Here is a 288,358-nt window from a genome sequence, read left to right as displayed (position 1 = left end):
TCTAGAGATTATTTACACCAGTATAAATAAGGATCAAACATGCAACACACCACTCTACACACTTGAATCTGGTATAGGATCACAGGAAAGTAGGGCTAGAAGGGACCACAAAAGGTCAGTTAATTCAGCCTTCTGCTCAAGGCAGGAGCATCCCTAACTAAACCACTCCAGGAAAGTGTCTATCTAACCTGTTTTTGAAAACTTCCAAGAATGGAGATTACCACATTTTCTAAGTAACCTATTCCAATACTTCACCACCCTCACAGTCAAAAGTTCCTCCTAATCCTCAACTTAAATTTCCCCTGATGAAGTTTGAGACCATTGCTCCTAGTCCTGTCCCCAGTAGCCACAGACCAAATCTCATCTGCATCCTCTCTAATTGCCCTTCAGATATTTGAAGGCTGTTACTAAATACCCCCTCAGTCTTCTTTTCTTCAGACTAACTAACCCTAGTCCTGTTGGCATTTTCTTTAAAATCTTGCCTCCCAGACCCCTAATCATTTTTGGTAGCACCAAAAATGGATGGAACAGAGCTCACACTTCCAACTGTATATGTGCTTTTTGTGTTATGGAGTGATCATGAAAACTTCATATGTGCCTTTGGGAGTAGACAGCAAGCTTCTTCACATGGTTTCTCCTGGCCTGAAACTCTCTTCCCTATGGCAGTAGAATAGATGCCCCAACTGCGCTATTTGGAAAACCTTTGAGTAGTGTTTCTTTTATAGTACTTCTTCATGCAGGAGGGGCCTTTTAAAGACCTGGCCCAGAATTTCTGACAGGAAGGAGCGTGTCTCTGTATTTGGAGTGAGGAAGAATGCTTAGTGAATTGGTAGAAGCAAACCTCAAAGTCTATGATTTTCTGTTCAGAAAATGAGCCTGCATGTGTGTACAATACTCACCATTTTCCAGCACTATGTAGGCATGTCTACATGTGCTATTAGCACACAGCAGTAAACTCCAGCAGATATTGTGCTGGACTTCATTGCTCCTGAGCATTGTGTTTACATGTGCACCAGAACTACAGCATATTGAGCTGGGCTGGAACAGCCCTGGTTGGCAGGGGACCTGAGGGGTCAGCCTGCCAGCCTGGGGCTGTTTCAACCCAGCTCAATGTTCTGTGATAAGCTGGCTGGGGCATGAAGGTGCTTCAGTGTGAGGCTATCCAGCTCTTGCACTGAAGCACCCTCATGCCCCAGCCAGCCATGCCAGTGTCTACACATGCATTGCTGGGTATAAAAAAAACTCCATAGCAGGATAGTACTTGTATATTTATAAGTGCTACCCTGCGGCAGAGTTAATCAGTTTCCTGAGGCCTAATAGAGCCTCATGTGTAGACACAAGAAATTTACGGCAGAGCTCATTAGTTTACTCTGAAGTAAATGTCTAATGTAGATGCACCATGTTACTAGTTCACTCTCCTCTTGGGATGCTGGCTAACTCTTTCTTGAACTCATACCTCTCTGACACCATGACACACATATAGTTTATATAGAGGATAAAGTGGTCATATTAAGGGCTGCAGAGCCATTTATTTTCAGATTACCCCATCTACCACAAGATCACATTGTTTCCACTTTCAGTGATGTAGCTCCATTGGGCCATGACTGCAAATGGCATGACTCCAGATATGCATTAGTGTCTATGATGTATTTGGCATTAAAGAGTAATTGGGCAAAATGAATCAGTAGCCTTGGGAATAGGGGCTAAAATACAGAGTTTGCTCCCTTACAGGGCAGAGCCTGCCTTCCTGGGCCATAGAGTTAGCCTGGGAGTTAGGCTACTGAGCATGTGCAGTAGTCTTCACTCTGGTCCTACAGATACACAAGTGCACATTTGCAAGCATAGGTTCTGAAAAATTAGCTGGACAAAACCTCATCTTGCAGCTGTGCTAAATGCTAAAGGAGAACTGACCCATGTTTTAGTATGGACAGCTAAAAGGAGCAAGAGAGTGAGTAAAACTCTTCCAAAAAAAGTATGATGATATTCTTACTATCCAAGTCTTTTTACCTGGTCTTATCCTGGTATAGGTCTAGGAATAATTTTTTTGGAGGGGAATAAAATTCTTTTATTAAAATTTGTTATATGAAGGGTCAGGCACATCTAATTTCCAAGCTTGCTTAATTAAAGCAGCCTTACTGAAGAGGATTTTATGACAATTCATTAGCAGCTATAATTACAAAGTATACAAGTTATCAGATTGAACATTACTGAGTAAAGCCTGGTTACCTAGTTCTGGGACACAGCCACCAGGTCAATGGTTCTACTTCCTTTTAGGGCAGTGATTCTCAACTTCTTTTGAATCAAGGAACACCTCATTAGGCTCAATGTACCCCTCATAAACTGCCAAATTTTAGTTTTTACTCTTTTTTTGTGAATACTAGAAAATAATAGAACAATTCTTCTGTTACAAAGAACTCAAAGACCACAACAGGTCAGAATACTTTTAACACTATGAATTCTTATTTGAAATTTCTGGCATGCATAGATGAAATGGGGGCCCTAAATTGAAGTGGTAGGTTTTTTAAAACACTGCTTCAATTTAGTGCCCTTTAAACCCCCATGTTGTGCACACACCCAACCTTGCCTGCCTTTCTGGTGGTGAGGAGGAGAGGGTGAGCTGCTGGCAGGCGGAGCAGTACCTGGGCTGCAGAATGGGCTGTTGCTTCCTTCCACAGCAGTGGTGGCTCCCTCCCAAGTGGCATCTGCCTGCAGGCACCTGGCTCAGGTTGTCCTGGGGGGACTGCAGCTGCAGAGGGAAGCACCATGCTGCTTCACAGCTCAGGAAGCCAGGCAGGCTGGCTTGGGGCAGGGAAGGTCAGGCTCGCTGCTTTTTTTTTTCTTGGGTGGAGCCTGCCTTTCCGGGCTGCTGCCAGGCTGCCTGGACAAGCTTTCTGCAGAGCCCTTGAGCTGCATGGATCCCGGTACTTTACTCTGCAGCTGTAGGGCAGCAAACTAGAAGTCATTGGATGAGTTTTAGTTTGCTGCACCCCAAGTCATTTAAGGAGCATTACACCACCGAATTTGCTACAGCAGCTGGAATTACTGTGCAATACACTGATGATGCGTGCAAACATCAACACCATTAAAGCAAGGCAACAGCCCTAGACTTTAGGAGGGCTGACTTCAACAAGCTAAGGAGGATCGTTGGGGAAGCGCTGAGGACCCAGAGGGGAAGGGAATCAGATGTCGAAGGTGAGTGGTTGCTCCTTAAGGAGACGATCCTCCATGCCCAAAGGGAGGTAATCCCAACAAGGGTCAAAGGGAGCAGGAGGGCACATAAACCCCCATGGCTCACTAAGAGCATCCGGGAATGTCTCCTTGCTAAAAGGGAGGCATACACCCAATGGAGAGATGGGGTCATCACCAAGAAGGACTATGTTACAGTCGCCCTAGGATGTAGGGGGGCAGTCAGGAGGGCCAAGGCAGAGATGGAGATAGGACTAGCTTCCCTGATTAAGGACAATAAGAAGTCCTTCTTCAAATACATAGGGGGTAAAAAGAGGGTCCCGGGTAATGTGGGGCTCCTGCAGGACACGATGGGCAACTTAGTCATCACGCCAGATGACAAAGCTAACATATTTAACGATTTCTTTGCCTCTGTCTTCCTAAGTAGGGACCAGTCCTGCTGGGCCCCCCTCGGGCCCTGGGAGAGACACGCCTGGGCCAGGGGTTAGCGAGGAGTTAGTTAGGGTACTTCTGGAGAGGCTGGATGTGTTCAAGTCCGCTGGTCCGGACGATCTTCACCCTACGGTTCTACAGGAACTGGCCGAGGTCATTGCGGGACCCCTGGCGCGGCTCTATGAGCACCCGTGGTGCTCTGGTGAGGTGCCGGAGGACTGGAAGAGGGCCAATGTGGTCCCTATCTTCAAAAAGGGAAAAAAAGAGGACCCGGGAAATTACAGGCCAGTTAGTCTTACCTCAATCCCGGGTAACCTCTTTGAAAAAATTATCCTGGCACACATCCAGGAGGGCCTTGCGGGGGAATGCATGCTCAGGGGCAACCAACATGGGTTCATCAGTGGCAGGTCTTGTCAGACCAACCTGGTGGCCTTTTACGATCAGGTCACCAAATCATTAGACGCAGGGGTTGCTGTGGATGTAGTCTTTCTGGACTTCCGGAAGGCTTTCGACACTGTCTCTCACCCTGTCCTCATCAAAAAGCTGGGAGACTGTGGTGTCGATGCCCACATGGTCAAATGGGTCGCCAACTGGTTGGAGGGCCGCACCCAGAGGGTGGTAGTGGATGGGTTCTTCTCGACCTGGAAGGACGTGGGCAGTGGGGTTCCGCAGGGCTTGGTCCTCGGGCCCGCACTGTTCAACATCTTCATCAGTGACTTGGATGGCGGGGTAGAAAGCACCCTGTTCAAGTTTGCTGATGACACTAAGATGTGGGGGGATGTGGGTGCACTAGAAGGGTGCAATAGGCTACAAGCTGACCTTGACAGGTTGCAACGGTGGGCGGATGAGAATAGGATGGGGTTTAACACTGATAAGTGCAAGGTGTTGCACATGGGGAGGAAGAACCGGCACCACACTTACAGGTTGGGGAACTCCCCTCTTGCCAGCACGGAGACGGAAAAGGATCTTGGAGTCGTCATTGACTCCACGATGAACATGGGCCGGCAGTGTGGGGAGGCAGTCAAGAAGGCCAACCGTACCCTGTCATGCATCCACAGATGCATCTCGAGCAGGTCCAGGGAGGTGATCCTCCCCCTCTATGCGGCACTGGTCAGGCCGCAGCTGGAGTACTGCGTCCAGTTCTGGGCGCCACACTTCAAGAGGGACGTGGACGATATGGAAAGAGTTCAGAGGAGGGCCACTCGTATGATCAGGGGTCAGCAGGGCAGGCCTTATGAGGAGAGGCTACGGGACCTGAACCTGTTTAGCCTCCACAAGAGAAGGTTAAGGGGGGACCTTGTGGCCTGCTACAAACTGGTCAGGGGGGATCAGCAGGTACTGGGGGAGTCCCTGTTCCCCCGTGCGCTGCCAGGAGTGACCAGGAATAACGGTCACAAGCTGGCGGAGGGTAAGTTTAGATTAGATATTAGGAGGCGCTACTTCACAGTCAGGGCGGCTAGGGCCTGGAACCAGCTTCCAGGGGAAGTGGTGCAGGCTCCTAGCCTGGGGATTTTTAAAAGGAAGTTAGATGAGCACCTTGCCGGGGTCATCTGACCCCGGTGCTCTTTCCTGCCAAGGCAGGGGGTCGGACTAGATGATCTACCTAGGTCCCTTCCGACTCTAGCTACTATGAAACTATGAAAGTGGTGGAAAAGCATTTAACCCAGTTCAAAGTGTCATAAACACACGTCGCTAGTTTCATCTACACACAGCCTGTGTCTTTACCTTGTGAATCATGTTTGCACACATACCAATGCTCACATTATGTAGTAGGACTGTGCAAAACTTTGGGTGCTGATTTGATTTAGAGGAGATTTGGCCTGATTTGGTGGCCAAATCTTTGAATCCATATCAAATCGGGAGACCAATAAAAAGGTATGAATTGATTTGAAGCTCTCTGAATTGATTTGTAAAAGATTCAGAGAGCTTCAGAGAGATTTGGAGTTTTAGGCGGTGCCCACTCATTGCCGCAGGGAGCTGGACCCGGACTCCATACTGGTAAGTAGGGGGTGGAGGAAGGAACCTGGGGGAGGGGACCATGTGGAGACCCCCACCAGGCCCTATTCCCCTTCTGCTCCCCTAGAGCCCCTGAGTGCCCCCCCAACCCCTGCCCACTCTCCTAGCACTGTCAATGGCTGCCCCACCCAGCCCCAGTGTCCCAGCTCTTTAAAAAAAACCTCAAACCCCAAACCCTGCACTTACCAGCTGCTGCAGAGGCCGTCAGGGCTTCTGGGGGATCATGGAAGAGCCCCCCCCCATGGAGTGCAGGACAGTGGGGGCAGTGAGGATTCCCTCTGTCAGTGAATGCGGGACTTTTTTTTAAGTTCCAGGACACTGGGGCTAGGTGGGGCAGCCATTGACATGGCTGGGAAAGTGGGCAGGGGATGGGGCCTGCTTGATTCAAAGATTCGGCCAATTTGGTGGCAGCTGAATCTCTGAATTAGATTTGGCTGAATTGATTTGGGACAGTGATTCAACTCACTGAATTGAATCACTGTCCCCCAAATTGGCTGAATTTGAATCCAAAGCGAATACTAGCTGCTTCACACAGGCCTATTATATAGCACCCTCTAGCACCCTTGAGAAGATCTCAAGGCAACCCACACTGCCACAATACCCTGGTTGGGAATCATGGTCATAGGGGTTCTCATGTTGTTCCATGGATTCATAGATTGTAAGGACAGAAGGAACCTTGGAAGATCATCTGGTTCAGTCTATTCAGGCATACCCATAGTATGCCTTTTCATATGGTTTCTGTGTTATTCCAAGTATTCCCCTTTAGCTTTCACTTATACATAAAGGCTAGGGACATAAATTACACATAAACTGGTATAAGTGATCAGAAACCAGTTCAAATTTGTAACACAACAGAAGTTCAGTGCACATAAACTGTTTTCAAAATGGCTGACACAAGTTTAAGATAAACCTGGATGGATGTAGTATCAGACTTAACTGATTTAAGTTAAATTGATTTATTGAACTTCTGTCCCAGAATCCCTCCAGATTCAAGTTAACTCACAGTCCTCCAGCATCCATCCCAGGATGCTTTGCACCTCCCCCACAAATCCACCCTCCCAGGATGAGTGGGCTAACCTTTACCCAAACTGTCTGCTCCAGCCAAGCAGAGAAGCATGGTCTAGTGCCCTCCAGCTTCCAGCCTGTGCCACTGCTGGCATGTGGCTTTATTTCCTGAATCAAAAATGAATGTCTGTTCACTTGCTTATCAGTTCAATCTATGCAGCTTAGTCTAGCCTTCAAAGACTGAATCAATTTAACATCAGGCTTTTTGACTGTGTGTACTTAGCCACACTGCATCATATGGAAAGTTCCTTTTTGATCCAGTTTTGTGGAACATGCATACTTCCCATAATGGGTCTCACAAAAACTGCCATATCATGTCCTAAAGTTTAGCAGGAGATAAAACTATGAATGTAGAAGCATCAGGGGAGTTCAGATCTCCTGTTTAACTGCCTCTCTAAGACAAACACAAACATCTATACATATCAATGCAGTTAAGTATTAAGTCTAAACTAGCAAAGAGTTATAAGATCCAATGTCAGGCAGTTGAAGATTAGAAAAATTGAAACTCAAAAGCAGGTGCAAGTTTTTAACAGTGCAGGTGCTTAATCACTAAAACCTCTGGTGGAAATTTTAAAACAAGATTGAATGCCTTTCTAAAAGATATAATTTAGTTAGATTAGGATTCCTATGTTCTTTATTGTGTAGAAAGTCAGACTAGATGATTTCCACAATTACCCTTGCCTCCTGCTTAACCTGTTGTAAGTTAGGGTGTTTTTAGTGCTTTGGGGGAAAATGCCTTGCAGTTATGCAAGAGTTGTTTGCATCATTTTAGGAACTGTTTGGACAGCACTTATATGGTATTCTTTGGAATGGGATGATCTGGCCTTGAGCAGGAATAGGTGATGTTCTGAAGTCCATTCTATCCCTGCTTTTCTAGGATTCTATGATTAATCCCTTCTAGCCATAGACCGTGCAATTCATTATTACATGAACATGACAAAACAAGCAACCACAATGCTTTAAACTTGCATGACCCTTAATCATTTGTTCTTCTACAGGCCTGAGCCTGCAAATGCATATTACTAATCATGTTACAGGTTGTAGCAGTATTGGTCTAAGGACATAGGCTTGTCTGCCTATTACTATATCATAGTGCTTTACTATGAGTAACTTATTTGAATCATAACTAACGTATGACCAGTATCTTAGCTAGGATTTTAGTAGATTTTATGAAATCCATCTTCTTTCTGCTGAGCTTGAAAGGCACAGGAGCTGATTTTCTTAGTCCAACGCTAGAAGAATGTGCTCAAAACATACACAGCTGAGTACTTTCAAAATGCCTTCCTTTGATTTTTGATATAGGAGATTTTTTTTTGATTGCTATCCTGTCTTTTGCCTGTCTCTGGTTATAGACAGAAATAACAAATGCACTCAAATCAGAGGATACCTTTAAAAGCTGTAAAGATGCACCTGCTACTTCTTAATGATTCTTTAATGACACAAAGCATCACTGGCAGTCCCTTGATAGAACGATGACAGCCTTCCAGTAGATTGGGAAGTCATTGATGAGTCTGTAGATGACTAAGGAGGCTGGTATACTCAACTGAAGACATGGCAAATAGTTACAGGAGACAGGTGTGGTACCTGGTGATGGCAAATCACAGCTCTTTCCCTTTGCCTCTCTCATTTATTGCTTCCATAGTGAGGCAAGTTTGTTCAAAATGATTGATGCCTTGGTGTACATCATAGTGCTAACTGGGGGCAGAATCTTGCAGGTACTGATGTTAATATTGTATTTCTTCAGATTGGCCATCAAGCTGTCCTTGAATCTCTTCTTTAGCCTACCTCTAGAGCAGTGACCTTTAATGAGCTGGGAGTATAGGACCTGTTTTGGGAGTGAGTTGTCAAGCATCCTTAGGACGTGGTATTTCAGGCTTTTCCAATATGTTGTCCAAGTTTCACATTCATACAACACAGTAGGGATGACAACAACCTGGTGGGTGAGATGTTTAGGTTGGATTCTGATGTCATGGTCATAAAGACATTATTTTGGAGATGTCCAAAGGCAGCACTGGCAGATTTTATGACAAACATAGCAATATTAACCTTATTTTCTTTAGGATCAAAATTAGGGGATTTAGCTAATTTATATCACAATGCCAGCAGTTGGCAACCTTTTAAGGCCAGATTGACCCAGTTCTTGTCAGAAGGAAGTGGGTAGGTGTTGACCCCCAGATACTGCAGCCACTTTTCCCCACAGTAGCATGGGGAGGGTGCCTGATGCTGGCACTTTTCCCCATGGCAGCAGGAGAAAGTGACTGTTGTTGAAGCCCTCCCACCATCAAATGACACCAAAGCCGAAGTCCATGGGCTAGATCAAAATGGCTCTTCAGGCCATATATTGCCCATGGTCCATAGGGCTCCAATCCTTGCTCTACAGGATCATGCAGACCTAGCAGTCAGACTGTAACAGCTGAGATGTGCTCCTAAGCAGCAGGTCCCTCCCTCCCCTCCTTTAAAGCAGTTTAAAGGTATGTTTGTCCATAACCTCAGGTGCTAAAGTAGTCTTTCTGGAGCCATAGAAGTGTGAATTTTTCTTCTTTCACTTCATTCAGTTTACTAAGAGGTGATCTTTTGCCCCTGGAGATCAAGGGCAGGGATTTTGATAGATGGTCATTATGAAAAGATACTAAAAGTCAGGAAGATCCAGGTTTTCTAGACCTTTGACATGGAAAATTATCAGTTCTATCATCTCACTGACCTGGTTTGATGCAAGGTGAGGCAGCTATGTATTCACATTTTTAAACAATATGACATAACCCTTTGTTTGTCTTAAAGTAATTCAGTTCAAATTGTTGTTCTGTGGGAAATGTCATGATTCCTAAAAATTATTTTGTTGTCAAACAGAATGAAAATATTTTTTAAATATTCCATGGAACTAATTTTTTTTTGGGGGGGTGGGGAGAGATCAATTGAAATGCTTCATTTAGATTCAATTTATGTTTTTATTTTATATGCTATAAGTATATATATTTCAACAAGAAATAAAGTTCACAGGCTGGCAGAGGGTAGATTTAGGCTAGGTATCAGGAGGCGCTACTTCACAGTTAGGGCGGCTAGGGTCTGGAACCAACTTCCAAGAGAAGTGGTGCACGCTCCTACCCTAGGAGGTTTTAAAAGGAGGCTGGATGAACACCTAGCGGGGGTCATTTGACCCCAGTACTCTTTCCTGCCATGGCAGGGGGTTGGACCTGATGATCTGCTCAGGTCCCTTCCGACCCTAGAAACTATGAAACACAACAAAAAATGAAAAGGTTTTGTCCCAAAAATGTCAACAGAGAATGCTTCAAACTTCTCAAAAAACATTTTCTACTTTTTTCAAAGCAAGATTACATCAAAACAGACATGTTCATGTGGGTTGGTTTGATTTCAACAAAATGACATTTCCAGATGGAAAAATATTTTACTGAAAAGTTTTGGTCAGTTCTACGCTGTGTATTTTACTCAGATAATATACTTAACGTCTCATTCTAATATACAAGGATGAGGATGTAAGCAGCAATCCTTATCAATCATTAACAAGGACCACTTCATATAGAGCTATGAAGAATTCTTAGGAATTTAGCTCTTTACTGTATATTCTCAGAGTAATTTATGTGAGGAAACTTGAGCCTGTGTTATTTCAGCCTATTGCATATGTCTTCTAAATCACATCTACTGTACATTCCATTTTTGGATAGGTGACTATTTTTCCCAAAAGCGAGGAACTTCCATTAGTGATGAGTGGCATCATTTCCAGAATATTTAATTAGATTAATTGTGTAGATTTTTTCCAATCTATAAATAGAATAAACAACAATAACTAACTAACTGTACATGGATAAAAATAGTTATCAATAACTATAAATAAAGTGAAAAACCTATCAGTTAAGGCTGGGGAAGGTACACATGTACCCCACAGACCCACACTGAATGCTCAGCAAGTCAGCCACAGAACAACTCAAGTCATTCCATAGGCTGCTATTATCATTGGGCAGAGGCCCCAAACTACAGCATTTTCTGCTCAAGTATATTTGCGCTCATTTCCATTATGTGTATTTCTGTCAGGGGGGCACCTTTCTAACTATTTCACTGTGTAACATGGTAATTTGGCCCTTCTACACATTTGCAGGTGCCCAAGGGATTGTTCGATTAATGTTCTTTTAATGATGCTTTTTAATGTGTACTCTTATAACACATAGAAAGGGAGAGGGTGAAGATGCAGAAGAGAAAGAAGCATACTCTACTGTTCCTCTTCCACACGGCTGCATTTACTTTCATATTCCTCATGTACCATTGCAGCGTTCTCTGTGCATATGCCAACCTCACAAAGATAGCCAAAACCTTTTTACTAGAGTAGCATAGAGCAACCTTCGTTTTGTTGTGATCACATAAGTTGTGATTCCTTTTTCTGAGACAGTCCTCATCTTTGCCTTTTTCAAAGCCCACCAAACATGTCAAAAGGGATAACTGAAGCCTAAGGCTGAGGTTTTCAAAGAATTTAGATGCCCATTTAGGTAATCTTGAAAGTACCAGCCGTTATGTTTTCTTTATTTTCTAGGGAGTTTATTTTGTTCTCCTGTTTTCAACAGGACACCTATCATGAACACGAGATGCACTAACATTAACATTTAGTCTCCTCCACACTTGAGATTTAATTGAAAACCTTTTTAAGAATTAACATTAATCAGAGCATTTGCTCACATGCAAGACTGTACTCTGGAATTAAATAGCAACGGTGCAGTGAACATCTTTTGTTCTGTGAGTGTGGTAAGGGAATAAGCATGTTTGGCAAATGTCAGAGCATTTTATTGTGCTTTCTGTTTTCCATATTTTCTCACTAGCTTCCCATCATTCATACAGAGCAATCATAAGTTTGCTGATGTCACCCAAAGAATATTGGCAACATCAAGGCAAACAATGGTGATTTTTTTATCTGATAATTGCTGGCTCTCTCATATCCTGCTGTGTACTCTTAAATCGCCAGTGTCATTAACATCAGCAGTCACCATTACATGTTGTTCATTTGCACACTACTCTAAACAGAGCTTGTAAAAAATGTTCCCAATAACTAAGAAGCTATTCATTGTCAATTAACCACATACTTTAATGGGTTTCTTAGCAACATCATTTACTTTAAATGTTCTTCCCTCAGGGATACATTCTGTATTGTCAGAACAGCAGCAAACACACACAATTATTGATCGCTGCTGGGTTGAATGTTGAATTACGAAACACAAGAAAAAACTACGTCAAAATGACGCTTGTAATCTAATTTATACTGCCTACAACAAGATATTTCGGTTAAGGATGATAGTGTCATTCACTTTCCCCAGTTGATCTCAGTAGTAGAGATCAAACACCATAGCTTACCGGAGGTATTTCAATCACTGTGGGCATCTCTACACTTACAATTAATGTGGTTGAATTTACTCTGGTGCAATTTACACCAGAGGAAACTAATCCAAGTACACAGTGAATGTGTTTGAATGTGTGCCTGGTGACTGGAGCAAATTGAGCCCAAGTAGAGCATTTTAGGTTTGGCAGCAGGCAGGAGCCTGGCCCTCTGCTGGCTTGGCTGATCCAGTGCATTTTGCACCTACATCACTGTCTACATGTTCATTTAATCACAGTTATTTACTCTGGCCTGGATAGAACTAGGTAACCAGGCCTAATAAGATAGTACTTATGTCTGATGGGACTAGCCTATGCTGGAGTAAATTAGTCTACTGTGACCTAACTGCAGTGCATGTGTAGCCAGTGCTGCTTTACTGTGGAGCAAATTAGTCTACTCTTCAGTCATGTACATGTATGTCATAAAGTGAACTAAGGATAGGGAGCTCAATTATCTGCTATTGCAGTGTGAGAATCTGATAGAACTCTAACAGAAGGAAGGGAAGATTTGGTACAACTACAACAGCCAGTGAAATAAAGAAGAGAGAGACCAAGATTTTCACTGAATTGGGCAAATATTTTTAGATGCATCATTTTTAGTACAAAAAAATGCTGAATTGTTTTTTAAAATGTATTTTGATTTTAACAAATCATTTGTACCAGAGAAACAACCTTCCCACCTTTACATTTCATTTCAACATTTTCTGAACAAGGTATTTAGATTTGAGTAAAGTGACAATTTCTTTAGAAAGGCCCTTAAATGTGATTAAAAACACTCAAAATAAAAATGTTAAGGTTGAAAAATGTTTTGTGAGGTAAAATGAACATGTTATTTACTTTTAAGATTTGGTAGTGAGCCTGTGTGTATGACACACACACACACACACACACACACACACACACACACACACACTGGTTTCCTACCAGACCTTAAAGTAAATGAAAGGAGTACTTCGTATATATGTATTCCTAAGGTTTTAGTTGTATCCCTGATTAGAAAAACACATATTTGACTTTAAGCAATCATTGTACAGCAAAGAACTTAAGTATGTCTTTGAGTCCCACAGCTGCCAACTCTTTTCTTGAAAAGATCTTTCAACTTTGAAGGTTTTTCTTTTGGTTATTTACATCAATCCTTTAGTATATATTTCAAAACTTATTTTGTTTTTGAATATTTGTAATATCAGATTAGGGCATTTTTTTCCATTTACATCCCCAGAGGAATTTTATTTATCTGTAGCCATGTGCACATGGATGAGTATGCACAATAATGTACTCATGCAGACTGAACAAGCACAGTGGCAACCATAACATGTGCACGTACCCTTTATGAACACGTAGTGACCTTCAGCACCTGAATATTGAGTTGGCCAAAACCTATAACTAGACGCTTAGCCTCAGGAAGAGAAAAAGGCTTCCACTGACATCAAGTGATTATTTTTCTGTTGACTTCAGAATTAGCTCAAGTCGAAATTCAGCCTAAACATATGGTAGCTTTGTGCTACTACCATCCCTGCATTCCCTATTTCTTCAGTTCTTTGTACAAGTTACTATGAAACAACATTAGTATTCACCTCTTTTGTAGCTCAGTTTAGCTTTGTTTAGTGCTCTGAATGATTTTTTTTCTTGCTGGCAGTGGACAACATATAGGGTGTGTCTACATGAGATGCTAAATGTGCAGTAGATTAATTCTACTGTGCATTAGTGCAGCAGGCAAAAACTGTACTAATGCGCTAAGGTGCAGTAACATTAGTCTACTGCACATTAGCGTCACAAAAAAAGTGTGTGTCGTGCCCGTTACTGCTCATTGCATTAGTATCTGTTATTACAGGCACTAAACATAATGCACAGTAACCATGGCACATTAATGCACATGTAGATGTGCCCACAGTTACTTATACCAATTTTATTAGATCTCTCAGCAGCCTTTGAGATAATTGACAGAGAAGTTTTGTAGAACTACAGATTAAGCTATTTCAGGAAAAAGGTCCCAAAGCAGATTTGTTCAATTACTTACCTGTTCTGAAAGGCTCTATTTTATCACTTCTCTTCTTTAGCAGGCATACCTACTAATTGATTGCAGTAGCAGTGGAAAATGGGTTGTGCTGTCAGAGTGTATATGGTAGACAACTCTTAAGTTCCACCTTCATTAGTTTTGGATAATACAATATCCATGCTTTCCCAGTCCTTGACCAAAGGTGGAACTAAGCTGAGACTGGATGATTTGAGTCAATATGGAAAAGATACTGGCGTGGATGAAAGGTATTTCAATATTGTTTCTTGTCCCCATTATGGTGGGGGGAAGCTGTAAAGGGAACTTGGTATTTAAAAAGGGTTGAAGTTTGGGTCTCTTACTTTTCCAATCCCAAGTGGTACCAGGAGTACCTTTCCTACTGGTCAAGTTGGACTTTATCTTTCAGACATAGACCTGCCTACAATAATCTATTCCTTTGTGACTTTCAGACTGGATGTTCTAGGAGACCCGTGAAGGACACTCAGAAGCTGCATGCAGCCAGCACAGTAAACAGCTGCCACGGGGATGGTCAAGATTACAAAGCAAAGCTTCCCTTTGACTTTGCTTCTAATTTTGTCCTTTTATGATGCCCTCTGGCAATCTGCTTCAGTCATCCCTTGAGTTCCTTAGCTCCGAGACTCGGAACGATTTTCATCATTCCTCAGTTTCTTGGGGCTTTTTGCACCCTTCCTCTAGCCAAATACCGCAAAACACTGGTTGCTCTCTGATATTCTCCTCCATTGCATAGTCATTGCTTTCAGTCATCTGTCACTATTGATAGTGTCTTGGTAATTTAGTTAGATCTCTTGAACTGACCCCCATGTACCTTCAGTGTCTCATCCGTCCCTCTATCCTTTATGGATAAACTCATTTTTCCCAGATGGATCCCCAGTCAGTCCTTCTATATAGTTACATTTCAACAATTTTCATGTTATGCAAATTAGTTCACTGCATGTTAAAATGGGGAGAGGAGGAGAGTAGAATTTTGAAGTGACCTCTGGTCCTTGAACAATAAGGACAAAGGACAATTATTGGATGGGGAAGGAAAGTGAAAGAGGGTTCCTGAGCCAGGCTTACCTGCCTGTGACACTAATGTGGTAATCAATAAACCTCCAGAAAATGAATTTTTGCTAAAGGGGTTAAATTGTAATTTATCATGCCTATGTGCAGTCGTTTTATTTCTTATGGCAGCTACTGTATTTTAGTCATGGTACTTTGATAGAAGGCTCTGATACTGCTGCTTGGGAATAGACTGATTTGTAAGGTAAGTGACAGCATGGGAAAAAAGAAGGATGCTTTGGACCATATTTGATAATGTAATTGACAGTCTCTTAAATTTATTAACAAAATTTTGCCCCATTTAGTGTTTATTTCAGTCACTTCTCTCCAGATTGTTGAAAACACATGAAATAAAGGCACATAACTTTATTCTTGGCAGGAGAGATTTCAAAATGTGTTTGTATGGGGGAAACACACATTACCAATTTATTTATTTCTTTGTCATTTTCATAAAATGTCATTTTTTTAGTCACTCAAAAGGTTTTTGTCAAAATTAATTAGTGATTTTAATACCCTCTGAAGATGAAGAGGGCTAAATATTAAGTTGTTTTGGTTTTGCAATCTTTTGGGTTTTTTCCAAGATTTGGGTAATCATTTCAGAGAAAGAAAAAGGAGCTAATGCTACTGTGGACAGCAGATAATTATCTGTGTTGCAATATAGATGCAGTAAAGATGTTTTTATTAATTTTACTGAAGAAAGTATTTAAAAAAACTTGAGAGTCCTAAAATACAGATATTAAATTATCAGATTATTCCAGATAGGATCACTCAGGGTATGTACGGTTGTTATATTGACATGGACCTAGCTAGGGTTGGGTTGATCTAAATGTCAGTCTGTGCAGATGTTTGGGAAGATTAAATCAGGCAAAAAATGGCTGACCTGAACTAAATTGATTAGCCTGTGGAAGTGAACTAAGTTAGACTGGAAATGGATTAGCCTGATGTACTAAATGGCTTCACACTTTTGGAGGGCAGCCCCAGGGCTGGGAAAACCTAGATACCTGCCTCAGCCTCAGGGTTATGCTCTTCCAACCCCACCCACCCTGACTGGGTGATTTTTTAGCCCCCTGACTCCCCACCCCCTGCAGATCTGCCACACCCCACCAATCCTGCCACTTTGCCAACCCTGCTGTAGATCCCCTGATCCTTGCCACTCCTCCCTGAGTTACTTAGTTCAGGTTCCCTTCACAGCTGCCAGCAGTAGTGAATGTATGCACAAACCACTCCTTGTCTATGGTCATGCAGCTTAAAGCAAGCCATGTGATGGGATAGATTGGGTGTGACAAATGGTGCAGGTGTTTCTTAACAGGATACTACTGTGGCAGCTAACAGGTCAAGTCAATATGCATGGCTTTCTTGCTTGGCTCACAGAAGTTGCTTCATCTGATGGGTAAGTGGAGCAGAGCCTGAAAAGAAGTATGGATGGTGCCCCAAAAGTGCGATTGTAAGTGTTTTCCTTCTTAAAAGGCTATGTGGAGATAGTGGAGATAAAGAACGGGAAAGAAGGTAAAGTAAAGGATGACATGAGGATCTTTGCAGTAGTTTTATGGTTTTAAAAAGCAACGAAAGGAAACTGAAAGAATGAGATGTGTCAGGAAAAGAATGAATTGGATCACTAAACTGTACTTTCACTATGAATAATTCCTTTGTATTTCTCTCCTTTGCAAAAACCTATTTATAAGACAATCCAGAATAGTAAATAATAATCTGGAGAGGAGAGTATACACTTTCATGAGCAAGAGCTGTGCGTAGCAACTGAGAAAATGTGCACAAAATGCCATTGCTTTTATATTCTGATGTATTAGGATTTAAACCCAAGAATCAAACATCTATGCTTCTGTTAAATCCTACTCCTCCCCAAAGCTTACCTCAATCTCTAAGGCATATCATTCCACCCTTTCAATAAAATCCTATTGAAACCGTAGGTCTTTTTTAAGTAGAGCATTTAAAACTTCCTTCATGGTCTTGTGACCCTGGACTTGAAATAGAAACCAAAGAAATTTTGGTTTTTAGTAGTCATCAACAGGTGGGTATGAATATGCATAATCTGATCCTCCTAGGTTAGAAGTGATATGCATACATAAAACTCAGTAATTACAATGGTGTTCTGGTAGTTGCACTGTTTTACCATAGTCCATTTGTTAATTATATTCACCTATTGCCTTTGATTCTAGCTATTAAGACCTTCAGGGTGTGCGAGGATCCGGAGCCGCGGCTGGGGAGCCAAGCTCACGGTCTTGGTCATGGTTGGTCGGTCGAGTGGTGGCAATTTGGAAACGGACAGGTTGGGACTAGCGGCGGTCGAGTCTGAGTGGCATGCATGCTTATAGTTCCAAATTAATGATTTATTGCACTTACGCTTTGATGGCGTAGGTAGGATCTTCAGTTACAGTTGCAGAACGAATACGAACAATTAACAAACGAAGGGGTCTGTTGGCCCACGAGGTTCACCGACAGGGCAAGCCTGTTGGATAAGTCCCAGGGCTGGTCAACAGCTCATAAATGGGAGCAAGCAAACAACAAAACGTAAACTGTAACTCGCTGCACACGGTAAGTCGCGTGACGCCAGTCCCGTAGGACAACGATGAGAAGCGGTGATATCGGAAGCCGAAGTCAAAACCAGGTGAGTCGAGCCGAGGTTGCAACCAAAGTCCAATGGATGATCCGGAATTGTAGCTGATAGTCAGTGCCAAGGTAAGTCGGAAGCCAGGTAAGTTGAGTCAAAGCCGTAATACAACAAGCAACAGGAAATGCCAAGCGAAGGAGGAGATCTATAGGCCCTAAAGCCTGACTGGACGACAGTCCCTGCAGCACCAGCCTCTGTCTCCAGCTAACCCGATCTCCCCCCCCGAGGAAGGGGGGCACTGAACTTTTATATGAATTTCGTGGCTAATCAGAACGCTCTCCGCAGAGAAATTTCTAGCCAGATTACCTCATGTCAGGTTCTGACTAAGCATGCTCTCAGTCAGAAGCTGACACAGTCTGAGCATGCGTCTGTGGGGAAAGTAGGTCAGCAATGATTGACAGGTCCGCAGGTCACCCAGGGGGCAAGGGCTGGGTGAGCCTTGGAACTTTCCACTCACAGAGTCAAACCGCGCATGTCAGTTTCAACCTTCTGTGCTGGCAGCACATACCTAAAATTTTGCTGTGACACGGTAGGACCCAGCTTTTTATTCAGTGTGTGTGCTATACTAATATAGCAGATGGGGCTAGGGCTTTAATTTACAAGTTATTGTGTAGGTGCTGAGCATGACCATAGATAAAAACAGAGCAAGTAAATGTAAGGATGTTTCTACTATACTTGTTCTGTGAATGGAATACTTTAGTGTCTGGTGCTGTTATTCCGGCTCTGTTACAGCCCCAAATGCACCTTAGGTACATAATCAATGAAATTTGTAAGCATGCTGAGTATATTGTGAAGTAAGTCACTTTGCTTTTGGCTGAAGAATATTTTGCAATGTAATTTAATAACACGTAAGTTTTAGGTATGAGAAAATGTATCCTACTGTATTAAAAGTGTAGAACTATTCTTTTTCCCATGACTTTCTTCCTCTGTAGAGGATTGCTAATGGTGACTGACTAATCCTGGGTGGACTATGGTGTCAACTGTTTTTATCTTCTTCCCACACATTTATTTATGTAAATATATCATTTTAGCTTCACACACCTTTTCCCTATACTGGCTTATGACTCATTTGAGCAGAGAGCTAGCAAGCCACCCTCAATAATTTTAAGCCCATGACTAAACAGTATGTGTTGCTTCATGTGGTGACAAGTCATATTATTATTTGCAGAAAACCTGTAACTTGTTTGCACAATGAAACTTTCAAGTTCTGCTTCACTGGAAGGCACTTTCAATGAATTCCATTCATTGGACGATCTGAAACTATCGAGAGCTGCACTAGCTCACATACCTTCCTTTTTACTACTAATAGAGTTTCTGTACTGTGGGATGTTGCAGCACCTTATGTCAAGGTAAAGTTATATCCCAAATTTGCAGCTGGCATAAACCAGCTGATTTCCCTAAAGTGAGGATTGTGCCCTAAGACTTGTAACAATCTTAGACAAGGTGACTTGGACAAATTTAGGTTTCCAGAAGATGAGAAGTGCAGGTTTCAGGTTCCTCACTGTGAGTTGTTAGAATTCTTGGAAGATAATATAGCTTTATGTCCATCATGTTGATAGTTTTTCCTGTCTTTAACTGCTAGAGGTTCTTTTTGGATTTTTCTGGAAAGCCATTCATTTGGACATGTATGTTTTTCATCCAACAATCTACAAGTACTTGACACAAGATTTTAGCCATACTTTGTGCTCTTCTGACTTCTTTAAAAATCACAACATTCTGGACTAGGAAGTAATCATTCATAGGTTTTCAGAATATGGAGAGCTTTATAGTTTCAAATAAAACACATATTTGTATACTCCATAGGTGGGTGGAAGCCAAGCTGGAGATGAATAAGTTTTTTATAGCTGTAAAATGTTGTGTCTTTAGGGAACTTTGGTGCTCTGGCCAAGAACAAAGATGTCCAACAGGTTGACAGAGACTTCACTTGACCCTAAAAGATTTCCCCATAAGAGGTCAGAGTCTCAACTTGCTGGGTGCATTGCAGTACCACAAGGCACCCTAACAGAAAGTTACAAGCTAAAGATGACAAATTTTGCTGTATGCTAACTAGTAAATCACTCCCAAAGTGCCAAGGCAAGTATGGGGGAGCAGGGAGTTAGCTGTGAAGGAAAGGATCATATACAGTAGAAAGCAAACTCCAGAAAAAAAGTGCATCAATTTGTGCCAAGTTTCTTGTCTTTGGTTGACTAAAAAAATCTCTTCAGGAGGCCTGAATGAAAGGCAAGAGATAAATCACATTGTGACAGGACGGGGACCCAGGAGCGGCCGTGATCTCTCCTGGCGCTCCTACTGTGCCAAGTTGCCTATTTAGCACCCTCTTTCTCGCCCACCATGACTTTGATGTTTCTATAATGTTAATGGGAGGCTGCCTTTACTTGGCCCCTTGGACCCGGTGCTCTTGCACTTCTGGTCCCTGCTCCATACCAATAGGTTCTAGTGCCCCAACCCTATGGGCATCACGTGGCTCCTTCCACCCCAATACCACACCCCAAGCCTCTCAGCTGTTCCGGACGTTATCTGGTTCTATGTTCTTTCCTTAGTGGCCCTGTCTCCGGGGCTTCTCGTGTACATGCCCTCTCTGGGGCTTCTCAACAGGCCTTGTCTCAGAACACTCACCCCTATTGGGGCCGTCTCGCTGCGTGCTCACCATTCTCCAGGCTTCTACTTGCTTCCTCGCCCTCCCTGGGGCTCACTGCAATGCTCTCATCCTCCCTGGGGCCTTGCTCGCGCTTCTTGCGCTCACCCCACAGGGGTCTGTCTCGGGTTCCCTGTGCTCACGTTGCCCACACTGGGGCTTCATCTCCCGCGCTTCCTGCAGTTGCGTTGCCCGCACTGGGCTTCGTCTCCCGCACTTCCCGCGGTTGGGGCTCAGGTGGCCATAGCTGTACCTGGCCCCCTGACCCTCCTCATGGGTCTTACGCCCTGCTCAGGTTCCTTACAATTGGGCTCAGGCGGCCTCAGCCTAACCTGGCCTTGAGACCCCCTTCCTGGGTCCTATGCCCACTGGGCTTTATCCCTGATACTGCCCCACTGGGCTGGGGTCAGAGCATCCCACTAGCTCCTCCTGAAGTCACCCCACTGGGCTGGGGTCGGGACACCCCCAAAACGCAGCGCCCCTCTCCAATGCACAAACTGCTGTGCCTCCACTGGCACCCAATTACTGCGCCCTCCCAGGGCACCAAGAACCCCCACACTACTGGGGAGCTCCCCTGAGGCCTCTTCTAACCCCTACAGCCTCACCCGGTCCTCCAGTGTTACGCAAACAACCAAACAGAAACACAAAGCCATGAGCCAACCAGCTATAACACAAAATAAGCCTCGTGGCTATAACATGAATTCCGCGCCACCCTGGCCCTCTTCCAATACCTCCCTGTCAGGGTTCTCTCCACCCCGTACCAACATGAGACGCTCAGGTGGCCAGGCTGCGCTGCCCTGGAGCTTCCTGCTGCTCAGGCTGCCAGAGGGGAACTGACCTCTTGCCTCAGCCTGACTGCTTATAAAGGCCAGGCCCTGCCCCTTCTGGCCAGCTGACCAAATTGGTTGCCCTGGCAACCCTCACCTGTGCTACCTTGAAGATTGGCAGCTGGGCCTTTACTATCATTACCAGTAGGAAGCACCCTAGTGTTCTGCTACACACCTCCCCACTTAAATTCATACCCTCACTAGAAGCGGGGCGCGTAAGTGCCCTGCGATGCACATATTCTCACCTCATCTCTTCTCCTTTTATAATTTCCTATTCTGGTTTCTCATTCCTTTCTCTTTTCCTTTTTTTCCCTCTTTTTCTTTTTTCAGAGATATTCACAGCATATGGATTTTTATAGTGACTATCAGGGTTAATGTGTTGCAATCCACACATTGTATAAATATATAGTTCTTTTTTTTCTCTTTGGGCACTTTTACATGCCACCATACATTGCCATACAGATACAGTACATTGCCATATGATGTATTAGTGACATAGCCATCATGTGAGTCTACACATGATCAACAGCTACTTTGCCATAGTAGTATGCACCCCACTTTTAGCATAACACTATGGCGAAGTAGAGGCAAAAACTGATCATGCACTCATGGGCAACTGGTGCCACATTAGTTGGGGGGGTATATGCCCCCCTCTCCCCAAGCAACCAGTCCCCCCACAGCCAATTTCACCAACTGGGAAGTGGCTGTGATGCTACATCTGGTGCTCCCACTGCCTGGCCAGTGCTTGCAGGGGGGACACTGGAGCTAAGTGGAGGTGCAGCCTGTCAAGGGGAGCACTAGTGCTCTCAGGGGGTGCACATGCACCCCTGTGCACTCCCTACATGTTGCCATTGCATGCACCGCATGCACAGTACTGTATGGGCAGTTACTGAGGTATAATTTAGTACTTGCAAAAGGAACTACTAAAGCACAGAGCCATAACAATGTTGTAGACACACCCTTTTTGAAGTGAAGTGCATTTGTTCATATAATTGCACCTAGAATAGATTTTTTTGTTACTGAAAAAATATATATGTACAAGGGAAAATCATACTGATCCAGAGTTTTTCAGTTAAATGGTCACAGTTTAAAGGTAAACCATTTACAGATCTTTACAGAATTGTGCAGGCTATAATTTTGATTTGAACTAAGAGGAAATATATTGACCAAAACCATCACTTAAGTTATTAAGTCCCATTCAATAAAATGATGCCCAGTGTTTGCAAAGTTACAAAAGATGCAAATACAAAGATACTAACATATATATTTAAGGCTAAATCCTCAGCTCAATATTTAGTGCATCAGGATGCTTCTACCAAACCTGCATAGCATAGATATTTTGGCTCTGTTTTGTCCTACTCTAATGTACTCATGCTCTGCAAAAGGAACTTCAAAAGGTGAAGCAGTTAACACTACTTAAACTCATTTAGACCCTCAAAATCCTATCCACCCATGCACACAGCTGTACAAGAGGGAAAAGGACAGTCCTCTTCAACAGATTTCTGCCCCCACCACAGAATAGAAAGAAGAATATAATTTTCTTAATACACATAGGTACCCTTGCTAGTGTAAATGCAGATGGATATTTTGCTTGTTTATCAAATGAACCCTGCTGAACTTGGGTTTGGTGGGGCAGGGAAGGGAAATGGTTGTAGCAAGCTTTCTGAAGCCCTGAGTCTGAATTTAATAGGGAGCTCAAGCAATCGCTGGTGATTATTAAATTGCTTTAGAGGACACCAATAGCAGTAATCCTGTAAGTATCATCTTAGGGGCAATAAAAAGTGGGTTAAAAATGAAATAGGAAATGTATTTTAGACGGGTATATATACCAGTCTCTAATTCATTCTCTGTCAGTATTGAAATATGGCTTAAAATATCTAATCATTCAAATACGTGAAAGACAAAAACAGTTTTTAATCATATGCAACTCTGAATGACAACTTGGAAGTTACTTTATGCATTTCGGTCTCTTGATTTCTAAGAAGTTGACACTAAGTGATAATGTTTACATTTCATCATGAATGTAATTGTGTTAATGATGGGTTTCTGTGTATAAGTTCAGACTTTATATGATTGATATTTTAAACAAATTTGTGGAATAGCTGGTAAATTACAGGTTTTATTTTGCTAAGTCTATCAAGAAAATAAAGCAGATATAAGTTATTTCCCTAAGCTACGGTCTATAACCTGATTAAATTAAAGTTTTATTGAATTTTGCTTCTCCTTTAGTTTGCAGTTAATATTGTAAGCCATTTTCATCTCATCTCCTGCAGCTTTTTTTTCACAAATACCCTGGAGACAGACCCTGAGTTATAGTCCTTTTAACATCACCTTCCATTTTAGATTTTTGATTGCCTTTCTTAGAAGCTAGAGCAGAACAGTCAACCTGTGCAAGAAAGGTTAAAATGGCATAAAATATCCATTTGCAAAAAATTCACAGGCATGATGCAAGTATAGATATCCTAATAAATTCTCAGTGATTTTTTTAAAGTACAACACTGTACATTTCCATCTGCAAATGTATTGTGTCATAATAAAATGTTACCCAACACTCCTTCCCTCTCAAAATCAGCCAACTAGGGAAAGGATTTGAGTCCCAAGGTTGAAGGAAGTCTAAAAGTTTCATTTCCTGAGGCCTGGTTTACACTAGAAAAGCTGTCACTGCATACCTCAGTCTCCTTGATAGTTTAGTACAAATAGGAAGAGTTCTCAGTATGAAGTCACAGGAACACGCTGAGTAAGCAGAATATGTTTTTTTTTCTCATAACAGAGCAACAGTCTGCCCACTGACTGCAAAACACTATCCTTCTCTTTTTAGGAAAGAAGCACATCCCCAGCACCCTCTGCTTCCTGCCAACAGGTTCTTTCACATCTGAAAGAAGCCACCAGCATAAATGTATCTAGCATAGTAAATTACATGATGTTTAAATATTGATTCATCTCTGACATTACCTCTTGGATTTCTAGCCATCAGCAAGCTTGATACCTCTAAAACAGAACCTTTCGTGTCCACCCCACCATTCTCCTGTCTAGTCTGTGTTTATATTTTTCTGATTCTTTCTGCATAGTGTCTCTAAAGTATGATCTTTACAATTTATTCATACACTGAAACACTCAGACTCACGCATCTGCACCCTTCTTGACAAATGTAATCCTGCCCCACAAATAGCTAGTTTTCCTGGGCCCATGCTTAGCCTATATCACTCCTCGCTGAATCCCTCCACTAGTCACTTCTCCATTGCAGCACATATAAACTACTTATCTTCATTCTCAATATGCTTCCCAAACTTCCCAAACATTTTTCATTCAGTAAATAAGTATTAACTCTCCTGTCCAAATGGTCCATGATGGCATCATCCCTGACTTACTTGTTATATTTGCAAACATCTGTCTTTGTGCTTTCTCCATGCTGCCTCTCATGTGTGGGAGGAGCACCTCATAAATATCTGCAGTTACATTATTGTCTTGGCATGAAATAAAGTCTGCTAGCACTGTTAGGTATGTAACACCTACACATGATATAAGCATCTACAAATGATTCACAAGATAAACCTGGAGATATCAAGTATAAGTCCATAGTGTCAAAAATATTCTGATCTGTTGCAGTCTTTTTGAGTTCTTCACATCAGAAAAATTGCTATATTGTTTTTGGTAGTCAAAAAATAAGTGAAAGATAGGGGTTCCTTGAGTCTAATGAGGTTGAGAACCACAGGTCTGGAGATTAGCAGACATGCCCATGGAGCAGTAGATCCAAATTCTAAGGCCAGCTTACTCAGGGGGAGTTTGAATATGTATCTCCTGCTGTAACCACCAGGCCATGGCCCAACCAACGTCCAGAGTCCTAGTCTGCCCAAAGGAGAGCCACGAGAGAGGGAAATGTGTAGGTCTAGGAGGAAGATAATAAGGCAGAAGGTGTGTGGCTCAATGAGATAGATGTTGCCTGGGAAAGTAGAGGACCTGAGATTGTAACCTGAGCCCCTGCTCTCAGTGGGACAGAAGCAATTCCACTGTGGTTTCTCCATTTCATCCAATGAATATTAAATACAATATTCAGCAGGCCAGGTTTAAGTGGAGAGAGAGACATACTCATGGGCAATCATGACCAGTAATTAAGGAAATTTCCTGGGAAGCAGAAATGCAAGTTTAAATGTCCTCTGGCTGAGGGTACCTAGAATCTGGACTTTGGTCTCATGGCAAGTACCTTGAAGACTAGGCTATTGGATTGAAAGGTGGATGTCTGCTCTTCCTGGATTTTACTTCTGCTTTGTAATTCTGTTTGGTGATTCCTTTTCACCACAAGAAAAATATAATCCCAATCTATGCACGAGTGCCTTAAACTGCAGTTACATGATACATATAAACCATTTAGGCAGGTAAAATGAAATAGGATTGAGCCCCTAGGGTGCCTATAGACGTGCAGGGATGCTGCTCCGACACACTGTAATTACGGCACATTGGAGCACACTCAATTCATCAAGTCTGCTGGAGCATCATACATCAGCATCCCGGTAATTCAAAATGGTGGGGGGTGCTTTAACTAAAGCTCATTGAACAAGCTTTAGTTAAAGCACCCCTGACACCATTTTGAAGCATGGGGACATTGGTACACAAGGCACTGCTCGAGCTTTAATTAGAGGCGTGCCCCCTTAGCACCAGAGCACATGTAAAGATGTCCCTAGTCTCTACAAGTTTACTTTTTATTTTCATTGCTCTTGGGGCTTTCAGCATGGACATGGCAAACTCTATCGGTATTTATTTTTAGAGAAGCATTCCCAACATGATTTTCTATAAATATTGCAGGTGTTCAGTACCTCATAGGACTTTATATTTTAAAACATTACTAAGTCTCATAAAATAGCATAGCCTAACCAAGTGTACATGGCAGAGTGTTTGAGTTATGAACTATAAAGTTGGCAGTAATGCTAGGAAAAGCAATGTTCTTGCACCTCAGCCTGATGGCCTATTTTAAAGCACAGGAGCCCATAAATAATTGCTTTGTATACCGCCTACAACATGCTCAGACCATTAATAGATCCACACTGATATGAGAACTAGATGCACCTCTAGCTTGCACAAGGCCACATCAGACTGTTTTACACAGGACGTAAATTACACAAGGGAACACCCACATACTCCTGTACAGAAACCATTTTTTTTACCCTATAAAGTATTACTTGAGATGTAAAATAACCCCATCTCCAGTCTCACAAGGGCTCAAGCTCTGTGCTAAACTGGTCTGAAAAACATCTTTCTCGTGCCATCTTCTGGTCATTTGCCTGAGGTTGAATGACAAACTGTAATATCCAAAGAAACAAAGAATATGAGAAAATCTTAAGAATCTCTTGATTCAAGCTTCTTCAGAAGTGATAACTGCAAATAAAATGGACAGAAATGAAAATTCTGTTCACAAAAATCACTTCAAATACTCTATGGTCCTAGCCCTGCCACTACAATTCTTGTTGTGAAGAGTTGGATAAATAATTATAGTTTCATAGTTTCTAGGGTCGGAAGGGACCTGAGTAGATCATCTAGTCTGACCCCCTGCCATGGCAGGAAAGAGTACTGGGGTCAAACCACCACAGCAAGGTGTTCATCCAGCCTCCTCCTAAAGACCCCCAGGGTAGGAGCCTGCACCACTTCGCTTGGAAGTTGGTTCCAGACCCTAGCCGCCCTGACAGTGAAGTAGCGCCTCCTGATATCTAACCTAAATCTACCCTCTGCCAGCTTGTGACCGTTATTCCTGGTCACTCCTGGCAGTGCTCAGAGGAACAGTGACTTCCCCAATGCCTGCTGGTCCCCCTGACTAGTTTATAACAGGCCACTAGATCTCCCCTTAGCCTTCTCTTGTGGAGGCTGAACAGGTTCAGGTCCCGTAGCCTCTCCTCATAATTAGAGGAGCAGCCAAGGTGAAAGATTTTAATCCTCAATTAAATTAGGGATCAGCCAGGATATACTAGTCTGAGGATTCTAAATCTGAAGATTTTACCTTTCATTTTTAGTTCAGTTGTGAGTGAATCACTTTTCATGCCTGTAAAAGCAGAATAATATTTATTAGGGCTGTGTGAAATTTCATTAGCAGTTTCGTTTCAGTGCTATTTCGACTCGTTTCAAGCTTGAAACAACAAAATTGAAATGGAACAGAGAGCTTCAAAACAGCCTTAAAATGAAACAAAGTAAAAAAATTGCAAGACGTTTTAAACGTTTCGAGTTTTGAAGCTCAAGCTGGGCTTGCCTACAGGGAAACAGAAACTAAAGTAAGGAGAGGCAGGGGGAAGGTGAGGTGGGAAGGAGCGCTCTCATTATTGACTGTGTAGCTGGCCAGTGACGGCCATCCTTTGCTGAGGTCCCTTCCAATCCCAGTTCTCTGGGGGAGGGATGGAAAAACTGCTTAAAAGGCAGCATTGTTTGAACTGCCCTGCTTTCCGTTTTGGTGTCAGTTAGCGAGCAATGTGTTCCAGTTCTGCCTGTCAGCAGCCAGAGGTGCAGGGCCCCAGGACCCAGACTCCCCCTGCTCTGATCTCCTTGACAGCTGGCAGGCTTCGTGGCCTCAGCAGGGGCTACCATGCCTGCAGCTTTCACCTTGCTGCATCTTAACACACATAGTGTCACCCATGTTATGAGTGTTGCTTGCCTGCAGCTTGAGGTGCAGTTTCCCCCAAACTCCTGCACTTATCCCTTTGAAACTTGGCAGGCTTTGTGGCCTTATCAGGGGCTAGCATGCCTTCAATTTTGACCCCACTGTGGCTTAACACATACATGTGACATGAGCTTTTTGTTTTCAAGAATTTGAGATGCAGTTTCCCTGAAATACCAGCACCTATCTCCTTGAAACTTGGCAGGATTCATGCCCTTAGAAGGGGCTATGATTTCTACCAGTTTCATCCAAATCAGGCCAGAAATGACAAAATTATAGGCTGTTTTGATCTTATGGGTGAAACATCAAAACAGTGAAACTTTTGATGAAACGAAATGGAACAGAACAGAGGTTTCAAATCTAAACGAAATTTGAAATGAAACTCTGTTCTGCTGAAATGTCAAAATACAAGTCGAAATGGAACGGTGCCATTTTGCACGCCCCTAATATTTATTTACTTCCAAAAGGGAGTGTTAAGGACCACTATGATCCTTCCAGCATGTAAACACTTCATTTTAAAATGTTTATTTTCTATTAAAGTAGTCAGAGTTGAGTGCAGAAAAGCTGGGAGGGCTGCAGGCTGGGGACATGGGCTGGGTTGGGCCCCAGCCAGCAGCAGCAGCCTGCTCTCATCCTGCATGCAGATCTCGGGGCACTCAGCCCCCGGGAAGAGCCCACGGAGCCCCCCAGCCCACAGCCCTCCCAGGGGGAATGTAGCAACAACAGCTGCACCCCACTGCTCTGTGCCCTGACCCCTGAGTTTGCTCCCTGCTGCAGCCCTGGGAGTGACCTGCAGGCTGTACTATGCCCCTCCCCCCTGCTGCAGCAGCTTACTGCCAGGCTGCCATGGTATTTGGAGGAAGAGGGGTGTGGTGTGTGGCCAAATGTGGGGGGGGGGGCCCAACCTCAGCAGCGGTACCACCCGCCCTGCCTAGGATCAGAGCCAGGAGCCCCACACCCCTGGGCAGCGGCTCCAGCCCCACAGGCCCGTGTGGAGCAGCCAGGTGCAATGCCTGCCACAGGGAGTGGAGCTAGGCTCTCCTGCCTGTCCCCCCGGCGGGGATCGCAGCTCCTGATGCCTGGAGCAGGGCTGCAGCCAGAGCCACCGGGTGCAGCTGGGACCTGCTGTTGTGCACACTGGGTGTACAGTGTAAATTAAAAACAAGCTGGAATCTTATCAGGGGATAAGGCACAACACATTTATTGAAACATAAAACATACAACATAAAAAGAATAATGAAGAGTAAGGTTATTTGCTTCACTCATTCCCATGCATACTCACTCACTCGTTCATTCATTCATTCATTCGTACATTCATTCAAAGAAACAAACACACACACAGATAGTTAGACAGTCCCGCAAAGGTTAAGGTGTTACCAAGTTTTAAAGTTGCTCAGGGTTAGTCTGGTGGCTGGTCAGGCTGACCAAGATAGTTGGTGTCAGGTCTTGTTGGACATGCCCAAAACTCCTTGTAGGTGGAAGAGACCTAAAGCCTTGTCTTTGTGTTCATTCTTTATAGTTATAATTGTCCATATAAGACTATGGATTCCGCTGAGTCAGACGTGAAGGCCAACTTCCTTGTCCTGTTGGCAGGCTGGGATTCGTAGGTCATGAAATTTTGGTTTTGTGGTCTTCAGTCTTCAGGGGGACCATCGCTTGCAGTCTTCAGGCATCAGGATGAAGCATGATTTAGTGTATTGTAATTCTTAACTGCTGACTTGACGTCCACTGCAGCCCTTAACCATTAAACCACAGAAGGCTATTTTCACCTGCTGTGAGAGGACTGTCTTCCTCTATGCATACATACATCCATCATTCACTCTTTTGTTACCTCTTTCCACATATGCCAGACATATCCACATACACCAGAGATACTGCAACCCCTTACACAAGTATTTTCCATATACTAAATTTAAGTTCTAAAGTCATAAGACCAATAGGTCAAATATGTCTAAAATCATGAGACCAAGATGTCAAATACAAAAATGTAAATAAATGGTTAATTCCAAGCATGAATAATGACTGATCAAATTATAGTAAAAAGTAAATCATAACAAGATTAACTTTATCTTAATGGTTAAATCTTTTCCTTATATAAAAGGAGAAATAACAAGATAAGTAATCAAACAATTATAATTGCTACAATACTACACCACCCACCCTGGGGGCAATTCCCATGGCCCCTCCCACCCCACCTGGGGTCAGAGCTAGGCACCCCAGGTACCCAGGCAGTGGCTCCCACCACCCTCCCCCAGCCTCCTCATGGCCACCATCACTCCCCTCGCCCCCCGCTCCTTGTGCAGCTGCCGCCACCACCTCCAATCATTTTTTTACTGATTTATGCTGAAAAATGGGTGTAAATCAGTAAAAACCAAATAACTTCAATTAAAGAATCTGGTAATTTACCAGTGAAATTTAGTAAAAACTGAAAATGGGAACACTATGCATGCATTATGTCTATTTTCAGGAAATGTTACTTCAGTCAAGCAATCTGGATGCTGAGGCTCCTGCCTTCTATCTAATATGTACCATCTTCTATCTAGTCTTGGATGTCCATGCATGTGGTGTCCCCTGTCTCTCTGCCTTCCTCCCATTCCCTCCCAGCTCCCTGCAGGCTGGAACTCTGCCAGAGCAGAGATGTGGCAGGGCAGCAGTCTTACCTATGTCAGGAGCCATGATTCAATATGATTCTATAACTCCTAAACAGTTCCTGGCTGAGCTGCTGCTGTAGTGGCTGATTGCGCTGCCCACCCCAGCTGTTGCTCTTAAAGCAGCAGGAGCAGCAGCAGCAGCCTCCACTGTGGGGCTATTTTGGAATTCCTGGCATGGGTAAGTTATAGGGCTTCTCTTGCTCCCAGGGTGTGAACTCTGCAGGGGTGGGGGACATTCCAGTGCCCCTTCAAACTAGGCGCCTACTTATACACCCCTAGTTACACTACTGGTAGAAGAAGGCCTAATGAAAATTAAATTAAATCAATCAAGTGGTCAGGCAAGCTCTGCATAGCTCCTTCTTACCTAGCTAAACTCTTGTTTAACCACCCAGGAAGAGGGGCTGTCTGTAGGATATGATTAAGATGCAATGATGGCTGCAGACTACAGATTTCAGAGTGACCTTTGCTAATTGGCTCATGTCAGGCATATATAACATAGTTTCATTAAATACTTGTGGTGGCCATTTCAGTTGAATGGGGTTTGGACAGGTTTTGTGCAGATCCAATGACTCTAGCATATTATCAGTATTTGTGTCTGGTATTTTTACAATGTGAGTAAACTCTGGCTGTGTACTAAGTCTTTTTAAGAAATTAAAGAATTTGTTCTGTAGAAAGCACAGAAATTAAAATACACACAGATGTGACATTCCCAACCTCCCTCAACCCTAACTGGATCATTTTCTGGAGGCAGATGGATAACTTGCCTACAGGACAATGTCTGGCACAAAAATGACTGACAGAATATATTAAAAGCCAATATGGAAGGAGCTTATTTTTGTTTGAATCATCTGTTGTATAGTTAATTTGGGGAACAGTATCAGCCTTCCAAGTGATTCAGGAACAAAAATTAAAACTAATAAGCTACGTGTTGCTGACAAGGAAAAAAAAAGCTACTGCCATAAATGCAGGATGGTGAATCTGACCATAAATTCATAGACATTAGGGATGAAAAGGACCTCATAAGATCATTGGCTCCAGCCTCCTGCCCAAAGGGTGGGAAGTCAGCTAGGGTCAAAGGATCCCAGCAAGATAAGCATCCAAATGTTTCTTAAGAGTGTCCAAAATACGTGCTTGCACCATGTCTCGGGGGAGTCTATTCCAGGCCTTTGGGGGCTTGGACAGTAAATAAGTTTTTCCTTATGTCCAGCCTGAAATAGTCTTGCAGGAGTTTGTGACCATTGGGCCTTGTCATCCCTTGGGGTGCTCTGGTGAACAAGCATTCCCTCAGATCCTAATGTACACCCCTTATGTACTTATAGGCTGCCACCAAAGCACCTCTGAGCCTGCGAATCTCTAGGTTGAAGAGTCCCATGGCTCACAGCCTCTCTTCATAAGGCCTGTTCTCTTGCCCTCTGATCATGCACATGGCTCTCCTCTGGACTCATTCAAGCTTCTCCATGTCCTTCCTGAATTGTAGAGCCCAGAATTGGATGCAGTACTCCAGCTGTGGTCTCAGCAAGGCCGAGTACAGCAGGAGGATGACATCCTGGGTCTTGCTCAACATGCATCGGTACATGTAAGCCAGAGTTTTGTTTGCTTTGCCAGCTGTGGTATTGAAGTGGTGGCTCATGTTCATCTTGTGGTCAATCATGACCCCCAAGTCTCTTTTAGTCATGGTGCTAGTGAATTTAGCATTGCCAAGCCTATAAGTGTGATGTGGGTATTTTTTCCTGCGCTAGAGCACCTTGTATTTCTCCATATTGAATGCTATTGGGTTTTCATCTGCCCACCTTGCAAGCCTATCAAGGTCAGCCTGGATCACCAACCTATCCTCAAGTGTGAACACTCTTCCCCAGTGTTTGGTGTTGTCAGTAAACTTGGCCAGTCTGCTTCTGACAGCAGTTTCCAGATAGTTTATAAAGACAGTAAAGAGTTGAGATTCGAGAACAGAGCTTTGGGGGACATCACTGGCCACTGAGTGCTATGCTGATGTGGTTCTGTCAACTACCACTCTCTGGGTTCAACCTCAGAGCCAGTTCCCCAGCCATCGGACTGTAGTGTAGTTGAGGTTGCAGTTGCCCAATTTTTCCATGAGGATATCGTGGGACACCATGTCAAAGGCTTTTTAAAAGTCCAAATATATAATATTAACCTCTTCCCTTTTGTCTAGATGATACATCACCTGGCCATAGAAGCAAATGATATTGGTCAGGCAAAAACTACCCACAACAGGGAAATGTTACTATTGCTCTTCAGTAAAAGTAGAATGCCATCCTAGAACTGCCAATTGGTTACTTGGCCAGAGCAGCCTGTTAGTGTGGTCATAGCATATTCATTAGCATGGGAGTATAAAAGTCTGTTCAGTTTAGGAGAAAGCAGGTGATGATTTAAGTTATAAATTTGCATTAATGATACAGTGCTAGTATGTATTCTTTAGTTCTGGAGTTAGTTATCACAGTTTGGGCACATCAACACATGCATTTAAGCATGACTAAATTTCATGCACATTAAGCTAATGCACACAAAGCAATTTTTGGGAGGTGTCTACACATGTAGTAACTTGGCACTAAAGGTAGTGCCAACTCCCTGCAGCCCTGCCATGTGCCCCACTGGCTGGGCAGACTTGGCACTAAAGTTAGTGCTAGTTCATGTCTCCATGTGCATTAATGCACTTTAACTAATCATGCCTAAATTTGATACCTGCATGTGTAGGTATCAAATTTAGGTGCAATTAGCTTAATTTTACCATTTTTAATGTGCATTAAGGGCACACACATGTAAACACATGCCCACAATGTGCATTAAATTAAGCTAATGTGTATTAAAGTATCTCATGTAGATACACCCTTTATCTCTGTAGTTTTAGAAAGAGCTCTCACACATAAAAGCAAGTCTACATCTGGCTTTTATTCCAACAAGTCTGTATATATTTCTATAGTAATTATTCTTTATCTAAATATGGAAACAATTACCACCATAATTTAGTGTTCTCTGCCTTCTCACATCATTGTAATAATGTATTAAGCCCATTTGGGACACACACTTTATGACCTTCAAGGGATTGCACTGCACCTGAGTAAATTAGCCTCTCACCAAAAAATATATTTCCTACTAGATAACATATTGTAACACTAGTAAAATAAGATCTATTAAGACAACTTTTGCTAACCATGAACATAATTTTCAGAGATATTGTTTAATTTTGACCAATGCATTTTCAAAACTAAATAAAACTATCTGTATCCTTTCCAAAGAAAGTGTGATTGCATCTGCTTTACATTTCTCTTGGTTTAAAATTCATAATAGTTTCTATTTACTTAAACCTTAATTGTAGCAAAGCCTTCAAGCACATCTTATTTTTTTAATGACATCAGGAGTAAGTATAGTTTGATTTTAATGATAAAATTAGGCTGCTCAAATGTTTAAAGTAAAGAATATGTTCCGTGGCTTTGAGGTAACACAGCACCTTTCCTTCCAGGGGACATGACACTTAGTAGAGTAACAGCATTGGTGGGGTTTTCTTGCATTACTTAATAAAGATGGATCAATTATGCAAGTCTTCGCATATGAATAAAATTTAAAAACTGGGTATAACCACATACTGTCATGTCAACTGTGTATGTCAAATAAGCTATGGGACCACTATTTTAAAAAATACAGAAATTGAAAACCTTTAACCCATTCTATTGTAAAATCAAGTGTTGTAGGTAAGAGTCCAGCCAAAATGTGTCTACAATTAGTTTAACAATGACTTTTATGCATAGAGGCAAGGATTTCTTAGGGTGATATTTTTTATTGCACCAACTGTGTACTTGGGATAGAGTTGGACAATCTTTCAGATGCAGGATATTCCTCATCAGTTTTTGCATTCAAAAGCTTGTCTAATAGGGCTGTGTGAAGCTTTGGGTGCTGATTCAATTCGGAGGAGATTCAGCCCAATTCGGTGGCCAGCTCTTCAAATCTGAATCAAATTAGGGTACCAATAAAAAGGTCCAAGTTGATTTGAAGCTTTCTGAATCTTTGGAAGAGATTCCAAGAGCTTTGATGATTTGGACAGTCCCCGGTGGCTGTGGCAGGGATGAGGAGCCAGACTCGGAGCTGGTAAGTAGGGGGCAGGGGAGGGGGGACCTGGAGGAAGAAACCATGGGGGGACCCCTGCTAGGCCACATCCCCTGCCTGCTCCCCCAGTCCTCTTGACACCTGCCTGCTCCCCAGCCCCCCCACCATTGGCTTCCCCACCTACCCCAGCTCCTGGTGCTTTAAAAACAAACCCCGCTCACTGGATCTGCCAGGTGGAAAGGTGATCACTGCTGCCCCCCACTCCCCACACTGCACGGGGAATTCTTGAGCCCCATGCCCCCCCATGAGCCCCATGCCCTCCCTCCCCTCACAGTTGCCCCACCCGCTCTAGCTCCAGTTTTTAAAGAAAAAAAACACTTGAGAAAATCCTCAGGATTCAGCACTGCTGCAGCAGCCTTGGGGCTTAGAGGGGCTCATGCAGGGGAATGGTGAGTGGCAGGGTTTTTTGGTTTTTATTTCCTTAAATGGCTGGAGCTGGGGCTGGTTGAAGGAGGCATGGGAAGGGCTGAGACAGTGAGGGGTAGGTTGGAGGGTTCATGCAGAGCCCTCCACACAGTGTGGGGCAGTGATGGGCAGTGAGGATCGCCTGCCTGCCTGGCAGCACCTGGTGAGTCTGGGGTTTTTTTTCCATGTGCCAGGAGCTGGGGTGGGCAGGCTAGCCAAATCAGCCAAATCCAAATCTGAAGTGAATATTAGCTGCTTTGCACAGGCCTATTGTCTAACTCCGTCCCAGCTATACAATTGGCTCAATAAAAGATATCATCTAAGAAACCCTTGCATCTTGCACATCACAGCTACAATATACCTATAAAACTTTTCTATATATGGAAATCTGGTATCTCTTGATCTTCCCAGGCTCAAGTGAGGCTTAAACCTAATATTAAACTGTTATGATCCTCTACTCAATGATCCATAGTTCTCATTTCCAACCCTACACAGTTAAAAACTATTGCACCTTAGACCTAGCACTGATCCAGGATTACAGGTTGCCCATCCTATGTCAGGACCCCAAGGATTCAAACCCAGGTTTTCCACACCCAAAGAAAGAAACGTAGGATATAGCAGAGAATGGGGTGGTGGGAAGCTCCTCCCACCCCTCCTTTCAAGTGAGAGAGAAGGACCAACCCCTTCTTAGTCTCTGCCTCCTCCACAGTTATGGATCCCCAGTCTGAGGAGTAGGCCAGGGAAATATGTAGTACTATACCACCCACCACAGTATTACATATTCCCCATATCCTTGTTATGGGATAGAACTTGCCAAAATGTGCCAATTTGAAGGCGGCTGTCAAAGGGTTAACACGGGAATCTGCCTTCTTCTGGCTTGTTGGCAGGGAGAAACCCTGGCAGACATCTTGCAGCACAGTTTCTACTCTTTTCTACTCTTCCATGCTTCTATTCCAGCAAAGAAAATCAGCTTCTCTACTTAAGACTCACCCCCTCCCCAATTTTCCAGGATTGATTTTGAAGGAAAGGGTCCATGTGGTATATAAGTGAATATAGCATATGTTTCAATACCAACTGGATTGAGGGAAAAACAGAAAAGGCATCTGAAGAAATATTCTGATGTGAATGCCCTAACAAGTGGATAGCTAGCACTGTAATACAAATTAACGCTTTGCTTCAGGGGGTTGCTGGAACATTTTGGAATAAGGTTGTCAGAGAGAGAAGAGAGCTCTGTCATTAAGCTGACTTGATATGAAAGGATGCAGAGTTAAACAGGTGCAAGCTTACAGGAAAAGGAGGCTCTGAGAAACTCAGAGTAGTTTGAATAACGACTTTTTCTCTGCTGTAACTGGAAGAATAATGCCTTGTTTAAACCATAAGCTCCTCAATGCAGATCTCTATATAAAAGAACTGCAACTGGCACATTAGGGACTTGGTCTTCATTGGAACCAACATAACACAAGCTATCAAGTGAAGGAGTATTCAGGATTTCATCAGGTATGATTTAATATTCAGTTGATTGTACAAAGTTTATTTTGGGGTCTGTTCCCACGCTTCCTGTAGACCCCTCATTTTATCACTGTCCAATAAAGAGTGTGTTTAATATATATTGGTTTTTGCCTTTTTGGGGGAATTTCATAGCAAGGAATTTTTGTGGAATGGAAAATGTAACTTCTGCTGACAGATTGAAAAACTGGGTCAGTCAGTCAAAAATGGAGGGCAAAAGATTGAGCACCTACAGAAAATCTATGGTCCTTAAGGTAAGCAAGTAAAGCCTGGTGACCACTAAGACTGAGAGTTATTCATATCAAAGATAACAAAAAACAGCAGGGTTTACTTTAATATAAACATCATACAATATCTTTCATATAAGAGTTTTCAAGAAAAGAACCCCATTTCTTCTAAGCTGATAATATCACATGCTTTGGATCCTGAAGTCCTGGGAAGACACCAGTCACCAGTGTAACAAAGACATGTTTGACTCACAAATTAGCCTTCTAGGGTGGGTCCCCATTTGCAGGGGTGTGCAATTGTAGAGGCACAAATAGCCACAAAAGGAAAGTGAAAGCCACAAATTTGTGCCCCAGCTATGTGCCCCATTGCATGCCCCTGAACGTGAGCCACACACGCAGTGAATTGCACCAGTCAGAGGTAGGGGAGGCTAGGGCCAACACCTTTGTAGCAGGGGTGTAGCAAGGGTGCAGATCTAGCAACACAAAGCCTGGCCAGCAGCCCAAGTGTTTCTCTAGATGTCCAGCTCTCTATTTGTTCTGGTGCACACTACTGATATGTGTTCTGCACTGCTTTTTTCCCTGAGTATTTTTTTTTTCTACTGAGATTTCCTGGTACCAAATTTTGCCACTGTGCTGCAGATTTGCAGCACACTGCATGCTTTCATGTTCCCTGCCTGTGGTTTGTGGCTCCACAAAGCAGTCTGTGACACCACAAGCCATGCAATCCTGCATGTAGGGACCCACCTCTAGTGTTTAACACAGTTGAGATAAAACTAATGCCTATTTAAGCAATAAAATAAAGTGACTTTTTTCTGCTTTATGAAGTCATAAATATACTGCTTTATTTACTCCCATTTCTCCTGCTGTCCACAAATTGTTGGAATATTTATTTTCATTAAAGATTCAAATATTGAACTTACTGCAGGGTAAGCAAAGCTAAGAGAAAGCTAATGTTGTGTTTCTTTAGATAAGTTGTGCAGCCCTTTGTATAAAAGTGAAAATTATTATTTAGAATGAAATAGACAGGGAAAATTCCATTGGTTCGTATTGTATGGACCTGTATTAGAGTACAAGTAAAACCAATTAATCATGGATGGAGGTGTATGCACGATTTTCCTTAGGAGAGAGATATAGAAAATCCCTCTGTCTGTCTCAGCATTTTCTGCCAGAGTTATTCATTTATCATAGCAACAATTTTTACAAAGCATCTTAGGTTATAAATATGTCCGAAATATTAAATTCATAAGGATGCCCTCATCCATGAAGCTGAATATTCTCAAGCTCTTTGTATGCTGTAAGAGGTCTATCTGGTCAAAATTTATGCCTGAAGTAGTCACAGATGCTGTGTTTTTCTAGCAATGTTCCAAATAACTCTAAATATGAACTGGAAATGGGGTAAGTATAACTACCCTTGAAATATGTTTAAAATGTTTTGGAAGGCTTTGTGCAAACTACCCTCACTTTTCCACGTAGCTAGTATCCTACTATTTAATTAACTCATCAGTTCTACTCCCTGTATTTCCTCCTTACTTCCAGGGCGATGCACACAGCTGTATTCAAGCAATGTGTATCTAATTCAGGAGAGACGACTGAGTTCTTTGCTTAGTATCCATTTTCCCAAATGAGTGTTTGTCCCCCATATACATTTCACTTTCCTTTTTTCCTGGATATTTGGTTTTCCTATAGAAGAAATCTGGACTGATTGATTTTGGTAAAACCAGAATCTAACCCCTCATCTACATATCTGGTATGAATGTTAGAAAGAATGATTGCATTATTCAATATTCCAAGCTATAAATTTAACAAATTAATAGGCTTTGGATATATAAAAACAATCATATTCAACAGTTTGATCAAAGTTTTAACCACAGGTTATTAGCAGCAGCAATAGCTGATTCTGACATGTAGTTAACTCTTCATACGTTTATGAGTGAACTGGCTGAGGTATGGCTATCTATGAATATTTGGGAAATTCAAGGAATTTTCAAGGATTGTGGGGGTGATATCTTTTCTTGGACTAACTGCATGATTGGGATGAAGTTAGACAAAATTTCAAATGTAAGGCATTCTTTATTAGGTCTGAGGAGGGAAGCAAGCATAGCAATTGTTAAGAACATTGTTGTCTCATTGTAACATATTAGCATATAATGCATTATATGTGACATTCATTACATTAATAGAAAACTAAAGTGGTGGACTAGAAGAGATATCAGCATGAACATTGCAAGTTAAGAACACTGTAAAATGTATCGCCCTCCCTCCCCCAAAAAGTCTCTGCCTCTTCCATAATTTCTGGACCCTCATGTCTACAACATCACTCTAACACTACCATAACAAGGATTTTTTTTTTGCTTGCCTACTAAAGAATATATATGATGACAAATGGGTGACTTTTAAAATGGTCAGACAACCATAAGCACCATCTGTTGGCAGCTGTCCTGGTATTGTCTCATTGCAACATATCCACATATCACACCTTGTAACTTTGATTCCTTAATATAAGACTCATGTAGTGGACTAGAACTGGTATCACAAAGGACACTACAGATATGCTGAAGGTGTAAAAGAGGATTTGGTGTTGCATCCATGGGTTGCATTTTTTGAGGTGAGAACATTGTATTGCATTGAAGAACTGGGCATTTTTCCATCAGGGAAATGTCCATTGCAGTACTTAAAATAACCCAAAATTCTTTGTCTATGGGTGAACATGCAGATATGAACAAACACACAAATAAGGAGGTTTTTTGTATCTATTTTCTGTTGCTCTTGACTAAATAGATCAAACCCTTCTGCTACTTTTTGATGACATTTAAGGCTTCATTCAAATTGACCACCTTGTGGGCAACTCCATTTAGGTACTAAAACATCTGAAATGTGTCCCTTTGCCTTGGAAGGGTGAATGAAGACCACAAGGCTACACATCAAGGAGACCTCTGCAGTGTAAGGGAAACAAGGTACCCCCTCAAGAATGATCTAGAGCAGCTGTGTGTTGAGTGGGATGGCACCTGTAGCTAAATAAGACAAGATTCCTAAGTGACAGCAGCATGGACATCAATATGCTTATTTTTGCCCATGGTCAGCATTTGCACAGGACTCTTTGCATTTTACATTAGACATGCAAAACCATAAATAAATCTGGCAATAGCATCTCCTCACACCCCACCCCTTGCCCAGGGGAATGTCATTCTCTGGGCAACAGTGTCAAACCCCAATGTTGTTGCAGGGGGAGTGTGAAACTTGGCAGCTTCCAAACAAACTCAGCTTGAACCTGGAGCACAAAGTGAAATTTGGAGCAAGAGGGGGCCAAAAACCCAATTCAGATCAAAGTTGAGTGGAAACAGCTGCTTGCATGGACATCTGCAGAGCCAAACTACTGAGCTTAACAAGCTCTGGGAGACAGTGATCACGTAAGTCCTTAAGAGAACACCTCAGTAGGTTGTATTTCATGTGCCAAGCTTTTCTAAGCTCTCCATTAACTGTATGAGTTCCAAGATGCCTTCTTTTCTAGTTTATCTCGGACATTATTCAGTAACTAGGCTGTGCTCTGTGCTCCACACACAACACTGCTTTCTGAAAGATTTTGAATAGTTGTGACATGCAGCAAGGAAACCAGGAGTTTCTACGGCTCTATAAACATGCTCAGAGGGAGCAATTACTTCTAGAGTGTGAATGATGGAATCGATACGTACACATAGTGAATAGCAGTTGCCTGGCTTTCCTAGTAGGTGGGGAAGATTATTTTTAGTGTTGCTGGTTGTCTGTCAAGGTGGATTTTTCTGACTATACTGCAGTTATGAGAGCTTTGGGGAAATACCAGATGGGGAGACATGCCTGGGGAGCAACTTGCTTCTGAAAGAGAAATGTACGCTAAGCTCAGAAGCACAGGGATAGGTTAATTAAAATATTGCGTTCTGTCATTCTGATGTTCATGAAAGCAAAACAAAGTACTTAAAAGTGCCCTTAGGGGTCAGTCCATGCTTCGCTTCACTTCTATCTGCCTCTCTCAGTCATTCTTATGTTCAAGCCTCTACTCCCAGGAACATCGAGATTACTAATCACAGTACAAATGAGATCATGTTGTAATGGCCTTGCTTTTAACATTTTCAATGTGCTTCCAGCTCAGCTCTGACCCTTTTGCTCAGGGTAGTTCATTTAGGCTTAATGGAAACTCATACTTCGTGGCAACTCCAGCAAACAGCCAGCTTTCAAACAAGACACATCTTGCTCATAAACCTTGAGCTAAAATTTTGATTAACATGGAAAGCATTGGACTGAAGTACAACTACAGTGGGTGGCAAATTGGAACTCCTTTAAACAAACTCTTCCAGCCTCACTGCAGGAATAGCAGTGAGCTTGCAATTTTGAAGCTGTCGAAGTTATTCAGTTCCTGTAACTTCCCAACCCCCTATTAAATTCTATCGAATATAGAATTCCTTTATGTTCCTTAGGAAGTCCCAACCTTCACAATTAAGATCCACTCATTAAATTGGCAGAAATTTAAGCAGCCCAATGAACTAAAAACTGGTCCCCACCAATCAGCTGATTGTATTAGGAAAAGTAGGGTGAACTATTGAATGTAACAGAAAATAGTGAAGGGTATCAGCATACCGTCTTGTAGCCTCACTGACTCTTGAGGGCGTGATTTGACAACAGAACCTTAAAGGCAATGAATTGAGAGAAGACCAGAAAGGACCACGAACTGTGTAACCGGAAAAGGGAAGAATGGCAGTTTATTGTATATTATTCCTGAACTCACAAGTAGAAATGTGCATGGTTAAAATGCCTGAGAAAAATGAGAAAGAAATAATAGATTGCTTGTAATGGTTCCAGGAGAGGTCAGGAGATCAGGAACATCTAAAGTATAAATATTGCTACTGTGGATAGATGCATGATATAGAAAAAGCCATTATTTCAACCTCAACAAGGATCAGACCTACAGAAGATTCCTAGGAAAAGGATAGGTGAAATCATATGTTGTTTCCCCTTGTCGGTCAAAACTGAACATTTTAGTTGATTTTTCTCATGCTACTTTGGAAAAGGTCCAAGAAAAAAAGTCTGGCTGGTCTTTTGATTAGGGCCTCGCAGTAGCGATGCATAGGAGTGCATGGGGGTGCACGTGTACCCCCTGAGAGAGCTGGTTCACCCCCTGACAGGCTGCACTCCCTGCTTAGGCAACTTAAATCAGTTAAGTTAAACATTTATCCATCTATCTTAAACCAGTTTCAGCCATTTTGAAACTGGTTTATGTGCACTGAAATTCTGTTATGTTACAGGTTTAAACTGGTTTCTGATCACTTATACTGGTTTATGTATAATATCTGTCCATAGCCCTTGTGTTCCATTAATGTGGCCACTTCCCACAGATGAGCCACCCAAGCTACAGTCCCATGATGCAGTGTCCCCTCCCCCACTCTCCTGTTCTGTGTGGACATATTTTCCAACCCCTGAACTCTACTGGCCAGGAGGAAGTTCTGATAGCAAATCAATTCCCCCCTCACCATCAGGGGAGAATCCTCCCCCCACACCCTCCCCAGGGGTACAGCTCCATACATACAGCCTGCAGAGCACATTCCAGGTCACAGGGCATGGACAAATCCAGGAGTGGGGTCTAGGGAAGGTGAGGGAGGAATAAGGTAGGAGGCTAGATCAGATCCCTATGAGCTGGGGCTTCCTTCAAAGGGCAGGGGTAGTAGCTCCCCCCAAAATGCTTTCCCTTATTGCTCCCATCTCCAAGTCACCCCAATCCCAAATGCCAATTTATTAAAACATAAGATCTTCTTTAATTTACTTTATTTTATTTCTTTTAAAATTTGTTTTACTTCTTTTTTAGTTTATCCTTCAGTGGCTAACTTCCTTCATTTCATTCCCTTTCCCCCACCCCCATTTCCTTTCTACCTCCCAATTTATTGATGATTTATGAGACAGAACAGACATGACTTTCAGACAGCAGTTTTGAGGTTTTAAGACTCAGCGGGCATGTCTACATATTTATTAATGCACCCTAAATACTGCACATTAAATTTAGTACTTGATTAGGCTAGTACTAACTAAATGCACAGTAACTTGCACTACAGCACAGTAGCACTGGTGCATAGTTTTTTCATGATGCCTACTGCACAGTAGCCTAATACTGTACAGTAGCATATTAGCACAGTTTTTGACTGGCATGCTACTGTACAGTGTTATTAGGCTGCTGCACAGTAAGCATCTCATGTAGACATGCCCAGTGTTGCTATCTTTCATACTTTCATGCAGTCTCACAATATTTGGGTGTTTTTATTTCTTAAGCATGACAGAAACAGAGGAAAATTCTGTCACATATTGTCATGGAGAAAAAGCTCAAAAACATGAAACTTAGAAGGTCAAAAACCAGAAGACAGATAAAAAAATTCCAAAAGGTATATTTTTTTAAAATCTCATTATTTTGATCAGAGGCTACCAAATATAGGTTTTCAAAACTTGAGGGTTGGCAATATCAAGTGTTTCCTAGAAAAAAGTATGGGCAAGTCTAATAATTCCAGGTAAAGTTATAATTTTTCAACACTATATATTCAAAGATCCTTCCTTCAATTCCTTATAATTTATCTACATTTTAATCAGTTGGACCAAAATTACCCAAAATCATCTCAAGAAGAGTTTTTTTGGGAAGTTTCAACTTCAATTGTTCAGCTATTTTCAAGAATAGTAAAAGAAAAATATATTGTTTTTAAATTTAAAAATATATACCTTTTTCTTTGATGCTAGTGCTTGTGTGCTTTGGCGCAGAAACTTGCAGTCTGGGAGAAACTTGCCTTTGTGTTAGTGATGTGCTGCCATATGAAACATGTTCATACAGCATCCAAGTTATAAGCATTTGGAAAGCGTTCAATTTTCAAATGCTTAGCAGAAGCCATAGTTTGACTTAAAGTCTTCCAAGATCTTTCTACTGGGCATGTTCCAGGCCAGGACTATAAATATGAAGTGTAGTGTTCCTTGCAATTGCTATCCCTTGCCTCAGTTGTGCCAGAACTGAGGCGAGAAAGAATACCGTGGGCCCTCCATGCTTCCTCTGCTGGTATCTAGGCAACAGTGAAAACAGGAAACGATGCAGAAGTACAGAGAAGACAAGAGCTGGGAAGACTCTCTGTTCCAAATATTCAAGACTTCTTAGGTCCAGCTGAGTTTAGATAGCTCCTGCTGATCCAGTCCACCAGCCTGATTGGCCCTGTCTCTGCATTTAAGGGCTCATCTTGGCACCTGGCTTCTGCTGTGCAACACATTGGGATAGTAAACTGTAAGCTGCCCCTGACTTGTACATAGCTCCTCACCATGCATCCTGCTCCTGTTTTGCTCCTGACACTGGCCAAACTTGCAATTTACCAGACCAGGAAGGAGGCTATGACCAGGGGAAAACTAGAGATGGTGGCGCTGTTTTCCTGTCACTCCTTTGTGCATGTCTCCAGGCACTCTTAGCCTTTGACCTTCACTCATTTTCCTGTTTTCTGTTGTCCCAAGAATTCTGTTATTGCACACTTAACACTTCAGTGACCTTCTTTTGATTCAGAGAAACTTGTATTTTCCTGATGGGCCTTAGGCAACCTCATGCTGTTAATACGTCTGCCCCTCCTCTGATCCTTGGTTCTTAGTATTTGGCTTCTGTCTCCTCCTTGATTTATCCCTAACAACCTGTTTCTTGCTCTAGCCTTTTGCCTTGGTCTTCAAGCCATAGCCCTTTGACACCTGACATTGGATTTCTTGGGTCTGCCTTCTGCCTCATCTCTTTGACTTGACATCCAAGTTGTAGGCTTTTGGCAATTAACCCACAACTTCTTTCCTTGGACCTACCTCTTGCTCATGCCACTTTGACTTGGCTCTTCAGGCTACTGACTGATGACTTTTGACCTTTGCTTGGACTTTTGCCCAACCACCATTGCCACTTGTAACTAGCCACAGTGCTGAACCATTGTGGCTGATCAGGACAGGTTGGACCTGATGTGGGTGGGTTGGGTTGGACTGACTTTTAGAACAAGGAGGTTTGTGGATGAAAATCTAAGACTGGCCAGACAAAGAGACTAGGACAGGGACAGGGACAGTGACATAGTCAGGGGGAGTAGTACTGGGAGACATAGAGAAGTCTGAGATTGAATGGAAGGCCTGGGGAAAGGGGAGTTAAGAAAATAAAAGTTGGAAAATACCAAAATTAACATTAATGTTTAAACTTAATTCAGTCCCTTTGTGCACATATATTATGATTCAGTCTTTACTTACATCATCATATGCTGTGCATTAAATGAGACAAGATCCTGTGGGAAAAGTCTGTAATCCATGTAATGAAAGTTTAAAGGCTAGGATGATTAGGCATTTATAAAAGTAACAGTGGCACTTTTATCTAGGTAATTAGTAGGCCTGTACAAATCAGCTAGTATTCACTTCAGATTCGGCCAGTTCAGGGAACAGTGGTTCAATATGGTAATTCGAATCACTGTCCCAAATCGATTTGGCTGAATCTGATTTAGAGATTTGACCACAGCCAAATCAGCCAAATCTCTGAATTGGCCCCATCCTCCACCCACTCTCAATGGCTGCCCTGCCCATTCTCCTAGCTCCCGGCTCTTAAAAAAAACCCTAGCTGCTGCCAGGTGTGTGTGGGGGGGTGATCCCTGCTTCCCCCCACTGCCCCACACCATATGGGGGCTCTGTTACAAGCCCTGTGACCCCTTCCCACCCTAGCTCCCGGCCCTTTAAAAAAAAAAGCCCTCACTCACTGGCTCCTGCCAGGTGTGTGTGGGGAGGTGATCCCTGCTATCCCTGCTGTGATCTTCCATGAGCCCCCAGAAGCCCCAAGGCTGCTGCAGCAGCCGGTGAGTCAGGGCTTTTTTTTTTAAGTACCGAGAGCTGGGGCAGGCAGGGCAGCCATGGAGGGAGCTAGGAGAGTGGGTAGGGGTTGGGGAGCTCATGGCAGAGCCCCACACATGGTGTGGTTCAGTGTGGGGCAGCAGGGATCACCCCACTGCCTGGAAGCAGCCGGTGAGTGGGGGCTTTTTTTTAAAGAGCTGGGAGGTTGGGCAGGTGGGGCAGCCATAGGGGCAGCAGGGACAGCAGGTGGGGGTCAGGGGACACTCAGGGGGGCTGGCAGAGCAGACGGGGATGGAGCCTGGCAAGGTTCCCCCCATGGCCCCCTCCCCCCACTTCTAGCTTCCTCTCCCCCACCCTCTACTTATCAGCATCCCTGTGGCAGTGAGCAGGGACTGCCTGAATCGCTGAAGCTCTCTGAATCTTTTCCAAATTGATTTGGAGAGCATCCAATCAATTCAAATCTTTTCATTGGTTTCCTGATTCAATTCGGATTTGGCAATTTGGCCAGCTGGTCAGGCTGAATCTCCTCTGAATAGAATCAGCACCTGAAGCTTCACACAACCCTAGTAACTAGTATATTTATTTTCATAAATATTTTGACTTTCATGAGCCCTAATTGGTAAGTTATTAGATCCATTACTAGTTCCATTTTTCTTTGAAACAATATACCAAACCCTTCAGTACATACCATGTTCATGTTCAAAACATTAAATTATTTTATATGAAAAAAATAGATGGAATTTTAACATTACATACTATTACATCTTCTGCCCCTTCTGCAGGAAGATGTAGCCCAGATTTTGTGTCCTCACTACTTATGAGCTCAGTGATTACTGAAATTTCATCTTACACCAAAAACATAGTTGCACTAATTTTAAGTCTACCTGTATCATGTTTTACCAGTTATTCTCTGAAATTATTTTGACTTGAATAAAAACATGCAAGTCTTTTTTTCCCCCCACTTGTAAATTATCAAAATTGCCCATGTAACTGAATCTCCACTATTGCATTAGGAGTGGGGATCGTGACTGGGGTGCGTGCAAAAACACTTGCAGGCCACCCATAAACACTCCAAATGATCTGGGCCCATGGTTTAAAAGTAAAGCAGCTTTAGGACTGCACTAATTGTACTTTGCTTCTCCATGTCCCTTATGAAAAATCAGAAATTAATCATATGGAGTATGCTCTAACTACACCTTAACATGTCCTTGGACCTTTTTTTGGGAACTGGAGACAGGGCTGGGGTAGACGAAATGTAGAAGGATCCATATTTCATCCCTACTCCTTCCAGTTAGGCTCTCTTCTTGGGGGGATGTTCTCATAAATTTACTTCCACCAACTTAAATGGTCCTCTATGTTACTAAAGAGATGCAAATAACAATCAAGCTAATCCCACCTGTTCTTATTCCAATTGCCACCCCGGCCCACCGTGACCTTGGGGCCTGCTTCACTTGGTGTTCAGTTACCCTGACAACTATGTGCACAAAGGGCTTCATGTCCCTAAGAAGGCACAGAGATTTGTTGTCTTCTGATAGTTTTTATATTAATGCCAGTATATTTCTTAGGATATATCTCCATTGCATTCCTAACATTCTTAGGGTGGGATGAGCTCAACCATTCATTCTTTCCCATATCTCCAGCACCTCACACCAAAGACAGAAATGCAGCAACAAAGCCACTCTGAGGGTGCCATTTATGGATGATTTCAAGCAAGCTTTTGAGACAAAGAGAAACAAGAGCATCTTTGCAGAGAGTCTCGCTAACCTAGGAGGCAGAGTTGTGCTGTATGTAAAAGAGCTGTATGATTTCTCAGAGCTCTAGTATGAAACTGTAGATAAGCCTGTTGAAAGTCTCTTGATTAAGGGGAGAGCAACAAGGGTTATGGTGGGTGTCTGCTATAGACCCCTAGACCAGGAGTATGAGGTAGATATAGAAGAGTATGAGGTAGCTTTCTTCAGACAACTAGCAGAAGGTTCCAGATCCCAGGCCCTGGTTCTCATGGGAAACTTCAATCACCCTGACATCTGCTTGGAGGACAATACAGTAATGCACAGGCAATACAGGAAGTTTTTGGAGAGCACTGCAGGCAACTTACTGGTGCAGGTATTGGAGAGACCAAGTAGAGGCCATGCTTTTCTTGACCTGCTGCTCACAAACAGGGAACAGTTAATGGGGGATGTAGAAGTGGATGGCAAGTTGGGAAGCAGTGACCATGAGATGATTGAGTTCAGGGTCCTGGCAAAAGGAAGAAAGGAAAGCAGCAGAGTAAGGACCCCGCACTTTAGAAAAACAGACTTGGCCTCCCTCAGGGAACTGATGGCCAGGATCTCTTGGGAGACCAGACTGAGAGGGAAAGGAGTCCAGGAGAGCTGGTTTTCTTTTAAAGAAACCTTACAAAGGGTGCAGAAACAAATCATCCTGATGTGCAGGAAGAATAGCAAATGTGGCAAGTGACCTAGCTTAGTAGAGAAATCTTTTGTGAGCTTAAACACAAAAAGAAATCTTAAAAGAAGTGGCAGCATGGACAAACAACTTGGGCAGAGTATAAGAATATTGCTCAGGTACACAAGCATGAAATCAGGAAAGCCAAAGTGCAATTGCAATAGCAGCTATCAAGGGATATGAAGGTAATAAGAAGGGTTTCTACAAGTATGTTAGCCACAATAGGAAGTCAGGAAAAGTATAGATCCCTGACTGAATGGGGGAGGCAAACAGATGATGAGGAACAGGCTGAAGTTCTCAATGGCTTTTTTACCTCAGTCTTCACACACAAGGTCAGCTCCCAGATTACTCCACCTGGTAGCACTGTTTGAGGAGAAGGTGAGTAGCTCTTAGTGGTGAAAAACAGGTTTGGGACTGTTTAGAAAAGCTGGATGTGTACAGGTCCCTGGGGCAAGTTGCAATGTATCAGAGGGTACAGAGGAAGCTGGCTGATGAGATTGCAGAGCCACTGGCCATTATCTTTGAAAATGTGTGACAATCAGGGAGGCCCTGGACAATTTGAAAAGGGCAAATATAGTGCCCATCTTTAAGAAAGGGAAGAAGAAGAATCCAGGGAACTACAGACCAGTCAGCTCCACCTCAGTCCCCAGAAATATCATGCAGCAGGTCCTCAAATAATCCATTCCTAAGCACTTGGAGGAGAAAAAAGTAATTAGGAACAGTCAGTATGGATTCACCAAGGGACAAGTCATGCCTGACCAACCTGATTGCCTTCTATCATGAGATAACAGGCTCTGTAGATGCAGGGAAAGCAGTGGACTTGATATATCTTAACTTCAGCAAGACCGTAGATACTATCATCCACAGCATTCTTGCAAGCAAGCTGAGGATGTATGGGTTGGATTAATGGACTGTAATGTGAATAGAAAGTTGGCTGGATTGTTGGGTTCAATGGGTAGTAATCAATGGCTCAATGTCTAGCTGGCAGCTGGTGTGAAGTGGGGTGTGCCAGGGGTTGGTCCTGGGGCCAGTTTTGTTCAGTATTTTCATTAATGATCTGATAGATGGGATGGATGCACCCTCAGCAAGTTCCCAGTTGATACCAAACTGAGGGGTGTAGTAGATACACTGGAGGGTTGGGCTACAATTCAGAGTGACCTAGACATATTGGAGGATTGGGCCAAAAGAAATCTCATGAGGTTCAACAGGCACAATTGCAAAATCCTGTACTTCAGATGGAAGAATCATATGCACAGCTACAGCCTGGGTTCTGACTGGCTAGGCAGTAGCTCTGCAGAAAAGGGCCCGGGGGTTACAGTGGACAAAAAGCTGAATATGAGCTAGCAGTGTGCCCTTGTTACCATGAAGGCTAACAGCATACTGGGATGGATTAGTAGAAGTATTGCCAGCAGACTGGGGAAAGTAATTAGTTTGCACTGGTGAGGCCACATCTAGAGTACTGTGGCCAGTTTTGAGCCCTCCACTATAGAAGGGGTGTGGATAAGTTGGAGGGAATTCAGTGAAGAGCAACAAAAATCACTTATGAGAAGAGGCTGAGGAAACCACATATATTTAGTATGCAGAAGAGAAGACTGAGAGGGGATTTGATACCAGCCTTCAACTACCTGAAGGGTGGTTCCAACAAGGATAGAGCTACTCAGTGGTGCTTCTCTGTGGTGACAAAGCCCTGGCTGGGATGATCTAATTGGGGGTGGTCCTGCTTTGAGCCGGTTAGTCTTACCTTGATCCTAGGCAAGCTATTTGAGAAAATTATGCTGGCACACATCCAGGAGGGGCCAGCAGGGGACTGCATGCTTAGAGGCAACCAACATGGGTTCATCAGTGGGAGGTCCTGTCAGACCAACGTGGTGGCCTTTTACAATCAGATCACCAGATCATTAGATGCAGGGGTAGCAGTGGATATAGTCTTCCTGGACTTCCGGAAGGCTTTTGACACTGTCTCTCACCCCGTTCTCATTAAGAAACTGGGGGGCTGTGGTGTAGACACCCACACAGTCAAATGGGTCGCCAACTGGCTGGTGGGCCGCCCCCAGAGGGTGGTAGTGGATGGGTCCTTCTCAACCTGGAAGGACGTGGGCAGTGGGGTTCCGCAGGGCTCGGTCCTCGGGCCCGCGCTGTTCAACATCTTCATCAGTGATTTGGACGAGGGGGTAAAAAGCACCCTGTTCAAATTTGCTGATGACACTAAGATGTGGGGGGACGTGGGCACACTGGAAGGATGCAACAGGCTACAATCAGACCTAGACAGGTTACAAGGGTGGGCGGACGAGAATAGGATGGGCTTCAACACTTGCAGACAAGTGCAAGGTGATGCACCTCAGGAGGAACAACCGGCACCATACCTACAGGTTAGGGAACTCCCCTCTTGTCAGCACAGAGGCGGAAAAGGATCCTGGAGTCATCATTGATGCCAAGATGAACATGGGCCAGCAGTGTGGGGAGGCAGTTAGGAAGGCCAACCGTACCTTGTCATGCATCCACAGATGCATCTCAAGCAGGTCCCAGGAGGTGATCCTCCCCCTCTATGCGGCACTGGTCAGGCCGCAGCTGGAGTACTGCGTCCAGTTCTGGGCGCCACACTTCAAGAGGGATGTCGACAGCATGGAGAGGGTCCAGAGGAGGGCCACTCGTATGATCAGGGGACAACAGGGCAGGCCGTATGAGGAGAGGCTACGGGACCTGAACCTGTTCAGCCTCCACAAGAGAAGGCTGAGAGGGGATCTTGTGGCCTGTTATAAACTAGTCAGGGGGGATCAGCAGGCATTGGGGGAGTCACTGTTCCCCCAAGCACCGCCAGGAGTGACCAGGAATAACGGTCACAAGCTGGCAGGTTTAGGCTAGATATCAGGAGGCGCTACTTCACAGTCAGGACGGCTAGGGTCTGGAACCAGCTTCCAAGAGAAGTGGTGCAGGCTCCTACCCTGGGGGTGTTTAAGAGGAGGTTAGATGAACATCTTGCTGGGGTCATTTGACCCCAGTATTCTTTCCTGCCATGGCAGGGAGTCAGACTAGATGATCTGCTCAGGTCCCTTCCGACCCTAGAAACTATGAAACAATGAAACTATGAAATCCAAGATGACCCTGAATTTAAGACTATAATTAGATTCAATACATGGGGAAATTATAAATGTGTTATAATTTTCCATTTTAAAATATAATTATTAGAGACTTGTCTTAAATGCTAACCCTTTCCCCCTCCCCCCCCCAGTCCTGGGCTGGAGCAGGGACAGACCTTGCTGGTATTGGAAAAAGGGGTAGTAGCAGGGGAAAAGGGGGCAAAGGCAGTGGTGGGGGAGAATAAAGGAGGATGTAATGGTGGGGCTGGAGTATAATGCAGTGTGAGGGACAAGCAACAGCTGTGGCTCTGGTTCTGGCCTTGACTCAGGGTCAGGGCTGGAGTCATAGTTGCTGTCTGTCTTCCCCCTCACACCTCATACTCAATTTCAAGACAAGGTGCTTTCCCCCTCTTATTAAATGGAGGGGAAAACCTAATTTTGGAATTGAGTTAATACAGTAGTTCAGAATGGCAAATGGATGAGTTAAGTCTGCTGGAATGTGAATCAATGATTTCTGGGAGTGAAACATGTAATGGACAGCTTTTCAGATGGGTACTGTGTATAAAACTCCCTGGAAATCAGTACCAGCTCACACTGGGAATCAAAACACCAGCTAGCATTTCTACTTAACTTGACTTTGATTAGGAATATTCTTATAGAATAGTCTACTTTACCAAAATAAAGTAACTGTGTTCTTTCACCAAATAGCTTAACTTAATGACATGCTTTAAAATAAAATTGCTCCTTTCTTGTGTAAGTAAAAAGCAGAGGTAGGGAGCTATATAGTAAAATGCTCACTTTTGGGATCTTGTGTGAAAAGAGAACATTGATGAGTTTACATTGCCATTCTTCAGTGGATTAAGTTATCCTGTCATTTTCAGAAGGAATATGTTGTGGAAGTTTAGACCATCATAGTTACAAATTAACCTTGACAACAGTTGTTGGTCTTACATCTGTGATGGGCATTTCATCCTCCTTTGTAGTTTGTATTCTGTTCTTTCCCCCTCTATAGTCCGTTTGGCCTGATTCTTCTCTTGCTTACACCAGAAAAATTCAGGAGTAAAATCTCTGAAGTTAATGGAGTAGAACTGGTGCGAACAGGTTAAGAAGTAGTCCCTCTAGAGACTACTTCATTTTCACCTCGCAACGATTTCCATTTGTGCAATTTCTATGGAAGATAGTGATTTTCTAAAACAGTAATTGTAACGCCTACTTACAGAACCTGGACCCTGGACTGAGTCCAGACATCCTTGTTTCTTTTTTTGGGCTGCCATGGCTGAGAAACAAGGTGAACATCAGGTACTGAAAACAATGGCAAGATCAGTGACCATAATTCAACAGTGGAAGAACAGCTGTGTTGTTCCTAAGGGGCTGTTTGGGATTTTAGAGCTGGGTCAAGGGGAACTTTTTGTTCATCTTATGTAAGAAGGAAAGCAAGTAAGAGAGAAAGGCACAGATACCAAAGGGAATGTCCTTTTAATGCACCCTTAAAACTAAAAGAGGAAGTGACAGAGAACATTATTATAACCAGAATGACTTGGGCAATCTCCTTCTCCACTTTGGGTGTACACGTCAACCAAAATTCTTAGATCTGACTCCTCTTCCTATTTTGTCTCCATGGAAGTTTTTCAGTTATTCCTATCCAGATAGAAGTTCAAAATGAATCTGAAAGCTAAGCTATGCCCATCATTTTAAGCTGCAGCTGAAGCAGTGTCCCAGGGAGCCGAACAATAAACAGGACTCACCTGCAGCTCCCGACGAAAGGCACAGTGGAGGGGGGAGCCCGCACGGCTTGTTAGCTGCCTTTTTATCCGGTTATGCTCAGCTGGTGACGTCATGGAGGGACACCAGCCGGCAGAGGGGGCAGATAGCTCCAGCGAAGAGCAACGACCAGCCCCACTGACGAGGGAAGCGGCGACAGTGTCTGTTAACAGTGCGGCAGGAGAGCCAGCAGAGGCTCTGATGGCGTGAGGATGGACCCTACAGCTGGAAACTGCCCCAGATGACAAGGGGGCTGAACGCACGGCTATGGAAGACGTGATGGGCTGAAAGCCAAAGGGCAGCATGACCCAAGGGTGGGGTGCCGAAACAACAGCGCGCAGAAGCGGCCGCACTAGGCAGGAGGGACCCCAGGAGAGCCCAAAAGGGGTGCAGCCAGGGTGGGCATCGCTGCCAAGCTACGGTGTAGTGAGCCGGAGGAAGGACTGGGAAAACAAGGGGCCAAGGACGGGCCAGAAGGGAACCGAAAAGGGTTCAGAGTAGGCTACTCAGCAAGTTGAAGAACTGAGTAGTTAACTTTTCTTTTGAGGTTTGTTTCATTGGGTAGCCCTGGCTGAAGGGGGCAGAGCTAGGGCAGTGTCTTTATAGAGTAAGTTCGACAGGGTCTCGGTGAGGCCAGAGTCTGTGTGGGAAGTCCCGTTCTATGCCGGGCAGGGAGTAGGCAAGGAGGGCCGTGGGCCGAGCTTGCTGGCGGGCAACATGACAGGGGGTGATGGCCACGTGGGGGCAGACCGGTGGGTGTCATTCCACGACTGGAGGACAGTACCAGCGGAGGAAGGACACACTAAAGGTGGCATGAGGCCAGGGTGCAGGGTGGTGGAGCCCCATGAAGTGACCGCCAAGGGATCCTGGGCCATGGAGTGTACCGCAAACCAACCCTTGACACTGAGGAACATCAAGTCATGGTGGGCGAGAAAGGGGTTGGGGGCACAGGGAAAAGAGAACTGCTCCAACACTGACGAGATCCCAACAGGTGTGTGACATCTACCTACAGGGCTAGAACCACCCGAGAGCGGATAATTGAAACCTGGCGGTCACAAGCAGAAAACTGCTCATGTGATGCCTTCTGTTGCTCCTTACTCAGGTTATCCTAATACAAGTTCAGATTTGTTAGAATAACTTGCTGTAGAGAGTTGACTTTGCAGAAGCAGACCAGATTTCCTCACAGAATTTTCTTGGACTTTAGATCATTTCATAAACCACTCAGTTGCAGAACACAGGATCCTTTCACTGTGACCCTCTCACTATCATCACTTTATTTCACAGACATCATTTGCAGCTAGGAAGGCTTCCTGGGCCAGCAGGAGAAACAGAGCACACAACAAGGAATACAGCATGTTCACATTTTAAAAAATCAGCCTATTCACACGGGAAACAGTCACTGAAGTGCCGATAGTAGTTAGGGGCAGCTGTATCATTCTGGCAATCTATCCTATTATATACTCCCTTTCAGTGGTCCTTGTAACATTTTTGCCCTTGTGTCTATTTTTTGTCCTAATGGCTATTTTGGGAAAAAAGTTAGTTGAAAAAAAGGCAGATATGTTAAATATATCCTTACTGAAAGCATTAAAAATGAGTAGGACACCTGCTGTGCCTTTTCCTTATTTTAAGATAGAAAAATGCTTTACACAGATAACACATGTTTAAATCAAGTCTAGTTTCTTTACCAAACTATGCAAAATCCTATGTAAATATAACAGTTAATCTGGACCAAGAGGAAAATGTCTTCTTTTTACATAACTTTGTTTGTCTTGCCTTTAAAAACAGATAGAGATATCCCACGGAATCACAGGCCCAGTTTTTATTCTAATTTCCCATTTTCCCTTGATGGAATAATCTGTATTTAATTCTCCATGATTTTATTTGCCCAAATTCCACATAAAATTAAAATAGTGTATTTCTTCTTTACTAGATTTTTCATTCCTAAATTAGTGTTTGTCAAATTAAAGTGCAGAAGAAGACTTTTAATTCCAGAAGAAAGATGAAATGTAATTAAAATGTATTTTAGCAATATATGCAACATGTGCACAAAGCACACCAAACATCTATCTAATCTATCCTTCTGACTAAAATAATTAACACAACATTCCAACCAATTTATCTATATATTAGTGGTGTTTCCTTTTAATCATGGAAGAATGTGGATTTGGGGTTACTTTTTTTAAATCTAAAAACTGAGGATTTTTTTTAAATTAGAGAAAACCAGGATCCCTGTTTATAAGGATGTGTTTATAAGCACGTTTATTAGCATGTGCTCAAATAAATTGTACAGCTCTGGCAGACATTACTTGTGTCATGCTTTACATGTGAGCTTTATGTGACAAAACATGAATGACCATGTTGTTTGTAGCACTATAAAAATGGTGGAACTGCCACAAAATGGAGAATTTGCCTCTATAAAAGTTGCTTTTTGAACAGAAACTTCTTTGTGGCTCAAAGCTGTTCTGCATCCAAGCAAACATCTAGATAGGTCTCCCTAACCTGTCATATCCTGCAGTGCTTTGCTCTCTCTCTCCCATTCCAAAGGGGAAGGGGATGGATGACTCTCTGATAGCCTGTCCAGCGAGGAGCTGTCAGGAAGCCCTGTAGGAATCAGCTGGCAGGCAGCTTCAGCAGGGGCTGATTGGGGGTTGGAACCTATCTTCTTGGCCTCTTGAAGGCTCAGATCAAGTGTAGACCTTGCCACCCCAGGCAGCTTGCAAGCAGCCCCAGACTGGAGACTGCCCCCTCAAGTCTTGGCCCCAGTAGATGACTTTCTGGCAGTCCCATCAAACGTTGCCATAGTGTCAGACAAGCCTGTCAGTAAACCTGTCCCTTCATTGACATGTTTGGGGTGGGGAGTGGGGGTCAAGGGGTGGAAAGGGGTTGGAAAGAGCTAAGGAGCAGTCCTCTATTGGAGAGTTTTGCCTTTGTAGCAACTTTGTTGCACCTGAGTCAGGGTGCTGTGAACATGTGCATACCCCAGAGACATCTATTTTTTTATAGTGCTACAAACTTTGTGCGAATTTATCACTATTTTTGTTCCTTCATTCTCTACATTTTGAAGCCTTTTAAATACAACAAATAGTACTTTGGACATGGCATAAATGTGCATGCTATGGTTTTGATTTTTCAAGATCTTTTGAACCATATACATCTGTCAAGAAATAGAAAGGGTATATTGGTTCTACTTTTTACTTTTTTCCTCTTGTCATCTAACCATAACTGTGTGACATGCTTATTAAAGATTTATTTAAAGAATACAACACAAAAGAATCACATGGGGCACATCTACACATCTTCTTACAGTGAAGTAGCAATGTGCTACATCGCTGTACAGCACGCTATGGGAATGTAGCGATCATGTGGTTCTACACGCACTCGCCAGCTACATGAATGTAGGGGTGCTCTCCCAGTATAGTGTGCTGCTATGGTGACATAGTGGCAAAATCTAACCATGCACTTTGTGCACGGCACAGTAACCACCCGCTGCACTGTGCTTTAGCAAGTAACAAGTCAAAGTATAGTGATGTGTGGATGGGCCCATGAGGCACATACGTAAGCAAGTACTAAATGACTGTGCAGTAACCAGTGTTACTGCACAATCCCATTGCTGCATGGTTATTTTTAGCTGCTACATAGCTTATTGCTACTGCACGGTAGTGTTGGCCTCATGGTTCATGCCTGGAGATGCTATGTTGCCATAGCAATGAGCTATGGCGCAGTAGCTTGTGGCTACAGTGATGTAGCATCTCGTGTAGATGTGCCTATAGAGAACAAGGTCCTGAATGCAGTGATCTTGTGTTCAGCATCATGGCACTTACTAGCATTTAAAATCTCCTTGGATAGCTCTAATCATAATACTTTGTTCATTAAAAATGACTACAGAGTTCACCAAGCCTGCATTTTTATGGTTAATTGGAACATTCTCATAATCAGTTGCTGTTATTTATAGCTCTGGCTTATGCAACAATTGATGATATTGTACCTTTTCTCCATTAACAAAAAACAAAACAGCTATTTAAGTATCCATACTCCTTTGAGATTTGCACTTTTTAGCAGGGCACTGAGGTGGTGCAGCAAGTAAGGAGCCCAGCCATGGGTTGCCAGGGTAACCAGTAGGAGTCAGCTGACTGGAAGAGGCAGGGTTTGGCTCGTATATAACTCCCAGGCTGAGGCCAGGCAGGGGAGTTTCCTGCTGGCAGCCATAAGGGATGGAGCTCTGCTGCGCTGTGCAAAGAGGAGAGGCCAGACTGCAGGTATGGCCCAACACTGAGGGAAGATGGAACAACTCTGGTGTGGCAGGAAGAATGATTGTAGCCAATTGGCAGAGATGTATGTTATAGCCTAGGGGCTTGAGTTTTCTGTTTATGGTTTAGACCGGTGGTTTGGGTGAGGCTATTAGGGGTTGAAGAAGGCCTCATAGGGACTCCACGGTAGAGTGGGGCCCCCGGTGCTGGAGCGTGCCGCATTTTGGGGTGCACTGACCCTAGCTCCACAGAATTGGGGTGGTGAGAGAAGCCCCAGATCAAAGGGGGCAGTGAGAAGTCCCAGATGGGGGCAGTGATTGACAAGCGCACAAGGAGAAAGCCCTAGACAGGGCAGTAATTGACAAGTGCCTGTGGGGCACAGTTGTGAGACAAGACTGAGGAAAGCCAGAGAGCTTGTGGGGTGTGGTTGCGAGACAAGGCTGTGGACAGCAGGAGTGGCTGTGGGGTGAGGTTGTTAGACAAGGGCTGCTGAGAGCCCAAGCACCAGAGAGTGTGCAGAAAGAGAGAGACAGACCAAACAACATCTGGCACACCTGCGAGGCTTGGGGCATGGTAAAGGGGCAGTTGGAGCCATGCATAGCCCATAAGGCTGGGGTGCACCGAGACCCTAAGGCAGAGCAGGGACAGTGCTAACAGGAAAACCATGACCAAGAGGATGAAAGGCAGCCTCCTTTTTATTTTTATCTAAGACCAAGACGTGGCAGGTGAGATTTGCAGGTGCTTGGAAGCAAGCTTGGCATGGTAAGGGGGCACAAGGGGGATTATGGCCACCCCAGGCCTCCTCCCTGTGACACACTTGTTTTCCTTACACACTGGGTGTGTCTACATAAGATGCTTTACTGCACAGTAGACTAATCTACTTCTCAGTAAAGCATCACTACTAACCATGTGCTAGGCTTATGTGGCCATTATCCCATTTTACTGTGGAGTAAAATGGGCTAATGCACAATTATCTAGGGGTGAAGAGGCTGATAGAAGGTAGTAGGGAAGTGTAGGGACCTATGTGGGACAGGGGAACAAGGGAGGCTGAGACACATGATCAGGGATCCAGTGCAGTGATCCAGGCAGCGGGACAGGAATTCAGGTGGCTTGGAGACCTTCTCGGGGGCGAGGAGGGCTGATTAGTAACCAGAGGGGGCAACCTGGAGGCTGATGGGGGGGTGGAAGGAGCAATTATGGGACTGAGGAGGCAATCAGGGAGGTGGAAGGGGCAATTTGGGGGGCAGATGGGTGATTCAAGGGATGTGTGGGGGAGAGGGGCTTCCACACTCATCATTAGCCTGTACTATGGCTAGAGAGTTGGTGAGCAAGGCAGACATGGAGCAGACATGGCAGCTCCTAGCTACCAGCTAAGTATAAACAATCAAAAAGCCTGAGGCTGAATTGATCTAGTCTTTGCAGGTTAGTCTAAACTGCAAGGATTGAACTGATAAGCAAATGAACACACTGTCGTCGTCGGGCTTTGAATAACTGCTCTCAGGCAGCTCTCGCCCGTGTGATATATGTTGGGCATTCTCTGGGCTTGCCCTTTTGGATGAGTAGGTGTCTCTTCCACAACTTGCCTTCCCCATTCTCTCCTGCCACAACTTGCTGGTTACTCAGTGGTCGGGTATGGCTGTTAGATATGCTCAGTGGCCCACGTTCGCCCGAAAGTCCTTCACAGGGCTCCGCCACCCCTACATCCCGGCCTCACTTCACCTTGTGTGTGATGTTCTCTGTTGGCCTTTCTCCTTCCGTGGAGTTGCGCCCCTTCTGCTGGCCACCCGTTGTGACTGCCCGACAACATGGAATCAGCCTTCTCGGCTCTATCTCCACCCCACCTTCCTCCTTCCCTCTTGCCCCTTCTCTCGGGGAAACAAAAAAGAAAAACCTCTGAGGCTCTCTCCTCAGCCCCGGCACTCGGGGTCTCTCACAAAACCACCCCCTCCTCAGCCCCTTGTCTTGGGGAAAATAAAAGAACCTGGGAGACCCTGTTCAAGCCTGCTTCTAGACTTAATGACACGCCTGGCTCCTACCCTTTCCCAATTTTTCTTTTTTATTAACTCCGAATGCCCTTTATATCCTCCTGCATCCATGGGAGTTCTTCCCCCTCCTCCATTGACCCGGCCAGGAATGGTGGCGATACCAGCCCTGATTGTGGCCACCCTGGGGCTCTTCTCAAGGTCCTCTCCAATGGCATGGGTCCCTGCTCACCCTGGTCACTCTGCCTCTGCCACCTGGGATCCTGCTGAGCCTCCAGTCTGCTCCTGAGTCCATGTCCAGGTCTGGGATCCCTGCCATCTGTCATCTTCCAGTCTCTGGCTCCTGGTGGTCCACTGGGTTCTGTGGGACCCACGGTGGGGGTCTCTTCCCTTCCCGAGTCCAGCCAGGGTTCATTCTCTCTCCTTCTTTCCCCTTCCTCCTGCGGCGTCAGCCACCATTTTTATTTTCACTGGCTGGTGTCTGGAGCTGACGTCACTGGCTGTAATTGTATAAACAAGCAGCTGATGAGCAGTGTAGGCTCTTCCTTCCACCCCTGCTGCTCCTTGCCTCCTCTTATGGGTGAGTGTTTATTTGTACATCCCTCCCTGGGACACATGCATTCATTTTTGATTCAGGGAATGCAGCCACATGCCTACAATGGCTGAAGCTAGAAGCCGGTGGGAGGGGGGAGAGGAGGGGTGCTAAAGCATGCCTGCCAACTACTGCCAAAGTGAAGAGAGCCCTCCAAGACTCCCCCCTCCATTGGAGTGGAGGGGGCATGTCCAGGTCCCAGCCCATGATCTGCTATAGGTGGGAGGTGGGGTGGCATTAAATTCATAAAAGCTTGAACAGGAATTATTATTTATCTAAAAACCTGTAAACTGAAGAGCTATAAATGCAGCCTGGGCTGTGTGTTTTCTTATTCTTCCTGCTGCCCCCGAAGTCTCTGGGCTTTGCAGTCCACAATCAGAACAGCAGGACTCTTCAGGGTTTGTCATCACTCCCTCTTCCTGCTTCCAGATGTCTCTGGGATTTGTAGTCCACAGTCACAGCAAGCACTAAGTTTGTATCAGGGCAGGGTAGCTCTATATTTGAAGTTAGGTGAGTTTAAGCCCTCTCCCTGGTCCCAGACTCCATATAGGGTTTGCCTGGTGGGAGGCAGACAGCTGGTCAGTGAGCCAGCCCTCACTGGTCCAGCTAGGAAGCAGAGGGGCAGGGCCAGCCGTGCTCTCTGGAGCACACAGCACAGCGCAGGGCTGCAAAGCATGCTGGGATGCTGGGGAACTGTGATTTAACTTGAACCAGGAAGGGGTCTGGGACAGAAGTTTCATAAACCAATTTGACCTAAATTAGTTAAGCCTGATACTAAATTCAGCCAGGTTTATCTTAAACCATGTTCAGCCATTTTGAAACTGGTTTATGTTCACTGCTACAGATTTAAACAAGTTTCTGTTCACTTAAACTGGTTTATGTGGAACTGGGGACCAGAGGTTAAATCCTATTACCCTTTTATGTGCCTAAGTTATACTTGTATAACAGCAATATTTGCCCCCCCCCCAGTTTTGATTCCATGTAAATATACTCAGCCATTGCTTTCCTACTGAACATGCTCACTAGGCTGCACAGCTGGCAGTGCAGGGACATGTGTAATACTATCAAAGTCCTGGTATTTTAGTCATAGAAAAACACAACTGGTTCCTGCTGGAGGAGAAGGACCTCTCTTCACTTTTTGGCTCACTACCTAGACAACTTGCTTGGAAAGAAGGAGACCTAAGGCCTAAGCCAGAGACATCTTGAATCTTTCTCCCACTTCCCAATAAAATGCCCTAACCTAACTAGGCATGACACAGCAGAATTTCCATTCCTCCTCTTGAAACAGGCCTACTAGGTAGCCAGGAGGAGATATATAAAACCAAGAACAAAAAAAGCAAACCAGATGGATGGTGACTTAATGAGACTCATACTTCCATACAAATATCAGAGCCATGGGTTCTGGTCCCTGGGTAGAGCAGAAAGTCACTTAATGTTTTTAATCCAAAGCATTCCCCAGCCCTTCTCCTGATGCCTTTCCACTGGAATCTGGGAGAGGAAGTGAGGCCATGAGGAAGAGAGGAAGCCAGGAAGAGCGTGACTCAATGGGTGTGTCTACACATTTATTAATGCACTATAGTTACTGCACATTTAGCTTAGTACTTCCTTAATGAACTACTAACTGAATACACAGTAAATACATTTTCTGTGCAGTAGTGCTGGTGCACAGTTTTTTGGGGACAGTTACTGCTCAGTAGTCTAATAATGCTGCACAGTAGCTTATTAGCATGATTTCTGACCAGCACACTACTGTGCAGCGTTATTAGGTTTCCATGCAGTAAGCATCTTGTGTAGATGAACCCAGTGAGACCTGGGCTCTGGTCTAGGTTCAGTGTGGCAGCAACAAATCCAGTGCTTTTTATCAACAGAATATTAAGAGAAAGCTGCAGTGCTCCAGTGCCAAAGGAGGACTAGAGAGCACCCTGGCCAAGACCTAGTCCATGCCCAGGGGTTTAGAGCATTTTTTCTGGTAAGGAAGAGCTGTAAGTTTAGAACTCTTTCTAGGTGATACAGGACTCAGAACCGAGGACTTCCGCTCTCTGGGCAAATACTGCGGCCACAAGGCTATTAGACTCAAGGGTAAAGGGCTCTTCCACCTCTATTTCCCTTCCAGCAGGTATGTATTCTTTTGCATGTAGAAATATAATCCAAACCGTGTGTAATTCAAGAGTCCTCATACACCCAGGCAATTCCCATTGATTAAATTCCTCTGCAGATTCCTGTGGCACTGCACTGTCCCTGCACTCCTCTCCTACATAGCCTGAGGCTTTTAGTTGCATCCTAATACTGTTTTCATGGCAATATAGCCTGCAGCCCAACGTAACTTTGGCAAGCTTCCTACCGGCACATTATGTTAATAGATGATTGTTTTTATCCTCAGCAAGAGCTCTTTGTTTCAACTGCATGCTGTATGCAACTACACAGATATACTACTTTAAGCTTATCATAGCAGTGGATTAATGCTAATCTTAAGGGACAAGAATTTCGAAGAAAGAAAGAAAGAAACTATAGCTGTACTCCTAAATAATTTTTTTGGCATTGGCCTGGTTTTCAGAACTCCTTAGTACTTACCTGCCTCTATTGATAACAAATATTTAGTCCTTCTGTCTTCCTGATTTTTGAAACTCTGACCTACACTAATGTGCAGACAGCAAAAAAACAAAACAAACAAAGACAAAACACAACAAAAAGACAAACAAGTAAAATGTATATTTTGACCAGAGTAATCTAGAATGAAATGCATTAAACATCAAAACATGCATAGCTAAGGGAAAGAAAAGCATGGATGACACTTCACTGCATGCAGGTCAGACATATATACACACACACATGCATACATACACACACACACACACATACATACATAGTATGTATTATACACAAACACACACATATATACACACACATTATATATAGGTATACTATATAGTGTATATATACAATTTGTGTATATATGTGTGTCTGTGCATATGTATATGAGTGTGTGGTGTGTGTGTTTGACATATACACACAACCATGTATACCATGTGTGCTTTTTGACATGAAGCGAAGCAAAACCCTAATATAAGGATTCAGTTGTCTTCAAAGCTAGCATCTTTATTTAGGGTTTAAGTTTTTATTCTTAACACTCGGATCTCCAAGCTGGAGATCTTCCAAAAATCTTATCATAAACAGTGCAAAATAATATGTTAAAATTAGTTTTGACATAATATGCAATTTGCATTTTTAAAATGTGTATGTTAAATTTCACAGTGATTTGCACTTCAAGTTAGCAATTAAATTTTAAAAAATCCCACAACTGCAGCTGTGACAAGTACTTTATTATGTAAAAGAAGGGTTGTGTATACTGTGGAGCATAACTTGCAACTTCTGCCATTTTAAGGTTTGTTTTGTCCTTGATACTGTTAAACTGGAAGTCTAAAAGAACTGAAATCCAAACATCGTATATATTTAATAACAGCTAGTATTCTCTGCATTGCAGCTGACCTAGTATATGGCATCTTCTCAGAATCCATTATGAACAACTATATATCAGCAGTATGTCCCATAAAGGGAGCAGTAACACGTAAACTTAATGTATCTAGAAACAATGCATTGTTCACTTGGATCTCCTGCAGAACTGATTTAACTAGGTAAGGTGCAGTTACAATGCGTACTTCCTACTGAATTGGCACCAATGAACGTCACTACTAAACCAACTATGACAATGCTGGAGAAGATGGTGCCAATTGTACAAATAACATGGCAGTCTATGGGCTTTTTTCTGGGAAGTCCTGGGTACCCCGTGTTGTCAAGGTCAGTTGAGGACACTCAACACTTCTTAGGGACGGACCCTTTGCGAAGCAAAAATGTTTATTTGTGGAAGAGAATGAGCATCAATTTCATTCCATTCTTGACAAGCCAGGGTTTACAGTCCAGATTTCTGCATTAAGAAATCATTTAATATTTCCCAGCTTGATCCCTTGAAATGGATTATCTCCTTATTCTATACCATAAATCAGTACTGCATGATCAGCCATCAGTGCACGGTGCTTCTATCCATGCAAGACTCTTATTTTAATAGCACTGTGTCACATATACTGATCCTTTTTAATAGGTCCACATCCTAGTCCATGTAAAATTAGGGTCTGATCTGACAAGTTACTGAGTAGCCTGTTTCCCACTATGGTAAGTTGGGGCTGTGCGCATTTAACAACTGTCAGGTGATGTGGAGCATCCCACTGAGCTTGGCCCAAGAGTCTAAGGCCTAAGATAAATGGATGCTCAACCTCTAATTCCTTTAGAGGGCCTGATTTGCAGAAAGCGTTTTCTAAAAATCAAGTCTCTGAAGTTGGGCACCCAAGAACTGAGGCATCTATTACGGTTCACTTTTGAACATGTACCCCTTCAGTTCAACAGCAGATTTTAAAGCATGCATCTGGAGCAGCAAAGAAAGCCCTAAAAGTGTTTCTGTGTATCATTCACTAGGAGGAAAAGGAGGAAGGGGAAGAGGAAGAGGAGCCAGGCACCAGATCTTGCTCTGGGAAGTGAAGTGAGCCAGGGCTGCCTGCGTGTTTGACTTGCTGAGTGTTTGTTTGGTGGGCTATGTGTTTGTGTGTGTGCTTTGAGCAGCCTGGAGTACTTCTAGCTGAGTGATTGCTGCTTGCTTACCAGAAGTCCTAACAAGTGGGTGCAGCCAGGCCAGGTCCAACAAGAGACTTCCTGGCTACGGACAGATATTTAAAAAGCCTTAGCCTGTATTGATTTAATCTTTGCAGGTTAGTCTAATCTGGTTAGGCTGAACTGGTTTGTAACTGCATAGACATCCCCTCTAGACTGAAAAACTGCAGGCACATGCCTGCAGTGTCTCAGTCTAGAAGCTGGGGGATGCTATAGCAGCCTTCCCATCTCTTCCAAAGAGCTGAGAAGGAGGGGGTGCGGCCAGGCCCTGGCAGGATACTCTGAAGCTTCCCCCCCCCCCCCGCAGCCCATAAGGGAATGTTTATCAACCCATTAAGAAAACAAAGCCTCTTTCCATTAGTTCAAGCTCTTCTTAAACAGCTTTTCCAAGGATGGGTATTATTAGCTACCTGTTGATTAGCTCCAAAACTCCTGTCTGCCTTTTAGTTTCCCAGAGCATGGACTGTAACCAGAATGTGGTCTGGCCTGCCCAGCCCATAGATACTGGAGGAGTTGGGTTTATCTTAAACCAGCAAGGGGTTTGGGATAGACATTGCATAAACAGGTTTGACCTACATCAGTTAAGTCTGATGCCACATTCAATCAGGTTTATCTCAAACTAGTTTCAGATATTTTCAAACTGGTTTATGTACGCTGAACATCGATTCTGTTACAGGTTTAAACCAGTATCTGATCACTTCACCAGTTTATGTATAGTATCTGTCCCTAGCCTCTGAGCCACAAAGGACAGCAAACAGGGCTGTTTGCTATCCCTTCTGTGAAGAGGAGCCTTTAAGGTAAGTTCTTCCTTCTTAATTAAGAGTAGCTAACCTACATACAGGGTAACTAGCTAAAACTCAGCAGCTAGACCAATACTTAATACCCTCATTTACAGGGTGAAGGGAGTTACACTATGGAGTTTTGGGAACTCTCTCTATCCTTTCTTCACTGTAAGTTTGCTGAGAGGAAGCAGAGAAAAAGGAACCTTACATGACAAAGGAGCAGTGAACAGGCCAGCTTACAGGGGAGTTTGCTAGGGAAGTGCTGCTTGGAAAGGGGCAGAAAAAAAAGGACAACAAATTAAGAGAACCAGAGAAATGACTCGAGCATGCTGCAATGCCAGAGACAGTGCCAGTGCTAGCTTTTCCTTTTCTTGCACTTGTGACATGTGTGTCTAGGCAGGACATCCCACTGTCAGAACTTCCACATAGGTCCTGATTCGGCGCTATGGAAACTGTGGCTTTCAGGTTCCTTCCAGTGACAGCCCGGTTGGGGAGTGCCTGAAATGTGAGCAGTTCATCCTGGTGGTGATACTTAAGGAACATGCAAGAGAGCTATAGAAGGAGGTTGTGAGGCTCCAAAGCATCCTCAGCCATGCGAACTTAACCAATTCAATGCTGGAGGAGACCTCTAGGATTGTGCAGGAAGGACTGCAAGAGGCAGTGCTAGAGAAGCAAGAGGACATGGACTCCCAGGAAAGTGGAAGCTGGAAGCTTCTGAACTCTGACAGCAAGCAGAAGTTTTCATCCACACCTGCAGAAGTGTGCCTGGAGAACAGATATAGAGCCCTAGCAACTGAAGAGAAAGAGCACATTCTGTCAGTGGAAGAGGACAAGCCAGCCTCACCATGGTTGGGAGGATCGAGCCTACTGCCATCAAGAGGAAGTGACAGGTGGTGGTAATTGGAGACTCCCTTCTGTGGACAACAGAGGAATCCTTATGCTGGCTTGACCTGTTGTCTTGGGATGTCTCCTGCTTGCTTGGAGACTGGATCCAAGATGTTATGGCAGGATTACCAAGACTCATCCAATGCTCTGACAACTACCCCATGCTGCTCATCCATTTGGGTAACAATGATACTGGGGGGGTAACACTGAGGCAATCAAAAGTGACTACAGGGCTCTAGGTGCAAGGGTGAAAATGGACAGGGGTTCATGTGTTATTCTTCTCAGTTCTTCCAGTCAAGGGGAAGGGCCCAGGCAGGGGCAGTCAAATCCTGCAGATCAATGCATGGCTTCTCAGATGGTGTCACCAGCAGGGCTTTGGCATAGTCAACCATGGAATGTTTAAAGACAGATTTCTCGGAAAAGACAGTATCCACCTGATGAAGAAAGGGGAGAGCATCTTCACAGGCAGACTCGCTAACCTAATTGAGAGGGCTTAAAACTAGGCTTGCCAGGGGGTGGAGATCAAAGCTGTGGGATAAGTGGTGATAAGTGGATGAAGCACAAGTGGAAGGGTAACAGGGGAGAACTTCTCATTCTTCCTGAGAAAGTAGGGCAATTGGCTAGTTGCCCCAGATGCCTGTACACAAATTCATGGAGCCTGAGAAGAAAGCAAAAAGAACTGGAAGTATTCACACAGTCATGGAACTATGATGTGAATGAAACAAAAGAGACTTGATGGGATAGCTCCCACCAGGGTACTCTATGGCTGGAGTACTGTCATGGATGAGTATAAAATGTTCAGGAAGGAAAGGTGGGGGAGAAGAGGAGGAGGAATGATGCTTTATGTAAAAGAGTTATTTGATTGCTTAAAGTTCCAGTGTGAAGCTGGAGATAGACCTGATGAAAGTTTCTGAATTAGGGTTAGAGGCAAGAAAAACAAGGTTGTTGTTGTGTTTGGTGTCTGCTATTGCCCACCAGACCAGGAGTATTATTATACAAATTGTCAATTGCTCAAATCATGAGCGAGAACCTATAAAGGGGAACAAGGCAAAATTCCATGTTTATTGAGTACATGAATTAGACATAGAGGTTCGGACACATCATTCATATAGACACACGGGTAAGCTGGGTGGTACTCCACTAGGTACCCCCTCTACAATTGAAGGGATCAAAGCAGGTGCACAAGCACTGTGGAAGGTGTAGGGACTCTTCTCCCCCTATAGAGCAGAGCCAGACCACCAATGGGGACTTAACCATATATCTTTTAATGAGAGAACAGTACTGGGAACATAACAGGTATAAACCAGGGGGTATAGGGGACACTACAATACCCCGAGGGGGCAGGATTCAACAAAGGTTAGGCACTTACAATCATAGGCATATTCATCCAGTTGATAAAAGACAGGGTTAACAAAATATGTAACACAAACAGCAGAAGAAACAATACCGGTTGGTGAAATATAAAAAGCACAAAATACAAAGTGTCAAATAACAAGGAATATAGGGCCTAGGAACCTGGAGAGGGAGAAAGGGGAAAAACACAATGACCCCTTTCCACTGCAACAAAGGATTTCTTCCTGTTACTTCACTCACCCCAACTAGAACTTGGATCTCCCACACAGTAGGCAGAAACGCTACCACACAGCCACCAGTGCTGGTACTGCTCCAAACTGCAAAGGATCTTGACCTTCCCGGAGCCCCGGCCTCATGTCGAGCAGCCTGGCCTCTAATTGGAGGAGCTGGAAGCAGGGCTGGGAACCTCACAGGCCACTGCTCAGATCCTTGCTGGAGCTGGGGAGCCTCTCCTGCTGGCCACAGCCTCTCATTGGTGATCTGGGAGCCCAGTGGGGAGCTTGTCCTGCCAGCTGCACGCCACACTGCTGAGGGTCCAAATGCTCCCTACAGGTCCCACTCCTTCAGGTGCTTCTGGGACAACTGCTCCTGCCCCACTGGTCCAGCTCTTGCCAGATATTTGAAGCTCCTTCCTTGTGGTTTCTTGCTGGTCCCTCTTGAGTCAGCCATGCTGCTGCTTTTATCCCCCTCCAGGTGACCCAAAGGGCCAATCAGGGGACATGGAGTGTGAGTCTCTGGGTCCTGATTGGTGAGGAAAGGGAATCCCAAGTCCTCCAATCATCTTTTACCCCTTCAAAACCCCTGAGGCAAATCATTACCAGATTGGTGAAGAAAGGGATCCCAAGCTCCCCAATCAACTTTTGCCCCTTCAAAACCCCTGGGCTAAGTCACTGCCAGCTAGCCCGTCATACACACAAATTATTATGCACATCATTACACACACACAAGATGACCATTTCATTCAGACACTATAGTTACCAGCAGCAGTTGTTCAATAATGGCACTGAGTGGCTGGTCCAGGCCGTATTGAGAGAGAAAGATCTTGGAGATAGCAACTTGGAGAAAGATCTTGGAGATAGCAGCTTGGAGAAGGGTGAACAGATCATAGAATCATAGAAGTAGGGGCGGAAGGGACCTTGCAGATCTTCAAGTCCGACCCCCTGCCTGGGCAGGAGAAAAACTGGGCTCCAATGACTCCAGCCAGGTAGGCATCAAGCTTCTTCTTAAAGACCCCCAGGGTAGGAGCCAGCACCACTTCCCTTGGAAGTTGGTTCCAGATCCTGGTCACCCTGACTGTGAAGTAGTTCTTATGGATGTCTAATCTAAACCTACTCTCCAACAACTTATGGCCATTATTCCTTGTTATGCCAGGGGGCGCTAGGGGAAACAGGGTCTCTTCCAAACCCTTCTGGTCCCCCCTAGTGAGTTTATAGACAGTCACCAGGTCCCCCCTCAGCCTTCTCTTGTGAAGGCTGAACAGATTCAGGTCCCGCAGTCTCTCATTGTAGGGTCTGCCCTGTTGTCCCTGGATCATGCGGATGGCCCTCCTCTGGACCCTTTCAATGTTGTCCACATCCCTCCTGAAGTGGGGCACACAGAACTGGACACAGTACTCCAGCTGTGGCCTGACCAGTGTCATGTAGAGGGGGAGGATCACCCCTTTAGCCCTGCTGGAGATGCACCTGTGGATGCACAACAAGGTCTGGTTAGCCCTGCCAACTGTGACCTCACATTGTCAGCCCATGTTCATCTTGGAGTCGATAATGACTCCAAGATCCCTTTCTGCCTCCGTGCTCTCAAGAAGGGAGTTTCCCATCTTATAAATGTGCTGCTGGTTACTACTGCCCAAGTGCAGCACCCAGCACTTGTCAGTATTGAAACACATCCTGTTTTTGTTAGCCCACCCCTGCAACCTATCCAGGTCTTGCTGCAGTCTTTCCCTCCCTACTAGTGTGCTCACCTCACCCCAAATTCTGGTATCATCAGTGAATTTAAACAGGTTGCTTTTCACCCCATTGTCCAAATCGTGGATAAAGAAATGGAACAGCACGGGCCCAAGGACCAAGCCTTGGGGGACTCCACTGCCCAAACCCTTCCAGGTCAAATAGGACCTGGCCACCACCACCCTCTGAGTACGACCCTTCAGCCAATCTGCAATCCATCTGAACTGTGTAGGCATCAATGCCACAGTCGCCCAGTTTTTTTAATGAGGATGGGGTGGGAGATGGTGTCAAAGGCCTTGCTGAAGTCCAGAAAGACTACATCCACGGCAACACCTGCATCCAACGCTCTTGTGACCTGATCATAAAAAGCAATCAGGTTGGTCTGACATGACCTGCCCCTAATGAAACCATGCTGGTTGCCCTTGAGAATCTTCTCTGAAGCTGGCCTATCACAGATGTGCTCCTTGATGATCTTCTCAAAGAGTTTCCCTAGGATTGTGGTAAGACTGATGGGCCTATAGTTGCCCAGGTCCTCTCTCCTCCCTTTTTAAAAGATGAGGACCACGTTGGCTATCTTCCAATCATCTGGCACCTGGCCCGAGAACCATGAGCACTAGTAAAGCCATGCCAAATGCCCTGAATAACCTCTGCTAGCTCCCTCAACATCGTGGGGTGGAGATCATCTGGACCCGCTGATTTGAACATGTCCAGCCCCTCCAGAAGCTCTCTAACCTGGTCCTCCCCAACCTGAGGTCTGGAGGCGTTCCCCTCGAGTCTGTCTTGGATCACAGTGGGGAAGTCTTGGTCCCTGCACAAGAAAACAGAGGTGAAGAATTGGTTAAAGAGGTCTAGTTTCTCCTCTGGCGCAACCACCAGATTGCCCAGAGAATCTTGCTGGGGCCTCACATTTCCTGGTGCCTTCTTCATCCTCCCTATATATTTGAAAAAGGACTTTTTATTATCTTTGATCTTGGATGCTAGTCCTAGCTCTATGTCTGCCTTAGCTTTCCTGACGGCCCCCCTACAAGCCCAAGCAGAGGAGGTATACTCCTCTTTGGAGATAGCACCCCCCTTCCACTGGTTGTACACCGCCTTTTTGGCAAGCAGGCATTCCCGGATGCCCTTGGTGAGCCAGGGGGGCTTTCAGGCACTCCTGCTCTGCCCCCCTTGTTTCTTGTTAGGATGGTCACCCCTTGGGCCCTGAGTATTGTCTCCTTAAGGAATGACCACTCATCTTCGGCTCTGAGTTCCCCTGCTCTTGAGAACCCCAGCACCTCTCCCACTAATCTCCTCAACTTGTTGAAGTTGGCCCTCTTGAAGTCTAGGGCTACTGCCTTGCTGCAGGCCCTTGACACCCTGAGCTGGATGGTGAATTTCTGCAAGCGATGATCGCTATTACCCAGGTGGTCAAGAACCTGGAGGCCTCTTACCAGGTCGTTGCCTGTGGCCAGGACCAGGTCCAACAGGGCATTTCCTCTGGTGGGACCGTGCACCTCCTGAATTAAGTGGAGGTCCTGTATCTCAGCCAGGAACCTCCTGGAATGATCTGACCTAGCTGACTGTTCCTCCCAGCAGATGGAGCTGTGCTCTGATGAAACAGCAGTAGAGAAGGAGACTTACCCAACTTGACATTTTAAAAGTCTTCTCCTATAGGGGTTGACATCCTTTCATAGTTTCTTTGTTTCAGTGCTTTAAGGTTTTTCCATACCCAGCTCCTGTTTTTGCGGTTGTTCTTCATTCATCTTCAGCTTATCTCAGCCTGAGGTCAGTTTGGTCATCAAAATTGGTATCTCAGCCTTGGAGTGTTCTTGCTCCCCATCTGGCAGGATGGGTGCATTCCTCCTCATTATCTTCTTTGTGTTACTGACTGGTAACTTACATTTGGTGCCTTGTTGCTTACATAAACAATTAGATCTTTTTTTCTTATGCCAATCTCTCACCATTCACCCTTTTACACATACTCTTACATAAAGGCTATGCAGAGTTCATTTACTTATGATAAGCAGAAGGATACAAAATGGAGTTTTCAAGTTGCTTACAGGACAAGAGTAACATGGGTACATTTCACTATTATTACACTCTAACATTAGCTACATTAGTTCAGTTCCTGCTACAGTATGAGGTATATGAAGCTTTCTTCAAACAGCTAGGGTAAGTTTCCCAATCACACAAGGGACTTCAGTAACTCTGACATCTGCTGGAATGTCAATACAGCAGTGCACAGGCAATCCAGAAAGTCTTTTGAAAGTACTGGGGACAACTTCCTGGTAGGGGAGACCAACTAGGGGCCATGTTCTTTTTGACCTGTTGCTTGTGGCAGGAATGCCACCATCTGTGTCTCTCTTCAGGAGTCTGTCCCTGTCAGCTTGGGACACTGGGGTTGAATTCCTAAGGGAGGGGGGATTTTCTTCCCTTCCTACATGACAAAAGCCTGGTGCCTAGGATGTGGTTCCTCTGGTCACCTGAGTGGGGGGAGGAAAAAACCCCTGCTCATCTGCCCAGTTAACCAGTGATGCTTTTAAAATTGGTTGGCTAGTTGCCAACACTTCTGGCTTCTATTGGACTGGGCTTCTGAGGTCAGAAAGGCTATATAAGGGCCTTGTCCAAGAAGAAGAGAAGAAGCCATTTTCCCAGTGTGGCACAAGCATCAGGACACAGGGAGAGAGTCTGATCCATCTGAAATGCTCTCTCTCTGGAAATCTCTGAGCCAGATCTCTACCATATTCTGAATGATACTTGTAAGTGTTTCTAGAGAGCTAGTCAGCTCACAGTAATGCATTTGCGTATCAAACGGCAACATCAGCCAGACTGTTTTGCTCAATGGTAAACCCTTGATAGTGCTCTACTTCTTACCCTATTCTACCTCATCCTGTCAGGAGCAATAAAGTTCTCTTTTGTGACTGGTGTAGGAGACTTATTGAGGGGTGGTTTTAATTATGCCTAGGTGGCCCCTTGGGTCTGTGGACTAAGGGAGACTATCTTTCTTTTTTGGCCCCCGACTTGGGAAGGTGCCCTAAGCTCTTGTATTGGATCGAGAACCCATAGAACTCTTAGGCCTGTGTTTTCCCAAGGACACAGGAGCTAGACAGTCCCTTCTCAAGGTGGTAGCAGCACACATTACCCCAGACTCTGTGGTGGGGCTCAAAAGGGGGTCTGTCAGGGCTTAGGTGCCCCTAGAGAGACACATGGAATCCGGAAGGTGGACGGGTGTAATGAGGAGGGCGGCTTAACATAGGAGCTCCCCCCACTGGCCTACCACACCGCTCACAAACAGGGAAGAATTGGTGGGGAAAGTGAAAGTGTATGGCAACTTGGGTAACAGCAGCCATGCATTCAGGATCCTGAGGAAAGAAAGGGAGGAGAGTAGTAGAGTAAAATTCCTTGACTTCAGAAAAGCAGACTGACCCACTCATAAAATGGACAGCCAGGATCCCCTGGGAGACAAGTCTGAAAGGGAAAGGAGTCCAGAAAAGCTGGTTTTACTTTAAAGGAACCTTACTAAGTGTACAGGAATTATCTATCTTGATGCACAGGAAGACTAGCAAGTATGGCAGAAGACCAGCTTGGTTTATCAGGGAACTCTTCAGTGAGCTAAAATGCAAAAAGAAAGATTACAAGAAGTAGAAAGTTGGACAAACCACAAGGGAGGAGTATAAGAGCATTGTTGGTCATGGATAGGTGAAATCAGGAAGGCCAATGTGTAATTGGAGTTGCAGCTATCAAGAGATGTGAAGGGTAACAAAAAGGGTTTCTACAAGTGTGTCAGCAACAAGAGGAAGATCAAGAAAAGTGTGGGTCCTTTACTTAATGGGGGAGGCACCATAGTAATAGATGATGAGGAAAAAGCAAAAGTACTCGATCTTTGTATTACCTTGGTCTTCACAGCCAAGGTCAGCTCCCAGACTACTGTACTGGGCAGCACAGTTTGGGGCAGAGGTGAGCAGCCCTTAGTGGTGAAAGAACAGGTTAGGGACTATTTAGAAAAGCTGGACATGTACAAGTCCATGGGGCCAGATGCAATACATCTGAGGGTACAGAGGAAGTTGGCTGATAAGATTGCAGAGCTGCTGGCTGTTATCTTTGAAAACACGTCGCAATTGGGGGAGGCAATATAGTGCCCAAATATAGTGCCCATCTTTAAGAAAGGGAAGAAGGATTCTGGGAACTACAGACCAGTCAGCCTTACCTCAGTCCCCAGAAAAATCATGGAGCAAGTCTTCAAAGAATCCATTTCTAAGAACCTGGAGGAGAAGAAAGTGATTACAAACAGTCAGCATGGATTGACCAAGGGCAAGTCATGTCTGAACAACCTGATTACCTTCTGTCATGAGACATCTGGCTCTGTCAATGCACGGAAAACAGTGGACATGATATACCTTGATTTTAGCAAGGTCTTTGATACTATCATCCACAGCATTCTTGCAAATAAGCTAAGCAAGTATGGGTTGGATAAATGGACTGTAAGGCAAATAGAAAACTGGCCAGATAACTGGAATCAAAAGATAGTAATTAATGGTTTGATATCTAGTTGTCAGTTGATATCAAGTGGAGTGCCCAGGGGTCTGTTTTGGGGCCAGATTTGTTCAACACCTCCATAAGTGATCTGGAAGATGGGGTGGAGTACACCCTCAGCAAGTTTTTGGATGACACCAAGCTCAGGGGAGTAGTAGATACACTGGAGAGTAGTATACTGAGATTCAGAGAGACCCAGACAAATTGGAGGACTGGGCCAAAAGAAATCTCATGAAGTTCAATAAGGACAAGTACAAAGTCTTGCACTTAGAATGGAACAACCCCATGCACTTGTATGGGCTGTGGGTCTTCCTGGTTAAGCAACAGCTCTATGGGAAAGGAACTGGGGGCTACAGTGGACAATAATCTGCCTATGAGCCAGCAGTGTGCTTTTGTTGCCAAGAAGGCTAATGGTATACTGGGCTGCATTGGTAAGAGTGTTGCCAGTAGATCAAGGGAAGTGATTCTCCCCCTCTATTCAGTGCTGGTGAATAGCCCTGTGCAAAGCAGCAAGTATTCAATTTGGATTTGGATTTGGCCCATTCAAGGGACAGTGATTCAATTCAGTGATTCCAATCACTGTCTCGATTTGATTTGGCTGATTTGGAGATTTGGCCTCTGAATTGGCTACTGAAGCTTTGGGACAGCCCTGACAGATAGGGATACATTCCCAGATGATAAGGGAAGTAGGGGAGTGAGGCTGGGACTAGGGAAGGGAAGGGGCAGGGGCAGCGGTACAATTCCTGGGGCTGCACTATGCTCTGTCTGACCTCCCCATGCCTGGGCTCCACATGTCCCCATTCACCACAGCTCCTGGGCTGTGCAGTGCCATGGTGTAGGCATCTGGTGCAATGGGGGTTGGGGGGAGTGGCAGCAAGTGGAGCCCTGGGCAGTGCGAGATGCAGCAAAACTCCTCTGCGTTCGCCCTAGCCCCCACGATTGGAACTGTCAGTGGGTGTTGGGGCAGGGCACACCTCTTGCTGTTCTTCACCCCCCTGGAGGGCTTTGGGCTGGGGGGCTGTGTGAGGCTTTTCCCAGGGATGCATGCCCCCAGATCTGCATAGGGGACAACAGCAAGTTGCCACTGCAGGCTGCAGCTGGCAGCAGCACCAGTGTGATTTAATTTGGACCTCTTAATGGATTTCCCCATTCCATTTGGATTCAGAGATTCAGTCCCGCATATTGGGCCAAATCTCTTCCAAATTGAATCAGCTACCAAACCTTTGCACAGCCCTACTGGTAAGGCCACATCTGGAATCCTATGTCCAGTTATGGGGTCTTCCACTACAGAAAGGATGCAGACAAATTGCAAAGAGTCCAGCAAAGAACAACAAAATTGATAAGGAACTAGGTCATATGACTTATGAGGAGAGGCTGAGGGAACCTGGTTTATTTAGCCTGCAGAAGATAAGACTGAGAAGGGATTCAACAGTAGCCTTTAACTACCTGAAGGGTGGTTCCAAAGAGGATGGGGCTAGATTGTTCTCCCTGGTTGCAGAACAGGGAGCAATGTTTTCAAGTTGCAGCAAGGGAAGTTTAGGTTAGATATTAGGAAAAAATTCTCACTAGGAGGGTAGTAAAGCACTGGAACAGGTTAGCATAGAGGTTGTAGAATTTCCATCCCTGGAGGTTTTTATTACCCAGCTAGACAAAGCCTCGCCTGGGACTATATAGTTGAGGATGGTCCTGCTTTGAGCAGGGGGATGGACTAGATGACGTTCTAAGGTTCCTTGCAACCCTCATTTTCTATGAGTCTGTGATTCTATAATTATACAAAACTAGATGGCTGTGCCAATTCTTTTCTTCAACATACCCAGAGCTAGCAAGATTTTGTTATAAATGAAGCATATTGCTTTACTCTGGGCTTTTTTCCCCCTTGGTGGTTGTTAGGCAGAACATTTAGGAGCAATGTTTTTTTTGTTTTGCTGAGGTAATGAAAGAAGGTGCTTCAGGCTGTCATGGGACCGATTATTGTAAACTGCATTACATTTGGTGAATATAGTTTTCCCAACCATTTTTATTCACAAATATATAATGGATCAAAATTCAGATACCAAGATAATTCAGACTATGTTTAACTATCTCCTACAGATAGTTGCTTGATCTAGTCAGTGTGCAGGAGCAAGGCAGGCCCACTGTAGCAAGCACTATCCTGCCTGCATGTGCATGTCCTTGACCCTGCACAGGAGCAGTGGTGTTTTCCTAGCCACCCGCCTGGCAAACTATGCTGCTTTGCCTCCTTGCCAGACTCCAGTCTGGGGCTTTTGACCAACCCACCTATACCAGACTATGGAATCCTGGTGTGTCCCAGCCAAACTACTATTTGGATGCATACGGTGAAATAGGTTTTTGCCCTCATCATCTACTATCACTCAGTAAGAAAAAGGGCAATTTTGAATGTAGGTGCAGCCCATCCTCCAGGAAATGCTGCATGAACTGCTCTAGTACATCAGCAGACAAGCAGGTAGCAGAGAAATAAGAAAGATGGACACACAGCAGCAGAATGTAATAAAATGAGAGAGAGAAAAAAGATAAGAGAGATTGGCAAAGGGGAAAGGCTGGCAAGGATAAGGAGAACCCGTTCAGGAAAAGAAAAAGGAGAAGAAGGATGAGAAAAAATATGGAAAAAGAAACAAAGTCCTTAAGGAAAAGTCAGAGGACCAAGAAATTAAGAGATACAGACAGTCAAAGCCACCTGACATGATGCATCTGTTCTTTATCCCAATAGGAGATGCTCTTTCTATGAAAGCTGACAGAATTCACCTGAAAAAGTGAATAAGATCTACATAAGGAAGTTATGATAAAAAAGAACTGGTGGGCAGGTGAGGCAGCAACCCTACTGGCTAGAGCACTCTCCTTGGACAGAGGAGCCCCAGATCCTAGGCCCACAGAGGCCTAGAGCCAGAGAAGAGTTTGAACCTATATATCCTACTTTGTAAAAAGGTCCCCTGAACACCACACAATATGCAAGAAAGGACTAAGAGTACTCTCCACTCTTCCTGTTGAAGCTGACCTGCTTGATAGCCAAAAGGGAAAGATATGTGGGATCAAAAGTCAAGGAAGCAAGAGACAACCTGTTTCCACTATAGGGTAGCCATCATAGAGGACAGTCTGGTTGTCCTCTGTCTTCTATTGATATGAAATCGGGTGCCTTCATGTCCTCTATTTTTCTCTTGGATAGAAAAATAAAGGGCTTAAAGGCATTGGGTTTCATATCAATAGAGGAGAGAGGGCAGAGTAGCAAAAAACCATAATGTCCTCTATGATGCCCACCCTATTCTGCTACCAAGTGACAAGGACAGTGCCCTGAAAAGGAAGGAGCCAACAGCTTTGCTTCCTGACACTGTTTATGCATTTTATCCAATGATTATTCAATACAAGATGCAGAACCAGCACTGGGAGCAGGAGCTGGAAGCTAGGCATAGCAATTGGCCCCTTTCCAAACTTAATATGTTCACTCATCAGTCTTCTGTCAAAGGTCATGTATAGATGAAAGTGTATCAACAATTTCAGACTCAAATTATTATAAGTCTGTGCCTACAAATGCCTGTTGGAAGAGCAAAACCAGGCATATGTCAGAACCATATGTTTCCATTTGGAGTAACTTGGCTCTGAATGTACTGTAATAGGAGCTCCCTCCAGGTATAGAAGTCAAAGTTCAATAAACAAGTTAAGAATAGTTAGTTAGATATTGAGAAACAATCTTCTTATAGGGATGTTTGAGTTTTGCTGCTTGGCAAGGAATAGAAGAGAAATACATGACCGAGTAGAAGTGCTTTTTTGATTAGTGTTTCCTATTCAGTATTTGCATATTAAATTAATCCAAAATTACATGGATTGCTTTCCTTTGTGCCTATTAAAATGTTGCTTTTTAAACCTTTACTCTATGTTGCTTTATGTATGCCTATGCCCAATACATGTATTATGCAGTTTAGGAGATATTTAATTCCTGAAACTGCTGAAGAAGATTAAGGGCTGGATTGATAATAATATTGATATCAAGCAGGATGATACTAACTTTAGCTCTTGTCCAAGCCTATTGAAACCTATATGGCCTTTATATTGTCTTTAATGGCCTTCGGAATCTTTTCTTTGAATCTTCTAGCTGGTTGAGTGAGTGATTAGGAGCTAGTTTTCATTATTCCACAGTTAGCATTCCTGATAAGTCAGGATCTGTAAGGAGTTGAGCAGTGTTCCCTCTAAGCTGTCTGGCATGCCTGGCCACGCAGGCATGCCTGGCAGTGTGGCATGAGTGTGCCTGCATGGCCGTGCATGCCGCACAGCTTAGAGGGAACACTGGAGTTGAGTATAATATATTAATCTGATTTTATGATATCTGAGCTTCTTTGGAACATAGATTTGTAAATCACATGCATAAAAGTAAAGTATAGTGAAAAATTATCTGCTATAAAAACTGAAACTTGTGGTGTTTTATGTGAATCTCCCAAGATTAAAATGCTGCCTATCTTGGGAAACCGGGAAAAGATACCATCACTTTATATAGCATGGGTGACTCTCCTTCCTATACTCTGTTATCTGAAGTAAATTCCATATTTTTTTGGATCTCACTTCTAACTTTTAAATCCTAATTCTCATTTAAACTAAATTCCTTTTTCAAGTGCAAGAAGTGTACAAATGAGCCTTTGTGTAAATAAGAAAAAGACCCTTGGTATTCCAATTAATTAAACAATTGTTATTTTTTAAAATCACCCTCCAGGTCAACAAACACTTGTAATTTTGTAAAATATGAACTATCAGGATTTGTTCTAGTCGACCTTTCATGATATTTAGGCATTTGGTTTTTCAAATTGAGTAATCAACATGGTAATTAAAGCTACATCTTTGTGAATGTCAAAATTGTCATCTGTATTCAGAATGTTACAAGATTGTGAGATAGGATGATAAAGCTAAATGCAACATCAATGGGGTCATTAGGAAAAGTTTGCTCACTCAGGAATTATATTGCAAAGGCAAAAAAGATGGAAATGTGATGTGTTAAGTAACACAAGAAAAAATCTATGCAGTATTCTGGCAAACCAAACCAAACAAGCAAACAAAAAACCTGGAGAACAGCGGGTATAATTAATTACAAATTATTTTGTAATTTATGCCTGAAACAGCAAAAGTTTATGATTTTACCACAGTTATTTCATTAACCATTCTAGGCCTACTTTGATTTTGCTCCTGAGCTATTCATTGTATATGGTTTAATGTGTTATATTGTTTAAAAAATATGAGAATACATTTGTGGTTGGAGAAGAAAACACAAGACCAGAGAATGGAAAAGAAAATTCATTGACAAATGGAAACTTGGGAACCACTGACATAACCTCACACTAAAAGACTCACATTTGAATAATTAATTAAGCTGAGTAAAAAATGCTAAATTCATAAGGTAGAGATAATATTTCTGTAACAATTCTCTTTTGGCTTACTGTTTGCTCCTCGCTTTTACTTAGTGTGTACTACCATACCTCCTTGAATCCAAGACATGGTATTTTCTCCATTTAATATATGCGGCCCCCCCTGCCCCCCTGCCCTGCACCTCAACTCTCCCCTTCCCCTCTCCACAGCCTCTGCTCCACCTGTGATGTGTTTGCCCCAGCCTCAGCCCCAGCCCATTCTGATAGTAGCAGCAGTAGTGGCAGCAGATTCAGATTATGAGGGGGGCTGCTTGGAGCTGTTGTCACTGCAAACAGCTATTTTTGGACCAGGCTGGAGTTGGAACAAACATATGACCCTGCCCCAGGCTGGAGTGAAGCTGGAGCCCTGCTGAAGCCAGAGCAAGAGTAAGTGGTAGGGAGGTCAGGTAGGGGATAGAGGATTTGGGGATGGGACAGTGGGAGGAAGATGAGGGGCAGTGATAGCAGGGAAGCACAGGCTATAGGGGAAGAAGCAATGGGGGGCAAGGAATGGGAAGGAAAAGTGGGAGGGCAGACATCTGATGAAGTCTGAATGTTGAAGGACAGACAGATCAAAGCAGTAATGCCTGGTGTCTGATAGGGAGTACAGTTCAACTCAAGGATTTGTGGCCCATGGGAGCCCCCTTAACCCCCTCCTTCTCTCACTCAACATGTGCTACTGCTACTGAATCCTATTGCCTGCCTATAACACTGCTTGCTTTGCAGGTAGGCAAGGCTGTGTGGCGCCTAACAGGACAGGGATGGGGTGGTGTGGCTGGGTTGGTAGGGGGAACAGGAATCCAGTAGGAGGATTCTATGCTGAGATGTGGGCAGCAGGGCCATCAGAGGTAGGCTAGGGGGCAGCATGGTGAGGGACAAGGTTGAGATTATCAGAGTATGGGGTAAATAGGGGAACGCACAGTGGTGGAGGCATCATAGTGTAAAGCCATTGCTGCTGTCATGCAGGGTTGCCAACCCAAGATTTTTTTTTACTGACAATCTACAAACTCTTTACTGACAACAAAACTTTTTTATTATGGTTGGTGTTAAACCCCTAAATTTGGACCAGACTCTTGCTATACTGCTACCCACAGACTGGCAGAAGGGTTACAATTACATTAAGTAAAACATATGTTAGTAAAAACATTTGGTTGTCAGTACAAAATTTGCAGATTGTCGGTAAAAAAAAAATTCTTGGGTTGGCACTCTACCTCTAGTGCACTGGGAAGATCATCACTACGGAACCACAGATCTAGGGGAATCTTCTGCAAGGGTTATCTGACTGTTTTCCAGACCACTGTGAAGAAAGCTTTGCTTATTTATGTGTCACACAGTAAACTTCAGTAGTTGCAGCTTCAGAGACAATGTGCCTTGCTGATTACACCAGATACTTGTAAAGAAGTTTTTTATATGATGAACCTCCAAGTTTTTCTGGAATCTATTTTTAGCTGAAATACAAGGATAATTGTTGAAGCTGTTTGCTTTGGGTTCCAAAATTTGATATTCTAACTGAAATGGTGTTTTCTTGCCAAGAGCTTTGAGCATGTAAATAATCCACTAATCTCAGTGAGGTTGCTCATATAGTTAAAGTTCAGTACATACTCAGGGCTAGGGTCCCTTTTACACATAAACCAGTTTAAGTGAACAGAAATTGGTTTAAACCTGGAGCAGAACAGAAGTTCAGTAAACATAAACTAGTTTCAAAATGGCTGAAATTGGTTTAAGATAAACATGGCTGAATATAATAACAGATTTATCTAATTCAGGTCAGGCTGGTTTATGAAACTTCTGTCCCATACCCCTTCCTGGTTCAAGTTAAATCACAGTCCCCCAGCATCCCAACATGCTTTGCAGCCCTGGGCTGGACTGTGCTGTCTGCTCCAGTGAGCAGGGCTGGTCCCACCCCTCTGCTCCCCAGCTAGAGTAGTGAGGGCAGGCTGACAAGGGAGGGGGGAAGGAAGAGGAAGCAAGCCCAGCTGGGGATGCAACCCAGTCTACAGTGGGGGGACTGTTCCCCTGAGACAAACCCAAGCTGGGGTCTGAGGCTGGGGTGGAGGTGGGGAGGGGTTAAAAACCCCTTCTCCTGCTCAAAAATACTGCTGGCTGTAACTGGACTACAAATTCCAGTGGCACCTAGAAGCAGGAAGAGAAAGTGATGAGTAACCCTACAAAGTCCTGCTGTTGTTATTCTGGACTGCAAATCCCAAAGACCTTGGGGGCATCAGGCAGAGGAAGTAAACATACAGCAGAGATCAGTGTTCTAGGGCCCCCTGGCTTCTGGCCTGAGCCACACAGGCATGTGGCTGCATTTCCTGAATCAAAGGCAAATATCTGTTCGCTTCTGTTTCAATTTAATCTGTGCATTTTAGATTAACCTACAAAGGCTGAATCGATTTAGCCTCTGGCTTTTTGACTCTCTGTACCTAGCCTAAGTGTTTGATTGGATAAGGCCCAACTAAAAAAATGTTTCAATTAGAAGGTTCTAGTTGGAACCCCAAATTTCAAAGAGTACAAAATACTTGGTTTAAAAATATAGGAAAAGAGTGAAAAAACACATCCAGAAATCCTTGTAAAGCTTATCTCCATTTTATACAGAAAGAATAAGGGTCAGTCCCAATGGAGAAGTTAGGATGTCTAACTTTTAGGTGTCTGGCCTCTCAGATTGTAAACTGGTAGTCTAGAGTCCAGAATTAGGTGCTTAGGCTCCCCATGTAATTCACTGGGACAGGTAGAAGCATTTGACTTGTGATCCAAAAAACCCACAGTGAGTTAGGAGCTGATTAGAGCTAGTCCAAGGGAAATAGCACAGGGACATCTTAAATTCCACCTCTTGTAGGCACTTCCAGCCATTTGGAATTTAGAAGCTTGTCTTGAGAGTAGGTGGTAGTGTCCATATTTCATACAATAGCTTAATTTTTAGACCACATACTTGGGAAGTGGTAATTCTGTCTTAAATTCTCTCCACAACGTGAAGCATCTCCAAACCATGTGGTAGGTGCCATCATCAGCAGGCTGTAGGCTAGGCTGGTGTCACACTGATCACCCTTCCTGTTGAAGTTGTTCCATTGCACAGAAAAGAAAACAAGATTCATGGGACAAGAAAGAGAACAGGCAAGAGAGAAAATGACCCTATAACTTAGTGAATAGGGCACTCACCTGGAAGGAGTCATTTTTGGTCTCAGTTTTCAGCATTGTTTATGCATTTACAGACATTCAATAAAAATAATATATTATTATAAATAAATCACAAATACTTTGAGTGACTGTATTTTTCCATTTCCCCTATCTTGCGCAGCTTACTGGTCCTCTAGACACTAAGCCCTTCAGGGCTGCAGCTTTATCTTTCTGTATTTGTGGACAGTGTCAAGAAAGTGCCAGATGCTACCAAAATATAAAAGATGATCATGCTTCTGGGTACTCACAATTCAACCAGTTGATTGAGGAGCCTAATGTCCCCAGGAAGAAAGAAAACTAACATGGTGGTTGTTTGACTCCCATAGGACTGTAGATTATTTTAAAAGTAAATCCAAAGGCTTATGGAGCTGAAATTGTTGGTGTGTGTGTGCTCATTCATGCAGCTGACAGAATATTGAAGAAGAAACTCAACAGAGATGAAATGCAAGAATTCTCTGACAGAGGCAAAATCTAAATCAGAGAGTATCTGATACCAAATTTCTTCTCTCACTGTGGGTAAAATGTTGAAGTTAAGGCAAAGTTTAGAGAGCGTCTGTGGATTGTGAAAGAGGAAGTTTCCTTTACAAGGTTTTCAATTGCATGGTAGCCCATGAATTTCTTTTTCTTCTTGATAACTTTTGAAGTACAAGAAAGCAGAATCCCTTGTGGCACTTCCACAAAGCTAACGACATTTTAAACTGCAGACTGAGGAACTGTCAAGCAGTGGTTAGTTCTTTTATTAATATAGTAACTGATCTGGAAAACACTTACTACCAAGCATAGTAGCTAATAATGTTAGTAGATCCTTTGGGGCTGCTTACAGAAGTAGTCATTTTACTTGGGAGCAAGGGTTTATAGGCTTGAGCTCACACAGATCATTCCTAAATAGGTGCCTAACTCAGAGCAGTGGTACAGCAGCCCACAACTGCAGTCTGGCTGTTTAATACAAAATATCTTACTAAATTTAACTTCTCTAATAGTAGGATTCCCCTTGAAAATATACAAATATAAAATGCAGTGGCACTAATGAGAGAACTGTGTCAATCCTATTACCATTGGTTGATTATATTATATAACAAAACATGTTAAATATTTAACATTAATAACCTGAAAATTTTATATTATAATTTGTGGATGAATACACCAAGTATTTGCTTTCATCTTCCCTTCTGTTAGTCAGTGAATGCTTCTTCTCTTAGATATGGAGGCTGCATTGAGCTGAAGCCTAGTAATCGTACTTATGTATTGTCATGATGCCAAGTCACATAATGGCTTAAAACACGATATGCTACAGTGTTGGGTCAGAGACCTACTATAAAGGTACATTACAAATGTAAGACCAATTGTCCAAACAGAGACCCATTTACAAATATTTTTTTCCATTGGATTAATTATTTGCTAGGATTTTATTTTAGTTTAACCAGAAATAGATCACACCTGCAGCTCATTTGGTTGCTTAATATTCGGGCTGTGCGAATCTTCGGTCCCTGATTTGGTTCAGCACAGACTTGGCCCGATTTGGTGGCTGAATCTCTGAATCCGAATTGAATCAGGAGACCCTTTAATCTCTCTGAATCTAATCAGAACCCTCCAAATCAATTCAGAGAGAGTTGGAAAGATTTGACAATTTGGATAGACACAGATTGAAATGTTTTTTCTACATACCTCAAGGAACCAGGCAGCTTATGTATGCTGAGGTGGTGGGGTGGATGGAGAGTCCCATAGGAGCATGGGAGGGGAGGGGGGGCTCCCCAGAGCCCTGTGCAGCAGACCTGGAAATGGACCAGAAGCATCCAGGTGGTCCCACTGCATCCCCTTGGCTCAGCAACTGGTACGTCCTGGGTCTGGAGGGGCATCTGGGGTTCCCCTGCAGCCAATCACCAACCATCCCTACTTAATATGTCCTCTACATAGCACTTCACCGTCACTACACCTCAGCTTTAATTTGCAATAGTAACTAATTATTTTGTGTGTCTGCTTAATAAGACTTTATTTTCAGAAGACAAAACTCAGGACTTAAAGTAAAACATGTAAATAGTGAAGTAGCCCACATTACCAGTCACTATAGAATTTTTAGGCTTTACACTTTTAAAGACAACTTGAAGATACTTTTGAGAGTTGCTGCCTTTGCTCCAGGAAAGAAATTAAAAACAAGTGTAGAAAGAGAGCAGGGGAGAAGGGAGAGGTTGCGCTTCTTTGCCTGCATCTACATGAGACACTGATTGTGTAGTCATGTAGCAAAACCCCCAGTTTTTCTTTTTTCCCCTTTTTTCTTTTTTTCCTTTATTTATTTTAAAATGCTTTCCTTCCCCTTCCCCAACCATTTCTAACTTTTTCTCTCCCTCTGTAGTCCCTATAGATAAGTATAAGTGAGCTCAGACTCAGGATAAGCTTTAAATATTTTTATTTTGGTAGAAAGTTTTTGGTTTTGGATATCCATTGTTTTATATTGTATTATTATTAGGTTTGTATTAATTCTTACTGTTGTATATCATATTATTATCATTTTTGTATTGATTTTTATTGTTTCATATGGATATTGTACGGTTTAGGCCTGTGTTTGTAAATGAACCAAAGTCACGTCAAGTTTCCATTTTATATGTCAAGCCTCCATCTTCTGTCCCCTGCCTGGGCATCCCATTTTGCAACTGTATGAGTCATATACCCCTCCCATGTAAATTGGTTCCCCAATAAATGAGAATGATTGAGAATGTCTGAAATGCAGTGGTAGCAGGTCTCTACTGAACGGCCTGTAACAACTGGGCCATCACCTCTCATTGATTCATCCAAGAACCACGGACCTCACCCAGGAACAGAGACAAGACCAGCATTTGAAAGACAAAAGACCCTGCAGAACCAGCAACTCTGACCATTACAGACACCTGAAACTGCACATCCCTGCATGGAGAACACTTGCTAAGTATGCCAGGGACTGACCCTTGCCTGGGCACGCTTCCTGTTACTAGGGTCACAGAAGATCTGCCCCTATCAAAAGGGGCAGTGAAGACAGACCGAGTGGGATGCCCTCTCCATCTGAACCAGCAACATGCCATACCACGTCTGCACTCAGAGTTCCTGCTGGTGACCCCCCTCTGGACAACACCTACTGGACAAGGACCCCTTTCCAGCCTGGATAGGTAGATATTATTTGCACACCTCCTCCTACAATTTGGACTCTTTCTCTCTCTCTCTCTCTGTCTCTCTCTTTCCTCCTGGACTTCAGCCCCTGCACCAAGCCTCTCTAACCCCTGCTGCCATTGTATGTGTGTGTGTATGTCTGTGTGGGTGCGAGGGAACCAATAAGACATTGTGTCACCATTTCCCCTGTTCAATAAAACCACTGTCTTGCAACCCCAAGTTGGGTCATGTTTTACTAAATCCCAGTCCCTTCCTTATCTTAAATGCTAGCCTCATTCTCTCTCTCTCAGCTCCAGCCCCCACCCCTCTTCACTAGTTTCCTGATTTCCTTTCATTTCCTACTGCCTTTCCTCTGTGACTTGCTGCTGCCTTTCTCTGTTTTCCCGCTGCCCCTGCCAGCTTTCAATCTCTCCTGCTGCTTTTCCTGTGATTTCCTGCTGTTTTCAGGCTACCCCCGCACCTTCTGTAGTCATCCCCCCAGCCCGCACCTTCCTAGCTCCTCGTGGCTGTCCTGTAGTTTTCTCCAGCAGCCGGAGCCTTTCTCCAGCTCCCAGCACCTACTGCTGCTCCCTGCAGCTTCTCTAGCTGCCCCAGAGCCATCCTCTGGCTCCCCACACCCAGAGCCCCTCTTTAATAGCCACACTTTCCCTTAGTCCCATTTTCCCTCTCCCCACCTACCTTTTCAGCTCCCTCATAGCTCTGGCTCCAGTCCCAGCCTATCAATTGACCTAAAGTTACTCCCAAACCTCAGTTCTTCAGCCCAGGCCCCTGTACTCTGTTGGTTCTAATCCTGGTCCTGGTAACTTTAACTCCCTACACTTCTGCTTTCTTATCTTAACCTTTCCCCAGGTATCCCAAGTACACCAAGCACATACATACATGCACATCACAACATGCAACTTAGGAACTCACCTGTGTGTATGTGTAGGTGGGAGGTATGTATGTAAATTAGTGAATACACACACACACATATATATATATATACACATCATTGTGTGTGTGTGGTATATGAATTAGTAATCCATGTATGTGTATTGGATGTGCAGGTGTTGGTAACTGGTAACTGATTCTGTCTAAATTTGGTGTGTGTAGTGACTTAAACTGGTATATGGACTTAAACTGGTGATAGGTATGCATGAACCTAAACTAGTTATTTTGAATATGTGTGTATCTGAGTTGCTAGTGTGAGAGTGTGAGTGTGTGTGTATATATCTATATCTATGTATATATCTATATATATATGGCATTATGTGTATGATATATGAATTAGTGATCTGGGTCTAACTTCTGGGGTGTATAGTGTATGTGCTTGAATTTGTGATAGGTATGCATGTCCCTAGGCTGGTTTGGATGTATATGTGCCTGAGCTAGTAGTGTGCATGTGTATGCACCTAATTGATTTGTGTGTTTGTATATGTGCAACTGTACACCACGACCTCCTGTCTAACAGTGCAATATTGAGGTCCTGAGCATTAGCCTGACCCCTCAGGGCAACAGTCATTACCGCACAGTCATTTAGTATGTGTATAAACAAGCACTAGATGGCTGTGTAGTAACTGGAGTTACTGCACAGTAGTGTCATCAAAAGGCTTTTTGATGAATGACTGCACAGTAGCTTGTGGGTTTGTGGGAGAGTGTTGGTGTGTGGATATGTGGGGTGTGGGTGGGTATGGGGCTTGTGTGGGATGTGTGTCGGTGGGAGGATGGCTGGGGTGTGTGATGGGGTGTGAGTCTGGGAGCCTGCGTGTATCACAGTGCAAGGGGGAGATGCATGTGTATGGTATGGTGTGTGTGTGTGGGACTTGCCCTATGAATACACACATATACACACACTTTCTCTCCCTCCTTCACTCCATGCACATGCACACACACACACACACACACACACAGAGTCTGTTCCTCTCTCCTTCATTGCATACACACACACACACACACACAGAGTCTCCCCCTCCTTTCCTCCCTCCCTCATTGCACTTGCGCGCATGTGCAGACACACACACACACACACACACACAGAGTCGCTTCTTCCTTCATTGTTCTCTCTGTCTCTTTCTCCCCCTCCCTCATTGCAGGGATGCATGTGCACACACATGCACACACGTGCGCACACCCTCCCCCTCCTGCTCATGGCCTTGGGGTACGGGGGTGGGCCCCATGCTCCTACAGTCCAGCGACGCAGCCATGGGTCATGTGGTGCTGGAGCAGCGAGCAGGCAGGCAGGGAAGCAGTGAAAGCTGTGGCAAGCAGTGGTTTCTGGGTGGGGGGATGGGGTTGAGAGGGGGCTGAGGGTGGGGTGGGGCTGGTTTGGCCTTGCTATTGAGGACTGCCAACTCCCCCTGGGGTCCTACTGCCCCTGGCTCCTGTAACCTTTGACATGCAGCCAGGAGCAGTTAAATATAATTTTTCAAAGAATTTTAAGGGCCCCATGGGCTGGATAGAATGGCCTGGTGGGCTGTATTTTGCCCACCCCTGTTCTAGGGGGTTCCCCAGCTGGTGCTGGAGGGTGGTTGAATTGGAGCCCTCACACCTCCAATATCCCTGCCCCACACTCCAGTGTGGGCTGAAAACCCCCAGACTGAACTCCCTCTGCTCTTTTCACCCCTCCCATTCTGAAAAAAAGCCTGAGGCTGGCCTGCAGCACAGACAGAAGTTACAGAAGGTGCTCTGTTTTGAAACATCTTCATCCGACCCCTTGTTGCTTGAGGGGTCAGATTTTCACCCATGCAGCCATTTTTTAAGCTGTCTGCAGTGTTGCACTTGTGTTTGGTCATGATTATAGACTGCTTTCTGTGGCCAGATCTGGTGAAAATTACCACTTCTGTTTGCACCCTTAAAGATGTCTTCAAGCAGAAAGCAGTGAGGCCTGACCCTGCTTTGAGCAAGAAGTTAGACTAGAGGACCTCCTGAGGTTGTTCAGTCATGCCTTTTTATGATTCCATGACATTCTCACTCACAACACTAAAATATATATTTCAGTAATCCTTTAAAAGGGTCTAAAAGTGTGTTAAATCAATGTATCTGTACTTGTTTCTTAAATACATAATGAATGTTACATTGGTAGATACTTTGACACCCACCAGAACTAAATCAAAACTTATTGGAGTTAGCAGGAATCTTTCTCCTAATTTCAATGAGCTTTGAATAGCTTTGACTATAACTTCTGTTGTGATATAAACCAATATACGCCATGAGATTTACATAGGAGAATATGGTCTTATTTTTAACATAAACTCTTGTCTTTTCCCAGGACTCCTGGACTTGAAGACACAGTCATTCTAAAATTCTTGTTTTCTCTTAGTTTTCATTGACAGCATTACCTATTTTTAGATGACTTAACAAAATCTATTGAAATCCTTCAGTGCCCATTATCCCCTAAAATAAACTTCCAATAATATAACAATAAGAAAAAAGTATGAAGGTTACAATTTGTATTCCTAGGACAATGTTTGCTTCTTTATTTAATTATTCATGACTTGATGACCTCCTCTTGTTTTGTGTGAAACAGATGGAGTTTTATTCAGATTTTCATTCTTCTTTACCTCCTGAACAAGGCTGAACAAGGCTACATAGGAAATGGAGGAAGATTGTTCTGCAGAAAAGGACAATAGCTTGTAGCAGACTAATCCTTCTCTCCTCAAGTCTGATTTTCCATGGAGAGTTTTACCATAATATAATGGACAGAATTTGCACTGTTTCAGAACAATGAAGAAAGCTCCTGATTTTAGGATAGATTCCAAGTGAAGACACAATGTATTTACTTTTGTGTCAATTTTGGAAATAAGTTGTCCTCAATTTTTATTTTTAAAGGATCTGATTAACTACCAGAAGATACATGAAACCAGAAGAAACACAAATTTGCTAAATGTACTATAATTCCCCACCCAGGAAAAATAAAACAGTTACTTTTAAATCCTTTTTTTTTAATAAATGAGCATTCATTCATCAACATTTTCATATACTGTCCCTTCATTATTCAATTTGTGATGGTTTATTCCCACTCCTGAATAATACCAACAATACATAAATGTGCCATAAGTAGAAAAAAAAAGCATAGATTTCAGTTTATCTTTACAATGGGATAAAATCAACTTAGAGCTACCCACAATAATATTCCTAATGAATGATGCCAAAATGACATTTGTTATATTCTGAAGTAGAAAAGGGCTAACTAACTATTGAAACCTAGTCATGGAATGAATTACTCTGGTGTAAATCAGTTAGAATTATTGTTGTTATTATTAAAAGTTTAAAATCGCTGATAGGTATATAACATTCAGGACCTGGCATAAGCTGACAAAAGCCAGAAACTGTAAAGTTAAGCTTGGTCTTAACATGCTGTGTGTGTCTGTGATGGGGCTAGAAGAAGACAGAGAAAAGGCACGAAGGTGTGAGTTCAGGAGAGTGTTAGCCTTAATTTAGAATTTGCTGGCTTTTGTCAGGCTTCAAAATACTGTGCAGAGTATGATGTATGTATATCCCACAACACTGGGCAAGGCTTATGTGAAGAAAATCCTGTGAAATATCCACCAATTTAGTATACATACTTTGGAGGGAAATAATATACCCCCCCCAATAAAAAAAAAGAAAGAAACGAAAATAAAAAGCATAATGAGCAAGGGGAACCAGCTCCCATTTCAAGTCAATGGAAAGACCAAGAGTGACTTCAACAGGACTTGAACTGGTCATTTTTCTGCAACAAAGAGGACTAGAAAAGTTCCTGCTTTTTAAAATGAAAGCTAACATTTGTATCTGGTCACATCACTCCAAGTGCTAAGTCTTTAGGAGGAAATACAGAGACTAGCACTGAAATCATGGGAGTTGGCCATGCACTTGCACTCAGCAACTGTCATATCTGGCCCCTCTGAAAAAGCAATCTAATCCAGTTATTTCTTCTGATGTGGCCTACTCAAAGCGTGCTTTATATATGTCATTTTTCTAATGAAAAACCATTGAAACTTACATATTTTAATAAAAATGCTTGCTAAATAAATTTTAGGGTAGTAAGTCAATGAAGGCTTGTAAAAAACCCTATTAAGTGCTTTTAGTGATTCAAATATTTAAATGAATGTATGATTATAATGTCATGAAGCTTATGATCCATTCTCAGTCTGAAAATGATTGAGCCATTATGAATCTCAAAATACAATTATGATCCAGCATGGAAATTTATAATGGGGAATTTTTAAAAAAGGGATTTTTTCAGGCCAGTAATGACAGTTCGTTTGGTGCTTTTAATGCTATGTTGTTGATATACATTACAATTGCCTGAGTACCACAGTGATAGTTGCTCTGAATACACCCACCCTAGACAAATATGTGGGAACATAAATGTGCTGATCCCACAAACACTTGCACACATGCATAACCGTTTACCTACACAAATCACGGCAACTGAGAATTAAATTACAGCTTTTCTGCAAGCTCCCTGCATAGGACAGGATCTTGTTGTACTGTCCTATTCATGACTTACAGGAAATGTTTCAATAATACCGAGATGAGTCCAAGAATCAGATGCTAGCTCAGATCTTGCATCCTGAGATTTTGTATTTTGAATTTTAGCCTAGAACATAGTTTATCAGTTTGCTCCAAGTAATTTTGTACCTTGGAGCAAATTAGAATCAAAATGTTGAAAGATCTTATGCTGTAGTAGCACAAATACTGCAGCACAAATACTACTTACAGACAAATCAGACATTACTGAGGGTACAGGGTATGTTGGATCAAAGGCAGTCTTTTCAAGTTCATCCCATTTTCCTGTTTTTTGGCAGTTGCATATCCACACATTTTTCCTCCAAGCATGTCTCTGGATAATGGCAAAAACTGGAATCTTCCCACCACCAAGTTCCCTTGAAATTCTACAAGAATGAAGAGAACTGGCAGAACCATGCTTACATCTCCTTTTTACACCTGCATCTCCTCCTGTCCTTGGTGCAATGCGTGAATGTTTGTGGTAGAAACATTGTTTACAAAAAATATATCTTTTTTTCCTTTAGAAAGATCTAGTTCTGATAAATAACAGTTAAGTTTACAGCTTTGAACTGGCCTCCCTTTACTACTAGAACTACAATATTGGAATACTGAATACTGATGAGGGGATGAACTGGAAAGAAAACAAAAGTGGTCATATTTGCATAAAGAAATTGACTGAACATATTTAACATAAAACAAGACATATTGTTTGTTATTGTTTGTGATTTGTGACTTCAGAATACTGGCTGCATGAGTGTCCAGATACATACTGTGTGTATGTAAATAAAATATAAAAATGGTCTCTTGTTGACTTGGAGTAGTAGAAATGCTCTATTTCTTTAAGTCTAGATAATAAAAAGTTGCAACTCCACAAAAACGAAAATATGACACAGCATGCAGTCACAACAGCAAGCACAAAAAAGAAAAAACCTGATAAAATATACTTATATGTGCATATTATGCAAATATATTTTACATTAACATACAATGTTATAAGACTGTTTGACAAAATAAATGCAAGTTTAAAAAAGAAAATAGCTAGATGGTTCCATGTTGAGTAGCAAGTAACCTGAGATGTCTTCTATGCTTTTACTGGAATAATGATCTTTAAAATCTATAGTGGATGCAGAATATGTTGGCAATCGTTGAATTCTTAACTACGTTGTGCTAAAAATGTGTTGTTCTCTGTCAAAATGGCGTGTTATTTGAAACCCGTCCAAGTGCAGCAAAATGCACTTTACCTTTTAGTACTTACCAAGATTCCTTCCAGTGCCAATGGATATTTGAAATGGATGTTTGGAAGTATTATGAACACATGCATATCTCCAAAACACTACAGCAGCACCTTTCCTGTGACCAGGCTTACTTACTGCACAACAGAAAATAAGTGATCATAGAAAACTACTAATCTAATACAACATAATAAACAAACAACAAGAAATATTAGCACAGAAAATAAGTTTGGCATGATGAAATTAACATTGATGCTATGCAATTTTAATGACCTATCTGAAACTAACTAGTGTAACTATATCACTTTCTGATTAGTGTGTATGGCAGCATTTACAAATAATGTATTTGAATACTGATTTCATATATGAGGACAGTTGTTTGAAAACTTCAATGACACACAATGTTTTGTGATGATATTATACAATACTTACTTTCTCAAGGCTTAATATTTTGAGGACACCTGTTTTTCAATTTAAAAAAATCCTCTGATGTGCATTCTATGATAAATTGTCCATAATCTCAGAATGAATATGAACATGTGTGCATATACATATAGTGTATATTTCTATGCACCCTCCCGCAATATATGTATACACACATACATGTGTATTTTATATATAATAAAAGTTCATATATATATAAATATATATAAACTTGACAGGCAGAGTAATATTTCACTTATTGTAATTGAAGTCCTTTAAAAAAGTTCAGTCACTCAGTTAACATAGTATAGCCAGTAAATTAAGTTGAAAAGAGAAAATGTGAATGGAAACACCATCCTTGACCATCTGTCTATGGCATTCACATCAGTTAGATCAGGGATTTTTATTTTCATTTGTGAAGACCTTCTTCGTAAATGGCCCCTCTTGCTGTGGGGGCCTGTTCTGTCCATTGTACGTCTTCCAAAGCTTTCCCGATGTGAGCTGTGTTTTCTGTACTGGATTCCTGAGTTGTCAAAGGACATTGTTGAATTTCTAGCATCAGTAACACTAGTTGTAACTTCATTGCTTGCTACCTCGTTGTGGATTTCAAGCGATGTTAGCAAAATATTTCCATGGGTATCCACCTAAGTTGGTAAAAGGAAAAAATGGGACGTTAGAATTTCAGAATTGTTTTCATGTGTAAATAAAATTCAAATTCATGGATGTCCCAAATTAACAAACTGTATGTCTAACTGTAAACATATGAATTACTCCTTTCAAAGCACACTCTGTTGGTTGAGCTTGATACTTAAACATTTTGCTGGACTAGGATCAGAATCATGCTAAAAGCATATGATGCAAAAACAACACATTACACACTGTCAGACACCTTTTTCCCTTCAAAAAACATGCCTTTTACAGGATTAGGTATAAATTAGTGTTTTATCTGCACTGCTGGGGGGGAGAAAAACAACACATTGACAGAACTTCCACTATAGGAAATTAAATACATTGAAAGAGTCTTCCACACTAGAATTATTATTGTTACTACCAGAAAAATAAAGTGCTCATAAAATGAGAAGAAATGCCCAAAAGCAAGGAACACTTCAGCTTTGCTGAAATGTTTCTGAAGGTATCCTGAATTCTTTGCTTTTTAAACTTTTTTGCAACTTTTCAGCTTTTCAGTCTAGAGACAATATACCTTTTGATAATCAAGCCCCAAACCCCCGTCATTCTTGATATTTAGGCAATGTGAACAACTACAGCAGTAGCGCTCAACATAACTGGCTCCATGGACTGGAAGAGTGGTGCAGGGCTGTTCTGTGGGCCAGATCCAGTATGCAGGAAAAGTCCATGGGCCTGATCCAGCATGGGGTCAGTGTGCAGGGTTGGTGTGTGGGTGCAATTCTGTGTGCCAACCTTGCCCTGCATGCTGGCCTGTTCCTGCATGCTGGCACAATCTCATGCACCTGATACAGCTGTGTGCTAGCTCAATCCCATGTGCAGGATCCAGCCATAGGGCATTACATAATTCAGCCTATAGTGCTCTCAATGGGTCCTGAAATTTTGCAGCAGGGGAGCTATAGCAGTGTTAACTGCTGTGGCTCTGGGAGCTGTGACAGTTAATGCTGCCACTGCCCTCCCACTGCCACAGGTGGCATCGTGCCACTGTTCCCCTCCCACCAGTGGCGATGTGTAGGGGGTGCATGGGGGTGCACATGCACCCCCTGAGAAGACCAGTGCACCCCCTGACCAGCCACACTCGCTGCTCAGGCGATAAGTGGCGGGGGGCAGGTTGGAGTGCCAGTGTCCCACCTGCAAGTGCCAGCCAAGGAGTGGAGAGCTGCTGCACTCCCAGAAGTGGCCACAGTGATTAGCTGCAGTGATCAGCCATCTCACAATCAGCCATGGAGGATCCCCCCTGGTGAGCAAGATCAGCCAACGGGGGACACCCCCCCCCCGCCAATCAGTGACTGGTCGTTGTGGGGGGCATGTGCCCTCGCTGACTAAAGTGGCACCAGTTACCCATGCCCACCACCAAATGGACCTGGTTCTATGATCCAGATCATTTCTATTGATCTTTGCTTTACTCTGTCCAAACTGTCCACATCCTTCTTGAAGTGTGGGGTGCAAAACTGGACACAGTACTCTAGGTGTGGTCATGCCAGCACTGAACAGAGCAGAAGAATCACCTCCCTTGATTTACAAGTGACACTCCTGTTGATACAACCCAGTATGTTGTTGGCTTTTTTTCAACAAGAGCACACTGTTGGTTCATATTCAGCTTATGGTCTACTGTAAGGACCCCCAGGGCTTTTCTGAAGTACTGCATTCTAGCTAGTCATTCCCCAGTCTGTACTTGTGCATGCAATGCTTCTGTCCCAAGTTCTGGACTTTTTGCTTGTCCTAGTTGAACCTCATCTGATTGATTGCAGACCATTTCTCCAGTGCATTCAGGTCCTTCTGGATGTGGGCTGCCTGGTCTGTATCCTATCCTCCAGAGTATCTGCAACTCCACCTATTTGGTTTCATTCACAAATTTGCTAATTGTGCACTTGTCTAAATCATTAATGATGATATTAAACAATACTGGACCTAGGACTGACCCTTAGGGAATCTCACTTGATACCTCCTCCCAACTAGAGAATGTGACATTGATAACTAATCATTAAGTAAGAGGATCCAACCAGTTATGTATCCACTTTACAGGACTTTCCTCTGATCTGTATTTCCTTATTAATGAAAACGTCACGGTACACAAGTGTCAAAAGCCTTGCTAAAGTCAAGGTATATGACATCCACTCTTCCCCCGACAACCACAGAGCCTGTCACATAATCAGAAAGAAATCTGGTTGGTCAGATTGACTTGCTTTTGGTGAATCTGTGCTTGGCTGTTCCTGATCACTTTGTTGTCCTCTAGGTGCTTCACACCAGAGTCCCTGAACAACGGCTCCATCATCTTTCCAGGTATCAAGGTCAGCCTGGCTGGTCTGTAGTCTCTCAGATCTTCCCCCTTCCCTTTCTTAAAGATGGGCACTCTGTGTACTCTTTCCCAGTAATCCGGGACCTCACCCAACTTCTGTGAGTTCTAACAGAGGATAGCATTGGCTCTAAAATGACCTCAGCCCATTCCTGCAGAATCCTAGGGCGCGTGCCATCTTGCCCTGCTGACTTGAAAGCACCTAGTTTTTTTAAGCAATCCCTAACCTGTTCTACTATTCTAGGCTTCTTACCTATCTTTGCTGCCAACCACTCATCATGTGGTACCTCCACCCATGTTTGTGAAGACTGAAGTAAAAAAGGCATCACATATTTTAGCTTTCTCTGCATCATTCATAAATAGATTGCCTTTTGCATTCTGTAAGGGACCTGTGGTTTCTTTGATCTTCTCTTGCTTTTGACATTCTTGTAGAAATCTCTCTCTGTCTGTCTCTCTCTCTCTTTTTTTTTTTTTTGCCATTTATGGCCCTTGCCAGCTGCATCTAAAATCATGTCTTGGCCTTGTCTTTTTTTCTGAAAGCACATGCAATACTCTTATACTCTTCTCTAGTGCCATAACTAAGTTTTCACTTTTTTACAGAATTTCTTTTCTGAGTTTCAAATGATTTAAGAGATTGCTCCCTAGCCACGCGGGTCTCCTGTTGCACTTCCCGTTCTTCCATCACATCAGGACAGCTTGCTCCTCTGCCCTTTAAGATGGCCTCCTTAAAGCAGAGTCACCTCTAGGATTCCTCTTCTCCTCAGACTTTCCTCCCAGGGGATCCTGTCCACCAGTTTCCTGAGTTTGCTAAAGTCTGATTTTCTGAGGTCCTGTGTCCTTATTTTGCTGCTCTACTTGGTTTGTTCCCTAATCTGTTCCTTCCTCCTCCTTATGCTAGATTTGGGAACCATTTCTGATCTTTCTGGCAACTGTCTGCCAATGGAAAGCATCAATAAATGTAAAAAATGCTCTGCTGGCCATTTTGGGCCAATCTAAACATATTTTACTTTCTTTGAATAACTTTGACTTTCCATGAAAAACGGTATAAGAATATTATGTTAATACTAGTGTTTAGGGTAATTTCCAGTTCCTATTATTTAATTTTCACATCTAAAATTCATCCTGCTAAATTGTTTTTTACTTTCCACCCTAAACTGCTGAGTGCAGTGAGACCTCTCTGCTCCAGAAGTGACTGCATTTCAGTAATGGATGAAGTGATCTTGCACTATGGAGCTTTAGAGCTTGAACAGTCATCTGGGAAGTACTTTGCAAGCCCTGAATGATGTATTAAAAGCATAGGTATAGATATTTCTCTGTACATGTGCATTTAGCTTATTTCACTCTTGTTAAAAATTAATGTGAAATGGATATTTCATTCATGAGTTACAGATGCTACAATGTCTTTTTCCCAGTGAAAACAATCATGACATAGTAGAACTAATGTTTTGTGAAGTTGAATGCAAACAAGATACAAATATATAGTTCTGAGAATAAAAATCAGGCAAATAAAAAAGCAAACCATTGAAGGCAATCCCATATTTTTGTAATGGGTGCCTATAAATAATAGTATTAAAAAAATCAAGCTAAATTGACTCAGTAGGCTTCAGAAGCCAAAGGCCTGGTTAAGAAGAATAGTTTTTCACTACAGTAGCGAGCTGCATCTGTTATGTATATGAGCATGGGGCTGAGGTTTGCAGAAACAAGTGCAAGATACTGGAATATAAGCAGAATCTATAGAGGGAGGCAGACAGGCTCAGTCAGAAACTGAGAAGCCTTTCCGCATGCAGTTATCACTTACAGCTTTCCCAGAAAATAACTGATTCAGACTGCTCTTTTGGTTTTGGTTCATACAAATACTAAACAGCATTTTAAAAACCATTTTGCAGAATATCTAGAAGACCTATACTTTTCTCATGAAGCACACAAATGAATCTCTGATCCAGACCAACAGAAACTTGCTATTGACTGCTGCAGCATATTGGCAGAAGCCTGCATGGTTTTGACCCCAGATCAAATATTGCATCGCATCTGTTTCCCTGCTTACCAGTTTGACAACATCAGCCCTCTTTGCAGCATTTCATTAGCTACCACTTCACCACAGAGGCAGAGTACTCATCTCTGTTTTTAAGGCCTTCATGCCCAAGCCTCACCCTCACTATTATCTCTTACATACAAGCAAGGTGCATCCCCTGTCTCCACTCTGTCAATGATACTGCCCATCATCATGAATACATTTTCAAATAAACACTTGTCTTTCTCCTGCTCTTCCCCTTCAATGCATTGGAGAAGTTTGCTGTAAGTATCCATAAAGGCACATGTTTTGGTAGTTTTAGAGTAATATTGTAGCTGTGATGGCCCAGAGAATATGTAAGAAGCAAGGATTTTTGTGGATGATATCTTTTATTGGACCAACTGTATGGCTGAGATAGACATGTATTTGAATGCAGTGCATTAGAACTGGAAATGTTGTCTTCTGAAGTAGAATGCACTGCATTCAAAAGCCTGTCTAATTTATTTCAGCCATACAGCTGGTCCAGTAAACTATATCACCCATGAAAATCCTGACCTCCTGTAAAGACATATCATCTTCCTCTCCCTCAACCCTCTGGAAAGCTCTTGCTTAATTTCTGAAAAGAACTTGAGAATATTTAGGAAGCTGGAATGAGATCTAAATTAATAAACTAGGGGAAGAATTCTGTTTCCTTCCATGAACCTAAATGGAAGCTTTGTAGCAGTGTTAGTGGTGTTTCTGGCACTTACGTGCAGGTTGTAAATCTATTATCTTTGTGCTGTGGATGCACAGCTCTCCACATGTAGACGGAGAGCACGCGCACAAGGTTACACGTCACCCTGGGCAGGTATGCAACTATTACATATATTCATTCTGGACTCATAACTATGTAAGTCATGAAAAGGTAGGTGGCCAGAAACCCACACTTAGCAGGGTCTGATGAGGCAGAAGGCCCTGCTCTATTTTAGCCTGATAGCTGGGGGCTAGGGTATTTACCCAGAAAGCAGAGAAGACCCAAGATCTAAGGCTCCTTAAACCTTACAGCATAGTGCTCTGACCACGATGCCACAGCTTAGGCATGATCAAGTCCTACCTCCCTGCCTCTCACAGGACTCCTTTTGAAGCTGGACCTGGACAGAGGAGGGAAGTGGATATAGGGAGTCAGGAGGACAAGATTAAATTAGAGGGGGTGCGCCTTGCTCTTAATGGCCACCATCTATTTTATCCAGTGAGCATTAAATACAGGGAGCAGTGGCTCAGCTTCAAAATGAGCAAAATGAGAGGGGCCTGGATAATGCGTAACCTGTGGCACATAGAGAAAATTATGCTTGCAAATCAAAGCTCCCTGCTTAAATCCCATCTGGGCAAAGGTAGCCTAGAAATTGTCTCCCCCACTTCCTGAGAAAGTTTCCTACTCATTCAGTCATTAGACCTAAAACATTGGAGGGTCTCCCTTCTCTTTAGCTTTTTTCCCATTCTCAGGTATAGTGCCCAGTTAGTATGTTGCCTAATGTTCACACTTGTCCTCAGTGCAAGGGAATGATTAAAGAATTCCCAGGTATGTGCTTAGGAAACTGCCATTTAGATGCACAAAGGGACCAGGCACTTAAATTGCAAAAAGGGGCATGAATGACTCAACTCCAGCAGCTGCAGATCTCATGGGGTGTCCATATTTTTTCAACTATCAAGAGCCCTAGGTGCCTAATCCTGAGCTTCTGTACATGCACAGAGGTCCTAAGTCTGAGCAGCTGGACATGCTATTCCTGCCTAATTGCTGTTACTATCCAGATATGAGGTAAAGCACTGTAAGCACTGTGCACCTAGTACAAACTAACATCACTGATCTCAATACAAAGTGCAGCATCCACAGTTGCTTTAATCTACACATGCAGCTGGCAGAAAATCTGCTGACATGAACTTTTGGTATGTCATTCTAATGGTTACATGGAGGACCATTAGCTTAGAGATCTCAAACCCACATCATTCACTTCTCAAGAGCTGCCCCCCCACTTCACTTGGATAAAGAGTACTCTGAGTAGTGGGTATCTTGAGCCCTCCTGTTCAAGGTGGGCCATGGGGCAGCTAAGAGAGCAGACCTTTGTCCTACTCCTTCCCTTTAAAGTTTCTTCTCTCTGAACCTGCATCCTTTGTCCCCTTTCTTCCTCTACTGTTGTCACTCCTTGCAGAACTGACTTTTTTCATGAAGAGTACTTTTTCAGGCAGCCAGCAACATCATTAACTAATTCTCTGTTGAATCAGCAATAACTATATATGCAAATTGTTAATATTCTTTTTCACAATCATTTTAATCAAACCCCCATCTTCACTGTCACTGAGTGATTAGAGTTCTCTGCATGTGTGATGTGTTCTAATGTCACTCCTTTTGGAAGGGTAAGAGGCATGAAAAATGGTAAAACACCTTACATGTTTAAAAACAGGGTCCTTTTTGAAAGCTTGTCATCTGGGCTAGGGACAGAAGTTACAGTTTAAATAATCAGAAACCGGTTTAAATCTGTAACAGAACAGAAGTTCAGTGCACATAAACTAGTTCCAAAAAAGTTGAAACTGGTTTAACATAAGTCCGGTTGAATATAGTATCACATGCAACGGATTTGGGTCAAACCAGTTTATGAAACTTCTGTCCCAGACCCCTTCTTAGTTCAAATTAAATCACAGTCCCACAGCATCCCAGCATGCTTTCTAGCCATGGGCTGTGCTGTGCTGTCTGCTCCAGGGGAAGTAGGGGCTGCCCCCCACCCTGGCAAGCACCAGCTGGGGTTTAGGAACAGAGAGGGGGGGTTAAACCCCCCTTCTCCCAAGAACAAAGCTGCCCTTCCCTGCCCTGCTGAATTTACTGCTGGCTGCAACTGTGGACAACAAATCCCAGAAGCACCTGGAAGCAGGAAGAAGTGATGAGCAACCCTGCAGAGTCCTGCTGCTGTGATTGCAGACTGCAAATCCCAGAGACCTTGTGGGCAGCAGGAAGAGGAAGCAAACACACAGCTCATGCTGGCTATGCGCCAGGAAGCCATGCTTTAGCATTCCCCACTCCTTGCCCTGCTTCTGGTCTGAGTCACTGCAGGCTGTGGCTGCAAAATGTTAACATTTGTTCACTTGTTAGTTAGTTTAATTTCTAAAGTTTAAACTAACCTGCAAAGACTGAATTGACTCAGCCTCAGGCTTTTGGACTGTACTTAGCCCTGATTTTTACACACCTGAGATTTCCTAAACTTCAGCAAATCTATTATACTAGTTTTAAATGATTGAAAAATCATTATCTGTATCTATTCTTTTCTGCTAAAGCTCACAGGAGAAGATGAAGACTTATAATGACACTCTGGTTTCACCCTTCTTAGGTTAAGGAATACATATTTACCAGTAACTCTGCTCAACCTAATATGCTAAGTACTGCCATCTTTAAAGAATAAGTGCACTTTGCAGACATAAAACCTGATGTAAATTTTTTTATATATTTCCTAAAGATCAAAACTGGCACACCAAAATCTTTATTCCCAGACAGCAGCCATATTTGAGGTGCTCAAATTTTTAAATATTATACTGTTATTGAAGAACTAAAAAGAAAGAGCTGCCAGTGACTACCATATATATCTTCATTAATCTTAATTCCCAGACAGGTTTTTCTTCCGGATCAGTTCAGCCTTGAAGCCAGTTTGAAAATATTTTATTACAGTGGGGAACTGCTATGAGGTTTGATTTACTGTTAGGTAATTTGTAATATCTGAATTATTTCAGGTTCATTTAATTCTCTGCTTAATATGCCATAAATTTTAAGGGGTGCTGTAAAATCAAATCTTCTGCTAAAAATTCAATCATTGTATTCCACAATGGGAGACAGAAGCAATATTTTCCCTGCTCATTTCCATCACAGTTATGTTTAGTAGTTCTTCAGTACCAAACATTTAAATAAAATGCACTTTTTGATCATACCAAAAAATATAAATGTAAAAACAGCATGTAAAAAATGTCTCTGAAGTTAGCATCTTGCTATACACTGTGTCATAATGACTCTACTCAAGGCTATTACCCAAAGTGAACCCACCCTGAAATTATTTTAAAGTGGTGAAAATTGATTCTACCACATTCCTGTGCTGCCTTGCCATTTATTTAGTCATTTCTACACATGTAAGTTGTAAATCTGAATGATGGTATTTTAGAGCTGCTTTGCTTAGCTATAAATGGTTATCCAATATGCTAGACAGCGGATAATCAACCTTTTAGATAACCACTTTGCTTTAAAGTCATCTCCCATCATTCTGTCTTTAAGAATTTTGAAAATATTTTATAATTACAAGCATGGTGAAAAACTACATTGATCAGGATTCTCATTACAAGGTTAGCATTTCTCTCTGGCCTGCTTTGACACAGTTGTTCTTGATGATTGTAAGGAACACCTTAAAGGCATAAGTGCCTCCATCTTGTGTACCTTCTTCATTATATAATGATAGGAACTGTATTTTGTTTTTGCAAATATGCAACTTTAAAATAACGGAAGCTCTAAGTAACCTTCTATAATGACAGGTTTGCAAGGCCAGATACCATGTTTTCACTGATTTAAACAGAAAAGCACAAACTGTTGACCATAGTAACACAACATAATTGACATCCATTACCATAAGGAACGACACTCACTGTCAGGAGTCAAAACCAAACTGATAACTGCAGTGTATCTTAGATAAACACTAACAGCTGTTAATGAATGTGGAATCTTATAAGTTCTTCTCTGGTCTGAGGGAATCTTCCTGAGTAACCCCTTTCATTAACATACACCAAATCAAATTGTATATAGATGCATACTATTAATGAATTTATCTGCAATAGTAAACCTAGGGAGGACTGGGGAATAAGTGGCCTGGGTTGCTGGGCAAATTGAACAACTAAAAAGAGCTCAGAGATACTGGGGTCTGGTGAACAGCTATCCTCCCAGATGTGAGTATGTTTCTGCATTTCCATCACCTGATCTGAATGCTAGTTAAACTTCTGGTTAGCTTTCCAATAAAGTGGCTTTCTTCAGAAGATGCAGGCATGCTCTATTTTTATTCCAGGGCTTTGGTGCTCTACAAAGTAAGCTTCATTTTCCTAACTTGTAGATAGAGGGCTTCCCTATACTAAAGGAAAAAAAAAAGAGGAATGAAAGGGGGTGTTATTTTAATTTTAGGCTAATCAGGAAGAACTTCAGTGTCAACGAATTGAATGGTGAAGATGTTAAGACTTTAAAAACATTACCAGCGAGGGAAAATTTAAAAATCTATGAAAGAATATCACATTGTTGTCACTGTTCACCAAATAAAAATGAAGTTTGCTACATTGACTTTTATTGATATGTACTGATGTACAAAAGGAAATTAAGCAGTCTTCCATCACAGTCATTTGAGCCAGTGCAAAATGGATGTAGGATGTTACCAAGGCAGCTCAAATTGTATTTGGCTTGTACTGCTTGAAATTACTATGTAAGGTGAAAGGCAAGGAAGAATTGGTCTTAAGAGCTAAAGCTGATTCATAGATTCATAGATTCATAGATGCTAGGGTTGGAAGGGACCTCAATAGATCATCGAGTCCGACCCCCTGCATAAGCAGGAAAGAGTGCTGGGCCTACATTACCCCAGCTAGATACACATCTAGCCTTCGCTTGAAGACCCCCAGGGTAGGGGAGAGCACCACCTCCCTTGGGAGCCCGTTCCAGACCTTGGCCACTCGAACTGTGAAGAAGTTCCTCCTAATATCCAATCTAAATCTGCTCTCTTCTAGCTTGTGGCCATTATTTCTTGTAACCCCCGGGGGGGCCTTGGTGAACAAATACTCACCAATTCCCTTCTGTGCCCCCCTGATGAACTTATAGGCAGCCACCAGGTCGCCTCTCAACCTTCTCTTGCGGAGGCTGAAAAGGTCCAGTTTCTCTAGTCTCTCCTCATAGGGCTTGGCCTGCAGGCCTTTAACCATACGAGTGGCCCTTCTCTGGACCCTCTCCAGATTATCCGCATAATATAGTAGCATATGCTATGTAATGCAAAGTTGCAAACACAAGTTTCCAAACTGAATTTCCAAACACAGGTTGAACACTTATGTCATATGTGCTACAATATCAGTGTTTCTTTAAACAGTAATTGAGGTTTCCATCTATCTATCTATCTATTAGGCCTGTGCGAAGTGACTAGTATTCACTTTGGATTTGGATTCGGTTGCTTCAGGGGACGGTGATTCAATTCGGTGATTCCAATCACTGTCCCAAATCGATTTGGCCATATCTGTTTCACAGATTTGGCTGCAGCTGAATCTGCAAATCACACAGGTCCCAGCCCCGCAAAGGCTGCTCGCCCCGGCTCCCCGCTCTTTAAAAAAAAAGCCCCAACTCACTGGGTGCTGCCCGGCAGGGGGTGATCCCCACAGCCCCATGCCATGGGGGTTCTGCCATGAGCTCCCAACCCCCGCCTGCTCTCCCAACTCCCCCACCCAGCTGTCCCACCCAGCCCAGCTCCTGGCCCTTTAAAAAAAAAACAACCAAAAGACACTGGATTCACTGGCTCCTACCTGGTGGGGGGGCAATCCCCACTGCCTCCCACTGCCCCGCACTGCATAAGGGGCTCTGTCATGAGCCCCCAGTAGTCCCAAGGCTGCTGCAGCAGCCGGTGAGTGGGTTGTTTTGTTTTTTTCTTAAAGGGCTGGAGCTGGGGTGGGTGGGGCAGCTATGCAGGGGGGCTGGGGGAGTGGGAAGGGGTTGGGGGGCTCATCACAGAGCCCCCCATGCAGCATGGGGCGGTGGGAAGCAGTGGGGATTGCCCCTGCACTGGGTAGTACCTGGTGGGTGGGGGCTTTTTTTTAAAGGGCAAGGAGCTGGGGTCGGTGGGGCAGCCATGGAGGGGGCGGGGACAGCGGGCGGGAGTCAGGGGGCACTCAGGAGGGCTGGGGGAGCAGACAGGGGATGGGGCCTAGCAGGGGTCCCCCCATGGTCCCTCCCCCTCCAGCCTTGCCTCCCCCACTCCCTGTTACTAGCTCAGAGTCCAGTTCCAGCTGCAGCGAGCAGGGATTGCCTGAATCACCGAAGCTCTCCAAATCTTTTCCAAAATGGTTCAGAGAGCTTTGAATTGGTCCCCTGATTTGATTTGAATTTGGAGATTTGGCCACTGAATCAGGCCAAATCTCCTCAAACTGAATCAGCACCCAAAGCTTCGCACAGCCCTAATATCTATATCTATATATATATATAGAGAGAGATCTATATTTCCAACCCCCCAAAAATCCCAGCAATAAAACAATATAAAAGTGTTCAAGAAAAAATGAATAATCTCTGAAAATAAACCAGCCCTGCTTTTCTTATATTTCTAACTGTAGGCCTTACTACAACACCATCACTTTCATACACAGAACCAAGAGAACTGCATTTTCAAAGCAAAATTCTAGGTATGGGAATGAATGGCACAATTGACACTTCTTTCTAAATGTCATGTTCTTTTGAAAAGTCCTGGCATGGCCCTTCCTAATGAGACTCAGATGTAACAACTGTATTGCTATCAAAGGATGCCAGTGCAAGCTGGCATTCTACAACTGTTACACCCGTGTGATTCTGTAATGATAGAAGGGAGCAACCTATTCTTCCCTCCTTCCTTTCCCATCATTAACCGTGCTTCATCCTGGGTCAAAGTTCAGGTGATGTAGCTCACATGTCATTACAGGTTCATGCAGCATCTGTTAAACTGTAACTGCTTGCTCTTGAGCAGGAGCTTTACCTCCCAATTTAAAGCAGGTTCAAAGATACATTTGTACCTTTGTATATGGCCAAAGATACCGTTGTCCCCTCAGTATACAGTCAACATCTTGGAACAGGGAAATTCCCTGAGATTTCATTTGCTCTGTTAAGAAACCTGTTTTTAAAGGTGTTTAAGATCCAAGAAAATGTTTCGGGTCTAAATTGCACTAAGTCCGAGTAAGTGATCCACAGTACCTACATATGTAGGCACCGAACCATCTGGTATTTTCTTAGGGAAACTTAGCTGCCTAATGATGAACTATTGCTATTATCATGACTGAGCTGAGAGTTTAGAAGCCTAAAGCCTATGGCAATGGCCAGCAACTTTTACAAACCACAGGCCAGAATAGCTTGACTCTGGTCTGATGCAGGGTGGGAAGAAGCAGCAGCAGCACAAACACAGCTTCTATCTGCCCATCCTTGATGCAGCTCCTCACTGCCCAGCCCTGGCATGGGCATGGCCAGAGGCAAATTCCTCTGGCTCCACAGGCTGCAGTCAGTGGCTCTGTGAGCCATAGGTTGCTAACCCCTGGCCTATGGGATAGACTGGGCTGTTGAAGCTATGCTACTGAGCAGGGAGATGTGCAAAAGTCATGGGGCCAGAGAGAACAAGCAAGGGGGTGCACGGTTTTGTCATTCAGCAAGAGAGCCACTCACCTGGGAGGAGGAGACAGCTGTGTTCCTGCTCTTTTCCTAGGTGTATTTATGCATTTTGAATTAATCATTGGATAAAATGCAGAAAGACCACTTGAAGAAGGGACTGGAGTCCAGGACTCCCTCCCAGGCTAAGTGCAGAATTGAACCTAGGGACTCTAATTCCTGCATGAGTGCCTTACCCACTGTTGTGAAAACCCAAGCATCACCTATACATAAAGTGATGACTTCAGTGCCTGTGTCCAGGAAATTGTTTCATGTAAGTGTGTAGAGGTCAGGGCTGGAAGAAGACATCACATGTAATGTGACTCCTCAGTACTTTAGTGGCAGTGATGAATTGGGTAACACCACTGGCTGCACTGCTGGTGGCATGGCAGTGGCCAGCCTGGTAGCATAGCTGCTTCTATTTTTTTATGTCTCCCCCTGCTACCACCAGGTCCATACCTGGGGCTACTGCCCTGGTCACCCCTTCTTGGTTATGTTTTTGGGAGGAACCCAAGTCAAGGAGAGAGCTGAGATTCCAGAAACACAACCTTCTTCAGCACTTTGCAATAGCTAGCTTATGTTCCCACTGCCTCAGTTTCCACTTGGTATAAATTTTAGTCCTTGGGTCTCAATCTCCACCTTTAAAATATTGGGGACATAGGTGCACCATCTGGGCTTGTATATTCCATTCCTAGGACTGAGACTCTAACTGTTAGGTATAGAAACCCTCAGCATCACAATCCCTATGATCCTTTTGGGATTTGGCTCCTTGTGTTCCTAAAATACCTTTACAAATCTGATCTAAGGGCAATAACAACTCATGTCATCTGTAGATCAGGCACCACTGGGTTAACATACTTTCCCTACTAAAAGGGAACTTGTCCCAATGTAGTTCATAACTCTTCACTGATATCAGGCCTGCCTTCTTGAACACCACACTGGGATGGAACGGTAGTCATTCAGAAGTTATAACATATGTTATAACAGCTTGAGCCCAAAACTAAGAGTATTTACCTAGCATCTGTAGCAAACACATATTCTTTGGGAGTAGGCACAAAGAATGACCTGTAAAACACAGTTACCACTGGTTTATACCAGTCTCCTCCTTAAAAAAGTATCAACAGCAACATTAGAAGAGAAGTACATTTAGGGCACATCTACACATCACCCTGCATCGCCATAGCGATGCGTTATGTTGCCATATGGCATGCTACGATGATGTAGCAATCGTGAGTCTACACATGATCAGCAGCTACTTCGCTGTAGCAGCATGCTCCCCCATTTCAGTGCACCACTATAGCGAAGAAGCAGCGAAAACTAACTGTGAGTCGCGCGCACGGCTCACAGAAAGTACTAAAGCCAAAAGGAAGTACTAAAACACAGTGCTATAACAACATTGCCATAAGACAACTTGTAGAGACATGCTTTAGGGTACTTGCATATTCATTTAGTTTTAAATCAGCCTGTATCCCAGACTCAGAGTGCAAAAGAAACAAAGGGTAAGATTACACATTGCAAATATCTTGTGTTAAGAGCACATAAAACTTGGAGGATTGCATGTTCAAGCTCATTAACTAGTGCTAAGTGCCCTCTAGGTACCTTAAAGTTATGCCACTTGAGGCAAGGATTATCTCTGAGCTGTGCTAGGCAGATTGATTTAGTTTAACTTCTAAATGTTCCACGGGGATCAAATGACTAATTTGCAGTCCTCCACTATCCTTAGCAGGCACTGCTCCCAGATGTACTAGCTTTCCTCCTGGACTCTGATGCTCCTGTGATGACAGGCTAGACAGTGGAGCAGCAGCTGGTGAGTGACAAAAGGGGAGAAACAGGGGAAGATGTGAAGGAAGCTGCAGCAGGGCCACCAGTGGCCCGCTGGGATACCTCCCCCCAGCACACACACACACACATGCATATGCACATATCCCCCCCAGTTTGTGCATGCACACCCTCCCCCACACATGTGCGCACACACACACATACAAAACATTTTCACCCAGGATTTCTGCACATGCATAGACACACACCCAGAGTATATATACATGCACGTGCACACTCACGAAGATACACACCCCAAGTGCACATCACCCCCTCCCAGTTTGTAGGGGCTTCTTACACACTCCCAGCACACATACACATGCATGTGCACATACATATACATGTATACACCCCAGCACACACAGACATGCACCCCCAGCACACCTCAAGCACACTACCTCAGCCCCCCTCCCCCCAAACACACACACCATCCCCAGATTTGTCTTTACCTCTGGGCCGCACAGTTGGGGCGGGGGCAGCAACAGCAGGGGTGAGGGGGCAGGGGCTGCCCCGATTGTTTATAGGCCCTGATTGTGCAGGACCACATGGAACCAAGGAGCGTGCGGGGAGTCCCCCCCCATCCCAGCGTTGGCAGCAGTCAGAGACATACACTTGCATTCACCTACCCCACCTTTCCACCACTGCTCATGTGACAACAGGGGGGCTTTGCTGCATGTTGCCAAGCTCCTTGCAGCTCTGCAGTCAGGGATAGCGCTCCCATTGCTGTGCCCCCATAACCTTGATGTGCTGCTCAGCAGCAACCGCAGCCAAAGGCAAGTTTGGGACAGGGGGTTGTGTCTGTGTGTGCACTCTGGGGTGTGTGTGTGTGCGCACGCATGCATGCGTGTGCATATGCTGAAGCAGCAGGGTCTGTGTATATTGCTGTTGGGCAGCTGACAAGCAAGAGAGGCATAGAGCACACTTCTCAGCTCCTAGCCATGCTCCTGCTCACTGGCCCTCTAACTGCAAGTCACAGCTGTGCACATTATAGAGGCTTTAAAGCCCAAATATGTAATGCTTGCAGCACATGCTAACTTTAACAACAATTTAACATTCCTTAAAGTTAGCACATGCTAATAGGAACATGTAATCTACTCAAACTGCATATCAAAACTCAACTGAACTGCATAAAGCAGTGATTCTCCTCCAGGGTGCTGTGGCACCCTGGAGTGCCTTGAGAGGCTTTCACAGTAGCTATGGGGTGCCACACAATGTTAGCACTGTTAGATGTGTAATCATGATTCACAAAATAGACCCAGAGTTTTCATATAGGAATGCACAGTGTTAAGAACATACTGACCTGTTGTGGTCTTTCTGAGTTCTTTGCAACAAAAAAGGTTGTCCTATTACTTTTCTGTTGTCAAAAAAGGTCTATCAAGGAGTGTCTCAAATCTATTGAGGGTTGCCTGGAGCATAAAAAGGTTGTGAACCACTGGAATAGAGGGATGTGAGTTATACATGTATGTAAAAGCCTCTGTATTTGGATCCATCCTTTAAGCCAGGGGTTCTCAATCCCCAGGCCATATCCCGGTCCTGGTCTGCAGTGGGTTGGCTGCCGGTCGATAGCGGTCAGCTGCCAGACAAGAACTGGCCACAGACCGGCGAACCACAGCCCCCCCAGAACCAGGTGGAGAGGCCATGGCTCCTTCTGCGGGGCCCACAGCAACACAGAGTTTGGCCCAAACTCCTGCCCAGGAGGTGGGGGTCTCCTTACCTGTCTTCTGGCCGGAAATTCCAGCTGCGGTTGGCTGTGACTGCTGGGCTGCGGTTTGCTGGGCCGTGGCATAAAAAATTTGCAATCTTTTCACAAATACCACAGACGGTAAATATTGTAAGAAAAGAAAAATAATTGTTGCAATTCGTAAATGGGTAGCACCACAGAAACCAGCTCATGTGAGAAGATACTATCCTGTATTGAACTCCCTAATTTATGTGTGTGGCACTGGCAGATTCCAAAAAATAGTCCTATGTAGCAGGGCACTAGGGTGCCTGCTACTGGCATTGGTAATAGGGCAGGGCAGCACAGCTGAAGGTTGCTTAGGCAACTGAGTGGGTCAGCTGACCGAAAGGGGGGCAGGGCCTGGCCTTTATAAACAGCCAGGCCGAGGCTGGACTTGGTTCCCCTCTGGCAGTCTAAGGAGCAGGAGCTCTGCTGCTGCCGTCGAGCCGAGCCGAGCCGAGCCGAGCCGAGTTAAGCAAAGCAGCCAGAGCACTCCAGCATTTGTATAATGATGAGGGGGGTGAAGAGAACCCTGGCAGAGAGGTGAGGGAGTGCCTACGTGGTGCACAGTTTAAGTTATAGCCAGGCGGCTTCTTTTGGGTTACCACCAGTTGGCATGGCTTTGAGTTTGGTTTGATGGTGATTGTGTAATACTGGAGGACTGGGTGAGGCTGTAGGGGAAGGAGGAGGCCTCAGGGGAGCACCCCAGCAGAACGGGGGTGGTTCCTAGTACCGCAGAGGGCGCTGTGTTTTGGGGTGTGCCCAGGGAGGGCACAGTGATTGGTGCCAGAGGCAAGGCATGGCAGTTTGGCGCCAGGGTGGCACTGCGTTTGGGGTGTTGTGACCCCAGCCCTGCGAGGGTGGTATTTGGTAAAGCCCAGTGTAATAAACAACCCAGAAGAAGGGTCGGGGGCCAGGCACGGCTACGGGCCACCTGAGCCCCAAGTGCGGGAAGCGTGCGAGCGAGGCCCAGAGGGGACGAGAGCACGAAGGGGTGCGGGAAGCGCGAGGAGCGCAGACATAGGCCCCAGAGGGGGCAAGAGCACAAAAGGGCGCAGGAAGCGCGGGAAGCGCGAGGCATAGGCCCCAGAGAGCGCGAGCGCGAGAAGCGCGAAGCATAGGCCCCAGTGAGGGGGAGCGCGGGAAGCGTGAGGCATAAGCCCCAGTGAGGGCGAGTATATTGGGCAAACTCCAGAAGGAAGGGGTAGGCCTATCAAGAAGCCTCAGAAGAGGGTGAGTGCGCGAGTAAGCCCAGAGAAGGGCGGGCGCGCGATTAGAAGCCCGGAGAAGGGCGGGCGTGCGATTAGAAGCCCGGAGAGGGAACAAGCGTGAATAGAAGCCCAGAGGGGGCACATACATTGGAGAGGGCATGTATACCGGAGAGGCCCCGGAGAGGGCACGTAAATAGAGACACGAGAATGTCCGGAACACTGGTGAGGCTTGGGCATGGTATTGGGGGTGGAACGAGCCACGCAACGCCCTAGGGGGGTGCACCAAGAGATATCCGTAGAGGGCAAGAGCACTGGGTCCGAAAAGCCCAGGAAAGGCAGCCTCCCATTAATATTATATAAACAGCAAAGATGTGGCAGGTGAGACGAGGATGCTAGAAGGGCAACTTGGCACGGTAGGGGTGCAGGAGAGATCACGGCCACTCCTGGGCCCCGCCCCGTGACATCCTACAACATTCTTCCACAAGTGGAATCATGGTTTATGTATCTTTGAGAATGGCAATGAAGAAAAACAGGAGGAAAAATGAGTGATCCCAAATAAAAATATAATGCAAAAGCACTAGATTACTCCAATAAAATAATGTGCAGTGGATTCTTTACTATTAACTTTTAGTCAATAAATTCTTTTTTCTTTCATATGACATTTTAGGATTCCAACATTCATAGATTAATATTTAAATTTGATAACCATTCAACTGCTTCAGGGGTAGCTGCATGGATTGATTTTGATCTAATTGGGCAGTTGTTCACGATGTATTGCACCCTTTGAAAAATCACACCACAATGACAGCCAGGAGTCTCTTTGATTCTCCAATATTCTTCAAGTAACTTGAGGTCTTTGCAAAGATGCATCTGGACTTCAGCTTGGGTCGTTCTTTAAGCAGCAAATGCCAGGCCATCAGCATAGCTGAATTTCCAGCTGGTGGTGACAGGAAGATCACTTATGTGATCTTTTGAAGTTCTGCTGCAAGCACTGATCCTTGTGGGAGACCATTATTTAGTAGATGGGTTATGCAGGCAGTGTTACCTAGATGGACATAATATCACTGGTTAGACAGGAGCATTGATCAGAGGTGGAGGGTGTGTTGGCACCTGATGACCCTTGATACCTTCAGCAGGAGGCCATCTTGCTATACAGTATCATAGGTAGCTAATAAATCAATAAAAGCAGCTCCATTGATCTCTTTACACTGGTACTGAGCTTCAATATATGTAGTGAGCACCAGCACTTGCTCACAAATGCTGCATCCAGGGCAAAAGCCAGCCTGTTCAACTGGTATAACTTTCTCAAAGATGGAAGACATGCGAGCCAGTAGCATTTTTTCAAGAAGTTTATACATTGTACAAAGCAGGGATATAAGGCAGAAGTTTTTTTGGATCTGTGGTTGATTTTCTGGGCTTTGGAATAGCAATGACCTTCACTTGTCTCCATGTCCCGGGGAGCCAAATAGTAAACTGGACTTACCTGCAGAACTTGATGACGAGCACGCAACGCCGAAGAAAGGACCTGTGCAGCACGTCAGCCGCCATTTTGTACAGGTACGCCCAGCCGGTGTCGTCATAGAGGGATGCCAGCCGGTGAAGTTAAAAGTGGCAGCTGCGGCCACGGAAGGGATGGATAGCCCCAGGGAGGAGCAATTACCGGCTCTGCCGGGGAGAGGGGTGGATAGCCCCAGGCAAGAGCAGCTACTGGCTCTGCTGGCGAGAGAGGCGGCGACTGTGATGGCTGGAGAGATAGAAGAGGCCCCGAAGGGGTGAAGACAGACCGCGTGGCTGGAGGCTTCTCGGGATAGGGAAGGAGCAGGAAGTGCGGCCACGGAGGGCACGACGGAGCACAAGCCAGAAGACAGCGTGGCCCACAGGTGGAGTGCCGGAGCAACGGTACATAGACTCAGCCACACCAAGGGGGAGAAACCCCTGGAGAGCCCCGAGAGGGTGCAGCTGGGGCGGGTATTGCTGCCGAGCCATGGTGAAGTGAATCGGTGGAGGCACTAGGGAAGCTAGGGGCCAAGGATGTCCCAGAAGGACCAGTGAGGTCCATATAGGATGCTCAGCATGTCAAGGGGCTGAGTAGTGGGCTTTTAGGTTTGTTTTGTTGTGTGGGATGCCCTGGCTGGGGAGGGAGAGCTAAGGTAGCATCCCTATAGAAAGGGGGTTGATGGTGTCTTGATGAGGCCAGAACCTGTGCAGAGACCCCATCCAGGCTCAAACAGGGAGGAGGCAAGGGGGACCGTGGACAAAGCTTACTGACAAGCACCACGACAGGGGCAGGTCAGGTGGGGAACATTACTCTACGGCTGAGGAACTGGACCCGCAGAAGAAGAAAGAACTAAAGGTGGCGTGAGGCCGGGGTGCAGGGTATGGTGGAGCCCCGTGATGTGACTGCCGAGGGATCCTGGGCCACGGAGTGTACCATGAACTGACCTTGACACTGAAGAACATCAAGTCGTGGCAAGCGAGAACAAGGTCGGGGACTTGGGCGAGAGAGAACTGCTCCGATACCGAAGTGATCCCAAGAGGCGGGTGTCATCTACCTACAGAACTAGAACCACCCAAAAGCAGGGAATTGAAACCTGGCAGTCACACTCCATATCTTGGGAATTTTGCTTGTAGCCATTATGTTGGAGAAGACTCTGGCCAGCTGACAGCGTCTTTTTTCGGCCAAGATGTTTCAAGAACAAAAAATGATTTGCTGCAAAGGATGTCTCTATAGTTCTGCAACTAATCTGTTTTTACCCCTCACTATTCCCACACAGTAGCTGTTTACTGGATTAGAATTTTTCATATCTATCTGAATTATGGCACACACTATAGTACATATTTTAGGTACTCTGGTATTTTTAATACATGATATAATTTGATATACATGTGATACAATATGGCTTTCTTTTTTTTAGACTATGAAAATAATATATTTCCTTAATTTTATTAAAGGGAAGAAGGAAGAAGGCATAAATATTATCTGAAGAAAATTTTATCTGTTAAGCTACAAGCAGATCTAGCCTCACCTCTGAATGTTAAATAAGATAATATATATCTTTTCTGAGAAAGAGAGAGGCTCTGGGCTTTGATTTTATCCCCCCAGAAATCTTCAAGGAATTCATAGGTTCATGATGTCTAGTTCTGACCAAAATGTTTAATATAATTATTTTAGGAGACATTTTCTCAAAGCATTGGAATGAAAATATAGTAGTCCCAATTTTAAAAAAAGGTGATAAGAGACATCCTGCATCATATTACCCCATTTGTCCTATGTATATTTCTACCAAAATACTTAGGAGATATTTACTTTCTTATCTTCAGACACGGATTTCTGAAAATAATATTTTGGGAAAGAGCAGGCTGATTTTAGAGAAGGCTTTTCCTAGGCACTGCAGGTCCTAGGTACTGCAGGGCCCAATAGACATCAGGATGGGGGGGTAGCAAGGGCAGCCATCAGGGCACTTAAGTATCTCTATACTAATGCTGGGAGCATGGGGAACAAGCAGGAAGAACTCACACTCATGCTTGCAAACAAAGACTTTGACCTGGTTGGATTAATTGAAACCTGGTGGGACCCTACCCACAATTGGGCAGTAGGCATTGAGGGCTATAGGCTGTATATATGTAATAGAATGGGAAAATATGGAGGGGCATATTGAGGTACTGTGGGTCAGAATACAAGAGGGTTGGGGTGAAAGGGACTTGGTAGTGGGAGTCTATTACAGATCACCATACCAGGTGGATGAGCTAGACCTGGAATTCTCAAGGCAAGTCTCAGAGGTAGTATGCTCAAGGGACATAGTTGTCATGGGTGACCTTAACTTCCCTGACATCTGCTGGGAGGATCAGTCAGCTAGGTCTGACCATTTACATAGGTTCTTAACCTGCATACTGGAGCTTCACCTAACGTAGGAAGTATATGGTTCCAGTAGGGGAAATGCCTAGGGGATTTGGTGTTTGCTACAGGGGATGACCTGGTTGGGGATCTGCAGATACAGGGTAATCCAGGAGACAGTGACCACCAATTGTTAGAATTCACTATCTGTTGAAAGATAGGGAAGATAATCAGTAGGGCAGAAGTGCTAGACTTCAGAAAAGCTAACTTCAATATGCTCAGGAGGTTAATAAGTGAGGTACTGAAGGACAAGAGTATTGGTGAGATGGGAGTCCAAGAAGGGTGGTTGCTCCTCAAAGGAACAATCCTTCTGGCACAGAAGGGGACTGTGCCCGTCTGGTTTCGAACATCCGGTCATGCGCCACGCAGACCCGGATGTTTGAGGGTGTTCGTCTATCTGTCCCCTCTGTCCTGCTGAGTAGATGTCTCTCTCCCAAGTAGTCTTCTCCCCAGTCTCACCTTCCATGACTTTGGATCTCGTTCTAGTGGTGGGGTGAGTGACTGCCGGGGTCCTCTTAACTATGGGACAGTAGTATGGAGGCCTTCTGCGAGGCTCCAACTCCCCTCTACCTTGCCCTCACCCTGCCTTGATGGGTTCATGATGTCCTTTGGCTGGTTTTTCCAACTTTTGGGGCTCTGTGGATGCTCGCGGGGACAGTTTTATCCACCTGCTGGGCCTGGGCCTGGCCCTGCCTCTGCCCACAGCGCCTAAACCCTGTCTTGCCTCCCTGGGGATAGGAACCCCTTTTAGGCCTAAACAACACTTGGGCTTTAGATGCCATATACCACAAGCCCTCCAAAAGTGGGAAACACAAGAAAAGTTATCAACAGCAACAAAAATATGAGGATATGCAAAGGGAGGGGCCCTTTTCCTCTGGTCACCTACAGTCACAATCTGCCTACTAACGCCAGGCTCTAGATGCCCAAAATCCCTAGTTGGCTATAAACTGGGTCCGGGCTAGACTGCAAGCTATAATGCTCTCCTCCTCCTCACTCTTCACCTTGCCTGTGGGCGGAAGCCCTTCTCAGTATACCTCCCCTCTCTCCCTCATCAGGGCAGCTCTATGCCATGGGGCCTGGCTTCTGGAGACCCCTGTGCTGTTTATGCCCTTTGTCCCCCACCTGGGGTGTTTCTTCGAGCTCTCCGGAGCTCACAGCGATCCCACCTGGTTTGGTGTCTTGGTGGCTGTTGCTCCCTCCAGCTCCTCAGTAGTAGCCCTCAGCGTCATGCTCCTTCCACTTTTCCTGGTCTTCAGAGCTGGGTTCTTGATCTGGGCGAGGGGCAACAGCTTCCTCACTCCCTGTGCTGCCGCCGGCAGCGCTATTCCTGTGGCAGGCTTCACGGTGTCCACACGTGTTGGGAGAGGCAGCTCCCCACCCTCTTCCCCCTCGTAGGGGTTCCGGGAGTATCCTCCCTTCTGAGGTCCCTGAGGGTCTCTCCCCTGCTTCCTCGCTAGCAGCTTCTTTTGTACCCATCGGCCAGCTCCTGCTGCTGGCGTTATCTGCTGACCACAGCTATATACAGATGTGGCGAACGAGCCGCTCGGGTCCCGCCTCCATTTCCAGCTTCGCCGCAGATCCTGCTTCAGGTAAGAAGTTTTGTGTTTCTTTTCTTTTACTTTCATTTTCCTTGGTGGGATCCTGACCCCAGGGTTCCTCCCTGGCTCTTCGGGGGCTTCCTCCTTGTCTCTCCCCGTGACAGGGACAATCTCATTGCACATAAAGGGGAGCAAAGGGGCCAATAAACCCTCTTGGCTGAATAGGGAAATCCAGGAAAGCCTAGGGATGAACAAAGAGGCATGCAGACTGTGGATGCAGGGAGTTTAGCCACCAAGGAGGATCATACCTACTTGGGTCACACTTGCAGGAAGTCAGTATAAAGGCCAAGGCAGGAATGGAACTCAGGCTGGCAACAAAAATTAAAGACAACAAAAAGTCCTTTTTCAGGTATATAGGGAACAAAAAGAAGGGACATGGAAGCATAAGACCCCTACAGGACAGGCTAGGACAATTAGTAACAGATAGGAGGGACAAAGCTGAATTCTTCCATGAGTTTTTTGCATCACTATTCCTGAACATGGATAATAATATATCTCCATACTGGACTATAGACAAGCACAGGGGGGACACTGGCCCACCAATGGTTAGCACCAAGTTAGTGAAGGGACACTTAGAGGGGCTTGATGTGTTCAAGTCAGCAGGCCCAGATGACCTTCATCCAAGGGTGCTGAAAGAATTGGCCAGTGTCATAGCAGAACCACTGGCAGGACTATTAGAGCATTCATGGTGCTCAGGACAAGTCCCACAGGAATGGAAATGTGGTCAATGTGGTCCGTATTTTCAAGAAGGGAGGAAGGAGGATCCAGGTAACAATAGACTAGTTAGTCTCACCCCTATCCTTGGGAAAACCTTTGAAAAAATATTAAGGATTATATTTGTGGGAGTCCAACAGGAAAAATAATGCTGAAGGGCAACCAGCATGGATTCATAGCAGGTAGATCCTGCCATACAAACCTTGTTTCTTTTTATGACCAGGTCACAAACTGCTTAGATGTAGAAGTCGAGGTGGATGTCATAGAGTTGGATTTAAAAAAAATCCTTTGATATGGTATCACATCCCATTCTCATAAAAAAAAAACTAAACAGCTGTGACTTAGATAATTTTATGGTCAGGTGGGTGGTGAATTGGCTAATGAGACACACCCAGAGAGTGGTGGTGTATGGGTCGGTATTGACCTGGAAAGATGTGGGCAGTGGGTCCCCCAAGGCTTGGTCCTTGGACCAGTGCCATTCAATATCTTCATCAGTGACTTGGACCAGGGCATAGAAAGCACACTGTCCAAAGTTGCAGATGACACCAAATGGAGGGCAGGGAATAGATTTAGGTGGATTTGGACAGGCTGAAGAAGTGGGAAGAACAAAATAGGATAAAGTTTAACAAAGATAAGTGCAAAGTACTGCACCTAGGGAGAAGGAATCACCAGCACATTTACAGGCTGCGGGATGACCTTTTAAGCAGCACAGCAGCGGAAAGGATCTCCGAGTCATAGTTGACTCAAAGATGAACATGAGTTGACACTCTAATGAAGTGATCAATAGAGCTAACCACACTCTATCATGCATTAAAAGGTGCATCACAAACGGGTCTAAGGAGGTGATACTTCCCTTCTATGCAGCATTGGTAAGGCCACAGCTGGAGCACTGCATCCAGTTTTGGGCACTGCACTTCAAGAGGGATGTGGATAACCCAGGGAGGGTCCACTCATATGGCTAGGGGCCTGCAGGAAAGGTCCAACGAGGAGAGGTTGAGGGACCTGGATCTCTTCAGCCTCAGTAAGAGAAGGCTTAGAGGTGATCTAGTGGCCATCTACAAATTTGTCGGGGGGGCAGCAAAGGACAGGAGCTACTCTGTTTACCAGGGTGCCCCTTGGAGTAACTAGAAACAACAGCCACAAACTGACAGAGCAGATTTAGATTTAATAGTATGTTATATATATAAGGTTTCATTTTAATCACAGAAAGTGTGGAATTGGGGTTACTTTTTTAAATCTGAAAATTGGGTATTTGTTTTATCAGAGAAAACCAGGATCCCTACTGGTAAATGTTCAGATATCTACAGTAGTGTAGCCCCCCTTCCTGGAGAGCATTGTATCAACCCAAGGTCTTGAATTCCTGGCTTCTATTTACTAATTTGCTATTTTGTCACTAAATTGCAAGTTACAGCTGTTTGCCCTGACACTTACTGGAAAACAGATTTGTAATAGTTCATTTACAGTAGAGTTTTACATCATGCATCAATCAATTACCCTAGCATCTATGAATCAATTTTAAACATAGCCAAATTTTGTTACTAAACTTAAATATAAACAAAATCAGGCAAAAACAGGTTTAGAAAAACCTAAAAATCTGTTTTAGCCCTAACTTGAACTCTATTAATATTGACAGCACAGTGAGGAGTGAAGTGTGAATTGATATTTCCAATGTCATTTACACAATCATAGAGAAGTGGAGGTTGACCTAGTCCTCTAGGATTTACCTAGTCCAACACCCTGTTTGAGGATGGATCTCTATATCCAACTATCCCATACAAATCACTGTCTAAAACTATGCAATCAACCCTGTCACATAATTATAAGGCATAGCACCCTAACCTACCACAGGTAAAGCAGGGGGGGCAATGACAGTCAATTTCCTTCTGCTGCAAGGATTGTTAAAATACACTAGAGAGATGCAAGAAAGAGGGCCACACCCCCTGCTATAGAAGAAGGCAAAAACCCTCACAGTCTATCCAATCTGACAGTGGGTTCCTGACCCCAAATGTAACAATAGGTCTGACCCAGAGTAGAGGGACAAGATCCTCTCTAGGAAGCATGTTAAAATCTATATTGATAGTCACTAGTTGGTAGAACCAATTGAAAAGCAGAGCTTCTGGTTTGTGGAAATGTTATTATTTTTAATTTTAAATTTGCTTTGGGTCTAATTTGTATCTAAATTTAAAAAGAGAGAGAAAAGAAAGAAAATAAAAGCAATTTCCCATAACACAAAATACTTGCAAATACTATAGCTAGAGCAAAATTGTCAAGAATGTCAAGGTCACAAAGCAGGAAGGGATTCCCAGGACCTAGAGCTCCCAAGCTATCCTTTTGTGCAGGCTGCCCTGGGGAGAGGAGTCCATTTCAAGATTTCTAGCTTCCTAGCTCCATCTTAGTATCAGGGACTAGAAATTCAGAGCCAGCCAGGGTTTTCAGGCCTGTCATGCTCACTTCTGTGGAAATGAGGACCAAGTGTCATTTGGCAGTGACAGTCTTTGAGGATCTTGCCTTCAGGGCAGAGAGCCTGGACGCCCTAGTATGGAGATGCAGACCTGTCTGTGCTGGGAAACCTTGTGCAGGGGCCGTCCAGCTGGTAGCTGTGTCCCAGTGCCACAGAACCCCATATTCTTACCAGGAGATGACTGCAGGGATGGAGAACTTAGCTCTGAATCCATGAATCCTGGCAGACCTGCTGAGTGTATTAAACCAACACCAGAGACCTATAGTTCCAGTCCTCTGTAACGCATAATGCACAAACAATAGTGGAAGCAAGAGCTCACTCCCCATGGGCACCATGAGCCACAAAGTCAGGCTACCTGCTGCCTGTTCTCCCTCTCAATCAAGGATGTTTCCCTCCAAACTTGACTCAACAGGAAGACCTTCACCACTTGCCTGATGAGTAGTCTAATGGTAACTAATGGTGGTTTGCGGATTCATAGAAGGAGGACATAAGGTAGCAATTGCCACCCCTGCCTCCTGGCTGTGGAGCACATGTATAGTAAGTTTGTTTTCTGATGTGGGAGATCAGGGTTCAGTTCCCTCAGTGGCAGGTGTTCCCCAAGATCTCCCTTGCCTTATGCTGGTGTAGGCTGCTGGGTACAAGGTGAGATGGACACACATTCACCCACAAGTCACAGCTTTTGGCTGTCTGTGGGAATCTTTACATGTGCTCTGGAGGTGGGGGGAGAGGGGAGACTTTAATTAGAGCAGCTCTTGGGAGCAGCTCTAATTAAAGTGCCTGCAGTATCTCGTGTATTCAGTGTCCTACACTTCAAAGTGGCAGTGGGGGCTCTTTAAATAAAGCCTGTTGACTGTTCAAGCACCCTTGCTGCCATTTTGAAGTATGAAGATGCTGAATATATGAGATGCCAAGGCTGCTGGAGTGCCTTAATTAGTATGCTCCAGCAGACTCGATTAATCAAGTTTGTTCTGATGTACTATTTACTGCGGATTGGAGCAGGCGTTCTGCATGTTTATAGTTTCATAGTTGGTAGGGTCAGAAGAGACCTGAGCAGATCAAGTCCAACCCCCTGCCATGGCAGGAAAAAGTACCAGGGTCAAACAACCCCAGCAAGGTGTTCATCTAGCCTCCTCTTAAAGACCCCCAGGGTAGGAGCCAGCACCACTTCTCTTGGAGGCTGGTTTCAGATCCTAGCTGCCTCCTGATGTGTAGTCTAAATCTACTCTCTGCCAGCTTGTGACTGTTATTCCTAGTCACTCCTGGTAGTGCTTGGGGGAACAGGGACTCCCCCCAGTGCCTGCTGGTCCCTTCTGACTAGTTTGTAACAGGCCACTAGACCCCTCTCAGCCTTTTCTTTTGGAGGCTGAACAGGTTCAGGTCCCGTAGCCTCTCCTCATAGGGCCTGCCCTGCGAGTGGCCTTCCTCTGGACCCTCTCCATGTTGTCGACATCCCTCTTGAAGTGTGGTGCCCAGAACTGGAAGCAGTACTCCAGCTGCAGCCTGACCAGTGCCACATAGAGGGGGAGGATCACCTCCCTGGACCTGCTTGAGATGCATCTGTGGATGCATGACAAGGTGTGGTTGGCCTTCCTGCCTGCATCCCCACACTGCCGGCCCATGTTCATCTTGGCATCAATGATGACTCCAAGATCCTTTTCTGCCTCTGTACTGACGAGAAGGGAGTTCCCCAGCCTGTAGGTATGGTGCTGGTTCTTCCTCCGCAGGTGCAGCACCTTGCACTTGTCAGTGTTGAATCCCATCCTATTCTCATCCACACAGCCCTGTAACTTGTCCAGGTCTGATTGCAGCCTATTCCTCCCGTCTAGCATTCCCACATCCTCCCACATCTTAGTGTCATCGGCAGATTTGAACAGGGTGCATTTTACCCCCTTCTCCAAGTCACTGATGAAGATGTTGAACAGTGCGGGCCCGAGGACCAAGCCCTGGGGGACCCCACTGCCCACATCCCTCCAGGTCGAAAATGACCCATCCACCACCACTCTCTGGGTGCGGCCATCCAGCCAGTTAGCAACCCATTTGACTGTGTGGGTGTTGACACCACAGTCCTCCAGTTTTTTAATGAGAACGGGGTGAGAGACAGTGTTGAAGGCCTTCCTAAAGTCCAGAAAGACTATGTCCACTGCTACCCCTGCATCTAAGGATTTGGTGACCTGGTCACAGAAGGCCACCAGGTTGGTCTGACAGGACCTGCCTCTGATGAACCCATGTTGGTTGCCCCTAAGCATAACCTCTGCTGCTGGCCCCTCGTGGATATGTGCCAGGATAATTCTCTCAAAAAGCTTACCCAGGATCGAGGTAAGACTAACTGGCCTACAGTTTCCCAGTTCCTCTTTCCTCCCTTTTTTGAAGATGGGAACCATGTTGGCCCTCTTCCAGTCCTCTGGCACCACACCAGAGCACCATGAGTGCTCGTAAAGCTGTGCCAGGGGTCCTGCAATGACGTCAGCTAATACCCTCAGCACTCAGGGTGGAGATTGTCAGGACCATTTGATTTAAATACATCCAGTCCCTCCAGAAGTTCCCTGACTAGATTCTCACTGACTCTTGGCCTGGGTGCACCTCCCATGGGGCCTGAGGGGGTCCCGGTTGAGAGGCTGATCCAGTCCCTGCTCAGGAAAATGGAGGCAAAGAAGTTGTTAAATAGGTTAGCTTTGTCATCTGGTGTGATGACCAGGTTTCCTAGTGTGTCTTGCAGGGGCCTCACGTTACCCAGTACCTTCTTTTTGCCCCCTAAAACTATAGAGTTTACAGGCACCCTGTAGTTTTACAGATTTATTTTGTGCTTCTGTGTGTCCATGGTGACATTGAATTGCAACAGAGTGCAGGTTGACTAAGGCACCTCCAGCAGAGCACTGAATCAGTTCTGAGGTAGAGACACTCTTAGTCACATTGGGCAGAACTGGCACTCTGTAAAGAATTTAGCCATGTGCAAGTGACTGAGTCCATTAGATGAGGTGAAATAGGATGCAGCTGGGTGACTTGAAAGCCTAAAAAATATATAATATCACTTAATGCTTCATAGCAGTGAAAGAGACTTTGGCCCCGAATGCTTGGAACATAGCATGGGAATATACATTATTACTTATGCTAAATGTCTTTGAATAACAAAGCCTTGCATTCAGCACTCTTACATTTAAGCCTCCGTTATGCTCTGAATTTTCTTGTACAAGTGGGATCCTTAGGTGGGCTAGATAATTTTCTCTTTTGGAGAGCTAAATTTATATGCTGACTTCAGGCCAAAGGTTAGTTATTTCTAGTCTTCTTTTTTACATATTATTAAACCATCAGAACAATTCTCAATCTGTTTTTAAAAGAGGGTACGAAGGTAAAAGTATAATATCAAAGACATTGTAGGTCAAGAGTAAGGTAAATTAGAGAAGTAGCTGGAAAAAGTCTGTACAGCATGTAAGAATACTCTGCGTGGCTTAAATCAGTACTATTATCTCTTCCCTTTCGTTAGTACTAAAGATACTCATCATTCTTTTAACAACATGTATCTTTATCTTTTAATAAAGATAGGCTTATTGATCTCAGTGCAGAAGAACAATCAGTCATGGGGAGATATTGGTAACACTTTAAATACTTAAACCCAATTATTGATATCTCTTAAAGGGATTACATTTGCCAGATGGTTCTGATTGGGAGATATATACTGCCATGTACACCTACATCTGCATTACCAGCTTCCACTTACAATGTCCACTATTGTGTTCAAGTGTGACACTTACTTTCATTCTGTCTTTTCATGAAAGGGAATTCATTCTCTTGGTTAGGTCAGACTAGGTTAAGCTAAACAATGCTTCCCAATTGTGATGAAGTCTTGACTGTATAATGTTGTCAGACTAAAATTAATTCAACTATTTAAAAAGTATGTTAGCAGAGATAAGCACCTGATAATCAGGCATGGTTCTTGGTGCATTTACAACAACACATAGTACCACCTGAAGAAAAAAGCACCTGTGATAATTATTTAGGTTTTGTGTTGCCATTTGATATACTGTACAGATAATCAGTTTGTCAGTGCGATCACTTGTAATGAGAAGCCAGATAGAAAACAATACATTGTCTAGTAGACTGGCTGCAAAAAAAATCAGTAGAACCATTTTTGTCAAAAATATATTTTTGCTGAAAACAAACTGCTGAAAACAAACTGAAATTGTATCAATTGTACTAAAATGTTGCTCTCAGGAATTTTTTTCTAAAAAAGCTCGGACAGTATCAAAACATCCCATTATCCCAATGTAAGATACCACTCATTGTGAGAGAGGCGACACAACTAGGGCTTTATGTTCTATCACCTATTTACTGATAAACAACTACAAACTTGCTGTCTTTAGGAAACAGCTTTAAAGATGAGGGTGACCTCTTAGATGTAAAAACACTTTCAAATATTTAGACTGTGCTTTACACATAACCCAGGGTAAGCAGCCTTGCTCCAGCAACATTCTCCCAGGAAGCATCATATCCCAGATGGCCATTTAAGGTATGATTACTCTGCTACTTCAACAGTGTCTCCAGGAATGGGAAATAATATTTTCTGTTGGCCTGCAGTAGCGGTAACTGGTGATGCCACTTACATTGACTCAGCTATGCTGGACAATCAATTTGTATGATAGGAGCAATGGTTCAGTCATTTGCTGTCACTATCCACCCATCTACTTGAAGGGAACATATAGGCATAGGCTCCAATCCATAAATAAATCCCCTGGAGATAGGCACCTAAATACCTTTGTGGACCTGGGTCTCAGTTTTTGGGCCAGCTCTAAAAGTAGCACACTTTTTATACTCTCACGGACTTGTATCTGAAGTATTTATGCCATTTAAATTTCTGTATCCATAAGTAGGTTTTTAACAATGTACTTAGATGTATTAATGATGGATACTGCCCACAGACAGCAAGGCTTATTTATATTGTTTGGGGTGATTATGGTATGTGGTCAGTTCCTTTTTGTAATAGAAAAATAAACTACTATAGTTTCTAGTTTAAGACGAAATAATCTTACCCGGCTGCCTTCAAATTTTGAACGATCATTGTTTGCCTTTGCTGTCTTTTCTGCAAGCTTCTTCTGTCTTTGTGGGCCTTTTCCAAAGAAAATGTAGTTGACAAAGGCGTATTCAAGTAAGGCCAAGAAGACAAATACAAAGCAACCCATAAGATACATGTCAATGGCTTTAACATAGGGAATTTTAGGCAAAGTCTCTCGGAGATGTGTGTTGATTGTTGTCATAGTCAGCACAGTTGTAATTCCTAAACAAAGAAATAAAACAGTAGGCAGCTTCAATGGGTATCTTACACATGATAGTAAATCATGCCTTAGTATTTTTTTCCCTTTTGGTAAATCTCCTTCATCAGCCTCATGTATCTTTAAAAATTTGGAGAAAGTTTATGGGGTTAGATAGATACAAATGGTGGGAAAATTAAGCCAAAAAATGGAGGGTGAGAGGGTAGTTTTATAAGGAAAGATTAAATTATGAAGCATCTATTGATTAATGAGCAATGGGAAGAAGATGGGTAGATAAAATGGTAAGCCACTATGCCAGGTGAATACCAAACAGGGAGAGGAGTTGTTTAGAATGATGCAGTGCGTTATAATTAAAATAAATGGAAACAACAAATTTAAGAGGACAACAGTAAGTACTGCTTGATACAGGAGGCACTCAGTAACCAGTAAGTCAGGAAAAATAATGATCTAGATAATTTATCTTGATTGCATAAGTAGGATCTTCACTTCTTTATTTGAGAATGGACACAGTACTTGAAAATAGGCTATATAGGATAAAATCAGTTGGTAAAACAGGAGAGATGTTCTAATAGATCTTTTTATGATTCCAGAATTACACCACCTGGTTTTAAAATGAAGCATACTGGACAATATCAAGAACTAAGTAAAAATACTGATATGTTATGTTATGCTTTGCTCCAAGAAATGGAAACAAAACTAATCTCTTAACCTGGGGCATAAGAAGCTGTAAACCATTCTGTTGGTTTAAACAGTGTCACTTACTTTGCAGAAAGATGTGCCATAGTATATTTGTGAGATATTTTTGTATATTTTTTAGGTTAGTGTAAAGAGTTTTTCCATCCCCCCTGCCCCCATATACATAGAGTCATAGAGAAGCAGGGGTGGAAGAGACCTCTAGAGATGAGATCCAACCCCCACTCTGAGGCAAGATCATCCCTGTCCCAACATTCCCATACACCATAATCTAAACCCTGCATAACACTACCCTCAACCCTGCACAACATAGGTAAATCAGGGGAACCATGGCAGCCTATGTTCTGCTTCTATAAAATGTCAATATATGCTCAAGAGGGCCATGCCCTCTGCTACCGAGGAAGGGAAAGACCCCCACAGTCTGTACCAGTCTGACCACAAGGTAAAATTCCTTCCTGACTCCACATATGATGATTGGTTTGGTCCTGAGTGGAGGGGCAAGATTCTCTAGCTGGTAAACTCCAGCTTTGCTCCTAGCAAGAGTGTTGGCACACCCCATTTGAAGTCCCCAGCCTGAGCTGTACCCAATGCCTTTGGGGAGGCTTTAAAACATCCTGACACATGTAGCAGAAAAAAAAGGGGGCGGGGGGCAGTGGGAGCAACCAACAAAGCTCAGAAGCATGGAAAATACCCATGGTAGAACATAAGTGTAGCTATGCCTAAATCATCCCCAACCAGTGGCTGTCCAACCTCTCCTTGAACAACTCTAGTGATGGAGAGTCCACAGCTTCCCTAGGCAGTCTTTTCCACTGCCTCACTGTTCTAACAGTGAAGAAGTGTTTCTGAATATCCAATATAAATTTACTTTGTTACAACTTCAAACCATTGGTCCACATCTTCCTCTCTGCAGCAAGAGAGAAAAGGTGCTTTACCTCTTCTTTATGGCAGCACTTCAAGTTTTTGAAGACTGCTATCCTGTCCCCTCTTAAAACAGTAAGGTTTTCTGCAAGCTGAACATACCTAGCTCCTTCAGTCTGTCCTCAAATGACCTGTTTTCCAAATCCTTGTTGATCTTTGTTGCCTGCTGACTATCTCTGACTTCTCCACAACCTTTTTAAAATGTGGAATTCAAAATGGCATGCAGTACTCTAGATGAGGCCTAAGCTGTGCTGAGTACAGATGCACTAACACCACCCATGTCTTGCACCTAATACTTCTACTGATGCATCCAAAAAATGCATTCACCTTTTGTGCAGCTGCATCACACTGCATACTCCTCATATTAAGTCTGTGATATACCAAGACTTCCAAATCCTTTTCCATAGAGCTTCCATCCAGCCAGGTGCCCCCCATTTTGTATCTGTGATTTTGATTATTCTTCCCAAGGTGTAGCACTTTGCATTTGTCCACATAGAACTTCATCCTGTTAGCTCTAGCCCAACTTTTCAATCTGTTAAGATTCTTCTGAATTTTTCTTGCATCTTCCAATGTGTTCACAATTCTTCTCAGTTTCATGACATGCACAAACTTACTCACAAAACTTTCTATGCCAGCATCCAAATGATTGATAAACATTGTAAAACAATTGTGCATTGATCTAAACTATTTCATGGCTTGAAATAAAGTGAAATTTTATCCTATAACAGCTTATTTAAAAAATTGCACAGGCTATAACATCCAATTCTGAAATAAAACTAGAACTGTAACTGATACATTGGAGTTACAGTTATCAAAACACATTTTGATAAATTCCATGCAAAAGCTCATTACTAGCACTGGAAGAGAGCGGATATTTTCCCAAGAAACAGTGCCCAGGGAGTCCAGCTTTTCTATAGATGTATCACATAAATTACTTTCTTTGTGGTAGAATTTTTCCTTCTGTTTCCTCCCATGAAAGGACTTCAAAGTAAGGCAGAGATCAAACCAATCCTCGTGTCAGTCACTGAGAGTCATAAACTTCTGTAACATATCCTGGAGCATCTAATTAAATTGTTTACCAATCACCCCTTAGAGATTTAACCAGAGAATGTAGGAGTAGGTCTAATAAAGGAAATAGGCACCTAATCTCTAGACACTGGGCATGTCTACACGTGTCCCCCATGGTGCAGTTGTTACTATGCCATCTCAGCAGTGCAGTTATTTTTAGCAGCTATGTCGCCATAATGATGCACTATAACAAGGTAGCTCATTGCTATGGCAACATAGTAGCGGTGTCACGGCTTGTGCCTACCAATGCTACATTACCATAGTAATGAGCTACATCGCTGCAGCTCATTGCTATAGTGACATAGCATCTCATGTAGACGTGCCCACTGTGCTGCCAAAGTTTTGGTGTATGTCCCCCAGAGTGGACTGTAGACTCTAATGGCAATCAATGTGACTCCCTATACAGGGCATGGAGTAAGTTGGATGCCTCTGAATGTCAATACGAAATATCCTTCATATTAAGTTAGGGGCTGCATAGAGCTAACTAGGATGAAAAGATGAATGCAAGGGCATGTCTAACTTTCTGCCCCTTTATTAATCTTAGATACCTGACTCAGCTGCAGAGAGGAACCTCATCCACTTCAGAGCCAGGAGCCAAAGCCCTCTCCTGAATGTCACTGCTTTGTTATAAAACACAACCAGATGACAAGGTGGCACTTGCCAGTTGACAAAAGACCCAGCTTCAGATCCCCTCTGAGCTTCAAACCTGTGTTTTTTCCAAGAGTTCTCTGCACAATGCTACTGGCCACACTGGCTGTAGTGTGGTGACTTTCCAGCCACCTGGTGAAGGTGGGCCGCTGTGCTGCCTTGAATGTGAGACTCAAAACACAGAGCGCAGGACCTGAACCAGAGTCACCAGATCTAATGGAAACATTAAACTGAAAATGTCTGGGATCAGATCAACCAGTACTAAATTCTGCTTTGCCCCTATTGGGTAGGTAGAAGTGGTAGCTAGGATATGCCACTTGCTGTACCTACTCTGAATCCTGGATGTTTTAAGAGGGAAAGGCAACATTATGTTTGTTGCTGCAGTGTACTGCACTCTGACAATTCCCAGGCAACAGCATGGGTCTGGAGGATTGTTCCTGCCAGTTTAAGAAAGAACTGCTCCATAACTTGAGTTAGAGGATGGCTTAGACCCTGATAAACCCCAAGATTGAAGGTTAAGAGTCACTTTTTTGTCTTCTTACACTCAGCTGTGCTAACCCTGAATGCAGGTGCCGTTCAGATGCCTACCATATGATCCTGGAATCTGCTCTTCACTGAAATCAATGAAAAAGAGCCATTAACTTTGATGAGAGCAAGATAGAGCCCTAAATGAGCAACTAGCATTACAGATTTAACAGTAGCTACATTTTTCTACATTGAGGGGAAAATACGCCACTATTGAGGCAATGCAGAATGACATGATTCTGGTGAAAAGGATCTTGGAAATTCAAAATACTGACATCATGATGCAGTCTTTTACAATCTCTGAAGGCTACACTTAATCTGACATTTTAATGTCCCACTCATCCTTATCACATACCAAGGGCAACTCGTGCTGCTGATGCATCATAATTGATCCAAAATGACACCCATGATAAAATGGTAATCAGTATTGAGGGCATGTAGGTCTGAAGAATAAAGTATCCAATGTTTCTCTTCAACTTAAAGCTCAGTGACAGTCTTGGATAGGCACCTAAGAAAGAAGGAAAAAATAGCATTATTTATATTGAAGAAAGGCACTAAAGACAAAACTCTTTTCTTTAGTTTCCATAGAAACTGAAGCTTGCACACTTGATGGGGTATCTGTAGAACAGTAGGGAAAATGAATTTAATATATTATTGGTTAGCTGAATTCATGACATTCAAACGAAAGCTAGGTATGCAAGCAATTTAAATTTTCAGAAGAGGAGTGACAGCAAGCTTGATTTTTAACTATCAAACAATAGACTGAGCATTGGCTAATTTTTTAAAACAGGTGTGTATGCACATTATTTTACTAAGAGGATTAGCCTACTTTAAAGTCTGTCAATTTTGAATTGTTTATTATTTGCACAAAATAGTTATTCTTCAGCTGGCACTTACATAAACATGTGCTGTCTAAAGTGTCAGAAAAAAAATCTATTAAAATAATATTTAGAAAAGGACTCATGGCCTATTCAAAGCCCTTCATAGTCAACTCAGGCTTCTATACAATTCGGCAAAATGTTTTGTCTGAAACATTTTTGACCAAAAAAGGGAGATTTAGGAAAAAGAAATAATTTTGCAAGTTCATGTAAACCTGAGTAAATTGTTTCAGGCAGGAAGGGAAAAAACAATAATGCTGAAATACTCTGCTTTGACATTTTTAAACAGAACTTTTTGGCTTTCTTATTTAAAATTGTTGCATATCAAAATGTGCCTCACTTTTATTAAACATATTTTTAAAACATTTGTTTAATTCTTCAAGAAACAAATCTTTGATTCTTGGACATGTTCAAAATATTGTATTGCTATCAATATAAAACGAGTTTTTGGGGTTTTTTTGTTTTTCAGTTTGAGCAAAAAATCTGCTATTCCCAATGCTCTGTGTTTCCATTATTATCTGTGAGCTGATATTTCTGACTGCCAATGAAACTGCTCCAATCATGTTCTCTGCTCTAAAAACAATTTCTTAACACATCAAGGCCCAATCCTCCAAAAAGGGTTGATCCTATATTAATTGCCACTGATTTTAACTGGACATTATACATTTCATCATGTTCCAAAATTCGAATACAATAAAAGCCGTAGCACTTCTGGCTGTGTGGCTGTCTATCCATAATGCTCTGGGCCAACTGTGCATGTGCCACCCCTTACTGACAGATGGACACGTGGGTGGTGGTAAAGGTGGAGGCAGCCAGAGTGTGCTCTGCTGCACCAGGGAAGGGGAAGACGAGGGGAGGGGGGGCATGGGTTGAGGCCCTGCGGTGGGGAGTGTGGCATGGGGCCATGTGGGGGTGTAGCAAGTGGCCCCGGGGGCGGGGCCTTACAGGGAGCAGGCACAGGAAGCGGGTGTGGAGTGCGCTAGCAGAGCCTGTCAGCTGCAGCACATTGCCGCAGGGCAGGGAGCGCCCCACATGGTACCCTGTGGCTGCACGACACACTCCACATAGGGGTCACCCCCTGGCTGCGGCCATGGGGCACAGAGTGCACAGGGTGTGTACAGGGGTGTGGAAGATGTGGGGGGGCATGGTGTAGGGCAAGCGGGGAGCTGCTGGTTGCTGCACATGGCCACAGGGTGCAGTGCACCCCCCGTGCCCACTCCCTGTGCAGCAACCCATGGCTGCACATCATGCCCCTCCGTGCAGATGCACGTCATGTCCCCCAATGTGAGAAGCACCCACTGGCTACAGCCACGGGGTGCACAGGGCATGGGGGGGAGGTGTGGCATGTGGGCACATGGGAAGCTGGAATGGGGTTGTGCAGGCAGTGCCCATCAACTGCAGCATGTGGCGATGGGGTGGAGCACACCCCCCTTACCCACTCCCCATGTGGAACCCTGCGGCTGTGCCCCCACCCTCCCCTGAGGGGAGTGACTGCCGGATGTGGCTGTGGGGTGTGCTGGGTAGGGGGGGAGCATGGGGTGAGGGGGGTGGCACACAGCCACAGGGTGCCATGCAGGAAGCCTTCATTGAGGGTTCGGAGGCACCTGCCTGATGCAGCTTGAAGCTGTGGCATGCCCCCCACACCACTCCCCTTGTGGCACCCTGCAACTGTGCGCCATGCTCCCATCACTCCAGCATGGCAACCCCGCACGCACCCCGTACCACACCCTGGCGCAGCTCCCTGCACCACATAGGTGCAGCCTGTGGTCACTCCCCATGCCATGTCCCATGATAATGCAGTGAGGCGTCCCAAGTGCCCCATGGCACACACCGAGGCTGCTGCCCCTGCCACATGGCCGCAGCTGGCAGGCATTCCTCATACCCCTGAACCACGGCCCTTCCCTTGCGATGCCCCATGGTTGCGTGCCACATGTCCTGGTGCAGCCATGCATAATGCCCCCCCCCACACCCTGTGCCATACCCTAGGGCCACTCCCTGTGCCATGTGGTGTGGGGAGAGGGAGTGGAGTGGGGCTGGACTCAGAGCAGCAACACAACCCAGAACAGCGGTAGGGGTAGGGGGCAGCGAGCACTACAGAACCTGGAGCGGTGGTGGGAAGGGGGCAGGGCTGGACCTGGAGCAGTGGAGGTAGGATGTGGGGCCAAATGCGGGCATCCGTCCCCACTCTGCCCCTCCCCCCATCATTCATGATGGGCATTTTGCTAGTTAGGCCAATAAATAAGCAAAGATTTACAAACTTTATCTGAAAAGGATAAAGTATATTTTCAAATGCATGCTTGCCCCTGAATATTTGCTTTATTTAACAGAGTTGGTAAAAATCTTCACTAACCATATAGTAGATACATTTGATCCTTGTGAAGATTTGAGTCAGAAGTGAATTTTAAGGGATGGATGGCTGTCTCAGTTCATGAATGGAAAGACGTTGGTGACGGAATAATTTATCTCACTGAGGGAACCAGGCTGAATTTTGCTATTGAGCAGAACAGTCTATGCTTTTTTGGCAAACAATCCCTCAAAGCATCAGTTTGCTTTATTACCTTCATTTTCTAATGAACAGTACCTCACTTCCAAGGATAAACTCTCTCCTTCAAACCATGCCTATTTTTCTGCTAACAAAGCTTCACTCTTTCTAACAAAGCTGCCTAGATTATCTTATTTCTTCAGCCCCCTCTTAAAACAAAGTATGTTTGAAAATATAGGAGGGACTGAACAACCTCCTGCTTGGTAAAACTATCAGGGAAGAATCAGGCTTTGCCTCTCACAGGTCACTTGCATTCTGTCTTTACATCCCTAAAAACTATTGTTACTAGGCTGGTTAGATATTTTATAAGAACCCAAAGTTTGGTTGGAAGACCCTAATTCATTGCACCTGGAATGTTTTCTTCAAAATATCTTAGGTTCCATAAATTATGGCTGAATCTAAGGCGGCTTTGAACAGTACCCTGCTTGGATGTCCAGAATCTCTCTCAGGCTGGGAACCTTAGAAGCTCTGAGCCACAGTTCTACACAACCTACATGGCACATCTACCATGAAGCCAGGAAGATCCTTGTCTTTAGTTCTAAGAGATCGCCTTAGAAAGTCTGCCCTAGAGCTAGGAACCCCTGGCTTTACAACGATCTGTCTAGTGGAGGAGATGTACTACATAGACTACATCAGTGCCAGAAACTCTGGCATACCAGGATCAAAAGTCATGAGTATCCCAATTCTAACAAGGGCTTAGTTCCCAACTCTGCTACAGTGTGCTTGGAAGCCCTGATCACCCTGATCAGAACTGAAGCTCTCAGAGACTCAAGTATCCCTGTTACAGAGCCTGAACTCAGAGCCTGGAAGTCATGTGATAAGCTTCCAGGCTTGCTGGTTCTATAACAATCTCCAAGGGCAGGCTGCACAAAAGCCACATGTGCAGGGCAGTCCACCTAACCCAGGGCTGCTTCAGGAAATTGATGTTCATGTCATTTTCACAGCTGTTCTTAGCAACAAAACTGACACAAATGTCAATTTCACTAAGTGGCTATAGAGTCTTGAAATCCTATTTGGTTTCTGAAACACAATATTTTAGTTTCTCCAGCATACAAATGTATCAGCATTTGCGATTAAAGGGAAATTTCAAACTTTATACATATATATTTAGATCATTTGTGTGTGTGTGTGCATGCACGCATATATGAATGTGTGAGTTTGTATGGTAGACATTTTATTTTAAGACTAATCAAAATTTTTACAAGTATTTTGTCCAACTGAAGACACCACTTCTACAAGCTTTTCTAAGATTCATTAAATAGTGTCTGTCCCTGAAACTACCAGGTTCTAAGTTACCTTAGCCCATATTACTTCATCACTTTCACAGGTGATTAACTGGGCTTTTCTTCTCTGATTCTCTTGCTCTGTACAGTCCACAGGTCTCCATAAGGTATGGATGAGAAGGAAGATTGTTCGGAAGGGAGCTGACTTTTGTTTTTTTATATGGCAGGTCTCTAGAAAAAGAGGTTTCTTCCTTATGTAAACAAGGATGCATGGACAAAACTTTTGTATATTGAACGAGAATTCAAATGACATTTATATCTGATGATTGATTTCCTTGCTTGCTTAGCATTAAAGTTGTCACTGGATAACCTTTTGTTAATTACGGTGTGCTACATTTAGAAATTAATTCCTTGGCAAGTATAGCTTAATTACTTGGCAAGTCTAGCTGTTACCGTATTTCTTAGCATACCATATGTACTTTGTTTTTGATGAAGAAAAAAAGAGAGTTATGACTAAACAGAACAGGGAGACATAATTAGCCATGTCAATCTGAAGTCAGTCAGAAGGCAGAGTAGATATGCACCTTTAGGGATCAACTGAATAAGATATATAAAGAGAACACAAGCTTTTGTGAATCCATGTTCACTTCAGTTGATGCTGTGAACTTCACCAGATGAAGTCAACTTGGGTTCACAAAAGCTTGTGCTGCCTGTATATACCTTATTTAATTAGTTTTTAAAGGTTTATATCTATCCTGCCTTCTGCACATATCAGGGATAGAGATTAATTTTCAACTCACTCACCCTCTGTTTCCTGCTTAGGCAAAAGCTATAATTTTAATGCTTTTAAAAGTGAACTGCCAGCCAAAAGCTGAACTTGTAGCTGCTACTGAAGACTGGATTCTAGGGATGGATAACAGATTTTGAAAGCACCAAAATAGTCAGCAAGGTGAAGAAATAGGAGAGTAGAGAACAGGAACAATTAGCAGACAGCAACGTTATCAAAGAAAGCATGCTTGATTAGTTGTTGGACATTAAGATCATTAAGAAGAGGAGATGGTTGACATCTGTTGAGTGAAGAGCTTTTAACCATTAGAATTGCCAGATGTCACGGAGTCACAGAAGGGCTCCGTGATTGTGAGGGTGATTGGCAGGGCTGCCAATCACCCAGGCAGCTCAGGTGCCGGGTTACCAGGGCAACCAGGCGGTCACATGACCGGAAGGGGGCAGGGCCAGGCCTTTATAACCAGCTCAGGCCAGAGCCTGAGACACAGTTCCCTTCTGGCTGCCGCAGGAGCAGGAGCAGGAGCAGGAGCAGGAGCAGGAGCAGGAGCAGGAGCAGGAGCAGGAGCAGGAGCAGGAGCAGGAGCAGGAGCAGGAGCAGGAGCAGGAGCAGGAGCAGGAGCAGGAGCAGGAGCAGGAGCAGGAGCAGGAGCAGGAGCAGGAGCTCGAGCTCGAGCTCGAGCTCGAGCTCGAGCTCGAGCTCGAGCTCTGCGGCTGAGCTGAGTGGCCGGGGTTAGTGGCTACTACTTCATCGCGCTAACCGGCTGCAATGATGCAGGGAACAGGATCGCCCTAACTGGAGGTAGGATTGAGAGCCCTGGTGGGGCTTGGAGTTGTTAGGCGTGTGGAGCCTTTGTATTTATGTTATAGCCAGATGGCTTGAGTGTTTAGTTATAGTTTACATCCGGAGGACCGGGGAGGCTGTAGGGGAGCGAGGAGGCCTCAGGGGAGCTCCCCAACAGCTTGGGGGTTCCCAGGGCCCAGTTGAGGCACAGTGCCGGGGGCACTAGTGTCAGTGCGGCTGGGCATGGTATTGCGCCAGGGAGGCGCAGTGTGCGGGTTACAGACCCCAGCCCAGAGGGGCGGTGTTTAACCCTGGAGCGGAGTAGTGACAGAGCGCAGGAGGCGCAGAGTCAGCCTGAGAGGGAAAGGCCCTCGCAGCAGGGCAGAGACAGAGAGCGGCCTAGCTAGCCACCCAAGGGCGCTGAGATTAGGGCGGCGATAGTGAGCCGGCCCGAGGGCGCCGAGGCCAGGGCGGCGATAGAGCTTAGGCCAGGGCGGCGATAGTGCCAGCCACCCGAGGGCGCCGAGATTAGGGCGGCGGTAGTGCCGGCCCAAGGGCGCCGAGACTAGGGCGGCGATTGAGCCAAGGCTAGCGCGGCGAGAGCAGCCTAGCTAGCCACCCGAGGGCGCCGAGACGAGGGCGGCGGTAGTGCTTGCCCAAGGGCGCCGAGACTAGGGTGGCGAGAGACCCGAAATCCGGGCGCAGGGAGTGAGCCGGCCCGAGGGCGCCGAGGCTAGGGCGGCGAGAGGTGAGCCGGCCCGAGGGCGCCGAGGCTAGGGCGGCGAGAGGTGAGCCGGCCCGAGGGCGCCGAGGCTAGGGCGGCGAGAGGTGAGCCGGCCCGAGGGCGCCGAGGCTAGGGCGGCGAGAGGTGAGCCGGCCCGAGGGCGCCGAGGCTAGGGCGGCGAGAGGTGAGCCGGCCCGAGGGCGCCGAGGCTAGGGCGGCGAGAGTGCTCCAGACTCAGACCGAGCCAGCGATTAGCCAGGCGCCGGCTAGAACCCGGCCCAGGGGGGGCCGGTAGTGAGCGGCGCTGGTGGAGCCGACACAGGAGGCGCCAGCAAGTGGCTGGGCGCCAGCGTGATAGGCCCAGGGCGTGGGGAACGGGCCAGAGATTGGGGCCCGACCCAAGGAGGCGCCAGGTGGGCGAAGAGCCCCGGTGCCCGAGAGTGCGAACAAGGGCACCCGAGGGGCGAGGGACCATACAAGCGTCCCCCGGAATAGCTGCGAGGCTTGGGGCGTGCTAAGGGGGAGGCTTGGAGGCACGCATTGCCCTTAGGGCAGGACGCTTATTAAATCCTCAGTCTGGAGTAGGGACGAAGAACTAGACCGTCCATTAGGGAAACTGGCAGCCTCCACATCATATATCTTAACATCAAAGTCGTGGCGGGCGAGGTTCTGAGGGTGCTACGTCACCCTAACGTGACGGTAGGCGGCGCTAGGGAGCTCACGGCCGCCCCTAGTTGCCGCTCCCTCACACCAGACATCCGGTAAATTATAATAAGTCATGAAGTCAACTGACTCTATCACTACTGCCTGCATAGAAATGCCACTTCTGCTGCCAGACAACTAGTTTTAAGCTTTGAGTGGAACAGGACTCAAATGGTGCAAGCACACTGCTGCACCTCCCCACTCTCTTGGCTTCTGCTCCTCCCTCCAAGCAGTTAAAAGAGAAGGAAAAGAATAATCTCCAAGCTCCAATGTGGGCATAAATATTGCTCCCCCACCCTTAAAACATGCACCCAACTAATTTTTGGGAAAAAGGTGAGTGTGGTATGCAGATAAATACAGTAATATTTTACTGAAACTGCATTATTGCTGTTGTTGTTGTTGCTTTCCCTAAAGAATGGCCTAGAGAACAGTATATTGTCTAAGGGCCAGATTCAGGTACTTTTCTTTCCATTGAGTAGTACCTGTTGATTTCAGTGGTATAATTTAAAGAGTATCAGTGGTATAATTTAAAGAGTACAGTACAGAAGAGGGAGTGGAAGAATATGGTCTTAACTATATAGGGATAACAACATGACTGAGAATGCTGAAAGGAAAATGAATAGTTAATCAATATCTGAGTACAAAAAAACCTTCATTTATTTAACTGCTTGGTAAAAAGCAATTACTTGTTTCTGTTTCAATTTCATTAAAAGCCAGCAAGCTGAGCTGAAATACCTAGCTCCGAGGCTAAATTAGTCTCTTGCTGTTTTATCCAAGTAGAAACCAAGATAACAGAGTTGGTCAGTTACAGAATTCTTATTTAAATCTGCTCTTCTGGGATATTTATTTAACTAATTGGAAATGTACTTTAAGATTGATCTCTCAGAACATGCCAAATAATTAATTTTCAAAACCTATTAAGGTTACCTTCCTTTTTCAAACAAGGAGATAATTTGACTAGAGATTACTATGAAGTTTTCAGTCAAAGTGGGTTATGTTTTTCTTTTCCTGAACAGCCTCTGTTGTACAGTTTATCTGGACAGCAATATATATTTCTTTTGCAGGACCCCTTTAAAAGTTTAGTCCTTTGCAGTAGAAAACTCTCATGGTTGTAAAATAAAAACTTTCCTGAGATTCTGCACTTTTCCCAAATGAAGAACGAACACTCTAATTTTAAGAATAAAGGCAAGAGTTTTGATGACAACCATACTTTTTTTCTATAACATTTAAATTGGACTTTTTTTTTAAAAAGTACTGTCTAGCAACTTATCTTAATGTCACATCCTCATCTAGAAATTGTGTGCAACCACATTATAGAGTGAGCAACAGTTGGAATTAGGAGTACTGTGAAAGTTGAATAGTTTGGTAGCCAGAAAGTAGCTGAAAGCCAGGGATGAGATTTTCCAAGCAGCCTAGCTGATCTGAAGGCCTAATTCCCATCCATTTCAATAGACAGAGTCATCCAAATACCAAAACATCAGCCACTATCTATGTCTTTTTCCTGGTTGCCCTTGCCGCTTAGTTGTAACTATGGAAACAGAGCTTCAAAATATTTTGCACAAGAACATACAGCACTGCTTCTTCATGAAGCACAGAAAGAATAACTCATTTTATCTAAAAATGACTGTTATACAACAGCTTTTTAATGTGTCTGAAGTGTTCTTTTATTTTTCCATAATCTGTCAAATTATTACTCTATTTAAATCTTATCTACACAGGAATTCTTCTCAAAGAACTATCTAATACCTGCCTTTGACTCTCTGAAAGGCTAATCTAAAAATGAATTGCACCAGCCTTCTTTCCACAGAAAACAGAGGGACTCATTATCCAGGGAAATTTGGTGAGTCTACAGAGGGTGCATCTACACATGCCCCTGACTGTGCATTTGTTACTGCACAGTCATTTAGTACTTGCTTTAGCAAGTGCTAAATAACCTCAATTACTGCACAGTCCAGCCATGCACAGGTCGTCTCTGACCCTACTGCACTGTAGCAACTAGAAGTAGCATCGGAGTCATTATTTGTACGTGTCAATGTTACGCCACCATAGTGCCAACCTACGTCACCATAGCTCATTGCTACAGTGACATAACGTCATGTGTAGACATGCCCAGAGAGAAGTAAAACATCTTGAATTTTCTCCAAACCTTCTAGAGGGCAGCCACAATCATGAACAACAAAAACTACAATAACAACAGCAATAAACTATAAGCCCTTACTGGCTTAATAAGCTGGTTGTATGACAGAAGTAGGTTGTGAGGAAGAATTTGAAAAATGGCGCATTGGCTTTTTGCATGATGCAGTTGAGATTTTCCATGTTTGGAGATTTTTGTGGTAGAAAGCATGAAGATAGTTTTGTGAAAGACATATAATGACTTCTTTGGATAGCAATATACTAGTGCCACATTGGATTAAACTTGAGGCTCTATGTCCTGTCTCCATCAGTAGCAAGCATTAGGTGCTTAAGAAGTTACAAAACACTTCACAACTGACTATAACAGTGGTGTAACTAGCCCACTAAAAGTGTCTCAGCTTTATCTCTAAGCCTTGCACTCTCTTCCAAATTTTTGTTAGAAATAACTATGATAATTCTGATATATAAATATCAAATCCTATTTTTATTTCCTCTGCAATCTCTTAGAGGTTGTTATCTCATACTTCTTTGGATTTCTCATTTATCTAAGTTTAACAGGTCTCTCTCTTTCTACATTATTCCTGATTCCATCATAAAAGCATTTCTCACTTATTCAGACTAAAACTTGGCTTTATACTGTCCTAAAATCCTCTCTAAGTCTCCCATAATGAGCAAAAAAAAAAAGATGTTCTCCATCAGTAACATGAAACAAATATTTCAAAAGGCAGAAATGTGTGTGATAAACAGTCGCTGCCAGGAAATATGGTTGTGGAAAGGAAAAAGTGCATAAAGGTCTGATGAAGGATTAGGGAAATTGCTTTTTTCCATTTAAACAAAAGCTTTTTCTTCATAATTATAAGCAAAAGAGACATGAAACTGCTTGACAAACAAATTCCCTTCAATTACATGCCCAGCAATATGTATATTTTGTTCTGAAATACAGTGGGGTTGCTGTGTTCTTTGAAGCAGATGCTGCATGCAAAAGAGTATATGAAGTGGTTGCTGTAAACATCTATGTTTAGTTTGTCAAAGTGCTTTGAAAGAATAGGTGCAATAGGCAGCATGCTTTTGTGGTCTAACAATCTAGAGCTCCTCAGCTGTCATCTTAGTCTTGCCAGTGTCTCACGGTGTGTCTTAAGCAGGTCATACAGCCAAAATTCACATGTGGGTGCCTAAAGTTACACTCTTCAATACATGCTGCAGTTAGTCACATCTATAACTACCTTTTGTTAATGTTGAAGATCTGTATTAGGATCCCTCCCAGAGATCAGGCCGCTATTAAGGGGAGGGGTAAGTCTGCAGACTATAGTAGGCCTTAAACTGTTTAATGGCAATATGGCATATTGTTTGCTTGACCAAAGTTTATGTAAGAGCAGAAGAGGAAAAGGAAATGAGCAGGCAAGAGAATGTCAAAGGTGAAAGCTGTTTTAGAAAGTTCAAGAAAGGTTAAAAAGAACTAGGCTAAAAGTTGCTTAGACTGCTTTTAGAGGTATGATGCCAGTCAGAGCTGGTTTAGGACAGGACATGGCTCCAAGAAGGGTCAATAGGCATATGAATGTTAATTGCAATAGAACCTATCAAAGACATTTCTATATTTTTAGGCTTATTTAGTAAGCTTCAGAAATGAGGCCAGGTAATAGAGTAAAAAAGCTGTGGCCAATGATGGACACAGACTGAAAATTGAAGGGGGGCATCCCATAACACAAGATCACAGCCTTCAAGGCAGACGGGCTGTCTAGCACAAGACCAACAAGAGCTCAGAGTCTAGGAAACAGCCTGGGAAGCAAAGACGTATGTAACCATACTGTCCCATAACACTAGATAAGTGACACCAGAAACAAGGTCCCTGAAAGCAGGGGGGCTGAGTCCTGGTCTTGGGGGAACAGACCAAATTAGGAGAAGGCCCGGAAGGCTATATGGACATGTGACCACAGAGAGACAGCCAACCAGAGACAGCCATGGATGAAGAGTCAGGATTAACAAAGGGCCCCTCCTTTTGTCTGTCCCCTCCTTTGCCCCATGCCTCCCTGTCCTTCTCCGTTTTGCTCCCTGAGAAGGGTCCTCATTCCAATCCCTGTCCCCTGGGAAGGGTCCTGAGGGCATACCAGCAGCCCCTCTCATCCACCCCACTGGAGGGGGGCTGTGGGTCTCGACATCCTACCTCCAGACTGCTGACACGAAAGAAAGAGTCTCAGAGTGGAGCCTGTATCCTGACCAGATGTACTTTGACTCTGATGACAGCCCTAGGATTGGTAGATATAGAATTGTTTGTTTGTATTGTTGCTTTTTTGTTTTTACTCTGTATCAATAAATTCGCCAATTATCGACTAGCAGGTGTTGTGTTTGGTCTGAGGGTTGTGCCTGCCTGGAACAAAAGTATAGGTGCCGGATTCAAATCCAGTGTCATCAACTACGTCTCTGGTAAGAAGTAGTCCTGCTTCACGGGTTACTGCATACTGGATTTACCAGATAACAATTTTTCTTAATGCAAGTATAGTTGGCAGCACTATGACTGTATAGTAATATAAAATACTAGCATAATAACTGACATGTAAGGAAGTAAACTCTGTATGTACACATGACAAACAAAAAATGAAAACACTTGCCTGTGGCAAAGACAACATTCCTTGACACCAATCTGTGTTCTACAATGGAGAACTGAGGAAGTTCAATTCTCTCTACACCAGTGACTGCATTATTTCCACCTCTCCAGTAAAACTCAATGTCATCTGTGGTATAGCCATCTGGAAACAGGGCAGAAAATATAAGAAAGAAAAATCACACCATGTTTTAACCATTAAACATCTGGTAGCTGGTTTATCTTTTTAAAAGTTTGCAGACAGAATTAGGGCATAGCAGTTGAATTGTTGGATGTTATTTTATTCCATATTGGGGGTTTTCATATGTTATCATTTTGAGAGTGTGTCGTTAAGGAAGTCTTTATTACAGGGTCACAAAGATTGTTGCCTCCCCACTCTTTTTCTCTCCAAATAGTTCTTCTGAAATCTAGGGCAAGAATAAAAGAAACAGCATGATCAGGAAGTGTCTATCCTCTAACAATCTATTCTAGGAACCTTATTACAGATGGTTGTAATGTAAAAAATCATGGGTGCAGCTACATGTGTGCTTTACTGCAGAGTTGACTAGTAAGCTCCTCAGTAAATTAATTAACTCTGCCACAAAATAGTACTGTCATGGACAAGTACTATTCTACAGTGCAGTAGTTATGTGCACTGAAACACACATGTAGATGGTGACTGGAGCTGGCTGGGGCATGCGGGTGCTACATTGTGGGGGCTGCCTGTACCCCAGCTAGCTATCCAATACCAAAACCAAGTGATGCTTTGTTAAATATCGTAAGAGATGGAATAGTCCATCAGTGCAAATTAATATCTTTTGGACAGGAATTTTCTTTGAGGTCCATTAACTCCAGTGGGAAGGGGCGAGAGCAAGTGTAAATGACACAAGGAGTTCAGGGTACCGTGTACTGATATTTTATGTATGTAGATGTTCCCAGTATTTTCCATCATGTCATAGAAATGGAGCAGTGGATCTTGAACTACAATTATAAAGCAACTGAATATTCCAGTTAAAGGAAATGACTAGGTTGAAGAGAGAATCTGTTTTTATGTAGAAGTGAATTCCAGATCATAAATGGGCCTATCTGACAGCCCAGGGGGTCCTGCAACAAGACCATTCATGCATAGTAAAACACACTGAAGGAAAATTCTCTCTCAGTGTTTGTATTCTTCAAAGTGAATCTGATTAAAATATGAACATCCATTCTCTCATGTTATAGATAAGCATCCAGTCACTGGCTCTGGCTAATCAAGCTGGAGTGATAAATTACTTCATTCAGTCTCCTAGCCCCATTTTTTATCAGCATTGCATGCAAACCTCAAATTAATAATTCCCTTACATTTTAAAGGAGGCAAAAAGTAAATAAATTAAAATTAATTTTTTTTAAGAATTGATACAAATTCATATATCTGTTAGACTATGTAAATAAAAACTGTTTGGCATGACTTGCATTTATTTATATACATACAGCTTTCAATTTCCAGAGTACAGTTCTGTTCATCCAGTGGGTATCTTCTCAAGTCCATCATACAAGCAGCAGTAGTTGTGATTCTGAAATGCCAAAAATCAAATAGAACAATTCTTGTTTTTAAAGTGAGGGAACATTGAAAAAACCCACATCTCTGAACCTGTTACTGCAGGCTTTATTTTGAGCACTACTTTCTCACGTGAGCGGTTACATTAACTTCAACAGGACCACTCATTCTGGGTTACTTGTGAGTAATCCCTCTAGGGTTCAATTGTTTTATTTGCATATGTAAATACTATTCAAACATTCCTTAGGCTTGACAGAAGGCAGGGCAGTGTTGGACCTGGTAGACTAACCAAAATCAGAGTTGCATAAGGTTTTATGAGCAACAATTTAATCTGTCATATAATGCTATGTGATAAAGCTGTATGTGCTTCTAGAGCTATCTTATAAAGTGAACCATTGCTCACAGAGGATTGTGCATCTGTGATTCAGTTACTCTCTAAGGTGAAACTCCACCATATCTTCTACTTGATTTGAGATTAACATGGCTGACTACCTCTCACTTCTTATTTGTCAGGACTGAAGGACCTGGCTTTCTATCAGAAAGTGAAAAGCAGTAAAAGTTTTCTACAAATAATAGGATGATTAGATCTCTGTGAACAAAAGATTTTGGTGCGTTAGTACTTCTGAAATATAAAAACCAATTTGTTGAACTGAAAAGTTGAAAAAAAAAATCTTTTGTTTGCTTCTTTGTTGCAAGTGGACTGAAGTTTTAAGTGAATTAATATTCAGTATATTGAGAGGGTTTTTTTTTTAATAAACAGGGATGTTCTGAAATGAAATAAAAATCCAAATTTCAACAAGAATGAAATAATTTGGCTTTTTTTGCTTTTTATTTCCAAGACAAGTAAAATATTTTGAATCAATATGGGCAAGTCTGACTTGCTTTTTTGCCTATGTAAAGTTTCAGCTGAAAAATGTTAGCCTGCTCTAATGATGATTTTTTTTCTTTACTGTGTTACAGTTTTGTCCAGTTTCTTTTTTTACTGACATACCACGCAGCTTTACCAAGACCTTTAAACAAAGAAATGTGAAGCATAGCAAGAATGAGAGAATGAATTCAAAATGAGGAAGCCTAATTTGAATGTAATACTACCTTTTCTCTTATTCCTAAAGTTAGAATATTTTTCTAATAAGTTTTAAGCAAATATCTAATTAGTGATCACTACATTCAGATGAGTTTGTCTATTAATTTAAGATTAAAATAATAAAATATGTATATGCAGTAAAAAACAGGTCACATCAATTATATTAAGACTTTCATCATTAGAACAGAATTTTAAAATTAATGTATTAATATATGAGTACTGCCATTTAGATTCTTATTCAGCAGAGTATTTAAGCGCATGCTTGACTTCAAAAATTCTTCAAGGTCTGCTGAATTGAGGCCTAAACCATGAACAAGAATTATGGAAATCCATCATGCTAATATTGGCTTCATGTGAGCTTTATACTTATACTATCTTCTGTGTTTGCCAAGGTACAGATTCTAAAACCAAAAACATTTTTTCCTTAACAGCCTTGAAAACCCTCACGAGCCTGTCAAGATAGCCTGATGCTTAGGACCACAATTTCAAAGGCACAAGAAAGCAGTTAAAGTTACACATTACACTTAGACCATACTAAGGGTACTTAAAATTAGGGCTGTTCAAAGCTTCGGTCACCCAGATTGGATTCGGCAGAGATTCAGCTTGATTAGGTAGCTAAATCTCCAAATACAAATCGAATCAGAGGACCCTTTAATCTCTCTAAATTGAATCAGAATCCTCTAGAGAGATTTGGAGAGATTCAGACATAGACACAGTTTTTTAAATGTTTTTTTCTACATATCTCTAGGTAGCAGGGGCTCGTGAGTGCTGCGATGCTGGGGTGCATGGAGCATCCCACAGGAGTGCAGGGGGGTCCACAGTGAACTTGGTAGCAGACCCAGAAGTGGGAGCACACAGCCAGCCTCCCCAACACCCCCTCAGTGACTGGTGCCTCGTGGGTCTGGGGGGCACCCGGGGTCCCCTGTGGCCAGTCACTGAGCCAGGAGGGCACAGGGGGTCCCCTGGCATGCTCCTCGGCAGACCCAGAAGTGGACCAGAAGTACTTCTGGTCCACCTCCAAATTCACCACAAAGCACATGGAGGGGCCCTCTGCACTCCTGTGGGACACTTCATGTGCCCCAGTGTCATGAGCCATGCCTGCTACCTCAAGGTATGTAGAAAAAACTTTAAAAACTGTGTCTATATCCAAATCGCTGATTCTCTGAATCAGCATTGAATCTTCAGATTTGGATTTGGCAGTATTGAATCAGGGACAGTGATCTGAATCAACAAATCAAATCACTGTCCCTGACTCGGGCTGGATCCGAATCCAAATTGAATAGGGCGCGCTTTGCACACCCCTACTTAAAATGTGAGTGTCCCCCATGTTAAAACTTATTACTTCATGCAAAATGCTCTCTGAGCATCAAAAAGTTATGCTGCTTCGGGGGAGGGTTAACTCTGGGCCGTGCTACCTTGATCATGTTAGGGTAACTACAGTCTGCTCCACAGAGGTAAAACGAGTAATATGTAGTCTTTCAGCATCTCAGGATGTACTGCACTGAGTTCCACCATCTCCTGTTCTGTGGATGAACTTTCCACACTCTTGGAAGTGGGGCCACCAAGGTTTAGCGCAGTAGCATGCTTCTCCTACTCTCAGGGGCTCCATGCTCTCACTGCACTAAATCTCAGGAAATTCATACAGGGAGCACAGTCCTCTCCCCACCTCCAACCCCAGGATGGGAACAGGGGATGTGGAAGGAAGCCACATCCCCACCTTAAGCCACCTGGCCATGGGAGAGCTGGCAGCACTTGAGTGAAATGGGTCAGACAGCACAGGAAAATTTCAATTAACTTCTAGTAACTGAGGTCAACTGAACTTTTCCATGGCTTTTGCTGGGATCCAGGCAAAAGGTGAAGCCTCTCTGAAGAAGGATTGAGTGGCCGAGATGATTTTGGGGGAGAGCAGTCAGCAGGGGTCAATGGATAGCTCCCTGCAGCAGAGCCTCCCCTATCACCCCACTGCTCCAGGATGGGAACATGGAGGCCTGTGGAGGGACACCACAGCCCCATGCCCCATGCTTTTCTAACTCCAAGCTCTTTGCTCCCACCACTGCATCTTTCCTCCCTTCTACCCCCCTCCCCTCCTCCCCAGAGCAAAATACAGCTCAGGTGTCCTGGATCCTAGCCATGCCCCTGCTTACCAGCCATCTAGTAGCAAGTCAGAGCTGGGCAAGCAAGAAATGGTATTAACTCTTAATGTGTGACTGCTCAGATGTTCTAATTTTAATACCACTTGAAGATTTCACAGATATAGTATGGTCTAAGTGTAACATGTCATTTCATCTTAGTTTCCCCACTCTTGGAAATTTCAAAATGGCAATCCAAAGTTTAAAAAAAAGGTAATCATTATTACTATCTCCTGCCAAAGCCAATGTAATTTATTGTGGAGTTTCTACTTAAGCCTATATTGAGGTAACACATGACAAACAAACAAGGCTGAAGCTTCAGTAATTTTTCTATTTTATTATAAATGTGCTATCTGTTCCTTCCAGATTTAGAAGAAAAAATGGTTACTTTTGAACATACTGGGTATTTCAAACAGATTGCATTTTTCTTGTAAATGGTACTAGCTGGGGCATAATTAGAACTGAATTTCCAATGGCCAAATCTCTTCACTGACAGTGAAGAGTTTTTTTAGCAGACATCTGGGGCAATACTATCACACTAAAGGAAACTAATGTGTGGGGAGGATACAGGCAACTGGCAGTGGGTGGGCCTGGTGCAGGTATAGCCAGTGGATCTGCTCCTATTCAGATATTCCCATTTTTACATTTATAAGGGGAGGCTAAGGAAAAGGCAAAGTAGAATCTGAATCCTCCCACATGGCCAAATATAGCTCATGGAAGTAACAATGCTCTGCTTTCCTGGTCTTTGAACATATTCTATGTTGTTAGTATCCAAAAGTTTTAAATTACAAAATACCATTTCCTGGAGGAATTCCTTTGGTTGGCCCATTTTACTTCCAACTGCCCAATGGCATGCCTGTCATGGCAGATGCTCTGCTTTTATTCTTAACATGTGTCTCAGTGGCAGGAGTAGCTTATAGACAGTAGTTCCCCCAGTTGTTCTGTGGTTTAGGGGAAGGATTTCTCTCCATTGAGCATCTGCCCAATGCTTTGCTGTCTCCTCAGGCAAGGTGCTAGATTTAGATCTACTAATTATAAAGACTAATCTCTCTCCAGTATAACTATTAACAGCTCTGACTTGGCACATAAAACTACCACCAATCAGGCACAGAGGAAAAAATAATAAACAAACGCCACCTTTGATAGATGATCATTGTATGAATGTTCTAAATGGCAAACTATCAGCTTTACAAAACCACATTTGTTATAACGTGAGATTAACATGCACACAATTCAATTGGTTGTTGTGATACAAATCAAGGATCCAAACAATTCAGTACTCTTTCATCTTTTAATGAGATGAATATCATTAATTTAAAAAAATCTGGACAAGATTTGCTATACTGAATGGGGGCTCATTTAGTTAAGGATTCTACAGTGGCAGATAAATTCATGCAAAAGCAGTTGCAAGTATAACAGCTCATTATGTATCAGAGTGTTTAACTATTGTCAGATGCCAAGTAGACGGAATCTACATTTATAAAAGATATATCTATCTGGCATATTTGCTATAAAATATGAATCTTTCAAACATGTATTTGCCTTCAACGTTTGCTGTATGACTTTTTAGGGAATAAACTTCAGTATAAGCCCAGAGGTAACAAAATACTTATTACACAATTGTACTAATGGGGGATTTTAAATTCCATTATATCTGTTGGATAAAATGTCTAGTAACTTGTTACGCAGACAAGGTTCTTTGGGTGAATCTGATATCTTTGATTGGACCAATTTAAATAGTTGGAAAAATTTTCTTAGCAAGCTTTCAGGTTTAAAAACCTCTCATCAGGCTGAGGATGCATCTGCAGTTGATGTGTGCTTTCTCATCTGCAGATGCTTCCTCAGCCTGATGAGGGCTTTTTAAACCCAAAAGCTTGCTAAGAACATTTTTTCCCAACTATTTAAGTTGGTCTAATAAAAGATATCAGATTCACCCAAAGAACCTTGTCTGCCTATGTCCTTAGACCAACATGGATACAACCTATACCCAAGTAACTTCTTAGGTATGCAGAGGATAGCTTTCTGAACAAAGAGTTGAGTTTACAACCAAGGGTCGTATGTCTTGGACCTTATTATGACCAGTAAATAAGAACTGGATTGGATGACTTGAATGTATTTTTCAGAACCTTTCCTTCAAGCTCATATTGCTGTCACAAAGAAACATTTTTATTAATTTTGTTATGGATGAGATACTGCCTGGCACAGTGAGATGCTAAGGCTCCCATAACCTAGTATCAGAGCACTGACATAGAAACTGTTAAAAGAGTCAAATAAACATCAGGCCAAACACAAATTCATATAATTTTAGATGAATGCAATACAGAAAAGAAAGATGTGCACTTGCATAAGGTCCCCTTATCCAGCTTTTTACTTGCTACTTCTTCCTGAACTTTATTATTATATTAAATTGTTACCTAGGGATCTCAATTTTATCGTGCCAGGAGTCATAATACAGATACAAGATAATCAAATGGTTCCTGCCCAAAGAGATTAATCTAAATTGTGTAATATTCTCTGTGAGGGAGCTATTGGTTATTTCAGTGCTCTTTCTAGCTTGATATTAAGAGTTACATTCAAGACTGAGTGCCTTATTAAACTACAATAATCATGGTAGAGACTCACAAAAATGTTCTTCTTTCTGTGTGTTTATAACATTCATTCTTATGACATCTTGGGCAAACTGATTCTGTTTATGGTATGCATGCAAACAATCAAATAGACCATATTTTCCATCCCCTCTTTCTAAAAGCCTTTTGTTTTGATTTGGTTTGTTCTGCATTATTATTGAGGAAATATTGCATAGACACAAATATTTTACCTCATTAGCACATAATGAGATTTGTCATCAATATGATATGTGATGGAAGGAACTTTCAAAACCACAGGCCAGGTTCTGACAAGTTCCTCTCTCATTCTTGGAATTATTAAATACATCATTCTTTATGAACCATGGTGTTTGTGGCAAATCACTGTCTTTGAGACAGCAGAGAAATCTGAGATAACCAAGGCTCAATCACTTTAAAAATTACCATTCAGTCATGTCAAGTAGGGAACAGTGAGTGAGTGGGGCATGTGCATCACTTCAGTTACACATTTTTGAGAACTGGAGTTGCTCAAAAAATGGAGCACTACCTACTGTAACATCTCCAGTTTCCCCATAGGCTCTTATTCAACAGGAAAAGGCATAGACACCTGAGAGGTTGAAGACATTTAGAAGAAATGTGTTTTTACTACTGATATTATTTGAATAATTACAAGCAGCAAAGAACCTAGAAGAACCAACTGTCTGCATATTGCCTTAGCACCTGAAAAATAGATTACAGGTATGTCCACACATGCACACTTATTGTGCAGTAACTGAAATCACTGTGCAGAATGGGTGCACATCTATACATGTATACCTGTACTGCGCAGTAAATATGGTAACTTACACCAAATTGGGTGTAAATTTGATACCTGTATTATGCAGCATCACGGAGCGGGCCCTAGGAGTGGCCGTGATCTCCCAAGCGCCCCCTACCGTGCCAAGTTAACTGTTTAGCACCCTCAGTCTCGCCCGCCACCTCTTGGTGTTATATATCTTTTAAGGGAGACTGCCTTACTGTTCCCTATAACACGGTGCTCTATTCGTCCTGGCCCCTATCCTATGAGGGGTGACCCGGTGCGCCCCAGCCTTATGGGCTACGCATGCCTCCAACCTCCCCTTTAGCATGCCCCAAGCCTCGCAGATGTGCCGGACGTTGACTGGTCAGTTTACTCTCTGCGCCCTGACTGGCACTCTTGGGCTTGCCACGCAACTGGCACCTCCCATAGGCACTCTGGCCTTGTCACTCAACCGGCGTCCTGGCTAATGCCCCTGGGTTTGTCATGCAACCAGTGCCCTTACTGGTGCTCCCGAGTTTGTCATGCAACTGGTGCCCTCTTACCGGTTCCCTTGTATTCGCTAGCCCACTCAGGCCAGCTCACTATGCTTGCTCCTTTAAGTTTCTTGCTAAGCTCACCCCTCTGGGCTTGTCTATACACTCACCCTGCTGGGCTTCTCAATAAGTTTGCCCCGGCTGTGGCTTCTCCCAGATAGGTAGTTCCCCACTAGGGTCTGTCTCACCATGGTCACCGCGGGTCCCCTCCCCCCGTAGTGTTTGTCTCCGCGCTCCCCACGTTTTCGCCCCGAGTGGGCTTCTCTGCGGACACCGCATGCTTCCCCACGGGGTGCTACCTTGCTGGGGTTTCATCACCCGCCTCCCGCAGTAAGTTCCCCTCACTGGGGTCTCGTACCCCCTCTGGGGCGTGTCCTGCACTCCTTGCACTACTCGCCCACACTGGGGCCTTGTAAAATACTGCCCCACAGGGCTGGGATCTCCAGGAACCCCCACACTCTTGGATAGCTCCCCTGAAATTATCCCGCTAGCCACCCCCACTGGGGTTGGGGTCAGGACATCTCCCACACGCAGCGCTCTCTACCACGCTAATCATCCCGATAGTCACCCCCACTGGGGTTGGGGTCAGGGCACCCCCACACGCAGCGCTCTCTACCACACTAATTATCCCAATAGTCACCCCCACTGGGGTTGGGACACCCCAAAACACAGCGCTCTCTACCGCGCTAATTATCCCAATAGCCACCCCTACTGGGGTTGGGGTCGGGCCACCCTGAAATACAACGCTCTCTACTGTGCTAATTATCCCGATAGTCACCCCCACTGGGGTTGGGGTCGGGCCACCCCGAAATGCAGAGCTCTTTACTGTGCTGGGAGCACCCCCACCTTACTGGGGAGCCCCTAATGAGGCCTCCTCCTTCCCCTACAGCCTCACCCGGTCCTCCGGTGTAATGATAACAAAATAGCAACATAAAGCCCGGTGCCAACCAGCTACAACCCAAAAGAAGCTGCCCGGCTATAACCTAAACTACACGCCACCTAGGCGCTCCCTCACTTCTCTGCCAGGGTTCTCTTCACCCTCTCTCATCATTATATGAATGCTGGAGCGCTCTGGCTGCTTTGCTTAACTCTGGTCGGGGTCGGCTCGGCTCGACTCGGCTCGGCAGCAGCAGAGCTCCTGCTCCTTGGGCTGCCAGAGGGGAACTAAGTCTGGTCTTGGCCTGTCTGGTTATAAAGGCCAAGCCCTGCCCCCTCCTGGTCAGCTGACCCAATCCATCGCCCTGGCAACCGCCAGCTGTGCTGCCCTGTTGACAGACAGCTAAGCCCGCATCGCCATTACTAGTAGCGAGCACCCTAGTGCTCCACTACACTCCTTCCCCCTTAAGTACCTATCCTTCATTAGGAGCAGGGTACACAAGTGCCCAGCGACATGCAGGTTTCAAATTTATGCCGGATTAGTTACTACACAGTAATGCATGTGTAGATACCTTATTGTACAGTAACACTGTGTGGGTGGACTGACTCGGGACTAGCTTTATTCCCAAGTCAGTCCACACAGCATTAATGTGTTTTAACACCCATACATGTAGATGCCAGCCTATTCTCACTTACTGCACAGTAACTTTAAGCTGAATAAATGCACATGTAGACATGCCTTCCTTTGATCATCAGTGTCAAGGCTTCAAATATTACTCCCTTTTTATCAGCTCCAGGTAAAGTTTAACTTCATCCAGTTATTTGAAAGCTCAGATATACTGCAAAAGCTGGGCTCTAGTGCTGTCTATATTTGGTATGAAGGAAATAGAGAGTGAGGCCCTTGCAGACATTACATTTAGAACATGCTCAACCAGTTTAATCATATCTTAAATAGTTACCTGGCCACACATTTATGCCATTAGTGATGCAATAATACAGGCAGTAAATCACAAAGTTATTCCTCAAAATATGCATAATAACTTTGTGGCTGATTTCCATCATGCGTTAAATTAAATGTGTGGCCAGGACAATCACTTCTGGCTTTGGTAGTGCATCAGGGCCCTTAACTCTGGTGCACTCCCAAGGCTGGGAGCTCCAGTCCGATGATTGGCACTCCCAACCTCAGAAGCTGATCAGAGCCCTTGACTTCAGTGTGCCTCTAAAGCTGGGAGTGCCAGTTAGCTAATTGGCTCATATTTGGAAGTAATGTAAAAACATATATTGTCTAAGGTTTTTGTAGATATTGAAATTCTAATAGGAAGACCACCAAACATCTTGCCATTTTCAATACGTTATATGGTAGTGATTCCCAGAGAGTGGCTGTGACACACTAGCGTGCTGTGAGAGGGATGGAAGTTTACTGCATGACTGCCCTGTGGGTAAATGCTCTCCTCCCTTGTCTAGGCCAGCGGTGCCTCTGGGGACTGTTACCACTTCTGCTGCCTTTTTCTGCCCTTCCCTAGTCCAGAAAGCCCTTGTGCTGATCCCACCACAGAAGGAGCTGTAGGGCTGGTCACCCATGTGTGAAATCCTGCAGGGGGCTGCCCTTCCCCCCTGAGGTAAAGACCGGGGGTTGGGAGGGGTCAGACAGTAGAAAGAACAGGGCACAGCAGTGTGAGGACCTGCCCCAGATGCCCTTAAGTGGCACCAGTTATTTCAGTGATTTTCAATTCTTTTTAGCCTCAAAGCCTTCCTCCGTATCTTTTTTGAATTTAGATCTCTGTGTTTTTAACTGGGGTACTGTGAGATTCAGAAAAGTTATGGAGCAGTGGCCCCGATGCTAAAAAAGGCTGAGAACCACTCGTATAGGGCATTTATACACATATTTTTTTCTAGTGATGCACCAGAGATCCACTGCTTAATTGAGTCTGCTCCATGTGTAAGCTATGGTGACTGGCATTGTGCCACGTGCAGTTGTATAAGTGTTGAAATGCGCATTAGCACACAGAAAATGGTGGTGGTGAGATTTTGAACTAAAGCACCTCTGAGGTGTTTTAGTTCAAAAGCACCCTGCCGCTATTTTCTCAGCACTGATGTGCATTTCGCTGCTTATACAACTGCATGCACTGCAGCGCTGGGAGCTTTTCAAAGTGCCTAGTGCTCTGATGCATACATGTGTAAAAATGCCCACAGAGACTAATCTTTGCTTAAAGAAAGATGTATTTAGTGTTATTTTTTACAGTAGATTTCAGCACTGGTATGATTTCCTCTGGCAGGGGAATGGAATATAAGTTTTGAAATACGTATGTATATACCTTTTTGGGTGTAAGAGTGAAATGTGCCAGCATTTTTAATACAGAAAAAAGTGGGTGCCAGGTGTCAAAAGTGGAAACACTGATTTCTGGCATGCAAAGCTAAATGAAAGCAAAATACTTCTTTTATCAAACCCAGTTGCACCACAATCATTTTCTAAACATTCATGTACTCAGTTTCTTCAAGCCCTTCATAAAAGTATGAGTCTTCCTATTTTTATCCAAAAAAGACTCAGTCAATCATAATTAATACACAAAATGTAATAGATCATAGGGGAGTGAGGAGTCAAGGCCATGTCAAGTGAAACTGAAACTCCTGATAAAAACAGGAGAGAGAGTATCGTAGTCAAATGGCGATGCTGGAAATATACCCTATCTCCATCCTGTTTGTGGTCAGGCCTGGCCTCTTAAGCCAGGACTGTCTTAATCTGCTTTCTGGTACCATGTTAACCGGTACAGCCTGGTTCCGTAGTTGGGCTGTGAGCAACTAAACTGGTGCCCCTACCTGGGCTAGCCCAGAGGAGGGTATGTGGATACCCAGCGGGGCTAAAAACAGGACCTGTCAAAGAGTGGATGAGGTCCTTGTGCGCCAATGGCCATCCATACCTGCACAGGAGATGGGTGTCAGCAGGTCACTCTGCCCGAAGAATCACCAATGATGCAAAGCAACTCAACTAACCTAGGAGGGTTTTAATAGTACCTAAGGTGCTCCAATAGTCACAGAGGCCTCAGGACTGACTTGACTTGACTCCATCCCATTCCAGTTTCTAAAAAGAATTCTACTTTCTCTTAAATTTCTCTTAAATCGTTTGGGTTTGATTCTAATTTGTGCTTAGACCCCTTTATACTGGTCTAACAATACACAGGGGCTTGAATCTTTTTTACCCTTAAATTTTTTCATTGATGTGGCTGTGCTGGTAGAACTAGTGGGAATGTCTCATAGAGTAGATTCAGTTCCTACTAGCAATACTGTTTTTTGCTGAAGCAGCCTGAACAGAATAAGGTGTACTAGGAAAAGCACATTTTTTACCACTATAACAGTGCCTAATTTAGTCTGTTAAGGGGGTTTCTTCATACTCCTAATTGACATAGCTATTCCAGCAAAGCTATAAAGTGTATAGAAAGCAGTGTATTTTAAGGGCCATTTACACTTTCAGAGTAAAAATTAAAGTGGTCTCAGTAGAGCTCAGCATTGGGTCCTCCTAGAAAAAAACTAGAAGATGTATGCATTTATGTTTTAAGTGCATTTGGTTCTAGTGTTCCAGGATTTTTTTTTTCCTGTTACAGAGTCCTGGATATCAACAGAGGAGATAACACCTCCCTGTCCATGTTTTTTAAATGGATGTTCAGGTTTGCAATTAATGTCTGTAACCACAGGCCTTTCCAGATATGGTTACTAGACATAAACAGATACGAGCTGACTGAAGACACTCCTGGCAAAATTAAGAAACATTGAGTGTGTCATTTATTTTCTACAGGCATCTTTCTGATTGAAACTGAAGGTTGCATAATACGCTACACAGAGTTTGTAATAACCTTGTACCAAGAAATAAATAGCAACAATACAAAACAATGCTTATGAAATCTTTATCATAAAGTACAGACCTGAGGCCATAAAGCACTGTTCCATCTGGATGAAGGCGGATCATTCGATTTTTCACTGTAACTCCATGCACAAATGACTTCTTGTCATTTAAAAAGTAAGTGTCAGGCACCCAGAGTTGATCAGCCACTCTATTATCAAGGGTAAGATTGAGAGGTATTCCAGCATAAGCTAGTCTCTTATCTCTCCAATATTGTTGAAAATACATAGTTAAGGTGTAATCCTGGTGAAGGGAAAAGAAAAATATCACAATCAGGGCTGGATCAGATCAATAATTATCTTATGAGGAAACAAATATACTATGTTTCATTGATAGATACACTCGTATAAAAAATATTTAAACAGTACTAAAGTAACATCACACCCTGTTCTCATTTTTAGTGAATTTTGAAATTTAAATTAACATCAGAATAAAACAACTCGAACAAGAAATCTTTAAATAATGTTATAAAATTCAATAGTGGCAATATAGTAGGCCTCTGCGAATAGGGAAATATTTGATTCAGATTCAGCTGATTTGGAGGACCATGATTTGATTTGGAGATTTGGATCACAGTCCCAAATCAGTTTGGCTGAATCAGCTTCATAAAATTCAGTGCTGATTCAGAGAGATTTGGAAATGCAGCCATAGACTATAATAGGAATCACTGATATACCTATAACTTTGTCATTTTTTGGCTGATTCAGATAAAAATTGAAGGGATGGTAGCTCACTCTGGGGGCATGAAGCATGCCAAATTTCAAGGAGCTAAATGATGGGGTTTCTGGGAAACTTTACCTCAAACAGCTGAAAGCTAAACTCACATCAGGCAGATTTGAATGAAAACAGCAGGGATGGTAGCTCCTTTTGAGGGCATGGGGCCTGCTAAGTTTCAAGCAGATAGGTGCAGGGGTTTCACTTCCAGGGAAAACTCAGCTTTCTTTTTAAGAAGTGTGGGGAAAAAAACAAACAAGAACAAATATAAATTGGAAAAAATGGGCTGCATAGGGATAAGTAGAGGGATTCTAGTTAGTAAGCTATATCCAATCCTTTCCAAGAACAGAAAGTAGCAGGAGACTTACTAGGTAGGAAGCCAAGCCAGTCCAGTACCTTTCAGATGCTGTTACTCAGGCAGAAACAGCTCACAAAAGGCACAGAAAGCCTGCAGACAGAGGCTTATATGCTGTTTCTAAGTCCCTCACCCAGAGCACTGTGATTGGAAGGGGACTCAGGGAAAGATCACAGTCACTGGCCAGCTACAGCTGTTGGTCTCTCGCCCCCTGCTCCCCCTCCCTCTTCTCAGTTTCTGTTCCCCTGACAGACTGCCTTCCAAATCTCTGAATCTCAGAATCTTTTCCAAATCAATTTGGAGGCTCAGATTCAATGATTTGGCCTCCAAATTGGGCCAAATCTTCTCTGAAGCAAATCATGGACCGAAGTTTTGCACACCCCTATAATATAGTTGCTTTACAGTGGGCCAGATCTGTTATTTCTCAGATATTATTATTGGTGTATCCTCAGGATGGCCATGTCCAGTGTTTGGCCCACATAGAGAGGGTCTGAGAGGGTGGAGTATACTTCATAGCAGTGCTCTTGGGTTTGCTACGGAGGCAGTATTGGCAAGCCCAAAATGTATGTGAGCTTCGTTAGAACTTTTTATCTTGCCGTCTCTTTTCTTCCATAAATTACCTCCGTAAATTGTGTGCTTGCTTTGTATTAAGAGGGAAACGAAGGAAGTTTGTGGGATTGTTACCTAACTCATAAACAGGGATCTGGGTTTTCCATTTTCTGCAGAAAATGCAGAAAAATGTGGATTTTCTTTCATTGAAGGAAAAAAACCATAGATTTTCCCTTTTGAAGCAGGAAAACATGAGTTTCTCTTTGCAGGCTGGCAGATTTCCAGCCTGCAATGAGCTGCTTGGGGCTGGGAGGAATGAGAGGAGGGCAATTGGAGGCAGGGGGACTGGAAGCAGGGCTAGGTTCTCCTCTTCTGGGCTGGGAGCTTGGAGCTCAGGGTGGCAGCAGTGAAAGCACCCAGAGAGGAGAGGCTGCGACAGGGACTAGTGGACATGAGGCACAGCAGGCTGTGCTCCCTTCAGAGCTGTTGCTGCTGGCACTGTATGTCCTGCTAGGTAAGGGCAGTGGCCCCTTCCTCACCTTGGTGAGCTCCCAATCTCCAAACCAGGCCTAGGGGTGGAGTGGGAGGGGCTCCAGCTGTGCCCCTGGCCTGGCAGGGACCAGGGATGGCTCTAGCTCCCCATCCTTTACAGCTCAAGCTGAAGTGCTGCAAACAAGGGAGGCTCAGAGTGGGAGTGTGTTGCATGGCTCAAGATGATTTCTTGGAAGGAAGTGGCAGGATAGAGTGTTGGCACTGGTTTTATGACTCAGATACCTTAATGATATTAATTCTTCTTGTTCCAGGTGGACCCAAAACCTCAGACAGACCATGACTTCTCCATTTGATAATAGGCAAATTTTATTGATACATAGTGATAGCAGATAAGAATAATGCAGGAAAGGCAAAAAAAAAATAACCACCCCAATTCTATATCTACCAGTCCTAGGATTGTAACAGAAGGTAGTTATATCTGGCCAGTACACGCACTTCACCCTGTGGTTCTCTCTTGAACGTTAGATGTCAAGAGCTGAGGCCCACCGCCTATCAGTCAGATGGGTGAGACAGACTGGTGGTGAGCCCTCTGTCCATGGGGGCCTCAAGTTCCCCTCTCAGGGACCCTTTGCTGATCTGAAATCCCTCCTTTTGTATTCTTTCTCCCCTCTTGTGACTCTTAATTCCTGGGCATTGTTGATTGGTTTCCCTGTGGTCATCATACTGGGCATATTCTGTCCTGTCAGCATATTACTTTGTTCCCCAAACCCATCACATGCACGCAGCTTAATTTGGTTATTTACCAGTCTCCTAATTTGTTCTGTCCAAAGCCAGAAATCCCAAGGGCTCTGCAGTTGGGAACTGTGACCTGGTGCCAATGCTGCAGAGTTCCTTATCTCTTTTTGGATACACCGTTTATGTTATGGAACGGTGTGGTACATGTCTTCAATTTCCCATCCTGTGTGTCTGCTGGCTTCATGTTTTTAGAAACCAATTAACCCTTGCCATTCCCCTGGACCATATCTACTTCACCTACAAACCAATTCCCAAAAGAAAACCTCTAAATATTATTTTCTAGCCATCAAGAGCAGGACCATGCACCATCCTGCTCTTGAGTAGCATGAACTGAAGTAACGTAGCTGATGTTAACATAAAGTGTAATAGTAGTGAAATGTAAGCATGTTAGTTTTGTCCTGTAAGTAACTTGAAAACTCCATTTTCTGTTCTTTTGCTTGACGTAAGTGAATGAACTCTGTATGCCCTTTTTTGAATGACTGTATATGAAAGGGTGAATGGTGAGAGAATGGCATAGAGATGGGAGAAAAGGTTGAACTGAAAAGATTAACTGTTTATGTAAACAACAAGACACCAAATGTAAGTTACCAGTCAGTAAACTAATTAATGAATGGCTGAAGAATCCCTTTTAGGCCTAGGGCACAAACAAGATAACAAGGAGGAGGAATGCACCCATCCTGCCAGATGGGCAGCAAGGACACTCCAAGGCTGAGATACCAACTTTGATGACCAAACTGACCTTGGGCTGAGATAAGCTGAAGACAAATGAAGAACAACCGCAAAAACAGAAGCTGGGTATGGAAAAACCCCAAAGTGTTGAAACAAAGGATGCCAATCCCTATAAAAAAAGACTTCAGAAATGCAAGTTGGGTGAGTCTGTCTCTCAGCTGCTGTTTTGTCTGAGCGTGGAGTGTCATCCCGCTCCTACCTGCTATCTGCATCTTCTCTCAATAAGGCCTGGCTGGCCACCCAGTGCTATTATTGAACAACTGCTGCTGGTAATTATAATCTTTGAACGAAATGGTTGTTTTGTGTTTGTGTGTGTCTGTGTGTGAGTTCTGTGCATGATGATTTGTGTGTCTATATGAGTGGTGTGTCCAAACCTCTATGTCTAATTCATGTAATCAATAAACATGGCATTTTGCCTTATCCCCCTTTATAAGGTCTTGCTCGTGATTTGGCAACTGAAATTTAAAGTAACATCTGCTTTAGCCCGTTCTGCCCCAGGCTGTCTGTGAGTCCTGATCTCCCCTCTGATGTGTAAGCAGCAGTTTGGTTTACAGAGCTTTGGATCTTGCTGCTGGCTGCCCATGGTCAACACTACAGAGAACTAAGGTTACCAACCCTCCAGGATTTCCCTGGAGGCTCCAGGAATTAGATATAAATCTCCAAGATACTGCTGAGAGTTACCTGGGACATAAATGATAGGGCATTCATTAAAATAAATATTAAATGTTGAATCTGATTTATACAGATGGCTTTTAAAATGTAATAATAATATACATTTGCCTTCCTGAAGTAAAGCTACACACTGTAATCCATAACTGATATACGCAAGAATGTGAGCACATTAATGTTGTGTGGCGCAGGCACATTGGCTTTCTGGAGACCTCCCAGAATAGATTCAGAGTTGGCAACCCTACAGAGAACCCCCCTCACCCCCAACTCAATGGTATGTAGAAGACCTCCCAACTTCTACATTGGGCTTTGGAAGACCTATGCTTGGCATTTGCAGGCATAAGAACTGCCATTGGCTCAGGCAGACCCTGGGTCCATCTTTCAGGAAGAAGGCTCTGGATACAGAGAACCCAGGTGAGTTTTCCTCTAGATGTCTTCAGGCAGAATATCACTGGGTGGCATGAACAGGCAGGGGCAGTGGGCTTTGGCTGGTATGCTCTGCTTCCTGTCCCCATCTGCATCCTTTGTTATTAACCTGTGACCCTCACTCTCTTCCTTGTTTTATTTGTGTCCCAAGTTTTTAGTTGATATGTTTGTAGCAGCTTCCCTTATTATGGGAGGCTTATAGTTTCTTTGGTTGTCTTGGCTCGCGATCTTCCTTGGCACATCAAATAGGCCCATATCACACAGTGGCAGAGAGTAGATGCTGGGAAACCCGTCCAAGAAACTGGAGCTGCCTGGGTGTTTGTGCAGTCTAGTTTTACTTCCTGGGTTAGACTGGTACAGACTGTGTGTGTGTGGGGTGGGGGTGGTGATTGCCTTCCTGTGAGAGGGCCTGGGTTCTAAAAGCAGCTGCTGAGGGGCTGCACTGGGGAGAGCCCTGCAGGCAGTGCCAGCCGGCACCAGAAGCTTGGCAGTCCTGTGTTGATCGCAGGACCCCAACCTTGTATTCAAAAGCTCTGGTAGGACTTGCCATAATTTGCTCTAGGGTGGGAAGGCTTCCTACCTTTTCAGCTTGGAACCACAAAATACTTTTTTCCCCCCAAAACCCAACAAAATCATGGCACTTGCTTGCTATTTTTCACAGAAAACACTTGATTTCATGCTTTCCATGAAAAAAAATGCAATCTTGGATTGAATTGGTCCCTATGTACAGGGGCTTATGTTTTAATGCACCTCTAATTCTTTTTCAGCCTCTCGACATTGCATTCAAGTCTAGAAAAGATACCAAAGAGGGCAAAAGTCACCCCCTAAAGACTATGTCAGTTAGTTTGACAAGGATAAATTTCACACTGATGGTACTATGTTGTTCTGCACTGCATGCAGCAAGGCTATATACCATGTTCAAAAGCAGATTATTATAGAATGCATGGAAAGCACTAAGCATAAACAGAATGAAAAGAGAAGAGAAGACTCTGAAACAGCAGGCCCATAAACAGCAGTAAAGAAACAATGCACTGTGACTGCAGCATTCCAGCATTCGACATTTGCCAAAGACCATTGTGATACTGACACCATCTCTTTGGATTTTGTTCAAATGTGTTTAAAAGCAGACTTTCCTCTGCATAAAATGGGATTACTTGTTGTCAGGGATTTTTTGAGCAAGGACTTTAAGGGAAGCGGTGCCATTCCCAAGTTAGACCAAGTGTATTCCCACCTACCAGCTCTTTTTGAAGAGGAAAATGACTTTGAGGGAAATGTCATTTCCATGATACCTGATGAAACAACCAAAATAGACCGGTTTTCAACATTTTATTTCAGGCACTCAAGGTATGCCCTCCTAGACATGCTGACATTCCTGCACCATCTCTGGTAAAGACAGTGTGCCTGAGGAAGGTTAATCATGACACCATTTGACAAGCCTTGATTTTTTGTGTGGTGGAATTCAACATCCCACTTGAGTAAATATTAGCATTTATAACAGACAGTGCTAGCTACATGGCAACAGCTTGGAATGATGTGCTTTGCAAAGTGTAGTCAAACTGTGTACATATTTGTTGCTATGCACATATACTTGCTCTGACAGGAAATACTTGGTGGGATACCTTCAAGCAAGTGGATCACTTTGTTGCTTTGATGAAGTCACTTTTAGTGAAAGCTCCAGCTTGTTGTGTGTGGTTCCTGAGATACCTGAAGGAACAGTGTTGATTCTCCGACACTTCCACCTCAACCAGCTGTGACAAGTGAAATACGTAGTTCAACTGTGTGAAGTACCATGTGCAGTACTGCCAGCTCTATAGGTTCATGCAGCATGAATTAACGGAACAAAGGGATATAGCTATTCTGCAGGAACTAGCCAGCCTCTTAGCAGTAGAAGGCCTACACACTGACCTGAAGTACATTGCAGAGAACTGTGGATGCCTGGTGACAACACTAGACATTTTACAGTCCCAAAAACACCAAATACATAAAGTGTACAACACTGTCCTGGATTTAATTTCATGGCTGGACCATCTTGTATTATCAACTGATAATGTGAAATGGTCCACAGCTGCTCAGTGTGTTGCTGATAAACTGAGACAGTAACATGGAAGATGTAAACAGGCAGCAGAGTGGGAGCAAGGACCTGTGCGCAGCCTGACAGGCAGAGGTCAGCAGCCACCCGCCAAAGCCAAGAGGTGGGAGTGAGGACCATCACACCTCAGCCGCTCACACCCCATAGGAGTAGCTTATGCAGCAAGAACCGGTAAACCCCAGCAGCTCACTGAGGAGCAGGGACACCCCCCCACCTCCCAAGCTGCTCACATCACAGTGCATCCCAGTAGTTTATCTCAGCAGCTCACCAAGGAGCTGCCCCTGGAGCAGCTTGCAGGGTTCCCTGATGTAGTCACCCTATCTAGCCAGTAAGGATGAGGAAGGTATAGGGTGGTGGGCCCCAGGGCTCTCCCCCTTGGGTGGACTTCCCAAGTCCAGACTGCATGGGCTTGGTAGAAGCTCCCTGAGGGGTGGGGTGCAGCAGGGCACTCTGGGCACCTGCCACTTTAGGAGTGAGTCAGGCTCCTGGAGCCAGGCTGCGGGAGAGCAGCTATAATCAGGCCAGTCATGTGACCCTCTAGGGATGGGACTGTCTAGCTAGTAGGCAGAGCGGACAGTCTGCCGCTGGCCAGGTAACATCTGATGGAATGCGGATGGGATTGTAAAGGAGGTGGAGGCCCCAGCAGGCCCAGGGATCAGGGGCGGGGGCCCTGGAAGCAGCGAGTGGCCCCAGGAGGGCTCAGGAGAGCAGAGAGCCCAGGTGGGATTGGACTATAGAACTTAAGCCTTAGAGTTTAAAAGTGCTTTAAGATTTACTTTGTGTTTCCTTTTCCTTTGTCCTATAATACATCTGGCTTCTGTTGGCATGTTGCTTGCAAGGGATAAATTTGTTCATTCAGGACACCCCAATTTAAATCTAGTTGTCCCAGGTTTCTGGGTGGGGGGGGCTCAAGCCAAAGCTAAACTTATTTGGGACCCTCCAAAACTTGAACCTGTCCCTTATTGCTGTCAACAGGTGCAAGGAGCAGAACAACAGGGGCCGGCACTGCTCAGAGCCACAAAGCAGCAGAGGGGACACCTACAGCTGAGCCTGTGTCCTGGTGCAGGGAGGGAGCAGCTGCCAGAAGGGAGCAAGTGAGGGGCAGTCAGTGGCTGTGGTTCAGAAATGAGAAGGACTGCCAGAGCTGGGAGAGGGGCTGTGGCTTGGGAGTGAGTGGCACTAGCAAATCAGGGCTGCTCAGAGTTACAACGCAGCTTGAAGACAGCTACAGCTGGACCTGTGCCCCAGTAAGCAAAGGGGGCAGGGGGAGCTCTGATTTTCCATGATAAAAAAACCAAAATGAAATGCCAATATATATAGGTATTTAGAATTAATTTTATTATAATGATTGGGGCACTGGTAGGCTTCCAAGTTACTTGAAATTATAAATATATCAATAAAACATTGTGTTCAACTTATACTTGTATACATAGTGGCATTTCATTTTAATCACAGAAAACCATGGATTTGGGGGGTTTTATTAGAGAATTTTGGATTTTTTAACAGAGTATCCCTGCTCGTAACTAAATATTGTTATTATATATACACTATACAGCTTGAGAGACAGACCCAGGGAGAACCAAACTGAGCAGCTCTAACAACCAAGACAACATATTTTAAGCAGAACTCCAAATCATACTTGAAAGCAGAACCAGAAAGACCCTTTTTATATATATGGGAAATGTGACAGTGTGGTATCAATGGCATATAGGTGTTAAAGTGGCTGCAATATCCAAGAGTAGAAATAAATATCAGTAAAACTTCCACTAGCATGACAATACTTTTACATAAGATTTTCAAGGTTTGGGGTGTACAAAAGCAAGCTGACCCTCCTGCATGTTGAGCAGTTTTGAAAACCAGTTCACTTATTTAAGAGGACAAATATGGCTATAAGAATCTGACCTTTGGCATCCATTAAATAATATATATCCATTGCTATTTTAAGATTTTGCTAATTTTGCTTAATCATAGCAGTCATACAATTACACCTGAAGCTCTAAGACAAACTCCAGGCGTGTCATACATATGTTCTGTGGAGCCATGTGATCTGGCCCATGGGTCACTGGACCAACCCCTTACATCGGCCCCAGCCTTGCGCATTGCATGCAGGGCACAGGCTGGACCTAACACTGTGCACCTTGTAGGCAGCACAGAGGTTTGGTCCAGGGCTCACATGGCATATGGTGCCCCACTGGACTAACCCTGTGCATTGGCTCTGGGAATGGTCCAGACTGGGTTGTGCCACAGCCAGCATGTAGGGCGAATCCAGCAGAGTGCAGCATTCAGCACATGTCCTGTGGTGGTCCACTGTGTTGTGTGCAGTGTGCAGGGCCACTCCAGCCCTACATACCATGTGTAGCACATGCCAGCCCCAGGGCTATGCAGCCGATGGGGCTGGCACAGGGTGTGTGGGCTAGACCTGACACTGCACATAGCATAGGGGGTTCAGGGCATGAGTGTCATGCAGCACCCTGGACTGACCCCCTGTACGCCCTGCTGCGTTGGGTCCAGCCTATGTTTCACAGGCACCACATGCCCCATGCCAGCCCCACATGCACAGTGAGTACTAGGGCTCGTGTGTGTTGCATGTCATGCAGGGGCTGGACCTGGAGCTCCAGACACTGCACAAGAGGTCAGTCCTGGTCTAGCTTGCAGACCAGCCCACTGACACCTCTCCAGCCCCTGATGTGAGATGAGCTTGACATCCCTGCTGTAGCCCATATGGTTCCTGAAGTTAATCTATGGTATTATAAAAAAGTATAAAAATGCATGTGAATATTACACAATGCAGTTCTAGCAAAATCATCTTGAGACACAGAAATGTGATATCAAGATTTTATGTTCAAACACAGGCAAAGAAAAATCTTTAAAATGTCTTTACTTCAATAACTTTAAAAATATGACAGTGTTCAAGTATCCTTTGAAGGGTACTTTACCCTAATTATCATGTACAAAACCAAAACGGATTATTTCAGATAAAATAGACCTGCTTTTAGACCCTGCTATATTAATGTTATATTTTACACTAAAACCCAACACTACAGTTGTGTGAGCCATAGGAAGCCTGACTTGCATCTGGTTCTGTGAGCTCATGATACCAAGACCTTCAAGCTTGCTTCTCTCAGGCTGGTAGGAACAAACAATTCTAAGCAAAACCATTGCTTTCTGGCAAAGTGTTTCATGCTGAGAACAACCCACTTTCAGGCAGTGCACTTGTTCAGTGCTTCAGACTGGGCAAACCTTCTCAAGTTCTATCTTAGGAAAAAAAACAATGACAAAGTTCCTACCATATTCATGGTCTTTAGGATTTTTATTTAGTGAATTTTACCTTGAATGATATAGCAAATATTGCTTTGACAAACTTGGTTTAGTTGTTTGGAAAATACAGTGCCATAGACATGTGGTAAGTTGTCCCCTTTCTGGAAAACTAACAGACTTGTAAAATAAGGGGACCGTATGGCCAGAGATCCTTACAGAACTGACTGAATCTAGTTCATGTTTTAAAGCCTAAACCTGCCACAACTGCTCAGAAGAATCTTTTCCAATCTTTTGGTTGAAAAGCTTTCTTTAGTAGGACTAATTATCATCATTCATCAAGGGAAGAGGTATATGCTGCTCTCACTAAACATGCATATCTCCTATTAGTGCACCAGGAGGACAATGTACCTCCTGGCGTTCTGTGCAACCAGTTTTCTGATGTTGATGAATGAGAACAAACACATTCTCTCCCAGTCATCGCTTAATTAAAGCTTATGTCTATTAATAATAGAAATAGCAAAGTACTCTTTTTTTTTTGCTTAAAATGTACGGTGTCAAGAAATTGTGGATTAGAGAAACAGTGATCCCACATGGAGTAGGGTAAAAAAGCACAATAAAATATTCATGTTTTGTATAACTTAGAAGGAGAGGAATAAAGGCACAAAGTCATTAGTGTGGTCTGATGACTGCTGCATTGAAAGAGAAGCAAGCCCTCATCAAATATAATGGAAAGAAAGCATTTGAAGAATACATAAAAAGGTTTGGATTTGTGTGCTTGGTCTAACCACTAACTGATTGGGAAAAAATGAGCCAACTAAACATATTATTTCTGCTATATTTTATTAAGTCAGGGGAAATCCATCAAGGGGGTTAGCCCCTCACACATAAATATCAATGATTATGGAGAGTGCTCAGCATCTGTATTGGTCCCTATGAATGCATTAAATGAACTTCCAAAACACTTATTTTCAAAGTAAAAAATCACTTAATGTCACAGCTTTTATTTCTGTACAATCTTAATAATAAACAGAAGTTGTGCTGGCTGGCAGAAGAAAGCCACGAGGAAATCAAAGCTGAAGTGCAATATCCATCGGCGAAAGATGCATAAGCATAACTGTCTAATTTAGTTTGAATTTTCAGAGTGCTCATAGATAGCACCTTATGTTAATCTCTCATTTAGCAATATTTTCAAGCAACACAGTCTATCATTTATGCCTAGCCAGAAGAGCCTGGTGGATCACCATCCCATTCTGGTGCACAGATGAACTTGCTTTATTAATTTATGCTTCTGTCTCTTTCTGCTTAGGATATAGCAATATCCTCCATGTAGACATGAAGCTGTCAGCTAAAGGGAAACTCCAGATAGTTCAAATGTAGCAGTCCATCTCCTTAGCACTATAGGTTCCTAACCATGATGCAGTTTTTTCCATGGACTGTCAATTCCATGTTTCAATTCAAATTTATCTAACTCTCTCCCCACACCATTAAGGTACTGAGTGGTTTGGACCCAGCATATTTTCCTGTACAAAGTTCCAGGAAAAGGACTACAGCTACCAGTTCTGCTCACCAGGCATAGCAGAAGCATCTACTGGAAGGATAAACCTAGTCTGTATGAGAAACAGATTCTTGGGGGCCAGTCCCAGATTGTGGGAATTCATCCCACAGGAATTAAGACATGCAATAAATTGCATCCCCTTTTGCTCCAGGAAAGTTCACTATTCTGTCCATACATTACATAATATAAATGCATTAAAAATATATATACGTATATATACACGTGTGTGTGTGTGTGTGTGTGTTGGTGGGTGGGTGGAAGTGTGTACATATCAAATTATGTAAAAACCAGACCAAATCAAACCAAACCAAACCACCTTTGTGATAGATGGCATTCACTTCAATAAATATAACCTCAGTTCACTTAGAATAGATGTTTGAATAATGAAGGCCATATATAAAAACCTGAATATAACAGAACTTACCTATGTTCTTTATATTGTATGTATGAGCTCTACCTTGTGGGAAAGTGAGCATAAGGAAGACTTACAAATTACATCTCTATATATGCTACAGATATATACGGTAAACAAATAATCCTCATAAAAGGTACCTTTCTCTCCAAAGATTAAAAACATAATGGGCATATCCATGTGTTGTCCTATGGCAACATAGCAATGTGCTATGCCACTGTATGGTACGCTATGGCGACGTAGCAATCATGTAGATTTACATGTGATTGCTAGCTATGTCACTGTTGTGATGCACTGCCCAGCTATAGCGTACTGCTATGGCGATGTAGCCAGTGAATCTAACTGTGTGCTACCTGTATGCCATAGTATGAATAGCTACTGCTCCATGTTTTAGTACCTCCTCCAAGCAAGTACTCATACATGGTTCAGTATTAATGTTACCGAACAGTGACATGTAGACACACTCAACATGTAGCAAATGCATTATAAAATCATTACAAATCATTTTCAAACAATATATACTATATATACTATATGTAGAGTATATATAACATATGTACTATATCAAAGTATACTATACTATACTATACTATTCGTATAATATACGAATTATAGTACTAATGAAACATAATTTCTTATGCATTATAATATCCTAGCAAGAAATGGAAATGTTCTGATTTCCTATTATAGGAAAAGTTCTTTTTAACTTTCACCTTCTGTATTCAGTAAAAGAGAAACAGAATAAACAAACAGAGACTGTTTTCTCTGTCAAAAATCAAGTTAGTGCATACAGCAGCAATAATCCCATAAAATGAACTATTACAGTTTACAACCCATTCTAGTGTGTTACCTACAGGGATTGTTAACAGATTGGCTAGTTGGCTAGTAGGTAAAAAAAGTGGTATGCTTCTAAAAACTATTCATTAATAGCATATTAATAGTAACAATCATTATGACCTATTAAATTAATACAAACTGGGAAGGATTCAAAATTATTTATGAAAATGTTCTCTTTTGTTATTTTTGAGAATCATTTTATACCTCTTTGAAATTCAGATTCCTGTCTTAGATGTATATTTTTTGTACATTCACACCACTGCTTTATTGATCTATAGCAAAATCAGATTGTTGCCAGCAGCTTTAGACAATTTATTTCTCATGGACCCATAAAGTGAGCATTCTTTTAAAGGACAACAAGGTACCATGAAACCCCATTTATTACTGTCCACATAACTTTAAAAATTAGATGTGTTTACTTCAGAATAAGAGGCACATTTTTAAAGAATTGAGTTATATGGTTTAGATTACATGGTTCAGATGGCTTTATTGTAATTTTGACACCAGTGCAACAGAAACATCACACATCACCCTCCTTCCAAACTTGGCTTTTCATATCAGTATTTTCAGTTACAGACCCTTGTTTTCTTTGACTCCACAGTCTCTTCCTATTCTCATTCATTTCTATTAATATGACATGATGCCACAGTAAGTCAGCCAAAATTATTCAGTAGCAGAATCAGTATTGGTCAGTAGGAACAGGCAAAATTTTTCCATGAAATATTCTTTGGTTAAAAATGCAGATTCAGTTACTTCAAAATGACTTGTGATTTTGTTTCAATTTTGCTGAGTTTTTGTTTAAAATTGCCCAAACTAAAAAAATCAAAACACTTCATTTCAACATTTAAAAAATGAAACTTTGATTGTTCAGTTTTAACCCAGTTTTTTCTTAGAATTTCCCCTTAATTTTATTAAAAACATTCAAACTGACCTCTGTTACTTTGCAGATTTTCCTAAAGAAATTTGAACTATGGAAAATGAAAAATCTATTATGCAGTTATTAATCATCACTAGCATTAAAGGAAAGAGTGATATTATCAGAATATACTGCAAGTGTGGAAGTATGACACACATCCATCCAAATCTAACTTTATCTTTAGACAGGTACAGCACTTATGCAGTGTAGGTTAGCTGTGAAAGTGAAATTTTGGGCTACTTACATAGATTTTGGATCCTGCTGGTCTCCCCCTCCCCCTTCCTCTTTTTCACCCTGGCCTCCCCAAGACATGTATCTTAGGAAAATGGAGGAAAAGAGCTATCCTGCCTGCTAGCCAGCAGCCTACAGGTTCAGGCACTTGGCCAAATAGTGGAAGACTTGGGCTCCAAGCCTTCCTTCACATACAGGGGGTTTGTACCTACATTTTCCAGTGAAGTGGTTTAACCAGCAGATCATAGTCTAAGTAGGGCTAAAAGCATCCTCCGTCTCCTGTTGTTTACGTTAGCCCACTACTCAGCTAACAGGAAAAGTTATGTAGGTCCAGGGAGAGAGCAAGAGAGAGGGAGCCTGGCCTTTTGGCTCAGATAGTTTCTTATGAATATTTGCAACAGTGACCAGAACTGGCTTTTGCCTTAAAATATGCATCTAATGTCAAGGATAAGAGGTAGTAATGTTGACTTGGATGGGTCTTGTCAGCATTTGCTCTTAGCTCATGTTGAAGAAATGTCTATCCACATATTAAAGATATGATTATGTTGGCAATTTCTGCCTGAGGCCACTGTTTCATGGCCTACCAAAATACCAAGGCATTTCTACTGCAACCAAAAGTGTCATCTCCGCAGTACATGTCACCTACTTCACGTGTCTAAATGTTCTGCAGAGGGTTACCATATCAACTGGTGTTAGGCATTCTGCAAGCAAAGAGAGGATGGTTGGCATGGCAACCAGACACAGAAGACTTCCCTTTAGCATGTCAGAGGAGGAGAGTGGTCACAGTAGAATAAAAGAAGTTTCTAAATAGGAAGGAAGGCAGTTGTCTGGGCAACCAATACCTGGTCTTTCCCTTTGGTATTTTGGTGGCTTGAGTATATTAGCTTACCCACAAGCACTGGTTCTCCCAGAGTGGGATGCTGGTTTTTCTACTCCCTGTCCAAGGTAATGTCATGAGTTGTTTCTAAGTCCCAGTTTCTCCTACCGCCCAAACGTGGTTGGTGATTGATTGTCCAGCAAGACAACAGGCCCACAGTTAGGCCCTCAGATACCACTGCATCGGTTTGGAAAAGAACACTTGTGATGCCCACCTGCCCAACCTAAGACCTGCCTTTATACAACAAGGACACTCCAGTAGAAAAATATACTGTACAACTGAAAAAGCTATCCAAATATCCCACAGTAACCTACTACAGTACAAAACTAAATCTCCCTGCCACCTACCACCCCATGCTGGAACTGATCATCATTAAACAATTACAGCCTATACTTGACACAGGTCAGACTTTGAGATAAATATTCCCAGCCCCTCTGCTCCTGGCTTTTAAACATCTCCCTAACCTTGCCCATTTCAAACTCTCCACTGCCCAACAGACAACCAGTGGAACATAGCACTGCCTTGGAACGAAATGCTTAACTTGCAGTACATCTCTACTACCACTACTGCCAACGCCCCCTTAAAAAATAAATCAGACTCCATGGTTCCTACATATGGTATAGCTGATCTAATGCACCAACTATCCTCATGCCAAATACATGGGTGAAACTAAAAAGCAACTATGCACCAGAATGAACTTTCACAGAAAAAAAAAATAAAGAGCAGAGACATACACACACCATTTATGGCACAATCCTCATAGAACAACCATTCCCTCTCTGACCTCACTATTCTTGTGCTCAGGGGAAACCTACCTAACCCCTTTTAAAGGTGAACCTGGGAAGAAAAATTCATAAACTAAGTCCCTAGGATCCAAGGACTAAACATTGCTGTTGGATTTATGGCACATTATATTTTATCCAACTACTGAATTCTTTCCACACAAGAAAGGTGAGAATGACCTTCCTCCCTTTTGATAGGCCTTGATCTCCTAGTAATCAGCTTCTTTTTTTCCTGATAATTGTGTGTCTGCTACCCCTGAGAATTTCACTCAGAGCCTCCCCGCTGCTGTTTTTCACTCTGCTGTGCCTGGCTTAGAGACCTGACAAAGCATGTCTTGCATTCAAAAGCTTGTTTAACTTTATCCCAAATACATAGTTGTTACAAAAAAGAATATCATCCTAAGAGATCCTTGTCTTTAGCATGTATCACATTTGAGAGAGATTTCTCCTGTTCTAGCTACAACTGAGCATAAGCATATAAAAATGTACATCTTTGGAATAACCTGAAATACCCCTAGATTAATACACTGCGAGCAAATCTCTAAAAACACAGATATAGTGCTGATGCAGTTTGGCTTGCTTTTCAATACTTTCATAGCTCTTGGTTGTATAGATACACATGTATTAATGTTTGCAGGGTGCTCCGATACTAAAGTACTAGGGACCATGGCTGTGTGTAGTATCACACCAGTCATTTGAAAAGAAAATAATCAAGCTGGACAGTACAGTTTTCAATAAAACAGGACTCCATGTTTCAGAGGGATGTGCTCAGTACTGACAGCTTTATCACTGTGTAATTTTCAAAGGGTTTTTTAGAGGGCACTTCAGAACCTATGCAATTTTCTCGTACTTGAGATAAAAAAAAATAAAACAGAACTATATGAAGGTACAAAAGATTAAGAAAAACCATGGCCTTTAGGTGACACTGAAATGCATATCTTCACAATCACATTTTCTGTTGCAAAAGGAATGTTGGTGCTCCTTTGGAGAGCATTTTTGAGACTCTGTGACCAAAACTATGATCTGTTGAGCATACTTTGCAAGCACTGTCTTTGAATCCCACTGTTTTCAAGACTTCATGGGATCAAAGCCAAAGATTCCATCACATCTCTGGCTATTTAGTCAAAATTTTAAATGAAGTGCTAAGAAGACAAACAGTGTAATAGCAGGTGCAATGAATTTTTTTTAATTCTTAAAAAGATATATTTAAGAATATTCCAATGCTACAGCAATAAGTGTACAATGCTGCAGCAAAGATTACATAAAAAAATTGAGCATAATTCTGACTTCATTGAAGTGCTATGCCATCGTTTGCGGTGGATCCAAGAGTTTACTTGCAAGACTATGTGGTCTAATTTCTCTTCTACTTCTGTTTTATAATTCAAAAATAAAAAACCCCCAAACATTAGTTTCAGTGCAAGATTAACTTGCATTTCCAACTGCTTATCCATCATATTTACCTTATCAATATATAATATAAAATGCAGTTTTATATCTTGCTCTAACAAACACAATACTAATAATTTGAAAGGGAGGGGAGTTGGGAGTCCAAGAAGAGTGGTCATTCCTTAAGGAGATGATCCCTCAAGCCCAAAAGGTGACAATCCCAATGCAGATCAAAGGGGGCAAGAGTGCTCAAAAGCCCCCCCATGGCTCACCAAAAGCATCCAGGAATGTCTCATAGCTAAAAAGGAGGTGTACACCCAATGCAAGGAAGGGGCCATTACCAGGTAGGATTATACCTCCTTGGCTCAAGATTGTAGCAGGGCTGTTAGGAAGGGTAAGGTGGAGATGGAACTGTGACTAGCAACCTGGATCAAGGATAACAGGAAGTCCTTTATTAAATACATGGGGAGTAAAAAAAAGATACCAGGTAATGTGGGGCCCCTGCAGGACACTCTAGGAAATCTGGTGATCACACCAGATGACAAAGCTAATCTCTAACAATTTCTTTGCCTGCATTTTTCTGAGCAGGGACCAGGTCATCCCCCCCACCAGGATCCTTGACGGTCCCGGGGGGGGGGAAAGCCAGGCCCAGGGTCAGTGAGGACCTAGTCAGGGAACTTCTGGTGGGACTAGACATTTTCAGATCAGCAGATCCTGACAATCTCCACCCCAGAGTGCTGAAGGAATTAGCAGAGGTCATTGTGGGACCCCTGGATTGCGTTTACAAGCACTCATGGTGCTCTGGCGAAGTTCCAGAGGACTAGAAAAGAGCCAATGTGGTCCCCATTTTCAAAAAAGGGAGGAAGGAGGACCCAGGAAACTATAGGCCTAGGTCTTACCTCGGTCCTGGCGAAGCTCTTTGAGAAAATTATCCAGGTGCATATCTGTGAGGGACCAGCAGGGGAGATATGCTTAGGGGCAACCAACGTGGGTTCATTAGAGGCAGGTCCTGTCAGACCAATCTGGTGGCCTTCTACGACCAGGTCACAAAAGCCTTAGATGAAGGTGCTGCGGTAGACAGTCTTTCTGGACTTTAGGAAGGCCTTCAACACTCTCCCTCACCCCCTTTCTCATTAAAAAATTAGGTGACTATGGTGTCGATTCTTATATGGTCAGATGGGTTGCTAATTGGCTGGATGGCTACACCCAGAAAGTGGTGGTGAATGGGTCATTTTCGACCTGGAGGGATGTGGTCAGTGGGTTTCCCAGGGCTCAGTCCTTGGGCCCACACTGTTCAACATCTTCATCAGTGACTTGGATGAGGGGGTGAAGAGCACCTTGTTCAAATTCCCCAGCCTACAAGCTGAGGAACTCCCTTCTCATCAGCACAGAGGCAGAAAAGGATCTTGGAGTCATTATTGACTACAAGATGAATACAGGCTGACAATGTGGGGACACAGTCAGGAAGGCTAACCGCACCTTGACATGCATCCATAGATGCATCACAAACAGGTCCAAGGAGGTGATCCTCCCCCTCTATGCAATATTGGTCAGGCCGCAGTTGGAGTACTGGATGCAGTCAGTTTTTGGCGCCGCACTTCAGGAGGGATGTGGACAGCATCAAGAGGGTCCAGAGGAGGGCCACTTGCATGATTGGGGGCAGCAAGGCAGGCCCTATGAGGGGAGGCTATGGGACCTGAACCTGTTCAGCCTCCACAAGAGAAGGCTGAGAGGGGATCTGCTGATTGTCTACAAATTGACCAAAGGGGACCAGCAGGCAATGGGAGAGTCCCTGTTCCCCCAAGCACTACTAGGAGTAATGAGGAATAACAACCATAAGTTGATTGAGAGTAGATTCAGGCTAGATATCAGGAGGTACTACCCCACAGTCAGGGTGGCTAGGGTCTGGAACCAGCTTCTAAGGAAAGTGGTGCTTGCTCCTACCCTGGGGGTCTTCAACAGGAGGCTACATAGACACCGAGCTGGGGTCATTTGACCCCAGCATTCCTCCCTGCCTATGGCAGGAGGTCGGGCTTGATGATCTGCTCGGGTCCCTTCTGACCCTACCAACCATGAAACTATGAAAGTTAACATGCAAATTAACTTTACTACTGATTAGATAATTAGATTATAAAACAGTTATGCTTAAAAAGCTTGTCAAAACACAGGAAAAAATACAACTAAAGGCAAGCACTGTGTTCAAATGGAAATACTACATTTACATATCTGGATGTATTATATACGCACGTTCACATACAGAATCTCTGCAGTGCAGAAGTTTGAATGAAACTACAAAGAAGGATTTTCCCCATTTGGTTAAACTGGGTCCTAACTGTGGGTAAAGGAAAATTACTTCCTAAAGACATATATTGCACTGCTTACAGATATAAAAACTCTATAAAGATTTCCATGTGGCATTTATAGCTAGGGAATTTAAATTTATACCTGTGTAAATAAGCGGGGTGAAATGTTGGCCAGCTTTGGAAATGATAAGTGCCAAAAGTTGTAGTTTCTAGTTCTAATGGACTTGCCTTTTTAAATAGACAGTGATTCTGCTCAAGGCATACTGGAGTACCGTGAGATCCTTTGAGGGGTGCCACAGGGTGTCATACAATGTTAGCAATGCGAGGTATACAAACATAATTCAAAAGATAAGCTCAGGGGTTTCAATTAGGAATTCAGAGTATCAGAAACACTCTGCCCTGTTGTGATCTTTCTGAGTTCTTTGAAACAAAATAATTACCTTCCATAGTCAAAAAAATGAGGGGAATGAGTGAAAAATGAATGAATGCTAAGAGCTGGCATTTTCTGAGGGAGTACCTTGACTCTAATGAAGGGTGCCTCAAATCTAAAACTGTTGAAAACCCTGAAAAATCGTATCTGGAAACAGCTTAGTCATATTTTCTTTTAACTATTTTCATTGTAGAAAAATAATTAAAATGACTTTGCAGTTAATGTATATAGGTACAAGGTTTTTAATCCCCTTTTCATCTAGAGACAATAAAAATACTCTCAAACAGTAATTGTGAACAATTTTTACAACATCTGTATTTGTATGCAATATAGACATTTCTAAATGGCTAATGTTAAAAAACTGAAGGTATTCAGCATACTATGTTTTCTTTAAATATTAGAAGGTGAAAGGACTAACTTTTTAGCAGGACATTTGTCTGAAATTGGTACTGAAGAAAAGGACAAGGAAAAAAAATTATTTCTGTGCTGTAGTTGATATTACACTGAAAGACTGAAACCAAACGTATCTGCATCATTCAAACGTTTGTTCTTTACTGCATGCATGCTTTTCTATTACTATAGAATGAATCTAAGGGCTGTTTGTGTAGTGGAGTAATTGACATACATTTGTGATTGATAGATAAACTAGTGAATGGCCTGTCAAGAATGATTGGGGGGAGAGGGAGGGGGAGTGGGAGGGAATGGAGCATAGCAACCCATCACCACATGAAATTGGGGGCAGAGAGGAGTTTGCACGCAGCAGCCGTCACCACCATACCCCACCCCATGCTGCTGCCACATGCAAGCCCTCCCCTCCCACTCCGCGTCCAGCTGGCTCTACCCCCCAGCTACTACCTGCAGCTGGTCGCTACCACCCCCACTCATGTCTGGCCACCACTACCCTCCCACTGCCACCCACACCACCAACCTGCTACCACCTCACACTGGCACCCACGTCCAGCTGCCACCACCTCTGCTCCGCATCCAGCCACTGCTACCCTCCCTGCCCCCACTCATGTTGCCATCCCGCTACCCCCACTGCCACCACCCATGTCCGGCCGCAGCCACCCCTGCTCTGTATCCAGTCTCTGTTACCTCCCCTGCCACCACCCATGTCCAGCTGCTGCTACCCCAACTGCGCATCCAGCCGCCACTACACACCCCCAGCTGCCACCCTTGTCTGGCTGCTGCCACCCCTACTCTGTGTGCAGCTGCCGCCACCCTCCTGCCCCCACCCACTGCCTCACACTGCCGCTGCTCTGTGTCCAGCCACACCCCCGCAAACCATGTCCATCCCCATGCCACCTACCCCACTTCCCCCCCACACTCCACATCCACCTGGCCTGCTCTGACTGGCCCTCTCTGCTGGAGCCATGCATCACCCATCATTCTTGATGGGCATTCTTGACGCAGCACTGGCTGGAGCCACACACCCCTAAAGGCATTATGGACAGACAGACAGACACATAGACAGACACACAGACAGACAGACTAAACCCTTTATATATATATATAAGTCAAACTCAAGAAACTACACATTTTCATGAACATTTTATTTGTTATAATTTTCATGAAAATCAAGTTTCTGGATTTATTTTCCTTTGCCGCCCCCTCAGAATACTAGATGAACAATAGGTGGTTGAATAAATGAATGTTATAACATTTAAACCCTACCACTTTCCTTGCAGCTCTCTCACCCAAAGACTGATACCCTAAAGAGGATGTAAATTATTATCAGAGGGCTTTTTTGAGTACATAAATCCCTGTTGTTCATCTTCCAGGCTGGCATTTAAATGTAATTTTTAGTACTAACAATGGATCTTGACCATGTGATAAAGTCATTTGGAATACTTCTGCATTTTTCATGAGCTGACTGGATTGTCCTGTAGTGTTAATAAGCACTGCTATTGACTGGTCAATGCAAGCTGCTAATTTCAGCCATCATGGTTGACAAACAACTTATTGTTCCGGTGGAAAAGGGAATAGAAATAAATATCCTAAAATACTTATGCAATTCACTTCTAATTCAACTGTTTATGAGGATAATTTGAACATGGGATTTTTGAAAACAGAATAAGTATATCAATGTACAATATTTACCTGCTTGTCAGTGTTCAAGAAGTCATATACATTCTATTCCTAAATGATGTTGAATGATAGTTATGTTCATTTTAATTCTTCTAACATCTGGATCTGCTAAATGTAAGCAGATGTTCCTAATTATTACCTTTCAATACTTGTGTATGCATAGCATGAATAAAGGCATGAAAAAATTTTGTTTCCATGAAGCAAATGTAAAATGTCTGTGAAAAACAACACAATGAATATTTTTGTTAAAATATCTATTTTATACTTAGAAAGTTAGCAAATAAACAACAAGAAGTACTTTATTCAAAATTGGAAATTCTTAAAATAGAATTATTCATTGACCTGGGAATTTACATTAAGTTTCTTTTAAACTTGAGTTTTCATACATATTCTTTTTTTACCTATGTATGTTGATCTATAGCTAAAATGTTTGCTTCACTTTCCTTTCCCATTGCAAGACAATTTACTTTGTATTGGAAGTATTTCTATCTGTAGAAAGTGTTTTAGCTGCTTAAAATAGTCTAAAATCTTAAATAAAACCAGAATATATGTAGACCAAAGAAGAGAAAATCTTCTTTGATTTGAAAGGGGACCTTAACATAAGTATCTATTCACTTTGATGGGACTTTGTTGACAAAAAAACTGAGACAAAATGGAGAGTTGTATTATTCACCTCATATAAGAACTAATAACCTCACCAACACCTAACAAGTAAAGCACAGATCTTGGCACAGAAAGAAGGAGATTTAAAATATTTTTCAATATATATTTATTTAAAGCATACATGTGTAATCTTGTCAGAACTTTGAGCCTTTTTTGTATGTTAAACATACTTTGCCTTCCAATAACTTCTAGATTTTCCTAGTGTAAGACCTAAGCAACATTGCTTAGAATCATATTATAATTGCTGTATAACAGGATATCCCCAGAGTAATCAGGATACTGTAAATCAAAGGGTAACCTGAAAACAAATTTTATCCAGCCTGTCAATTTGCACTGAACTTTTATTTAGTCCCTGTTTTTGCAATGAAGCAGAATTCTAATGTAACCCATGATGCTTATTAATTAGCTCCCATGCTGATTAGAATTACAGTTTGTAATTTTTTTCTAATTAGAATTACAATATCAGTTACTAACTGAAATAGAATTACCAATTCATTTGATTTATAGGTAAAAAAGAAAAGCAAGCTATATTTCATACTATGAATTAAATGCATGCAAAGTTTCTGGCAGGTGACATGAACTGGTTTTACACCAGATCTCTTAAAAGCTACTTATTTTCACATGGGAAGACTATAGCTAGGTACAGATGTTACACATAATCTGCACTAAGTGACTGTAATTTCATGCAAACCCATAACCTTACGGAAGTTTGGAGCACATAGTCCAGACTAAAAATGGTGGGATCCAGACTAGGAGACTCCTGGATTGATGTGTGATCAAATTAATTCAAATTAGGTTAGTTCAGAACAACAAATTTTGGTACCAAATCACCTATTAGATCAAGTTAGTTCACTGTCCTCCAGTATCCCTGACTCCTTTGTGTGCCCTTGCTAACCTCATTTTACAGGGAGGCATGCTGGAACTTGGCCTGTGCTTTGCTGCTCTGGCTGAGGACCCAGGCAGCCCAACCCCCAAGCTCTCATAGAGTACGGTCGGCACAGTGCCTGACACTGAGGGGTCATTAAAGGATGCTTGCCCATCCCGTGGAACCCACTTATACTCCCTGGATCTGCACCTGATTGCAGGGGGCATGCTCCTGTACACCCAACTGGGGACCACCATGTCCTCTGCAAGTGGGTGCAGACCCAGAGAGCATAAGTGGGCTACTGCCTCCGCTGCTTGTCTGCAACCAACATGCCTGTGCCTGATAATGGGGGAGAGGAGAGAAGAGTTTTTGCCCATTCCCTGCAGCCCACTTGTGCTCTGTAGGTCTGTGCCCACTTATGGAGGGCATGGGAATCCCTGGATGTGTGTGTGGAAACTCACCCAGGGACCTCCATGCCTCTCATGAGTGGGCACAGACCCAGGGAGCAGACTGTGCTGCTGCCTCTGCTGCCTGCAGCTGACAAATGCCTGTGCCTGGCAGAAGACCAGCAGGAGGAGGAGGCATGTGCCTGTCAGTGAATCAGGGGTGGCTTTCCCACTTGGATATGCTCAGCTGTCCTTGGCAGTGCAGAAGCACCTCCAGCCTTCTGGCTTCAGCCAGTGCAGGCTGTGGCTGGTTCGGGGATGATTAATGAATGATCTCCCTTTGGGGCTTGCCTGCCATGACTTTGTATGATGGAAAGATAAGATAGTTATTTCCCCAAAATGAGATGCCAGCTTTGACATGAGCCTGCTCTTTCTCTTTCCCCCTGGCAACTCAGTTTAGAACTCCTTATGTCTTAGCTTTGATTCCTCTTCTTTTTCTACAGGTGTCAGTGTCCTCCTTCCTGGAGCTGATTCTGGGTCTGAAGATAATGAAGGTAAGTACCTCATGTCTCTCACCTCTCTGTACTTGTCCTGCCATGGTTATACTGTCACCCAGTCAGTCCATTCTAGCAGATGGGGTGCTCCTGGGTTTGGTGGAGTCCCTTTCTTCTCTTCCTCTCTCTTCAGTCATCTGGTCTTGTGAAATGCCCCTGGGGGCAATGAACAGCCTCTCATGTGTTCTTTCTAACTGTTCAGGAATAGGGTCACTCCTTACCCTGTTACACATGCAGCCTGTGTGTTCCCCTCCTCCCCCACCCCCAACAAAGAATGAAGTTGTGTTCTGTTTGCTACTGGACTAACTTATTCCTTCTAGAGAAATGCATGTAAGTTAGTTCAAGTCCACCTAGGGTCTTTTGAATATACTTAACCTATGGGATGGAGTCTAGCCTTCAGAAGCTTCCGTTCACAACAAGAGAAGTTTCTGGGTGCTGAAAACTTTAGAAATTTGGCCTTTTCACTAGGATGTTCTAATGGGAGCAAAATCCTTTTGACAAGCTGGTCCCAAATGCAAATGGGAAATCTAGTTTATTTTGGTCATAAATGAATGTTTACACTGAGTATCCTTCCCCCAGTACAGTAATTCATTTTTTGTTTAGAAAACATATTTACTAGGATTATGGATGCATTTGTTACAAACAGTTGTAGAAATATAATTTCATTATATAAATATATACCAAATAAGTTAATAGCAAGGCAGATGTATGATAACCAAATAAATATTTACAAGACTGATAGAATTCTTGCAGATTACACATATAGCTGCTACAAGTTTTGTTTGTGTATGCATGGATAACGGCAAGGTACATCCTATAGGAAATGTCATATCAGCATCTACTTCTGGGGACTTGTCTATCTTATTTGTGCATTGCAAAAAATTCAGACTTACTGAATCTGGGACCAGATCTAATTTGTTCCTGTAGACAGCTCTACTTAGGTCTTGCAATGCCTAAATATTAGATGCCTTTGCCTCAAGAAGGTGATACAAATCAACAGGATTAGGTATGTGGAAAAAAGACTTCAGTGAGCCAAAAAGAAAGGATAAATAACTCCTGTCCTTCCTTGGGGCCATCACCTGTTTCAGGCGGCATATTAGGTGACTCTATCATCTCAGTATCCAAAGTGTTTAAAGGGGAGGTGCCTATCTTGAATGGACTAATATTCAATTCATTGCAAGTGGAGGTATCTAGGGTAACTTTCATTCTCAAATATCATTACTGCAGTGGTGCAAATACACACATTGCATGATAGCCTAGGGAGTACAGCACCCAACCAAAGAGTGGAAGCTCTGGGTCCTAAGCCCTCCTTAGCCTGAGGGGCTCATGCTTGGGAACCTGTTATGGATTTTATACTATACATTTAATTTTTTTAAATAGTCTTGGGAATAGGGAGCAGAATGCAAGACTCCTCACGCTTAGGCAATTTCCTCTGCACTAATCTACAAAATAAGGCTTCCTTTTGTTTTCTTTCGTTCTGATCTCATCACTCATACTTTTGTATGCCCAATGGCTCAGTTTCAATAGGAGAAGGAGTCATTACAACTGAGGTTAACTAATAATCTGGTGGTTAGGCTCTTTCCTGAGAAGTGGAAGATGTGGGTAGGAATCCTGTCTGGCTAAAGATGGCCTAGAACGTGGGTTCTAGGTTAGAATACTGGACAAGTGCTCTACCCAATGAGCCAGGGTTGTCCAACTTGCCCAGGGTGGCATATTATGTGGGCCTCATAATACAGGTTCAGCTCCCACAATCCTTCTCATCTTGAAGGCTGTAGCAGTGACACATGCCTTCTCCATCTCCTGACAGCATGTAGTCCACCCTCCACCTCCCCAAGGGGGGCTGCATCAGTGATGTGCAGCCCCTTTGCCCCTATCAAAGGAGGGGTGGAAGATCCAATATGCTCTTCAGCTTCACCTTTGCTAATGGCTCCTTGTAGGCTCAGCGTGTAAGAAATCTATACTGTCCTTTGGAGGCAGCTAACTGCCTTGCTGAACTCCCAGAATGCTCAGTCTTTAACTCAGATTGATTAACCAGATTCTAAGCCTTAAGAAAATCATGTTCTGCACCCTGATTTTAACAGAATTATTTCATTTGTACTAGTGAAAAAAATAAAATTAATACAAATCGCTCAAAACATGTATCCTTTAGTCGCAATCTATCAAAATACTTTATTATCCTAAGGGGGATGTTTCTTTTTCTTTACTTATTACTTTCATCCTTCCATTAGCAGAAAATCCTTAGGAACAGTGGTCCTGCACTGCTGAAATGTGTTGATATTTTTCTCTTTTTAAAATGTGACTGAGCTGCTTTCAAAGACCATTGTGTCCCTCTTCCCCCACCCTGGATTAAGCAGGAATTAAACTATCTATGATACCAGATAATTACAGGGCCTACCACTCCTCAAAATATCTACAAATCAGTGTGGTTTTCACTGTAACCTACAACTAAAATGACAAAAATGGATTCACTTTATGTAGCTATCAGCTTGTATTCACAAGAAAACACTTAACACAAAGCCAAATGAGTTTTATCTTGTGAGGGTACATGTACTGTTTATTTAACTTATAAAAGGAAGCCATACAAGTGGTGCTGAAACCCTTTTAGGCAAAAAACTGTTGTGATGCAGAAAGACAAAGTTGCTTTAGGGATTGTTCTCAAGACTGTCTGTTGTTCAGTGTTAAAAGAAAACAATTCTTTTTCTGATTATTTACCATTAGCATATGACATGGGGTGAGTAGCTGACATATTTTAAACCAGTGTAAATAAAAGGAATAATTGAAAATGGAAAATGACAAATTTATGCAATGGAGAGTCATACAGAAAATATTTATATATTATTTACCTTCATTCATGCAGGAGAAAAAAAAACCTAATACACTGTTCTTAAAAATTGCGAAGAAGGTTTTATTCCAAAAATGAATATGATATCTGAACTGGTGTGCTTTTTAACAAAGACTTCTGAGCCCCAGTAAAACTGTAGAAATATTTATAGGGGAAACCATCTGATGTTAATAGTATTAAAGAAGAATTCCAGAGAGTTTTAGCAGCTGTGAAATTAAATTTTCAGAGGAATTACAGTAAATGTCTAAACTATTTCTAGAATGGGAAATGCAACTGGCATGGCAATCTGAACTAAGGATATGTCAAGTAGTGATAAAATGACTGAAATATGAAAGTGAGAGATTACTTCAAAAAATCGTAATGCATGTGTGGGCACAGACACAATTATGCAACTTATGCATATAGTTAATCTGTGAAACCCCATGTCGCTTAACTATGTAATCCACAGTTTGTTGCACCCATATGGTATTCATTTAGATCTTGACTGTATCAAACCATATTTACTTTAATCACATAAGTAGTCCTATTGAAGTCAATAGGACAACTTACATGATTGAAATTAAGCACATGAATTTGAGAAAGAGACTGTCTTTCATTATGTGTTGTATAGCACTAGAGGTATAGTGAGCTTTTTCAGTTCCTGGTAGACTGGTGGGAAGCAGGCAGGGAAATTAAACTGAGCACTGGAGAGTTGGGTGGTGTGAAGGGAAGAGTTTTCCCTGCCCTGGCTCTTCACACTTTTGTGGCAGCTGTGACTTTTGTGGCTCCTGGTGTAGCAGCACGGTCTTGGGCTGCTGCAGCTGAAGGAAAGGCTCACTGCACACTGGCTGTAGCAGCCCTATCATGGCATGTGCTCCCTGGCAGCTGCTTCTGATGCCCTGTTTGCTCCCCCCACTTCAAGATAAGCTACTGGGCATGGGGCTGAGCCTGCCCAGCTCCTATGGCCTGGCATCATGGCACTGCACCTGTCATAGCACAGACAACTGACGTAACTGAGACCTTTGATGTTACTGTATTTTACGAAAAAAATATGAAATTGACTGTGCCCTTCATATCCTCAAACATTTTGACAGCCCATCCTGTTCAGGTTCCATTTCATAATTTGCCTCTGATTTTTAAAACCACTCATGGTCATACAATTATTCCCTTCAATCCTCAATCTTTTCCCTCTGTTCCTCTCGGACTGGCCTCTCCTCTGCTTTTTGTAACAGTTCAGACAGGAGTCGACTACAATTTGAAAACGTCTGGAATTTACCTTCTTGAGTCCATCTCATTTCAAATTTGGGCTGAAACTTCTTATCATGCATATTTCCCCCCTGTCTGTGTTCCTGGAACAACAGTGGAAAATGCCATAATTGTATTTCTTAATTCTGTTAAGGATTGTGGAACACATGGAAGATTCCATGCACTCGGAAGTTGTATTATTGAAATGTAGTGAAAAGTTGACTGTTGCTGGAAGATCTTCATGGTGGCCATCAACCAGTGACCAATCAAACACTGATGTTCATACTAAGAATCTTCATTCAGACTACATAAGGGAACCAGTAAGTGTCTTTTTAGTTAGTGATAGTTAAAGGACTAGACTAGCATGTCAACCAAGGCAAGGTGTCACAGCAAGGACTACATTGAAGATAAGTTTGATGTACATATGTGAAAGAAACCAGGAAGTTGCGTGAAAGCAAATACTGAGAGAAGCAGTGAAAATGTGGCCCTAGGAAGAAATCTAAGATAGAGCTTCTTTTAGGCAGAGTACTTGCAGTAAAGGCAAACTTGTTTTTCTGAATAAGGAAACTGCCTCCTGTTGTTTGTTTCTACTATGTTCAGGAAGCAGGATTGCATACTTTCTTTGTAAATAAATGGAATTGGACTAAAGAAATAAACTCTGTGTATCAGTTTCTTCTCCCAATGGAAAAATGCCTCTGTATTGACTAATGTAGGGCCTTTATTTTTCATTTAAACTGTTGAGATTTAAGAGATTGCTAAAGTAACACAATGTGGCTAGTTAGATACATCTTGTGGACCTCTGCAAGAAATAAAGACAGCATTAATCTGTGCCTACAGTGTAAAAGGGAGTAATAAGATAATAATTGCTTAGTTATTCAACTCAAGTGCTGAATCATCTCATTTCTAAAGCAAGCCTATCACTTCAGCAGTCCAATTCAGGAAAACATTGGTATCTAATCTGATAAATATCATGTGTGTTTAGAACACAAGATGTTTCATTTCTTCATTTTGAAAGTACACATAGGACGCATCTACATGAGACACTTTACTGTGCATTAGACTAATATAATGCGCTGTAAACATCACCATCTACACATGCGCAGCAATTACTGTGTGGTATATTAGTGTAATGCACCATTTTCTAGAACCGCTAGAAAAACGGCTCATTTACTAATGTGCTGTACCACACATGATGATGCTGACTGGGAGCAAATTGTTCTCAGTCAGGTTAGGTAGCAAGGGACCACAGAGGATGGGGAGAGCTGTCCTGGCTCAGTGGGATGCTTACCCACCAGCCACATGAAGACTGGCACCCACCCCGATCTCCCTGGGACAGGGAGAGCTGTTCCAGCTGCTGGGCAGCTGCCACCCAGCTACGTGGAGATCAGAACCCATCGCAATCTCTACATGGCAGCTGCCCACCCAGCCAGGACAGCTCCTCCCCTTCCCTTACTCAGAGCCAGCATAAACTCCCCCAGCTGGGATAGAGCTGCCTACTGTGCCAAGACAGCTCTCCTCCGCATCCTCTAGAGTACAGGACTAAGCTTTTATGCTACCTGGCAGCCTGGGGATGGTACCTAGGGGAGCCTGGAGCTCACCCTAGCTGCTGCAGGGAGGCTAAGCAGGATAGGAGCAGTTTTGAACTGGGCCATGCCTGTTGGGCTCAATTTGTTCCTGATAGGGGCACATGTGTAGATGTGTGCCAGACAGAGAACTCTTTAATAAGCATGAATTTTCTGCACAGAAAATTCAGGTGCATTAATTGTACATGTAGTTGCACCCATTATCTGTAATACTATTCACTGAGACACACCGGGATTTTAAGTTTCAAAGTGGAATACAGAAGAAAAGGAGACTTCCTGAATAGAAATAGCAAACTTCTCCAGACTTATGTATTTGCTATGGATAGCAGGTGAAAACACCTCTTTCTTCCAGAATCATTGGCTGCCATCTCAGACTGCAGAAAATAGAAAGCAGTAAAATGTCAGATGACACAATGAATTTCTGCATAGAAGCAGTGATACAACTTGGCTAAAGCTGGGGAGATGTATGTGATAGCTGCAGGCAGCAGAGTTGTCAGCCTGCTATGTAGATTTTATTATAGTTCTACTAGAGGATAGTAACTCTGTTTACATTATGCACCACAAATGCTGAATTTTTGCATTTGTCAGTATTCACCTTCCTCTGTACACTTTAATTTTGTCACTACAAAAAGCAGGGTAATATTAGCAGCAGCCAGTAGTGTAACTATGGGTGGGTAAGAGGGGCACTGACCCCAGTTGCCAATTTAGGAGTAGCACCAGAGTCATCTCCAGCCCTGCAGAATCTATGCCCCAGAAGCAAGAGTAGCCCCATGACTTACCAGCACTGGAAACAGTCCCTGACTGCTACTGCTGCTTTAAGAGGAACAGATGGGGCGGGCAGAATATGTGGTAGTGGCAACAGCACCTCAGCGGGGGACTGTTGAAGAGTTTCTGGCATGGGTAAAAACACTGCACTTCCCTTGTCCTGCCCTTGCTCTCAAAATTGTACCCCTACCTACTCTAGGAATCCAAGTATGGTCCCCACTCCGACTCTTGAACCACATGCTCACCCCCAACCCCTAACTGTCCTGCAGGGTTTGCCCAGGGTACCAACTCTTCTTGTTACACCTTGGGCAGCAACAACACTACAGGAAGACAGAAGAGCAGCTCCCCATTGCAACTCATAGCATTTTGCAGGAAGTGCTATGAGTTGCAACAATCCCCTGGACCCAACAGAAGTTCTCTGTTGAGCCAGGGAGTTGGGGATTTCAGGTGCTTGCTGCAAGCCTGCAATCCAGTCTCTATAGCAATACCACTCCCTGCTTCCGGGTCAGACAATGTTTTCAGAGTGAGAGGGGGGAAATGGAGCAGAGGGAGCTCATTCCTGGGGTTCCCCAGCCAGTGCTGGAGGGCAAGGTGTAGCAGTTTGGAACCCTCTCCTAACCTTGGGAGGGGGGGGCTCCAATACATCTGCCCCACCCTCCAGCACTGGCTGAAAACCCCCCAGACCAAACTGCCTCTGCTCCCTTTCCCCCCTCCCATTCTGAAAACAGAGACAGGCTGGGAGCTCTGCAGACACAGGTTACAGAATGTGCTCCATTTTGGAATGTGTTCATATGAACCCTTATGTAACGGTTCAGATTTTCATGAGATTGGGCCCTTTAAAAGTGATCTGCAGCCATGCACTTCTGTTTGGTAATGGCTGTAGATCACTTTCTGGGACCAGATCAGGAGAAACTTGTCACTTCTCTCTGTGCCCTACATGTTGCAGCAGTAGGAATGCCTCTGTTAATTCACTACTTGTTGTTTGGGGGTGGTCCTCCATCTTTATGACTACAGTTTTGAAATAAAACCGATGGGGAAGTATCCTTATATAAACAAAGCCAGACCATATTAAACACATTGCACTATCTTCCAAATCTTCCAAGGTATTGGTTCTAGCTGAGAAACATCGTAAGTATTACAAGAGCAGACAGATCACAGCTTCTTTGGCATTTAGTGGGTGTGTCTACATGAGATGCTTAATGTGCATTGGACTAGTTCTACCTAGCACTAGTGCAGCTGGCAAAATCCACATTAATGTGCTAAGGCACAGTGGCTTTAGTCCAATATGTATTAAGCGTCACACAAAACCCATTCATTTGCATTAATGTGCAGTAGTACCGATTGTGATGCATGTAGTACCTGTCATTACAGGTGTTATTACAGCTGTTATTACAGGTACTAACTTAATGCACTATAATTATATCACATTATTGAACATGTAGACACACCCAGTATGTGTGTACACACACAAAAAGCCCACCACTATGATTCAGTGGTAGAATCCTTGTCTGTCATATAGGAGACAGGTTCAAGTCCCAGATGTTCATGTAACTACAGCCATTGAGGCACTGAAGGTCTGGACATGGTCTGGCCTTTGGATATTGTTTCAATGGTCTAAAGGGGTGATGGAAGGTCTGAGCAGCCTTCAGTCCTTCATACTCCTACCTACGCATATACTTTGAAGGTTCTGGTGACCTCTCATGTATACACCATTCTCCAGAAAGATTAATAGTTGATACTACACACATGAAATGTATTGTTAGAAACATGGAACAAACATATTAATTTATGAATCTATTGACTATAAAGGTACTGAAGAAATGCAATGTAATCTCCCCTACATTCACCAACCAAAATAATTCTACTGGCACTATTTTGCTTCTCTGTGCAGTTATGCAGTTTCCCCACTGTTTCTATAAAACGTAAAGAGCCTATTAAAAATGTTTACTTTCCTTCATGTGTATCTACCCTTGGCAGTTCAATAATTATTGGTCCTTTAAAAGTCACAATTTTAAGTTGAAGAACCAATATTTTAGAATGTTTTTACAGTCTGAGGAATTGCATTAATACTTTCCCTATAGCTAATTGACTTCTTATCATTATCAGTGTCTAAAAAAGTGGTTCTGAACCTTTATGGACTCAAAGCATTCTTTGGAAAATCCCAGTCCTTAGCTTTCACATATTTTTTGTCTCTGGAAAACTAATAGAGCAATTAATCTGTTGCAAAGGACTCAGAAAGACCAAAACAGGTTAAAATGTTTTTGACAGTGTTGATTCTTATGTGAAATCTCTGGGTTTAAATTGTGAATCATGTGTAGGTATTTGCACACCTAGCAGTGCTAATATTGCATGACACATTATAGTACCCTTAGAAAGATCCCATAGCACTCCAGGGTTCCTCAGCACCTGGTTGAGAATCACTGATCTAAAGCAAAGCAGCCTTGCAACTCCACCCCCCACCTAGTCTAAAAATTCCATAATATATTAAGTTTAGGATAAATTCAATTAATCTGTTCATAAATGTAATTCCCTTGGATGAACAATTCAGCAGTTAGCATTTATTGCAGATTTTTTACCAGCCATTAAAGGCTAATTCCAGGGTATAGCATAGTACTCTTCTGTGTGTTATTTATAGCTATTTTTAGATTATTCAAGCTTCCGTCTTTTCAGAACTCATAATCTTGCACCCAATCACTTGTTCATAACTATGCAGTATTTCATATTTACCTTGAAAAACAACATTTTTACTCTATTCGATATATAACTCAAGATGGCTCTTGAACTAAATAGCTCCATAACTGATTCTGAATCTTTTAATTAGTAACAGTCCAGTTTGATTATTTGTGCTCATTCCCCCTCTCCCTGCACCTCACACCTTATTCCCAACGTGCCCCTCTTTTATAAAGAAAATCCTTCACTCACTATGGACACATCTACACAGGATGTTTTACTGTGCAGTAGAGCAGTTTACTGTGCAGTATGCATATGTGTCTACCTGTGCACACACTTACAGCACAGTAAGCTGCTCTATTGGTGAGTAAATTTGCTCCCTGAAAATGCAAGTAGCAGATTTACTTTCAATTAGTTACTGCATAGCAATATGTAGATGCTGACAGGGAGCAAATTTGCTCCTGGCCAGCCTTGCCATTAGGGGGCCAGCCTCAGATTAGCTTCAGGGCCCTGAGGCTGGGAGCCTCTCTTGCCCCAGGGCTGGCAGGAGAGGCTCCATCTGTGCCAGCCATAGATGGAGGGAGAAAATATTATCTGGGGGGGCTGAATGCATGCATCAGCATGAGAACTACAACTCCCATGGTACTCTGCATGGTGCAACACATGCACAGTTAGCTTCTTCTTCTTCAGCCACGCAGAGCTGAGTGTGCATAGGGTGCTGGCCTGGCTGCATGCCGAATAGTGTTGTGGTGCTGCTGCTGTTGCCAGCTGCTTTCAAATTAGTTGGGGCGGGGAGGGCTAAGCCCCCTCAAGCCCCTGCTTTCCACTTCCTATGATTGCCAGCCCCACCACCAGGCCCTTAAAAACCTGTGGCCACGCTGGAGCCCTGGGGCACGTGCAGGCAGCCTGTTGCCACACCTGGGCACTGAGTTCCCCTGTACAGGAAACAGGGCAGCTGAGGCAGCTTACCTGCATGCCAGTGCCATTCCCTGACACTGCAGTTCCATGTGGCTGCTAGCTTGTAGCCAATGGAGCCAGATCCACATGGCCACATGCAGTCCCCAGCATCTTGCCCAGACCTTGCAGCTGCTACCAAGCACCACCTTGCCATATAGCTGCCAGCCCTGCATTGTGTGCTAGTGTTGGCTGCTGCAGGCAGCTGCCCACGCCTGTCATCACCAGGACAGCTGCATGGAAGACAAGAGAGTTGTCACGGGAACTACACTGGTGTTCTCCCCAGTGCCACACACCACCTCCCAGGCCCCGCAGCTGGTCACAGGATGAGACCATAGATCTCATAGCGCTGTGGGGAGAGATTGAGGTGCTCAGCTAGTTCACAAAGGATGGGCGCTCCAACTCCCATGTTTATGTCAGGATGTCAGGCCATATGTGAGAGCATGGGCACAACCAGTCGGTAGGCCAGTGCCACACAGAGGTCAAGGCTTTGCAGGGGCACACCTGGTCACGCCTTCTCACAAATCCATGTTTATGCAGCAACTGGACACCATTCCTGTGTCTCAGGACACAGCAGGCTACAGAGGGGAGTGCAGGAGGAGATAGCCAGCCAGTGCTTCTTCTACCTGGTGACCTGACCGCTGCTGGCAGGAATGCAGCTCACCTGTGGCCGCATCATGGGGGAGTACTGCTGTCACTGCCACTGCAGCTGCTGCTCCCAGTGCCAGGTGTCCTCTGCCCACTGTGCCTGCTCCAGCCAAGCCTTGCAGAAATGATTTGCCTGGGCCTTTCAGTTATGCAGCTCACAACGGTGCCATGTGCTTGAAAATAAGTGGCCTGCCTGAGCTTCCGCTACAGCCTTGTACCTGGAATGACACATCACTAGAGAAGGGCCTCTCAGGCCCCCAGAAGCCTATTACTGAGCGCCACACTCCCAGCATTGTTCAGCAGCTCTAGGAGCCCAGTCCAGTGCCTGTCCCAGCAGCTCCATGGCCTCAGCCCTGGTCCTGAAGCCAGGCTGGCCATGTCACCGCTGGCTGTGGGCAGCTCCAGCTCCTCCCCAGAGGGAGCCCCTGCCCAGGCAGCTGCACCCTTCTGACCCAGGACACCACCAGGAGCTACATACCATTGCTGCCAGTGGAGACCAACCCAAGCTGCCAGGCTTGCCTGCTGCACCGTTGAAGCTCAGGGTCCCATGCCAGGTATGCAGGTGTGACTGGGGCACTGTAGCCATAAGCAGTAGCAGCATATACTGGGTCTGGCACCCCTCAGTCAGCACAAACAACTCCTCATGGTGAGGGCTGGCACTGGGGCATCTCCCCAGAGAGGCCCCCCTGTGGAGACGGTGGAGGCATGGGCAGCTCTGCACCCCAGTTGTTTGGGAATCCTACATCCCCCAAGCCCAGGCACCATGGGTTTGGTGGCAGCACAGGAGACAGGCTGGCCTGCAGGAGAAGAAGGGGGGAGTGGCTCTGGAGCCACGGCAGGAGGTACTGCCAGAAGCCAGGCCTGTCCCAGACTGGGACTGGGAAAGGGTAGGCAGGTTGCCTGCAGCCAGCACTCAGCAGCCCCTGGGGAACAAGTAGGGATGTGTGGCTTGGCCAGCAACCACCTGGGTCTGGACCTAACTGGCTGACTTACCATGGTTCATGGGCACCCATGCACACACGACCCCTAATCTGAGGCCAGGCAGCACATGACCCCCTTCTTCAGAGCATCTCATCTCAGAAATGTTGTCTCAATGTCTATGTGTAAAGTGGTTACCATAAAAAAAAATCAAATTTCATACAAACTATTCCATTCTAGTATCTGACATACTAGTTAATTCTGTATTATTAATTTTTCTTCTTTCTTCTCTATATTTATTATTTATTAGCTTTTCTGAAGTACTCATTCCCATACATTTAAGTACCTTGTAAATTAATTATTTTAGTCTCAGCATTCATGTGGCAATGCATTTTACAGCTGGGGAGATGAAATTCATAGAATGACTTACCCTAAGCCACACAGGAAATGTGTGTCAAGTCTTCCCACCACCCTCATGTATATAATCTATATCTCTTGTCCCAATTTAGTTCCTTTATCACAGGAGGGCTGTTCTATTTCAATCATTATATTTGGAAGTTATAAATGATAAGGCAGAGCCCTGTAGCTGCAACTTATGTGTATTATTTAATACCAAATTTCTTTTTACCAAACTCTGTTTACTTATTTCTAGATAACACTTTAGTTAGTTTGAACTAAACTAAAAAAGTAGCAGGAGTCCACACACACACACACTTTACCGAATATTTTTATAATAAACTTTTACTTTTTCTTAAGCTGGGGATAATTAACATTTCTGCTAGCAATGAAAGAGTGAACTTTAAAGAATAAGCTATTCATCTGATATAATTAAAAATAGCTGACTAGGCAGACATCAGGACTGTTCTAATGCAGCATATGCCTCTGAAACATTTTTACCAAATATATGTTATTGTAAAAACAATGTAGAAAATGATGCTTTCACCTGATCTAAATAATGTAAATAACTTTATTGTGGCAGTTATACTTGAAAGGGTATAGTAGAACACATTTAGTCATCCAAGCCTTTTTAAATCTTTTAAAAATATTTCTACTAAGTGTATTTAATTTTCTTTTATCATTCCAAAAGAGTGCACTAGTACTGTATTAACAGTGCCATCACACATACTGACTGAGCAGATTCCATTACTTCGATTTTCTTAGTTTTGAAATAACCTAGGTGTAATCTGTTATTTATTAGCATTTTCTTACCGCCCATTTTAACATTTCTACATTTACATGCCTGGATACTTATCCCAACAAGATAAGCATCCAGGCATTTATTAAAGGTATCCAGAGTAGGTGCTTGCACCACTTCTGCAGGGAGTCTGTTCCAGATTCTGGAGACTCAGACAGTAAAGAAGTTTTTCCTTAAGTCCAGTCTTAAATGGTCTTCCAGCAGTTTGTGACTGTTAGATCTTCTCTTCCCTTGGGGTGCCCTGGTGAACAGACATTCTCCCAGTTCCTGATGCATACCCCTTATATACTTATAGGCTGCCACCAAGTCACCCCTGAGCCTTTGCTTCTCCAGGCTGAAGACTACCATGACTATCAGCCTCTCCTCATAAGGCCTGCTCTCTTGACCTCTAATCATGTGTGCGGCTGTCTTCTGGACTCTCCCTAAAGTGTGGAGACCAGAATTGGATGCAGTACTCCAGCTCTGGTCTTACCAAGGCCAAGTAAAGCAGGAGGATGACTTCTTGGGTCGTGTTTGAGGTGCATCGCTGGATGCAAGCCAGAGTTTTATTTGCTTTGCCAACTGCGGTATCACATTGGTAGCTCATGTTTATCTTGTGGTCAATCATGACCCCCACGTCTCTTCTGGTCATGGTGCTAGTGAGTGTAGCACTGCTGAGCCTACAAGTATGGTATGGGATTTTTCTCCCAAGGTGGAGCAGCTTTGTCTGTGTTGAATGTCCTCAGATTTTGATCTGTCCATCTTGTGAGCCTGTCCAGGTTGGCCTGAATTGCCAATCTATCCTCAAGCGTGACTGCACTTCCCCAGAATTTGGTGTCATCCACTAACTTAGTCAGTCTGCTCTGACACCTAAATCCAGATAATTTATGAATATAATAAAGAGTACTGGTCTGAGTACTGAGCCCTGGGGGATGCCACTGGTCACCATGCACCATGTTGACTTGATTCCATCAACTATCACTCTCTGGGTCCGACCACAGAGCCAGTTCCCCACCCATTGGACCATAAGGTTGTCAAGGCTGCAGTTCCCCAATTTTACCATGAGAACATCATGGGAGACCAAATCAAAGTCTTTTTTGAAATCTAAATATATGACATCAATCTTTCTCTTCTCCTTTATCCAGGTGATGCGTCACCTGGTCATAGAAGGAAATGAGGTTGGTCAGACAATGAAGCCATGCTGGCTCTTTCTCAGAATGTTGCTTTCCATTAGCCTGTTGTTGATGGTTTCTTTGATAATTTTTTCCAAGATCTTTCCAGGGATTGAGGTCAAACTGTAGTTCCCTTAGTTCTTTGGATCTTCCTTCTTTCCTTTCTTGAAGACAGGCACTACACTGGCCCTCTTCGAGTCTTCAGGAACCTTTCCTGAGTGCCACGAGTTCTCAAATATCCTTACCATTGAACATGCTATGATGTCAGCCAACTCTTTTAGCACTCTTGGGTGAATTCCATCTGGGCCAGCTGACTTGTGGATGTCCAGCCTCTTAAGATGTTCTCTCACAAGATCTTTGCCAATTGTAGGCATATGATCACCCTTACCTTGGTAGTACTGCATCCTGTCAGGCAGGGTTATCCCCTTGGGATGGTGGAAAACTGATACAAAGTAATTGTTGAGGAGATTAGCTTTTTCCTGGGTGTCGGTTGTCAGCTGCCCCAATTGCTTCAGTAAAGGTTCAATGTTGCCCTTGTTTTTTTTACTGACTTCCTATGTATTTGAAGAAGGATTTTTTATTGTCTCTGATTCCCATAGCCAATCTGAGTTCGGTTTCAGCTTTGGCTTTTCTGATCCGCTCCCTACAGGTGTGGGGCCAGTGCTGTATAATTCTCCTTAGTGGTAGTTCCCAATTTCCATGCCTTATAAGTTTCTCTTTTCAGATTCCGGAGTACAATATATTATTTCTCCTCCCAATGTAGGGGGCACATGTGCAAGCAGGGGACCTCTCTGGTCACCTAGAATCATTCCTGGGATCAGTGGTGATGGGTCTGGATGGGCACATCTTTATGGGACGCTATGTCACTGTGGTGGCATAACATTAGTGGGCACTAACTGTGATGCTGCCACTACTGAGAAGTAGCAACAAGCTACTGTTCAGTAGCTCATTGTTCTTGTGCAGTATGGTCAAAAATGACTCATGCACCACTGGGACTGTGCAGTACAGCTGGGTAAAAAATGTGCAGTACCAACTACGCATTCAGAGGCACATGTAGAAGCACTCAGTGAATAGAAAACCCCAACTTTCCCACTTATGGAGAAATGTATCAAGATTCCCCTGGATGCCTCTCTGTAAGCAGGGAAAGCTGGGCAGCTGGGTCCTCAAGTCCATAGAACACCTTTCTGAGGTAGCTGGGGAATACAAGCAGTTCAGGTTGTCCGTATGCTCCCATCCCAGGGCTAACAGACATCTATCACAATACACTTGCAGAGGCTGTTGCTACTTTTTGTCATGCAACTGGTTTTCCTCTGATATAGAGTGACAAAGGCTAGCAACATTTATTTGTGTCACCATAAAATTTTTTATGGCAGCATAAATGAGATGTCAGGCAACCTCTGTTTCTACCCTTAAACAAAATAAAGATATTGTTCTTGCCTTTACAGATATCTGTAGTCACACACATCTTTTACAGATCCTACCTTAGACAAGCAGGACTGGAGTAACTCTCTTTTGTTACCTGTCCCAGCCAGTAAACCAAAAACAAACACAAGAAGATGAAAAAGTATTGATACAGTTTTAAATATACCACAGCAAAGTACTTTAAAAAGGCATAGATGGCCACCCAAAATATTAGGAAAAAGGTTTTGATGTCAAACAGAGATGTTTCTCCTTTGTATGCTTCTCACAGATTTTATTCTATTTTGCTCATTTAGTCATAAGAAATTTTAAAAAGTCTGTGCTCAGTCAGGATTACAATAAATAAACATTTTCAGAGATGAGTCAAAGCAGGGTGAATATGAATAGGACATGAAAAATGCTTCATTTTTTTTAGATCAACCTCAGCCTACTTCTGCTATCTTTATTTGCAGCTTGTGCATCTAGAAATCCAAGCAACAAAGTGTGGTGGTTCAAGTCTTGTGTCAGTCTGGGTTGTTCAGCTTGTACTCAGTATAAGCATACATTAAAGTCTAGCCCTCAAAGGGACAAGTGGCCTTTTTTTTTCACTTCAGTGGGACCAGGAGTTCATCCTTATAGATATAAAACTTTCCCTGGTATTTCTGTAGAAGACAGAGACAAATAAGAATTACCATGTATAAATTATATAACCAAAATGAAATGGTCCTTGCCGATATATTACTAATGTTTATAGTTATATGCATGGAATCTAGTGTTCATGCAGCAGTGATCTCAGTTAGTCCACAGTTATTCTAGTAGCTGGAACAACTACATGATCATTTAGTTATTAGTTATATCAGTAGAATATTTGGAAACTGCCACAGGATTTAATAAATAAACTTACAAATGAAATAAGCTTAACTATTCATGCATGTGAGTATCTCCTGAGTACAGCAGGAGATATCGTATTCATCTCTGCTAGTTAATGAAAGTGATGTTTAGAATCTCACAAATCAAAGAAAAGGATGCTGGCAGGAAAAGACTAGTCATTCGTAAAAGTCTGTATACAATTAAGTAGGCTAATTCAAGGCAAAAAGCTTATTCTCTCTCAAACAATATACATTTCAGAGTCATTTGGATTTGATGTAGAAAATGGTGTATGGTACTCATTTGTGGTACCTATTTTTAAACCAAAAGGAGGGTGTATACTGTATACTAAGTATTTTCCAATTAAATGGACCTCTCATACTGTGAAACTTTAGTAATTATTGAAAAGCATCTGGTTGTAATTGAGATGTCGAAAGGTCAACATGATTTTGTTTTGGTAAGAATCACAACTGATGCCATATTCACTATGGGCATTCTCACTAAGCAATATGGGTGTAAGAAAGACAAAAATTGGGTCTGAACTTTGTAGACAAGAAAAGGCTGCAATCATGTATTGGGAGCATGAGTTTAGGGTGCAAGAGAGGTATGCTGCAGGGTATGGGACTGCTTTGTCTGGGACAGTGATTTTCAATCTTTTTCATTTGTGGACCTCTAAACATTTTTGAATAGAGGTGTGGATCCCTTTGGAAATTTTGAATGGAGGTGTGGACCTCTTTGAATTGTAACTGTGGGCATTCACATACTTTTGACTGATCATAGCTGTCTTTTGCAGAACCCATAGACATAGTCTACAGACCCCCCAGGGCTCTGCAGACCAGAGGTTGAAAATCACTGCTCAGGGATATATATAACAGTGGACATGTCTACACAAGATGCTTTATTGTGCAGAAGCATAGTTTACTGTGCAATAAGTGTACATGTCTACACGTGCACATGCTTACTGCACAGTAAATGATGCTACTCATGAGTAAATTTGTTACCTGCAAATGAAAGTAGCAAATTTATGTGTGAGTAGTAACTGCGTGGTAACATATGTGTAGATGCCAAATGGGAGCAGATTTGCTCCCGGTCAGCCCGGCACTGGGGGGCCAGCCTGAGGCCCCAGGGCTGGAAGTGTCTCCTGTCTCAGGGCTGGGCTGGCTCTATGCCTGCCCCAGCCTCAGGCCCTTAAACGCCTGCAGGCAGTTTGAGCTCTGGGGCACCAGCAGGCAGCCTGAAGCCACTCTAGGTCCCTGTGTCCCTCTGTGAAAGTTGCAGGCTAGCTGCACCAGCCTGTCTACACCCAGCACTGCTGCCTAGCACTGCAGTGATGCATGGCTGCCAGGCTCATGCCATCCAAGCCTGCAGGCTGCTCCAGGCTTCTGCCAGACCTGTCAGCACCCCAACCCAATTGTAGGCAGCTTCTGGCTACTGGGGCCAGCCCCAGCTGCCTGCAGTCCACCTTCAGCCTGTCTAGAATCTGTAGGTGCTGTGGGGCATTGTATCACTGAGTAGTTGACGCCAGTCTCATGCTGTGCCCCTGTACTGGGTGCCGCAGGCAGAACAGGGGCAGCTGTGCAAAGGCCCAGACAGCTGAAGCAGGAGCCCCAAATCCCTCATCATCAACGCTTGTGCCTGCCACCTGGGGCCCCAACTGGACAATGAAGGAGACTGGTGACCGCATGGTACTGTGGGGCAAAATGGAGGTGCAGCAGCACTTCACATGGGGCAGGCTCTCCAATGCCCATGTCTACAAGGAGCTGTCAGGCTGAATGCAGGAGCACAGGCACAACCAGTCAGTATGGCTGTGCTGTATAAAGGTCAAGGCCTTGCAGGTACAATGGGTTTCCATCTCCGACCACAGTCATTGGTTGGGGAGTACCCACAAGACCATGACCTTTATGTGGCAGCTGAGAGAGATCCTCCTGCCCCAGGACCCAAGCCACAGTCATGCTGTGAACACCAGCACAAGTGAAGTGACCAAGACCCATTCCACCAAGCTCCCCTCCTGCAGCCTCCACCAGTAGCTCAGGGAGCCCAGGCAAGGCCCTGCCCCGATGGCTGTGCAGCCTCAGTCCCAGCCATGAGGTGCAGATGGCCATATCACTGCTGACCACCAGCAGCACCACCTCCTCCTGGGAGGGGGGCCTGGTCGGCCAGCCACATTCTGTGCCCCACCATCTGACAAGTCTGCCAGGAGCCACACACCACCACTGCCAGCTGGAACCAAGTGGAATCACAGGCCATGTCAGCCCTGGCTACATGGTAAACCCCAAACTGGGGAGAAGGCCCTCCCTGCTGTGATACTCACCTCCTCCCTCCCCACCCCCCCGCTTGGCCCAGCTGCACTCCCCTGGCCCCTGGATTCCTCCCTCATAGCACACAGGAAGGTCGGAGACGGTGCAGAACTTTATTGAGCAGCCCATGCCCCTGCAGCTACATAGGTATGGACTTCTCACATGCTGAGGAACACATTAATGCTGGCAGTGATGCCCTCCTCTGCTGCAGGGGAAAGGGACATGTAGAGCAGCCACAAGTAGCTGTCCAGGTGGCAGCAGAGGTTGTTGAGCAGCTTGGGCTTGCCCCCTGCTCCATCCAAGCCCGGAGTCTCATGCCAGGTGTGCAAGTGTGCCTGGGCAATCATGATGATCATCATCAGCAGGGAATAGTGGGTCAGGCACCATGGTCCATGCAAATAACTCCTAGCACAACACATGGGACATACATACCAGGAGCACTCTCAGGGCAGTACTGGTTGCAGGGGATGGCTGACCCTGGGGCATCTCCCTGGAGAGGCCCCCTGTGGGGAAGGCAAGGGAATAGGCAGTACCTTGTCTTAGTCATCCAGGAGCCCTGCACCCCCCAAGCCCAGGCACCATGGGTTGGGTGGCAGCACAGGAGAGTGGCTAGCCTGCAGGAGGAGGGGGAGGGAGGGATAGGGGGCAGTAGGGTTTGGAGTCACAGCAGCAGGTGCTTCCAGGACTGAGGCCTGTCCTGTCTGGGAATGGGGCAGGGGAGGCAGGATGCCTGCAGCCAGTATGCAGCAGCCTGCCAGACCCCAGGTAGCAAGCAGGGATGAAGGGTTTAGCTAGTAGTTGCCTGGCCCCAGGCCTGCCCAGCTGACTTACCAGGGTCGCTCGGCACCCATGTACACCTGACCCCCGATCTGAGGCTAGGTACCACACAGCCTCTGGTACAAAGCATCTTATTTCAGAAATGTTGCCAACTCTCACTAACAGCTTCTTTCTCATGACTCTGCAGGCCTTGTAGCTGCATGTTGGTGAGAGGCGACAGTTGGCAGCTGGGAGTCAGGCTCACCACCCACATCCAGGGCCTTGCAGATGAACTGGCTCTGTCAAAGGAGGACCCAGGACTGGTGGATACATGGGCCTGGTGGGCTGCCAGGACAGGTGGTGGGTGGAGGACATTGCCTGTGAGGATGCAAAGTGGATAGAGGACATGGCCCATGATGACACATGGGACCAGACAGACTGGGAGTTCTGGGTGCAGCTCCTGACCCTGGAGTATAAGCAGGTGGAGGCCGTGAGGGACCAGAGCACAGCTGTGGGCAGGGCAGTGAAGGATGTGGTCCAAGCAGCTTCTGGGATGGCACGGTACAGCCAGGCAAGTGGTCATTGCACATGGGGGAGCTGGAGTGCCCAGAAGCGGAGGGCGCTGGTCATGGCTGCCAGGGGCAGAGGCTGGAGCAGCCGTGGTGTGGAGAGGTAGAGACAGTGACAAGAGAGCTGCTGTGTGCTGCCTCTGTGCTGTGCATGCTGCTCCTGGCCAGGGAAGAGATGGCTGCTGGCAGCTACAGCAGAAGCCTTGAGCTCCCCTTAGTGGTGGCAGGACCTATTGCAGGGTCGCAGGAAGCAGCAGCAGTTTGCTGCTAGGAGCAGCAAATGTGGTCCCACCATGTGTAGATGCCTGCCTGGGAGCTTTTACTCTCAAGTAGTTTACAGATCAAATTCATATGTGGGTGTGCCCAGTGACCTCCACCGTAATATAGGACACTATAGTAAAGATCAGGCCATAGACTACAGTAAAGAATTTTCAGTAAACGTTGACTTAAATCACGTCAACACTGAGTCCATTCCTACTTGAAGTTGTCCTGTAGCTAATAAAAGAAAATACACAGGGGACCACCACTGATTGTGTTTCTTCCAGATGACTCCGTGGTGTGTGCAGAAGAATGTTGTCCTTCAAGCTAACCTAAACAGTGTCATGGTACCTTTGAGAAGGCAGGATTTAGAGTGAATGTCAATAAGACTACTGCCATGATATCAAAGGAAGGTGAACCCTCCATAGATGATATCAAAGAGTATGAGATCAGAAGAATGACAGAATTTAAATACCTTGGATCTATGGTTACTGATGATGTTGTCCTGGTGCTCAGCATCATACCAAAACCACTTGAGGAAAATGTCAGAAACTGTCATCAGTTTTCTGTGATAAAAAAGATGCTCATGGAAATAAAGAAAGTATATTAATCTATAATGTGTCCCATCATACTGTATAGAAGAGACTTTTACTCAGCCACAAGAAGAGTATGCTGACACCATTTTCATCAAGGAAATAGAGATGCTGATATGTTTAAAAGATTCAACATTCCATGACAGGAAACAAAATGAGGAAGTGATGGGCCTATTGTGGGTTATTAAACTGAAGACAAATTGAGGGAGGGGTACTGTGCAGCCTGGTACACTAAAACACTGCTGGCTTCAGCATGTCCTCAGAGACCTAAGCATCTGAGCATCATATTGGTAGGACAGGATTGCAAAGACAGTGGAATGAAGATGAGCAAAGAGAGGACAAAGCCAATATACATGGACTGGATATTGACCTCCAGAGATCAATATGCACAAGATCCTGGTACACAATTGTGTGCTGTAACAGAAGTCATAAATCCTGAATGGGCGCGTGGGAGGAAGGGAGGAAGGAAAAGTGTAATGAATGGTTTTGGATACTCTATATATTTGAGTCATTATGAAGATATAGTAGCCATCATAGAGGTTACACATTGTATTTCAGATAAAGCTGAGGTTTTTCTTACTAAAATCTGCAAAGACAAATTAGTTATATCTGAAAACTGGCAGCAGGACCTAGTAATACCCATGCTACGCACTCTTCTCCGAAATCAGAATTGTGTAGCTTAAAATGAAGGCTTCAGGCAAGCCGAAGACATAATCACACATCAGCAATCACAGCCCATTCATAAATACTGTCTACAAAAAACAAACAAACCTAAAGGCAGATGCTCTTGTTTGTTATGTTTTAATAAAGCAAGCTAATATTATTAAATATTTTGTATCCACCTGAAACAAAATTTGTACAACTAAAGGGAAGCTTAAACATTTTTTGTAAATATATCAAATGCACCAGATATCAGAAATATTTTGCCCTTAAATTAAGAAAAATACAATAATTAGCTGCGTATAAATGGGAATAGAAAAATAGCCGTCAGACAAATGGAGATGTTCTTTGAAATTATAGGTTCATCTAGGACTAAATTAATGATTATTCACCTTCTTACCTCTCTTTCCAGAGTTCCCAGGATTAATCAATTTACAGATCAGATCAGGGCAGGGATTAGGATTAGTTTATTTTTCTAATTTAATAAGAAGATTCCTGACAATATAAAGTATATATCAGTAAAAACAATTGATGCCATCAGCCATTGGGTACCAAGGTGATACTTTAGGACTTTTTCCAATTACCTGAGTTTAGGGCAATAAGTTACTGACAAAAACAGGGGGACTTCCTGGTTCCTGACTTAAATCCAAATGAGGAAAACAGAAAATTTCTGTAGCTACTACCCTAGTACAGATATCTTGATCTCCATTTTCCTTCATCCTCCTTCATTCTAGCACCCCACTAACTGTGCAGCCTGGTACACCAAGAGGCTGAACTCAAGGCTTCCTCTATATTCTTTTTCCTACCATCCCCTTGCTTGTGTGGGGAATATGGGCACTGGACTTCTGCACTTACTGATCCAGTCAGAGCCATGCTAATATATGCTGTGCTTTCCCTTTGCACACAACTTCCTGACCTGGAAGCACCATACCTATATTCATGCAGCCTCTTGCCTGAATTAATTTGCAGTCTTGAGACAGTCAAAGCCAGTTAGCTATCCCACAACACTGCACTAAGGCAGTTATACCACTTGCAGAAGCAATATATTTTTTCCCCTTAGAACTATTCTGTGACTTTGGGTTGGCTTTGCAAATAGTTTGGGGTCAACCAAAATCGTATTTTTTAGCAATGAGATGACTGACTGGAAAAAAACCCTAACATGTCTGGCTTATAGAAACCTATAGATAGCAAGTAGAACTGTAAAAACTGAATATAACTGGTATAAAGCTCATAGTGCAAGCTACTAGAAAAGGCAAAATTTAGCTCCACATCCAGATTGGTAGGTGGAAGGACCAAGTGGAGTTGCACAGAAGAAAACAGAATGCAAAAAATCTGCAAAATTTCAAAATGCCACTTTTATGGTCTTGAAATTCTTTACAACCCTAAGATTCTATTCTATTCTATTCTATTCTATTCTATTCTATTATTTACTAAACAAATGCAAGTGACATAGTGAGGTGCTACAAACAGAAAATTAGCACCACTACCTGGTTAAAAAAATCCTGAACTCTAAATGGTCTTAATAGAGAAATGAAAAAAAGAAAAAAAGGAAAAGCAGAAATAATGCTCCTGTGGGACTGTAACAGGTAAGACTCTAACAGTATGTCTTCAACTTTCAGGAGGAATAGATGTGTTTAGGGCGTATGCCCAGGAAAACCACTAGGCCACACAGCAGTTTCAGTAACAACAATATAATCAGATAATCTAAGAGCCTGGAAACAGGGCCTTATTACTATTCCCCAACCACCTAAAGTAAGTTATTACCCAAAGGAAATCCTGAGAGATTGGGGAGGTGGATTATGAGGTTTAGCTGGTGAGAAAATGAAAGAAGTGCCAAATCTATTGTGTCAATTGCTGAAACCCTGAAAACATGGGAAAAATGTCTCATACACCTGAACCAGTCTAATAGTAAGCATTCAGCTTTTCACCAAAACCCCTTTCATCCAAAATCTGCCCTCAGATGGGCTGAAGCCAACTCCTTAATAGAGGAACTTGCAGAGACCTTTCCTGCCAGAACAGGATTGAATATCATGTTCATTTCCTAGACTGAGCACTGTATTCAGTGCAAGGACAATGGCAAGAATGTCCTAGCCAGAAGGGGTACTCCCAAATCCTGGAACTTTTAAGAGAAAAGGTAAAAAAAGAGGTTCAAATTATGATCTGACGGACTGTGATCAAAGACTCCTTTAGTTGAGAAGAGGAAACTGAATCAAACTCTTTGTGCTTATATTAACTTCCATTATTTTAACGGTGTCATAATTTGATGCCTTCCTCGTGTCCTGGGTTGAAAAAACATTGGAAGGGTGGGGAAGGTAGACACATAAAAGAACCTCATCTGAGGAAGCATTATTAGCTTCAGCCACATCAGGAACATGCAGCAATATATCTCAATGACGCGGCTGTGTTTTCCATTAGTTGGAAAGAGCTGATACTTTGGGTCCCAGGCCTGATGCCAAATCCAGCTAAATGCTGAATCAGGTATATGGAGAATAAATATTTGGGATAGGCCCTAGGTAATGGGAAAAGAAAATGAAGGCAGTGGTGGAGTCTTCAGCATACACCTCCAAAAGAGAAATATCTTGGACTTTAAAAAAAGAATTAGTCCTTCCAATACATCTCTCTGAAGAGGGAGGGGCCAGTTTTCCCCCAGGAATTCAAAGATGAGGGAGTAGTCTCCCATTTAATATTTAAGTTGAAAATGCCTGCTGCAAGACTGAAATTATTCGGTGATTGCCTTGAAATCAAGTGGGCCATTAAGCCCCTCCAATATTATCTACTGGGAAATTTTGTGATTGTCCCTGGGTATTTTTCAAAAAGTGACTCCACAAGAAGTAGGAGTGACTAGGTAGGGCTTACTTCTTGGGAGACTTTATGGAGAAGGTATAGACATACCCTGAATGATATTATCTTTCTCTCTTAGGATTTGGAAGGCAGGGCTACTAGGTGTGTATGTGTGTATGTATACAGTGTATTTCCTTTATTTTTGAATTGTTCTTTCTCTGTTTGGAAAAATAAAACCACCCAAGAAGGTGTCAAAATATACCCAGAGTTTGACTGAACACTGGCTCCTGACTGGGAACCAGAGTCCAGCTTACAAGGAACAATTATATTTTCTCTTGATTTGTTGCTCAGGTAAAGAGGCCTAATGTCAGGATGTGCTGTTAAAAAGACTGACTTATAATGAAGAACCAGAGCAATCTAGATAAATGTTAATATCTCAGTATGTGGCATGCAGAATATAGCAATCCATGGTTTATACTGTCAGGACTATATACATGGATACAGAAGGGGTAACATCAATTTATGACAACAACATTATTCAGATATTGCAAATCTAAGTTTCTAAAGCCTTAAGCGTCCTACAGTATGTCAAATACAGTTACTTTATCATGCTTAGTGGCCCTTAAATATGTATTCTAATTATGCAATTACCTACTTTTTATGTAAAACTATGATATTAACTCTTCCAGGACTACAGATCACAAAATAGGATGCCCTCTTACATAGATACACAGGGACCACAAAAGGGGCTTTTCTAAATATCTCAAGATCTACAGCTAAATACTGGCTAAGAGAGTGCAGGTGGGGTTTGAAAAGCTAAGGATACCTTGAGCAAAGAGATTAAATATGCTTCTTGTTCCTTTTTCCACACACTCATCCAGTCCAAATGGGGCATAAACATAACTTCCCATGTTGCCACAGAAGCTAAGTATTATTTCTGAAATTCTATCAGGGAATAAATCTTAGAAACAAATTCAGCCATATGTATTTGGAGATTATTATGTCAGTGAAAGCTGTTTTCTAAATTCACAGTTGATGAACACAAAATATATGATCTTTTGACTGCCTACATTGATAGTGTTTGGTCTGGAAGGTGCTGTATCTAGTTCTTATTGGTCAGATCACTATACTGGACCTTTATGCTTCCCCTTCAAGGGTAGTGGCTTGAAGCACTTTTAAACAGTTTGTAACTGAAAATCCTGCACAGAGGTCAATGGCTATGTTCTCAGTGAAACATATGCAGCAGACTGTGCATAATGTAATTAGGACAGGCTGCACTTGTAAATTCCTATTTATTCTAGTACTGGGCTTTTGAGAAAGTCCATTCCCTTCTCTAAAAGAGATTCAGGACTTTTGTGGAAGTCAGGCACTAGAAACATAGTCCACTGAAACAGGCTTACATGAGCCATGCAATTTGGGCAGTCTCAATACATCCATTATGCATAAATACTACCAAAAATTCTTGGAGGTTTCTCTTTTGAGACCTATACTTTGGTAATATTTCCCTATGATGTTTGTTTACTGCTCATATGAACAATTTATAGATAACACCTGAGAACAATGAATGACAACTGTCATGTAAGGGCTGGTAACAGAGAGCCTGGGGCTCACTGTTATTTTAAGATAAAAGCAACCCAGCCAGGAAGCCCTGCAGGCAAGATAGAGCATAGCAGCTGCAGGTTGCCATGGCAACAGGCTACTGGGCAATTAGCAGCTCCTGCAGACAGTCAGCTGACTGGAGGTAGGCATGTCCTGGGGACATATAAACCTGGTACATGGGCTGGCAAACTAGGGTGAGGGGCTCCTGGCCAGGAGTCCCAGCAACTAAGGGACGCTAGACAGCTTGCTCGGCTGCCTGCAGGAACACTGAGGCTCGGGGAACTCACAAGGAGCCCATGCAGGGAGGTACACGGGCACAAGGGGGCAGCAGGGCAGGCCCTACAAGAAGAGGCTCAGGGACCTGAACCTGTTCAGCCTCCACAAGAGAAGGCTGAGGGGAGATCTAGTGGCCTGTTACAAACTAGTCAGAGGGGTCCAGCAGGCACTGGGGAAGTCCCTGTTCCCCCAGCATTACCAGGAGTGACCAGGAATAACAGTCACAAGCTGGCAGAGGGTAGATTCACACTAGATATCAGGAGGCACTACTTCATGGTCAGGGCGGCTAGGATCTGGAACCAACTTCCAAGAGAAGTGGTGCTGGCTCCTACCCTGGGGGGCTTTAAGACAAGGCTGGACAATCACCTTGCTGGGGTCATTTGACCCCAGTACTCTTTCCTGCCATGGCAGGGGGTCGGACTCCATGATCTGCTCAGGTCCCTTCTGACCCTACCAACTATGAAACAAAGAATGAAGGAAAATTTGCTCTTTTACATGGGCAGAGGGCTGCTTTCACTATAGTTGTGTTAGTTATTCATTTCCTGTGCCCACCATGTTCAGAGCTCCTTGAATTTACTTTACTCAGGAGCACTTAGGATGGCATAAACCATTTAATTGCATGAGACTCATGGACAGTTGCATTATCTTAAAGTTGTGTATTAGGGTTTGTTATACCATAATAAATGGTAAAGAGTAGGGGCCTGAAACTGAACCTTTGCACAGGGCCCCTAAAAGGTAAATACCACTTCTGACCCCTCTTTCCCCTATAAATTTCTCAGTAGTTAAAGGGCAGGCCATTCTTTATCATACCTAGATTCAGGACCCATATTGCAAAAGCCCATTTTCTACCTACAGCTCTATTTCAGCTGAGTTGCTTGTTTACTCTGAAAATCTTTTGGTCACTTCCTTCCCCATTAGTCTGTTAACACATGGGCAGGATGGTCCTAGACCCCCAATAGGTCACCCTGTTATTCTGAGGCAAAACAGTTAAAAAACTTTTGTGGGACCACAAAGGAAGGCTGCTCTTCCCAGTGTTGGGATCCAGCTATACTTCTCCATTATATTTTACATCTTTAAAAACAAATTTAATGGGGTTATAAGGTAAAATTAAGACTGAAGCACAATGAATTCCTTAAAGCATCAGTTCATGATGTAAAAATGGAGCAAATAATTTTTTCCCTATGAATCTGTGTCTTCAAGTCCCAATAATCTGAATGTTACTTGGTTTAAATGACAATGAGTAAAAAAGCTAGGAATAAAGAGGCATAAAGCAACAATGTTGACTTCACTTAATTGTCGTGCGAAAAAAATAATAATAAAAAGGTCTATTCTTATTATTATTCCATAAATATATAATACCATCTAAATGTCTCTGTCTGGATCAGCTCCCCACTGCGCTATGCATTGTACAAAACAGACATGAAAACAGTCCTTGCCCCATGCAGCTATGAAAGAAAGTGGTAGGGGAGAAACACAAATAAATATAAATTTGCTATTAGTTTAATAGTACTTTTGCCCCTTTTTAATTAAAAATAATAAAGAGTTAGATATATTTTCCCCTCAAGCCAGTGACTTTTAACTTGATTTCTTACATGAATCTCAAAACAAGGCGGTCAAGAGCAGGCTGAAAACATGCTATAAATCAGTTCAGTCATAAAGGGAAGCATGGAAAAACACAGATTCACAGAAGTTTAGGGCTGGAAGGGACCTTGTGAGATCACCAGGTCCAACCCCCCTGCTCTGGGCAGGAAAGACTGCTGGGGTCAAATAACCTCAGCAAAGTGTACGTGCAGTCTTCTTTTCAAGATCTCCAGGGTAGGTGCCTGCACCACCCACGCTGGGAGTCTATTCCAGAGTCTGGTCACACAAACAGTAAAGAAATTTTTCCTTATATCCAGTCTGAAACCTCCTTCTAGATGTTTATGACTGTTGCTGTTGGTTTTCCCCAGGGCACTTTGGTGAACAGTTGTTCACCTAGCCCCTGATGCTCTCCCCTGATATATTTGTAACCTGTCACCAAATCCCCCCAGAGGCTTCTCTTTTCTAGGCTGAACAGTCCTCTATCTGTCAGCCTTTCCTCGTATGGCTTCCTCTTTAGGTCTCTGATCATATGAGTGGCTCTTCTCTGGACTCTCTCAAGCTTCTCCACATCCTTCTTGAAGTGTGTCGCCCAGAACTGGATGCAGTACTCCAGCTGCAGTCTGACCAATGCCAAGTAGAACAGGAGAATAACTTCCTTAGTTTTGCTTGAGATGCATCGGTTGATGTATGCCAGCATATTGTTTGCTCTGCTGACTGTAACATCATACTGGTGGCTCATATTCATTTTATGGTCAACTATGACTCCCAGGTCCCTTTTGGATGTGGTGCTAGCTAGCATAGTCTGTAAATTTGTTGTGGATTTTTCCTCCCAAGATGGAGCACTTTACACTTCTCAGTATTGAACAGCATCTGGTTCTGGTCCACCCATCTAACTAATCTGTCTAGGTCTGCCTGGATAGCCATCTTACCCTGAGGGATAGCCACACTTCCCCAAAGCCTAGTGTCCCCCAAAGCGACGTGTGTAGATGTTTGTGTGAGAAGCTGCAAAGCAAGCAGATGAGAATGGCAGATGAGGGATTGTCTTCATAGCTATATTTTGAAGACATTGCAGGGAAAATTATAAAGGAATGTTAAAAAGAAAGATTTTACATCAGTCAAGGTGTATACTTGAGGATGGAGAAAAGTTTTGCCTGAGAACTGAAGCAGGATAGATCTTGGAAATGACTTAGAAGTAGATTAGAGATAGATTATGAGTTAAAAACATGAAGGAGAAGAATAAAAAAAATGGAAAAAGACATCACCAGATATATATATCTGGTACAAATGAATTAAAAGGTTATGAAGCTAAATACTGTCCACTGCCAGAGATGGTTTTAAATCAAACTTTTGATAAAGATAACTTCAAACAAGGTCAAGTCCAAAAGGAAATATAGAGTGGACGAAATCTAGTTCTATTTTGAACCAGACAAGATGGCTGAAATCTTATAAGAACAGTTTAGCTATCCAGTCCTCACAGGTGAAGTGCAGTATTTGGTTTTGAGGGTGGAGGTAAAATAAATCAACTATACTGGGTTATACCAATCATGTTTCAATACTAAATACACATTTTCAAAAATATATTCAGTTGAATCACTTGGGTTTTGTGAACAAAGATTTTGAGGCTAAAACATGTTTCTTTATTATCCTTTCTTTGATGTAACTTATTCACTACTCAAGTATTCACATGTTTTTGCTGTTCACAGAATACTATGGGACCAAGTGGCATGAGGAAAAATGCCACAATAGATGCATATAAAAATGTCTAGTTTCTAAGCATGCTTTGTGTAGGCTTGTATCTAACTGTAAATTAAAACAGAACAAACAAAAAAACTTTATTGTATTTGCACAGTAGGGAGGTTTCAAAGGGTAATGAATGTGCTCCCAGATATCTTAAATTATAATCAAGACCAAAATGTTAAGTTTACATAGTTAAGGTTTATAATACAAATTACTCTAAATAGTGCAAGTTGGCTTAATTTGTGTTGAAAAGATCCCATGAGTATATGCATTCTCCAGACAAAAGGAATTCTGTATAAAAAGTGCAGGGGTATACTTATGTGTATAATTAGTATAATTGTAATAGCTGCAAAATGAAAAGTTGTGCGAATGCCTTGAAAAAAGTTGAACAGCCAATAATAATTATCATTCCTTTTGACACAAACTCTTAAACATCTGAACAACTTCCTCTGGCGATTTTAAAATGGTTTTTAAATACTCCTGGAGGCACGGACAGCTCAGAGCCTTCCCCTTGTTAGTCACTTCTCCAAATCCAATTCTGAACATAAGTATCCTCCTCAAATAGCATCTGAATTGTATTCATCAGTCTAACCTGAAATACTTTTGTGTTTTAAGTCAACTCTCAAGTGCTCAGGAGATACATCACAAGCAATATTAAAGTCCTAATTCAGCAAAATGCTGAAGTACATGCCTTTTCATAATGCACAGACTTAAATCGATTCATACTCAGCAAAGCATTTTCATATATTCCGAACTTTAAGGTTGAGCAAAGGTCACAATGAAATCAATTGGACTACTTATACATTTGAAACTAAACATGTGCTTAAGTGCTTTCCTGAATCAGGGCCTAAATTATACCCCTGTTAGGAAGTTTGGCTGCGAGGCTAAAGGCAGAGGGAATAAACTACCTCTTCTTTTCTACAGATAGTTTCTACCAAACTTGGAAGGAATTACACTAGCAGGGGGTTATGGAGAAGCTTCATCACTGACAATGCCATTGCTAGTTATCTATACATTCTAGGAAGACGCAATATGGTGATCCTTTCCCATATTTCCTCTTTTCTCAGAAATCATGGAGGTCTGCAAATTGATACAGGCATCAGCCTGACACTTGGTGTTCTAAGTTTACCATTACTAACAATGCCAGTGTTAACTATGATTTCTATGAGAACAGAATTAAAAATCATGGACATAATGCTTTGAATGTATTTTTATCAGGTGTTTGCAGAATAACTGGATGGGCAAAACTTAAAGAATACATGCCATTCAATGAAGTACCTTTGAGTCAAGAATAAAATCCCCTGACAGGGATCTAGACCTGGATGCAGAAAGAGAGATGATCTCTTTCAAGCTGAATATGGATTTTAATTTGCTATAAACCCTTACCCCCCACCCCCAGTGATGGGTTTATTCAAATGATGCAAAGGTTAATTAGCTAATAGATATCTTCATTTGATACATTGGTCTTGGCCATTAGATCTTTTGGACTAAGACATTCTACAACAGCAGAAACTGAAAAACACAATAAAATATTCCATCAGGAATGTATCAAACCAAACTAATCTGACAGGGTAACTAAGTTGGTGAATGACAGGAATGCAGTGGACACAATATACTTACATTTTAAAAGGGCATTGAATATATTCTCACAAGACATTCTCACTCATAAGTTAATTGGAAGAATGTGGGATAGATAGAATCACAGTTTAGGTGGATGCGTGATCAGCTGAATAACCACAAACAAAAAGTAACTATATGCTATAACTTCTTTTCACAGTCCCTACATTTTAACACTCCTCTGCCTCCATCATCCTTTCACTTTCTCAGAACTCTTATTTATTTTTCTCTCCACTCAGCTACCCCATTTCTTTTCACTCTGATTCTTATTGGTTTCTATCACTTCTGACATATGTACTTCTCTCTTCCTCTATATTTGCTTCTATTCCAACTCTTACTTTTCAATCCATTTTCATTATGTGCTTCTGGAAACTACCAAAGCTGAGAAAGCTCTCTTTACCCAGCATAATTCATGACCTCTTGGGTTCTATTTCCAAAAATTTCCTCACCATCTACTTGCCTTTATATTTTGGAAGGAAATAAAGGTATGACCCTCGATTTAGCTCTAGCTATACAGTGTACAAGAAAGCATGGTCTAAGCATGGTTGAGAAGCAGCTGGGAAGCAGATGACTGTTTTCATGCTACAGAAGCCTAGATAGTAGGGCTGTGCAAAGCTTCGGTCCCTGATTTGATTCAGCGGCTGAATCTTCAAATCCAAATTGAATCAGGAGACCATTTAATCTCTCCGAATCGAATTGGAACCCTCTGAATTGATTCGGAGAGATTCAGAAAGATTCAGAGATTCAGACATAGACACAGCTTTAGATATTTTTCTACATACCTCAAGGTACCAGGCAGCTCATGAATGCTGCAATGCTGGGGCAGATGGAACATCCCACAGGAACATGGGGGGCTCCCCAGCGCGCTTAGCAGTAAACCCGGAAGTGGATCAGAAGCACGGGGGGGGGGCCCACACCTCCCTGGCTCAGCGACTGGTTCCTTCTGGGTCTGGGGTGGCACCTAGGGTCCCCTGTGGCTGATCGCTCAGCTGGGGGGCAGCAAGGGGGCACTCCATGTGCTCCCCAGCAGACCTGGAAGTGGACCGGAAGTACTTCCAGTCCAGTTCCAGGTTTGCCGCTAAGCACACCCCCGCATTCCTATGGGATGCTCCATCCGCCCCAGCATTGCAGTGTTCACAAGCTGTGCTGGTACCTCAAGGTATGTAGAAAAAACATTTAAAGCTGTGTCTATGGCCGAATCACTGATTCTCTGAATCAGCATCAATTCTTCAGATTCAGCTGAATTGAATTGGGGACGGTGCTCTGAATCAAGGAATCGAATCACTGTCCCTGATTCAGGCCAAATCTGAATCCAAACTGAATACAGCTTGTTTTGCACACCCATACTAGATAGTTCCCTAGGTTGCCCTGGCCTGCCAGAGGGGTGGTAGGCTTGATTTTCAGAAAGAGTATTTTACTGTTCCTGGCACCTTAGGAAATCTATCCTATCTTTAACATTGTACTGACTACCCATAAACATTATATACCTGTTCTGTGGATTAACCCACAATGTTACCGTTCTGTTTGTCTAACTTTCACAAGCGATGAAAACTAAATTTAAACACACACACATACATATACATCCACCCACAAGTGTGTGTATGTTTGTGTATTAAAATCCAAGAACAAGCCTTTTTTATTTTCGGAAATAGCTGACAGGTCAGTTAAGTAACACTTGCACTGAGTACAGAAAACTACAAATTTTGCAATCTAAGATGACAAGATTAATATTTCTATTATCTTTGAGAGCCAGATGTGGGTACAAAGATACCCTGAGGAGTTTTGAATTATCTTTTATACATTGTACTACTGGGGTTATATTCCAACAAAAGACAAAAGTCATTGTGTTCTCTGTGATCCTGTAGCATGTAAAAAGAGATCAGGCATACTCTGAATATGAGACTTTAAAAAAACGAAATGCATAGTGGTGTCACACCATTGCAAATCTACCAAAATAGATAGAAAAATAGTTGGCAGAAGGTAATAACTTTAGCTAATTTCAGTTAGACCAAACTTACTTCACAGCATCCTTGAGCTCCCTAGCTGAAGCCTACTTCCTCAGGGTTAAATGGTTTATTCTAACGAGCTTTAGTCTAGATAGATGGCTTGAAGAGAGTGAGAAGGCCTGAGCTGCCAATGGATCTCCTTCCGACATGACTCACAGTGGAGGTAGGGCACTATTCTTTTATCTGTCACTGCTAGGATGTCCTCTATTTGCTAAATGAAAAGACATACAAAATACAAAACAGGAGTAAGTTCATTTCACCAATCCATGCATTTAAACTGAATGAAGCCTGCAACATACTATCCTGCACATAGCTGTGTGAGCATGAAAGAAAGCAAAGGAGGTTTAGGACCAGAGTAACAGAAGAATAAACAACATTACTCTGACTGGTCAGAATCTCTCAAAAAAGAACATGTAGGTTTCTCTCAAATGGAGTTGCTCTCATCTGCATATTTTGTAAATTGTTATTCTGCTGTGCTGCAGCACACAACCTAACCTGTTAAGTTTCCACAGATGCTATATTGACATCAGAAAGGAACCTTTCTATTTTTAGCCATGAACATTTTCCAGTTAAAGAAAGGCAAAATAAAGCCATTGCAATTAAATCTAATAGCTGTGCACAGCAATACTGTCATGCTGTCTCCCAATAGGTGAGTGGAAAATGCAGCACTACTAAGAATCATGTAGCTGAAGGCAATTACACAACTGAGATGCTTTACCAGTTTGGTATTTTAATGTGCCTTATTTACAAGGAAATACGCTACATGTTTGGGGAGATTCTCCGTGTAATATTTGGCCTAACATTTCACTGTAAAAATAATTGAAATGATAGGCTAACTTGGATTTTTTATTCTGATTCTGTTTCATCAATCATTACAGGAATTAAGTTAATTTAAAATCTCTTGTGCACCCACTGCCATTGAATAAGAAGAATAATAGGTAGATAGTTAAGCCTCTTCACAGTTAAGTTTGGCCTTTCTTTCCATTAAATACATAATTTTGCTCTCAAATACCTCAGTAACAGTAAACTCCTTTAAAACGAAAACAAAACAAAACAACAAAATGTAATACCAGTGTCAACACCTATGTATTTTCTTTGGTATCACATAAATTCTTTATCACTGGATATAATTTCACCCTACACTTAAAGTGATTCAGAAAAACCAATGACCTTTCCCTTTTTTCTGAGCATTCTTAACCCTGAGGTAATGGAGGCACCTACTGTGCAATGCTAAATCAGATGCCTAAGTCCTCGAGAGGTACAAAAGTTTAGAAACGCATCTCAGCCTGGTATTTCCTACTGGCTTCCTGCAGGTGCCTCTGCTCAGTACCTACATGCTCTGGATCATCCTTCACAGACATATAGGTCTTTACATTTACTGTATAAAAATCCTAGGCACCTAACCATTATCAATTTAAGCCATGGACAGATGCAACAAGTGTTACCCACCTGGAGGAAAGTGTCTAAATTTTAGGCAGAAGCCAGCGTAGATTAGTACCTTATGGGGTGTGTCTACACGTGCACTTCAATGCGCAGTAGCCTATTTTACTACACATTAAAGTATAATGTAAAAAACTGCAATTATGCTAATGCACAGTAAAATAGGCTACTGTGCAGTAAGGATCACTTAAAAACTGTGCATTAGTTACTGCACATTGAGGCAACCCAGTTCACATTTCTTAAGTACCTCATATTGGAGGCATGGAATTTAATGTGCATTAGATAAAGCTCCTTAATGCATAAAGAGATGCACCCATGGACTACTAAATCAGAGTTGCATAGCATAAGGTTTAATAAGCAGTGGGCTTGCTTCATTGGATGGCGTGAAGGGACTACAGGAAGCAGAGCTACTAAATAGAAAGCAGTGTTTATAATAAGCCCCTCTGGGGCTCATGTACTCATGCCCCTGTGGTGCCATTGTTACTGCACCATTTAGTACTTCCTTCTGGATGGCACAGCAACAGCCTGTACTGCATCATGTCAGTGGTGCACAGTTATTTTTAGCCACTACATCGCCGTAGCAACGTGCTATAGAAAGGGAACATGTTGCTACAGTGACATAGATGCAGTGTCACAGTTTGTGCCTGCCGACACTACAGACACACCTAGAGGGTAAAGAAGGGGGAGAAAAAAAAGGAGGGGGTACTGCTGAGGGAGGCAAAGTGAAGGGACAAAAAAGAAAGCAAAGCAGTTAACCCCTTGAAAGACATAGGGGTTATAAAAGCTAATCCAGGTAACAGGATAAAAATCTGTAGTCTTGGTTTAGATCATACTTAACACAATTCAGTCTACGGATGATTTGTTGTTCCACAATTTCCCATTCAAGTTCATTTTTCAAGTTCTGTTGTTTAAGATCAGTCACTCTAAGGTCAGCGATGGAAAGTCCAGAAAGGTTAAAGTGTTTTGCCACAGGCTTGTCTGTTTTTCTGGGACTGATGTCAGATCACTGTTCATTCATGCTTACATATAGGGATCTCTCTACCTGTACAATGTATTTAGGCAGTGGACGGCCACTGGAAACAGATGATGGCATATATGAGGTTAGTTAAGGTACAAGTAAATAAGCCTTGGATGTTATGTGCCTCAGTGACACAAAGTGTCCACAAAGTCAATGTGGATCTAGCCCCAGCCCTTTTCTTTGTTACAGTAATTTTGAGTGACCCTAATGCCATAGAATACACTGCAGTTACAGCAGTGCTAAAATGATAAAATTGAGCAGAATATCAGGTTAGAGAAAGAGAACTAGCTTACAGACTCAGAAATCCTCCTGTGAGTCTGTGCAACTTTCAATCTGTTCCTCCCTATCTGACTCATCCTGGTCACACTCACTTAGGTGCTCCCTGCGAGCACTGCAGCTATTCAGGCTACTTCCTCTGTAATTTTCTTTTAGTCAAACAACAGCTTCCATTGAAGGGTCACTATTAGAAATGGCGTCCTTTCTCTTTTCTTAAGTAGGTCAGACAACCGGGGTAGAACATCCCTTCATTTATGGAAGGGTATACTGTAGTTATGACAGATTCAGAAACCACCTTAACAATCACTAAAGATCACTTCTGTACTTGTTACAGCTGTGACCAGTCACCACTGGAGAAGTGTTAGGAAGCTCTGGAGATTGACAGTTCCGATTCTCAGAGGCTGCCTGGGCAGGCAGGGCACACCAGAAAATGTTACGTTCCCATAGCAAAGCCAATGGCTTGCTCAGATCCTTCTTTTTTGCCTGGTCTCAGTATCTTGCTTGTTGAGGATTAGAGGCCATACAGTTAACCTATAGCTTGGCTAGGCAATTTTTTTAAAGGAAATAAGTAAAGAAAAAAGGTCACTGTGCTTAAATTGGCACTTAAAGTTAAGAATATATATTGGTATATGTATATCAGTATATTGGTAGATATCAGTAACTCGGGAAACTTACTACAGTGTTGCAATTATTATGGGGAAACAGTTATTAGTAGGAACTGAAATTCAGACATTTGAACGTATAGAAATGCATAACTACACAGACAACTTCACTTCTTCCTTTCTCCTATTCACCTTGAATAATTGAAAAATTGCCAAGTTTTATTAATCCACAGCACAGGGTTTAAATCACCATGGGAACAAAAAATAAAATACTTTAACTTCAGTATTCACATTTTCAGCAACCAGTCCATCCTTTTTTATGGATCTAAACAATACAAACAGGAAGATGTAGTTTACATCTGTAGTTTACATCGGTGATTAGCACTATATACACAAAATAACTCTCCACCAAGCTCTCTTCCATTAGGCTTCAGGACACCAATATGTATTACACAGACACACAAGGTAGTCAATAATAGACTTGCATGTGCCTATAAAGTAAGGCTAGTAGAAATAACCTGACCTTAAACTGTTAAATTAAACAAAAATACAATTTTGCTCTTCAGCCTGAAGGTATTGTCTAGGGAAATGTACTCTTACATAAGTACAATCTTAGAGAAAAATGGTTTTTTTGAGACATAGCTAGATAATCTATCTGAAAAAAAAAATCTATTTTTAGTTAAAGAAAAATGAATTGTTCAGATGAAAGCATCAGTCTTCCACTATACTAAAAAATTACTTATGGTCAAACAATTTTTCAGTACAATATACATGGCCTATTTCTATGTCATACATAGATCTAAAGTTGATATTTTATCTAATACCTTTCTGAAAAAAATTGAGTATTTTTCAAATATATGCAGTTCTTCACTATAGCTATATTTTCTTCAAATGTCTCTTATTCATTAAAAATATATAATGTGCTCTCTTCAGAAACAATTATACTGCTATCCAGAGTGGAAAAAAAAACAAAGGTGTTTTTGTAACACTGAAGTTATTTTTAAAAAACAGACTGCTATAATTTTACAATGTACTAATGCCTCACAATGGTTAAAATCATGTTTATAAACTATTCTTAAAGACTTTAACAAATGATTCTGTCCTTCCTTCCCCCTCCATACCCTTTCTTCTCCCACAAAATAAAATAATTTAATAAATTGAATTAATGTTCAACATGGCACATGAAAGCCATTCTCATCCCCACAAGTTTCATAATAAGCAGTTGCAACAGTAGTAGGATAGCAGCCAGGGGGTGTGTCTACATCAGATGCATACTGTGCAGTAGCCTAATAATACTGCACAGTAGCGTGTCCTAGCACAAACCATGCTAACCCATTACTGCACAGTATTATTAGGCTACTGCGCAGTAGTGTCACTAAAAATGCATTCACCAGTGCTACTAGGTCCATCTACATGAGCCACCCACTGTGCAGCTGTTATCGTGCAGTGATTTAGTACTTGCATAACCAAGTATTAAATGACTACACAGTAAACGGCATTACTGCACAATAGCGTCCCGGCACAGTTGCCTAGTGTCACTTACTGAACAGTATGTCATTATTATTGTGTTGTTGCTCATTACTACTGCACAGTAGTGTTGTAACATGGTTCCTGCCTGGTGGCACTACTGTGCAATAGTAACAAGCTAGTCAAGTACAAAATGTTTAGTACTTGATTATACGAGTACTAAATTAAACACACAGTAACCACTGTGCATTAATGTATGTGTAGGCATACACAGGGACTGACAATGCATAGATCCTAATCTTGGTAGGCCCTGAATATAGACTACCTAGCAGTTTCTGTCCTGAGGAAGTTACACTGTAAACATACAAGAGAAAGAAGAATTCGGGGAAAAGTGTGGAGTGATCTAACAGAACAAACAGGATGAATGTGGCAAAAAATCTATTTGTATACATTTCTGGTTTTTTAGTATATTTGGACAGAGTTTTAAAAGAAACTAGTTGAATAAGAAAGTAAAGGGAAAGGCTAAGATACTGAAGAGGAAGAGGGCTGAGCAGTGAAAAAGAAGAGGGAAGGGAGGGAAACTAGTAGGTAGAAATAATAGACAAGTACAGTGAATCCTACGTGAAAGAGTTGTGAAGGAAGACGCATAAGAGGGCCAGAGCAAAGAGAGAATCAATACAGGGGAAATCATTTTCCAAGTAAGAACTTTGGGAACTACCCGGACAAATGTCATCAGTGCCGGACTGCTCAGTCTCCTCCTGTAAGCTTCAGTTACTTTGGCTCCCAAGGTTGGTTCTTGCCTGTATTGTTTTCTTCCCTAAAGCCCACATATATTGGAGGTATAATGGTGCTTTATGGATGCTAACATCCAGAGATAAGTGTGGAGAATTACTCGTTAGTGCTTCTGAGTCCGGTGGGACACAAATACTGAATATAATTAAGGCTCAACAGCGTAAGTAGTGCTACACATGGTGCACATCTACACAAGATGGTTTACTGTGCAGCAGACTAATGTGCTGCATAGTAAAAGCATCACTGTCTACATATGTGCAGGAATTAGGGTGCTGTAGACTAATTTACTGAACTGCCAGATAGTCTCATCAGAAAGAAGTGGTACCCAGCAGCACAGTGAATTAATGTGCTTAAATGCACATGTACATATTGATTAGTTTACTGCATCACAATTTAAGCTGTAGCATATTCAGTTGCATTAATTGCACATGCAGATGTGCCCACTGTGTGACAGAGTACATCAGTCATGGCCAACCTGCAGCACAGATGCCACAAGTGACATGGGCAGCCTCTGTGTTGCATATGGCAGATTAGGGAAGGGACAGAAACCAGAGCATCAGATCAGATAGGACAAAGGGACTAGAGTGGCACTTGGGGAAGGTGGAGGGATAATTTGTAGCACGCCTACAGAAAAGGCTAGGCCCCACTAGAGTGTTTGGTTATACACATTTCAATATCTTGTTTAAAACTACATTAAAACTGATATTCAACAAAAGGGATAAACTTCTACCTTTGTGAGAGAAAGGATATTTGAAAATAATTGGTCACAGCAGCTTTTCTATATCAAGATCTCTTAGGCTTCAATAACATGAAAGTCATCTTGTAGCAACTGTAGATAACTAAGGACTAAATCCACATAGGCAAGACAATGCTCAGTGTCATCACACATAATTTTCAGGCACATAGCCCCTGGGACTGGAATCCACAGTACACAGGATATTGTATTGGCACAGTACAATGCCACCCAAGGTGGCATTCTATTATTTTCTGATCATTTAAGAGACCATTTTGTGGCACTGCAAGCCCAGGGGATTCCATTCCTGGACATGTACTAATGTGCTGACTGGCAAGAGACAAAGACTACCTCTTTCCTAAACTAGTGGAGTGGCTAAGGCTCTCACCAGAGACAGGACCTAGGTTCTTCTAGGCTCCTTCACACAGAAAGGGCTTGTCCCTCTCTCTTCTCAACATAGCACTTTAATTATCATGCCATAGGTCAATCATTTGCCGGGACAGTTCAACTTTGGTGTGGCCAGAAGCCACACATAACATCAAAATGCAGACCACACATGGCGTAGACCACAGTCCAAGATTTTCCTTGCTGCAGGTGCTGCACCAGAGGCATGCAAATCCTACTCGCCATTGCAGGGGCTTCACCAGCAGAACATGACCCCCCCTGCCCCAACGTCTGAGCAGGCAACACATGGACCCATGGGCCCTCCCCAACCATGGCTGTGGCCCAGGGACCCTATGTTAACTGCACACAAGCTGCATGAGGCCCACAGGCCATATGCTGGCCTGTCATGGGCTGCAAGAAGCCTGCAGACCACCATTCGTGTAGTTATGATCCAGCCCATCTCCAGCACTCCATTTGAGACTAGTCTCCTGGTCAGCCCCAGGCTCCAGATGGTGGCAGTGGGTGGTGGAGTGACTGGCTGGGTCACAAGGTTGCTGCAGAACAGGGTTAGCTGGCAGGCAGCCCCTGCACTGCAGTACCCTCATCCCCCAGCCAGCCCAGATCACCATTTATATGTGCATTGCAGTGGTGTAAATTACTCTGCCATAGAATAGTACTTATCTCAGACAGTACTATCCTACAATAGAGTTAATTAATTTACTGCCCCCTAATATGGGTGCATGTATAGATGGTGATGCTTTATCGCTGAGCTAATTAGTTGACTCAGCAGTAAAATGCACGTGTAGATGCACCCTGTGTGACACTGGAGAAGGGGGCAAGATGGACCTATGGTCTTACCCAGTGAATGGCAGTTCTTATGTTCTTAGAAAAGTATGCGCTGTGCCTGCTACTGGGCGTGCTCAGTCTGCATGATGATATAGTTGCTCACAGTCATTCACATGCTCAAGGCTACATGCCCAGAGATAGAATTCCTCTGGGTCTAAATACTGTTCATAAAACACCCTGTAGACAAGCAAAATATGGTCATTTAGATATCCAGGAGAGAACAGAATGTCACCCCATCCAATGTGAATGGGTCAGAATGGGATTTACAACAGCCAGCCTAATAGGGACGGTCTATGATAGCTAATAGTGGAAGCTGCACAGAAGGGTGTTTCTGAAATCCCATCCACTGAATATTGAGCTATACATATGAAGTCAGGATTTATAGCCTGAAACCCCCTCCTGGATTTGGCTGTCAATATTTTGTCCTTTTTGGAAATGAAAAACAGGCCTTTTTTCTTAGACGATGATGGGGTGGGGGTGGGGAGGGATGGTATATTTTACTCAATGACTGTTTGATATACAAATGGAGCTAGGGGTAGAAAAGAGATACTAAGGACTTCCCACACCCAGGTGATTATGCCCCTTATTCCCCTTGCAAGTTCTCTTTTTTTCCAGGCCAAATAACCTTGTATTCTTTGCTGTACAATGGCCCCACTTCAACTGGAAGGGTGGAGACTGCCTCCAGCCTAGCCTATAGCTTAGTGGTTAGGGCATTTTTCTGAGAGATGGGAGATGTAATATTGAATCCTCTCAGACTGCAGAAGGCATTAAACCCACATTAGCACTTTCTGGTTGAGTGCTTGAACCAACAGTTTACTATATAGTGGGTGGGCAGTACCACCACAACCTCCTCCTTCACCCATCATGCTTTTGAAAGGAAGTCACTGTGGCTACTTTGCTTTCTACTGAACTCAGTGCTATCAGTATGCTGGTGTGGTCACAGCCCATGGATTGGATCAGACTTCTCAAGAGACTTAGGCACTGGAACAGCTAATTTGGGGATTTCAAATGGGCTTAGACATGAAACAGGCACCAAGATGTAGAGCCCTCCCATGATGGTGATAGTGCTGGTTGTGCACAGCAGGAGAACTCTCAATACTCACAGTATTTTCCTAGCAACTTTACTTAGGAATGAACAGTGTTTTGGGTACCTAAGAAATCAGGCAAGGTTCTCCTTCAAATCTTTACAGCTTTTTAAAAGACACTGCTCTGTATTCAAAAACACGCAATATTAAACACAGCCTTAAGCACCTTTAAAAGAAAATTAACCAAATCAATTACAACCAGAGGTTTAAGTTAAGGAAACTGGAAATGATACAATATTTTTATAACCTGAAAGTTAACAGGCATAAACATCAACATTAGGCTATAATCACCTCTTGTCTCAGAAACAGGTCTAGAAGCCAGATCTTCAGGTTCCATGTGGCTCCTTTATGCCTCAGATTTGGTGGACTTTAGCTATAGGACTAGTACATTTGGCCCTTGTAGACCTGCCTCATTTTTTAGAATTTCTGTCTGCAGAGAGCTGTATTTACAGGCTCCCAAACCTCTGTTTCTTCTTGCTAATGGCCACCGTTTCCCTTACATTAGCTAAGCCTTACACATGAATTTGAATTAATTTGTCTGCTCTAACTTCCCTCTGGGAACCCATGGTATGTTTCACAGTGATCATTTTAGATTGTTTTCTCCCCACTTTCAGTTTTTGAGATTATTAAACTGAAATCATGGTGAGTGGGAAAGTGATAAATGGAGGGTTACTAGAATGTATTTATTTATTAGCATTATAGAAAGGCTATAAAGAACACCTTTGCAAGTGCCCTTAACATAACTTAAAATGCATCCTACATTCAAGTAATGCTATTGAAAATAACTCAGTATCTTGGAACAAAGCAACTTAAACACTCAGCTGTTTCTCTCACTCAAACAATACCTAACTCCATTATCCACCCTTTTCTAAAGCCTGGAAAAAATACGAGGTTTGCAGAAGGGCAGATCTGGCTTACTTCAAATCAAAGTAGGAGAAGAGCAAATTCCCGAAATGAACGTGCTTTAGGATGATTAACTAGAGTTGTCCTCATCATTGTACCTGTGGTATATTTGTGTGGATGAATGGGTAGACATATGCTATAAAACAAAAATTAACACACTTGGAGTCTCAGTGAGCTACTTTTGCTAAACAACCATGAATGTTGCCTGAGGATTTCACTAGCAGGCAGGAGGTTCTGAAGTGGAGTAGTAGAGCTCCTGTTTCAAAGCTGAGATTCAAGCCTGGATGGTAGAGACACAAAATACTGTCTTTCAAAGATAAAGTCATAGTATAAGATCATCTGAATTTTTTGTCTAGTGGTTTTGTAGTTCCATATATATCAAACCATTTATTTTCTATTTTTCCTATTCAACCCTAACTGTTAGGGATAAGTCACACAAACTGGCTGTCAAGAGGGTCTGACTGGATTTGAAAGAGATTAATACCTTTTAGAAGGCAACTTATTTGTTTGTGAACAGATTCAAGGAAAAAGCATGAAGGGAAATGGTTTCAGTCCCAATACCATTTAAGTGTATATCATTCTCTATTAAAATCTGAGTTGGTCAGAAAGGATGTTGACAAGAGCCGTTCTAACCCAGGAGTGAGTGGCCAACTCACAGCACATGTACCATAAGTGGCATAGGCGGCCACTGCATGTGGCATGTGAGCCCCAGGCACTCAGCAACGGGAAGTTGCTGGAGTGTAGATGGGGTTAATCGAGACTCCAGCTGCCTGGAACAGAGCAGAGGCAGGACAGTGCTGTGAGAAGTGGTATTAGATGTCACTGTCAAGAGCCAGGTTAGTCCTTCCCTGGCTCAAATGGGTTTTGGATTCTCACTCACCATATAAAACTCTGAAAGTTGCAGACCTAAGCAAGGGTTTCTGGCAGTAACACTCTTTCCAGTAGCATCTTGCCTCTGCTCTGTTCCACATGGCTGAAAGCCTGCTCCAGACCTGCCCACCTGGCCATGACAACTGGCAGCAACAGTGGCAGCAGCCAGAAAGAAGCTGCTGCTGGGTGCTGGGGAAAAGTGAGACATAGCTGGGGATGCGGATGCCTCCCCTTGCTGCTGCTGGGCCCCTTCTTGTTGTGACCATCCAGAGCCCTGGCCTGCAGTCTTCCATGCCACTGCTGTGCCAGGCACAGGGGGCAAAGGGTAGCCCAGAGGTAGTGTTGGTGGTAGTGGTGGGGAGGAGAGCCCCAGCGTGGGCTCCGGAGAGATGCAGTGATAAGGAACCTAGCATAGGGGGTGTGGCAGCACTAGTCACCAAGTCCTGCTTTTTCCCAGTGCCCTGCAGCAGTTTATGCCCAGCTGCCACCACTGCCTCTGTGCCCAGGTCACTCATGCCAATGCCTAGCAGCAGTTCCCATCCCTCTTCAGAGTAGAAGAGGTGCTGGTGGGAGCCCCAGCTGGGCTGCCCCTGCTGAAGCTCCCACCTGCCGATGCCCATGCCAGCTCCCCACCCATCCATGGCCATATTCCACATAGGGAGTTTAGTGAGCTGTTGCACATTTTGGGGGCGGGGTGGTGGTGGAGGCAGAGACCCATTCCACTGCAGCTCTGCAAAGCTCCCTCTGTTGCCTGCAGGCCCAAAAAACTGCCCACCCCTGACTTAGAGTCATTTGGACATGTTTATGTCACATATTCAAGCTTTTTCCAGAACTATGTGGGCTTTTAAAAATGAAAATTTGATTTTCTATGCAACTCCATCCATATTAATTTAAGAACAAAACCAAAGATTAGGGGAGCTGCAATTAAATTGTGAGAGTTTACATTTATTTAAGATCTATTTTAAAATTTAAAAAAGACAGTATAAGTGGGTCTTAAGTGGTAAAAGAGATAACATGCATAGATACCTTCAGCTTTAGTGATATTGTAAAAAAAATATTTGGGATTAGTATACTCTAATCTAACCCTAGTACTTAGTTTTATAAGCTATGAGGCAGAAATTTGAAAATATACTTTTGGTCTATATCTGTTCTCTGGAAGTGGGGAAAGCCAGAATATTCCAGTAGGGTCCCAGGCCCTGGGCCACCAAATCAGCTGATTGGTGGTCTCTGCATCAGGATGTTCACTACTTCCAGAAATTCACCCCCAAGATCTCTGGGAAAGGTTTCCAGAAGCAGGGAAAGTTGGGATTCTCTGTTTGCAGAAATATGCCTCTGTCAATCTACAGAGTGGGTCTCTGGAAGTGGGGAACCCCACCTTTCCCCCCTTCCAGAAATGCATCCAAAAGGTTGACCCTCAAATCCTCAAGAATTAGAACTAGACTTTAGATAGGGTTAGCAAAAAAGTTAAGCTGGTGCAGCTTTCAGGCTAAACTTAGTCTTTCTAAGATAGCAATCTATTTTTCCAGACTAAGGCCCAAATCCTGTTTCTCCTAAGAGTGGCTATAGAAGTAGCATATTTGCAAATTATGTAGAATTTGAATGCTATTTCCACCTTCATGTCTAGATTGGTACTTTTGAACATGCTCAGAAGGAATCCAATATGGCTATGTATGTTCTGTGATCCTACTCTACCTGTACACATGCAAAACTGCACATACATACCCAGAATGGTGGTTGAAATAAAACCAGATGGATCAATTATTTGATGGAGATGGGGGCACCTCCCCGCCTTTTTAGCCCAATAGGTCTATGGATAGGACATTTGCTCAGGACCGAAGACCTAGACTCTAGACCCTGCTCACAGTGAGGGAGTTTGTTTTCACAGCCTACTGCAAAGTACTCCAAGGCACTGGCAATGCATGAGGGGTGCACATGTAGCCCCTGAGATTGGTGGTACACACCATGAGATTGGCCACTGCCAACAATGCCGGCTGTGCATGAGGGCAGTTGCCACTCACCACACCCTCCCCTCACCACTGACACCTCTGGTGATGTCTGTTGGCAGTCACTGATCACCACTGGCTGTTGGCGACACTGCCAGCAGGGTCTGCAGGTGGTTGCCAATCACTGGTCAGCGCTCACCACCCCACCGCCGAAACCATTGTGGCTGTCTGCGGAAGCTCCCTGCTTGCCACCACCAGACTCCTGCCAACACTGCCACCACCAGCAGGCAGTCGCCATGCCCCCCCAGGCTTGGTAGGTATATGATGTTCATGCCCAAGGCCCCCAACCTCCAAGACATGAGCTAGACAGGGCCAAGAGAATCCTCCACTCATCCTGTTGAAGTTGCACTACTGGGAAATGAAGAGGGAAAAATAAGTTGGACCAGGAGGACAACAAGCCAGAAGAAGCCTGGTTTGTTGACTCAGGGAGACAATCACTGACTTGGGCAGGAGGTCCCCTTCTTCTGCCCAAGTTGTAGTTTTCATTTTGTATGTCCTTGGATAGCCTAGACAGAGAGAGCAGGGGCCAAGGAAGGACACATGCTTTTAAGACGTACCCACCAGTGTATCAGTTCTTGAGATTCCTGTGTTTCACTAGGGTCAGCTGTTGGGATTATAGACTTGTTGCATTTCCACCAGTCCACAGAGAGTAGTCAGTGAGGACTTGTATCTCTTGATTCTAATAAAAATGTGCATCAATGTGACAACAGCAAATTGGAAAGCAAAAGAAAAATAAGATACAATGACTAATCCTGGTTTAGTTCTCTACACCTGCATCCTACAGAAACCCCTGGAGCAAGTGACAGATAGTACATAAGGACAACTCATTTTCCTCCCACTCCAGGCCTCCTAAGCTGTTCTTATACAGCCTCTATACCATAATAATTCATATGCATAATGTATCCCCTTCTTAATACTGCTTCAACCCTCAAACTTTTGGGCTTCTTGCTCTTAACACCTCTTATTAATTAGCATGATATGGTAAGAACTTTGTAATGGTCAGTAATTCACTACTTCCAAACATATCTCCCCTTATCTTATGCAAGCTACCTACTGTATTTACTTGCATACTCCACCTCCCCCAAAAAGCTGAATTAAAAAAAAAGGATTTTTTTCAGAATCTTAGGCTGCATGCTCTCCCTAGGCAGTAGAGGTTGAGCACAATCAGTCTCTAGCTTCAGCTCTCAGTTTCAATTTTAACTGTCACAGCCGCTGCCAAATTTGCAGCAGTTTTTAGATTATAGGTGATCTCCAAAGGATTTTTTGTCAGCTCCCATTGTATCCAGAATCCAAATTAAAAAAAAACAAAAAAACCCCCAAGATACACCATGTGTTTTCTTATTTTATTGATATGATCTTTCCACTGTGAGATAGAAGTAGTTTTTTAATGTAGTCACAGATAGCCATAATTTACGGATAATGTTTTGATGGACTCACGGTCACTTGGAAGCTAGCATTAACATTGTATCAGCAGTCCTGGGTAACATTTTAGATGGAAACGATTTGGAATAAGACAACTCAGTTCTTTAATTTATTGAAATAGTCTGTATTTCTTCATACTTTCTATTAACTATAAATTATACCATAGGCAATACATTGGATATGCACAGTAATAAGGAAGCAAATCATATCACCGGCCATTTTGCAAACTAAAACTTAATTGTTTTATTAAGCTAGACTATATAAATAGAGGACAGTATGAGAGCAGTTTTATGTTTATTAAGTTATGGAATTCTAAAAATTCTTCAAGATAACATGTTAGTGGTATTGCTTAGTATTATACTGTCTTGAGATGGCATATTCCCAAGGAAACTGCTGAAATAGCATAGTAACTGACATAATTACGCTTAGGATACTGGTTTATGTAGTTGATTTCTATTAATAGTATTGGCTTTTCAGTGTAAAAGAATTTGCAATTTAATTTACTGTAGAAGCAATTGGCCAGATCCATGCTTGGTGTTATTCTGGTGAAGCTACTTGAGGGATGATTGTTTCACTGCATTAATTAAAGCATATCTGATCATGTATGTACTGTCTCCAAAGTGACAATGACTTGATTTAGAGGAGTATTTAGGCAGCACCACATAAGCACCGCCCCTGCCACCCCCAAAAACCCGCTGCAGAACAATTGCTTGTTGAAGCTACACATCACTTTGCTTTAGCTGAATTAAAGATTTCCACACAAAACCCTATTTTTGCCCTTATTGAGCCAAAGGCATGTTTGTGCAAGTTCTATTTTCTAAACGTTTAGTGTTATACTTGTTCCATTTACCACCTTGCTTGCCACTAAGTTTATAAGGTTTTCTGCTTTGGACTCAGACTAAAACAATCTTTGAGCTAGATTACATGGCTGCATGTAGCACTGAGAAAGGGGAAGAGTATGCACACCTACTCCTCTACCCTAGGAGATATAAAAGGAAGCATTTTGCCTCCAAGACACCCTTCCAAGTCACATATTTTTCCTCTGGATTCCCCTTTGCTCACAGCAACAGCAGCAACTTGGTGCTTTTTTAATAAACCAACAGCAAACTGCAACCAGTAGCATAACTAGGGAAGGACAAGCGAGGCACACACCCCAGGGCCTGACAATGAGGCGGCACCAGAATCCTCCCACAGCAGAAGCACACCACTGCACCAAGCAGCATATCCAAGGACCTGGGGGTGAGTGGGGCAAGCTGAATGGTGACCCCGCCCCACCAGGGAGCCTTTGGTAGAACAGGCATTACCCTGCTCCCAGTATGTATGTATTGGGTGGAGGTGGGGGAGGAGTGAATGGGGCATCGGGACCTTCCCCCAGGAAGCCTGGCCATAGGGCTACTGCCCGAGCTGACACTGCTGATGTTGAGCAACAGACCAGGCAGGTAAGACATCCCTTTCCCTCACCCACGCTGCCCCACTACCATGGTCAACATCCCCCCATCCTCTCCCACTTCACCCCACCCCAGATGCTCAGTCTGCTTACTGCACCTCTGATTGCAACATCCTTATGCTGATTTATCCGAGTTGGCTCAACCCCCATGGCTGTGCCTTTTCTGGGCGGCTGAATGCCAGGAACTGGGAATTAAATAAGTAGATGCTACAAATCAGGAGAGAAAGGAGATTCTTGCTTACCCCTTTATATGCAGGCATGTTGCCCAAGCACAACCCCCTTTTATTTTTATTTTTTTTAAAGAGGGATTGTTCAAATAAATATAGGCACTAGTACTTTTCTATTAAAAATTCAATTCCCTACTTTCATAACAGTAGGAATTAGTTACACTATTTCTCTTAAATCCAAAATGTAATATACTGTGCATATAAAATACACTAAAGAATTTCAAAACAAAGGACAGAAAAATATTAGGAAATGTAACTATTATTTTATTAAAATATATCAATATGCAACACGAAAATCCCAATTCTGAAAAGAAAAAACAACAGCAAAGTCTGAACAGCAGATATTTCCCACATGCAGCAACATTCTTAATAAATACATAGAACTTTGCAATCAATATGTATTTACAAAGAAGGAAAGTGAATAAAAAAGTAATTAGACTTAATATTTTGTCAAAAGTTTTCTATTTTTCATACTATTGATTACCTGATGGCAGAAATTATGTTACATGTCTTACAGTCTTAACAGTGATCTATTTCTACTGCAATGTGGGAAGTCTGGATCTGCTTAATTACGTCTACTGACTAAGAATTTTAATAACTATTTCAATGATGGATGTTTTCTTGGATCATTAGAGGATGAATAAACTGTTGTGTTTAGAACCAAATAATTATCCAGAATAAACACACAAAAAAGGATCAACTTCTTTTGGCAGTATTGTACTCATGAGAATGAGGAAAATTACTTCTTCCTTTATAGAACAATTTCCTATTGAAAGATGAAGAACTTCTCATAGCAGAAGGCAATCGTGGAATCCTTTATATTATTTGTAGCTTTACGCATAGTTCAAGGCAGTCAAATGTAGGGGATACATTTTCATGAACATTATTATGTAGATTATTATGCTGCATAAACCTGCTAAGGTCATAGAACAAAATTATAGCTGGTCTAGACCAGTGATTCTCACCCAGACAGCCATGGCACTCTGGGGTGCCTTGAGATCCTTTCAAGGGTGCTGCCACATGCTACTCAATATTAGCACTGTTAGGTGTGCAAATATTATTGGTAAAATAAACCCAGAGATTTCAAATGGGAATTTATATTGTTAAAAACATTCTGTCCTGCTGTGGTCTTTTTGAGAGTTTTATAACAGAAAAAATTGCCTTCACTTTCCTGTAGTCACAAAAATGAGTGAAACTAAAAGCTGGCATTTTTTATGGGGAGCCTCAAACCTAAAAAAGTTGAGAACCACTAGTCTAGACTCATACTCTTACTCTTTACTTCAGATCTAATCCTGGGAATTTAATTGCGAGACATCGCAGAGAAGGAACTGATCCATGGGCATAGGGGTATCCAAAAGCAAGTATTTAACAAATATCTTCAACAAAAATCTAACCTCAAGTTACTTTAAACTAAAAGAAAAATAGACCTCCCTTGAAGGCCCTTTATGAAGACAAAGAAAAATTCCTTTGGAGTATGTTTAAATGCATGCTAATTTGCATTATTTATGTATAGAATATTACCTTTTACTGCATTTTGCTTTCCTACTGTACTCCCCTTCTGTGATTATTTTTTCAAGTTGTTACACCCAACAAAAGATTTGCTATAGTAAAATACAAAATCTTCCAATGTTACAGACATATGTATATTTCAATAGTCTATAGATATATAAAATGAAGTGTATATGTGTGTCTGTATGTATGTATGTATGTTTGTTCACTTAACTTGAGAATGGCTGGTCCCATCTATTCTAAACCTTCCAAAAATCACTGAATACCACCCAAAGAAAAATATAGGTGGGTTATTTTTCACTTGACTCTTTTTGGAGCTTCCACTGACTGGAATTACTTCACTTCTCAGATAAAATGGTACCCCTCCATTTTGGATTCAGTGAATTCAGTTCAGTTGTCATTATTATATTGACACTTGCCTTGTTTCCATTCCACATTAAATATTAAATGTTAAATGTGTTGTACTACGTTCTTTAAAAACAAACAATATTTTTTACTTAAATATTTTTCACTAAGTTCTTTGAAAATAAACAAACAGTGCAATTACAAAAATAACAACCTGGGCAAAGAACAGGTACTTCAACTCGTTATATTAATATACAGGTATGTTACTAGAGATGGAAGCATTAGAGAGAGTATTGATTTCATCTTTTTGCCCACTGCAGTTCTATACATGCCTCAGGAGATAACAAGTTAGATAATGCTGATGGAAGAGGAATTAGGACATTAACAACAATAAGTTCAGTCAGAAAAAAGGGTAATAAGAAAAGAAGAGATTGTGAGAAAAATCCCTAACCAAGAAAATGAGGAGTTAAAAGTCTCAAACTGATCACAGCCTTGACTGCTTAAAACAAATTGGATGATAAATTGATGGGGCTGTCATTTCAATGGTGGAATGAGACTTAAGAACATGAACAAAGAAGCTACAGAAATGATACTACCTTTTGTACAAATTAAAGGTCACTGCAGAATGTGAACCACAATAAATATTAAAAGCATAAACAAGCCATATGCCAAGGTGACAAGAGTAAGAACCAAACTGAATCAAACCAAACCAAAGCCCATCCCAAACAAGAATTATCCTTGCACTGGAAAAATTCTGGAGCATTGAAGAGGGGAAGGAGGCCAGTGAATGACTTTGTTCCCCTCTTCCTCTGTTAACACACTGGAGTCTGCTGACAGTGGATCAAACTGACATTGGGCAAAGAGTATCTCCATCTAGTGCTAGAAAATGTGTTGCCCTAAAGTGACCAAACCTTAAGCCAATCAGAGCATTCTTAGCATGAGTGCTCACATGGTAATGTGTGGACACTTGCATTTAAGTGCATTTAACTTATACCAAGGTAATGTCTAACAGCATCCTTACAAAAGCCATTTTTAAAAAGTGGCAAGATTTTTAAACAGATAAGCAAGATGAGGGCATTTTCAAAAAACTTCAACAAATGTATGATTCTAGCTACATATGGCATGTCTGGATTGTTGTTGAACTTGTCATGGCCAGATTGTCTCATCTTTATTTATGATCTATATGAGAACATGCTAGAGTAATTTACTCCAAAAATAAGTTACTGGGTAAAATCTTGGCTATAACTTTTCTGTCAACTTCAGTGAGCCAGGATTTCACCTGCTGGGACTAAGAGTGAAATATTACCCATGGGGCATGTTTACACATTCATTAATGCATTGTAGTTACTGAATATTAAATTTAGTACCTGTATTACCAGTTACTAAATCACTGAACAGTAACTGGTGCTACTGCGCAATAGTGCCGGCGCACACCTTTTAAGTGATGCTAATATGCAATAGACTAATTCTACTGCTCATTAGTGTATTAGCATGACTTTTCTCATGATATGCTAATACACAGTAGAATTAGTCTACTGTGCATTTAGCATCTCGTATAAACGTAATCTCTATGATCAAGAGTGACAAAATCAGGCACTTAATTTCAGGCCTTCCTCCCAGAAAGTTTGGTGAGCTGTCATCCTTTTCTGTGTTAATTATACAAATGGCACCATTTTTGCTGTGACTACTTCAGTTTTCATGCTTAACATTCTCTTTACAGAGCATTCCCATGGGTAAAACTCAACTTGCTTTTATGTTTGTATAAAGTACTCACAATGGGGACATAAATGCAACCTCATGCAAATATTTACAGAAAATCTGTCACAGCACTCTTCCATCTCCAAGCTTTCCATGACCTCTAACTTTGAGCTATCAACCACGGAATAGCATGCTTAGCCTCTGGGAGAATGCTGAATGCCAAATAAAATGGAGGTGGTGTGGACAGAGAGTCTAGCCAAAACCAATGTCAGTTTAAGAAGCTGAAGCCTTACATGTAGCTTAGACAATATGAAATATTTCCTGTTAAGTTCAGTTTCCAAATGAAGCCAAGGTCATCGCACTTCTTCAGCTAAAGAAACAAAGAAGCTTTCAGTCTCCAGTTGCATCATGATATGTGTTCATTTAAAACTGACAGAACAAATCAAGGCTTGTTCAGTTGGACCAATCTGATAGCCTAGGGCCTTGTTACATATTAATTTTAGGCAGCTCCTGAAGCTCTTAACCCCTGGATTGTCCATACATTAACACCTGAAATTAGTTTTCAGCACTCTTTAGGTGACTTAACGTTATACCACCGCAGGGCAGGTTTATCTCTAAGCCATGTTTGTGTTACGTGAATGTGTAGCCACTCTAGACTACATGTTAGTATAAAAACCTCACCCACCCCTCCCTCCCACTGGCTCAAATCAAGCCCACTACCACCTCCCCAGCACCCTAGATTCCTTCCATTGCCCTCTTCTTTATTTGTGGCTACCTGCACTATCTGTCCTGGGGAGGCTGTGGCTGCCACTTATGCTCTCTGGGTCAGGCAGGCAAGGAGAAGAGCAGTAGGCCAGCTGTGGCAGTGGTGGGGCTGAACAGGAAGGTTAAGCCTTCCCTGCCTGCCCCCTCAGGACAGACAGTGCAGGGAGGATGGGGAGGAGCCCTAGGAGTGCAGGGCCAGGGGGGAATTGGGAGAGTCCCTAGGGGCAGGAGGGATCTGAGGGAGTCCCGGGGAGCAGAGGGAAGGGAGGAAGCCCAGAATGGGGCAGCTGGGGGGGGGGGGGGGGGGGATGGGGGTGGTTCTTACCTTTCCGTCCTCCACCCCCTGCTGGCCTGAATGTGTGACTGCTCCAAACTTAAGCTAACACTCATCAACATTTGAGCAGTTCACAGTCTACTGTGTAACAAGGTCCTTCTATGCGGTCTTTATTGCTTTCTAGTATATTAAGGCTTCTGGAAGCATTTACTCAGAACCATATTCAAAGGCAAACTGATGCCAGGACAAAGGATAAAGTGCTTACACATGACAGGTTTTTTAAGGGATATTAGATACTGAAGAACTGGATAAGTCAAGCAAGAGTAGCTGACAGATGAGAACAGAAAGTAAATAATTACTGCAGACAGATACAGCAAGTCCAAGGGTGATATGGGTCCAAATATCTCAAGGCCCAGCTTTGGCATGCATTAACATTAGAGATATAAAATGGTCCAACAGTTTGGCATCCAGTCTGGCACTTGAGTTTGAGTTCCCATTCCATGACAGACTTCCTGTATGACCTTGGATATAAGTCATTTAAACCCAGAAATACCCAAAGCTCTTTGTGCATTTGGGCCTTAGGCTACCTGTGCCTCAGTCTCATAAGTTAAAAAGGGGATAACAATGCTTCCTTATCTCATAGGGGTATTTTGAGACAGTCAAGTACTGTAGCAGTAGGATTCTCATAAATATATCACATACTAGAAATTTAGGGCAAACTTCACAAAGGAACTTAGATGCGGTGATACTAACAGTTCCTGCACCTGAAGATACTTGGCTCCTAACTTGTTACTCCAAGAGTACAATTCACAAAACTCTGGTTAGGCACCTAACTTCCCTGTACTTGAAATGGAGAAATGTATGTGCCTTGGGCTGGAATTCACAACACCCAACAGACTGAGGAGTGAGGATGCCTTAACTAGCCAATAGGAAGCACTAAAGAGGGGTGACTGAATTGTTTTCCTGGACTTCAGCACTTCCTAAAGCCTTTAGTTATGCACTTGAGAATGAGATCCACAACCTGAAACTCAAGTTAGCACCTAAGTTAACTCTTTACATACAGGTGACAAATGCACTCCTTGAAGGTATGGCCAATGGTAAGAGTGACATTTTGCATAATAGCCAAGTGGTTAAAACACTCAGACACATTTGACCAGGGCTTCAGTTCCCTCAATTTGATAGGGAATAAATACACACTTTCCACCACCCAGAAGAGTGTCCTAACCATAAGGCTATTAGCTAGCTGCACTAGGGGCACTCTCCCTTTTTCCTGTTGAATTTGAACCATAGTACGGAAAGGAATTCAAATGTCTTTGGGCAGAAAAAGAGCAAGCAGGATGGAGGTTAACTTTAACCTTTTGCCTCATGCCCTCACCATTTCCTCTTTGGGTTTTTTTTTTTTTTGGAATAAAACTGACGGTGAATACTGTAGTCAGTGTTGCCAGTTATTGTTGGCATTAAGGAGGAGATAGGTCCCAATATGGCAGTAATTATGAGCATGCACAGTAGCTGAATTTCAAGGGCTTAAGAGATTTTCTGAAAAGACTTAAATGCCGAGGGGATCTCAAGAGTCTTTTTTCAGTTGAATGAGCATTTTTATAAATTGCTGTTGGACTCAGGTATCTAAATTCTCCCTAGGTTCCTATATTACTTTTTGAATTTCACACTTACTCTATTACTATGCAACAGAAATCCAAGCTATTACAGGCCCTCATTCTTCAAATATTCAAGCAAGAGTGGCAGAAAGTAGGTAGGGTGGCACTTTTGAGACTAACTTGTTCAGAGAGGCATGAGATGTCATAGGAAACAACCAACTTTGTGAGATTCTGAGAATGGACCAGACAGCATCTGACAAAGCAGGTTGTTGCCTATGAAAGCTCATGTATCTCTGAATTAGGTATCTGGTGCCACCCTGCCCTACCTTCTGCCTGACTTCAGACTAACACAGATAAATACTTCAGTACCATTACGGTAATGTAATGTAACATTACCATTTTAGATCCTTGGCTTCAGAGTCATTTGAGGCAAATTTTTCCTCACTTAGGTTCCTAGAATTAGCATTTAAATACATGGTTAGGTGCCTAACCAAGTAGTTTAGAGGTGTGTATCACTCACAGCAGGAACCGAAATCAAAGAAATTGATACATACCAAGCCTTTCTGAAAGTTAGACATGGGGCTATTGAATTGAAATGAAAATAAGGTACTAAGACAATATTAAAGAGAATGCATTCAGGAAAGGATGGATCATTATATAAAAGGCTACAAAGCAGAAAATACTCAGAAGTGCCAGATAACAAAAAGTACTGTATGCAGCATTTTCATTTTAAGTTCTTATGTGAAAATTTTAGATACAAGGTAGCTCATGCTGAACATTTATAGTGTGATCATTCAAAACCCAATTACATTTTATGAGAATACAAGAGAAGAGAGCAGATCATAGCATTAATAAAAGGACTGAAGAACTCAGTCACCTATTGCATCAACCCTATATTCAAAAACATCCTATTCCTGCTCTTGCATAGAAATAAAAGGACTACAGTAGGTATTTTAATTTCTACAGGTGAGGATTGAATCCTTTTTTGCCAGGATCAATCTGATCATAAATGGGCCCATCCCTGTTTGAAGTCAATGGGAGTTGTTTCACTTATATCCATTAATTGCAATAATAAAGGCTCATTATAGTTCCAAAGAGAACTGAAATGGTTAGTAGGAAAGATTGTCTTGACTGTAGCAGGATCTGACTGTCAAGGCTGGCCACAGTACCCACTAATGGTTCCATTTATCCTTAGGTGCCCTGCTCCTTTTAAAGAGCTGAAACTGCTAGGGAGAGAGCCCTAGCAGTGAGTTGGGAGCCCCAGCTGCTGGTTACCAGGACAGCCAGAATGAGTTAGATGGCCCACACCTGCCAGTGATCAGCTGACCAGAAGGGGCAGGGCCTAGCTCTTATATAAACCCCAGGGCTGAGGCCAGGAAGGCAGTTCCCTGCCAGAAGCCAAGGTGGAAGGAGCTCCCCCAGAGGAAGCAAAGGGGAGAGGCCTGACTGCAAGCGTAGCTTCTGGTACTGTTGAGAGACAGAGCACATCCTGTGTGGCTTGAATTATGTTATAGATGGGCAGCTTGAGTTATAGCCTTGATTTTGATTTCTGTTTATAAGACCAGTGGTTTGGGGGAGGCTATCTGGGGAAGGAGGAGGTCTAATTGGGGGCCCACTGCAGTGTGGGGACCCCAACACCAGAGAGGGTGCAGCATTTGGGGTGCACAGAACCCGGCACCAGAGAGGGCATGGCATTTGGGCTGCAGAGAGACCAGTGAGGACAAGGGGCTGAATTATAATGAGGCCTAGGTAAGACAATGCCAGTACCATCTGCGAGGACTGGGGCATGGTAAAGGGACGGTTGGAGCCATGCATGTAGCCCGTAAGGCTAAGGTGTCCCGGAACACCTATTTTGAAACAGGACCCATGGGGTTCAGGGAAATCCATCAAGACCATGTCCAAACGGACATGAAGGTAGCCTCCCTATATTACAAAATCCATCAAGATGTGGTGGGTGAGAATAGAGGGTGCCCATTAGGCTGAACTGGTTCAGTCAAGGGGCCTTAGGGGTAAATTGGCCATCCTTAGGGACCCCATCCCATGACACCTACTTTGCCCTCTAGACCTCCTAAACTCCTTCCTCTTGTTTGCCATGCCTTCATGTTAAAAATGATTACTCAGAGGGGCTGCCTATAAGGGCTGGAGTAGCCCCTTCTGGTGGTTTACTTGTAAATGTGGTTTCTTGGGGCTTTCCCTACCCCCAAATGCAGCCTCTAACTCTAGCCCCTCTGGCACTACCTCTCTTGTTCAAAGCCCTGGCCTTAGTGGTCTTAGGCCCAACCACCTGGCCCTCAATGTTCATTTAGGGCTTTAATCCTGGCTTCCAGCCTTCCCATAGCCATACCCATGCCTCACAGGTAGTACTTAGTTGCAATTTTGTGGGGCCTCTCACACCCAACCAACAAACATGGCCCCTTAGGCATCAAACCTTTGTTAGGGCTTTTGCCTTGCCAGGGTTGGCCCTTTTCCTCTGGCTGAGACCTTCAGTCATGATCCGTTGCCTCAGATCTCAACTTCTTGGTCTTCATTCCTCATACCCTTGCCCAGAGCAAAGCTAGCATACAGAGCACTCTTTGGCACTGTACTGGGTGGCCTCCAAACCATAGGCACAACCCAGTCTTCTAGTCAAAAGTAAACACAAACAACAGGAAATCTCTTTAAACTAAAAAAAAAGGTTTAAACTCAAATGTCAAACCCCATCTTGGGTGTCTCTATTGCTATTAAAGACCTCATGGCCAGCAGTACCCCTTCCAAACAGCCAATTTTGTCCAGAGTTTGTTCCCCTGCACTGCCAGGGCTAGGTGGCTAGCCTCCCCAGGGCCAGAGGCTAGGCTTATATGCACCTAAGCTGAGTTTACATTCTGGTCTCCCAGCTTGCTCCCTAATCACCAGTTCTGCATTCTTCTATCTGCAGTCTGGGTTGTATAGCTCAGTTTAGCCAGGCTACTCACATTTGCTGCTCTTTGCAGCCAGGTTCTCTACAAGCATTACTTGCTTTGCTGGGCTCCTCTCTTCTCTTCAAGTAGCAGGGGTTAGAGGCCCCTGCTACACTGACTAAGCAATTATGATCTGAGATATTTGGTGAAATCTTGACCACAATGAAATCAATGGCAAAGCTCTTATTTGGCAGACGCTTGACTAGAGCTAAAATATCAACCAGCCTAGAGCTAAAAATGTATTTGGTATTACCAGTTCCTGGATGCTATAGCAGGGGTTAGCCCTTGGGCTAAATGTGGCATCTGGTCCCATGGGTCAGAAAATCTGGCAGCAGGGGAGCAGAGGCTATTAATACTGCTACCATCCCCAGGTGCCAAATTTCCATGTTTCCTTCCCTCCACACAGCCAGATTGGGGCCCCCCGGCCTCTTTCTTTTTGTGCAGCTGAATTAGGGCCAGGCCATGTCTCCCTTCTCTCCACATAGGACTGGGTTGGAGCCAGGTCAAGCCCCTATCCCCTGAAGGGCTGAATTGTGGCCAGGCCACAACCCATCCCCCTGTGCAGCTGAATTGGGGCTGGGCCATGCTCCCTCCCCAGGTGCAGGCAGATGGGGCCCTGCTGCACCCAGTATCAATGCCAGATTGGGGCCACCAGCCAGATCCAGTCTGTAGACAATCCAGGCACTGTCCACCCAACCCACCAGGGAAAAAGATTGAGCACCACTGCATTATAGCATCAACTTGTTCCTTTAATTACTGTAACTAATGCAGAAAAACACTTATTTTCCATTTACAGAATATTCTAATACTGGTACAGACATTTTAATGTTTAAAGGTACAGTGAACCACTATATATAGTGACTCACACACATTCTGTTACTAGTATTTAAGAGAAGGTGCAGGAGTGAAAGAGGCAAGGATTTAGGTGGTGTTCTCTTCAATCCTTGTGGTCAAGGAGAAGGGCCTGGGTAGGAGAAGATGTATTCTGCAGATCAATGTATAACTGCTCAGATGGTGTTGCCAGCAGGTCTTTGGCTTCTTTAATCATGGGATGCTGTTCCCAGAAGAAGGATTGCTAGGAAGATGGGATTCACCTCACAGAGAGGGAAGAGCATCTCTGTGAACAGGCTTGCTAACCTAATGAGGAGGGCTTTAAACTAGGTTTGTCAGAGGGTGGAGACCAAATCCCTGAGCTAAGTGGGGAAGTGGGTGACCTGGAGGAGGAACAAGCAGAAGGGAAGCAACAGGGGAGGCCTCCTCACTCTTCTTGAGAAAGTAGGCAAGTCAACTAGATACCTCAGATGCAGAGATGCAGGTCATGCAGAAATGAAATCAGGAAGGCCAAAGAGCACCTGGAGTTGCAGCTACCAAGGGACCAAGGGTAGCAAAAAGCATGTCAGCAATAGGAGGAAGATTGTGGAAAATAGGTGTTGCTTACTGAATGCGAGAGACAACCTAGTGACAGAAGATGTGGAAAAGGCTGAAGTACTCAATGCCTTTTTAATCACATTTTTCACAGGCAGGGTCAGTTCCCAGACTACTGCATCTGGCAGTACAGTTGGGGAGGAGATGAGCAGACAACAGTGGTCAAAGAACAAGTTAGGGACTATTTTAAAAAGCTCAACTTGTACATGTCCATGGAGCCAGAGGCAATGCACCAGAGGGCACTGATGGAATTGGTACATGTGATTACAGAGCCACTGGCCATTATCTTTGAAGACTCATGGCAAATGGGAGAAGACCCAGGTGCCTGCAAAAGGGCAAATATAATTCCCATCCTTCAGAAAGGGGAGAGAAAAGATTCTGGGAACTACAGACTTGTCAGCCTTAACTCAGTCCCTGGAAAAGTCATGGAGCAGATCCTCAAGGAATCCATTTCTAAGCACTTAAAGGAGAAGAAGGTGATTAGGAACAATCAGAATGGATTCACCAAGGGCATGTCATGCCTGACCAACCTGATTGTCTTCTATGATGAGATAACTGGCTTTGTGGATGCAGGAGGATCAGTGCACATGATATACCTTGACTTTAGCAAGGTTTTGATATGGGCTTGCACAGCATTCTCACAAGGAAGCCAAGGAAATGTGGATTGAATGGGCTGCAAGGTGGATAGAAAACTGGATGAATCAAGGGTAGTAACCAATAGTTCAATGTCTAGTTGGCAACTGGTATTAAGTGGAGAGCGCTGGGGCCAGTTTTGATCAATATCTTCATTAATGATCTGGAAGATGGGATGGTGTTCACCCTCAGCCAACAATATGCTCTTGTTGTGAAGAAAGCTAACAGCATACTGGGTTGCATTAGTAGGAGTGTTGCCAACAGATCAAAGGAAGTGATTATTCCCCTTTATTGGGAACTGGTGAGGCCACATTTGGAGTACTGTGTCCAGTTCCATGGCCTCCACTACAAAAAGGATATTGGAGAGACAAATTGGAAAGAGTCCAGCAGAAGGCAGCCTAAGTGCTTGGAGGACTGGGAAACATGACTTACGAGGAGAGGCTGAGGGAATTGTGCTTATTTGGTCTGCAGAAGAGATGACTGAAAGGGGATTTAATAGAAGATGTCAACGTCTACTGAAGGGTTATTCCAAAGAAGATTGAGCTCAGTGTTGGTAGAGGACAGAAAAAGGAACAATGGTATCAAGTTGTAGTAAGGGAAGTTTAAGTTAGATATTAGGAAAATTCTCATTAGGAGAGTAGTAAATCACTACAACAGGTTACCCAGAGAGGTTGTGGAATCTCCATCTATAGTGTTTTTTAAGCTCTGGGTAGACAAAGCCTTGGTTGGAATGATATAGTTGGGGATGGTCCTGCTTTGGACTAGATGACCTCCTGAGGTCCCTTCAAACCATAATTTTCTCTCATTCTGTGATTCTGTTTTACTTTCAAAATGCTAATGTTGTTGGGGCAAAATCTATTCTACCTGTATGCATGGAAATACCATTTTTGACCCTTTATGCAAAGTTTAATCTATTTGCTGTTGTGATGAACCAGATTTCAGATTATGCACGTAACTGCAAGGAGAGAAGGTATATAGCCCTCATGTCTTTTACCTTGATAGCTGGTTTTGGGGACCCTTGCTGAGAGAGAAGACCTGGGTTCTAGGCCTTCCTTTCCCAGAAGGAATCTAAACATTTCTCTCTCAATCTATATCCATTTTTAGACAACTAAAAACTGCACTCAATTACAGAGATGGTGTGCTCTGTGTGGCTTCAACAGTGAGACAGGGAGTCTTAAGCAGTGCTGAAAGGATGATCTTATTTGGATACCTAAATATTGAAGGTACATGCTCTAGAGCACATGAAGTTCAGGTGCTCTATTTTAAGCATTTTTCTATGCTAATTAGCGGAGTTAAGTCACATATATTTGCATATGTAGGATATTGATCTGTTACAAATTGGGAGAAAGTTTACAGTAAACTTCTCATATCACCCACTATCATTCTTTCTTGTACTTCATAACAAATTTAAATGTTTGAAATAGTTTGGTCAGAATCAGACTAAAGTTATTATTTTTCCCCTGTACTTCTTCAGATAGGAAAGTCATTCCTTTCCTAGCAAAGTCATTTCCTGCAGGAAAGTCATTCCAAATGTATCTTGTATCCCAGGTTAAATTAAAAATGCTTTAATTATTCTCAAAATCTGTTAAAAGAAATGAGCAAGTTCTTTGGAATATTAGTAGACACATAGATGTATGTAATAATTAATATTAATAAACAAAATTGGAAAAGTCATTCCCAGCTAGATATTTTCTACATTCATTCCATCTTTGTGAGTTACACATTTTACAGGATTCTAACTTACAGCATATTTGAGTGACTCTTTTCTGATTGTGAATATGTTTAATAACAATCTGAAATAAAATAAGAGATCATTGAATATTTGAGACAAACATTTCAAATGGTGCTTAGATAAAACATATGAACATATAAGTTCATTTTTAATCCTCTTAGATCAGTTTGTTTCCTCCTCCTCTCAGTTGTCCAAAAGAATTTTTAAATCTCCTTCAGTTAAAATAAAAGTTTAAAATTTGTCAAATTTAAGTCAGATTTGAGGTGATAATTAGGGTCAGTGAAACTACATCACTAATGCTGTACTTTTTGGTAAATCCAAAAAGTTGTTATTCATAATCATGAATAACATGAAAACAAAATAATGTATTACATAAAAGAAATACAGTAGACACAGGTTATCTGACTTATTTCACTAACATAGTGAAGAAGTTAGAATGTTCTTCCCTTTGCAGATATAAGGGTTATCTCTTGGGTAAGGGTTTCACTTTCTGTCAGGAAGTTTAAACTGTGACAAGGCTCCAAAAGCATCTGGCCAGTAAAATTTCACTGGGAGATGCACTTACTATTCACCTGTCCCAAGTGCTTTTGAGCCATCCTGTCCCTGATCAGCCACATCCACTTTGAAGGTTATGATGAACTGTTCCACACCCCATTAGAATACATGTTTATTAGTCCTTCAATATCTAAGCATTAATGAAATGCTACCACAGGTGTCCATCTAGTATTTTGAGGACCTAGGTAGTGAATTAAAAATAGAAAACTAAAGAATTGTCCTTACTTATAAGTACCTCAGCCTATCCTTTCCTTAACAGGCTCAGAAGAGGATGGTAAAGAACAAAAACAAAAACATGGGATTTGTAACGTGCACAAAAAGTTAATAGACTCTCTCAACACTCAATAAAACATCCCAAATTTGCATGGATAACCATTCTGAAGCACTCAATACAAGTAGTGTGAATATGACTTTATTAGAGGCCACTACACAGGTTATATCCCACCTTCTGAGACTGCACAAATATAGAAATCTGTTGATCAGGTAGTCTCTAGGCTGCCTATACATGAGCTCCAACACATTCTAATTAGAACATGACAGAGCAGACTCGATTAACCGTGCTGCAGTGTCATGTGTATTCCAGGTGCCACATTTCAAAATGGTGATGGGGGCACTTCAACTAAAACTCATCAAACAAGTTTTAGTAAAAGCACCTGCACAGCCATTTTGAAATGTGGGACCCTGAATATATGTGATGCTATGGCATTTTAATTAGAGGAGCTGTCCAGGAGTCATTCTAATTAAAGCGTACCCCCTATCCCAGAGCACATGTATAGACACCCTTGGGTCAAATCCTAATCCACTTGTAAAATCCATAGCTTTTAGGCAATTAAAAACACACACACAGTGCCATTCTAGTTTACCTGGTGCAACACCCATTGAACCACCATAGGTTCCTATCACATCTCTATTTTGCCCTTGTACACACTGTCAGAAGTACTGCACCAAAGCATCAACCTTTACTTATGCTCTGCTTGCAAATTTGCACTTGTACTTGCAAATTGATCTAAACTCCTCCAAATCTAAGCTGTATTTTCAGATAAAAGAACGTTATCCGTAAAATTTAGGCCCAGAGTCAAGCTTCCTTGAAATCAATAAGTTTGGATCAAGCCTTAATCAATAATACATCTTTAAAAAAGCCAGTTTAAGACTTAAAACTTTTAAGAATGGTAGAAATATATATATTTTAATCAAAATCAAATATTTAAGACCAAAAGAAATTTAATTTTTAGCTTCAAATAAATACATTTAAAAGCATCCAAATTGTAATGGCATAAGAATAATGTGGCCTATCTATGAAAATATTATGCAAAATATTTCCTTTGGAGCTCCTGTAGACCAAAGTTCTCTAGCCCCGACACTTGAATACTGCTCAGAATTGATCAGCTTACAGATCAAGGTCCATCCAGGTGCTTCTTTTAAAGGTTTTCTATTCTTGAGCCTATAGCTTTTCACTGGATTGAGCTCTGTGGTTTAATACACAAGCAACATTTATTAATATCTTTGCTTCAGAGGCAAAATCTACCAGCTCAGAATAAGATTCTGTTTGCAACCTTCCTATAAAATACAGGGAAAGCAGCAAGAAGTAAAAATGAATGAAGATTCAGAAGAAGATATGGTGAGAGAGAAAACATAAGATGATTTGCATGGGGAGGTTGGGAATGAATGAAGTATGAAAAAAAGAAAGTAGCGGAAACATTAAAATCAGAGATGGAAAAAGATACTGGGGCATCTAATCCAGCAGTTTAGCAAGTTTGCTGTCCAGTAAAAATTCCATCCCAGGCACTAGAAAAAGTAAGTATTCTAATTTATAGGTTTCTGCTCCTTCATTGTAAGCCGACTCTATAAACTAATAAATGCCACTGAGCAGACATTTTTTCAGCTGTCCATCTTAAATTTTTCTTTCATATTTTCCAGTCACTGCTAGATATGCCCCTTTGCACTATAAGTGTTCCATACTTGTAATGACATCCTTCTAGTTTTGGTAGCTTCTCCCACTTTCATCCACAGCTACTGAACAAACTATATTTAGTTCCTTGAGTCAATCTTCAAATCAAAACCACCTAAACTTTTAATTTTTGTTGCTCTTTGAAATTTCTTCAGTGTATCTTTCTTTTTCAGTTTTCAAATTTACAACAGAAAGACAACTCTGCAGCACAATAAATATCAACTTGTTCATTTACTGGTGAGCTACCATGACAATTCACAACATAAAGATGTAAAGGAGAGATAAGTCACTACCTGGGGTTTCAAAGTACTTGAAAGTTGTCAAATTGTGTTTTCAAATAGGTCAGAATCTAGTAAAATGTAGGCAATATATATAACAGCTAGTCCCCTGAGCAAATCCTTCAGGATGCGTATATTTCCCAGTGCAGCTGTGGCCACATATGAGACATTAGATGCATGCTTTCACCATTTAGATGCATGCTTAACTTTAAGAATTTGTCCCATCAACCTCACTGGGGGGCATAAATCTGCTTAAGGACACTGTTGAATTAAGGCCTTAATAGTACCCATTTTACTATTTTGGAGCCACTTTTGTTCCTTCCTTTTAAAGTATGCTGGTTTGAAGGGTTGTGAACTAGACAGAGAGAGGCTGGGACATCCTCCTGATACAAAGAGTAGATTGGCTGGAGATTGGAGGGGATCCTAACCATAACATTGATACACCCCAGCTGTTTGCCAGCAGATAAACCACAAAGGACTCTTTCATCCAGAATGCAAGGTCTGGCACATTAGGACTATTCTAGTTTCTACTAAGAGCTGAGCACATTTCCAGCAGAGCTAATAATACAGACAGCATAAATTTAGCATTGAAGTTGTTTTCCATTTCCTCATTCTACCTTCGCCATAGGGTGAAGAGGGCTCCGTTGACAATGATCTCAGGAAGATGAGCAATCTACTACAGACGCAGAGCATGCAGATGGATCTGACCCTCTGCTGTAGATCAGGTGTGTTCACTGCCTGTCCCATGAGCCTAATTCGGCCTGCAGAACCATGGCATTTGGTCCACAGCACTTCCCACATGTCAGGAAATTTGGCAGCAGGGAAGCGGTGGCACTTCCATTGGTAACACTTCCATTACTTCTCCCACTGGAATTGGGAATTCCATTCCAATGGTAACACTTCCATTACTTCCCCCACTGCCTAATTTACAAACCCCACAGGGCCAGAGCAGCCCAGACCATTGCCATGGGGATGGATAGGGACCTGGCTGTTATGTGGACAGATTGCCCCCAGCCAGACTATAATCAAGTGGCCAGATCAGGCCCTAGGCCACTGCCATGTGACTAGATTGGTTTGTGGCTGTGCCTGCCCCACACACTGGATTGGGCCTGCTGTCCAGATGTGACCTTGAACTGCCCATCCAGGCCATAGAGCAAAAAGGTTGGGCATCACTGCTGTATATCATCCACTTTCTATAAAGTAGAGGTGTAACAACACAGCCAGCACCCAGGGCAGCTGCCACACAGGAGCAGCAGCAACTTCTGGTTTCTGCTGCATCATCAGCATGATAGCATGGATGCAGTGGCAGCATTTATCCTTCCCCCCATAAGTCAGTGCCCAGGGTGAATGCCCTGATCACCCCACCCAAATTATACCACTGCTGTGAAGTTAGGTCATGAGCCTCGCCACAGACACATGCATGAGTATAAGCGGCTATCTGTACACATACAAATCTCTATTACAAAAAACAATTATGTAAAGACTTTTTCCCTCTCCATCTCAAAGTTCATGCAAGGGGGGGCGGTGATCAGGTTTACTTCATTTAATAGGATAGAATTTGGAGATCTAGTATTTGGGGAGCTAATCGGGTATCAGTTTATAATAGTGGCTTTAGAGAAGGTATGTATTTAGAATATAATACACCTTTTCTCTCTACATTCAATAGTAGGCAGTATATCTAATGTGGAAGGAGGGATTTTTTTTTTCTTTCCTGCAGAGATCTTTGCTTTTCTGAGATTCAGGAAACAAAACAACAGCATAGCTTGATCTTTTAAAAGAATTTATATTCCCAAATAGCTAAACTGTGTTTGCTTATATTTAACTTTAAAAAAATCAATTTGATACAGAGATTAAACCTAGAAAATTTTAGCCAGAAAGTACCAAAAGTTCTAAGTGATTGCAAGCAAAGGATAAGGGTGACAATATTTATACAATTTAGTAGTAAATGCCAGTTTCTCTGCACTGAAAAATTGCTTTTAATTAACAGAGGAGAAAATCTACTTGGATCGCCTGAAGTGTCTTTGGAGTGCTCTCAGTTTAGAGGAAGGAAGTCACTGAATATTTAGGAGGAAGGGTTCTCCACAGTAACAGCTCTACTGAGTGATGAGTCACATTGCATAAAACCATGATGTGCAAGTAATGTTAATATGGTTTAACTATTATTATTATTCATATTTATCAGGATCTGCATTCAATCCTAGTAGAATGGGTGGAGAGGCTAAACTTAATGTCACATCTATCAGACAACTATAAAAAACTATGAAAAAGCACATATGCTTGTACTACAAAATTGTTATGCTCCTTAAATAGGCTGGCTTCTGTAACTGGTTTTGAAATATAAAAGTACAGCTGTACAAGAGAAGGATTAGTGTATTTGTTTCTACAAGTTGTCTCTACATTTGGATTACAGTAGTATATTTTGAGAAAAAAAAGTTGCCATGGAGAAAAAGAAAAATTCTATATTAAATAATATTTACTGCAAAATATTATAGATATGTAAACTATAGACAAATTTGCTAACGCTTATGGTTTGAAACAGAATCATAGGAAAGGTGGCGTGGAAGAGAACTCACAAGGTGATCTAGTTCAGCCCCCTGCTCAGTGTCAGATCATCTCTGACTAAACCATTACAGCCAAGTGTTTGTCTACCCTGCTCTTGAAAATTTCCAAGAACGGAAATTCAACAACTTTTCTGGATAGTCTTTTTCCATGATTAAAATGAAACGATAGATAGATAGATAGATAGAGGTGTTTCATTTTAATCCTGGAAACATGTGGATTTGGGGTACTTTTTTTAAACCAAAAATTGGAGATTTTTCTAAATCACAGAAAACCAGAATCCCTGTTGACCACCCTCAGAGTCAGAACATTCCTCCTAATCTCCATACTACATTTCCTCTGCTTGAGTCCACTGGTCCTAGTCCTGTCCCTTACAGCCACAGAGAAAAGCTCATCTCCATCCTCTCTCTAATTTCCCTTCAGGTATCTGAAGACTGATATGAAATCCCCTGTCAATAATCCTAGCTCTTTTATTCTTCTTTCATATGGCATGCTTCACAGGCCCCTTTGTTGTTCTCCGCTGGACTCTTTCCAATTTGTCCACATCCTTCTTGAAGCATGGAGTGCAAAACTGGACAAAGTACTCTAGATGGGGTCTCACTAGTTCTGAATAGAGCAGAAGAATCACTTTCCTTAATAGGCAGGGAAACAACCCATTATACTTTTTGTGACCTTTTTGTCAGGCCATAGCTTTGAACCTGGGGCCTTAGCCTGCCACCTATGGCAGAGCTCTCAGATGGGTCAAGAGTAGCATGAAGCTTCCAGCCAGGCTTCACCCTCTGCTCACCCTCTGCTCACTTCACCCTCTGCTCCAGAGTGGCTGGCTAGAGTTGGCTGACCTTCCACTTCCCACATCTAAACTCCTTAACAAGAGCAGGAAGTGTCTAGGGAACTGGGGTCTACTTGATTCATGACTGTTCTGTTGCTCCTTTTGGCTTGCTCTGAGACTCCTCTCTTATTTTCCTGACTTGGCTTGGTGGTAATCTCACTCTCTTTCTATTCCTCTGGTGCTCTTCATTCAGTTCAGTCCTAGACTGTGCTGTTGTTTCAATATCCTGGCTCCTTTCTTAGTTTGTTGGTAACCTTTCTCTCCGCCTACTTCTTTGGTGCTCTTGATGTGGTTTTTTGGACACCACTCTGATAGACTTTCTGGCTCCCTGGCCTAATTTGTTCCTGAACTCTGTTCATCCATCATGACCCAGGTCAGTGCCTTGATCCTAAGTGACTCCAGACCCAGCTGCCCATGTCCTGGTGTGCCATTCTGTTCCAACAAAAGCACACTGTTGGTTCATATTTAGTTTACTGTCTACTACAACCCTCAAGTCCTTCTCTGCAATACTATAGCTAGCCAACATGTTCCCCAGTCTGTGCATGCAAATATTTTGTCCCAAATGCAGACCTTGTCATCTCTCCTTGTTGAATTTCAGATGTTTGACTACAGACCATTCTTCCAGTCTATCCAGGTCATTCTGGGTCCTAGCCCTACTTCAAAATGTTTGCAACTCCACCCAACTTGGTGTCATCTGCAAATTTGCTACGCATGCACTCATTCCCATCATCCAAATCATCAATGAAGATATTCAACAATACTGGACCCAGAACGGATCCCCAGGGAACCCTGCTTTGATACATCCTCCTAACTAGATATTGAAATACTACTGATAGATACTTGTTGATCATGTTGATTCAACCAGTTTTGTATCCACCTTTATAGTACTTTCATCTAGTCTGTGTTTCCTTAGTTTGTTAATAAGACTGTCGTAAGAGACAATGTCAAAAACCCTGCTCAGGTCAATGTATTTCACATCCAGTGCTCTTCCCCCATCCACAGAGCATGCTACTTTATCATGGATGGAAATCAGGTTGACCAGTCATGCATTCACACATGACTTGTACATTCATGCTGGCTGTCCTTAACATTTTTTTCTCCTCTAGGTGCTTCATAGTAGAGTCCTTGAACAACTGCTCTATCATCTTCCCAGATATCAGTCTGGCTGACTGGTCTGTAATTCCCCAGACCCCCCTTCTTCCCAAACTCCATGAATTCTCCAAGATGATAGCTAATGTGCTGAAATTACTTCATCCAGTCCTGCAAACCTGAAAACATCTAGCTTTACTAAGTAGTCCCTAACTTGTTATTCTCCTACTCTAAGCTGTTTGACTCCTTCCCTATCTTCACTGCCAACTGCACTCATGATCTAGTAGCTGTCCCTATTTGTGAATACTGAAGGAAAAAAGGCATTACATTCTTCATCCTTCTCTGCATTATTTGTAGCTAGATTGCTTTCTGCGTTCTTTAAGGGATCTGCGGTTTCTCTGGTCGTCTTAATTTTTTACATACTTGTAGAATCCCTTTTTGTTGCCTTTTATTTACCAGTTGTTTTTCAAATCTTGCCTTGGCCTAATTTTTTCCCTGCATGCCCAAACAATGAGTTTTTACTCTTCCCTAGTACAATGACCAAGTTTCCATTGTTTGTAGGATTTGCTTTTGAGTTTCAGGTCATTGAAAAGATTTCTGTCTAGACAGACTGATCTCCTGTTGCACTTCCTAATCTTCCATCACACCAGGGTATCTTGGACCCTTAATATGGTTTCCTTAAAGTACATCCAGCTCTCCTGGACTCCTTTTTCCCCTTATATGTCTTTGATTGATTGATAGAATCAATCAAATACTTTTATTCCTCCTTCTCCTTAGGATCTTGAAATAAGGAATCTTGTTTCAAAAAGTAATTTTTAAATGTATGTGAACAAAAAATAAAATAGTGCTGAGTAGAAAAGTATGGTGGCATGGCAGTTTGTTCTTTTATTTATTCTACTTTGGGAACACAGAATTGCCTATGGTTTTACCTTACCAAAATGTTAATTGCATCTGCAGAAGATTGAGTGCACTGCAAGACTGTACCCTAGAGGCAAAAATCTACCTCATGAGTAGAAGCAGTTCAGACATTATAAAAATGCCTATGAATTCTTCAAGCAAAAACAGTTTGAAAAAAGGCAAGATGTCATTTTGAGGAATTCACTGACAATGGTATTTACAATAGACCAGGAACATTTACTTGAAATTACAAAGTCCGCCTCCACCCTCCCTGCACCTCTTTTTCAAATGATAGCTTACATAAAAGTAAAACCAAATGAAAAGGCACTAAGACGTACAATGCATTAATCAAGTTATAAATAATTATGAACCTGATCTTGTGAGTTCCTCATTACCACTGGGGTATTTTTCTATTGGTTTCACACACAAAGAAGAAAAATACAGCACCCTCAAATAAAGGAAAATGGATAGTGTTCTAATTCACTACAGAGCCTTTCACTAAATATGACTACAATCCTGCTCCATTATACTGCAGTGAGGATAGAGTAATTCTAGAAGTGTACCAAAGGTAACATAGCAGAATATCCCTCCTGATTTATATGACTCCCACTTAAGAACCAATCATCACTTATTTCCTTAAATGCAATATGCCTCTTGACAGCCAAAAAACTATTTCCTCTAAAATGTATGCAGTTTTTTAAGACCATACAATTTGGAATTGAGGGCCAAATTTTCACCTGATAAAGAACCACAACACTGTCATACCAATGTACCCCCAGAACAGACTGGGTGGAAGTGTGCATTTCTAGCATTACTGGAGGATTACAGACAGCTAGGAAGTGAGCTTGTTAAGGGTTCTAAGTGTTTGGAAAAGAGGGAGTAAAGGAGAAACTGGAAGGCCCGACATTTGATGGTGCCTGTTCAGCAAAAGCAAGAGAGGCCTTGGCAGTAGACAATGAAGTGTTTTGGGGGAGACTTACGGGAGAAACAGACATCTCACAATGTCATTTATTTATGATTTACAGGTAACAGGAAAAAACAAAAAATCAGCAGCTGGAGGGTCAGAGTGCTTGTTTGAGATGGGACTTGAAGTTGTAGTTAAGATGTACATTTTCACCCTCGCCACAATTTACTGAGGATATGCGAAATATCTGATGTCCTTTAAGGATGTAAAAATATTTTTGTCAAATCATAAGATTTCTTTAAAAAGTAAGTAACATTTTAAAGGAATACTTCAGTCTAAACTTTCGAATAATTAATGAATCCCTCTTATTCTTCTAGTAACAGTCTGTAACAGGGGGCCTTCTCTGGGCCGAGTTCCCTGTGGCCCACACACCTGTTTCTGTGCTAACCACCCACCATGCCTTGTTGTTAGTTAATTTATGTTAAGTAAGCAGGAGGCTGCCCATTCCTTGCCCCAATGCCAGGGGGTGCCATCTGTGGCTCTGTTCCTACCCTACACCGCAGCCCAAGCCTCACAGATGGTATCCAGATGTTGTCAGTCACACCAGCCCCACACTAGGCTCCAGCATCCTCTGGCAGGACCCTCCTTTGATATCTCCACTCAGGCAGCCTATGCCACCTTCATTTGGGCTACTGAGCTCCTTGTAGCTGGCTCCTCTTGGGCGTGGTCCCCACTCGGTACCTTTGGCCACACACAGGCCCTGGCCTCACCTCCAAGGCCAGGTGGGGTCCCAGGCCCACAACTCTGGGTACCCCTCATGGTAGGCACTTGGCCCTTTTGACCTTCTTGGTCCTGGCCCCAGGATGGACCAGTTGAGGGGGTACTCTACCTCTGGCCTCATTAGCCCCACACTCTCTCCAGGTCCCCCTTCCTGGATGTGGGGAGATGGGGTGGCTCACAACAGAACTGGTACTCCAGGGTCTCACTGGGGACTCTCACTTCCCCCGCCCCCCCAGAGCAGCAGGCCGTGGTACTACCCTGAGATCTTACACTATACCCCCTCTGCTCAGGGGCCCACCACTCACCCGCTCTGCTCAGGGCCTCAGGGCTTCCCTCTTTGGGTGGGCTCAGGTGGCCATAGCTGTGCCTGGCCCCCTCTACCTCTGATGTCCTGGCCCACCCAAAGGTGCAAGCTAGGGTTAATGCACCCCAACCCGCCTATCACCAGGGTAGTAACTAGCCTGGCATTTCTTGCGGGCTCCCACACCACAGAGAGCCTCACCAGCTCCCAGCAGGGTGCAGTTTTAGGTCATGCCCAAGACCAGGAGCCTCCTAACCATCCCCTACAGCTGATACCAGCAGCCCTGCAGCCAGGCAATGTTGTTGCCTGGCCTTCCAGCAGCAAAATGCCCTGTTTATATGGGCGGCCCTGAATCAAAATGGCTGCCCTAATCAGGCACCTGCCGGCAGTTGTCTTCTGGCCCTTAAAGTGGTAGGCACAAACAGTGCCCTGCCACACAGTCCTTCTAGTGTAATGCACAGTCTTTTCAAATTCTACATAAATACAAATACCTGGAGCTACCTTTCCTGTGCATAGACTGTAACTAGGACAGCAGGGTTTTTGGAGTCTGAAATAATCACAATAGGACAAGGAGGAGATAACACAAACTGAATCTTAGGCCTGCAATTTTTCTGATATTCAAGGCCTTACATAACAACAAAAGGTCTGGTGTTATCAAGTGTTCCTTAACATTCAAAAAGTTTAATGTGGACAAGTACATCTGCCTAAATGTGTCCCAGTATACCTACATATCTTAAGAGAAGAACATTACAGGTAAGTAATATTTATTTCTCTAATGACACCTTTAATTCTACTCTGAAGGTTTACACTGTTTCAAGGAGGTTTCCTGAAGTAACTGGTAACAAGAAATATGTATGCAATAAAGTGATTGCAAATAGGAGTCTGCCAGAGCATACTATGAAGCATTCTGACACATCAAAATGGAGATGTAATTGTAAGCCTGCTCATTTGCACATCTGAAGAGGATCTTTCCAGCAGTTTACTGAGGAAAGAACTTCTTGTAGGAAGGCTGCAAGAAATGCAACCATATCTGTGTGGTGCCAGTTAGGTAGATACATTGATTTCAATTGCCCTGGCATGGGGTGTAGACTATGGCTATGGAAAACATGCTGTTTGAAGTGCTACACACAGTGAGGATACTGTGATTCACAGTCAAAGTAGTGCTTAAGAAATGGCTGAAAGCTCTTAAAAATGCACTATGAGTGGGGGGGAACAGGAAATGGGGTGTAGCACTGATAAACACTCCTCTGTGCACTCAGCAGGGATTCTTGCTCTTGAGGTAAAGCATTCAAAGAACATAAAATGCACATATATCTATGGCCTAAGTTTGGCAAACTGAGAGACATAGGCACTTAAGACCATGTTTTCTAGAAGTTTAAAGTATGTTTTGAGCTTTAAGTTGGGTGATGAAGTTTGCTATCTTTGGAATCTTCCTTTTAGCAAGAAGGAGACCCTAACTAACAGTGCTTCTTTACCTCCATGTTCTGATACAAACCAAAGGTAGATTTTTCTGACTTTGAGGTCCAGTGAAATGAGATGGTTTAAGGTCACATGGATTGAAATGATTTTTCCTGACTTAACTCATTATCCAAATATGGGAAGACTTGGATCTCTGATCGCCTTAAGATGAGCTGTCTTGACCACCAAGCATTTGGTGAATACCCTTGCTACTATGGACAGACAAAAGGTAATGGCCTTGTACTGGTAGGGAGAGGACCCTTTTAAAAAATCATAGGAATCTCAACAATTGGGAGCCATGATCCAGGTGGTGGTGAGTTTTGGTTCTTGTTGTTCTGATTTGGGGGTGGGGTTTAAGCTCTAACAAGACAGTAAAGGAGTCAGAGGTTGTTTTGCTTTGGAAATCCAATTATTCACTGTAAACCTTCTTGCAATGGGAATGGCTTAAGAGTTTTGAGCAATTACTCAAACCATTTCTTGTATTTGATGTCACAAAGTTATGTATGAAAAGACAGAATGTGATGGAAAAGCATGGTGCATCCCCAAACCGTGTTTCCGACCAAAAATGTTAACATTTTCATATACATTTTGGGTATATTCAAAGAGCTATATACTATATATGTATTGTCCAGAAAGAAAACGTTTTCCCCTTTCCTCTAAACATTGTATTTTTTCCCTTTTTTACTACTCAAATAAATATTATATTGTCCTTAGTGTCAGGATAGGCAATATTTTGTCCTAAATCAATACAAAGCCTTAAATCCCACATCTCTAATTCCATTACATCTAGTAACCAGAGATTAATTACACTGGAAATGGGAGATTTGTAGCTTTCTGATAGGAGGAATACAGTATTTGCTTTAGGCTCCAATTATGATTAAATTCATACTAAGCATATAAAAGATACATGGTTGGTTTTAGAGTTGTTAAAAATTTGTTACAGTTACTCCCTTTAAGGACTTGATCTACTGATATCAATAGAAACTTTTCAATGGATTCCAATGGGGTTTAGATCTGGCTTCAGGTCCTATGCTAATGGAAGCATTTTATTGTAGAGCTTCATTTTATAGACAAAAGAGATTAAAAATTGTGCCAATAAGAATAATCTCATACATACATTCTCCCCATGATAAAAGTTCAAATAATCAGTATGTAAGCCCAGATTCAGAAAGGTGTTTGAGCACTTGCATGAGAGGAAGCACAAGAGCAGTTATATTCACATTGTTAACTGGGGATGATTCAGAGAAGAGAAAACCAGTTATAATTCATCATTTCAATAAGGTACACCTCAAAAGGGCTAGCCAAAAAAAGTGGGGGGAAGAGTTTAATAGCAGCCATAACAAACAGATCATGAAAACCATCTTGAAATATCTGGATATCAGTTTAAGGGGGTTGATAGCACTGTAACACAAACAACTCACAGTAGGCAACTTCAGGACATGAGCACGAGGCCACAGTAATTTATTATTATGATGCTCCTATCAATCAGTCTCAAAGCAGTTTAGAAATGTATACATTATTATTCTCCCCATTTTACAGATGGGGAAACTGTGGCATAGAAAAAGGGGAGTTCTGGCCTGCTCAATGTAATCCAGCAGGCCAGAACTAGTTATTATTATTCCATTCTAATAAATGATGCATTATGGGCCTATAGTTTTGTACCATAGCCTTACAAACCCCATCCTGTACCAAAAGCATCACTCATTCTAGATTTCTCAGCGTAAGCAAATATTTGTGTTTGATGCGGTAGACCTTCTAATCTATATTAGTTGTTTAAAGTCAATCTATAGTAGGCAGTAGATCTAATTAACATAATATATATAATGCATTTTTAAAAAGTAGAAATATTACATTACCAAAGTAAGCCAAAAGCTTAAGTTACATATCACTACATATACAAAAATGCAATTTGCAGGGTAATGTTTAATAGCCCTTTTTAAAAAATGATCTAATCTGATTAATACATGTCAAGACATGTTACATCCGAGTTAATTTTTATTACAATTTTTGTTCTCCTTCTCCATATACAGTGAATATCCAAAAGACATTCACTTGGGATCAATGAAAGACAATTTGAAAACTTATATTTACACCAAACAGGGAACTTACTTGCTAAATGACAGCAAATGGGTCAGACAGGGGTGGACTCAGAGTTTCCCAAAGGGAGGTGGAAGAGCAGCAACCCACACTGCAGGAATGGCTGCACCCTGAGCTCCCAGCCTTCTCCACCCCCGCCAATGGGACAGACCACCCTTGGGACCCCTCCAGGGACTTTTTAAGTGCCTAAAGCAAGGGAAAATCCCTGCTATCCTCTCCTTCCCCTCCCTTCCCTGCCACTGTTGCTTTCCCTCCTGTTCCAGGGCAAGGGATGGGGAAAGCACTGGAGCTGCTCCTGCCCACCCCAGCTCAGCTATGTCAGGATTGGGTTCATCTGGCAACAAGGAGGGAGAGTGATCCCCCTCCCCACCCCCCATCCTCAGGAGCACTCAGGGAAGGGAATCCTCCCACCCATTGCAGGGCTGCTTTCCCTGTCCTCAGCTGAGCCAGCCTACATACAGACCAGCCAGGGTGGACCAAAACATCTCCAGTGCTTCCCCCACCCCTGAGACAGCAGAGAAAGCAATAGTGACTGGTGGGGGAAGGGGGAGAAGAGAAGGGGAAGGAGATTTTTACTTTCTTTAAGGCTTAAAAATTCCCTGGAGGTTCCCTTAGTGTGGTCCAATCCAAAAGGGTAGATGCAGCCATGCTCACTGTACCTCCTGTGGCTCCACCCCTGATTACAGGGTCCATGCAGAATACCACAGATGTCAGTGGGACTCTGCATAAGGCAAGCTGTCCACACATCACCAGTTGTAGAACTGGGGCTCAAAAAGAAATACAACCTCTAACTGAGCTCAACTAATTGGGCTGATTAGTGGGGACATGTGATACTAACCACTATAAAAGTCAACCTATCAAGGTGAACATCTATACAAGACGTTTACTGTGTGGTAAACTAATTAGTAGTTTACTCCAATTAGTAGGAGTGCACCAATAGAGATTTGGGAGGCGGTACTGCTAGCTAATATTTAAGGATGCATATCAGCCAATATTGATCTGATTTCTCATGCAGCTGTGTGTAGCTGGTAAGTCTGTTGTGGTTGAAGGGCAGGAGGGAGGGAAGGGGCATGGTGTGGGGGCAGAACAATGCCCCCCATGGTGAGGGAGGGAGGGGGCAGGGGCAGGTGCTGCCCAGCAGGCTGGGGCAGGTGCAGGATGGAGCTGTGGCTCATTGTGGGGAGGCGGCTGCCACTGCTGCGACCCGGGAGGGCATGGCGGGGCAGGATTGTGACCTCGGACCTGCTTCCTTGGTCAGGGTGGCTAGGAGGGCTGCAGCTATGAGCTGGATCCAGGGCTGTACTGAGCTCTTTGCAGTGGAGGCTGGGCTTCGGGCAAGTGGCGGTGGCAACACTGGGAGGGGGGTCTGCAGAGGGGGCTACAGACACCCCAAATTTCCCCATACTCCACTCCCAGAGCTGCCTCCACCTGTCTAGCACAGGCCTGGCTCTTCACAGCACATGGGGGAAGGCAGAGGTTGAGTCAAGGCTGCGCTGGGCGGGCAGCAGCAGCGGGAGTGGAGCTACAGTGAAATTAAGGTGGCTGCAGCCCCTTCCATAGCCCCCCTCCCAGCACCACCGCCACCTACCCCAAGCCCAGCCCCCACTGAGAAGAGCCTGGTGCAGCCCCGACTCCAGCCTGTTAGCTTCCCCCCCATGCAGATCCAAGGGCACATGCCTCCCCCACCCGTGCCCTCCTGAGGTGCAAGCAACGGGAGTCACCTTCCCAACAGGCCACGGCTCCATCCTGCACCTGCCCCACCCCAGCTGGACAGCACCTTCCCCTGCCCCTTCCCTCCCTCACCATGGGGGGCATTGATCTGCCCCCCCATGCCCTTTCCCACCCCCTCCCCTTCCACCACAAGATGGGCTCTGCTCCTTGCCTCCTGTGTGCTATGCTGCAGCTGCACGCACACACGCACAGGCATTTATCAGCCAAATTACTGGCCACTTCAGGCCAAATTCCAATACAGTCAATTTTGTTTATATCAGTTGTTACCTGTCAGCTGTGTGTTCTTGGGGAACCCCGGCAAAGTATGCAGCCTGTCTGACTCACAAAGGACTCACTCTCTCCCCCACCCAACCTCTGCCTGAACAAAAACTGATTAGAGGAAGGACTTAGAAAAGACAATGAAGATGTAGTGGCAGATGCACCTAAAGCCCTCCAGACAAGGGTGATAGGAGTGAAACAATTCCCTATGTCTCATTTACATTGGAGATGAAACTAGATGGCAACTAATTTACGTGGGAGATGAAACAGGAAAGCACTTTCATTAGCATTCAGAATGGAAAACAGAGATTTGAAGGCAAGGACTACACTGAATTCTGGGACCAAAGAAGCAGGGGAGCACTGCATGATGGGGGATCCCTGCTCTAAATGGTAATCAACCTACATCTGCACACTCCCAGCACACCATTTATCAGACCAATTCTAGTAATGACTTCCTTACACTGAATCTACCTGTCTGTATTGTGAGCTCCCTCAGAGTAATGCCATCCATAGCCAGGAGTGATCAGTTCCTATTATCCAGCATATGAGCCACTGTTTACCCATCAACAAACCTAGTGTTCTCCCTTGAGCCATTGTTAGTTCTCTACAACAACCCCTACCCAAGCTCAAGTTTCTGCCCTGATGTTTGGATCCAAAGACTGCACCAGTTCCATTTCCCTGCCTGGAACACTTTTATTGATTGTACTGATGGCTCTGCCTGTTTGCGAGCTCCAACAAACACCTGGGAACTTCAACTGGTTCACACTTCACTGAATGATGAGATCCCAATTCTGTCTGTCTCTGTCTCTCTCTCTGGCTCCAGGAACTTGACTTTCGCTGTCTAACTCCAGGCACGGCTTTTCAACCCTGACTTTTGCTGATCAAACTTGAGCTAGACTTCCCCAAACACCCAACAGAACCCATGTAATATTGTAACTGCTTTGTTTATTTGTCTCTCTTGTATTGCTATTACTATTGGTATCATCATAAGTTCATATACCTGGCAATAAATAACTTTTATGGTCAAGCTGGTGCTATACTTTCTCTCTGAATCTCATTTACTCTTCCTGCCCCTTGACCTCCCCATTTGCTCTTCAGCACTGCTTCTTTTACCTAAGCAAAAGATCCCTGTAATGCCCAAAACCACTGTGGGGTCTGCACATCAAGGCAGTTACTACTAGGATCATTGTGACAAGAGATTGGAAGGAGGGGGATGAACTGAGTTTAAGGCATATAAGGCTATCAGCTGGAAGTGAGGAGTAACCCAGCCTGACTCAGATATGCTCTATTCACTGGTGTGTTCATGTCTGACTACATTTTATTGTTGCCCTGATGAGCTGAATTTGAGGCATATGAGGGTGTCAGCCTGTCAATGCTGAATAACCTGGCCTACTCAGACGTACTCTATTAGCTTGTGTGCATGTGTCTGACTGCATTTTATTGTTGCTCTGATTAATTGAGTCTGCAGCATATGAGGGGGTCAGCCTGTACATGCTGATAACCCAGCCTGGCTCAGGCATGCCCTATTAATCTGTGTGTGTGCACGTATATGTGTTTGACTGATTCTGTGGTTGAAGGAACCCAGCCCCATTGAAACTAAATCCTGCACGGTAGCTCCACTGGGGGTGAGGACTTGCAGAAGGGAGAGAGACAGTTCCATATAGAAACGTAAGTGATGCAAGCAGCACATTGATAGAATTACAGAGACCCCAGACATGTACCCCTAATAAATGAATGCACCTCAAAGTGATGGGCAAATCTGGTAACACGGTACCAATTCAATATTGGACCAAGGTATAATAAGCTGTGGAGTATACATCTCAGGCCACATCCACATGATTGTGGATATTTGTTTCCCTGGGCCAAGAAGCAGCCATAAACCTTGTGTGCTCTGGCACATAACAGGTTACCCTGGGTGGGATGGTGGGGGAGGGCTGGGGCCAGCACTGGGGGTCTCCTGGCATTGCAGCAGTAGTGATCCTGCTACTCAGAGTCTGGTTAGCAGCTGGAGTATGACTCCAGCCAGCCAGGCTCCAGTTTTGGGTGGCATGTGCTACCCCCATTTGTGCCGCTCTGCTTTTTTTTGTCTGTGTGGGGAGGTTTACCCTGGAATCTCCCAAGGTCAACCCCCCCCATCTTCCCTACGCTGTTACCTTGCAATGCAGAGAACAGCTGAAGGTGTGGTATGTGGTGCCACAGACGTGTCTGTGGTTCCATATACCACATGACTGCACTCACCTGGACATGACCTCAGAGTCTACACATGCACCCCTTTTAGGCTGGAGTAAATTAATTTTCTCCCAGCAGGATAGTATTTGTATTTATTTTACTCAGCAACAGCACATGCGTAGACACTGCTGCATCTGGCTGGGGCATGAGGGTGCTTCAGTGTGAGACCGGCCTGCTGGCTAGCCCCACTGTGAAGCACCCTCATGCCCCAGCTAGCCCCTCCACAGCACACTGAGCTGGGGAGAGCAGCCCGGAATTGGCAAGCTGACTCCTGGAACCCCCTGCAGCTGGGGCTGCTCCAACCCAGCTCAACATACTGTGATCTTGGGTGCATGTGCAATCAACATACTGAGAGCAATAAGCTCCGTAGTATATTGCTTCACATTAATATGCACATGTAGACATGCCCAATTCGATGCAAATAGACAATTACTTCTTAATCTTAAAGTGTATGTCACAGATGCCATAAAAATCCTGACTCTCAAAAGGAATTTTCTACATGTGCCTGCACACGTGATCTCTTTTGTGCTCTGTCAGAATGCTGCACAAAAATTATGCACATGTAAGTGGAAGCCTTATTAAAAATCAGTTCCTAAAGGATCTTTTCTTCATTCTGGCAGTAACTCTGTTGAGCTGTAAAGAATTTAGTAATTTCTTTGGGATATACACTAACTCTGAGTGACACTGAACCCCCAGAGATTAGTGAATAATTAATAAAAAAACATTTTTTTCTTTTGTCATATCTTCATTTGTTTATTCCAATAATTGGAAGCCAAGGAAAAATTACATTTTCTTGGCTGCTATAATTGTACAATTGATATGGGACTAACCAATAGACTTATGTGAATCTCTCAGAAAAAAAGAAAAAAAATTAGGTACAGTACACAAACACATACACATACATGCACACACAGAGTAATATTTTGCAAGTGATTAATCAGATCCATGGACAGATCCAGGATTTACTAAAAGAAAAGTGTAGCACACTGCCGCTCAGACCATGCAGGGTTGGGGGCAAGGCGTGCCTGGATCCCGCAAGTCAGTGGAGGATACCATAAAGCTGGGCAGGAAATAGGCACATGAAGGGGAAGAAGAACCCAGTCCCACTGACACTGTTGCCACTATCCCTGACTGACTTGGGATAGAGAGGGAAGGGGAGGGCAGAACCATTCCTGCCCACTCCAGCTGAGGGCTATCAAAAGCAGTTGTGTGAGGTACTGGGCTCAGGTAGGGACAGCAGTGGGAGCACCCAGTTTCCTCATTTGAGCCCTTGTTACCTGTAGCCATCCCCCTCCCCATGGTGTCCCCCACTGGCCAGAAGCAAGCAGTGGAAAGAGGAGTCTGTGAACTGCCACTGCTGTCCCCAGATGAACCAGCCACCTCCGTAGCCAATCCCTACAGTGCAAGGGAGGGGCAGATCAGGAGTGGCCTTGGGGCTCCCTTTGTGCCTGGATCAGCTTGGGGCAGCAGCAGTGAAAGTAAGGCTGCTTCTTTACCTCTGCATTCCCCTGGTATCTGCCCCGATCAGATACTATGCTCCAAAGAGTTTACACTGAGCTTGGCTAAAGAAAAGACTGCCTAAAGTGATTCTTTGCTAACCAAGAAGTGAAACAGCTGCAAGCCTAAACTAGACCCACCTCAGAACCAAGGGCACTTTTACATGTGCTCTAGTGGATGGAGGAGGGTGGCGCTTTAATTAGAGCAGCTCCAAGAGCAGCTCTAATGAAAGTGCCGTAGTGTCTAGTGTATCAGCATTCTCACATTTAAAAATGGCAGTGGGGGCACTTCAACTAAAGCTCGCCTAATGAACTTTAGTTCGAGCACCTCAGCTGCCATTTTAAAGTGTGGGGACACTGATACATGAGATGCAGGAGGCTGCTGGTGCACAGTAATTACCATGCTCCATCAGACTCAATTAACTGAGTCTGCTCTGATGCACATGGGCGACTGGTGCCTTCTGAGTCTTGGTTGGGGGGCACAATTTGTGGGTGGGCCTGGGGGTAGGCCAAAAGCCCCACATCTGACCCCACATGCCATAGCTTAGTGTTCCCTCCAACACACTGCTGGCCCACATAGCAAAAAAACTGTTTCAGAGCCAGGCTTGGGGCTGGGAGGGAGGAGGGCACAGCAGACCATTACCCCCACCCCTCCCTGGGCCACCCCCACTGCAACAGCCCCAGGCTTACCTTTCTCCCAGCAGCAGGAACAGCACCTCTGCTGGGGAACTGGAGCACACTCTTCACAGGTACGGAGGGGAAGGGAGGAGCCATGCAGGGGAGGGAGGTGGGGCAGCACTTTGTTTGGCCAGAGCACTTTCTGACGCTCTGGGCTCCAGGGTGCTGTCAGGAAAGGCAGGGCTGGGTAGAGAAGTAGAGTGTGGTCCCCGGCTCTATGATTGGGCCGGCAGGGATCTGCTCTGCGCCTGGCCCCGTCCTGAGTAGTGCCAAGTTGGGGTCCATCAACAGGCCCCCCAGCACTTTCAGGGGCCAATCTCAGGGGGAGCACATGCCCCCCCCCATACCTGCCCTACCAGGCACCTGTGCCAATACACTAAAATTACAGTACATCAGAGCAGCCTTTGCATTCACGTATGGGCACCCCAAAAGCCTAAGATCAGGCAGTGAACCATTCACTCCACACTACCCCATACTGTGTCAGGTATCCCTGATAGACTTTCTCTCTTACTCTACAGATTACAAGAATGAGTTACATGGAGCTCTTTTAGCTGTAAACTGAATGAGGGCTTCTGTCAAGGTGAAATCCTAAGATCCAACTTTAGGATGGTTTTACTACACTGAGACTACACATAGCAGCTGGATCCTTCAATTTTGGATACATTAATAGAAGGAATCCCTTCCTTTTTTAAAAGTTACCTGAATTGATCAATAGCTACAGGTCATAAATATATCAATTTGTGGTCTAGTATGAGACTGCATTCTTGCAGTTTCTGACATCAGCACATCTCTTAACGGGAGTTACAGCTGGCACCCAATAGAAAAAAAACATTCATTACACAGCAACAGATATAACCAGAGACTCCTTAATGCAAACAGCCAATTTTACAAGTATATTAGCACTTCAGCAATCCAAACCAATAATCTGTAACATTTGATGGGGAGTATAAGTGGGATGGTCTTGGGGCACACAACAGGATGGGTCCGTATTAAGCAAATACAGTAATATTAAAAGGTAATATTGACCACTAGTTGTAACTCCACATAAGATCTTTGTTGGTGTCAAAAAACATGCAGCCTAGAAGCAGACCTCAGGTTCAGGTCATAGCAATTTGACCTGTTATCAACTCTAATAACAAATAGAGGAGACAACTTTATTGAATAAACAGGCATCTAAAATGATTGCATATTTAATCTTGTACTTGCATGTTTTTTCTTTTATTTTATATATAAGGAAAGGCTGAAGGAACTAGAACTGTTTAGTTTGTAGAACAGGAGACTGTGGGGGATTTCATGTCAGAGATATTGGAGAAATACCTCACAGATGATTACAAGGAGGACAGAGATCAGTTTTTCTCTGTGGCTACAAGGGACAAAACTAGGAGCAATGACCTCAAGCAACATCTAAGGAAATTTAGGTTGAAGATTAGGAAGAACTTTCTGACCGCTATGAGGATGGCCAAGTTTTGGAGCAGGCTACCTAGATAAGTTGTGGAACCTCCATCCATGGGAATTTTCAAGAGTAGGTTGGATGGACATGTGGATGGAATGGTTTAATTATGATGATATCTGTATGACATGTGGGTGGGATGAGTCTACTTGGATAGAGGATGGGACTAGATGACTTTGTGGTGTTCCTTCTAGCCCTACTTTCCTACGATACTATATTTTTTTGTGCCGCACCCCAGGAACTGTGACCATAGTATTTCAGTTCACAAAAATGTAATAGAACCTTTACCATTCAGGTAAAGCATTCAAGCTATAGCATGATGATATATGTGTGCTTGTGGCTTTTTTGGTATAATACTTAGATACAAAGCGCATATCCCTATGAGTGCAAATGTGCATTTCCCTGAGGACTACTAGCAGTGGCACAAATATATTTCTGCCACTGCTAGTTGTCCCCAGAGAGTTGTCTGGTATGCGGTAAATTGCCCTGGGTGGAGTAGGGAAGACTGGGGCCATCACCTGGGCTGGCTCCAGCAGCCTTACCTGGGATTCTGGGTGCCTCCTGGGACTGCAGCAGTGTCAATCTGGGTGTGTGGAGCCTGGCCACCAGCCTGACTCTGGTTTTGGATGGTGCATACTGCAGCCACATGTGCCACACCACTTTTTTTCTCCATGCTTTTTTTAGATACTGTGATTTCTCAGTATCTAATTTTGCCACCACACTGCAAATATACAACATTGCAAACCAATTCACATGTGCCATGTGAATTCTGTGGCCCCTCAAAAGCCTTTGAGGCACCACAAAGTACATGTTCCTGCTCATGTGGGAAGTGGCCAAAGGATCACATGTGTAACCAATGTGAAGCAATAAACTCCAGACCAGTTTGAACTGAAGTAAATTACTCCTGGGTGCAGCATCTACATGTGTGCCCAGGACAGCAGCAATCTGAGCTAGGGCAGAGCAGGCCTGGGCTGGCAGGGGATATCAGGGGTCAGTCCCAGGCTCTGGGTGGTGGTGTCAGGTGGTGGAGGGGCTGGATGGAGCCTAAGGGTCCTGAAAGTGCAGAGCCATGTGACTAGGCAGCAGGCAGGAGTCTGGCCTCTGGTTGGCTGGGCTGACCAGGTACAATTTATACCCGCAGTCAGTGTCTACATGTGCATTTAATCTCAGTAAATTACCATGGTGTACGATAGTACTGTTTCTGACAGTACTATCTTACTGCAGTGTTTATTACTTTACTGTAGCCTAATACCATTGAACATATAAATGGTGTTGCTTAACTCCACAGCTAATTAGTCTACTCTGCAGTTAAGCACATGTGTAGATATAGCCAAAGGGTCAATAAGGAGGCTGAACTTTGAATGGCTTTGCTTTTTGTTAATTTATGTCACAGCTGTTATATTGTGGGCCAAATTCTGGTTTTATTTACACCAGTGGAATTGCACTCAATGGGCACATCTACACATGAACATTTACTGTACACAAACTGAAATTACTGCTCAGTACAGGTGAACATCTACACATGCATGCTTGTACTGTGCAATAAATCTGGCAATTTACGCTGACTAGAGCATAATTTTTTTAACTGCATCATGCTGGTATCAAATTTACACCCAATTAGTTATTGCACCATAATGCATTTATAGATGCCTTACTGCACAGTAACACTGTGTGTGTGTGGACTGACTTAGGACTAACTTTAGTCCCAAGTCAGTCCATACATAGCATTAATGGGCTTTAATGCCTACATGTGTACACACCAATCTATTTCTGCTTACTGGCCAGTAATTTACTGAGCAGTACATTTAAACTGGCGTAAATGCACATTTACATACACCCAGTGTTCACTAATTTTCCTCTAAAAAGGAAAAAGGAAGGATATTTTTCAAAAGTATAAGTTCCTGTTATATTTTAAAATAGCTCTTTCAGACATGTATCTGTCAATCATGAAAATAGGTATTTGTTGGGACTTCTGAGCAGATTCTTGAACTGATAAATGGTGATGGCCCTGGGTAATCATCTACCTACCTATATTTTTGTGAAAAACATAAGCACAGTCAGCTAAGCAATCATAACCAAACAAAACACACCACCACACAATTGAATCATATTAAATTGCTGTAAAAATCACCAATGACAGCTGCTGGGTCCTGTAATACAGCAACAGAAAGTATACATTGCTTTTTGTAGGGTGTGACAGAGCAGAAGCAAATACACATGCAAGTTGAAATGTTAGACAGCAAAGTCCTTTTCTGATGTTTCCCTACCTCTGACTACTTTTTAATACTTTTACCAATGCTTAGGATTAAAGCACTCAGGTGCTTCTTTGAGTAAAAATAAATCAATGAATAAATAAGATACAGGTTAATGTTATCATTAAAAATAAGCCCTTTCTACTTTCAGAAAAATTAACCACCATGTACTGACAGCCATAAAACACTGGTAGATGAGGAGACATAGAAAATGAACAGAATCCAAAGGCTGAGCAATAAATATGTAAGCCAAACATAGGGAAAGACATTTTGAGGAAAAGGGAGAGTCTAAGTGGAAATGGGTTGATTATACTACAAAAAGTGACAATGGACAAAATTACCCTTTTGACAAGAAGAACAGAGGGAGATTGAGCAAGAGATATCAGAAAAGACAGAAAGACAGACTTCAACTTTTATAAACATGTATTAGGGGAAAGGAGGTAACAATACAACAAAACAACAAAGGACAGCCCACACAGGGGCCCAGGTACAGAAAACAGACCCTGATGCTAGCCCTCAAAGTCTGCCCACACAGTCTAAAACAAAGACATCTGGTACCATATCAGGCCACTAAGGGCCTTGTCACTACCCCGGTAGGGGTGGGGGGCAATGTCACAGTCTGAGGACCAAACGGCTCCCTTCAGCCTGGAGAGCAGGCACTGTCCGCTGGAGGACCACATGCTCAAACTCCAGTGACAGGAGTGCCCAGAGCAAAAACTGGAAGAGCTGCAGAGTGTAGTCTGAGCCACCCTGGAAAGCTGATTCCTACAGCTCTTGAAGGTAGCCATCTTAGCCTGGCCAAGTAAGAAGTTGGCTAGGCAGATGATGCCCCCATTGGCCACCTAGTATGGGAGAGAGGTGGCCTCCAAGAGGGCCAAGTCTAGCACCTCTAGCAAAGCACTGAGGGCAGAAAACAGTGGCAACAGCTGGGGGCATCCAAGGAAGGCATGGTGAAGATCCTCCTCCACTGCCCCATGGACAAAAGAGGCAGGCTGCTGGGTCCATGTGGCAGACAAAAGTGCTGGTGGCCAGTATCCCATGTAGAAACTGTCACTGGAGGTTTTCAGTTTTTCTGGAGACGGGGGGCTTATAAAGTGTGTGCCACATGGGGCGGGCTGGCATGAATGCTGGTACTATTATGTGCCTCTGCTACATCATGTCAAGATGAGCAGCAAGGACATGGGCATTGTGGGCTAGAATCACCCATAGATACAGGACCTTCGGTGCAAGCTCACTGAAGAGGTTCCTGTTATCACTGTCAGGAGGCATGGGAAGAGCCAGTAAGGCGCTGGGCTTAAAGCCCAGGTCACTGTCCACAACCGGAACAATAGGCAGCAGCAGAAAAGACTTGCCTGGGACATTCCTGGCAGGGAGGGCTCTCTGTGCTCAGAGGTAGTCTTCCAGGTCAGCTGCCGCATCTGCCAAGAAAATGACCTGCACATGCCTATGAGGTGGGCAATGCAGTGGACCAAGCACATGCCCAAGTGGGCAGCCAGAGCTTTGGCTGACAACCAGCCTGACTGGGTTGCATTGAGGCAGTGTCCCAGGCAGATAGTACATGATTGGACAAGGGAGTCAACAAGGCTGCTAGAAGCAAGGCTTGGCAGCCCATGCTGTACGGCCAGGTTATAGACCAGGGGCTCCTACAGTAACTGCAGAAACAGCAGATGCCTGGTCTGGGACAGGAGGCAAAAGGCAGCCTGCTAGTACCATGCCAGGCTTTGGCAGAAGGGCAGGAGGACACCCCAGTCCAGGAAGGTGGAATCTAGAAGAAAATGCTCCCCATCAAAATGGAGGCCTCCCACCCAATACAAAAATGCATGAGCTAGCTGTCACCAGAGGAGTGGTTCCTCACAGTAGAGGAGCTTTTGAAGGGCCTGCAGGAAGAAGGCAGTCACCCTGCCCACTATGTCAACTAAGCCTTGTCCCCCCTCAGCCACCGGCAAATAAAAAATGGCTCAGGGGAGCCCATCCCAGAAGACGTCCATGAGAAGTTGCTGGACCTTCTCAAGCAAGTCCAGTTGGGAAAGGGCAGGGTCCAATGCAGTGCACTGGTGGCACAATATCATAGCTGCTAAGTTATTGACAATGATGATCTGCTTGCAGTAGAAGAGGCTGGGCAGATGCCAGTGTCATTGCTGCAGGCACGCCTCCACCTTGGCATCAAGGTCCTCTCAGTTCTGTTCCAAGAAGACCAACAGTCTGAGGAACACCCTCAGGGCTTTGAGGCCCTCCCAATACCAGGTAATACCCTTAAGCAATTTTGGGGGAAGGGAGATGACCTAAGGACTGAGAAGGAGGGTGTCACTCTTGGTCCAATTCATGTGAGCTGAAGAAGCGCACTCATAGGCATGTTGGGAGTCAACCAAGGGATGGACATCACTGTGGGTGCTAAGGAGAACAGTCACATTATTCATATATGCCATCAGCGTGACTGACAGGCAGCCTGATGAGTCAGAGACTGATGGAAGGGTCAGGCTGGTCAGGAGCTGCTGCAGCACGTGGAGTAGGAGCTCAATGGACAAAGCATAGAGCATTCCCAAAAGAAGGCAGACCTTGTGGATTACCCTGAAGACTGGGAATGGGGCACAGAGTGTTCTGTTCACCTTCAGGAGGTTAGAAATATCCTGGTACAGGACCCAGAGGCCAGAGGTGAAGACACGCCTGAAGCCAAAGGCCTCTAAGGTCTGAAAAAGGTAGTCATGGCCATCCCAGTCGAAAGCTTTCTCCTGGTCTAAGGAGACAAGCCCAATGTTTAGACCAAAGAAGTCTTCAGCTTCAACAGGTCTCAAAGCAGGAACAGATTGTCCTGGATGGTCTTGCCTGACATGCAGTAGCTCTGCCCAGGGCTGACGATTGAAGTCATAATGGTGCGCAGCCAATTGGCAAAAGCCTTGGCCAAGATCTTGTAATTAGGACACAGGAGGGATACTGGCTGCCAGTTCTTGATGCAGCCAAGGTCCCCTTTCTTAGGCAGCAGGGTGAGAATCACTTGACGACAGCTGACCATGAGACTCTAACAAAATATTTGCAGAAGACAGGGACTGAGAAAAGACCAAAAGGACTTACAAAACTTGGCGGGCAGCCCATTGATGCCCGGGGCTTTGCCCAAGGTAAGGCCCCCCAACAGCAGCCGCGAGTTCCTTCAATGACAGTTCTTGCTCAAGACCCTCAGCTTCTGACAAGCAAAGCCTACAGAGGCCACTGTGTAAGCATCTAGTGGACTCTAGGCAGATTGGTTCAGCTGTGAATGGTTCCTGGTAGAACATGACAGCATGTCACCAGACTTCGACAGGGTCTGTGAATGTTTGGCCATCCAGGGTCTTAAGATGGTCAATGACTTTCTGCACAGCTTATCATTTCTCAAGGCTAAAGAACTGAGTTGGGGCATCAGTCTCTGCTAGTTCTTGACAGCGGGTATGGACTCACGCACCCCAAGCTACACTTTCTGCCACCTCCTGCAAATGTTGCTTGTGGAGCTTAAGACCCTTGAGCAGACCCACATTACTGCCAGTGTCATGCAGGGCAACCTCAAGCTCTATCACAACTTCCTCCAGCTCCCAAACACAGCAGTGGAGCTCGCTTGTCTCCAACGGCATATATTGTTGACAAAAAACTCTGATCTGCACCTTTCCTGGATCCCACCATGGCTTCCACGAGGGAGAAGGTGGCTCTTGCAGTCTCCCACACCCACCAGAAGTGAGCAAAGCAGTTGCAGAAGTGAACATCCTGCAACAGACTAGTGTTGAGGCACCAGTAGGTCTCCCAGAAACAAGTCCTTCCAGGAAGGCTCAGCTCACAAGAGACTGGGTTGTGATCCAGTAGTCCTGCTGGGGTAATGCAATTGCTGCGCAGGAGCAGCAGGTGATGCCTGGAGACATACAGGTAGTCAAGGCATCCCATTGACCAGCAGTCACCTTCAGCTAAGTTTACTGCCTCACATCGGCATGGAAGTGGTGCCAGGCATCAATGAGGTCCACTACCTCCAAAGCAGTTGACAGGTGCCAGGCTGAGAACGGATGGAGCTCTGGCCCATTCCGATCAAGCCAGTCATTGACCATGCAATTAAAGTCCCCACCAAGGAGGAGAAGGTCATCGCTATCAGTTATGATCTCCAAAAAGTCAGCCAGGGTCTCAAAAAAGGCAATCTGCTGTCACCCAGCAGTGGGTGCATAGCTGTTAATTAGGAAGAGGCAATATTGTGTTAACAAGATGCTAATGGTGAGCAGGTGGCCAGGGACAATATCTTGGGCTACCACTGAGTTAGACATCAGCTGTGAAGACAAAAGGATTGTGACCCCTGTGCTGAGGGAGGTGCCATGCCTCAAGAACATGCGGTCCCTCTAGATGGCATGCCAGTTGGCTTTATTAACTGCGTCAGTGTACTTTTCCTCCAGAAAGGCGACATCTAGCCTTTTCTGAAGCAGGAAGTCAAACAGAGCCATCGGCTTCACAGGATCTCTGCAGCTGTTGACATTGAGAGAACCAAAAGTTGTAGCAGCCATGCACAAAGGGTGTGGAAAGGGGGGACAGGTAAAGCCAAAAAGGCAAAGAGAAGCACCAGAGAAGAGCAAGCCTGCAGGACAGAAATAAAACTGGTCCTACAACTCACCAGCCAGAGCTTCCCACAACAGGCACCCAACACAACCCACAAGCTTACTGAGGTGAAAGCTATAACACTGCATCCCCAGGGTGGAGTGCAGCATAACCTCTGCAGCCTTAACAGAAAGCACAAACATCTCAGGAACTCAATGAAGCACTTAACAGAGTAACCAACACAGGGAGGTTCCTCAGAGGCAGGATCAGGCTCCACCACCGAGGCAGAGATCTCCCTCATGGTGGGTTGGGGGGATACCTTAGCTGAGTTGGAGGATGCTGCCCTCTGAGGCAGGACTTCCATCAACTTGTCCTTAGAGGCAGAATCAGAATCCAAACCCAAGAAAAAAGGAGAGATACAGAAACTGCACAGAGAGTCGCCAAGGCCAGGGGAGGGTACATGGCCCCCAACCAGGACTCCCAGCATCATGACCTATGGCAGCGGCATCTTCCAAAGGGCCCTGGGGATCACATCAGTCCCTGACCTCTCGGGGGGGGGGGACACTCTCCTGGGCTGGAATCCCTCTCTCAGAGCCACTTGCAGCCCCCAGAAGACCCAACCTCCATTTCGACCTCGTCAGACTCAAGGAGCTAAGAGGCAAGGGGAGGGATGTTGGACTGCCCGCCCCCCCCCACGCCTCTGTCCCCAGGTCACCCCCAACCATGACAGGGTCTGGGGGGGACACCAAGAAGACAGACAGAGAAGGGGGGTCCTACTGAATAACCTTTGCTCCCCAGCAAGAGAAGGAAAAAAGGGCTCACAGAACAGACACAAGCTCCCTGAGCTCAGTCAGAACACATCTGTCAGCAGCTATTTTGAAAGGAAGGAAGGAAGAGAAAGAAAGAGGAAGAAAGAGAAAGACCCACTGGTAATATTAGAAAGTAAGACAAAATACAGCGGCAATGATAGATGACTTAAATTCAATGGCAGATTGAAAAGTAACCCTGACATCTTTTTCCTTCATTGTCTTCATTGATGCCACATCCAGTTCACTCTTCCCACCTATTATTGTATTATATAAAGATTTATCACTAAAGTTTGCAAGATTATATTTTTACTTTCTGTTCTCTAGAAGCAATTAACCACATCCATCTTTTAAATCTTCAGTTTGTTACTGTACTATTGCTTATTTAATTAAATTCCTCAGAAGTGATCTGCCATTAACTCTACATTTATCATAAAATTTTACTTTGGGTCTTCTTTGCTTCCATAAGCCTTAAAGAGGTCAGAATAATATAACAGTGCTTATTAAACTATGTGAGACTGAACAATAGCTTAGATAGTGTAGTATAATAGATGCACGAGCAGCTTTATAAATTCTCTGATCAATCAATAGAAAGATTTGTGAAAATTTTAGGACTCTGCTATAATACACTGTGCATGAAAAAGTAAAAGCTGTAGTTAAGCGCAGAATAACTAGCTAAATGGGTGTCAGTAAATAGCAGACTACATACGTTAGTAGCCTGTTTAATTTAATTATATTTTTTTCTAATTTTCCCTCAGCCACCTGAAGAAGAGATTATTTATTTGTTTAGATTGTCCACCTGAGGAAAATGAACTAAAAAATAACTACCCTGAGAAAGTCAATATCCTACTGCAAAGCCCAGTAGAGGCAAATATTGGAGAGAAAATGAAGGGTAAAATGAAAATTGTCTAATTCAGCAGACACAGAGAGTCAGTCTCTTCCTTCAGCCTGTAAAAAAATCCATTCAGAAGCTTTTGGAGAGAGACAGTAATAAATGGTTATAACTTCTGTCTTAAGAGATCTGCTCAATTAGCATCATTAAAGACATTCAAAGGGAACGGTTGCCTTAGTGGAACAACTCTTTTTTCAATGAAATTCATCTGAAAAAACAGGAGAGTATATGCTTGCATATTAATAAAGTGACATACAAGTTTGGGGGTTTTTTTGGTGGAAGTTAGGAAAAAAGCAAGGCACAGTTATAGAAGAGAATATTTTACATAAGGCTAATGGAAGGTAAGGAATAACATCAGAGTTTTGGCTGCATTATTTATTTAGGACAGCTAAAGGCATGAGATTTTCTAATTAGAAGCTAATATTTTTTCAATATAAAGATAAGGAAAACATCTTGCTAATGGATACAGAGATTAATTCATACAAACTCTTGATTTCCATTTTGAGATTTAGGCATGCAATTCAAAAAGCAAATCTTAATACCACACAAATGGGCATGCCAGGAAAAAATATACTGCTTTGATGTAAAGCTTTATTGTTGGGTTAATAATGTATGAGTATGCTACCAAAGTGGTTTTGACTATAGACAGCAGTTGATCAACTCTCTTCAATGCATTTTCTAATTCACTGAATATCCCTTTCATTTTTTTTCTGTCCTTCATTTTCAGTGAGCTCAAAAAATTGGAAACCAGGTCCTCAACAAAGTTTAAGGAACTATTCTATATCAAGGCTGGATGAACCAATTTTCTGACACAGTGCATGTCTGCAAGAAATGCAGAAAAATCCAAAGCAAAATAACGCCCCCCCAACTCCAAAAGGTTCCAATTCTTTCCTTAAAAAAAATTATACCCAGTAATTGAAGTGCTTCCTCTCAACACAGCAAGCTCACAGTACCAGAAAGTGGCACTCATAAACACATTGTGCTGCTTCACCAGGGCTGTCTCCTAAACTGGAAGCATTGTAACTGTGTTTATGCAATACTGCAGGTCAGTTTATTAGCACTACTGCCTAATAGTGTTAGTTTGCTGCCTCCAGGCTAATCCATTTGCCCACAGTACCTGCACTTCTCTGGTTCAGTAGACAGCATAGTGCATGTTAGGAGAACACTGCCTGATACAGCAAATTGGCTGGGTAGACATATTTGTCCTATATACCTTCATTGTCCCCCACCACAAATATTACCTAGTCTACTTACTGATCTGATGCTTCCCAAAGACGACTTTTGCTCAGGAACAAACAGCCTTTGCTTCCATTCAGGCTTGGCCCTCAACCCACAAAAGGATTTAGACACCTAGAACTCTTTTCACTATTGTATAAGTGTGTAAGATGTGTAAGTGACACTTCGTAGTTTTTAGGCACCCAACTCACCCAGCAAGATTCTGCTGCATTTTGCTTCATGGATAGGGTTGCATGACTTACAGGGCTGCAATTCTGCCCCACAAAACTGTTTGTCCCTACCCACCATGTTCACGAGCATCTCAGTACTGCTCCAGAGGCATCCTGTAATGCGCAGTTTCAATTCAGCTTCACCCTAGCTGAACAGAAATGTAGCTTAATCCTACCAAAAAAAATGTACTCCATCAAAAATCACATCCAAGCATCCATTTGATGCTGGTGGGTGGGCATGCCTATTCCACTTTTTGTCCAGCAGCCCAGTAGTTAAAGCATCTGTCCAGAACAAGGGAGATCTAAGGGGCACAGGTTCTAGTCAGATATCTCCCTGGAGGGAAGAGAAGGGAGCAGGAGAGCAAAGTATGAGGGATCCTGAAGTGCAACTTCAGTGGAATTTAGGTGCCTAAATCCAAGTGCACTTGGACTTAGGCACCTAAATTCCACCAAAGTTGCCACAAAACTCTTGGCTAACCCATAGATATTTGAAAGGCTGTAGGTACCTAAGTTTCTGTCAGTAAAGCTCTTTTGTGTGTCTAGATTCCTATTACTGGGCATGTCCAGAACTTCTGGCTTTTTGGCAGGTCCAACCACTTCAAGCACTTTTCAAAATACCATCCTAAGTGAGTAAATTTAGGCACCTATATGTGTATTTAGAGATGTAGAAGTTCTGATTTTCAAAAGACTGCTTTTTTGAAAAGCAGGACACTTAACATGATTAAAAACCTAGAGCCTGCCAATGCTTATACATGTTTGTAATTTCGCAATGTGAACATTTGTATGAGTTCAGCAGAGCTCCTTCCAGGAGCTAACATTCATAAGCTATTTTGTAGGATCAGACCATGAATATAGATTTAAGTATTAATCTCTAAGCAATAAAGTTTGAAAATGTTGGCCTTCAGCTCTTTTTCCTTTTTGTTTAAATGAAACATCCTATATTCATTAAATGTGCCAGGCTGAAAAGACAGAAACTCATCATGCATACCAAGGTTGGTATAGAAAACCACAGCTATACAGTTAGGTGTTAGCCTTACTAACATAAAACAAAGGCAAAAGTTCAGTTTCTATATTTAAAATAAATATTAAAAGTATTACAGCATTAATCAGTGTTCCTGGTCACTAGAATTGGTTTAAAATAACTTATTTGCCATATTTTAAGACTATAATGGCATAAAAATGTTGTATCTCTAACTTCTATGTTGAAAACAAATGTTGATGTCAAAGGTGGTAATAGATTATGTTGCTTCATTGCACTGAACGTTACCTCTGTGGAGGAAGAGTATAACAGCCTGAGCTGCTGGCACTCTCCTGCCACCCTGGGCGGGTGCTCTGGGGGCCTGAGGGACCCTAACTCCCCTGTAGCACCTGGCCACTTTCCCCACCTACAGAGAAGCACCCTGGGAAATACTGAGGTGCCTCTCAATAAGCAGGGAAGTTGGACTTCCTTGCTCAGCCAGATCTGTTCCCCCTGCTCACATAGGAGCAGGTCTGGGGAAGTGGGGTAGGGCTTTTCCTCACCCAGCCAGACCTCACTCCTCTACAGTCATTTGCAAGCAGGTCCATGAAGCTCAACTATGTGAATATTCCACCTCAGAATTGTCTCATCCACTCCCCCATCTACTCCTTATTCTGAAGGTTCAGGTTAGTAGGCAATAAAGCACTGACTCTGCTGGCAACTTACTATGTACCTACCTTTGGCCATTTAGTTGCACTAAATAACCAGAATGGAATGAAGAATCCACCCATAGTGCATTCAGAGGTCCCCAGCACATGTTTAATAGTGTTATGGGATCAAGTCCCCAATCCTATGAATTGCTCCTCCTACCATGCCACAACAGAAGGTGCAATTCTGGAATTGGGAATGAGATCCTAATCATATTCTTTCTATTTGCCAGCTCAGAAAGAACCCAAGATCCTGATCACACCAGCAAGCTGCGTGTGTGCAGGTCTGGTCCTGGGACTGACAATCAGCTAATTTTTGGCTCCAGCCCTGAGACTGTGCTAGGGTCTTGAACATGTGGCAGGCTGGGGCTTGTGCCAATAATCAGCTGATTATTGGCACTGTTACCAGGCTGCACTAGGGCCAGTTCAAGACTCCAATACAGTCTTGGGGCTGAAGTGAACAATTAGCTGGTTGTTAGCCCTCCTCATGACTTTCCACACGCTCATTTCAAGGTGCCATAAAAACCAACCATAAAAAAATTCCTTTATATCATGTAAACATTTTAATGGCCGGTTTATCATTATATGGTGCCTTAACTTGGGTGTATGTATATCAGCCGTAACATTTATTCTGCAATTAACAGGTTAATTTTAGCATAAATGTAATATATAGAGAGTGCCAGTCTCAACTAGACTCCATCTTTCACATTTTGTGTCATAACTAGGCCACAACTTACATGTCAAACATGGTCTAGACAGAGCTATGTAGAGAAAGGTAGTTAGCTATGTTTAGACTGCAGTCAAGCAGAAGACAGAGCAGAGTTACATCTTATACATTATCTACATCATGCATCTCTTAGTTAAATATGTATTTCAATGTTAAGAGACAGAGATGTATCAGGAAGCAGTGTTGGGTCAAACTCTTCCCTGCAAGTCAGTGGAGAGCTAATAAACCATCATAGTGCTATGTGACAGTGACTGGACACACAATTGTACATCTCTACTGAAAGATCAAGGGCTAAAAGAGTTGTGATCACATGTCTTTTGTTTGCATTTAAAGGGATAGGTCATTGAATTCTGTCTTGCATAAATCTTAACTCAGGTAATTACCTATGGCCTATTAAAATACCTTATGGATTTTAAAATAATCTCTATAGTTTAAATTAGATATAGAATTTTTCATTTGTCCTAAATTAGTGGGTATTTTTGCTATATGCTGCTAAAGATCTTTTGTGCTTCAAGTCAGTGATTAATGAAGTGTTTTCATTATATCCCTTGCCTATCTCTCACCATGAGGTGAGACTCAGTTAACTAAATGTTTGTAAAGGGCTTTGAAAACCTCAGATAAAAAGCCACTACAAGGTAAATGTTATTATTGGTTTAAAGGTTTTGTGAAACATGTTTAGAAAATGGATCCAAAGAGAGGTCTATATAAATACTTTGAGCCACAGCCCTGTCAGCTATAAGTCATAGGTCCAGGAAAGTGATTTGGGCCCATGTTCTCAAAGGAATTCTAGCACTTCAGTCACTTTGATGGTCTAGGCCTTGGTTTCTTACATCAAAGTAGGATGTTCAATAAATCAAGGGCAGAATTTTTGTTCCATTATTTTAAAAATTGTCCAATTTCTGTCAGGAATACACATGTGACTCCATTAACTTGGATGTTGACACAGGCCTACAGGTAAGCAGAACTCAGCTTAGTGGTTTTGATGAGGCAATTATATTACTGGTTTATCATATATTGTACCAATATATTATATATTGCATAAACACAGTATAAAGTAATCTGTGTAGCTTTATTATGGGAAGGTGGATCCATTGCCTAATGGTTTGGCAAATAAATAATACTTTTCATCTAAGAGTTACAGGATTTCCTGAGATGGGAAAACCCAAACTACCCCATTCATTCCTACGCAACACACCTCCCTAATGTAGCATTGATGCTTTTAGAGCTAGACTTAGAGTTCCTTCAATTCCAGGGCAGAAGCTAATGTGAAAGACAATGATGCAGTGAAATACACTTAGAAGGTGAATGAGCTTTTGGTTCCCTATGAACACCTATACTAACTATTCAGCATTTTTACCACAGTTCTGAGCAGGACTAGATCACTCAATAGTTAAATTACTCATGCCGGACAGACTAATATTTCCAACAATGGTGCTACACCAGTGCTAGAGTAACAACAGAGAAAGCCTAAATTAGAAAAGGCCAGAAATATAGAGCTGAGCTAGATGGAGAGCAAATGTGCCAAATAAACTTAAATTTATAATGATATATGAACAAATTCAAATAGCCGAGGCCTTGTTTTTTGGTGGGTTATTTATTTATTTATTTATTGCATCTTTAATTTGTTTTCTTACAAATTACAAATCAACTGATAATTCAGTAAAAATATTCCCTACAGACTTGGCATACAAACTAATGTCAATACAGCACACTATTCATATTAATAGAAAGAAAAAAAATCATAAACTGTTAAGGAGCTGCCAGTTAGCAGCATAAATGCAAACCTTCTCACACAGCTGTTTCAGCTCCCTTCCCCTGTCTACACAATATTAAATTGATAGTGCAGGTTACATTACCAGAGCAATATGCAACAGGTTCCTAAATGCTGGCAGAACATATTATTTTGCTAAAATTATTGGTTCATTCACATTTATAATAATGAATTATACATGCTTATACTTAAGGGTTTTTTCTTGCCACACACAAGTATAAAGTAGTGTGAAATTCAATTACAAATATTAAATCAACATCCCTCTTAAACTGATTCCTCTCCTAGTTAGTTGGGGGGGTTTTTTGGCATGATTTTTTTTCACCCAGCAAGTTTCATATGTTTAGCTGTGTGTGTTCCAGAAACGTTCAAGCCATGTACCATTTACCAAATATTACTAAACCCATTTCTCTCAAAAATTTCCATTACCTTTATACAGTATAACAGTATAATACAATATTCTGGCACACAAAATATTAAATATTATTAACACAATATTACACTTGACACTGCCAGAATTTAATTTATTTGTATATTAAAGTCCTGATTACTAGAACAAAAATTGTTGAGAAAAGGCAGGTTCTTACTAGCTGATCCTATCCTTTGGTGTCATTGTTTCCTAACATGAGCTAAATTACGCTACCCACATCAAATTACAAAGAACCTACATAACTAGAAAAATTAACTTCAGTAGAACTACCAGCCTGAGTATCTCATCACCAACATATGTAAAGGCATGTCTGTTCAGCATGAGGCAGTACTATGCTGAGCTAATTGGCTTCTGTAAAGAGCAGTGAACTAACATGCCTATATTGCTTTTAGATTAGGAGCTAGTGTTTGCAGAGCTGGTGCAGTATTTCTCAGTCTGATGCTGCCTTGAACCATACAGAAATACCCTAAGGGCCATATTCTTGGCAACTAATAGGTGGACTAAGTGCAATTCAATTCCACCCTTCTCAAATCTTTGAAAAACCATTAACTCATCAATTTTTGCAACTACTGTCATCAGAGTCTTAAACCCAACTACAATAAAAGCACTGAGATTCTGAGTCCACCCACCTTTTGCATTAACACTTTTTCAGGTACTCAAGAAAGGTGTATTGGGATCCTGTTTAAGTGCCCAGGTGTGTATATAAAGAAGTGCTCTGTACATGTTTTACAATTGATGTAATTTAGAGCTTTTTTTATAGCACTATAAAGTTGCAGCACTCTTAAATATAACAAGTGCAGCATTTGGGAGGGGGGAGAGGGGAGACTCTGAGCCCCCCAGGACTTTCCAAGTGTGAGGTGTGCCTTTTACCCATGGCATGTCCCTTTCAGTCTTACCCCCCTGTACCTTTTCACAGGGAATGAGCACTGCAGCTGCCAGGGAGCCAGGTAGCAGTTCACAAAGCCCATAGAATACTGGTAGAATTATCAGAAATTTGACCAGTGTACAGAAGTTATTTAAAGTGCTGTAGGTTGCTCAAGTGCTGTAAAATACAGTGCTTCAAATTTAATACTTCATTTAACAAGGGTTAATTTAAAGTGCTGTACCCATTTTTAAAGTACTATAAAGCCATGCACTTCTGTTAAGTCATGACAATAAAGCTCTTTAAATGGCAAAAAAAGCAACTTATGTACACAGCCTAAGTCCATATAGGTGTTTAAGGTGTGGGTGGATACATGTACATTTAAAACCCTACCACATTTCAGAAGGGCAGCAGCTGTTATGCTCTAATTGATACATATGACCCAAGTGAGATTTAAAAGTAGTGAAACCCATTCCAACTTTAACACTGTCTCAAACAGGGTTGGACCCTTTTTGTTACATTTGAATCATTCTCAGTTCATTCACACATAGCAATTAGAATGTAACAGCTGCTGCCTTTTTGACACCTTTCTCTTTTAAAGCCCTCTACATGGAAATGGGTCCACACCCTGACAGGTGGAATAGGATCTGGCTGACTGTCACTCTTTCCTTAATTGAACCACTCTTACTTGCCAAGGAACTGCCCATGGAAAAGATTTTGCCGGCTCTGATGAATCTTGAGTTCTACAGTACTTTTAAACATTTTTCTTTTATTTCAGAGTGCTAGCATTTACAAAGGCTGTCAGTTGAAGAAGAGGTATTGATGATTCAGTTCATGGAAGAACTATCTACCAATATATTAAGAGGCCAAAATACAACATCTTTTGGAATCACTGCAGACTCCTATTCACTTTATTGGGAGATTAATCAAATCTAAGAAATGTTCCTGAACATAGAATCATAAAAATGTAGGGCCGAAGGGGACTTCAAGAGATCAGCTAATCCAACACAATAGACAGAGGCAGGATTACGTATACCCAGAGCATCCTCAAGAGATATTTGTGTAACCTGCTCTTGAAACTTCTATTCAGAAATTCTAGGCTTTCTGAATAGCCTTCAAATGAAGCCAATTTCTTCTTAACCTTCCCCTGGTGACCACCATCCTTTGGATAAAAACCTTTGACACGTTTTATGTGATCTTTCTATAGTGTCTTTTTCAGATTAAAAACAAAACAAAACAAGTTGCATACCTCTTTCAACCTTTACTCTTCAGTCATGTTTTCTAATCATTTAATCATTCTTGTCACTATTCTCTAGACTGGGCACATCTACACAAGATGCTACTGTGCAGTGATTGTTGTGCATTTGTTTAGTACTTGTATAAGAAAGTACTAAATAAATGGGCAGTAACTGAAGTTACTGTACGGTAGTGCCAGTGAATGCCTTTTAAGTGATGCTACAGTGCAGTAGCATCTTAGAACCGTTTTTGCCATGTGAAGCTATTGTGCAGTAGTATCAGTCTACTGTACAGTCAACATCTTATGTAGATGTGCCAATTGTGTCTATATCTCTCTTAAATTGCACTTCCTAAAACTGGGTGTAATAAACAAGTTGAGGCCTCAAGCACCAAGCAGAGGGAAATAATTGCATCCTGTGCCTTTCATACAACACTTCTGCTAATACATCCCAGTATGAAATTTGCCTTTCTTGAAATAGCAACACATAGTCTCTATTTTGTATGTATGCATATTTTTGTAGTTATGTATTTGCTTACTACTTTCTAACTAAAGCACTTTGCACTTGTCTTTATTAAATCCCATCTTGTTGATTTTGGACTATTCTCCAAATATTGTTTTGAATTATGGTCCTGTTCTCCCAAGTGCTTGCAATCCTTGCCTTGTCTGGTATCACCCATAAATTCTATATTCTACATTGTATTCCATCATTCAGGTCATTAAATTAGTTTTGCAGCTTAGCCTGTCTGATTCTGCTATCCTTTTATATTTATTATTTCAGTTCATGTTGCTAAGTATATACGTAGGTATTCTCACTGAAATAAAATCTGACTACTCATATACATAAGCTCTCAAAAATATTGACGAAGTTCCCACCCATAACTGGATTTAAATTACTCAAGAATGGAAAGCAATTAATTCTTCTTCTTCTCCTTACAGACTGTAATGTACATCCTTTTCTGTTAATGCTTGACTGACATCAACATTTCTGAATCTGCCTTTAAAAAGCCATAGCCAAGTTACCTAAAAAAACCAGATAACCATCACTGATCCACATAAGTGTAGAAAGATTTCTAGAAGCACTGCTAGGTAGCACAACATTTTGATAATTAATTTACTAACACCTGCTATGTGTGATTAAACTATATAAATACTCCCCCACCCAACCATTATATCGATTTGAACTAACAGGCCTTTATTTTTGTTTTTAATGAAAAAGTTTGAGTGTGACATTACTCCACCTGATCTAGTTTCTCTTTCAGAAACTTAATAATACCTTAATCCAGTTAAAATTTAATCCGTGATGTAATTTCACCTTTAAAAATGGAAAATATTTACAAGATAGTAAGGTACCAGTTTAGTATGATAAGTAACAAAGTAAATGATAGTAGCACATTAAAAAAAATATTGTTTATTCACCATCACCTAAGGCAACATAGACGTTCTGTGTCTAGTTAACAACAATATTAAATGACCTCACAGTAAAAATTAAGCATAGTTTGTTAAGGGTACGTCAAAACTGCTTTGAAAGTCAGTAGAAACTTAGTGAAGATTGTATGTTTACCTGCACTTTTACAATGGAACAAGTACAAAAATAAAACTTCAGGTGTTAACATAAATTACACCCTTTTTAGAACCAACATCTGTAAGGCCTATGATTTGACTTTGTCAGGCTAATTTCTCAGGTGCAACCTTCTCACAAAACAGCAGTGTGACTGTACCATGAACTATACCTACTGACTTTTGGGGTTTGAGTTTAGTTAAAAAAATTAGAACCTGTGAAAAAACACTAGATAATAGTCCTTAAACCCCCTTCATATTCATAGAAAGGATGTAGATTAGGGAACTAGGCTTCTTACACAACTTCACACCACCACCTGAAAACTTACTCAGAAGATGATATTTAGGGGACAAAGGATTAGTTCTGTCTTTATCTCTATCTACTCCATGACCTTTCAATTGAAACTAGCAGCCTGAGTTCAAATTGCAATGGTGATTTTGTTATATATTCTGACATGAATGGAAAACCAAGTAGATGTTAACAATTTATTTCACAAAACTCAATAGCCAAGCAGTAGCAATTTTCAGCTGGTTTGCTTGGTGATCTAGAAGTTAAAGGTTCTGTACACCATAACCAGTTCCCTGAGACACATCCTAAAATTATATTAGGATGTATGTGCAATAGCTTAATCCACTATTATGACCTTTTTATCTGCATTTGGTTTTGAAAGCGGTTGGCTACTGGTCAGAAAAAATGCATGATTAGCTATGTCAAAAATATCATAGATTGAATACTTGTGTGCCAAAAGAATTATGTAAATCGGGCAAATTCACTGATTATAGGTTTACCCATAAGTGCAAGAACTACAGTATAAGTTGTCCCAATTTATAGATATTGTTACGTCAGGGTAGAACTTAATGTGCTGGTAAAAAGTGTAAGAGTTGATTTATTTTTCCATGTATACCTTACCCAAGCAAAACATTTGTAGCACAAAAACAAATACAGAGTCCAAAATGCAGTAAATCAAATTTAAGACAGAATATAAAGCTGAGCTCCTCCAATAAGGGCAAACCAATCTTCATTCTCTTTTGATATGATATTATTAGGCAAAGTATCTGTGTATATTTTAATTTGAACATCTATTTACCATTGAAATAAATACATGTAACTAGTAAACATAATTACTACAAACGTTCATGTCAACACCAAATAGTATAAATGTGGAAAATTGTGGAAAAAAAGTGGCAAAAGTGTGGAAAATTGTACATCTGATTATATAAAGAGCAGGCACAAATTTAGATTCACATTCACACAGTTTACCCTATGGACCACCTTCATACTCCAAATAGTCAAACAAACTGCATAGACTGCAATTTTTGTATATATGCCCTCAAAATATTAACTTAAGAGCTTATTATGGAAACATAGTATGTAAACAGATTATGGAACAGAACAGCATAAAGATCTGAATCATTTCTATAATTATTTGAAGTACTTAATGACCTAGAGATGTAGATCAAATTTAAATTTGCCTTTATTTAAAAATGCTACAGTAACTCATTTAGATCTTGAGAAAGCCTGAAGTCTTTCCAAATTCCAGGGCTTATGTATCAGCATTGGAAATAATAAAAAAAGAAGTTAAACCTTTACTCTATAAGAGATGCATGTCCACATCCAATACCTTAAATACAAAAAGGTCTAGATAGTTAAGGCATGCCCGGGGGGGAGGAGGGGCATGTCTTTTTTTTAAAAATAGTTTTCAGCAGAAATTCCCACAAATCTGCAGAAGTCCCAAATCCAATATTGATGCAAATTTTACAAAAATATAAGGAACTGGAAATTTATATTGGTAGATTTTTATGTGAATAACTGAAGTTCAGTGATGATTCAAGAAAGAGCATGATGCAAACTATAGTTCTTGTAACAAGAGTTGTCACCATATCATTGAAAGCCATATTACAAGCTGCCTACAAGACAGTATAATAAAGATCACTGTACTTGTTTTTGATTTATATGCAAAAAAAAATCAAAAGAAAAAATCAAAGAATGTATATCCTTCAGTTATTTTATCTGTAATGTAGAGTTGAATTTCAACAGGCTTATTTTATCAAAGGTGATAGAAAAGTTGGTTTAAATCAAGGAAATTAGTGTTAATATTACACAGTTTCTAGAAAGGAATTCCTGCAATACATTTGCATAGTTAATTAGGTTAAAAAGGGGGGAAAAGCGTACCAGAGACTAAAATTTTAATTGATAACCATTCATGAAATTCAACAGATATGGTTCAGTTCTTCCAACTGCAAGTATCTGTATTTTTCCAAATTATGATATAAAAAATTAGTAGTCTTAAGCATACTTTGCTATTGTCACTATATGGAAATGCTTGAAATTTCCATAGGAAATATGTCAGCACATGCCTGAGTTTTGTGAAAGCCTGAAAAATCACAGGTCTGAGGTAACTGATTTACTTAAAAGATTAAAAGGTACTGGTGGGTACTTAAAATTCAAATATTCTTTAATTACAGCACTACTCAGAACATTCAAGAAAGGAAAAAGTATATTAAGAAGATCCATCTCAGCATTTCCCAAAGTCCTGGAGGGAAGGGAAGAAGCAGGAATGAATAGACAGGAGACAGCAAAAGATGTCTAAATGAAAAAGTGCATGCCTTTAATGCCATAGGGCAGAGATTCTCAAACTGTGGTCCACGAGCTTTATTCAGGTGATCTGCAGAAAGGTTGTCGAACAATCGAAAATATCTGTACTTTTAAGGTAAGGCTACTGATATTAAAATATCAGTTGTTTGCTTTGATTTGTAGAGGGAAAAAAGGGTATTAAGTGGTCTGCCAAGATTCTCAGCAATTTTCAAGTGGTTTGCAAAAAAATATGTTGAGAACCACTGCACTGCCACAGGGTATATTTAATAAGTATAATAATTAGCTCTGGTTTCTGAAGAGAAGCTCAGCTTTCAAATGAATGACACTGTAGTAAATGAATTACACTGTAAGCATAATGGAAGATTGTGAAAGTATAATGGAAGAAAGTATTATCACTCCCTTGATCTTTCAGGTGAGAAAACCTGATATAGGGAGGATATGTAACTTGCTCAAAACTATATGGTGAATCTATGTCAAATGTAGTATTATAACTAAAAAAATTGCTACCTTCCAGTCTAATGTAAGGGGTGATTATGCCTTGAATAGGCTGTTGGACCAGGTGACCTCCTGTGGTCTTTCCAGCCCTACTTTTCTATTATTCTAATCCACTAGATTATGCTAAAGAAGTTACAGAAACACATGAGGTTCTTTTTTTAAAATAATTTAAGCAGCCCCCTAAATAGTTTAAAGTGCTGGTACATAGCGTTTCAAAGTTATGTAAGGTAGGAGTTTCATTTTAGATACTCTCAATTCCAATATAGATACATTGGCATATTTTAGGTCTTCATTCACCCAAACACAGCTCATTCTTCTAGAAAAAATTAGAAACTGGGGAGAAGGTCTGAAGAATTCTAACTAAAGAAAGGCTGGAATGAATAAACTTCCTCTAGTCAGAGTTTACTAATTACAAAACGTTTTTTTCTCGCGCTCCAAAAAAATTGCAAACAAGCAAACAGCAGCAGCAACACACACACGCACACACAGATGGGTACGTAGATCTATATATGTATCTAAGGTTTATTTGGATATAAGATGTGCCTCTAAAAGCAAAGAGAGAAAAGTAGTAAAAAGAGAAATTGGGGGAAAAAGCAGAAGTTATCTATCTTAGGTTTTTTTAGATACCTTGGTATCTTCCTCAAGGGTGGGTGAGTGTGCATATGTATATAGGCACGTGTGTGTATAATATGTGTGTGTGTGTGTGTGTGTACACGCATATACATATGCACACACATGCACACTCATGCCTATATACACACATCTGTATGTGTGTATACACACGTACCTATATATGCACATCTGTACATGTATATACACACATATGTGCCTATATACACACATATGTATGTATGTATGTACAAACACATACATACATGACTATATACATACATATGTATATGTGTATATACACATATGTATGTGTATACACACTCACCCACCCTTGAGGAAGATACCCGAGGTTACCCCAATTTCTCTTTTTACTACCTTTCTCTCTTTGCTTTTAGAGGCATTACTCCAGCTTTTCAGTGTGTTGAAACACATGTGTTTGGTGACGGGGGAAAACTATTTTTACAAGGAAAAAAACTGCAATATCTGTACCATACTAGGTCAGAACAATTCAACCGACACCGTGCAATGGTGGCGAGAGGCGAGTGGAGCCGTTTATAATCTCTTCCTGACCTGGGCAGCTCAACTCTCACTCGCACACACGAGAAAGTCAAGGTGCTTCTCCCAGAGCGCTTTCCGTGCCCGCCCGCAGCACTTGGCACCAGAAGCGTGCGAGCCGCTCGCGTTCAGCACCTGGGACAGCGCCCGAGCCTCGCGCTCCGCTCGTTGCAGGCCCCCTCCCCGCCTCCCGAGCAGCCGGCCCCCAGCGAAACGCCCCGTGCCCCTTTGGCACCGCTGAGCCTTTCTAGCCTGTGCTGCCCTCTGGATTACAACCCGACTGGAGGCAAGTGCCAGCGGCAGGCCAAGACTAAAACACTTCCCCGAGGCCATAAAGTTTGCAGCCAGACACAACGGCGACATGCAACATTTGCCTTAGCTCCATCCTTCCACCTACAAAACGGCTCCTGCCAGCCATCCGCCCCTGGGTGGCTGACAGCGGGCCCACCAGGCTTTCGGGGAAGTGGGTTAACGTAAGAGGTGGATTCTGGCTGCACAGGTCTTGGCCATCCACTCCACTGCAGGATCTCGCAAGCCCGCAGCTCCCAGCATGGCCCTGGCCCAAGCGCTTCCAGCCCCGGCCTCTGGGGATGGTCCCCAACCAAGTTCCAGAAGGCAAGCCAAGATCCAGCCCCTTCCCCTTCTCCTTGCCAGCCAGCACCCCCAACCAGCGAGCACCCCGCAAACCCGGCTCCAAGCCTCCCACCAGCAGCAGACTCCAAGGACTCACCATGTTGACTTCGGACACCATGTCGATGCTGGCGATGTCGATGTTCATGCCAACGCAGACGGGGGGACCTGGGGAGGCGGAGGAGGAGAAGCCATCACCTCCTGCCCGTCGCCGCTTCCCCGCAGCACCGCTGCTCCGCGGGGAGGGACCTCTCCCACGCCGCCTCCGGCACCTGGGGGAGCCGGGACACCCCCCGCCCAGCCTCCCCGGGGCACCTCACCTCCAAAATCCGGGCGGAGGCGGATGTCGTAGCCTTTCAGCAATTTATCCACAGTTTCTTTCACGAAGGACATGTTGCCGGGATCGTTCACGCTGTGGAGGAGGAAGGGGGGCAGAGAAGAGGCCATGAGGTGCTGGGCCGGCTGGGCACCCCCTCGCCTCCCCAGCCCGGCCAACCCCAGCGGCCCCTACCTCTGGGCGCAGCACACCACGGCCACCAGCACGGGAGCGGAGAAGAGCCCGAAGATCCTGCCTCCCGCGAAGCCCCACATCCCTCCCCGCTCCCCGCCGCCGCCGCAGCTCCGGCTTAGCCTGAGCTCCGCCGAGGAGGGAGGGAGCGAGGGAGGAGGCGGAGGCGCCCGTGCTCCCCGCACCCGCCGTCCCCTGCCGCCCCCGCGCCGGGCCGCAGAGCCCCCGCAGCCCCCGGAGGGAGCCCCCCTCCGCCGGAGCCCGGCTGCCGGCTCCCCCGCCTGCCCGCTGCCTCCTCCCGGCGAGCGGCGGCCGGGCTCCGGGCCGTCCCGGGGGAGCGGGGCGGAGCGGCGCCTCCCCTAGGCGGGTCCCCGGCCACAGGTGCGGATGCCCCGCCAGCCGCTGCCCGCCTCCCTCTGCCAGCGCAGCCCGTCGTGCCCAGAGCTCCCGCCCGCGAGGGGCCCGGCGGCTCCCTCCCGCAGCGCTCGCGGGAGCCCCGAGGCGAGGCAGGGAGCCCAAAGGCCCCCACAAAGGCCCGAGGGCAGCCTGGATGGTTCAGGCAGGGCTGGTTAGATAGGGCAGGGGGCTGGATGCCAGCCGTGGATCCCAGCTTATTTGGTGCTAGGACCCCTCACTCCTGGCCCACTGCCCCCAGGCCACAGCCCCTCCGTGGGGGGAAGGGGGGTGTGGGGGAGCTCTGCCAGCCTGCAAGGGAAAAGCCACGATTCTCCTTTAAAGGAGAATCCATTTTTAAAGTTTGGTCAGGACCCTTTCATATATTCTTGCAACTTCCGGGTCGTGACCTACAAGTTGAGAAACACTGGACTAGATAACCTCTGGATAGATAACCTCAGTCCTAAGAGCAGGGAAGCCCTGTCCCCCTGAGTAGCTAGAGCCCCACTTTTCCAAACGGGTTCACTAAAATTTAGGCACCCAGCTTGAGGCCTCTCCAGAGTTACAGGTCAGTGCTGGATGCCTGGCACCTCACTTCCCCAAGGTTTGTTAATGTGCTTTTGCTAATGCGTATTACATTTAGTGAGGTACTAGAAAAAGGTTCATAAGCCTATTTAAATGCTCATTAGCGAACTGCAGAGGTTTTTTTTGTGACACTAAAATAGGTAAAAGAACATTAAAACACATGTGTAGACATGCCCCAGAAGGTCTGAGAACATGTCCATGTTTCATTTGACCTAGCATTTGTGGTGCCAGCGCCCCCAGGAGGACTTGGAGTCACTACATTACAGTATTCTTAAGTTTTGCATGAGGGTGAAATGGAAAAGAAGATTGAAAGAATCCAGCTTGTAAAACCATCGAGACAGGGGGTCATGATCTGTCGGATAGAACCCAACTCTGCAGTCTCTGCAGTAAATGGCAAAAAACCTATTCATTCAAAGAAAAGCTTGCATAGAGCTACAGTTTTCAATACAAAATAAAACCAAAAGGTCATTATGAGGGGCCTTGTGGGTGGGTCAGTCCAGTACCTGGTGCGTCCTAGGGTCTGACCCACTTGCTGGCTCCCTCTGACCCCATCTCACCTCCAGTCTCTCACCTGCCATGCCTTTGGTGTTTTTGTTTTGTTTATTGAGGAGGCAGTCCCTGGGGCTGAGATGATCTCCTATGATCCTTTTATCTGTCAGTTCTGTTCTTGCTGATAGAGCCAACTCATGGTCGGGGGAGGGGAGGGGCTGTGCTTCCCTCAAGCCTCCAAGCACATATTAGGGCCTAGTCATCCTGGCCTTGGCCCCTTTTTCTCTGACTGAGTCCTAGTGTGAGATCTCAGCTTCCGGGCCTCATCTCTGATTTTGCTGCAGCCCCTCCTGGGGCTCCAGTTTCACTCCACCAGCCTCAGCCTCCTCAGGTTGGGTCTAGCTCCTGTCCCTGATAGTGGGATTGCCTCCCAGGCACCCTACCCATGGCCTCCTCATCCTCCATAGTCACAAACCAAAAAAATCCCAACATAACTGGTCCTGACACAAATAAAAACCCTTCCCAAGCCCTAGGTGCCTCTCCTAGGTTGGCTTGACTCCAGGCTGCAAGCAGTTGTTACTGGGAGCTCCATTTCCTGTAGCACACAGGGCCACACTACTCATTCCCTAACTAGAGGCTGGGCTTATATGCCCCAAGCCCAGCCTCCTTCCAGTCAAGTGACCCTGTCTCCTGCTCCCCTCCCAAAGTCCAGGGGCTGTTAATTTTGCTATCAGAAACCTGTCCTTTTCCAGCCTCTGGTTCCTTTCTCCTAGGCAGCTCACACCCACTGCTGCTTTGCCCTCAGGCCCCTTGCAGCCTGCCCCTCCTTCCTAGTAATAGAGGCAGGGGTTCTCTGTTACAATCATAAGACCAGTCTTGGCAAAACTCACAGATTATGTCTATACCACTCTGCACCTTTCTCTAGAGCACAGCTCTTGAACATGCTCCACCCATCCACTCCCATTTTCACTTTGCAAGAGCCAAACCCAGAAATAAGACCATGAAGCTGTCTTGATGGCTTCTGTCTCCCACCCTTCCCTGAACCTGCAACAGAGACCCGGAGAACGCTGGATGTTTCCCATGCACAGAAAGGGATTGGGCCTGAGTGGGTGGTGTGTGCTTGAGACTGGCGCTCCCCAGAGCACTTTGGAGTCATGTAGACACCCACAGTTTTATCAGCTCTCTTGATTTCATTGTAAATATTCTGAAATTTGGTGTTTCATCATTGATTCTCAATTCCCATAATAGTAGGTTTATGTGAAAATATTGGCTTTCACGAAAAAAAATAAAGTAAGTATCTTGTGCTTGTAGAGAAAATCTTGCAAATTTGATCTGAAACATAGCTCAAGGGCTAAAAAGCAAATGGTACCCAAAAAGGACCCAAATATTATTTTTAAAATGCTCAAGATTTCTGAGGTCTAACTCATGACTTTTGAACATTTAGAGCTGGTATTACTGAACCATTGTCCCTGGATAGGCTGTAAGGAGAACATGGTGGTTGGAGAAACCTAAAAGCTGAAAGGAACTATTAAGAAACACTGAAAGAATATTCTTTATGAACAACTTAATGTGGTATAAGAATATATTTAAACATTAATAACTTTTCTTTAATAGATAGTCTATTTTATAATAGAAATAAAATACTTTAGAGGATA

The 288,358-nt window shown here is 43.3% G+C and overlaps 1 protein-coding gene and 1 pseudogene across 1 annotated transcript; one reads left to right on the top strand and one right to left on the bottom strand.

The window, feature by feature from the left end:
- Window positions 1–89,524: 89,524 nt before the first annotated feature.
- Window positions 89,525–285,403, bottom strand: GABRB3 (gamma-aminobutyric acid type A receptor subunit beta3). Its single transcript, XM_090064919.1, has 9 exons — window positions 285,240–285,403; window positions 285,049–285,140; window positions 284,829–284,896; window positions 154,416–154,636; window positions 142,426–142,508; window positions 140,984–141,121; window positions 128,964–129,116; window positions 124,517–124,761; window positions 89,525–93,327 (listed from the first exon to the last, which is right to left on the bottom strand). The coding sequence occupies exons 1-9, from the start codon at window positions 285,317–285,319 to the stop codon at window positions 92,977–92,979; spliced, it is 1,431 nt and encodes a 476-aa protein (XP_089921045.1). The 5' UTR covers window positions 285,320–285,403; the 3' UTR covers window positions 89,525–92,976.
- On the top strand, window positions 157,818–161,324 carry LOC149874632 (uncharacterized; annotated as a pseudogene).
- Window positions 285,404–288,358: the final 2,955 nt, after the last annotated feature.

The sequence above is a fragment of the Crocodylus siamensis genome, chromosome 1 (genome assembly GCF_052110815.1).
Source record: "Crocodylus siamensis isolate JL-2025a chromosome 1, ASM5211081v1, whole genome shotgun sequence".
Lineage (NCBI taxonomy): Eukaryota > Metazoa > Chordata > Crocodylia > Crocodylidae > Crocodylus > Crocodylus siamensis.
The sequence above is the reverse complement of the archived record's forward strand: the minus strand, read 5'-3'. Positions and strand labels throughout refer to the sequence as shown.

Excerpts from the sequence above, each read along its gene's own strand:
- GABRB3 (XM_090064919.1), bottom strand. The coding sequence starts at position 285,319 with ATGTGGGGCTTCGCGGGAGGCAGGATCTTCGGGCTCTTCTCCGCTCCC. Across the intron at positions 284,897-285,048 it reads CCTCCGCCCGGATTTTGGAG|GTCCCCCCGTCTGCGTTGGC; the intron begins GTGAGGTGCCCC and ends CCGCCTCCCCAG. Across the intron at positions 129,117-140,983 it reads GAATGTTGTCTTTGCCACAG|GTGCCTATCCAAGACTGTCA; the intron begins GCAAGTGTTTTC and ends CTTCTTTCTTAG.